General features: G+C 40.4%; 1 protein-coding gene across 2 annotated transcripts; it reads right to left on the bottom strand.

Moving 5' to 3' along the window:
- Window positions 1–339: 339 nt before the first annotated feature.
- jupb (junction plakoglobin b) lies at window positions 340–178,973 on the bottom strand. 2 transcript variants are annotated; one of them, XM_051386858.1, is made up of 17 exons: window positions 178,679–178,971; window positions 93,235–93,289; window positions 78,573–78,806; window positions 47,153–47,406; window positions 46,825–47,063; window positions 42,450–42,651; window positions 41,617–41,761; window positions 41,426–41,529; window positions 37,632–37,751; window positions 33,967–34,185; window positions 16,887–17,039; window positions 15,349–15,468; window positions 13,666–13,816; window positions 12,633–12,754; window positions 11,573–11,615; window positions 2,634–2,773; window positions 340–1,530 (listed from the first exon to the last, which is right to left on the bottom strand). In XM_051386858.1, exons 2-16 carry the CDS (start codon window positions 93,254–93,256, stop codon window positions 2,637–2,639), a joined length of 2,265 nt encoding a protein of 754 aa, XP_051242818.1. In that variant the 5' UTR covers window positions 93,257–93,289; window positions 178,679–178,971; the 3' UTR covers window positions 340–1,530; window positions 2,634–2,636. The 2 variants fall into 2 exon arrangements, with proteins under 2 accessions (XP_051242818.1, XP_051242821.1); XM_051386861.1 differs by lacking the exon at window positions 340–1,530 and adding an exon at window positions 1,545–1,790 and having other exon boundaries at window positions 178,679–178,973.
- Between the last annotated feature and the right edge of the window lie 26,695 nt (window positions 178,974–205,668).

Consider the following 205,668-nt stretch of genomic DNA (forward strand, 5'->3'; position numbering starts at 1 on the left):
TATGGGCGGGACCTCGATACAGCGCGCTAACCTTGATCACTGCTGTGCAGATTCTTGATCTGAATGGCAAAATTAAACAGTGGCCGTATCCAAGATATTATGGCTTCATGTACAGCGGGAGGAAGTGGAGTCCCGACATGCACCTTTAAAGATCTACATCAATTGTTAGCTAGCTAGTTAGCAAATTAGCTAGCATTTTGTTAGAGAGAAAAACAATAGCTAATTAACTCACAATCTAGATGAGCCTTAATTGTTATTCAAGGTGTGCAGCAGCATTTCACATACTACAGAATTTAACCAAAGATTGGTGTCTCTTGAACATAGCCACACAAACATATCTAAGTAAAGGAAAAGAGAAAGTTAGCTGTGGTTCCAAAAGGGGCGGGACTTAGGAAAGGTCCATTGGGTATGACTGGTAAAAGATAGGAACTGTACTGTGATGCCAAAGATGCCAAAGGGATTTGTAGTCCATTTCCTGTGGACATTTGAACAGAATATCTGCTTGGTGAAAGTGAGGACATGGTGGGATTTGTAGTCCAGTTCCACCCGGAGGTTATCCCAAATGGCCAGCGTCATCCAAAAATGGCCTGCAAAACCTGGACGTCATTTTTTTTCTCAGTATGTAAAGGTGAAGAATATTTCAATGAGTACACGATATACTACCATGCAACGACCACACACGGACACCCTGGGACGTGTGCACTGTTCAAATACACAGAGGAAACATCTAAAAGACAGCAGCTACAGGCTGGGATACACGGGTAGCATTTGGTAGCAACGGTGATTGGAAGTAATTATTATCAGGAGAAAATCTATGCCTGTGAACAGCTGCATCTTTTGCAGGCAAACCTGCAGAGTTATTGTTTTTGTTGATGTCAGTACAAAAATTGGTTAAACCGGGGATTATAGTTAAATAGAACGTAATGGAACTTCTTACTGACTAATATGGGTGTTTCCTATGAGAGATCCACATGTGGGGAAAAAATTCCTGTATATCACAACCAATATTACAACAGGCATTGCATCACTGACGTCACACTTTAACAATGATTTGTTGTCATTTCAGCAAATTCAAATTCCCTCTGACTCGTAATTCCTTTACAGATGAAATGCTTAAAACATTTGGTAAGGATTATCAGCTAAATTTGGTTGAGCCCCTCCTGCTTGTCCCGCACGTCCCAAACTGCCAACATAAGGCATTCTTGCCTAACTTGATTGCTCCGAAAAGTTACCCGTGTAACAGTGCCCCAAAACTTTAGACATCCCCCACCCCCACTTTTTGCCCACAGTAAAACATTATAACAAAGTTACATTTTTCATTTACAGCAACAATAAACCTCTTTTAACAAGCAACCTCTTTTCATAGTTCTTGATTGCCAAATGGGACGTTCTTTCACTCTTGGAAAGGGCTGATTCCCTTTGCAATTAAAACCTCCAATCTCCATTCTCCCTCCATCCATTCCTCCAGTCTTTCTTCCTGTGATTTGGTCATTCTCTAATTTTCTTTCCACATTTATGTTTCATATTTTCCTGCAAAAAAAACAAAAAATGTAACCATAGTCATCAATTAAACTGGGTTCAAAAAGATCAGAAGAAATACCAAATAACACATTTAACAATTCATTGGTTAAAGGACCAGTGTGTAAGATTCAGTGGTATCTAGCATTAAGGAGAAACTGCAGTGGCTGCAGAAAAAACTCAAAAGGATGTGTTTGGCTTGTCTGTTCTGGGCTGCTGTAGAAACATAGTGGTTCAAAATGGTGGACTCCATGGAAGGCTACCCGCGGCATCTGTAGATAAAAACAGATAATTCTAAGGTAGTGAAAACACAATGTGTCCTCTGTTCAGGTGATTATACACTAATGAAAACATACCTATGAATATTATATTCCATTTCTGACAATAGATCCTCCTTAATGTTACACACTGGACCTTTAAAGCACTCTGAAAATATACAGTAATTACACAGCTAAATAAGATTCCAGACCCAACTTTCTGGCAGTAAATTTTAAACTGCAAGACCAGTCTTAAACGTTTCTTGAAGTAGGCTTATTCACTTTTATTTTCCGGAGTGGGATTAGGAGATCAATCATGTTTATGAACTGAAAGTAGGCAAAAATGGCTAGCAACAATCAATACTGGTGGCAAAGAAAGTATCGGCTTTCGGCTTTTCTGTGTAAACACATTGCTGGCTAACGCAGATAAAACTGCCGCTGCTGCTGCTGAAAATGTCCTTGTTAAAAGGATAAAAAAGGGTTTAGGGCAAGATTCTGGCGATACAGGGGTTATGACTCAATATATTAGGATATATTGGGATACTTTAAGCTAGCAAATATATTTGCAATTTAATTTAAAAAAAAGAAAAAAAAAGGAAAAAGTCATAGTACCACCAAGAACCATCATAAGAATAAAATCTGGGTTAAAAAAAGGTGTTCGTCATCCTTATTATACTCGCTATATGAGCCTGCACTTCAGACTCTACACAAGACGTAGATCTCATTTCAGTGTTAGCATTATTAGGCTGCATCGTTATTTGGTTAGAGTATTCACAGGGGATACTGAGCCGAGGACAGTCCGTTTGGCAGGAAACTCTCAATATGTCAAGTGTAGCACAGTGCTGTGGGTGTGTTTACCTGTTAGAGCGGTTCAGGGTAGGCCTGTCTTGGGTCGTAGGTCATGTCGGGGATGTAGGGTTCGTGGAGGTCAGGGTCTAGCGGCAGGGTGTCCAGAGGCAGATCAGTGTAGCCATAGGGAGGGTAAGAAACATCTAACTCTGAGAGACAGGAGCAGAGACAAAGAGAACCTGATTAGTCAAGCATCTTTTACCGATGCAGAACATTCTGTAATCAAACACATTTTCCACAAAAATACAACCAAGTGTGAACCTATCGTGACATTACCTATTGGTTTGTGGAGCACATTTTCGAAGCCCTGAGTTCACCATTATGGTCATCGCCATGACAGTTTGTAGGAGCCAGCGGAAGTGACATACTGCAAGTTGGTTGTGCAGTTTTAACTAGTTCGTAGCAGGAAACACTGGTGGCTCGCCTGATCACTCACAATCTCATATTCCAGATTAACAGCACACTAAAATATGTTTCTGAAACAATTTTAGGAGAGAAACAGTCAACACAGTAACAGAATCTGATCAGCACTGCCTAGTTTGACAGTTTGATCTGAGTTTGGTGCGTTGAGCTGGACGGACTCACTCAGAATGACCTGTCAATCACAAGGTAGCCACGCCCTAAAGCATACCCTGCTTTATGGTCTATTTCACTCTAAATGGGACCATCATTTACTAAATGAACATCATGCTGTATGAAAGAAAACTAGAGATTGAGACCATAAACTCATTAAGAAAACTGTTTACAGGGAGCCCGGTTAGCTCAGTCGGCAGAGCTGGCGACCCATATACAAAGTTTCAGCAGCGGCCCGGGTTTGAATCCAACCTGCGGCCGTTTGCTGCGTGTCATCCCCTCTCTCTACCCCCCTTTCTAGTCGATCTACAGCTGTCTCTATCAAATAAAGGCATGAAAAGGCCAAAAAAAATAACTTAAAAAAAAAAAAAGAAAAGAAAACTGTTTACTGAGATAATCAACTCTGACACAGTGAGTGTGCCAGAGAGGTGTTGGTACATGTATCTTTTAAGGCTCACTGTTTAACCCTGCCATGATCCCATGCTACTTCATGAGGATCAAATTACATATTTTGTTATTATTTTGATGTGAGAGACCCCCTAGTGGCAGAAATATTGTAAGTTAAAGACCACACTGAGCTCTTCAGAAAGCTATGGGGGACGTAGTACTAGTAGTAGTAATAGTAGTAGTCCTTTATTATCTGTCTGTGCGGATTGTGGAGGTGTATGGAAGGGGCAACTGAGACACTAGGATACTGAATAAAACTGAGTTCATTTGGCTCTGACAACTGCACTATGAAATCAGCACCTTCAATTGCCCTCCATTATAACTACTGACAGCTGTGTGTGTGTGAGTGTGTGTGTAGGTGTGTCTGTGTGAGTGTGTGTGCACTACTGCAGTGGATTAAGCGCCTGGAAAAAAATGACACATGAAGATCCTGGCTTTAAGCAGCACCAATACCCTCCTTAATCACACACACAGGGATACACAAGGGATGAAGACTAAAACATTAATTAAAGATGGTGAGATGGAGGGATTTGCAAGTATGTACGCAGAGGAAATGAGAGAATAACAATTTAGTGAAGAGAGAGAGGAGAGGAGGTAGAGCTGTTTCTGCTTTTGTCACTTTTTTCTTTCCTTCACTTGCCCTTTCTTCCTCTCCACTCTATCCCTCCGCACTCACATCCTTTTTCAGTTCTCTCCTCCTCTCATTCATTATCTTCTTCCTATCCCTCCTTTATTGCATTTCCTCCTGCACTGTCCTCCATGGCATGTCCTGATTGTTTTGTTAATAAACAAAAGTTTTAAATTGTGTTTGGTGGTTTAGAGCCTTATAGTTATAAATAGCTGTAGGTCTGATGTATAAAGCAGTGCAAACACTGCATTATTATATACATGACATTTAGACATTAAGGATGCATTCTATGGTAAAGTCTGTACATAAAAAGCTTTTACATTTATTAACTGAAACCATCACCAACCACTTTAATTTGCATCCAAAGACAAGACAGATTTTTTGTAATACATATAAATATTTGGTTTTTTTGGCCCTGATCAGAGTCCTTGAAGTCAAAATTTAAGTGTTTTTACCACATATGTCTAGCACTATATGTCACCTATACTCCAATATCTGGCCCAGCAATGACCAAAAGGTTTTTTTTTTTTTTTTTTTGGGGGGGTATTTTCAGGTATTCTTAATAATATTTTACAGTTTGTCATTTCCTAAAAAACAGTAAAAAGTTGTTGATGACTCAACCTGCACTCGAGGGGTGTATACTAATTTTCTGTCCAATGAAACGCTTTCTCTCTTATGACACCGTTTCTGAGGGGCAATGTATTACCGATGTAATATACTGATGTAGTATTTATAGCTTCACTTATTACTGTACAAAAGCACAACTTTATTACTTTAATCAGTGATTTTGGTGAAATTGGATCATATTTTATGGAGAAAATATTTTCAGTTTACCCTCTGATCAATCAAACGAAAATCAATCTAACTGTAGTTGTATAGCACGTATTATACAATTAATAGATCAAATTAATTAAGAAAAATAAAAAAAATATAAATTAAAATAAAAAATAATAATAAAAATCAAAAAGAAAACCACAGCAGGCAAAAATAACTACTTACTAAAGAAGGAAATTGCTAATTAACTGCTGCTAACTGTATCTGCTGTTAGCAGGCAACAGAACCAGGCTCAGCAGCTGGACCAGGATCGAACACAGCCTCCAAGATCGTCAGGGAATAACATTACAGTACCAAGATCATTTACAGAGTTTCCTGATGAAAAGATTGATTGTAAGTAGTGGACCACTAACTGCTGTTAGCTCGGTCAACTGTGCAGCTAATTTACTGATTCAGCCCCAGGAAGCCAGGAGCCAAATCCGGGAAAAAAAAACCTCCTCGGTTCTGTACTCCCTTTCAGCTGCCTTTTTACAGGAACCCAAAAATATGAGGAGCACTCTGCTTTCTGTTTCACGTGGACTTTAACTTTAAGTATCTTCTGATAACTGAGTCCGATCTGATATTTATATACTTCTAAATATTGTTTAAATAAGTATCTGACACACTGAAACAGCTGTAGCTACCTAATCCGACACAATTCACCAACATTTTTCATGACCTTCTTGAGGCATCCTTGTGAGGCATGTCCAGGCATGTATTAAGTAAGAGATATATTCAAATTGTCTGCATAGAACAATAATGTGTGTCTGATATGAAAAAAAAGAAAGTCCAATTTTGACATTAAAATCCTATATTAAATTCACTACTATTCCATCTACCTCCATTTAATATTCCAGAATCCCTGAAAATGCAAATGTTGTTCACTTCTAAAGTTTTCCTGCTGGACACAAGATGTCTCCTCCTTCACTGTAAAGTCCATTCTCAGTGGATGTGCACTGGTGGCTTCAAGTTTCTACATCACACTGTACAAGTTCCATACTGGACCAGGATGGACTACCAAACTATTTGGAGTAAAACTCATCTGGGAAGAAAAACAAGAAGAAGAAGATAAGAAATACTGAATTTGTCAAAAAATAAGGCTGTATGATTGTTAAAAATGATTAAAATATACTTTATGCAGAGACAAAACTTTTTACACAATCCTCTTGCAGTTAGTAAGTTCATTATTTGGGTTAATTTTACAGTTTTTAAGTAAAACTAACGTTCTCTAAAGTAGCTTTAGTAATTTCAATTGACACTGACTTAATTTTGCAATATTTATTTGTACTGTGAAAACAAAATACCTAGTAAATAGTACTTGGGTTAGGGTTAGGGGGTTAGGGTTATGTTTCTGTAACTTAAAAAACTGAGTTTGGGTTACTTCAAATTTATGATGGAATCCATTTATTTATTAGTTGTTTTTCAGTTCAAATAACTTCTTCATTACAGTGTATAAAATATCCATAAAATATATCATTTAGTCAGGGGCCGTCAGTGTACTAAATGATAAAAAAGGGGTCCTTTAACGATAAAAGTTGGGAACCACACTCTAAAAAACGAATACACTGGCTCAACTTGGATTAAAAACTTTTGGTGTTAGTAAGTGATCAAATTCTTAAATATTCTTAATATATTGCTTTCCATTCTATTACTAATTCTATTTATAAACCCCATTAATCATTTCTTAGAGCATACTGATTTAATTAACAGTAGCTGTGATATGTTTTTCTGTCTATAATGATTGATCTGGACATGATTTTATATAATTATCAGGATTACCCTGTTCTCCTGATGTTGTTGTCAGTTCTCCATCCCTCCTGCTTTTATCCCTAACACCTTTCACACATCTGTCTTTGCTCCACATGATATCTCATCACACACACACACACACACACACACACACACACACACACCTATGGTGCAGCAGCTTCGTGGCCCTGGTCTATTCTGTCAGCAGCAGGGAGCCTACCTGCATGATTGCCTCATGATGTGTGTGTGTGAGGAGGCGTATAACAGGAATACTAATACTATCTGTGTGTGTATAGGCTTTATTTTGACATAGCATTATTTTGTTTGTTGCCGCAGTGACAACTCAGTTTCCCACAGGGATTTCTGTCTAATGAGCCCACGTGATTTGTTTGAGGCCCTCTCCACCTATTGTGAAGTTTTCAGAGGTGTGAGGAAGGAAGATGTGGGGGGCTTCGTATTTGATGGAGAACACTAAAGGGACCAAAAATAGTGTGTGTGTTTGGAGGATAGGAAGCCGGATATGCTATGTTCCAAAGATGCTTTTATTGAACGTTTTTATCTTCTATGGTTGAGAGAAAAAAATTTACAGTTTGGTAAAGTTAGCCTGTGAACTAATGAAATGATCATGAGCACAGTCAATGGGCAGATTGTATCAGCTGTAAAATTAAAGTAAATTTCATAAAATAAAACTTTGGCTTGTTTTGTGGTTAATGTGATACAACAGGGAAGGTGGGGTGATTTTACCATCACCTTTGCTGTATTGATTTTAAGCACATACAGTGTAAAAGTTAAGTTGATCTTATTTTAAAAAATCTAGGAAACCGATTACCTTGAACATATTACTAGTAGTATAAATAGTCTTACATTATGTTTGCTTTTTATCTACTTGTTAAGTTTACTTAAACTTTTGTTGTAGTTTAGTTAGGTTGTAGTTAGGTTGCTGCAACTTGCTCATATTAAGTGTCCAGTCTGCGGGTCATTTTTCACTTCTACAGCAGTAAATACATCTGAAGTTTTGGGGTAAATAAATTTTTCTGCCATCAGAATGATCCAATAGTCTCTAAAAGTAGAATAGGAACCAGAGCCTTCAGTTACCAAGCTCCTCTCCTGTGGAACCAGCTTCCAGTTGTGGTTCGGGAGGCAGACACCCTCACCACATTCAAGAGTAGGCTTAAGACATTCCTCTTTGATAAAGCTTATAGTTAGGGCTGGATCAGGTGAGTCCTGAACCATCCCTTAGTCATGCTGCTATAGGCCTAGACTATCGGGGGATTTCCCATGATGCACTGAGCTCCTCTCTTCCTCTCCCTCTCTTTGTGCACACATTCATGTCCCATTAATACATGTTACTAACTTCACTTCTTCCCCGGAGTTCTTGTGCTTTCTCATCTCGCAGGTTCTCATGGATCCTGGTGGAGCCTCCTGCTATGGTCCTGCTTGAGTCTCGCTGTTAATATTACTGATTTTATTACTATTATTGTTATTGTTTTTATTATAACATTTACTATTATTATTATTATTATTGTTGTTCATCGTCCCCAGGCAGACGGCAACCCACCTAGAGCCGAGGTCTGTCCTAGGTTTCTGCCTCTTAAAAGGAAGTTTTTCCTTGCCGCCGTTGCCAAGTGCTTGCTCATGGTCGGAACTGTTGGGTCTCTGTAAGTAATTTTATAAGGAGTTCGGTCTAGACCTACTCTATTTGAAAAGTGTCCTGAAATACCTTTTGTTATGAATTGGCGCTATGCAAATAAAATTGAATTGAATTGAAATAAATCACACTTCCTTTTGGGTGACACAAGTGCAGTAAAATTATATAGAATTAAAGCTGCAAGCAGCGTTGGGTGGGACCTCGCCCCCCGCGCAATTCAGGGCGTGCTGCGGCCGCGTCACGTGCCATCGTAACACGTGCGGACCACAACATGATCATTTCACGTAAATCAGCTCAAATTCGCCACACAGCACTTACTTCCTGTTGCCAGTAGGTGCCGCTATCACTTTATCTGAATATTATCACATAGACGTGTTCAGGGCGGAACTTTTATCAAACGTGAAGTTTCATTGAGATTGGACCACGTATGCTGAAGTTATGAGGACGTGTTCAGGGCGAGACTGTTACAGAATATATGAAGTTTATTGGAGATTGGAAATTGCACACTGAAGTTATGAGTAGTGTTTTATGGCGAATCGGCGGAATTTGACACGTCATCACGGGCATGCGGTTCTACTTAAAATCACGAATAGCACAACTTTTCATCTACAGTTTGTTTTGATTGTATTGACCAATTTTGAAATTGATCTGATATATTCCCTAGGAGTTTGTTCGTTCAAATACAAGACCAGGGATTTCAAAATGGCCAACTTTGAAGGCACACCACGGACACGCCCTTCAACATACAGTGACAAATAGCACAGCGTTTAATCAGCAACATCTTTTGACTGTACTGACCAAATTTGTCGAGCAGATAAAACCTGTAGGAGTAGTTAGTTAAAATAGAAGCCCTGAACTGCCGGAAATGGCATCACAGTTTGACATTCGATTCAAAATGGCCAACTTTGACAGCATGCCACGGACACTTCCTTCAACTTACAGGCACAAATACCACGGCGTTCATTCAGCAAAATTTTTTGACTGTACTGACCAATTGTGAAGCAGATCCGATAAATTCCCTAGGAGGGGTTTAATCAAATACAAGGCGAAAATTCACAGAAAATGACCAAGGAATTCAAATGGCCAACTTTGACGGCACACCACGGACACACCCTTCAACATACAGCCACAAAAAGCATGGCGTTCATTCAGCAATATTTCTTGACTGTACTGACCAATTTTGAAGCAGATCCAATATATTCCCTAGGAGGAGTTCGTTCAAATACAAGGCAAAAAAGTGAAAATGACAAACAAAATGGCTGCCCAGAGTAAAAATGAAAATCAAAATAGATGACTTCCTGTGGGTTTTGGAGCATGGGTCCAAGAGGGTACATATCGGTGAAACGTGGCATCGGGGCTGCTTTTTTGAATTATTGTAGGGGGCACTACAAACACGACAAACACGATTTTTGGTATGTGAGCTTCAGGCAACAGTCTACACGTGCCCTGTGAATTTAGTATTCATAACTATTACGGTCTTTGCACAGTGATTTACCATGACACCAGAGTGCCACCCAGTGGCGGATTGTTGACACATTTTTTAGCGAGCCTCAGGGAGTCATCGTACCAAGTTTCGTTTTAATCATACATGCCGATGTGGAGATATAAACTTCTTCATTATAAAGAGCACCACCTTGTGGCCATGGCCTGAAATTGTGCACAAGGCCTAATGGACCCATAAGGAACTATTGACCCAAGGTTGGTGTCAATCAGACATAGCAATGTGGAGAAATGCCCCACTTACTTTATTGATGAAAAATCAACAGTAAGTGCTAATTTTATAACATGCTTATTTTTTGAAATATCAAAGTACTTTAAATCACTTTTTTTGCCAGGACGGTCTCCAGATGCTACGTGAAAAGTTTCGTGCAAATCAGACAAAAGCGCATGGATGGAACACGAAAATGTAGTTTTTGGACATTTCACGCTCTAGTGAAAAAAAAATCCAGGCAGAAGTGGGCGTGGCCTATATAGGGAGATGCAGCTCCATTTGCCGAACGTGTGGATATGGGTTTTTTGAATGTGAGACAAATGATGCGGGAGTTATTAGCCCGAACCTACTTTTCTTAATAGTAGCGCCACCTAGGGGCCAAGTCGAATGTGATGCATAGAATATCTAATCTTTCACCAGGCCTGACCACTTAAAATAAAATGCCAAATAAAATGAGTCTGGATTATACATTCAGGGGGTCAGAAATTCAGTGAAAGGGGCTTAATAATAATCATAAACTGAGCAATTACAATAGGGTCCTCCCAGTGCTGACACTGGCTTGGTCCCTGATAAACATTCTAAAAACAATAGGGACCTTCCAGTTGATACTGGCTCGGTCCCTAATAATAATAAACAGACCAATTGCAATAGGAACCTTCCAGCGGTCGCTGGCTTGGTCCCTAATAAACATACCAAAAACAATAGTGACCTTCCAGTTGATACTGGCTTGGTCCCTAAAAATAGGTCTGTGATACTGTGTGTAGAATTTAGTGTCATCTAATGGTGAACTGAATACCGCTTGCGCCTGTATTTGACAACCTGGGAATGAGGATGGGCGGGAGGAAGTGTGTAGGGAAACTCATAAAAAATTTATAGGGCCCCATCTACAGCCAGTATTTGGTTTGTCCGTTCTGGGCTACTGTAGAAACGTGGTGGTTCAACACTCCATGGAAGAGGACCTTCTCCCTTTGTAGATAAAAATGTCTCATTCTAAGGTAACAAAAATACTCAATTCTTATTTTCAGTTGATTATACACTAATGAAAACATACCTATGAATATTATATTCCATTTCTGACAATAGATCCTCCTAAATGTTACACACTGGACTTTTAACTGTTCAAGATAGGGCCCCACTACAGGCAGAAATGTTTAATCTGTGTAGTTATTTTAAAACAATGTTGTAGGAGTATTAGGGCTGTCGCGGTAACTACAATAATGAAAGATTATTTAGAAACGCAGAGGACATCACACAGTATTTGTTTTTCACAACGAGAAAGCAACAACCAAAAAAGTGATGATAATATTGCATACTGTGTTACTTAGCCACCCTAAATCACTAGTCCTAGGGAGTAGTTACATGTAAATCAAATTACTCACCATCAGCTAGGTATGTTGGCTCCAGAGGAACCGCAGTATGGGCCTGTAGAGAAGAGACAGAGATGAACAAATGATCAGTGATTTAGTACACAGCTATGGAAACATTGTTTCTGTCTAAAACAAACAGGCCAATTAAGTGTTCATCACTGGGGAGACGGTGGAGGTGGAGACACACATAGAGATATAGGACAGTTTGGTACTAATCTGTGTGTTTTTGCCACATAACTCCAAAGATTATATACTTTATTTAGATTATTAAAATGTTATTTTTTTCATAAAAATAAATAATATTTTTTATTATTGGAATTATTGAGTATATACTAGTTTAGGCTTTGGCGTCAACTCTAACATCAGCCCTGTAAAGCTTATTTAATTTAGATTCTTTGAAGGACAGGTTGGAGGCCTGTTGTGTTAAGCTATGTATTAGCATTCATATCTCTCACAAACACTTGTTTATTGGTCTGAAGGAACACTTGTAGTCAGCATAAGAAAGGATGCACAACAGATGGATGAGGCGGTATGTCGAAGAGTGTGTGTGTGTGTGTGTGTGTGTGTGTGTGTGTGTGTGTGTGTGTGTGTGTGTGCATGTGAGAGAGAGAGAGAATAGAAAGAGAGAAGGGACCTACAGACAGCAAGACAAAGCTACAGGGAGCAACATGAGATTCTGCGTGATGTGCGGTAAGACAAAGACAATAGTGTGCTTGTGTGTGAGAGTAGATACTGTAAATATATGAGATCTCATTTGCAGACACGTGTGTGTGTTCTATTTGCTGCTCTATTTGAAAAGTGTCCTGAAATAACTTATGTTATAATTGGCGCTATACAAATAAAATTGAATTGAATTGAATTGAATAGTCTGTCAAGTGCACATGGACAGATTTTTCTGGAATTAGCAGGTTGGAAATTGGTCTGTAGTTGATTAAGGTAGTAAATATCAGATTACACACTTTCTGTGCACTCTTGTATAATTATGAAAACACATTATATTGTGATCTAGTCTGTATAACAATTAGAAGTTGAATTTTTGTGTCATGGTAACGCCTCTACACAGGATTCTCACCATTTCCCAAGCAGCAGGATCGTGTTTGAAGAGTGAGTGTGTGAGCTCCACTGAAACTCTCTTCCTGTAGTCTGAACTCTTGTCCTCCGAAATTCGGAACAGCACCGCTGCAGCATAGGTGGCTGCAAGTAGATGGGAACATCACTTAAACAGACTCAAGGAAACACCCAAAACACGAATAGTCAGTTCCAAGAATCTGCAATTATGTGATCACAAGAATGAACACAAATTTAACTTCAACTTGTAATTATGTAATGGATAAGATCAGTGACTGCTTAAACAACTAAGAGTGCCAGTCAAAGCTCAAACAATGGAAATGTGACATTTCTGTTTGTTTTATGTTTTATTTGCGTAAGATTACTGTATCCTCATCACTGCTATAACACTACAAATCTGATGTTTTTGTCTGCTGCTACTTTTATGCTTCATGAATTTCATGATTTGTTTGCTAAGTGTGCTTCCACTGAACTGTCACATTTTTGTTTTTACTGATAGATCAACTTTTCAAATTTAAAGCGAATTTCGACTTATTTGGCAAAAGCAAATATGAATGAATGCTTGTTTCAATCCATAATATAAGCAGTAGGTGGAACCAGTTCTGCAGTTGGAAAACAAGAAGAGCACACAATAAGATAAAGTAATTAAAAGAGCGCTATTTGAACTTCAAACCTGGAAAAACAATATAGAAAACAGGATAGAAATATGAAATTATTGTTAGTTTCATGTACGAGGAGTTGTGTGAGGAAATTTCATCAGATCTGTGTGGAGTGATAATGGATTTATTATAGAGCTATGGGAGTGATGAGGAGACTGTTGTTGTCGTTGTGAGTTAAATGTTCACTTTGTCAGAAATTATGTTGAAAAATAGTTTCCATATCCCATTAAGAGCATTAATGCAAAAACTACCTAAAGCGAACGTAAAAACCACAGTTCACAGTACTAACATACATTGGTCTGAAACATCACATATTGGGCAGTATCTAGCTGGTAGTTGAGATGTGCCTCTGAAGCAGAAAAGGAGAGGGAGGCATACCAATTCCCTCGTTATTGGAGTGCAGCAGCTCCATGAGGGGCGCCGACGCTCCCTCTGCATCGATGAGCTCTGCAGACTGCTTGTCCAGGGCCAGCTCGCACAGGACGCCTGCTGATACTCGCTTCACGTTCTCCACATATGAGTACAGCAGCTGGACAGACACACACACACACACACACACACACACACACATAACTCTGTGATCTTAACAGCACAGGTTAGTTGCGGAAAAAACTTTGGTACCACCTGTCTTGGTCTGCACCTCTTCATTTTCAGGTCTGTATACTGGGATAATATGGTACATGTAGGTAATTTCATATCCAGATAATGATAAATATCATGATAGAGCACATTATCTGTAAATTCAATCAATAGTTTGTATAAAATGAGCATGTGAAGGTACATTTCTTTTTACTTTATACTAGACAAACAAAAGGTACTTTTTTACTTTTTTGAGCACTCAACTGTACTTTTGTGGCTCTCATCTGTAAACTCTCTCCGCGGTCTTTGACATGATTCCTGCGTAGGTGGTAATAGAGGTTAGTACGCTTTGAGTCTGAATCTCTCTGTTACTTTACATTATTGTGGCACAGAAAATAAATTGTCTTATTTCCCTTCTCCTTGGACTTGTGATTCAATTCATATATTACTATTACTATAATCACTATGTCTATTTCTAACAAATTATTTTTAAAATTAATTTAAATGAATGTGTTGAATTTGACAGCATTTGACATGAAATTGGGGTAACAGCTGGCTGTAGTCACCTGTCCAGGTGAATACATACAACATATAGGGTAAAGTAGCCACAGCATATCTTACTGATTCTATCTAGCTGATTTATGAACTCCATGCTTTATTTTATCAGTAAATACTTGTAGCAGCAGCCTGAGCAGCACAGACACACACAGGCTGGTGAACCACAGGCTCTTAGATGAGCTCTGATGCCTCAGTGAAACATCTGACTGTAAATTCGTGAGCCGATTAAAAACAAAATAGAAACAGATGATTTAGAGATTTATAAATTGTAAACCGAGGCTGAGTCCTTGCTGCAGCAGCCCAGGGTTTGAATCCGACCTGTGGCCCTTTGCTGCGTGTCATCCCCTCTCTCTGCCCCCCTTTCCTGTCTGTCTTAAGCTGTCACTATCATAAAGGCAATAAAAGCCCCCAAAAAAGAAGAAAACGTCCTGTTTTGGGCAAGACCCATGCAAACGCAGGGCAACATTGCAAACTCCACGCAGAAAGACCATGTCGGGCATGGTCTTTCTGCGTGGAGTTTGCAATGTTGCCCTGAGAACTGAACCCAGGACCAAATGTATGCAAATGTTTTCTGAATTAAGTAAACTGAAGTCAAGCTAGTCATGCTGACTTGTGCATAGCAGAGCAAGTGCACACATAAATAACTGGTCATACTGGTTGTCCGTTCCTACCAAAGTTAAAACCAAACCTCTGCCCCCGGTATAAGATCACAAAGTCATGCAAGAATCCATCCTGCCAGGAGTCGATCTATGTGTTTGTAGCCAAACTACAGTGGAACCAGACCAATCAGTGTCCTCTGATGAAGGTCATTGATCTGATTGGTTGCAGTTGCCTGCCCTTTTACAAACTAATGTCCAATTACCAATGTCAGCTGTAGTTTGTACAGCCTGATATCTTTATGTCATATCGTACATGTGAGAGTACCTGTACAAACAGTGGTATGGTTTGCATGCTGGCGATTTCTCCTCTGTTTATTGGGTCTCTGGCCAGAATGTGAAGTGCTCCTGTGCAGCCCTCTACTATTTCCTCCATACGAACACCATCCTGAGAACAGACACAGGCAGAGAGACATCAAAGAAAGTTTTTTTCATCTGCTGATTTCTGACAATGGTTTATAAAGCTCAGCAGTTTGAAATTCCTCTTTTTTACTCTTTAGTAACAGTTTGGTGAAGGAAACTTTATGCCAAATGGAGTGAAATACCTTATATAGCAACTTGGGGGTGCTGATTATGCTAAAAATAAAATGTCACGTGACAGTCATCAGCTTCAAACATGCAAATTAGAGACTATTTATCTATGTGCAGTTAATAATCAATAATAATCACTTACAAATCAGCATGTCCAGATTACTAGACCGGCTATAAATCTCTGTTATGACAGACTAGATAAGATAGATAAGATAGATTTTTAAAGTTGAGTGAGTATTAGTATCATAAGAGTAAAAAGTGTCAATATCCGTACTCGTAAATATAATTTCAATGTAAAAACCTTCTTCGGTAACATAGTTCTCTTACTCTGGGCGGCTGTGGCTCAGGGGCAGAGCGGGTCGTCCCCTAATCAGAAGGTTGTTCGTTCGATCCCCGGCTCCTCCTGCCACATGTATCCTAAGTATTCTTGAGCAAGATACTGAACCCCAAATTGTGCATCACTGAGTGAACGTGTGTGAAAGGGTGAATGTGGCACGTAGTGTAAAAAGCATGGGTGGTTGGAAGACTAGAAAGGCACCATACAACTACACATCCATTTACCATTTACTCTTGTCATCAAAAACGTTGCTCTAAAGCTCATTTCTGACGCTGTTCTGTAAATAGTTTTAAACTTCTGATCAATCCATATCAAGTTCAGGTTTAAATTAACACTTTCTTTGTTGATGACATCACTGTATCAGTGTTTGGGAATGGGTGAATGTGGCATGTAAAGTACAGTCCATTTACCATTTTGATCAAATTGCCATTTTTTAGACATAAATAGAGGTGATATCAGGAAACAAATACCTTGGTGATCTCAGTGGTGGGTACAGCCATGCCCATTTCAGACCTTGAGTTTGTTCTAAGCGAGGCAAATGCATCACCACCAACATTCAGATTCAGTTCAGTAGGTATGTTGCTAGAGCAAACTGTTCAGCTCTATGCAAAACTAGGTCTAAACAGTACAGGCAAGCTTTATAAGGTTAGTATCATCAGCATCATATCTGAAATCTTGTTTGTGTGGCATTCTATTACTTCCTGTTGCTAACCAGGAAGTACAAAAACACAGCTGAGCTGACAATTGAATGTTGTTGCATCAGTAATGGGCTCTCCAGTGCTAAGAGCTAATAATTAAGACAGTGACAAGATGATTCAGTCAAGCTTTAAGATTTCGTGTTGTAACTATGTGTGTGTGTGTGTGTGTGTGTGTGTGTGTGTGTGTGTGTGTGTGTGTGTGTGTATGTGTATGTGTGTGCATGAGTGCATGATCCAGACCTGGTATGTCTGCTGTGCAGAGGAGGCGTGTCTCTGGGTGTCCTGGTGAGCCTTCAGCAGCAGGTTGACCAATCGTGGAATAGCACCAGCCTCCCTTAGTGGCGCCTGATTGGCCGGACACAGCGCCAGGTTCCGGATCAGACCAACTGTAGCCTGAGGAGAGGACAGAGATCAAAGATCTTTCTCTATGTGGGTCAATTTTACATGTGGAGCCTCCAAATGGCAATGCCAGTTCCTGTTTGGAGCTTGAGCATGCTCTGCACTCTTGTTTACCAAGCAGTGTGTGATGCTTCATATCAAAGGAAACCACAGGGATGAGAGGGAAAAGATCTAACAGTTTTCAGTAGGTGGAGCGCTCGCTCACTGCTGTGGAGACAGCTGGGCTGACTCCAAGCATCCGGACATCCACATCAGCTCACTGCTGTGTCCCTGCTACACCCACAAAGTGCTCAGAAAAGCTCTGATTTTACTTTTAAAGCACTACATGCACAGTCTGCAGACATGAAAAACAAGTTGGGAAAGTTGCCCAAAATATAAACAAGTTGGAAATGCAGGGAAATTTGTGAAGGTTTTTTAAAAATCTCCGAAGTCCAAACATTCTCATGACCTCAGCAAGTGTTCCCAACATCTGAAATCAAATGACCTCACATCCTGACCATCAACATATAAAAGATGGAGGTCGTGACATTTCACCATTTGAAGCTAGAGTCTAGCATTGCAAAAGGCTCAGCTATCATGAAACCCCCTTTCATTCAACTCAATTCAATTCAATTTTATTTGTATAGCGCCAATTCATAACAGAAGTTATCTCAAGACAGTTTTCGAATAGAGCAGGTCTAGACCGAACTCCTTATAACATTTACAGAGACCCAACAGTTCCCACCATGAGCAAGCACTTGGCGACGGCGGCAAGGATAAGCTTCCTTTAAGAGGCAGAATTCTCGGACAGACACCGGCTCGACCAGTTGGGGTGAGAGAGAGAGAGAGCAGAGGTAATGACAGAAGGACAAAGACAGAAACAAAGATGCACAGCAACAACAGTAGCAACAACTACACTAATAGTAGTGACTGATGATAAAGAACATGAAGAAGATGATGACGACGATGACAACAACGATGGGGGACAATGAGCAGTGATTATAGTAATAATAGTATATGTAGTAATAACAATCGTAGTAATAATAATAATAATAACAATAATATCAGTGATATTATCGGGCTTGATCGACAGGTATAACTGGGTATCATCTGTATAACAGTGAAAGTTAATGGAGTGATTCCTAATAATATTGCCTAAGGGAAAGTTAATAGAATTGGTCCAAGTATAGAACCTTGTGGAACTCCATGATATAACTTTAGTATTTATGGAGGATTCATTGTTAACGTGTACAAACTAGGGATGATCTGATAAGTATGACTTAAACCAGCTTAGTGCGGTTCCTTTAGAGCCAATTTGATGCTCAAGTCTCTGTAAAAGAATATTATGTTCAATGGTGTCCAGTGTTGGGAGTAACGGCGTTTAAGTGTTTCCCATCGTTGCAACGCCGTTACCGTTACTGAGAATGTAAAGTGGCGCCTTACTACAATGTGGTTGAATGAAGCGCAGCGGTGTCAGGCTTTCTGACAGCCACACATCAGCTGCCGGGAGAGAGCAGGGGTGGTGATGATGACACCGTTGCAAATGCGATAATGATTGGCTGGGTGGGCGGATGCACGCTGTCTCACTGCACGCTCTAACTACTACTGTAAACACAAGACAGAGACAATGGTGATGAGCCAGGGAAATTCAAAGGTAGCGTTTTCAAACTGGAAGTACCGACACTACTTCTCGCTTACTGAAGTTAAAGACAAGAATGTTTATGTAACATGCACTGTGCCCAGGAAAAAAGACTTTATCCACGTCTGCCTCAAGCAACTCAAATCTTATGAAGCACCTCACAGCAACACATGCTAACATGCCACTTGTTGCTGCTGCTAACCCAACCTCAAGCCATGGTCCTGCTAGATTGCCATTACCAATACTGTTGTTGCTGTGCACCTGTCTGTCTGTTTCCTCTCCTCTCTCTCTCTCTCTCTCTCTCTCTCTCTCTCACCCCAACTGGTCGAGACAGACGACCACCCACCTAGAGCCGAAGGATCTGTCCTAGGTTTCTGCCTTTTAACAGGCAGTTTTTCCTTGCCCCCGTCGCTTGTTGAGTTTTGAAAGGTTACAAAAATTGTCCTCCCAAGTCATATGTCAGAGTGGGTGGAAGGGGTTTCGGATGCTTTTTGAGAATTCAACAAGCACTTTGTTTGAAGAAAACTGATGCTTTAGCTGGCAACAGTCCTTTTCCACTATTGTGCACAGTTTGTGGTGTGGTGTGTTGACGACCACCCACCTAGAACCAAAGGGTCTGTCCTAGGTTTCTTCCTCTTAAAAGGCAGTTTTTCCTTGCCCCCGTCGCCAAGTGCTTGCTCATGGTGGTACTGTTGGGTCTCTGTAAATGTTATAAAGAGTTCGGTCTAGACCTGCTCTATTTGAAAAGTGTCCGGAGATAACTTCTGTTATGAATTGGCGCTATACAAATAAAATTGAATTGAATTGAATTGAACATTTGGATCCTAGTTTTTGATCATATTTGTGATATGATGTTTACATGAAACATGAGAAACCTAGTTATTCGTCCCCCTGTTTACTTGACTCTGACAGCATCCAGGTTTCTGATCATCTGTGCTGTCATGTCTTGATTCATCACCATCTCAGCCTTTATTTCCTACAAAGAATGTTCAAAAACCTGAATGAGGTGTTAAATTCCTCAGTTCTAGTGCACATGTACTGTAAAGGCATGATGTTGAAATATTGCTTTTCATGAACACTTTTTAAAAAGCAAAAGAGTGGAATGCAAATCAGATGCCAGTCCAGTAAGTTTCCTCTGGCAACAAGTCTGGTAACGCCATCTCTACAGTGCCTTCCAGCTCTGAAAATGGTCTATAAACTAATGCCTAAATTAGACCTAAGAGTAGGCTTAAGACGTTCCTCTTTGATAAAGCTTATAGTTAGGGCTGGATCAGGTGAGTCCTCAACCATTCCTTAGTTATGCTGCTATAGGCCTAGACTATTGGGGGATTTCTCATGATGCACTGAGCTCCTCTCTTCCTCTCTCTTTCTGCACTCATTCATGTCCCACTAATACATGTTACTAACTTCACTTCTTCCCTGGAGTTCTTGTGCTTTCTCGTCTCGCAGGTTCTCATGGATCCTGTGGAGCCTCCTGCCATGGTCCTGCTTGACTGCCATTGCTAATATCACTAATATTATTGTTATTATTGTTATTATTATTGTTATTATTATTAATAATAATATTATTATTACTAGTTACTATTATTACTATTGTCACTACTCATTGTCCCCCATCGTTTCTGTTGTCGTTGTCATCATCTTCTTCATGTTCATCATCATCAGTCACTACTATTGGTGTAGTTGTTGCTACTGTTGTTGCTGTCCACTTGTCTGTCTGTCTGTCTGTCTGTCTGTCTGTCTGTCTCTCCTCTCTATCTCTCTCTCTCTCTCTCTCAATTAAATTCAATTCAAATGGCTTTATTGGCATGACGTAACACTGTACATATTGCCAAAGCAAGCGTTTGGAATAAAAAATAATAATAGTAACAATAAAGGAAAACAATATTTACAATAAATTAATTATAATCTATACTGTTGGTAATACTGTAACTATGATTGACTTAATCACAATCACAGTCACAATCAATCAATCTCAGTCAATAAGTAATTAATTACAATGAATCAATCAATCAGTTGAGTTGTGTTAACTAAAAATTTCATTAAAACAGTAGTAAAGTAACAGGTTACAGTTAAAACAAGAAGTCTGTTGTCAATATAACAGAAATAAATTATTAAATATAATATATAATATATATAATATTAAAATATATTAAAATTAAAATAAAATAGATAGATAAAACTAAACGTGTGTGTGTGTGTGTGTGTGTGTGTGTGTATTAAAAAACAACAAAAAAACAAAAAAACAACAACAACAACTAAAACAATCAATTATTTTATACATTTATCTAAATTTCCACTGGTTGTCCTCAGTTCATGGCATGAGGAGACATATTTTGCTGCAATAATTTGACTTTTTGGCATTTCTCCCAGTAAATAGGGGAGTTTATGTGTGTCTGATAAAATTTTGAATTCGGGGTATATTTGGGAAATGTTTGCAAATTTGTTTTTCTCTTAAAGTTTTGAATTTAGGGCATGAGATTAGAAAGTGCAGCTCTGTCTCTACCTGTCCTCTGTCACACTGAGAGCAGAGTCTCTCCTCTTCTGGTAGCCAGTTCTGTCTGCGGTGACCCTTGTCTATGGCCAGGCTGTGTTCACTCAGTCTGTACATTGTCAACATTCTTCTTAATTTAGGACATTTTATTGTGGTCAGGTAATTTGCCAGTTTGAATTCTCTTTTTAGGGTCAGATAACATTGTAATTTATTTTGTGTTTTGGTCGTTTCTTTCCAGTATTCAATATATTTTTCTTTTGCTTGTTGATAATTTGGTTTGGTTTGGTCTGATTGAGTTGGTGTTACTGTCCTGAGGCTGTTGGGGACATGTTACTGCAGAGAGCCTCAGGACCAGCTGGCTGAGGGGACTCTTCTCTGGTTTCAGCTCCTGCTATGTTAGGGCTTTGTGATGGTATGTCTGGGGGTGAACTGATTTTAAGTGATTGTAAAATTTAATTGATCTTACCTGCATTTTTAGTAGGAGGGGGTATTGGCCGAGCTCCGCTCTGCACAGATTATTTGGTGTTTTTCTCTGCACATGCAGGATGCTCTTACAGAACTCAGTGTGGAAAGATTCTATGATTGTTTTGTCCCATTTGTCAAATTCATTATTTAGTTTTGGTCCCCAAAACTGCCATATAGAATTATTGGTTCTAGTACAAATTGGAAAATTTTAAGCCAGATTTCGATTGGAATAGAGATTTTAATGTTTCTCTTTAATGCATAGAAAGCTCTCCTTGCTTTGTCCCTCAGATCTTTCAAAGCCATGTTGAGGTTTCCTGTGTATGTAATGTTGAGGCCAAGGTAAGTGTAGTTTTTTGTATGTTGTAATTTAGTGGTGTCTAAATAGAAATTGTGTGTAACCTGATTTCTGTATAGATCCTGAAAGATCATTATCTTAGTCTTTGCTGTGTTTACTGTCAGGGCCCAGGTATGACACAATCTCTGCAGGAGATTAAGGTGCAGCTGCAAACCTTCTATAGTAGGTGAAAGCAACACTAAGTCATCTGCATATAGCAGACCTCTGATCTCTGTGTCGTTCAGGGTGAGGCCAGGTGCCGTGGAACGCTCTAGTTGGTTCGCTAATTCATTGATACAGTGGGTACGGAAAGTATTCAGACCCCTTTACATTTTTCACTCTTTGTTTCATTGCAGCCATTTGCTAAAATCAAAAAAGTTCATTTTATTTCTCATTAATGTACACTCAGCACCCCATCTTGACAGAAAAAAACAGAAATGTAGAAATTTTTGCAAATTTATTAAAAAAGAAAAACTGAAATATCACACGATCATAAGTATTCAGACCCTTTGCTGTGACACTCATATTTAACTCACATGCTGTCCATTTCTTCTGATCCTCCTTGAGATGGTTCTGCGCCTTCATTGGAGTCTAGCTGTGTTTAATTAAACTGATTGGACTTGATTAGGAAAGGCACACACCTGTCTATATAAGACCTTACAGCTCACAGTGCATGTCAGAGCAAATGAGAATCATGAGGTCGAAGGAACTGCCCAAGGGGCTCAGAGACAGAATTGTGGCAAGGCACAGATCTGGCCAAGGTTACAAAAGAATTTCTGCAGCACTCAAGGTTCCTAAGAGCACAGTGGCCTCCATAATCCTTAAATGGAAGAAGTTTGGGAGAACCAGAACTCTTCCTAGACCTGGCCGTCCAGCCAAACTGAGCAATCGTGGGAGAAGAGCCTTGGTGAGAGAGGTAAAGAAGAACCCAAAGATCATGTGGCTGAGCTCCAGAGATGCAGTAGGGACATGGGAGAAAGTTCCACAAAGTCAACTATCACTGCAGCCCTCCACCAGTCGGGGCTTTATGGCAGAGTGGCCGACGGAAGCCTCTCCTCAGTGCAAGACATATGAAAGCCTGCATAGAGTTTGCCAAAAAACACATGAAGGACTCCCAGACTATGAGAAATAAGATTCTCTGGTCTGATGAGACCAAGATTGAACTTTTTGGCGTTAATTCTAAGCGGTATGTGTGGAGAAAACCAGGCACTGCTCATCACCTGCCCAATACAGTCCCAACAGTGAAACATGGTTGTGGCAGCATCAGGCTATGGGGGTGTTTTTCAGCTGCAGGGACAGGACGACTGGTTGCAATTGAAGGAAAGATGAATGCGGCCAAGTACAGAGATATCCTGGAAGAAAACCTCTTCCAGAGTGCTCAGGACCTCAGACTGGGCCGAAGGTTCACCTTCCAACAAGACAATGAGCACACGGCTAAAATAACAAAGGAGTGGCTTCGGAACAACTCTGTGACCATTCTTGACTGGCCCAGCCAGAGCCATGACCTAAACCCAATTGAGCATCTCTGGAGAGACCTGAAAATGGCTTCACCACCTTCACGTTCACCATCCAACCTGACAGAACTGGAGAGGATCTGCAAGGAAGAATGGCAGAGGATCCCCAAATCCAGGTGTGAAAAACTTGTTGCATCATTCCCAAGAAGACTCATGGCTGTAGTAGCTCAAAAGGGTGCTTCTACTCAATACTGAGCAAAGGGTCTGAATACTTATGACCATGTGATATTTCAGTTTTTCTTTTTATTTCTTTAAATTTGCAAAAATGTCTACATTTTTGTTTTTTTTCTGTCAAGATGGGGTGCTGAGTGTACATTAATGAGAAATAAAATGAACTTTTTTGATTTTAGCAAATGGCTGCAATGAAACAAAGAGTGAAAAATTTAAAGGGGTCTGAATACTTTCCGTACCCACTGTATATAGATTGAAGAGAATTGGACTGAGATTGCATCCCTGCCTCACTCCCCGGCCCTGGGAGAAGAACGCTGTTTGTTTGTTTCCAATCTTTACGGCACATTCACTTTTTGTATACATGTTCTCATGTTAATCAGATCATATGTTTTTCCTCCAATGCCACTTTCAAGTAGCCTATAGAAAAGGCCCTCGTGCCAGATGGAATCAAAGGCTTTTTTTAAGTCAACGAAACATGCATATACCTTTCTTTTCTTAATTTTTAATTCTTGATCAATTAAAGTCTGGAGGGTAAATATATGGTCCGTTGTGCGGCAATTTGGCAAGAAGCCAATTTTGCATTTATGCAGAATATTGTGGTCATCAAGAAAGTTGACAAGTCGTTTATTAATGATGTTGCAGAATATTTTTCCCAATTCTGCAACATCATTAATAAATGACTTGTCAACTTTCTTGATGACCACAATATTCTGCATGAATTCCAAATTGGCTTCTTGCCAAATTACTGGAGACACATATTCCTCTGTAGTTATTTGGATCATATTTATTTCCAGATTTATGAATTGAGGTTATTAAACCTTTGTTCCAGATGTCTGGAAAAGCTCCAGTTGACAGAATAGTATTGAATGGTTTTAGTACAGCCAATCTGATTTTATGGTCTGAGTATTTGATCATTTCGTTGAGGATTCCATCAATACCACAAGCCTTTTTTCCTTTCAGGGACTGGATGACTTCTGTTAATTCTTGTTCTGTTACTGGGTAATCTAGAGGGTTTTTTGTTGTTTTTTTATCACCGCCTCCAGAGTTTTCCATTTTGTGAATATCTTGTAATGATCATCATTTTTTGTAATATTACTGTATAATTCACTAAAGTGATTAATCCAAATATTTCCATCTTGGATCGCCAATTCATCCTGTTGGGTTTTGTTTAGGTTGTTCCATTTCTCCCAGAACTGGTTGGATTCGAGGGATTCCTCAATTTCACAGAGCTGGTTCTTGCTGTGTTGTTCTTTCTTTGTTTTTAGGGTGTACTTGTATTGTTTCAGAGTGGCCTCATATTGACAGCGTATGTTGTGGTTATCTGGGTCTCTATGCTTTTCATTTGATAATTTCCTTATGTTTTCCTTAGGTTTTTGCATTCAGTGTCAAACCATTTGTTATTGTTAATTTGTTGAGATTTTGGTTTGGAGGCTTTTAAATTAGACAATAGAGCCAAATGATGAAAAATTGAATAGATTTAGTCCACAGCAGAACTTACACCAGAATTATTATGGGGAAATGTTTCAGTTAGAAATAAATTAGTTAAGTCATATAAATTTTGATTTTCCAGTGCCTTTTGGTACGCCCCCATGCTGTCAGGGGTCCATCTGTATGAGTATGTGCTGTTAAACAGTTCACAGGCACTAGGGGCTCCAGAGTTAGACTGGGCCCTTTTCAGATAGATTATGATTTTGCTGTGGTCTGAGAGGGGTGTGAGGGGGCTGACTGTGAAAGCTCTGAGAGACATTGGATCTAGACCTGTAATGAAATAATCTACCGTACTACTGCCAAGAGCTGAGCTGTAAGTGTAGCGACCCAGAGAGTCCCCTCGTAGCCTGCCGTTGACTATGTACAGACCCAGTGTACGGCAGAGCTGTAAAAGCTGCATACCGCTTGTATTAGTAAGATTGTCTAAGCTCTTTGTAGTAGGACATTCAGGGAGGGGGAAGCAGGTGCTTCCAGGTAAGTGTTTGTCTCCCTGGGTGTTCATAGTGTCAGCTCTTTCCCCTGTTCGAGCGTTCAAGTTCCAACAAAGTAATACATTTCCCATGGTTTTATAATGGTTAATTTCCTCCTCAAGAATAGAGTAAATATCTGGATTGTAGTAGGGGGATTCTGATGGAGGTATATAGATGGCATACATGTAGACATGTTGCTCAGCACAAATAATCTTTTTGTTAATTTTCAACCATATATAAGACTCTTCTTTTTTAATAACTGTGATGGACTGGCTCAGTTCTGATTTACACCATATAATCATGCCTCCTGAATCTCTGCCTTGGGTTATTGTGGGATGTTTTGTTGATGGTATGATAATCTCAGTGTAGCCATGAGGACGACCAGTGGAAACATCTTCTCTGCACCACGTCTCCTGTAAAACTATGATGTCAGAGTCTTTTAACTCTCTATTAAAATCTGAATTTCTGCTCTTTAAAACAAAAGCTGATGATCTCAGACCTTGAATGTTCCAACATGTTATTGTAAATGATTTCATTTCTAAGTGTGATCCGTTCAAATATTAGACACCTTAAAACACCTTAAAAGAAAAATAATAATAAACTAGATATAAAAAAATAATAATGGTGATACATAAAAAGTGTAAAAAGATGAAAAGAGGTAAATTAATAAAATATTAAACTTTGAGTGACATTTTAGAGTGTATCGTGTGTGAAATACTGTTAAGAATTGTCCTTATATTACTATTCATTTAAAATGATATACAACATGTTAAACTATTAATTATTGTGGTGTCTCTGCTCTTCCACCATGTAACTACATCAGGTGAGAGCAGAGCAGGTTTAGCATGTGTAATATTTCTATGAGTTCACCAGAGGGGGGTGGGGCTGTGATTCTTCTCACAGCTGCAGCATAGTTCAGCCCAATAGGCTGCTGCTCCTGTAGTCTTGGTTCTGCCGTTGGGAGGAGGGGGGGTATAGGACCTCCAGGCTGGGGGGCTCTCTGGCCGGGTATCAGAGGCCAGTGTTGTGTTGGCTGTGGGGTGGGCTGTGGGTTGTGATGTTGGTGATGCGGTGGATTTGGTGGCCTGGTCATCCTCTCTGACAACCAGGGGTGGAAGCATGGTGGAGGTCTGGATGGTCTTGAAGGTCGAGGAGGTCCTGGCAGGCTGCGTGGGGTCTGCGTTGTGTGGTTACCCCTTGGAGTGGTAGTAAGGCTCCTTCCAAGGGCAACATCCTTCAGGGTCCTAGCAAGGGTGTGGACTGCAGTTCTGTGTTGGTGTATGTTATCATACAGGCAGTCCAGGTGGAGAGTCGGGTGGTGGGCCAAGAACACGTTGGGTTTGAGGGCACAGTCCCTGGAGAGGCTGATATTCACTCTGTGAATGGTGTGGGGGTGGAAGTCTCTCCTGTGCAGCAGTGTGGATATGACTATCTTGCTGTTAGGGAAATTGGTGGAAGCTTGCTCAATGACTCTCCTCAGAGAGTCTGCCAGTCTGTCCTGTTGGCACCTTAAGTCGTTGGTGCCTGTATGGATGATGATGTGGCTAGGTGAGCCTAGCTCAGGCACTGTTAACAGCTCCAGGGCTCTCCTGGTGTTGGGGCACTAGATCTTCTCCGTTCTGTGTCTTGGAAATAAAGTATTTTCATCCAGGAACTTTCCATTAGAGTCCATAAGGAGGATAATGTCAGCCCTTCTGCCTGTGTGTGTTTGTTCAGTCTCAGCTGTTGGGTCTGGATGTTGAGCTGTGGTGGTGGTTTCAGGTCTGGAGCTCCTAGTTGGAGGCTAGCTAGAGGTCGGGCTTTGGAAAGGTGCAGGGGTGTGACTGGTGTCTTGGCTTGGGATGTGTGTATGGAGGCAGCTGGTTGATACAGGGGGGGGATTAGAGTCTGCACCAGTCTGGGTGAGAGGGGGTGAGTCCTCCAGGAAAGGGCCCTGTTGTACTTCAGCAGGTGTAGTGAGAGTTTGGCTGGATGTGGTCTGGGTCTGAAAGGTGAGCACAGGGGGTTGTGTGGAGTTCAGTCTGGCTTGTAGACTGAGCCCTGTTCTGTCCCTCTCATGTAGCTCTTCTCTCAGAGTAGCCAACTCAGTTCTGCAGTTGTCTCTGTCCTTCCTAAGTTCCTTCACCTCCTCACTGAGATGATCCAGCTGTCTTCTCTGATGAGCTAGTTCTTGTTGAAGCTCTCTCAGCTGTGAGTTGACATTGTTCTGTTCTTTCTTGGCCTGGAAGTCACTGATAGTAAGTAGGCTGCTGTTGGTCCAGCTGCTCTCTGATCTGAACCAGTTCTATTTCCATCTGGGAGAAGTGTTCTCTCACGATGTCCAGGGCCTCAGAGTGCTGTAGCAGGGGAAGATCAGTGTCAGCATCTGCAGGCTGTCTGTCTGGAGCAGGGACAGAACAGGGGGGTTTGGCTCCCAGGACTGGAGCGATGCTTGTGAGGATCTCCTTTTCCTTCTCAGCACTCAGTCTCAAAGCAGGAAAGTCGAGCTCAAACTGTCTCAGGTCGCCTTGTATCATGGCAGTTCCATTTTTGAACAGGTTTACTGTTATTCTGGTGGTGTCAGAGTCATTCTCTTCGAGTACACTTATTTTCCATCCATTACAAATACCTGTTCTCTTTATTGCTGGGTAATGCGATCTGAACACATTCAGCCAGGCGAATGGTTCATCAGTCCAGAAGATTAAATTGCAGGACCTTCCATCTTTGTAATGGTCCAGGAATAGGATTTCTGGTCTTTCTTGAAGTATTGTTTGTTTATATTTTCCTTTTGCAGTTTTGCTTTTGATAGCTGGGGGATGTTCAATGGTTTCAGAGTGTGTAGACATCATGATACAGCTGTTGATCTTCAAGGTTCTGTGTTTGTGTTTAAAACAGCACTACTGCTGTTATTGATGCCGTTGCTAGGTAACCACAGTCCAGTGTTAGCTTGTTAACTATTAGCTTGAGTGTTTCAGTTGGGACTTGTTTTATAGTAATAAATGCAAAAACTTACTGATTTCAGTTTCCAGTAGTTTGCTGTTACTTGCCTCAGTCTCCCCTGTCCTCTTCTTTGTTTGTTTTTTGTTTTCTCCTTGTTTGTTTCTCTTCAGCTTTATGTTCTGTTTCTGAGCTCCTTCTTCCAACTCTATCTTTTTTCCTTCTTTCTCTTTCTTTCTCCTTCTTTTCCCTCTTTTTCTCTCTTCTGGTGTATTGTGGTCACTCCTTTTGCATTTTCCTCATAAAAAGTCGGTGTTTATCCAATTTTTGGACCGAAAACAAGCGTTTTCTTTAGCAGCAAGCCTTAAACATGACTTCTGTATACAAATACATTCCAGAATTGTCTGTGGTCACTGAGCCTGTACTCGGTTAGGGTCTGTCTCTGCTTTCTATCTCTGACAGTAGAGAGATATTCTGCTAATTCATAATCTCTTTTAAGGGCAAGATAACATTCCAATCTACTCTGGCTTTTAGTTGTTTCTTCCCAATGGTCCAGATAGCTTTCTTTACATTGTGCTATAATTTGCTTTACTCTGATTACTGTTTGTAGAGCAGTGTTGTTGTGAGGCTGGTCAGAGTGTGTCTGAGAGGGGGCAGTTAGCCTCAGTACCAACTGACATAGGGGACTCTTTTCTGGGCTCAGCTCTTGGGTTTGGAGGGCTTTGGAGTGGAGGGTGTCTCTGGGGCTGGATTTCAGGTGGTTAAAAAAGTTGAGCGTTCTCTTCTGAATGTTAATTATCAGTGGGTATCTGCCTAATTCTGCTCTACATGCATTTGTATTTGTACATGCATTCTCTCTCTCTCTCTCTCTCTCTCTCTCTCTCTCTCTCTCCCCAACTGGTCAAGGCAGAACCACCACAGCAAGCTCCCTTACAATCCCCCCCCGCGCCAACTCTCATGGACTGTTGGGTCTCTGTAAATAATGTTATAAGGAGTTCGGTCTAGACCTGCTCCATTTGAAAAGTGTCCTGAGATAACTTCTGTTATGAATTGGCGCTATACAAATAAAATTGAATTGAAAAATTTGAATTGAAATTGAATTTACTTTAAAAGCAAATTTTTCTTTTAAAAATACACTGAGCAGAGGACACACTTTGTTTGCCCATTTGCCCAGGACACATTGTTCCCTTGTCTTATAGAATACGTCTCATCTTAAAAAGTAATGGAAAGTTATGAAGTTGCATTGCTTTAATATAGTGATACTTGGATTAGGTTACTGACTAAATTTTAACAGATAGTAATTATATTGGATTACATCTTTAGAGTAACCCTTCTAACCCTGCACTTTTGTAGCTTTCAGACATCTGTTTATTAACAGTTAATCTTATTTAATGTAATTAACTAACATACAGTCATGTGAAAAAATTAGGACACCCTATGAAAACATTTGTGTTTTTTAACATATTTAGACATATGGATATTTAATATAAATTTTAACAATACTGAGAGATTCAAGTAATATAACTAAACAAGTAAAACTGAAGAAAATAATTTTTAAAACTTTCTGTAAAATGTAATAAAATAAACATGCAATTTCTGTTGAGGAATAAATTAGGACACCCCCACATTTTTTCCTACTTAAAATGGCTGAAATCACACACAGGTGTATCACATCAGGTGCACGTGATTAGAACATTGTTACTCAGCATTTTGAAGGAGGCTTGCCCTATTTAAACCTCAGACATTCAGTTTGGTGTGCTCCTGACTGTTGACGTGAGAGTGAACACCATGGTGAGATCGAAAGACCTGTCTGAGGCCTTCAGAAAGAAGATTGTTGCAGCTTATGAGTATGGTAATGGATTTAAAAAGATCTCAAAAGAGTTTGAAATCAGCCATTCCACTGTCCGGAAAATAGTGTACAAGTGGAGGACATTCAAAACAACTGCCAACATGCCAGGTCTGGCCGTCCAAGCAAGTTTACCCGAGAGCAGACCGCAAGATGCTAAAAGAAGTCTCCAAAACCCCTAAAATGTCATCGCGGGACCTACAGAAGGCTCTGGCGACTGTTGATGTGAAAGTGCATGCCTCAACAATCAGAAAGAGACTGCACACGTTTAATTTACACGGGAGGTGTGCAAGGAGGAAACCTTTACTCTCCAAGAGAAACATTAAGGCCAGACTGAAGTTTGCCAGAGAGAACGTAGACAAAAAACAGGACTTCTGGAATAATGTTCTTTGGACAGATGAGTCTAAAATTGAATTATTTGGAGACCAGAACAGAGGACATGTTTGGCGCACACCAAATACAGCGTTCCAGGAAAAGAACCTCATACCAACTGTGAAGCATGGAGGTGGAAGTGTCATGGTTTGGGGATCCTTTGCTACAGCAGGACCTGGCCAGCTCACCATCATAGAATCCATCATGAATTCTACAGTGTATCAGAGGGTGCTTGAGCAACATGTGAGACCATCTGTAAGAAAATTAAAGCTGAAGCAGAACTGGACCCTGCAACATGACAATGACCCTAAACATACCAGTAAATCCACCAAGGACTGGCTGAAAACTAAGAAATGAAGAGTCCTGGAATGGCCCAGTCAAAGCCCAGATCTTAATCCCATTGAGATGCTGTGGGGTGACTTGAAACTGGCTGTACATGCAAGAAACCCCTCAAACATCACACAGGTTAAAACATTCTGCATTGAGGAGTGGGGCAAACTTTCCTCCGACCGATGTCAGAGACTGGTAGAGGGTTACAAGAAGCGTCTCACTGAAGTTATTTCAGCCAAAGGGGGTAACACTGTATTAGGGGGTAGGGTGTCCTAACTTTTTCCTCAGCTAGAATATACATTTATGTTGATGTCTTTTGTTTAATGAGTAAAACAATGTTATTTTTTGCTGTTTACCTGCAATTAGATCACTTTCTTTTCCAGAGATAAATAAAAACAAGATTCGACATCAATATGTGAACATTTCTTAATGAATAACTAAATATTTAACTGGGTGTCCTAATTTTTTCACATGACTGTAACTATATGAATGTATCTTTTTACAAGACAGGGAACAAACTCTCCCCCAAAAACATGAAAACATTTGTAACTAAACAACTAAACAACAAACAAAATTAACAAGTAAAAAGTACTTAAACTATAAGATATTTTGGAGCATGTCACCAAGTAACAAATAGCTATTAGCTCCACATGTAATCCCTGTAAACTCTTCTTCTTCAGACCACAGGACCCCACACTCCCAAGAAGCACAAAGAGCCATTCTGTAGTATTTTGAGAATTGAATAGAAGCGGCAAATTTTAATGTTTTCTTCCAGAAAATAGTAAGATGGAAATGGTTTTGGTCAGTGTTTACCTGCCAGCATGGCTTTCTAAAATTGTTCTTCATGCTGTCCCTGCTGTTTATTAGTCTCTGTTGTGGTTGTGAAGCCATTAGTTGGTGCATTAAATGTTGCCACAAGTATTTTGTTTGTTTTTCACCAGTGTGAAATATGGCCAACATTAGCAGATATCAAATAGCAATTTGCTTCATTCACATGGTGGCTAGTTTTGATTTACACTCTGTGGAGGCCTACACAGCAGAAAGAAACGATGTCAAACACACCAAATAAGCAATGATAAAATGTCCACCAAATCTGTCTTTGGACATTGCTGACTGAAAACCACAGCTGCAAGTCAAATTATTCAGTAAGGTACAAAATCCAAGATGATAGTATACAGTGGGCGGCTGTGGCCCAGAGGTAGAGCGGGTCGTCCACTAATAGGAAGGTTGGAAGTTCGATCCCTGGCTCCTCTCGCTGCATGTCCAAGTGTCCTTGAGCAAGACACTGAACCCCAAATTGCTCCTGATATGCATTGATGTATGAGTGTATATGAATGATTAGTTTCCGTTCTGGTGAGCAGTTGGCACCTTGCATAACAGCCACTGTCATCAGTGTATGAATATGTGTGTGTGTAAATTGGCATGTAGTGTACAGCGCATTGAGTGGTCGAAAGACTAGAAAGGCACTATATAAGTACCTGTTGTAGCAACAGAAACCACCCAGTTTATTTGACTCAACAATCTTGACACAAAGGCACTACGAGACATGTAATGTATTGTAATCTTCAGATTAAAGGTCCAGTGTGTAACATTTAGGAGGATGTATTGTCAGAAATGGAATCTAATATTCATAGATTTTATCTCACATACTAACATTCTAAAATGAGCATTGTACTTCAACATTTAGCTATGGCAGAGATTCTGTGGAATTTTTACTTGTTGATATAAAAATTCCAAAATTCAAAGCCTCTCAATTGTGAAAATTTGCTGCGACTTCATTGTCTACAGTGGTAGTAAAGCAAACAATCAACAGGTTTTGAATTGTGAGATGGATAGCTGCGGAATGCGACCAACACATTAATTAAATTATTATAATGCAAATGTAACTATAATAGTTATATTAAGTCCATAATTATTCTGTTGGCCCACTCCAGGCTCCATAGTAACACTCCAGAAATAACTATATTGTCAGTGTGTGGTTCATTCATTCAAGCAGGTTTGTTCTATACATTAATAAACCTCCAGAGACTGTTTGCAGAGCTTTAAGTAAAGACTTTAAATTGAGTTAATTTTACTCAGATTGAAACCCAGCTCCCCTCTCTCTCTCTCTCTCTCTCTCTCTCTCTCTCTCTCTCTCTCTCGCTGTCTGTGTCGCTCAGTCTCTCTCTTCCTCACTGAAAAACACAGCTTTGTCTCTGAGGCTTGTGGTGTCTCTGTCTCTTTATCTATCTGTCTGTGGGTCTGTCTGTCTCTCCAGAGACACAGCGCACCAGCGGGTGTTGTCACAGCTGAAGTGTTTTGGGAGTGAAGCATGATGGGAGATATGTGTCATGAAGTGTGTTTACTTGTCTGTGGGTGCTGTTCTGGCTGTTCTTTCCATAAGAGTGTGTGTGTGTGTGTGTGTGTGTGTGTGTGTGTGTGTGTGTGTGTGTATGTCTTGTATCTGCACAGGGCTATAAAACTGAAGTAGTCTTCTGTATCACCGCTTCCCTTCAGACTAGCTGACATCCTTTCCTGTCCTTTTCTTTCCCCTTTTCTTTTGCTTTGCTTTGCTTTCATTTTCTTTTCCTTTCCTTTCCCTTTCCCTTCCTTCCCTTTCTTTTTCTTTCCTTTCCTTTCAGTTCCTTGCCCTTTATTTCCTTTCCTTTTCATTTTCTTTCCTCATGCTTTTCTTTCTGTTTCTTTTTTACTTTCCTTTCCCTTCCTTTCCTTTGCCCTTCATTTCCTTCATTATCTTTTCATTGCCTCACCCTTAATTTCATTTAATTTAATTTCCCGTTCCCTTTCCCTTTCCTTTTTCCTTTGATTTGCTTTTGTGTCCTTCAAACCCACAGTGGCTGGTTCAATTGCCATTTCCATTAAAAGGTAATAGCATACCAGTACAAACCAGTTCCTCCCCTCACCTTTACTACAGGCCAGTAGTGTGGCTGCCCCAGGAGCTTGACAACAGCTGGGATACCATAGTGCAGCCGCACAGCATTCTGGGCCAGTTCAGCATCCTGGTGGCGGGAGGTGAGGTGACGCAGGGCGCAGACAGCCGGCTCAGCGACATCCTCCTTCTCCCCGGCACGAAGCACGGCGTGGATCAATGCCTCCACGCCGCCGTACTGAGTCACCAGAGTCTACAGGGTTACCAGGTTGAAGAGAACAGAAACACAGGTGCAGTCAACTTCATTTCTGGTATTGAAAAAAATTAAAGACAGAAATGTATTTACATAGAGGGAAGAGAAGACAACGATAAATAAATGGCGTGTGTGTCCAGGCTTGAAAGCAAAGAGAAAACAGTATCAATTTCAATATGATATATTGGTTTTGTAAATTAATTTTATTCAGGAGCGCAAAACTACACAAACTCACAAATACGCCAAAGACATAGGCTTTTCTTTCTCTGAATGAATGAATTCACAAAAGAACAATCAAGATACACAGGAAGACTTGAAATTGTGACCAGCTTTTAAAATCTCTGCATGGCTCTCAGGACCTGTAATCCTACAGAAGTTACTATGAATGTTTATTAAGGTGTGTCACACGCACATGAATACATCCATCCATCTATCTATTCTTCTGCAGTTGGCTCACGATGGCAGGAAGCTAAAAAGAGTTTCCCAGACATCCTTCTTCCCAGCAATACCTTCCAGCTCCTCTTGGGGAATATCTGAGATGTTCCAAGACCAGATGAGATGCACTTAAAAACGAAAATCTTAAGACCGGTGGAAAAATGACAAGTATTTGCATTTCGCGTTGGTGGAACATAACAAGATTGTAAGTAGAGCTTCAAAATGCCAAAAGAAGGAACAGGAGCAAGAGACAAAACAATAGCATTGGCAATTTATTGAAAATTGCATTTAAACTCAAATAGGCTGTTTATCAGCTGATCAAAAGTTTAAGACCATAGCTTTAAAAAACCCCAAAACAGAACTAAAAGTGTCAAAAAAAGGACTCAGTAGTGAGTAGCCCCACCGTTGTTGTTGATCACTTCCAAAATTCATTTAGACATGCTTGATGCGAGTGTTTCCAGGAGGATGGTGGGAATGTTGCTCCATGTGGTGAAGATGGCTTCACAAAGGGCATCCACGGTCTGGAACTGATCTCTGTTTTTGTAAACTTCCCTTGCCATCCATCCCCAAACATTCTCAATGGGATTTAGATCAGGGGAACACGCAGGATGGTCCAAAAGACAAATGTTATTCTCCTGGAAGAAGTCCTTCGTCAGGCGGGCGTTGTGAACTGCAGCGTTGTCCTGTTGAAAGACCCAGTAGATCATCACACAGACGAGGGCCCTCAGTCAAGAGGGATGACCGCTGCAACATCTCCACATAGCCAGTCGCAGTTTGACATCCCTGCACAACCTGAAGCTCCATTGTTCCATTGAAGGAAAAAGCACCCGAGATCATGATGGAGCCTCCTCTACTGTGCCGCCTAGAAAACATCTCCAGTGGGATCTCCTTGTCATGCCAGTAACGTTGGAAGCCATCAGGACCATCAAGGTAAAAATTTTTCTCATCAGAGAATAAAACTTTCTTCCACCTTTCAATGTCCCATGTTTGGTGCTCCCTTGCAAAGTGCAAACGGGCAAGTTTGTGGTGTGGGAGGAGAAGTGGCCTTTGAAGATGTTTTTTGTTCTTTAAGCCCTTCTGTCGCAGACACTGTCTGATGGTTATTGCGCTACAGTCAGTCTACCACTTGACATTTTTGTCCCATAACCCTCAGGACCTTTTAAGAAATTTAAAATGACTGTCTTACTGCGTCCAACCTCGGCAGCGATGGCGCGTTGCGAGAGGCCTTGCTTATGCAGCTCAACAATCCTGCCACTTTCAAAGACAGAAAGCCTTTTTGCCTTTGCCATCAGGTGGTCATTACAATGGAATGCTTGATAGAAAATGACATGAAAGCCTTATTTTTGCACAGATTTGGACTTTTTAAGGCTACGGTCTTAAACTTTTGATGAGCTGATGAACAGCCTGTTTGAGTTTAAATGCAATTTTCAATAAATTGCCTCCTCTATTGTTTTGTCTCTTGCTCCTGTTTCTTCTTTTGGCATTTTGAAGCTCCACCTACAACCTGGTTATGTTCCACCAACGCGAAATGTGAATACTATTTTTCTCCCGGTTTTAAGATTTTGTTCAGGAGTGTATATAATCCCTCCAGTGAGTTCTGCGCCTACCCTGGGGATCTCCTCCCAGTTGGACAACCACAGAAAACCTCCAAAGGAAAGTAGCCAGAAGGCATCCTAATCAGATACATGAACCACCTCAGCTGGCTTCTTTCAACACAAAGAAGCAGCAGCTCTGGCCCAAACTCCCTCCATATGTCCGAGCTCCTCACCCTATCTCTAAGGCTACGGACAAATATCATTACGGCAGTTTGTACATTCACAATCTCATTCCATCACTACCCAAAGTTCATGACTATAGGTGAGGACTGGAACATACATTGGCTGGTAAATCGAAGCTTTGCCTTCTGGCCTCTTCAACGGTCAGTAAACACAGTAAAAAGATTATGTGGATAAAGTCCATGTGAGTCAGTGAATGCTAAGGCTGCTTTTCTATGAGTATACTTGTTGCTGTGCACCTTTGTCCTCTCTTTATCCCCCCCCCATCTCTCTCTCTCTCTAACCCCAACTGGTCATGGAAGACGGCCACCCACAGGGGTCTGTCCGAGGTTTCTGCCTTTTAAAAGGAAGCTTTTCCTTGCCGCCGTCACCAAGTGCTTGCTCATGGTGGGAACTGTTAAGTCTTTTTATAAGGAGTACGGCCTAGACATGCTCTATTTAAAAAGTGTCCTGAGATAACTTTTGTTATGAATTGGCGCTATACAAATAAAACTGAATTGAATGGAATTGAATTTTACCTTTTTGGTCTGGTTCAGATTCTGGTGCATTTGTATGTTTAGTGCAGTTTGTTTGGACTGGTCTAAAATCTGTCGGAGGAATTAAAGCAGCCAGTCTGTGGTAGATTTGCTGTCCATTAAGACACTACAATTAATTCAGAACGCTGGTGCACGAGTACTGACAGGAACTAGGGAAAGAGATCATATCTCTCCTGTACTAGCTTCTCTACACCTAGATCCTCCGGCTCTAGGTGGGTGGTCTACTTGAGGTTAAAAAGACAGTGAACACAACCTTGACTAGACCTAAAAGGCAGCAATGGATTTTTTTCCTTGTGTGTTGTGGTTGAGGCAGACGACCACCCACCTAGAGCTGAAGGGTCTGTCCTAGGTTTCTGCCTCTTAACAGGCAGTTTTTCCTTGCCCCCGTCACCAAGTGCTTGCTCATGGTGGTACTGTTGGGTCTCTGTAAATGTTATAAGGAGTTCGGTCTAAACCTGCTCTATTTGAAAAGTGTCCTGAGATAACTTCTGTTATGAATTGGTGCTATACAAATAAAATTGAATTAAATTGAATTGAACTGAATTGTTTAATTCAGAATGATGAGATATACTATATGTATCCTATTCACAGCCTTCCTAATAGAGCGGAAGGTGTTGAAGTAGCAGAATAATACCCATGGTCTGGGAAATACATGTTCAACTATCACATATAGTTGAAATGTTCAGATCATCATGGTTACCTTGTTCCGTGAGTTATTACAGGTGAGGTTGGACAGGATGCCAGTTGCGCAGGTCAACATGTTGACATCATCTGAGCCCAGCTGGGTTACCAGTATCTGCAGCAGACCATCTAACCCCTCCTGTACAGAGAGACCAATGGAGATAGAGAGAACAAATGAACAAATTCTCGCAGAGTTGGTGAAGACCAAAACAGAGCTAAAAGAAAATGAAAATTGGATTTACATTCATCGACTTAGAACTTGGACTTAGGACTTGAATGAATGGATGCTGGATGTGTAAATAGGAAACTGAGCTGAACTGCTAGCAAGTTCACCATATCAACTTTATAGTTGCATTTGTTACTTCTAGGCTGGATAACTGCAACTCCTTATTATCAGGCTGCCCCAATAAGTCCATTAAGACGCTCCAATTAATTCAGAACGCAGCAGCACGAATACTGACAGGAACTAGAAAAAGAGATCACATCTCTCCTGTACTAGCTTCTCTGCACTGGCTCCCTGTAAAATTTAGAATAGAATTTAAAATCCTTCTCCTCACCTACAAAGCTCTTCATGGTCAGACCCCTTCATATCTTAAAGAGCTCATAGTACCCTATTACCCCACTAGAACACTACGTTCTCTGAATGCTGGGCTACTTGTGGTTCCTATAGTCTCTAAAAGTAGAACAGGAGCCAGAGCCTTCAGTTACCAAGCTCCTCTCCTGTGGAACCAGCTTCCAGTTTTGGTTCGGGAGGCAGACACCCTCCCCACATTCAAGAGTAGGCTTAAGACGTTCCTCTTTGATAAAGCTTATAGTTAGGGCTGGATCAGGTGAGTCCTGAACCATCCCTTAGTTATGCTGCTATAGGCCTAGACTATGGGGATTTCCCATGATGCACTGAGCTCCTCTCTTCCTCTCTCTCTCTTTCTGCACTCATTCATGTCCCATTAATGCATGTTACTAACTTCACTTCTTCCCCGGAGTTCTTGTGCTTTCTCGTCTCGCAGGTTCTCATGGATCCTGGTGGAGCCTCCTGCCATGGTCCTGCTTGACTGCCATTGCTAATATCACTGATATTTTTGTTATTAGAGACCTCACAGTGTCAGTCTCTATTGTTATTGCTAAAGTTATTATTATATGCGGGAATGTTTAACTGCATTTTTGACCCCCTGAACATATACAACGTTATTATTACAATTTTATTTGGCAAAGTGGTCAGGCCTGGTGAAACTTAGATATTCTATGCGTCGGTTTCAGGTCGGCCACTAGGTGGCGCTACTATTAAGAAAAGTAGGTTTAGGCTAATAACTCCTGCAATGTTTGTCGCACATTCAAAAACATTATATTTACGCGTTTTGATGAATGGAGCTGCATCTACCTATATAGGCCACGCACACTTTCGCCTAGATTTTTTTTCGCTAGAGTGCAAAATGTAAAAAAACTACATTTTCGTGTTCTGTCCATGCACTTTTGGCCGATTCGCACGAAACTTGTCACATAGCATCTGGAGAATGTCCTGACAAAAAAAGTAATTTAAAGTATTTTGATATTTAAAAAAATAAGCACCTTATAAAATTGGCACTTTCTGTAGATTATGGTCAAAACAGGAAGTGGAGCATTTCTCCACAGTGGTATGTTCAATTGACACCAAGCTTGGGTGTATAGTTCCACATGTCTTCCTTAGACATCGTGTACAATTTCAGGTCATCGCCACAAGGTGGCACTCTTTATAATGAAGAAGTTTATATCTCCACATCGCCACGTATGATTAAAACGAAACTAGGTACGATGCTTGCCAATGGCTCCCTGAGGCTCACTTAAAAAGGAGAAAAAAAACACACCACTGGTGACGCTCTGGTGCCATGGTAAATCACTCTGCGGAGACCGTAATAGTTATGAATATCAAATTCACAGGACACGCGTAGACTGATGCCTATAGCTCACATACCAAAAATCGTGTTTGTAGCGCCCCCTACAGCATTTCAACAAAGCAGCCGCGGCGCCACATTTCACCAATATGTATGAAACTCGGTAAGCACGTGTAACGTGCCGATACCTACAGAAAAGCCTCTATGACCCATGCCCCAAATCCCACAGGAAGTCGGCTTTTTGATTTTCTTTTTTACTCTCGGTGGCCATTTTGTTTTCATTTTCACTTTTGGCAAATTTTCGCCTTGTATTTGAACGAGCTACTCCTAGGGAATTTATCTGATCTGCTTCAAAATTGGTCAGTACAGTCAAAACATTTTGCTGACTGAACGCCATGCTATTTGTGAATCTACGATGAAGGGCGTGTACGTGGCGTGCCACCAAAGTTGGCCATTCTGTTGTCATTTTCTTTGAATTTTTGCCTTGTATTTGAACGAACGTCTTATAGGGAACTTATCAGATCGGCTTCAAAATTGGACAGTACAATCAAGAAATGTTACTGATTAAAACTTGCGCAATTTGCGACTGTATGTTGAAGGGCGTGTCTGTGGCATGCCATCAAAGTTGGCCAGCTTGAATCGAATATCAAGCTGTGATGCCATTTCTGGCATTTCAGGGCTTCTATTTTAACTAACTCCTCCTACAGATTTTATCGGATTGACTTCAAATTTGATCACTGCAATCTAGACACATTGGTGATCAAAAGTTAATCAAATATTTACTGTGCGTCAAACGGCGTGTCCGTGGCATGGCGCTGAATTTCCAAGTTTCACAGTGAAGAATCTTGCTATGAAAGTGTAAGTCTTTTGCACGGTGTCTGAAACGTGTGACAATGTAGCGTGTCTCCCTCAGCTTCCAGCGATGAAGGCTTGGGCATGGGGTGACGTGGCATGGCGCCCGAGTTGCGTGGAGTGCGTGGTCCCACCCAATGCTGCTTGCAGCTTTAATTATTATTATTATTAATATTATTATTACTACAGTTACTGTTATTACTATTGTCACTGCTAATTGTCCCCCATCGTTGTTGTCGTCGTTGTCATCATCTTCGTCCCAACTGGTCGAGGCAGACGACCACCCACCTAGAGCCGAAGGGTCTGTCCTAGGTTTCTGCCTCTTAAAAGGCAGTTTTTCCTTGCCCCCGTCGCCAAGTTCTTGCTCATGGTGGTACTGTTGGGGGTCTCTGTAAATAATGTTATAAGGAGTTCGGTCTAGACCTGCTCTATTTGAAAAGTGTCCTGAGATAACTTCTGTTATGAATTGGCACTATACAAATAAAATTGAATTGAATTGAATAGTGTGATTTAATACACTTTATGGGCAAAACTTAATGGCACCCCTTCTAATTGACGAATTTTGCTCTGTGCTCCAATAACAATTGAGCAAGCCTGGGTCAGAACCTAAGTCAACTTTCTCCTTTCCTGTACTTAGATATGGAAAAGACATAATAAGATAAGATAAAGTCACATCAAACTATAGGTTAGTGTAGATTAGCCAGCTAGTTAGCTAGGATTTTGCCAACGTTAGTTAACTTAAAAGCCCAAGTCCATTTAAGAGGATCTACTGCAGATGCTGAGGGTCACCTTCAATGGACTCCGCATATCTAAATACAGGAAAGGAGAAAGTTTATTCAAATGTTATTGGAGCACTGACCAAAAAGTGGCAGAGCTTAGGAAGGGTCAGCTGCTGGAGACAGTTTGTCTTAAGTACAGTCTTCTCCAAACAGCACGGTTAGTAGTAACACAGCAGAGCAGCAAATCACAGGTTGTATCCTGCATGCCTAGCACTGGAATCAATATTTGTTGTATTAGTAGTAGTGGTAGTTGCATTGGTGGTAGAAGGAGTAGGAGTAGGAGTAGTAGGAGTAGTGGGTGAATCAATACATGCCTGTTTGGTTGCAGCATCTGACAGATTGCGGAGTGTCCACAGACAGTTCTGGATCAGACGCTGACTGGAACCTGTAAGATGTTGGCCTAAAGCCTGCATACCACCTAAACACAGAGGCAAGAATACAGTTACATACAGTACAAACATTTACACTGAATGTTCTACATTTGTGTTCAGTGATGTGGACATACCAGCCTCTACTATCGCTGGCTTGTTGCTGGGACAGACAGACAACACTTTGAGAACACGGCTGGTGGTCCACAGTAGCTTCTCATAGTTGTAGTTCCTCATGATGAACACCAGACCCTCTGGGCCCCCATTGGCTAGGATGATCAACTGACAGGAAACAGAAAGTAGGAGGTGTAATTCTTTAATAAATAAGTGGACACAACAAGGATCTCCTACCCAATACAGTGCTGCAGAGATTACATATTTTTATTGCCCAACCTGAAAGTTAGCATCGTCTTCAACAAAAAGCCAATGGGATTTTTGCCACTGGCATTCCAAAGGTTTATTATACATGTTTTGGTCAGCAAGATAATCATCACAAATGAACTCCGTAAATGCAATCAGAAGTAAAAGGCTGATGCTATAACCAAACTACACTGACATTCAAGCGCCACCACCACTGAACTTGAATTGAAACGTATAAGTTGTAAAGATTGAGTTAGAACAGTTTGCAAGAGAGCAAGTATAAACACAACAAGGTTGTAAAGGTGGACTAGTGAGGAGATAAGTTCTATGTTTTAATGTCACCAACAACCTCTGTAGTCTCATTTAGCCACTTGTTAACAACCGCCCTTTTAAAACACGTTCAAAAGCACAGGTGGGGTATTTACCTTATGTCACAGAACAAAACTTGAAACATCTCTTAAACTCCAACCACAGACCTTATTTAAGACGTCTAACTAAAAACCAATTCAAAAACCTATTAACTTCCAGGAGAGGGAACCAGAAGGGCAAGGATAACAACAATTCTGGGTTTTAGGACTTATTCCTGCAGCCCTCTATATCCTGTCCTCACCTTGCTCTCCTGGTTGCCATAGGACAAGAGCTGCAGACAGTCAGTGGTGATGGCAAGGAACTTGGGGTTACTCTTTTTCAGTAAGGGGACCATCCTCTGCAGGCCATCAGCAAGACGTACCGCCATCTTGGTCCCCTCCTGGTGCAGTAGCAGGTTGTGTAGTGTTGTGATGGCGTAAAATAAGATTGATTCCACCGGTGTACTGCATGAGGGAGTTAAACAGAGATAGAAAGAAAAAAATATAGATATTTCATAAAATGAACTAATTTCAAGGGACATTAAGCAATGTATGACCTTTACTGACCTCTGTCTGCTACCTATCTCATTCTATACAAGTTTGTAGGACATAGGGCGAAGAAGCTTTTATGGTTAGTGTTTCTTGCCGCAACTTCCATCATTGAGCAGTTGAAAGGGCAAGAGTGTGTGTGTGTGTGTGTGTGTGTGTGTGTTTGCTTGTGTGAGAGAGAGAGAGAAACTTGGAAATGTCAGTACTTGGTGAAGCAATCACTAAGACATTATTATGGATCAGCAACCTTCTGAATTCATAACCTTACAGCCAACCTCCTCTGCAAAACCAACTGTTTTGGAATATACCTGCAATTTATACGATCTAAAGAAAATTACATTCCAGTCGTTTAATCGTTTTAGCCCACCACCAACCGTTTTACAGCCTTTTGGCATTATCACTACAGCAAGGCGTGTACATGTACTAAAGAGTCAAAGGTCCAGTGTGTAACATTTAGGAGGATCTATTACCAGAAATGGAATATCATATTCATATGTATGTTTCATTAGTATATAATCACCTAAAAATAAGAATTGTTTCTTGGTTCCTCTTCTAGGTAGTCATGTTGAACCGCCATGTTCAGCCCTATCTACTGGCTGTAGATAGGGCCTTTTGCGTTTTTCCCAGGCACTGTAGTTTGTCCTACACAGTTGTCAGGCGAGAGAGTCGAAATGTGCAACTCCACCGCTACATATCACTAAATCACTAAAGTGTGTTTTTTATTGTACAAATTATTTTTTAGCCATGTTAGTGGGATGGCGGTTGGGATGGCTCTGACCTGAGGAACAACCCCTTAGTTCATTCTGTAGCCACTAATACTTTTCTGTTTTGCATAATATTGGCCTCATTGCTTACCCTTTGACCCCTGCAGGAGGCCATTTTGTTTTTTAGAAAGAGCACATGGTGGAATTTGGCATGCTTATCAAAACATCTACATCCATCTTCTTTTGGGATCACTTATAGAAGCACTGTCTGTAAGTATAGTTCTTATAAGGTAGCTTTATTTGCGGTAATGATCATATTTGTGTAGATGGCTTTTGTTTGTTTTTTGTGTCATATTCTTTTCATTGCGCACCATGTAACCTGTCCTGCTAATGGCTTTCAGCTAGCTATATATATTATATATACTGTCAGTACAAAGCAGTGATGTAAAATAAATCCGTCATTCACTGACTACAGTGTGTTAAAGGAGTTATCTGTCTCAATAAGGAAGAGGACTCTTTGATGCGGGTAGAACAGGAATGGCAGTGTTGGTTTCTCTGTTGGTCGATGGTCAGTCAAGGAAAATGCTTATATTGGTCAAGGGCGACTTAATTGCGTAGAAGGTTACATTTGGACTTTTGTTTTGGTTACAAGCATGCCTTTTTGACAAAGTTAACATGCTAAAGTCTAGAGATGTTTTCTGATACCATTTTTTTCTTCCCAAAACGGTATCCGATACCTGAACTTTGTCTATCAGTATACTACTAAGCATGTATGAATTCTATCATTGTTGAATGTTTTAGGTGAAGTATTGGAGGAGTTTCCGATACTGGTATCAATATCGGAAAAACTCTACTAATTGCAATTTAGTTTGGAGTATTCTGCTGGCTTACATCTGTATATATATATATACAGATGGTGAGATAGGAAAGATAATTAAAAAGATAACACATCAGACAATGTAGATTCAAAGACAGGTAAAAGTATGAGGGAGGAAGAGATAAGACAGCCTCCACAAAGAAAAGAGCACATATATAAATGTATTATGACAATGTAGCTTGTTCAAATTGATAATCAACTTTTATCCATAGAACATCATAGATCAACTCTGTCAACATGCTGTAGAAAAAGAATAATCTAGAGAAGGAGAAAGACAAGTTTTCTGACTTGACCACACACACACACACACACACACACACAGACTTCATTATACAGGAGGTTGCAGAGGGTGACAGTGGCAAGGAACAAAACCAAACCTCATGACAAAATTAAAAGGCAAGGAGAGCAAGGGTGGGAGAGTGTGTATTAACAGGCAGAGGTGAAGAGGGATGGAGAGAGAAAAGCTGCATGTTGATAGCATAAATGGAAGTGACACACATCAGACGGGCTGCTCTCTGTGAAGCTTTTTACTTTAGATTTTTTTTTAATTCAATTTTCTTTCATTTTTATGTGTGAATTAAGCTCCCCCGAATCAATTATGAGTGTGAATTATCCTTTCCTGTTAAGCCTCAATGTAAGGGATTAACTCTGCAGCCCTGCCTGGGGGTTGGCAAGGCCCTGGATTTTGTGCTAAAAGTTGTGCCTTAGCTGCTACAATTTTCCATCTGCCTCCAGTTGCCGTGTTGGATGTGGAAAGCTTTCAGTAGGTCATCATATGGCAACCTGAAAAACTGTTGCACAGCTTTGTAACCATCTGAAACCACTTGACTCAACCAAGCGCAAAGGAGAAACTACGGTGGCTTTGGGTAAAAAAACATAAGCAAGTATTTGGTTTGTCTCTTCTTGGGCTCCTGTTGAAACATGGTGTAGAAACATTCTTATCTTCAGGGAATTATACACTAATAATTATGAATGCTATACTGTATTCCATTTCTGCCAATAGATCCTCCTAAATGTTACACACTGGAACTCTAATACAGAAAAGTATAGTATCACTAATGCTGCATGTATAGCTACCTCCACTATCATATGATCCTTTTAACATGGTCGCCCATTTACAAAGACTCACTCTGCACCATACCTGCCTTGTGGTATTTTCATTCCGTGCCATTTCGTGATCCCATGCAAACCCACCCTTTCATCATGCAAAAGTCAATTTTCTCTTGTCAGATCGGAAGAGTCAATTTTCAATTTGACCTTGGAACTGCCATCTGTTTTCCTAAATATCAGATCATGCCAGCTGGCTTGTGGTCAAAAATCAGTTATTATAAGGTCCAGTATGTAACATTTAGGAAGAGCTGAAGTCAGAAATAGAATATAATATTTTTTAGGTATGTTTTCATTAGTGTATAATCACCTGGAAATAAGAATCGCTGTCTTTATCTACAGGGGGAGAAGGTCCTCTTCTACAGAGTCCGCCATGTTGAACCGCCATGTTTTGAGGCCACCGTTTTTCTGGCACCAGGGTTCAGCAACCTTAACTATCAAAAGAGCCATTTTTAGAGCTACAAACATATTTGTTTGTAGCAGATCAAACCAAAAAATCTGTCCACGCACTACTGCTATTAAGATTCAGCAAAATATGGAGGAAAAGACATTAGGTCAGGATGTAATGTACAACGCACATTTTAGTTGATGAAATGTTGATTAAAAAAAATGATTTGGTGTGTAATAGAAACACATTTTTGCATGAATATAAGAATCACTTTGGACCTATAACAATAATGAATGAAAATGTCACTATTTTTTACCACTGAAATCTAACACACAGATTGCCATTGAATTTACACCAATCAGCCATAATATTCTGAGCACTTGGGTATACCAACAAATTGTGATGCACTGTGTGTTCTTACACCTTTCTATCAGAACCAGCATTAACTGTTTCAGCAGTTTGACCTACAGTAGCTTGTCTGTTGGATCGGACCACTCGGGCCATCCTTCGCTCCCAATGTGCATCAATGGGCCTAGGCCCCCCATGACCCTGTCTCCGGTTCACTGCTTTTCCTTCCTTGGATCACTTTTGATAGGTACTGACCTCTGCAGGCCGGGAACACCTCACAAGAGCTGGAGTTCTGGAGATGCTCTGACCCAGTCGTCTAGCCATCACAATTTGGCCCTTGTCAAAGTCGCTCAAATCCTCACGCTGTCCATTTCTCCAGCTTCTAACACATCAACTTTGAGCACAAAATGTTCACTTGCTGCCTGGTATATCCCACCCACTGACAGGTGCCATCATAACCAGATAATCAGTGTTATTCACTTTACCTGTCAGTGCTCACAATATTATAGCTGACCAGTGTATATTCCCATAGGCAAAAACAACAATTTTTAATTTAATAACACCATGTTCAGGCCCACTACTGGTAAGGTCAAATTGACAGTATATTGTTTGTTTTAATGATGTAATTTATTGTAATCTAATCATGCAGTACTGAAGTATGCTACCTTAGCATGCGGACTAGTGCTGGTATCCCTCCAGACTTGAATATGGCCAGTAGTCCCTCCCTCTGATGGGACAGGCTGTGGAGCACGCTGGCAGCGCAACGGGCTGTCTCCATGTCAACTGCTGTCGTCATGGCACGCACCACGGCACCTACCATGGCCGGGGACTGCACTAGCACCCGGCGACTGGCCTCCTTACGGGTCAGTTGGTTGACTATCATGGCTGCCTTGTTCACCACAACCTAGAGAGTAGAGAAAGTGTAAAATAGAACATGTGTGTCTGAAAGCTCAATTAGCAAATTAGTAGTGATTCATTGTGACAGTGTCTTACCGGATCTTCATCTGCCAGAAGCTTGGTGAGCTCTGGCACCGCCCTGGTGGCCAGCTCAGCATCGTCCTGGTAGTTTATCAGGTGGACGATAGCAGTCTTCAGCAGCTGGGAGGGTTCAGCCAGTCGCTGCACATTGCTCTGCTGTGTAGGATCTGACTGGACAGGTATAGCCGCCTCCCCTTCCACCAGGGTCTCTGGGAACATGGCAGCCCTGACACGCTGAGCCCGGGTTAGTGAGTACTGAGCATCTAAATCTGTCACAGGAAGGTGGAGATAGAGAGAAAGGAGGAGAGAATGTGAGACTGCTTATGTATGTGCATGAGTGCGTTGACACAGACAAAAACCTCTGGACCGTTAAATATAAAAACAAAAAGAGGTTCTGTGTTTAGGGTGTACCATCAGAACTCTTAAGGTGTTTAATGGTTTGTGATAAGTGCTGACTCTGGTTCGATGTTGTGGCAGTCCAAAGGGAGTCCCACTTGGATGCTTTTGATGGTCTTGATCCTGTTGAGTGAACAGTGCTGTCCTTGGGCCTCATTTATAAAGATCTGTTTTGATGTTAAGTATGAAGTACACAGGAAACAACATATAAGTAGTTATTTTTAAAACCTCACTTTTTTAGTGGAAATGACCTTATCTTTAAGCAGTGTAGACTTGACATAAGGGGTTTTCCTGCTGGTTATGTAGGGGTACTGCAGCCTGTGGTTTTGCATGACAACAATGTGACAGCTTATAAACGGGGGTCTCTGATGGTCCTGTTCACCTTCTTCATACACCGCAAAGTAGTAATTCCTCCTTGGATGGCAGCTTTGTCCAGGTGATCTAGAGCCTTACGTTTGAGGGCAGTGCAATTACCCAACAGGTTGTGGACTTTCAGAAACAAGTGGGGTCTACAAAGAGGATCAGTCAGAGGTTGAAAATGTCTGTGAAGACCTCTGCCAGTGGGCCTTGTGTGTAATAATCCTTTTGAAGGTTTTGCCCACATCAGAAGTAAAACTGAGCAGTGATCTGATTTGCCGAAGTGGAGGCAAGGGAAGGCCTTATATGCATCCTGGAAGAGAGTGTAAACAAGTGTGTTACCTTTCCTCAGTTTGGTGGTTTTAACATTCCCAGCCACAATAGGAGAAATCTCCAGCGATAAGGTCTTTTTCTGTCAATTACTCCATACTACTTAGGGTTTGGTTGGTGTCAGCATGTGGTGGAATACACTCCACCGTGAGAACGACCAGTGTAAACTCCCTAGGGAGATAATAAGGCCAGCATCCGATCAGAAGGGGCGCTAGCTTAGAAGAACAGCCTGAACAACACTGGTTATTGATCATAAAGGCTTGATTTTTCCCAAATTCTGTCTTCCAGTCCTGGCTTTGAATGTAGATCCCTTAGTTCGGGATTGAAGGGTTGAGCCACCTCTCTCAGTGTCATGTTGAAAAGCCATCCCACTCCTGAGCTTGTCCAGCTTATTTTCCTGTGCCTTGACACTGCTAGAAAAATGTAGGTAGGCCGGTTTACACCGGCCCCATGACCCCTGTTTCCTTTGTTGCCTCTTTTTTCCAGGTGCATCAGCCTTAGATATTCCTTACTGTTCACTGATCATGGTGAGGAAGAGATGTCCACCAATTATCTCATGTGCAAAAGTTGTTCTTCATCATATTGTATGATAGGGTTTGTTTGGGTTGCATACATGATATAAAAAAGACAAAATAAATAAACAAATAAAACGAAAAAAAAAAAACAAAGTTGAGGAGGAGCTCAAGATCCCTCTAGAGCCATTCTTACTGCCATCTACATTAACCTTTACTTGCAGCTCAGTGAAGTTGTACTTTGGCACAAAGGCAGGGGAACTGAGCTAAATACTACATAATATACTGAGCATTGTTTATATGTTGATGTTTCACAGTTCTAATGTTTGTAGCTATAATGTTTTGATGTAACAATTTTCAGTGTGTTAACATTTGCTAATTTGCATTACACATAAAGTGCATCTGAGGCTGATGGGAAGTCCGAAGGATCACCAATGTTCCCCCAATGTTCCTCCCATTTTCTTTTTTTTTAGATTTCAGTTGACCGAAATTGCCGTAGACCTTTTTCACAGCATCCATTTTGACATGAAATAGTAGTAAACAATGATATTAATAAAGTTTCCATTCAGGTCAAACAGAGTCTGGGTGCTGTTATTGTGCATGTTGGCTCACTGGAAAGGCTCTGCTAAACTAAATGGAACAGAACCATTAGTATCGTTGATAACACCTGTGGTTACCCTACATTTGCATGTCAAACTGGCTGCTGTGAAAGAGGTGCACTTTTTGCAGTGTCATTAGAAAACAAACATGCATCTAAAACCCACTCCTCACTCACTTAATGAGCCTCTGAAATGCAATTTTGAGCCAACAGTATTTGAACCTTTCAAGTGCAGAACTTGGTGCAGCTAATTAGGATGATGTGTACTTAAGCTTTACAAGATGAAGCAGTGGAATAATTGCAGAGTTTAAGAAGAAGAATATAACCATCTGCTGTTGAATCTAGAGGCTGATTTTTAATTCGCTAACTGAGTGCTAAATGATATTTCTTGTTGAGCCTCAGGTGTTATCGTCATTAAAGATATTTTTTAATCGTGCCTAAGAAGGAATAATTGCTTGATAGATTACTTAATCTCAGAGCTGATGACAGTCTTGTATTCACCCTTATTAGTTAGTTATTAGAGGGCAATGGTACTTGTGAGTCTGAAGAATGTTTCACTGCAAGCAATAGAAGAAATCTCTAGTACCTATAGTACAATGCAAATTCAGAGGACATCATTCCAGGTTCAGAGGAAGTTAAGGGAAAGAGTAAAAGCAACTAGAGATTTCAGAAAAAAATGCTAAATTTAGCTGGCTTTTATCTGTATTAAGAAGCATCTGAAGGTGTATGAAGAGATGGAAGTGGGTCTAAATAGTATAAATGAACCAAGAAAAAGCAACTCTATTCAGAAATCTTTTGTGGGGGGGGTTAAATTCAACGCCACACCACAGACATGAAACAGATAATCTGAGTAAAAATCAGGTTCCTTTGGCTCCTCCTAGTGCTCTTAATGTTAATTGTAAGAATCCACCAGACCAGCAACCACTAAGAGCCGAGATAGTTGATTATTATGTCTCACTCCCAGGGCGTCAAATACAGACACTTTGACCATGTTCAATGCTCAATTCAGATTTTTTGCTCAGATCAGATTTTTTGTTTGGCTGTTCACATTACCTTTTAAAATGTGGCCTATATCCGATTCCAGTGTGAACTGTTTGCGGTTTCGAACTGACCCGCATGCGCAAAAGAACAATAACAATGACATCAGCACTAAAGTTAGGGAGGTTATGGAGGAAGTAACCATTTTCGCTTTTATTTCAAAATGTTTGTGTAATGGCAGCCGTAACATTAATGAGCAGGTGCTGAGGAGGAGGAGAAGAATGAAGAGAAAGAGAGCCAAATTGGCTATTTTGGCCTTTTGCGGGGTTATGGCTGCAAATTATTTATTATTAACTTATTAACTCGCCGGCGCATAATTGTGACAAATGTCGATGTAGATTGACGTAAAAGTCGCATCAACTCCGCCTTGGTTGTTCACACTGCGGCCGCACTGAAAAAAATCAGACCTGGGTCTGATTCAGGACCACATATGGAAGTGGTCTAAATCTGATTTGAAAAAATCAGATCTGGGCAAGATTGGAGTGTTCACACTACTTCTGAAGAAGTCTGACCTGGTCACTTGACCCCCAAAAAAATCAGATTTGGGCCACTTTTGCCTGCAATCTGAACATGGTCTAAGGGACCCTGGAAATGAGAGTCAGTAATCAACTATCTCAAGCCTCCAACCCAAACCGTCTTTATATCTTTTTGGCTCTGATTGTTTTTTTTCGTTCAGGCCCGGTGGATTCTTGCAAATACCATTAGGAGCACCAGAAGGAGCTAGAGGAACCAGATTTTTTCACAGATTTATCTCATGTTTAATTGTCAGGATATAGTGAAAGTTTTCAGCAAAAATGACTGACTGTTTTTATAAAATTACCTACTGCAGCTTAAAGGTGGATCCGGTCAATCTGCTAGGAGGAACATGAAAAATTATTAAACACGTCACTCCCTGTTGCCAGTAGGTGGCCATTTTACTAGGAAGGTAGGTTTGGTGATTTAAAGACACAATTTGGTGTAATAATAAAATGAAGGAGCTAAAAGCCTTGCTGGCTGACAATGACCTTTGGAATGCAGAGAGAAAAAGGTGATAAATAAGTCAAACACGTCTTGTGCGATTATCTATTGGGTTGACACATCACTTAGTTTCTTTTTACTTTGTACAATACTTATTTTGGGCGTCAGGTAACTAACTAGAAGCAGAGTGTAACATAATGCACTGACATGGAAAGGTTCATTACATTGCTGGGGAAAGAGGATAAAAAGACTGTTCCATCATGTTTACCTGGCAGTGTGCAGACATGTTCAGGAGGGACGGAAAGGGGAGGGACACTGTACCACCGTTCTGCTGGTTTAAGCCAGTTAACTACAAGGAGCTTATATTTCCAATCACATCCTTGGATTCATTTGTGTAATCATGAAGGGAACTAGTTCAGCAGCTAGAAATATTGTACTTTTGTAAAGAGTAATAAGTAATGAGCCCGACAGTGCCTGTATTTTACTTGAGTATTTCCATTTTATGTTACTTTATACTTACACTCCACTATATTTCTAAAGCTAATATTGGATGTATTACTCCACTACTTTTATTTTAAACATATATTCACTAGTTAATTTTTACAATCAGTAGTGTACAAAGCATTAAAACATTAAAACGCAATGTGTGTTTGTTGGTGATAAAAAAGGAATACTATATATATAATATTCTATGCTATAACAGCATAATGACTACTTTTGGTTTTCATTCTTTAAGTACATTTTGCTGAGAATACGTCTGTATTTTGAGTTAAAGGGACTTCGATATTGTGTTGATTCTGCCGGATTCTGTGGACATAATCAGTGGTGTTTCTACTGCCTCGTTTTATTGATGTGAAGGGGAATCTGACATTAAGACATTAAGGCATCCATATTAAATTGAGACTGCTTCATTACCAGTTAAAAACTCCTTGTACGTTTAAGTAACATGTTGAAATCAGGACTATTACTTGGAACAGTATTTTTAGACTTAAGTATTTCTAATTAAAAAGTAAAAAATCTGAGCATGGACCACCAGTGTCTGAGATTTGAGACTTGACTACAGCCTTTTTTATGCAAGACCCTACCATTCCAATTCACATTAACTTTTCATAACATTTGCTCCCTGTTTGTCTTGAGCAACTTGTCCTGTTCCTGTCACCTCTGGACTGCCACTGTTCCACTAGCTTCAGTAACTTTTTCAACATTTCTTTCATGAGTGTACTAGCTATATCCTAGATAAATGAGTAATTCCTGCTGCACTTTTTAACTATAATACAGAGAGAGAGAGAGAATTAAGGATATATTTCCACCAAACCATAGTTGGTGATCGTTGGAACAGTGGAAAGACTAACAAAGACAGTTTTGGTGAGTTTTATTTTGTTTCTGTCCACTTTGTTTTTGTCTATAGTCTAGTGAAGAGGGAAGTTGTTGTTTCTGGTTAAACAAAAGGTCTATGTCTGTAGCAATCCTTTCCATAATATTGTCAGACACTTAAAATGACAGTCTGAGCCTGTCAGTGGCAAAAACAAGAACTGTTAGGTACTTTGATGGGCACATTTGTCCCCAAGGAAATGTTAATGATTGCTGGAAAGACAGTGGAAAGACTAACTAATACATTTTCGGTTTCATTTTGTTCCTGTTATTTTGAATTGTGATAATAACACATGTTATACATGTCTGTGATTGGCTATCTATCTCAAGTTTTACTTCTTTGCAACTCAATTTTCAGTACAACCAACCCTTCATTTGGAAAGGGTCAGCGATTTATAACTAATGGGTAAAAACATGGGAACTTATCCCATACCTACCTACATATATGTAGGTTTTCTTTTTGCTGTCTGTCAATCTCTGGGTCATTGGGTTTCAAACCATTACTTGAAATTCCTCTGAAAAGCTTCTGTGGGAGACACATTTGGGATTCAGGACTTTCAATTTGCATCACCACAATGTTTGTGTCGGTAAGGAGAGTCTCTGACATCAAGTAGTGGCACCATGGACAAAGACACACAAGTATTTTCGATCCCATTCACAGTCACTTTAACATTTACTAATGTTGACAGTTTCACTATTGGTTTGACAGATGGCTCTATTCAGCCTTTGGATGAGACTTCTGGATCCCCAGATGACTATGTGATTAGCAGAGAAGTGTGAGTCATCGAGCACAGCATCTCCCATCCTTGAAGAGAGAGGGAACTCTCTTTGGCTTTATAGTGATCCTCCAAGAAATCCTAGACAAAATGGCTAAAAGAACCCCTTAGTGTGGTGCCAATCCTACAAGTGAGCACCTGTTGCAATTACTGACTCAAAAGCACCCTTGCCTTAAAAAGTAACAAACACACTTTTTTATTTTATTTAGTAAATTATATTTATAGTCACTTTATTACAGGGTTCATCAGATTGTATATTATCAGCACATCTGAATTAAATTAATATTTGTATCAATGCATGTAAGTGGATTATCCTCCCCTAATTTAATAGATTTGGAATGTTAACAGATAATACATTAAGCTAGAATACTGAATAAAGTTAGCAACAGTCTGATAAAGCTAATGCTATATCATCCAGAGTTGTGGAATTAACTTGAGTGAAAAGGCTTCTTGACACAATTTTAAATGGATGGTTGGAAATAAAATATCAATAAAAATAATATTGAGGTATGTAATATTACAGTGGTGGGTTTAGGTGGTGATATGATGATATCTATTTTGGAGTACGAGTTATATAATAAAGTTAAGACTATAAGTACTTATTATTATTATTATTATTATATTTGTTTGTGATATATTGTGGTCGATTTACAGTGCATGTTTGAAACTTCTAAACGGTAAACAGAATAGAGCCTGAGGACAGAACCCTCACCCTGCACCCAGCATCTCAAGTGCCTGAGTTCTGCAGGCCTTTCCCAGGTCCTTATTTTTAATAAAAGTGAAAAAGTGAAAATACAGTGTCTGAATATGATAAAGATTGCTCCTGCTGACTTAAACTAAGCTTTTTTTTAACCTCTCTGGGTCAAGTGAGAAGCCTTGACGTGCTATTCATGTTTCTGAGTTTATTGATTTATTTCATAAATTTATTGTGGTAAATAAGTACACATAAAAGACAAAAGATACTAATATAAAATATTATATATATTATATATTATTCAGCATAAGAGAAGGTTCTGCCTTTTGCACACAAACATTTTAAATATCATTGTTTTGAAATTGAATGCTATATATCAAAGTATTTATTAATTTAAATATATTAATTATACACTCCCCTCCAAAAAGGGTTTGGGGTTGACATCAAAAGATGAATATGAGATAAGAGATCAACATTTCAGCTTTTATTTCAAGGTATTTACATCTGGATCTGATACATGACTTGGAGGATAGCATTATTTGTAATGGAACACCAATTTTTTGTTGCAAATCCTTTGCTTGCAATAACTGCATCAAGCCTGTGACCCATTGACATCACCAAACTTTTGCATTATTCTTGTGTCATGCTTCTCCAGGCTTTCACTGTAGCCTCTTTAAGTTGTTGTTTGTTTTGGGGGGTTACTCCCTTCAGTCTCCTCTTTAGCAGGTAAAATGCATGCTCTATAGGGTTTAGGTCTGGAGATTGACTTGGCCAGTCTAAAACCTTCCACTTCTTGCACCTGATGAACTCCTTTGTTGTGTGTATTTGGATCATTATCTTGCTGCATAATGAAGGATCTCCTAATCAGTTTGGTTTCATCTTTCTTTAAATTGGCAGACAAAATGTTTCTGTAGACTTCTGAGATCATTTTGCTGCTGCCATCATGTGTTACATCATCAATGAAGATTAATGAGTGCGTCCTAGAAGAAGCCATGCAAGCCCAAGCCATGACATTACCTCCACTGTGTTTCACACAGATTAAGAAAGGCACACACCTGTCTATATAAGACCTTACAGCTCACAGTGCATGTCAGAGCAAATGAGAATCATGAGGTCGAAGGAACTGCCCAAGGAGCTCAGAGACCGAATTGTGGCAAGGCACAGATCTGGCCAAGGTTACAAAAGAATTTCTGCAGCACTCAAGGTTCCTAAGAGCACAGTGGCCTCCATAATCCTTAAATGGAAGAAGTTTGGGACGACCAGAACTCTTCCCTAGACCTGGCCGTCCAGCCAAACTGTGCAATCGTGGGAGAAGAGCCTTGGTGAGAGAGGTAAAGAAGAACCCAAAGATCACTGTGGCTGAGCTCCAGAGATGCAGTAGGGAGATGGGAGAAAGTTCCACAAAGTCAACTATCACTGCAGCCCTCCACCAGTCGGGGCTTTATGGCAGAGTGGCCCGACAGAAGCCTCTCCTCAGTGCAAGACATATGAAAGCCTGCATAGAGTTTGCCAAAAAACACATGAAGGACTCCCAGACTATGAGAAATAAGATTCTCTGGTCTGATGAGACCAAGATTGAACTTTTTGGCGTTAATTCTAAGCGGTATGTGTGGAGAAAACCAGGCACTGCTCATCACCTGCCCAATACAATCCCAACAGTGAAACATGGTGGTGGCAGCATCAGGCTATGGGGATGTTTTTCAGCTGCAGGGACAGGACGACTGGTTGCAATTGAAGGAAAGATGAATGCCGGCCAAGTACAGAGATATCCTGGAAGAAAACCTCTTCCAGAGTGCTCAGGACCTCAGACTGGGCCGAAGGTTCACCTTCCAACAAGACAATAACCCTAAGCACACAGCTAAAATAACAAAGGAGTGGCTTCGGAACAACTCTGTGACCATTCTTGACTGGCCCAGCCAGAGCCCTGACCTAAACCCAATTGAGCATCTCTGGAGAGACCTGAAAATGGCTTCACCACCTTCACGTTCACCATCCAACCTGACAGAACTGGAGAGGATCTGCAAGGAAGAATGGCAGAGGATCCCCAAATCCAGGTGTGAAAAACTTGTTGCATCATTCCCAAGAAGACTCATGGCTGTAGTAGCTCAAAAGGGTGCTTCTACTCAATACTGAGCAAAGGGTCTGAATACTTATGACCATGTAATATTTCAGTTTTTCTTTTTTAATAAATTTGCAAAAATGTCTACATTTCTGTTTTTTTCTGTCAAGATGGAGTGCTGAGTGTACATTAATGAGAAATAAAATGAACTTTTTTGATTTTAGCAAATGGCTGCAATGAAACAAAGAGTGAAAAATTTTAAGGGGTCTGAATACTTTCCGTACCCACTGTATATAGATGTATAAGAACTGTAAACAGAACACACTGCTGCTAGTCCATTGACCTGTTGTGCAGTCAGTTGACAATTAATAGCCACTTGTCAGTCTCCTGTTTTTCCTTAAAGTCATAAATAATAAATATATCATTCAATTATCAAGATTGCTTATATGTGTATTTTATGTATTTAATCTGATCTGAATTTAGACATATTCCTTCCCTGTCCCTCCCTCTAAATATATCAATGAACATTAGGATGTGATTGTTTTTAACTGTACAAGTTTAAAAACATTCAAACACAATTACTTCAAAGTACCAGACAACAGCAACACGCTCTGTTGTTATTGTTAGCCTTAAATATGTCAACAAGGCACGTAACAGCTGTTCATACGAATCCTCAGATGTTAGTGATTAAAAAAACAACAACATATTACTGTAATTATATCCACATATTGGGGTGATATATAGGCTAGATTTTGTAAATCAGTGCATTTACTGGCTACTATAATTGCCAAAAACTGCAATTGTGTGCCTCATTGTTATGCATTTAAATTGGCTGCCAAGGACTTCAAGGAACTATCTGAAGGCTACGTGAGTCACATGACGCTGAAGCATTTTGAACATCTGTTGTCGTGACTCTTATATCTTAATGGCTCTGGGTGCTGCCGCTACTGTAAACAAAATGTGTAAATATATGTAAGCAAATAGCACTTTCGGAAGCCGCTTCATCTATCCATCCATTCATCCATCCATCTATCCATCCATTAATTATCCTTTGCAGGAGGGCCCGGAGCCGATCCTCGGCAGAGTACAACTTGGACAGGTTCTTTAAAAAGGGCTCACCAGTAGGGCTAAATAGTGTCTTTGTTGGGGCTTATTTTCAGTGGCAGATCAATCCACATTTGGTTCTCTAGTGAGTACTTGGAGCAGTAGGACAGTGTATGTGGGATTAAGTCTAAATAAACCATGTCAGTCCACATAAGAAAATACAAAAGTCAGCACAACTAGGAGGGAATGACCATACAAACTTCTGGGTATTGTAGACTCTAAAGGCGGATGCCAGGGTGGAGGTGAGCCTTTTGAAACATGCTTATGAAAAGCTGCAGTGGCAGCAAGTGTCACTGTAGTCGAGTGTTGCACTAAATTATGAATAGGGCATTATAAATTCCTCTAAACCTGTATGTGGATTTTGCAGAGACATTTATTTGGACCTCTGGTGTCATTTTTTCCTACTTCTTCTACGTTTTCCCAGGGAAGGTACACATGTTTTCTCTGTTTACTGCCAGAACAGAACAGTGTGACTTGGGTGCCCGGTTAGCTCAGTGGGTAGAGCTGGCGTCCCATGTACTGAGGCTGAGTCCTTGCTGCAGCGGCCCAGGGCTCGAATCTGACCTGTGACCCTTTGCTGCGTGTCATCTCCTCTCTCCCCGCCCCCCTTTCCTGTCTGTCTTCAGCTGTCACTATCAAATAAAGGCAATAAAAGCCCAAAAAATACTTTGAAAAAAAAAAAAAAACAGTGTGACTTGAATGTACTGATATTTTCATTTCTAATCAGAGCAAAGCTTATCAAGGCATGTGTATGGCAACTTGCAAGGCTTGGGTGTTGTGACCATGTTGGCTAGCGTGGACCATTTAGCAACTCTGTTCTTACACATAGACAGCATTTATACAAGAAAGACTCTGTGAATGCTTTGTTTCTCTAAAACAGACCTGTTTCACAGCAGACATTTTTTTGTCTGCTTTTGACATGACATGAAATGAAGTTGAGAAATATCTGGGGCTGCAGCTGGACAACAAGCTGGACTGGACAGCAAATATGGACGCTTTACACAGGAAAGGGCAGAGCCGTCTGTACTTCCTGAGAAGGCTGGGGTCCTTCAACATCTGCAAAAAACTGCTGCAGATGTTTTACCAGTCTGTGGTGGCCAGCGTGCTCTTTTATGCTGTGGTTTGCTGGGGAGGAAGCGGCAAGAGGAGAGACGCCGGTCGACTGGACAGACTGGTGAGGAGAGCTGGCTCAGTGGTGGACACAGAGCTGGACTCTCTGGTAACAGTGGCAGAAAGAAGGACCCTGGACAAACTGCTGTTCATACTGGACAACACCCACCACCAGTGGCGCTTGGCCAAAAGAGGGCGCTAGGGTGCCGCCCCCCTTGAGCCACAAAATAATAAAAAATAATAATAATAATAATGATAAAAATATCAGTATGTCAATATTTGTGTGTTTGAAATAGGGACTGCACCCAGTAATATGTGTAAAATATGATAGAAAATCATATTCGTAACCTGTCCTCTGCCTGTCTGAAGCCTCATCAGCTCTGGGCCGATAGAGAAAGCGCCCCCAGGAGGCGGGTCTATATAGCAGTTAAGCCAATTGCTAATTTAAGATATGAATGTATGTATGTAAAATTTGGCCAATCAGCGTCCTTAAATTGAATCCAAGAAGGGCAATTATTTTATCGCCCCAAGCTCGCCCCCTGATAAAACAAGGACCGGGCTCCAGCGGCGCCATTTTTACTAGACGACAATGGCGAGCGCAAACGTTACTCCTCCAAGACCAAGACCCAACCCTAACTCGGTGAAATCTCTCCTCCAAGATCCGTTTGAGAGGAGAACTTTGTCGGAGAAAGTTGGGGTGAAAGAGCTGGGCCCAGATCAACCTGAGCTCTCAATCAGACAGCAGGCTAGAGAGAAAGGGAAGCAGTATATGGCGGCGGCTTCTCCCGTAGCCGGTACACCGGGAAGGCTTGACTAGCTGGGTGCACTCATGCTAATGCTGTATTTTGCTTTCCGTGCTTGCCTTTTAAAACGACGGGGACAGATCCAGCATGGACAGTTACCGGAGTGAGGGATATGAAGCACCTGTCAGAGAAGGTAAAGAAACATGAGAACACCAGGGCACACATGGATAACGCTGTAAAGCTAGCCATATTAGGAAGGGTGAACATCACTACGCAGCTGGATGACGACCACAGGATTGCGGTGAGGAAACATAATGAGGAGGTGGATAAAAACAGCCACATTTTATCCAAAATTATCGATGGTGTGAAGTTTTGTGGGACTTTTGAGTTGGTCTTGCGTGGGCATGACGAGACTGACTCGGAGTCCTCGGACAACCCCGGCATTTTCCGGGGCTTGGGGGATTTTGTTGCCTCCCTTGACAGTGTGCTGGAGGAGCACCAACACAGCTACCGTTTTTATGGGCAGTCAAAGACGATACAGAACCAGCTGTTGGACTGCATGCTGTCAGTGCTCAAGGATTACATCCTGGAGGAAGTAAAGAGTGCTGATTTTATCGCCATTCAAGCCGACGAGACGACTGACGTTCCACCCACTGCCAGCTGGTGCTTGTGCTACGCCACATCGATGCTAACAGTAACATCCAAGAGCGGTTTTCGAGTTCATTACCATCCAGAACGCAACCGCCGACACCACGCTACAGCGCTGCTGGAGAGGCTCAGCACCATACTCTCACATGGACAAAGGCCAAACTTATTGCCCAGGCTTACAATGGAGCAAGTGTGATGAGGGGAGCCACCGGCAGAGTGCAGCGTAAAATAGTGGATGTGTACGAAAATGTGCACTACGTCCACTGCTATGCACATCAGCTGAAGCTCATCATGCAGCAGGCTACTTCATGCATCCCCAGGATCGGCACTTTCTTTTCCGACCTTGCAGGATTTTCTGCTTTCTTCTCCAGGTCTACCAAGCGAACCACCGTGCTTGACCAAGTGGTTGCCCATAGACTCCCCAGAGCCTCTACAACACGGTGGAACTTCCACAGTCGCGCTGTAAACACTGTGTACGAGCACAAGGATGACGACCTAACGTGTTTCCAGACCATCAGAGACTCTGGGAACTTTGACCCCCCGCCTGTCAGAGAGGCTGGGGGCTTTGTGAGGATGCTCGAAGACGAGGCTTTCTGTTTTTTCCTGGCACTGTTCCACAAGATCATGCCAAATGTGGACATGCTTTTCAGCCAGCTGCAGAAGAGGAACATCGACCCTGTCTTCATTAAAGAACTTGTCCAGAGGTTCACAGACAGCATGCTAACGATCAGGTAAATAACTATATTTACTATTGGCTGATGAAGCTGTTGTTGTTAGAAAGATGAATAGCTCACTTCCAACAGTGGAAAAGCCTAAATGTGTCTTGTCATCAAAGTGAGTGATTATCATAGAGCACATCACAATTATATTTGTTTTAGTATTTTAAAAGGAAAGAGAAGACACAATCAGACTTGGATAATAATGCAGTATTACAGTTTGTAATAACAGGCTTATTCAGGTGTCCACCAGGTCAATTTCTAGAAGAGGCCTAGTTGTTATTGAAGATTGAAGATTAACTTTATTGTCATTTAGACTATCACTTACACAGGACAAGTGCACAGGAGAACAAAATGATGTTGCATCCCTCTCACAAATAGTAATAGAAAACTGCTAAAAGACGTAATAACAGAAGTTAGTTATGTACATCACAGGTTAAAAGCAGTTACTAGACATATTGTGTGTGTGTGTGTGTGTGTGTATACGATATGTCTAGTAACTGCTTTTAACCTGTGATGTACATAATTAACAGTCAGTCAGTGGATGTGTGTGTGTGTGTGTGTGTGTGTGTGTGTGTGTGTGTGTGAGGGGGTTACAGTGAGTTAAGAAGTCTGATGGCAAGTTATCAAATTAAACTTTATTTTTGGACCCAGGGCCTCCATTCCCTCTTTGTGTGGGGACAGCGCATCTGACGAGCAGCAGCAGCCCATAAAGCGACAGAGGATGCTGGGACCAGGAGAACAACAGAGGCTGGCTACAGAGGTAAGTTGTGATGTCATTGTCAGTGTTTCCCCTAGAACTTTTTTTCAGGCCTGGTAGTATGTAGCCAAAACCAAAAACCCTGAACAATCAGCACCTTAGTAATCATATACTTGACTTGGACATAGGCATGTGTTCAGTCAGGATCACTTGCATCAAAATAGCTTTATTGCAAATTAAAGCTGATGTGTTTTTTTTACAGGTATGTGATACCATCCTGATTCATGCCAAGGAGAGGTTCTCCTTCACCCAGCACCTCATCAGAGCAACACTGTTGCATGGAAAGTTGTTCCCACAACACAGTGTGAAGTTCCCCGATACAACGCTTGAAACAACCATGGATGCGTACCCCATGTTGAACAAGGCCAAGCTCAAAACCGAACTGTATGAGAACAGTGAGTTCAAGGCTTGTAGTGGTGCAGTGCCTCTGTACCAGTTCTTCATGGAGAACAACCTTCAGAGCACTTTCACAGAGACTGTCAGCCTCCTCAAGATCCTCATCACCACACCCATGACAACAGCTGAGTCAGAAAGGTGCTTCTCTACACTGAAGAGGATCAAGACCTTCCTGAGAAACAGCATGACACAGGATCGCCTGAATGCTCTGGCTATGCTCTCCATGGAGAAGAAACTTGTCAGGGACATTCCTGACTTTAATAAAAGGGTCATTGAGAGGTTTGCCACTCAGAAGGACAGACAGGCAAAATTCCTGTACAAATAAGATGACACACACACACACACACACACACACACACACACACACACACACACACACTGCAGCACTGACCACATGTTTCTTTGTATATAGTTGACCTTAGCATGAAATGGTTGCTTACAGAAACAAAAATGTAGGGCACAGCCCCACCGAGAATATTTTTCACCAGCCGCCACTGCCCACCACCCTGCACAACACCGTCACCAGGCAGAGGAGTGTGTTCAGTGGCAGACTGCTGTCCCAGTCCAGCTCCACCAACAGACTTAAAAACTCTTTCGTCCCCCTGGCCATAAGACTGTACAACAGCTCTCAGTAAAGGCAGGGAGGACAATAAATAATAGACAATGGACAATTTCTATCTGTATTTTGCACATCCATTTGCACTGTTTTACTTCCATTTGCACTGTTTACTGTTTGCACCGTTTATTGTAGCTACTGTTAATTTTATTTTATTTTTTTTAATTTAACCTTTATTTAACCAGGAAAAGTCCCACTGAGTTACAATAACTCTTCTCCCAGGGAGTCCTGGCCAAGACTGGTGGCAAAAAGTTTCAAAAAAATATATACATAAAAGACAGGACAGAGGTTACATACTACACCACAAATCTCTGTACATACACTATACGTACTAAGACACAAACAAGACATTACACTTAACTAATATACTTATATATTATGTATATATCTATATATATAATACGTTATATTTTATCTTCTATTTTATTTTTAATTCTATTCTTAAGGTTAAGGATTTTAGTTTTAGTCTAATGTTTGTTTAATGTATGTTTTGTATTTTGTATGCTACTGGATACTTGAATTTCCCTCGGGATAAATAAAGTATCTATCTATCTATCTATCTATCTATCTATCTATCTATCTATCTATCTATCTATCTATCTATCTATCTATCTATCTATCTATCTATCTATCTATCTATCTATCTATCTATCTATCTATCTCATTCAGTCACTTCCTGTAACCGTAACCTGATGCAGCTTGATGATGCGCGATGTCCAGGTGATTAAAACTCTTGGCACAGCGTTACTCGTTCTCTTCGCCTCTTTGCTCTTCTCTCTCTCCTCACTCACCTCGCTCGCTCACACCGGGTGGTAAGTTTTGGACCTTGGTGCGGCCCGTATGGGCTGATTTTTGTGTCAGTAGAAACTGAATTTGAATCATTTAGAACTGAATCTGAATTGCTCAACTTGAATAATTGCATTAAAAAAAACTGAATCTGAATAGCATAATTTGAATTTGAATTTATTAGTTTGAAACCGAATTTGAGCCTCACTAAGAAATTCTACTTTTTATGTAATTTCAATTTCAGTTCTCTAAATTAAAATTTTGTAATCTCAATTCAATTTCAAACCACAAGATTACACTTTTAATGTCACAGACGGGTCAAGGTGTTCAGTAAGAGCAATCGAGTGCAGATGCACAGAGCTCCTTTTTGTTTTGACCATTTCCTGGACCTGTAGACATTGGCTAGTGAAAAACATGCTAAAAGGAGACATATTATTCCCCTTTTCAGGTTAATAATTGTATTTTGTTTTATTTTTTATTTTGGTTTTGCGTGTGAAGCACTGCGTGTCGGACTGTTTTCACAACCTCGGTCTGAAAGACTGTTCCTGAAAGAGGGATTCATACCAACTGTCTGTGGAGAGACAGCAGAGGAAGAAACTGGAAGTATTTATAAGAATTTTGCTGTTTTTCATTGTTCATGTAATGCTAGCACATGCTCACACGTTACCTCAGCTAGCGTTATCTTTGTTGTTCTGCTGCTTCGTTCAGGTGTGTGTGTGTGTTACGGTGTGTGTGTGTGTGTGTGTTACGGTGTGTAAATTAACTTGATCTACGTGCACTGGAGTAAACAATAGAGCTACTGTGAGAGAAAACTTTGATTAGCACCCAGCAGCTGGGGTTGCTCACTAGGCTTTATGTGGAGTCAAACCGACGAATAAAAGTTTTCTGATCCATATTTATAGCGTTACTGAAGTACTGCTATTACTGACGATATAAGTGTAGGTCCAGTGTAACATCCTATACTCATATAATCTCCTATTGTATTATAAACACTGAGGCTCACTGCTGAATGTCTGTTATTGCACCGGGAACTTGTTCCAACATCAGTTACAGTCAGTAAATGTCCTGTGTGTGTATCTGCTGCCATTAGATAGACATTGTGTTGGTAACCTCAGACTGTTTCAACAACACATCACTACAGTTAGCTGCAACCAGGAACCACCAGAGACACTGCTTATTATTTTATTTTATAACTTAGGACTACTGTGAGCCACAATGAGCTGTTGTACTTGTATTATGTTATACTGTATATTATATTACACTGTATATTATATTATACTGTATATTATATTATACTGTATTATATTATACTGTATATATTATTATACTGTATATTATATTATACTGTATATATTATTATACTGTATATTATATTATACTGTATATTATATTACACTGTATTATATTATACTGTATATTATATTATACTGTATATTATATGCTGTCTTACTAGTAACACTGAATCTGCCATGTTTTACAGGTGACCTGATGAAGCTCAGGTGTTCCTGGACCCATCAGAGGACAGAGACAGCTGCAGCATCAGGACAGTCTGGGTATCCAAAGGAAGACTGATGAAGATGAACACTGACTGCAGAGCTCCATTACCAGCTCACACTTCAGTATACTAGAAACCATAAACCTTGATGGAGGACACGGTCTGCAGAGTTTACATAAAAGTTATAGCTTTGTTACTTACAACAAACTGGAATATGAATGAAACATAAATAAAGTGTTTTACTTTTAAGAAGAGTTTTGGTCATTTTTAAATTTAGTAATATAGTTTAATAGTTTTATATAAATAACATGTTATTTCACAGAGGTTTTATGAAGATTTCCTGCATGTAGAAGAGTTGAAAAGTATCTATCAGTATGAAAATGTGAAATTTAAACCTGTATTAATGACTGTAAGCAACACAATACATTACTGTCTCACATTCAAACTTTATGTTGGAAGATAAATTAAATCATAATATATAAAATAAAACGTAAAACATAATTGCAGCTTTTACACATATCTGAAGGTTAACTTTGGTAATAATACTTTCAAGTTAAACTATCAGACTATGAAATATGGATACAATACAGTTTACTGTTGGTTACTTAGCAGTTTTTAAACTACATAAATAAGTTACTTTATTAGATGAGTAATTCTTTCAGTTATGTTGACATGTTGTACAGGATAAAGTATTGCAGGTAGCCTCATTATGGTAAGTTTCCATGGTCTCAGTAAACTAATGTGTATAAAAAATATATCAGATGGGAGGTTACAGTAATCATCATACTATTACTCTGATTACTTTGGTACATTTACTGGCTGTTTCTTCACTAGAAACAACTGCTTGACTAATGTTGTTAATATTATGTAATATATAATATGTTTAACTTCAGTGGGCTGTGTAGACTGTAGGTCACTGCTCACTGCTGTACCTGTAATGACAAGCATTAAACACTGTTGGTTCTCATAGTTAAGGTATAAACACTAACATTATGTGATAGAGGTTAATATATATATATATATAATTAATTAATATAGCAGTATTTACCTGAGGAAAACGTCACAGAAAGCTGTAATCCTGATTGTTGTTGATGTTCATTTCTCCGTCATTTCAGGTCAGACTCCCGCTCTAACATTTTCGCTGGTGAAGTTTTTGGTTTAGAAGCAGTTATTGAATTAATATTGACGGTAGAAATGCAGATAAACTCAGTAGCAGTGAGGAGCTAACTGCCGGCAACGCTGAGGTGGCAGTGGGAGGGGCCGGAGCGTCATCCGTTTGAACCGCATCATAATGCCGACCAATCAGAGCAGACTGGGCTTTTCGGGAGGGGGGCCTTAAAGAGACATCGATTCAGACAGAGGCTGAAAAGAGGTGCTCAGCTATAGGCAGTATGAGAAAAATAATGTGTTTTTTGAACATTAAAACATCTAAACCTATTGTAGGAGAGCCACAAAATACAATTATGAACCTGAAAAGGGGAATAATATGACTCCCTTAAGCATGTTTTTCACTAGCCAATGTCTACAGGTCCAGGAAATGGTCAAAACAAAAAGGAGCTCTGTGCATCTGCACTCGATTGCTCTTACTGAACACCTTGACCCGTCTGTGACCTTAAAAGTGTAATCTTGTGGTTTGAAATTGAATTGAGATTACGAAATTTGAATTTAGAGAACTGAATTTGAATTTAGAGAACCAGAGCTGCCAACTCTCACGCTTTCGCCGTGTGACACACGGTTTTGCCTGTTTTCACACGCATTCACGCCACACATCCAATTTCTCACGCAAAAAAAATCCGATCTTGGTCCGTTTCTGTCCCCTGCAGTTTTTACCGTCCAAAAACAATGTTACGCTATAGTAAACAGAGACTCGTCAAGCACTAGGACCAAGAAGAAAACGGCCGCTCAAGCTGCCTGTTACCCTTAGTTTAGACCGCCCACAAGCTCCTCGATTGGCTCTGCCGTTTCTTGTGTGATTGGCCGTCACTCCATCTTGCTTGCACACCGGTCTGCTGGAGTTGCCCAGGTAATATCAGAGGTTTCATTTACATTCACGTTTGAATCGGTGTCCATGTGCGTATCTGCGTATGTGTGTGTGTCCAGAATGTTAATTCTATATTTACATTTACATTCTTTACAACCAGTCAAACCAAAAAAGGGAACAGTAAACGTAACAGTAGCAACAGAAAACTAGAAGAACAACTATTGTGTATTGGGGGCGCCCGCCTGTTAGCTCAGTCAGTAGAGCTGGCAACCCACATAAGGAGTAACTGCAGCGGTGCGGGTTCGAATCCGACCTGCTGCCCTTTGCTGCGTGTCATCCTCTCTCTCTCCACCCACCATCACTGTGTCTCTACAGCTGTCTCTAGAAATAAAGCCATCAAAAGGCCCAAAAAATACTAAAAATATTATACTTATGTCCCCCCCCACCTCTGAAATCAAAATTTTGTCCTTGATCTGAGCTGAGACTAGGTATGTAACAATGAAATGTTGTCCAATTGAGTACTCACTCTCTTAAACTCTTGAAATAAATTCTTTGTTTGTGCGTGTGAACATGATTTAGTGTGGTGAAAGCTGTCATAACAAGCAGCAGGAGAGCACCTTGTCAACCTCGTGGTATACTGCGTGCTCACAATATCAGCTCATTGCATTGTTTATTTACTCACAGTTTAACACCATTCTAATCAAAATATCAGTCAACCTACAGGTACCTAGGTCCAATCTTAAACACTGGTCTATGAAAAAGGCTTTATTGTGATACAGGCAGTCATTTAGGCACAACAATAGTTTTCTGGTTGAATGTTCAGCTCAAGTCTAGAAGGCCCTACAAGTCATGATGCCCACCATGAATCAGAATAAGTTCAGGTATTGCACATCTTTAGCAGACCACCCAAAAATCCACAAGAATGCAGGAAATCACATCTACTTAATCCAAAATTTCCTGGGGGTGGACCTTCAGCTATGTCTGCTTCTCAGAATGTAACCAATATTGTCCATCTCCAGTAGGGTGCCCCTATCAGCGGCTTTGGGCCCCCCACAAACCACCAGAATGCAGGGTACAACATGGGTACAACATCAAATGAATTCCAATCCTCTGATATCTGAGCCACCAACTTGCTCAGATGCGTGCGCAGCATAATTTTGGTCACCCCCGACAAAATCTCACTCCCAGGTTTTTTGAAAAGTTGGCAGGTATGGAGAACTGAAATTGAATTTAGAGAACTGAATTTGAAAGTACATAAAAAGTTGAATTTTTAGTGAGGCTCAAACTCCGTTTCAAACTAATAAATTCAAATTCAAATTATGCTATTCAGATTCAGTTTTTCAATACAGTTATTAAAATTGAACAATACAAATTCAAATTATGCAATTCAAATTCAGTTTTTTAATGCAATTATTCAAGTTGAGCAATTCAGATTCAGTTCTAAATGATTCAAATTCAGTTTCTACTGACACAAAAATCAGCCCATAGGCCCGACCCGCCGACAACACACGATAAAGGATTATAGCACCGCTAACGGGAGTCAACATCTGCAGCTTTAAAGAGAAAGTCTGCCAGCTGACTTTACCTGAGCAACACGACGTTACGCCAAGTTGTTAACTCTGCAGAGCAACACGCAAAACGCCTTTCCTCTTGATAGAACCACAACTCTGATCAGCCTGGCTCACAGGACCACCAGCTGATCCAGGCAGCTCACGGGCAATTCTTCTTCTTCTTCTTCTTCTTCCTCTCTCCTTTGGACTGTCGGTAACGTACCAGGCATAGACAGATAACTTGACAGAGATAACGGCTAAGCAAGGACTGTTTAATTACTGTTAATGTTACTGATGTGTTTTTATTTAGGTTATTGTGGTTATTGTGGTGTTGATTTGATTGACTCTGGTTACTGTAGTAACTGTAGTCTCTGAGACTGTGAACACCGTCTTTGCATGCAACTAACTCCCTTTTAACGGCACCCCACACACACACACACACACACACACACACACACACAAAAATATTCGGCCTAAACCTCAGCACACAGGAGAGGGAACTCAAACCCTCCCGCTCCCCCATGCTCTTTGTCTCTCACCAACACGTTTCCTACTTAGCTGAAACATCTGGTCAGAGGACAAAAGACACACCTTTTCTGGTGTGCAATCCCCCATACGCGCGCGCACACACACACACACACACACACACACACACAGACACACCTTTGGTCTCTAACTTAGTTCCTTTAAGTTAGATTGTATATTGTGTATTTTCCTCTGTTTGCATTTATTCCTTTAAATAAATGTTTGTGTTTATACATGCTGGCCTATTTAATTTCGTACAAGAGTGAGTGATACCAACCTCTTCTATGCAGAACTCCAAAGCCTTCCATTTTAGCTATTAATAATGATTTTGGTTGTAGTTATTAATTTAATTATTAATCCTATTTCTGAATTATTAGTTCAGTGTTTTTTTTATGAGACTGATAAATTAATTATTGGCTATCGTTTCCCTTATTTAAGGGTGGTGCCCCGAGGAACTTTAATATTAATTAAAGTCATTTTCTGTTATCTTTTGATAATTATAAACTTTGATAACCAAAATTAATTGAATACACTAATACAGTTAAACCACTGTAACACCCTACAAAGTGGTGCCCTACAGATTTAAGGAATGGTAGCGAAGGAAAAGGAGTTCTAATAAGTTTGAATATTTGGTTCAATGGATAATTTGATCATTTCAAGTGTGTACACACCTGTTCTTTCATCTCATTTAACTTCACCTGCTTATTTGTGTGCCATGCACATCAATGAGGGATTCAAGAGAGCCAATCTTGAGTCCAACCTTCAGAGCAAGGCGTGGCCAATAGACCTGAAACCAGCTAGCTGCAAGTATGAAGATCAAATGCATTTATTACATGCTTTTAATCATAATTCCAAAGGAGGGATATCAAGAACATTTCAGCTTCATATAGACTAAGCTATAACCAACAACTGCCCTTTCTTTCTGCAGTTTGTGCACTGTTTAACTGTGGCACATCTCCCATTCAGATTGGTTTTAATGACATGTTTTGGCTCTATAGGAGTCAGGGTCATCGGCTTTCAGAGAAACTTATTGATGCACAGAAGGAAATCAATGAGAACCTTTTTCTTCTACTTGATGTGCCAAATGGAATGAGTCAGAAAGATGCAAGTTAAAGCATCTATTTAAGTACTGAGGGTGCAATATTATTATAGTAGTATATGTAAGCAATAAGAGACTTACATTTTGATATAAGCCATCCTGAGAAAAAGGAGTCCAACCTGCCCTCAACATATTCTCATACTTAGGCTGTTTATCTGCTTTTGTGCGTTCAGTATTTATGTTTATTGCTAGGCAGCAACCTTTATTGGCTGAGGAAGGAAGAAAGGTGATGAGAAGGATGTCAGGTGATGTAGTATAAAGACACCCAGACTTTCACCCGGGAGACCACTGTTCGTGCCTCTTGTTAAATGAAAAGTTGACATTGACTTACATATTTAAGTTAACTTTAATGATGTGCTTAACTTATGTACTTAATGTAACATACGGTAAGTTACATAACTAAAGTTGCATAACCAAACCAAAACCTAAACCTAACCAAGTAGTTTGGTTGCCTACACCTGACAAATTAGTTTTGTTGGCTAAATCTAACCATGTACATTGGATGATTTAACTTAACCACAGAGTTTGGTTGCCCAAACCTAATCAAGTAGTTTTGGGCCTAAACCCAACCAAATTGAGACCGTTTCACAATGCTAACCACATGACGACAAAGGTCAGGTGATTTATCAAGTTTAGTCCTTAAATCAGTTAAAGTAATTATTGTAGGTGATTTTATTATTCGTGTGGATGAACAATGATAGCCTTAGTAATGCATTTATCGCATTTATCACATTAATAGACTCAATTGGCTTCTGTCAGTATAAAAAACCCACTCATTGTTTTAATCACACTCTTGGCCTCGTTCTATCATATGGCATTGATATTGAACATTTAATAGTCTTCCCACAAAATCCTTTTCTATCTGACCATTACTTAATAACTTTTGAATTTCTATTATTAGATTATAAACCATTAGGCAAACTTCCTACAGCAGATGTCTATCTGACAGTGCTGTAGCTAAATTCAAGGAGGAGATTCCATCAGTGTTTAATTCAATGCCATGTCTGAATATATAGTCCTATCATAACTTTAGTCCCTCCCAAATTGATAATCTTGTTAACAGTGCTGCAGGCTCACTGCGAACATTAGATTATATTGCCCCTATAAAAAGGAAAATATTAAAACATAGGAGGCTAGCACCATGGTACAACCACCAAACCCGCCAATCAAAGCAGAAGCGCGGAAGAAAGGCCGTGGCGTATCCCCATAATTTATTACGCCACGTATCCCCATAATTTATTCACTACTATTAGAGACAAAATTAATAACCAAATGCCCTCAACAGGTATCACTGTCTCTCCAAGTTTAGGAACTTCAACAAATATAAAATCAGATATATATTTCGACTGTTTTTTCGCTATCAATCTTCATCAACTAACTTCAATAATTTCTTCATCGAAGCCATCAACCTGTCATTAGACCCCATCCCAACTAGGCTGTTTAAAGAAGTTGTACCCTAAATTGGCACTTCTTTACTGGATATGATCAATCTTTCTTTATTGTCAGGATATGTACCACAGTCCTTTAAAGTAGCTGTAATAAAACCCCTTCTTAAAAAGCCCACTCTTGACCCAGGGGTTTTAGCCAACCTCCCCTTCCTCTCTAAGAATCTGGAGAAAGTCTTCTACATAGAATGTATTCTACATAACAGTAGCTTATTTGAGGACTTTCAATCAGGATTTAGAGTTCATCACAGCTCATAGACAGCACTGGTTGAAGTTAATAATGACCTTTTAATTGCTTCTGACAATGGACTTGTTTCTGCACTTTTATTATTAGATCTTAGTGCCGCATTTGACACCATTGACCATAATATTCTTTTACAGAGACTTGAGCATCAAATCGGCATTAAAGCAACCGCACTAAAATGGTTTAAGTCATACTTCTCAGATCTTTCTCAGTTTGTACACGTTAACAATTAATCCTCCATAATACTAAAGTTAGTCATGGAGTTCCACAAGGTTCTGTACTTGGACCAATTATATTCACTTTATATATGCTTCCCTTAGGTAATATCATAAGGAATCACTCCATTAACTTTCACTGTTATGCAGATGATACCCAGTTATACCTGTCGATCAAGCCTGATGAATCAGTTATCTAAGTTACAAACATGTCTTAAGGACATGAAAACCTGGATGAGCTGCAATTTTCTGATGCTAAACTCAGAAATTCTTGTACTTGGCCCCGAAAACCTCAGAGACTCACTTTCTAAAGATGTAGTTACTCTAGATGGTATTATCTTGGCCTCTAGCACCACTGTCAGCAATCTTGGCGTTATCTTTGACCAGGACATGTCCTTTAATTCAATTCAATTCAATTCAATTTTATTTGTATAGCGCCAATTCATTCATAAGTTATCTCAGGACACTTTTCAAATAGAGCAGGTCTAGACCAAACTCCTTATAACATTTACAGAGACCCAACAGTAACACCATGAGCAAGCACTTGGCAACGGGGGCAAGGAAAAACTGCCTGTTAAGAGCCAGAAACCTAGGACAGACCCTTTCGGCTTAGGTGGGTGGTCGTCTGTCTCGACCAGTTGGGGTGAGAGAGAGAGAGACAGACAGGTGCACAGCAACAACAGTAGCAACAACTACACTAATTGTAGTGACTGATGATGATGAACATGAAGAAGATGATGACGACGACAACAGCAACGATGGGGGACAATGAGCAGTGACAATAGTAATAATAGTAACTGTAGTAATAATAATGTTAATAATAATAATAACAATAATATCAGTGATATTAGCAATGGCAGTCAAGCAGGACCATAGCAGGAGGCTTCACCAGCAACCATCAACCCTAACCCTAACCCAATGAAAACTGAGAACGATCTGATAAGTATGACCTAAACCAGCTTAGTGCGGTTCCTTTAATGCCAATTTGATGCTCAAGTCTCTGAAAACGACTATCATGGTCAATGGTGTCAAATGCAGCACTAAGATCTAATAATACAAGTACAGAGACGGGTCCACTGTCGGAAGCAATAAAAAGGTCATTAACTTTAAGCAGAGCTGTCTCTGTGCTGTGATGAAATCCTGACTGAAAATCCTCAAATAAGCTGTTGTTATGTAGAAAGTCACACAACTTTTTGGCGACTACTTTCTCCAGAATCTTAGAGAGAAAGGGGAGGTTAGAAATCGGTCTATAGTTGGCTAAAACCCCTGGGTCAAGAGTGGGCTTTTTAAGTAGGGGTTTAATTACAGCTACTTTAAAGGACTGTGGTACACATCCTGATAATATAGAAAGATTAATCATATCTAGTAAAGAAGTGCCAATTAAGGGTACGACTTCTTTAAGCAGCCTAGTTGGGATCGGGTCTAATAGACAGGTTGATGGCTTCGTTGAAGAAATGATTGAAGTTAACTGATGAAGATTGATAGCAGAAAAACATTCTAAATATATATCTGAGTTTACATCATTTAAAGTTCCTGAACTTGGGGAGCCACTGATAGCTGTTGAGGGCATTTGGTGATTAATTTTCTCTCTAATAGTAATAATTTTATTATAAAAGAAGCTCATGAAATCATTGCTATTTAAGTTTATGGGGATATGTGGCTCAATAGAGCTGTGACTCTCTGTCAGCCTGGCTACAGTGCTGAAGAGGAACCTAGGGTTGTTCTTATTTTCTTCTATTAGTGTTGAGTAATAGGATCCTCTAGCATTCTGGATGGCATTTCTATAGGTTTAAAGATTATCTGGCCAAATTGAGCGATATTCTAATAATTTCGAAGAGCGCCATTTCCTTTCAGATTTCCTTGCTTTTTGCTTTAATTGGCGGGTTTGGTGGTTGTACCACGGTGCTAGTCTCCTATGTTTTAATATTTTCCTTTTTATAGGGGCGATAGAATCTAATGTTGATCGTAGTGAGCCTGCAGCACTATTAACAAGATTATCAATTTCGGAGGGACTAAAGTTGTTATAGGACTGTTATATTGAGACATGGCATTGAATTAAACATTGATGGAATCTCCTCCTTAAATTTAGCTACAGCACTGTCAGATGGACATCTGCTGTAGGAAGTTTGGCCTAATGGCTTATAATCTAGTAATAGAAATTCAAAAGTTATTAAATAATGGTCAGATAGAAAAGGATTTTGTGGGAAGACTTTTAAATGTTCAATATCAATGCCATATGATAGAATGAGGTCAAGAGTGTGATTAAAACAATGAGTTGGTTCATTTACACTCTGACAGAAGCCCATTGAGTCTATTAATGAGATAAATGCGTTACTAAGGCTGTCATTGTCAACATCCACATGAATATTAAAATCACCTACAATAATTACTGATTTAAATCTGATTTAAGGACTATACTTGATAATAACTCTGAGAATTCAGATATAAAATCAGAGTACGGTTCAGGAGCTCGGTACACTATAACAAACAGAACTGGCTGCAGTGTTTTCCAGGTTGGGTAAGAAAGACTAAGAACAAGACTTTCAAATGAATTATAATTTAGTTTTGGTTAAGGGTCAATTAAAATGCTTGAATCATATATGGCTGCTACTCCACCTCCTCGGCCGGTGCCTATTGGGAATGATGTATATTAAAGAGTATTAATATGACGTGGATTCATTTAGGCTAATGAATGTCCTTGTGGGACAACCAGGTCTCAGTAAGACAAAATAAATCAATATTATAATCTGATATTAATTAATTCACTAAAACAGCTGTAGAAGACCGAGACCTGATATTTAACAGTCCACATTCCATTCTTTTATTTTGTGCTACTGAGGAGTTGGTTTTAATTTTTATTAGGTTTTTATTAGTGCTGTCAGTTAAACGTGTTATTAACGGTGTTAACGCAAACCCATTTTAACGATGTAAATTTTTTTATCACGAGATTAACGTTTGTTTAACTTTGTAGTTTTTTTCACACGCTGTTGCAACAACTAGTAACGTAAAAACTACAACACCACACCGGATCTAGCTAGACCAGAAACAAAACAACAGGCACACCGCACACACTTGTTTAAGAGTAGTAGACGTTACGTTTTGAGTGGGTGGTGAGCGTGAGATGCCAAAATGGATGCCAATAATATTCTGAATGGAAAGTTTACTTTTAAAAAGTTGCCAAATGGTTCCATTGACAAGACCAAAGTGATCTGTGTGTTTTGTCGTTGTGAACTGAGCTATCATCGCAGCACGTCTATTCTGAAATACCACTTGATGGCCAAGCACACAGCTGATGCGAATTCTCCGCTCCCTCGTCAAAGCCAGGCGACAATGGATGATTTTTCAATACAAACATTTGCTCCAAGCAAGCCGATCCACTTTTCCATATTGACAAGAGCATTAAAATGAGAAAAAATAATGGGACAAAAAGAAATCAAGGGACATTTAGAATAGATAAAAATGTGCGATTAATTGCGATTAATTGCGAGTTAACTATGACATTAATGCGATTAAACGCGATTAAATATTTTAATCGTTTGAAAGCACTAGTTTTTATGTTTAATTCCTCTTGTTTTTATTTCTTTAAATAATTTAGGTGGTCGGGGGACAGGCACAGTCTCTATGGGGTTTTGGGTGGGTGACTGTTCTAATGGAAGCGCAGATAATTGTGTAAGACAGCAGCTATGCTTCCAGGTCCCAACTGTGGATTGTCAGGTTTTAGAAATAAACTTGGTCATATTCCTAGGTAAGAGGGCCACTCCATCAAAAGTGGGATGGATGCCGTCTCTCCTAATCAGACCAGGTTTTCCCCAAAAAGGCTTCCAGTTATCAATGAAGCCTACATCGTTTTCTGGACACCACCTCGACAGCCAGCGGTGGAATGACGACATGCAGCTATACATGTCATCACTGGTCACATTGGACAGGGGTCCAGCGAAAACTACGGAAAACTCCACATTGATTTTAGTGACCTCAGATATGCATAATCGGGTGTCATTACCGCCGACGTGAATAACTATCTTACTATATTTACGCTTATTTTTAGCCAGCAGTTTTAAATAGGATTCAGTGTCGCCCGCTCTGGCCCCAGGGATACATTTAACTATGGCCACTGGCTTCGCTAACTTCACGTTTCTGACTATGGAGCTGCCAATAACCAGAGTTGTTTCCTCAGCGGGTGTGTCGCTGAGTGGGGAAAATGTATTAGAAACATGAACCCACATAATGCAGACCTCCAGGACTGCCTTTTTTCATTTAAGCAATATTACAAATATTAGACACATCCTGTCACAGACGGATGCAGAAAAACTAAACCATGCATTTGTTACTTCTAGGCTGGATTACTGCAATTCCTTATTATCAGGTTGCCCCAATAGGTCCATTAAGACACTACAATTAATTCAGAACGTTGCAGCACAAGTACTGACAGGAACTAGGAAAAAAGATCACAGTACCCTATTACCCCACTAGAACACTGCGCTCTCTGAATGCTGGGCTACTTGTGGTTCCTATAGTCTCTAAAAGTAGAACAGGAGCCAGAGCCTTCAGCTACCAAGCTCCTCTCCTGTGGAACCAGCTTCCAGTTTTGGTTCGGGAGGCAGACACCCTCTCCACATTCAAGAGTAGGCTTAAGATGTTCCTCTTTGATAACGTTTATAGTTAGAGCTGGCTCAGGTGAGTCCTGAACCATCCCTTAGTTATGCTGCTCTAGGCCTAGACTAACCCCAAACCCATCCGTGACTGTACTGACCCTCCAAAATTCAAATCACTGACAAAAGCACACCTTTTCAAAATGGCTTTTAAAATCTACCAGTCAATGTGTTTTAATGTAGAATGTACTGTTTATATTGTTTACGATTATGTTCTTGTATTCTTCATATAATACATGTCGAGCATAGAAAACCTTTCTAAAAATTAAATAATTTCGCAAAACTCATTCACCTGTACCATTTTAATGCATGTTTTTTCCCCTCTAATTACTTAACTTACCACTTAAACTTCCTTAAATCGTTTACAGACAAGCGTTCAAAATTTTTACCAAAACAACCCGCCGGTCCACATTACTGCTGTTCTTGCATCCCTTCCTTCCGGTAAAATTCAACTATAAGTTCTTATTGATTACCTATAAGGGTTATGAGCTCCCCCATTACATTTCAGATCTCCCTTGTTCCTCATTCCACTCATCGGCCATTTCGGTCCTCATCTTGACTGCCCAATTGTGCCAATACTGTTGTTGCTGTGGACCTGTCTTAACAAAAACCTAAAAGTCTGTCTAGTCTGTCGCTTGTTTTTTCCCGGACCCCCAAGGCTGCGTTCTCTCTCCTCTGTCTTCTCCCTGTACACAACACTGCCCTCCAGTCACCAGTCCATCAGACTCCTAAGGTCGCGGATGACAGGGTTTGCGGTAGAGAAATCCGCCACCAAGGAATTGACCATCTGGTGACCTGGTGTAGCCAGACCAACCTGGAGCTAGACCTCTGTCAACAGTGGAGATGGTTGTGCACTTTAGAAAGAACTCAGGCCCACCCGCCTACCTTTTCCCCCAGTTGCCCTTGTCGCCAAGTGCTTGCTACATGGTGGTACTGATTGGGTCTCTGTAATTCAATGTTAAAGAGGATTGGTGTCTAGACCTGCCTCATCATTTCAGAAAAGTGTCCTGCAGATAACTTCTGTTATGAAGGTTAGGCTGCTATACAAATAAAATCTGAATCTGAATCACCATTAAGAAAAACTTGAATTAATAAACCCACCCTGTATAATGTAAACCCCACGAACACTCAACCACCCTGTATATATGCATTACATTAATGCACTCCCGTTTCCAGTACAGTTTTCTTATCTTTATTTATTTATATTTTAAAAGTACTTTATTTTTGTGTGATTTTTATGTTTTATGCACCAATTCACCAAGACAAATTCCTTGTAAATGGACCTGTACTTGTATAACGCCTTTCTAGTCTTCCGACCACTCAAAGCGCTTTTACACTACATGGCACATTTGCGCTTTCACACACATTCACTCAGTGATGGCAAAGCCCATCGAATCAAAGCCCATCGAATCATACACATTCACACACCAATGCACAGCATCGGGAGCAATTCGGGGTTCAGTATCTTGCTCAAGGATACTTCGACATGTAGCACCAGGAGCTGAGGATCGAACCAACAACCTTCCGACTAGGGGACGACCCGCTCTACCTCTGAGCCACAGCCGCCCCTGTATGTGTAAAAACTTACTTGGCAATAAATCTAATTCTGATTCTGTTTCTGATTGTGCATTTGTGGTTGGTGTCTGAAATGGCTGCTGACTCAACTAACAGCACAGGTGTGACAGTAAAGTTTGTTAATTGGATTATTTCCTGAAGGAGACTTTAGTTTCTCCCCGTGGGTGTTAGGTGATTGGTAGGAAGCAGAGCGTAACACAGTGAAAGGAGGATTAAACACAAAGTTTCTCCATATTTACTGTAATGGATTATCTGTGGAAGTTGATTTCATAGTAAAGACTGATACAAGACCAAAAAAAAAGTGTTCTGAACTGCATTTATTCACAATAAACTTTAAGTTTTCATTGTTAGATATTTGTTACTATTTGAAGCACGTCATAAATTAGATCGAATGACTTCTCATCTTAATCCATTCAGTGGTGTCTGGGATAATCATGTGCGTTGGACAGATCAACGGCGAAACAAATTAACAAGCAAATTAATGGACCATCAATTAGACCAATATATTACATAATATTACATCACTTAATTTACTCTAGAACAAGCAACACAGATACACAACAATAAAGACATCTGATGATGAACAGAAATGATGAAAGCCAGACAAAGGGAGCGAAGAGAGAAGGAATGACAAAAATAAACCCAAGGATTTTTGAGCTCTCTCAGCTAAAGCGCTGCAGACTGTCTCACCTGTGGGGCTCTCTAGTCCACCAGCTGCTGTGTCTCCTCCTCCCCCAGTGGTTGCAGTAGCAGGAGCAGTGGCGTTAGTGGTTGTGGTGCTGCCTGTGTACTTCTTACGGCCGCTGTACTCTGTGCTGCTCTCGTCGTCCCGGAGTGTGGTGGCTCCTGATTGGATGCCAGAGTCTGAGGCGTAGTAGGTCTGCTGCCACTCGGCCACTTTCACCACACTGTCCGCCTCACTCACTGCAGGGAACAACACAAGGCTGACATCAGATACTAGTAACACTGCTACTATGACTACTACTTTCATTATAACTGAAGGAACCCTGTCGCTTCAAAATGGTGTCACTTCTGGACGTGCCTGTCATCAAGGTCAGGTGATGTAGTATAAAGAGCAAGAAAGTCTGCATATGGAGGTAGTGGGGAGGATGGGTGGCTCAAACAAACATAGGCTATAAATGTAATGTAATGCTATCTTTTTAACTCGAGATTTGAACCGGATGAAGGATTTTAGCCATCGGACATCTGGATCTTAAGTTATCAGAGAAACAAGCTGAGCTAACATTAGCAGCAGCTCAGCTCGCAGCTGTTGTTACTGTTAATACATTATTGTGAGAACCCCCCTAGTGGCAGAAATTACATATTGTACGTTTAACTGTGTGAAATCAAAAGTAAACAATTTTAAAAGTTACCCTACAAAGAACATATCAGTATGTCGACTTGAGGGAAGGTCAAAGTTCACATCTGTTTTCACCCCTATTGTGAATAATCCTGATTTCCAGCCTGGGATGTTTGATATTGGTTTTAAACAGTAGGGGGATAATGGTTTTCATAGACTGAGGGACTTACTCTCTGATAATGTGGTTATGATATTTGAACAAATGATAGAGAAATATTCTGTCCCCAGACACGACTTCTTTCGTTATTTGCAGATAAGGCATTATATCTTGCACAGTACTACTTTAATTGAGATCCATGAAAGCTCCCCTGTTGAGAAATTATTATTTCTAACAGATAGAGAGGTATCTGTGAGTCTATTCTATGTATTTCACACCCCCTGTTTAAAGGCTTAAAGGCACATGGGAAAAGGAGCTAAACATCACAATTGATGATGAAGAGTGGAAGGATGTCTGGAGACATGCTTAATCAATTTCAGTCTGCAATCATACCAAAGCAATACAGTTAAAGATTATACATAGAATGCACATATCCCCCAACCGCAGGCATCACTTCAATCCTACTCTCTCACCCATGTGCCTTAAATGCAAGATATAAATTGGTACCCTAACTCATTGTTTTTGGTCATGTTTGAAATTGCAAATGTATTGGTCTAATGTGTTCTCTGAAATAGAAAAGATATTGGGCTTAGAACTGGAGATGGACCCTGTGTCTCTCCTACTGGGCCTCCCAAGCCGACGCTTAACATCCAAACATAATAAGAGGTTGTATTGTATTCTTACATATGCAGCGAGGAAGAATATTTTATTGCAGTGGATTAATGAAAAGGTACCAACTGTTAAAGGCTAGCAAAGAGGGGTGTTTGATCTAGTGCCATTAGAGTGTGGGAACCCTATTTGAACTATGTAGAGCCTGATGTCTCTAATATCATTCTGCAGGGATTTTCTTGACTGCTCATACCGCACATTATTACTGTAAGTATTATTTATATGGATCTGAGCTGGTGTTCTGGCATTCTGTTTTTTTTTTTTTTTTTTTTTTTTGATTTGTTTGTCTTGTTTTGTTTACTTGTTTGTTTGTTTTGCTTTTTATTTCTGTGAACCATATTCTGTAACCATCCTTTACTTGTAAAAGTGAAAAGTTAATAAAAATAATAAATGATAAAATAATAAAAAAACCTACAAAAAACATGACATAATTTATGATATTCTACTAATCCTAACTAAGTAGTCTTTGTACCTAAACCTAACCACATAAGCTTTATTTTGAAAGTCTAACCAGACTTCAGTGAGGTGCGTGACACCTTTCTGATGTTTTTGATAATCCCTGATGTGACTGCAGAGAGCTCAATTAGTTCAAAATGTTTTAAATTTGAGGAGCACATTGGGACAGAGTGGTTTAGTATTGTGCTTTGAGAATGAATGAGCTCTTCTGAGAGACTGGGATGAGATTGTGGAGGACTTTGCACTGCTCAAAGCTCTGAGAATGCTGTTCAGACAGTCGATACAATGGACTGTAGTGACTCTCCCCAGATCAGTAGGCTTTTGCTTTTATATGTGTTTTTTGTGAGCTGTTTATATTATCTATGCATCTCTGTATTATTTAATTTTGTGATGCTTTATTCTGCAAGTGGCAGGTTGCAGCTTAAATTTGCTTGAGGCACCTGCATGTATTTGGTCCAGCTGTGTTTAATTATTGTCATTTTTGTTTAATTTACTAAGTTTTCTCAACTTTTCTGGTTAATTTTAGTTAAGCTACAATAAGGAAGAAGAATCAGTTGTATACATGGCTGCAAATGTCCATCTATAGAAAGGAAATGTATTGTTGGTTTGTATGTAAGGGCCTGGTTGTGTGGTTCACACCTGGGGATGTTGTTCCACTAGTCTGTGTACACAGACATCTTAATGCACTTGTAGCCTAAAGGTGTTTAAATTTAATTTAATAGTTCATTATGGTAAATGGTGAATGGACTGTACTTATATAGTCTTTTGACCACTCAATGCGCTGAACACTACATGCCATGCCATACAATGCCCATTCATACACACTGTGTGCAGTGGCTGCCATACAAGGTGCCAACCGTCACCAGAACGGAACTAATCATTCACACACACTCATACACCGATGCACAGCATCAGGAGCAATTCTGGGTTCAGTGTCTTGCTCAAGGACACTTCAACATGCAGTGAGACGAGCCAGGAATCGAACCGCCAACCTTCAGATTAGTTGACGACCGTCACCTCCCTTTTTTCCCAGAAAACACTGTTATCTGCTTCCTTAATTAAAGCATTTCCTGTAAAAACAGGCAGCGAGGGAGGGGCAGATATTGATTGCCTTTGTGTGTTTTGTCTCCCACTGCTTTGCAGCTAGTGTCTGCTGCTAGTGAGCTAGCATCAGTGTCCACCTTCCAGTGAACACAGCTGGACTATCTTTTATATGTTTGACTAATGGCAGATACAGTTAGCAGCACTTAATTAGTGGTTAGTGGTCAAGAAAGCATACTGTTTTTCAGGAAAAGACAAACTGTAAAATATCATTAAGAATGTTTTGTTATTGGCCAGATACAGACCTATAGATGACGGTGATGAAGACATATGTGATATTAAAAAAAACGTAAAAACGTAAACATCAATTTTGAAGTTTGAATTTGAATGTGTACATTTTAACAGACCTATTTTTTTTTTTTACTTTATTCTGAGTACATTTTCACACAATTTATTTTACTTATATATACTATAACTCTTTCCTGCTACTACTGCTACCACTATTTCTACTACTACCAATACTAACACCACCAGGGCTACTACTAGGTTATGCCTACTTGCTACTACCACTACTTCTGCTACTGTACTAGTATTATAACTTCTACGACTGCTGCTGCTACTACCACGACTACTACTGATGCTACCTCTACAACTCCCAGTACTGCTGCGACTTGTAGTATAATTAATGTTACTACTGCTTATACTAGGCATGAAAACGGGTCAGGGGTGAGAAAGATGAGAAGGATATTACCCTGGGGGGTCCGGGGGCATGCTCCCCTGGAAGAACATTTTGAATATTCCATATTTTAAAAGCATCAATCTGATACATTTTGAGATGCATTTTTTGCCAACCTGGGGAGAGCTGGAGAAACTTAACTTCAGCCATGAGTCAAAAATATTACGGCCTCCTTCCTAAGTATTATGCAAGCCATTTCATGCCAGCCTGTCACTGGGTCTAACATTTACAGTATATGAGGCACAATGTAGTAAGGGCACCACAAATCCAATCCAATCCAACTTTATTTGTTAAGCACTTTAAAAACAAACAGAGTTGACCAAAGTGCTGTACAGGAGAATAAATAAGACATCATAAATGTAAACAGTGATGGTGATGATGAAGACCACTGTGATGAATATAGACAGTGATGGCGACAACACTGGAAAGCCACCGTGGCAGATAACATGGACGAAGTCCGACGGCGACAAGCTCAATGTCCGGGCTGCAGACACGCTCTTTCACACAGACGCGCGTTTATGAGCACGGACAGTCCCCCTCCTTTCTTCATGCCGGTCGCGGTGGTGTCCCTGTCGGCTCGAACCGTCTGGAAGCCGGGAATGGTGACGTTGGAGTCCGGTATCTTCTCGTGTAGCCACGTTTGTAGGGTTTAAACCTCCTCTTCTTCATCCTCCGTTTAACCCCCGCTCTGCAGCCTCGCCGTCTCCTCAGCTCCTCCGGTATGGAGGGTCTCTCTCCAGTCAGGATGCTCAGGGTACCTCAGGGCGATCATCTGGTCGCGGGTGTAAACAATGCGACTCCCCGTCGCCATGGAGACCCGTGCAAACAAAAATAAAAAGTGCTTAAAAACGCCAAAAAAGTATTTAGGCGACGTGAACAAAGTAGTAAGAAAGTAAGAAAACAGTTAAAAATAGCAAAAACACACTGACAACACACTAAAACTACAACAATGATAGCTGCCACGACAGGCTGCCGTTGTCGCCGGCGCCATTCCTTGGCTTAATGCATAACCCCCACAAGAGATGGTGGACATGGTGTAACTTAACTACTCTTCCATCATGATTGACAGCCAATACAATGTTATGTAATTCAGATTTGAATACATTTTATTATTTCTTTTTTGTGATTTACCATTAGTTAAGCTAGCAGCTAACTTTAATAACAATATCTAGCTAATGTTAGGCTAACGTTAATGGTAGCGTTAGCTAATAATTTTCCACTGGAGCTTTAGCTGGCTAACGTTGCGTTCTCTCCTGCTGTGTTCAATGACTCAGTTCATCAAGTTGTAGCTAACGTTAGCTAAGCCTATGTCAACAGAGCCCCTGGGTAACTTAGATATACCAGAAAATATTAAAACACGAGCGAAGCAAGCTGCTTGTAAACCAATCAGGTAATGGTATTCCCCGACCTTCCCAGAGAAAGAAACTGGTGATGCAAGACCCTTCGCGCTAATATTTCCATGCACTCGCGCTCCCTTCTGGCACGCGCACCTGTTCGCAGTTCACTGAATCTCTGGTACCTACACCCCCCGCCCGTACCTACACCCCCCAAACATTTTCTCATCGAATCTACACGATTCACGTAGGTCACCTATTTTGGTTTCAAAACGGTGAATTTCGCCGAAAGGTGAGTGATTTTCATGTATGTCACACTGCCACTTATTGTTCTAGTAATGCTTGTACCACTGCTTATATCACTCATACTGATACTGCTACCACTTCCATTGCTGTTACTGTATCTTCTACTGACTGGCTGCTGCTGGAGATCCGGTCTGCAACTACACCACTAGATGCTAGTAAATCCTACACACTGGACCTTGATGTTAGCTAGCTAATGTTAGCGAAATGCTAGCAAACTATTTTACTAATCAACATCAGCCATTAGGAAGCGAGTTAACACTAGCTAACTAGCAAGCTAATCTACATAAATTCTTAGCTAGCTAGTTACATCTGAAAGTTAGTGTTAGCAAGAAGATAGCAAAGTAGCCAGCTAATTTACATCAGTCACTAGTAAGCTAGTTATAATGTTTTGCTAACAAGTTTTATTTTTTTGGCCTTTATTAGATAGTGACAGCCGTAGATTGACAAGAAAGGTGGGTAGAGAGAGAGGATGACACGCAGCAAGGGGCCACAGGTCGGATTCGAACCAGGCTGCTGCAGTATCTCCGTACATGGGTCGCCAGCTCTACCGACTGAGCTAACCGGGTGCCCAACATTAGTCACCTTAAGAAGTGATTATATATATGTTCAAAATATGGTTGTCTTTTCAATATGGACTATCCTACCCATATCTGATTTTTTTATGATAGTCTGAACAGCACAAATTCACTTAGTCACCTAGGGGCCATAGACTGTTCACACTGGAGTCTGATGGCGGTTGCATTTAAATTATAATGTGAACAACCACGCAAAAAAAATCCAATCTCAGCAAAAAATCGGAATTGAGCATTAAGACCTGCATTGTGATCGTAGCCCCAGTACAGGAAAGGAGGAAGTTGACCTATGCTTGTTCAAATGCTATTCTGATTGGTAGATTGAGATTTGTGACCTAATGAATTTCCATCAAAGCTCCACACCAACCTCAACCTGAGCAGAGTTCTGATCAGCCAGAACAACTGAACACCTGTGCGGGTGTTCACAGGCTTTAACACTACAAATATCGCCATGTTCTGCAATTCCTGCTCCCATGCATAGTGTAAAAGTCTAACAGCTACGTGTTATACTTTTTTTTTTCTGGCAATAACGGAAGGCAACTTTGTGCTTTAATGAGACTTCCGGCTCACACAGGTGTGTGTTGTTTAGCTAATTAGATCACTCATGAGTAAAGTGTTGGTTGGTGTGAAGCAGTTTTCCTGGCAGATGCTGTCTCCTGGGTTCAAACCCCATTCTAGTTAAACAGTACTACTTATTTTGCAATTGTAGGTGCTTGATTAGGGAATTTTAGTCTCTGTGGCAGGCACTGAAGCACAATCTTTTGTTTTTTCTTTTTCTAGGTTTTAATTTTACCCACCAGAGGCATCTGAACCCCTTTTTGTGCTTGTATTCAAGAGGGTTCTTGAATACAGTCATTTTATGGGTATATATAGGTATAGACTGAACTGCTTATAACATTTACAGAGACCCAACAGTACCACCATGAGCAAGCACTTGGCGACTGGGGCAAGGAAAAACTGCCTGTTAAAAGGCAGAAACCTAGGACAGACCCTTTGGCTCTAGGTGGGTGGTCGTCTGTCTCGACCAGTTGGGGTGAGAGAGAGAGAGAGAGAAAAGACAGAGACAGACAGACAGACATATTGAGTTTTGAAATACAATGAAGCCATACTGTCAATATATAAATACAAATATTCAAAATTCTATTATATAATTGAATTGCAAAAATTGATACTGAAAAGGTTTATGACATATTGCACAAAAGTAAATAATTGAAGAGGTCGTCATTTTTGGACAATTTTTGCGCCACTAAAAACATTGTGTTCCAAGCTTAGCGATGACAACACTTAAGTTGAGCATTTAATATTTTTCTAAGTTTTGTCTTGGTAGGCAGTGTGAATGAGTCGCAAAGGTTGGCCGCTGTATGTTAACGATTTCTGTCAATCATGATCACCTCCATTTTGGTGTGTGGAATTTAGTGGCATCTAGCGGTGTAGTTGCGGATTGCAACTCCGTCACTTCACCCTCCCCTTCAGACAGTGGTCTACAGTGGTCATGAAATACATGAAAAATGCCAACGCCCCTATCCAGTGCCACCGTTTGTCCATTCTGGGCTACTGTAGAAACATGGTCTGTAGATAAAAACAGCTCATTCTAAGGTTCAAATTACAACAAATCTTATATTCAGGTAATTGCACATAATGAACGAATGTGAACCAATGTAACGGGATAAGGGGAAGGGGTTGAGGAATAAAGCGATGAAGGGATGAGGGATGAAAGGATGAGGGATGAATGGATGAGGGTCGAAGGATGAAGGTCGAGGGATGAAGGTCAAGGGATGAAGGTTTGTTGGCAGACGGATGAATAGATGGAGGGGTTCGGCGCAATGGTAAGAGGGAACCGAGTGGGTTGTGCGACGGACTGGGGGAGTTGTCTCTTCGTATCTCTTGTGGAGAGCCCCCAAAGAGACTTTGAATCGACTCGTAAGCAAGGCCTTTTTTTATATTGTGAAACTCGTTACAGGTGTACGTGAGATATTAATTGCTGTATTCGGATGCTTATGCGGGCTGTGCTTAGTTGGAATATGGGGACAGGCGGATCTTGCGTGAGCTCTGCCGCAGAAGGAGCAGGTGAGGAGCAAACGGTAACTGGAGACATTGCCTCTGAAGTTGTTGGAATTGTTACGAACTGTCCTCTTGGCATGGTAGAGGATGCAGGCAACCGGGAGCTTGGGATGCAAATGGAATATGGTATGTGTAGAATCCATTGCTGCTGAGCTGCGGGACTGGGTCAAGTATCAGAGGCATGTAACCGTCCGGCTTTGATCTGCAGTCGGGGAAAGCTGAACGAATTATGTCGTGGTACGAGGGGAATGGGAAGGTGAATTGTACTGCGATGCGTTCTTTAGAGCAGGTAGATAGTGGCTGTTTGAGTTCAATTGGACTGAGTGCGGTTAGTGGTTCTCTGTGGATATGAGGGTTGCATGTTGTTGACGCATATACGTCTGTAAACTAATGTTACAATGATGACTCTGAAATAAAACTATTAACTTCCTGCTTGTCTGGACTAAGAGGTGAACCGGTATTTTTGAATGAACATAGAAAGATGTATGTATATGTTTTAAGAATTTGCTATGAAAGATTAACTTAAATAAATATTAACAGGGAAGAATAGGAGACCCTGGAACAAAGGGAGGACCGGGTCCCGATGGGCCAAAACAAGAGATGGTAAATTCAGTGCACAGAATTAAATGGGCGATGTCGACGTAGAGAGAGGCGAGACTCTGTCGTCTGAGAGTGGGTGACCCTGGGTATGGTAGGGAGGATTTGGCATGCTGAAGGTGATGCGGAGGTTAGAGTGAAATTTATTATGCACGGAAGGATGGGTGGGAAAGGCCACGATTGGGCTATATTGGACCTGTGGGGAAAAAAGGAGGTGCGTTAAATGAAGGAAGAGAAACACTGGCTACGTATAAAGAAACAGGAGGAGAATTAGTTTTTTTTGGCTGGGAGCGTGCCATCAAATACATTTGCTGGCACACTCTGTGCGGCTGAGAAGGTCAAGGTTGGAATGGGAGGAGCGGAGGCAGCCTAAGACGACAGGACGGGGAAGTTAGAAAGGAGAGAAGAGGGAAGGGGCGCTAACGAGCACCGCATGGATTAGGGGGCTCCGTTCCATCCTCACTAAAATTATATTTATAATCTACACTTTCACTACGAATGTTTAATTATGAGCAGTTCCGGAAGAAATGTTGCCAAAAGGAAGCCAACAAACCCAAAATCAGCCTCCAAGAAAGAGGGTAAAGCTGCTTTTGCTGTTGAAGAAGATGACGATGCTAGCAGTCATGCCGATTTAGCTAGCGGCTCCGCCGTCGGTAGTGACGACACTCCGAGCTTCAATGCATTGGACTCAAAACTGCACATAGTTCAAACTTCCCTGGCCGACCATGGCTGAGAAGGGCAGCCCAACACAGTTTGTTGCAGAGTTCCTGCCACAACTTCTAGGGACAAACAACTTGCCCAGCGGACTGAAAGTGGACCGGGCGCACCGCATAGGCGCGCAGTCTTCACCTACACGGCCATGATCGCCAAAATCCACCACTTTCCAGAGAAGGAGAAAATCTTGAAACTTGCCCGCCTGCAGTCTTCCCTGTCTTTCAATGGAGCCTGGATCAGCGTATACACTGATTTCTCACCTGAAGTATCTGAACATGCCGCGCCTTTGACGGAGCAAAGAAGAAATTGAGAGCTGCGGGAATTAAACACGGCCTCCTCTTCCCCGCGCGACTGATCTTCACTTTTGGAACGGATCAGAAAATATTCCAGGAGCCTGCAGATGCCGAATCGTTCATAGACAGGTTTTTTACACCCACCACCACCCCTTAGCGGACCTGAGCCACTGAGTGTGGTCACCTCGCTACTATTTCCAGGTGTGTTAGAGGAGCCTGTGGTTCTCTGGTTTCCCAGTTTTGTTACGAACTAAGATTTGCTCTATTTCGCTTACAAGAGCAAGTGTTATGGACACATGAGTGTGGATGGGACTGTTCAGGGAGTCCACCGTTAAGGTAACCATGTTACTTTCATTGGCTTTAGAACTTCCTTGTAGTGTTCAGCTGCCTCTCAAGGTACATGAGGGAACTCGTGTTCCACTTCGTTTGGGTGGACGGGGGAAGGGATTTAGACTATGTTTTTCTGTTTTTCTGTTGTACATTTACTTTATGCTCTTTTACTCTGCACCAACGCCAATATTGTTGTTTATATGCCACAGTAATTTATGTATAAATAATAAACATAATGAACATATTTCTACCATCTCTGACCCGAACGGCCGTTATCTCATTGTCAATGGCCACATTTTGTCACGACATGTAACTTTCTTAAACATATATGCACCCAATTTTGATGATCCTGGATTTTTTAGGAAAGTTTTTAATCTTATCCCAGATTTATCAAACACACACTTAATTGCAGGAGGTGACAACAATGCTATTCTAGACTGCTTTATTGATAGGCTCTCCACTCGTCCTACTACTCCTTCTAATTCGACCACAGCCCTGAATAATTTAATAAGTTCTATGAAGCTTGTTGATATCTGGAGGTTACAGCACCCGACTGATAGAGATTACTCTTTCTTTTCACCTGTGCATAAGTCGTATACAAGAATTGACTATTTCCTAATAGATGCTAAATTAACTTCCGATATAATTTCTACCAAATACCACAACAACATTTTAATTTCTGATCACAGCCCTGTTGAACTAAAAATAGATTTTGGTAGAGCAAAGCCTGTATTTAACTGGCGATTCAATCCATTATTACTTAATGATATACGATACCTTCAACATACAGCCAACTTAATGACAGACTATCTATCCCACAATGGTACTCCTGATGTGACTGACTCTACTTTATGGGAAGCCTTCAAGGCTGTTATGCAAGGACATATTATATCCTACGAGGCAAAACTGAAGAAAGACAGACAGAAGGAGCTGTCAGAAATCACTGCTCAGCTGTCAGCGCTTGAAAGTGACTGCAGAATGACTGCCTCACCATATATTTCAACTGAAATTCAAATATAATTCTATTCTTTCTAACCAAGTGAGTAAGATGCTTTTAAAGGTAAAACAAAAATACTTTGAACTGACTGACAAACCAGATAAGTTATTGGCAGGCCAGCTTAGAAGCATTCAGGCTAGTAGAACGATTCATAAAATTAAAACCAAAGCTGGGATCATTTCCACATACCCAAAAGAAATTAATGAATGTTTCCGTAAGTTTTATGAAGACCTTTACACCTCGAAGATCACTGCTGATACCACACAAATTTCTCAATTCCTTCACGCTCTCCACCTACCGAAACTGAGCTACTCTGCACAAACAGACTTAAATGCAAACTTAACATTAGAGGAAGTCACAGAGGCAATACGTTCTTTCCCAAACCGGAAAGCCGCTGGCCCAGATGGATTTAGCATGGAGTTTTACAAGGCGCACTCTGACAAGGTTGCTCCCATCATGTTGCGTATGTTGAATCATTCTATTGCAACCCGTCTACTCCCTGAATCTTTATACTCAGCTAACATCTCCTTGATACTGAAACAAGATAAGGATGAGACCGATCCAGCCTCATATCGTCCTATCGCCCTTCTCGGCTGTGATCTTAAGGTGTTTACTAAAATACTCGCAAACAGACTTACTAAAAGTATTGCAAACATAATTCATCATGACAAAACTGGATTTATCCCAGGGAGATTTTATTTTTTTAATGTTAGACGACTGATGAATATAATGTACTCCAGATATGACAAAGATTCTAACATTTCCGTCCTAGCTCTTGATGCCCAGAAAGCCTTCGATCAGGTTGAATGGAAGTTCATTTTAACAATGATAAAGGAGTTGGGCCTGGGCGATAACTTTGCTTCCTGGGTTGAAATGCTTTATGCTTCTCCGACTGCCTCAGTTATCACTAACTATGATAAATCACCTACCTTGTCATTACAGCGTTCCTACCGTCAAGGTTATAAGAAATAATCCCTCCATTGTCCCGTTAATCTTAGGTAATGTTGATCATCGCATATCGCTTTACGCAGATGACGCGGTTTTGTTCCTTTCACGTCCAGAAGAATCCCTGCCTCCCCTGTTAGACCTCATTAAAACATTTGGTGTACTTTCTGGTTACTCTATAAACTGGGACAAAAGTGAATTCTTGCCTCTTACAGGAGACTTGGACTCAAATTCTCTTAAAAACTTACCCTTTCACATTGCTACAGATAAAATAAAGTATTTAGGTGTTGTTGTCCCCAAAGATCCCAAACTGATTTATCAGCTGAACTATCTGAATATGATAGAAAAATTGAAGTCCAACATTGAAACCTGGAGGCTGCTGCCTTTGTCTATGATAGGTCGTGTTGATGCAATTAAAATGGTGGCACTTCCCAGGTTCCTTTACCTCTTCCAAAATGTACCTATATTTATACCCAAAGCCTTTTTTAAGTTATTAGATTCTATTGTCCAAACTTGTGGGAGGCCTCAGTTTGCCTAATTTCCTATTGGGCTGCAAATTCTAGAGCATTGATGTATTGGAAAGATGCATATCCAGGTAAAACCACCGCCGCCACCCCTTCATGGCTTGCATACGAACAAGACCTCCCCATAAGCTCTCTCCCTGCTCTTCTCTTTTCACTAACCACTTCTCCTACTACCATTACAGGTAATGACTTTGTGGTTTCAAGTTCTTTAAGAATCTGGTATCAAATAAGGAAATCATTTAATCTGCCCAAATCCTCCACTTGCACTCCTGTTTGCCATAACCACGCCTTCCCCCTTCATTTACCGATAGTACTTTTAGACTTTGGAAAAATAAAGGCATCATTACTATAGCGGACCTCTATATCAACAACATTTTGTCACTTTTGCTTTGTTAAAGGAAAAGTATACACTCTCAGATACACATTTCTTCCGTTACCTCCCGATTAGGATAATATATCACACTTTGACTCAATTCCTGCCCCCATCGAACTGTACTCTCTTATGAGTCAGGCCCCCGACTCAAGGAGGCTTGTCTCTCGATTTGTTGATCTTTTTACAGCACATGACCCGGTTTCAACGCAATATTTAACGGAAGCCTGGGAAAAAGACCTGGGCGTGACAGTCACTGATGAAAGCTGGGGAATTTACCTTAAAGACATTAACAGTTGCTCCATAAATTCCAGACACCAACTTATTCAATTTAAAATACTTCATAGGCTGCACTACTCCTGTACCAAACTACACTCTTTTTATCCTTCTGTCTCTCCAATTTGCCCGAAATGTAAATCAGTTGAGGGCACCCTGGGCGACCTCTTTTGGTCTTGCCCCAAGCTAAACAAGTTCTGGTCAGATATTTTTAAGTGCTTTTCTGAAGTATATAACTGTGATATTACACCAGATCCTTGCACTGCCATTCTAGGCGGGGGGGACATCTATTAGTTCTATCCCATTTGCAGCGAAAGACAATACAATATGGCGTGGTAATTGCAAAAACCCTTTGGAAGAATGAAGATGTGCCTTCTTTTAAAATCTGGCTAGCAGAAATAACCAACTTGTTACATAAGGAAAGGGTTCGATATAATGTTTCTCTCAGCTCTGCAACCTTTGACGAAATGTGGCAACCATTTCTGTCTTATTTATCCAGAATGGCCTAAAGTGTTTTCGTGTATGTATATATGTTTGTACGTGTATATAGGCTACTGCACATGTGTACACTCTTGGTCAATGAAACATTGTAGACATCCATTCAATGGCTGGTGCCGATTGTTCTGCTAATTGTATTGCTTTGTATCCTATAAGAGCATGTCTTTGTTATTTTTTGTGTTTGTTTGTTTGTTTGTTTTTTCTATTTCTTTATCCATGAGGGTGTGGGGTGGGGGGCGGGGGGCTGGTGATTCCTTTATAGTTTGTATGTTAACAAAACTGAAAATGAATTAAAAAAAGGGGGAAAAAAGAAAGCAGAGAAGAGAAAAGGATGCTGGGATGGAGGGATGCATGCGCTCGGGTTGTTTGTGAAGCGGAAATGGCAGGTACTGGGTTTGATACGACCTGGCCCTCTGAGAGGGCTGATGAGGAAGGCTGGGCTGTGGGATGCGCTGTGACGTCATCGGCTTTGCTGCGGACTCATCGCCGGGAACCCGAAAGCGGCGGTGAAGCTTGGCGAGGAAGAGGCTTTCCTGGAAATGCGTGGAAAGTTGGAGAAGTTTTGCTTTGTTATCGGTGCGTTGGAAGGGTGTGTTTCACTGAGAGAGGGCGAGTGACCGTCCACTTGGGTATGTTTACGGCTGAGGGATGTCCGTCAGACGCCGAAGATTCCCTTGGACCTGTTGGGGGCGAAGGCCCGATGGTGTTGGAGTTGTCGGTGGATGAAGGCTGGGAGCATCGGGGCACGTGGATTGTTGAGCGGAGCTGGGGTGGCTGACGAGAAGGAGTGGTATGTGAGGAAGATTTTGTGAGTTTGCTGTTCGTCTTCAAACATGTCGCTGTCTGAAGGGTTGAGGATGAGCTTGTTCTCCGTGGTTCGAGGTATTCAATTTTGTGTTTCCGGTCTGACGCCGATCATGTGGAAAATGAGTCAAGGAGGGAGTGAACGGATAAGGTGTGCTTAATAAGTTTGAGTGGAAATGAGATGAGTGCAGGGCGTGGTCTTTGTTCCCAAACCTAGTTATAAAACTTACACCTATGAAAAATACATTTCCTTTCTGACAATAGATCCTCCTAAATAGACCTTTAACACATTAAAGGAACCTCAGACGTTACAAAATATTGATATGTGCTTTAAAATTATACAGCAGATATAACAATATAAAACTAACTTACTTTGCATGGACATCATCTCCATCCACTGGTACCACTGCCTTCACTGACCTCTGACCTGCCAAGAAAGAGAGGAATCATAAATAGGATTGCCTACAAAATTCAAGCTAATCATTTTCTGGAGGATTAAGGCTTTAATCACCATGTTCTGCAAAGCGTGTTAAGGAATTAGTTCTTCTCACATTCCTCCAAGAAATACACTCACATACTCTATACATCAGAGAGGTAAATCTGTTTTTGTCCACCCCTTCACCAATGAGTCCAAATTCATGTTGCTCAGCACACCAGTGCACAATATGGCTAGTAAAAGACACATTCAAACCATAAAGGTAATGTTTCTACAGTAGCCCATAGAGGACAAACCAAACGCTGGCTCCTTAAAGCTTGGAAGGGGAGGGTGAAACAAGAGAGTTGCAATCTGCAACAAGATGCCACTAAATCCTACACACTGGTCCTTTAAGTGGTGAAACATAAGTTTACCTGTATTGTGAAGCAGTCATCATAGGAAATATATGTTTCTCAGTGAGCTTAAGACTGGCCTCTTGCTATTGTTATTTTCTGCAGTTTTTGACAGTGGATTTGTTTGAATTGTTGCAAGGAGTAATGGAACAAGAAGGATCAGCCACAGTGAGCGGTTTGATAAAGAGCAGGGGGTGACAGGCACACCTTCAACTTCTTAACGAGGTAACCAAAGTTACTTTCACTGTCGCTGTTCATAGGCTCACGCTATGTGCAGCATGAAATCAGATCACAGTTTCTTGTAGAATGATGGAAAAAGGCCAATTATTTCCTGACTCCTTCAATAACAGTGCAACTGCATTCTAGCATCAAAAGCAGTTGAAGCTGATTAATATTTCCTGTCAATCAGTACTGCAGTCTTCAGTTCAGTTTTCAGAATAACATTGTAGGAGTTTCAGAAAATGCACATTTACTTAAAAATGGCCGAGTTAGGATATGGCTTCAAGAGGCTTTTTTGTATGTCTGGACATGAGACATAGGCCTACTGATTTATGTGCATGTGCATGATAATGTGCTGCTGGGGCTGCTTCATTGAAATGTTGTATGTTAGAGCTTCAGGTTTCAACCATCTGTTATACGTTTAGCAGGTTCTCCTAAAACATCCTTCCAGAAATACTTAACACCGGACATGATCAAAAAATATGAATGTGGTTTTGAATTTGTGGTCCATATTACCTCCAGCACTGGTCTGAACAGCTTGGAGCCCACTTTGCTATTATTTTGCACAGTGGTCAGAAGACTAGAATGGAGATATTTAAGTACAGTCCATTTACCATCTTATTGTGAAAGCAAAATTAAATATGTATATTTCATATTCTACACTTGAAGTGCACTGCTATTTAAGTAAAGTGCTATTTGTGTCTAATTTCATATTGTGCTTGTTTTAAGTCTATTCTTTTTTTATTTCTGCTAAAATATAAAAAAGATTATACATCGAAAAATAAATTCCCCACTAAAACCCTGCGCTCTCTGAATGCAGGGCTACTTGTGGTTCCTATAGTCTCTAAAAGTAGAACAGGAGCTAGAGCCTTCAGTTACCAAGCTCCTCTCCTGTGGAACCAGCTTCCAGTTGTGGTTCGGGAGGCAGACACCCTCACCACATTTAACAGTAGGCTTAAGACGTTCCTTTTTGATAAAGCTTATAGTTAGGGCTGGATCAGGTGAGTCCTGAACCATCCCTTAGTTATGCTGCTATAGGCCTAGACTGCCGGGGGATTTCCCATGGTGCACTGAGCTCCTCTCTTCCTCTCTCTCTCTTTCTGCACTCATTCATGTCCCATTAATGCATGTTACTAACTTCACTTCTTCCCCGGAGTTCTTGTGCTTTCTTGTTCAGGTTCTCATGGATCCTGGTGGTGCCTGCTGCCATGGTCCTGCTTGACTCCCACTGCTATTATTATTATTATTTTTATCATCATTATTATTATTATTATTATTATTATTATTATTATTATTACTATTATTTTTGTCCATCGTCGTTGTGGCTGTTGTTATCATCATCATTGTCAGTCATTTATCAGTATAGAGCCGCGGCCGATCCGACTGTTAGGTCTCTGTAAATAATATTATAAGGAGTTCGGTCTAGACCTGCTCTATTTGAAAAGTGTCCTGAGATAACTTTTGTTATGAATTGGTGCTATACAAATAAAACAACAGTTGGTAAGATGAAATTGACTACATATTTGAAGAAGTTTGTATTTCATAATCAGTCTGTTGCCAGTTGCATTTTCTGGATACCTTCCCATATACTCTACACTTGTTTTAATTACATTATCAAATACAGCTGCATAACAGAAACACTAAGATAATAATTCAAATAACTGATCATAAGCAACAGCCAAGCTTGTGAGTGATGTTTCATTAAGTTATTTATTTCACAGTTTACATCTTTGTCACTAAATAGCATTTTTGGCTCTAACCCTTACTCAACAGCAGGGTATTTCTTTCCATAAACCCAGAAACAGCCTGAGGAGCAGCGGGAAGTTACACAAATGTCAGTGTTGTGAGGCATATAAAACTCCAGAGAGCACACTTATCTAACTCCCAGAAGCCACTGCTGGTGAAAGGTCACAGCGTCTCATCTTCCCTGCCAAGAGCCCTTCACAGACCCCACTGCCTGCTGGGAATTCACACCAACGCTCAGAGGTAGATGGAGTGTGTATGTTCATGTGAGGGCACAGTAGACATTACCACACTCCAGTACAGCACATCCACCAGCTAGATGGAGCTGGGTGTATTGACAACTCATTATGATGATTAGGGATTGGCTGGTACGTGTTAGTCTCCTGTAGGTCTCTTCCAAGTTCTCGAATAATAACTGACAAACAAATAAAGAGCTTTTGCTAACAAAAGCTGGACAACCAGCATTGAGAAGATGAAATTAAAGCTGCAGTGGGTCACTTTTGTAAAAATACTTTTTTTTCCTGATTGGTTGTTTTCATTCAGGCACGGTGGATTCTTGCAAATACCACTAGGAGCACTAGGAGGAGGATTTTTTTCACAGATTATCTGTCTCATGTACTACTGTCAGTATATTGTAAAAGTTTAAGAAAATATAGCAAAAAGTTATTTTTACAAAAATTACCTACTGCAGCTTTACCATGAGCAAGCACTTGGTGACGGTGGCAAAGAAAAACTTCCTTTTAAGAGGCAGAAACCTCGGACAGGCCCCGGCTCTAGGTGGTGGCCGTCTGTTGGGGTTAGAGAAAAAGAGATAGATAGATAGATAGATAGATAGATAGATAGATAGATAGATAGATAGATAGATAGATAGATAGAAGGACAGAGACAAAGGTGCACAGCAACAACAGTAGCTGTTAGCTGTTGTTGTAACTGATGGTGATGATGATGAACATGAAGAAGATGATGACGATGACGACAACAACGATGGGGGACAGTCACAAATAGCACAACTTTTAATCAACAACATATGTTGACTGTACTGACTAATTTTGAAGTAGATTTGAGTCCCCTATTTATCTTATAATTTAATACTTACTTTAATACGGTTTCCTACAATACTCCAGGAACAATACTCCGTAGGAAATATGGTTTGTAGATGTGGCTTGTGGGAGTGGAGTTTGTGTTTTATCACTTTGAAAAAAAAAAAGTTCACTGTATGAACATTTCTGTATTTGCGATTAGAATTCAATAAAAATGTCTGAGAGAAAAAGATAAGTCCCCTATGAGGAGTTCGTTCAAATACAATGCGAAAAATTAGTATTCAAAATGGCCAACTTTAATGGCACGCCACGGACACGCCCTTCACCGTACAGTCACAAATAGCACGGTGTTCAATAAGCAACATTTTTGATTATACTGTCCAATTGTGAAGTAGATCCGATAAGTCCCCTATGAGGAGCTAATTCAAATAGAAGGCAAGAATTCACCAAAAATGACCACAGAATTCAAAATGGCCAACTTTGACGGCACGCCTAGGACACGCCCTTCAACGTACAGTCACAAATAGCACAACTTGTAATCAGCAACATTATTCAAGTGTACTGTCCAGTTTTGAAGCAGATCTGATAAATATCCTAGGAGTTTGTTTGTTCAAATACAAGACCACAGAATTCAAAATGGCCAACTTTGACGGCACACCACGGACACGCCCTTCAACGTACAGTCACAAAAAGTGCGGCGTTCATTCAGCAACATTTTTTGACTGTACTGACCAATATTGAAGCCAATCCGATAAATTCCCTAGGAGTAGTTTGTTCAAATACAAGGCAAAAAAGTGAAAATTAAAAACAAAATGGCCGCTGAGAGTGTAAATTAAAATCAAAATGGCTGACTTCCTGTGGGTTTTGGGGCATGGGTCCAAGAGGCTTTTCTGTAGGTCTCGAGTATCGAGTTTCATACATATTGGTGAAACGTGGGGCCGGGGATGCCTTGTTGAAATACTGTAGGGGGCGCTACAAACACGACAAACACAATTTTTGGTATGTGAGCTACAGGCACCAGTCTACACGTGCCCTGTGAATTTCATATCATAAGTATTACGGTCTTTGCAGATTGATTTACCCTGCCACCAGAGGGCCACCTTGTAGCCTGTTTTTTGTCCTTTTTAAGGGAGCCTCAGGGAGCCATGGGCAATCATTGTACCAAATTTCGTTTTAATCACACTTGCCGATGTGGAGATATAAACTTCTTCATTTTAAAGAGCGCCACCTTGTGGCGATGGCCTGAAATTGTGCACGATGCCTAATGAAGACATAAGGAACTATTGACCCCAGGTTGGTGTCAATCAGACATACCAATGTGGAGAAATGCCTCACTTCCTTTTTTGAATGATTTTTGAAAAAAGTGCTAATTTTATAACATGTTTATTTTTTTAAATATCGGATAAAAAAAACGTATAGATGGAAAGCGGAACGTTGTGCATGGACATTTCGCACTGTAGCGGAAAAAATTTATAGGCGGAAATAGGCTTGGCCTATATGGGGAGATGCAGCTCCATTCACCGAATGCGTAGATATAAGGTTTTTGAATGTGAGACAAACGATGCGGGAGTTATTAGCCTAAACCTACTTTTCTTAATAGTAGCGCCACCTAGTGGCCGAGCCGAATGTGACACATAGAATATCCAATTTTTCACCAGGTCTGACCACTTTGCCAAATAAAATACATCCGAAGTATATGTTCAGGGGTCAAAAATGCAGTGAAAAGGGCTAAGCGTAATAATAAACAGCATAAACAATAGGGTCCTCACAGTGTTTGACACTGGCTCAGTCCCTAATAATAATAATAAACATAGCAGAAACAATAGAGACCTTCCAGTTGATACTGGCTGGATTAATCCAGTCAATTTTGAAGTCCTTTATAAATCATATTTCATGGTTCTGTCGGTGTCTCTGATACCAATCATTCTAGATACTATAAAATAGTATTACCTTCAACAATACAGTATAACATTTTTTAAAGGTCCAGTGTGATCTTTTTGCAGTAATGGAATATAATATTCATAGGTATGTTTTTTATTTGTGTATAATGACCTGAAAATAAGAATAGTTATGTTTTTGTTGCCTTAGAGTTAGCCTGGGTGCCAGGGTAATCCAAGCACTTGAATGTTATGTACTACACAATGTCTTGGCAAGAAAAACAGTGGGATTCATAGTTGCTATCGATAGACCGATTAATCAGTCTCCCGATTAATCAGGCTGATTACCTGGCACTTTGAGATAATCAATAAATATTGTCTGCAGTCACATCTGCAGGCAGCGCTGTCAGTGTGGCTGCTGTGGAACTATGTTAGCGCTCCCTTTTGTGAGTTTTGGGAAGATGGCGAAGAAACCCTCACCATGAGTCTTTTCTAAATGTTAACAATTTTCTCCCAAAAGTCCTGAATGAGAGCAAATCTAATCTAGAACTGCTTCTTACATACTGTACCCCACTCTCTCATAAGTACCAGTCACATTCTGAAATATACAGCGTAACCCAATGTATTTTTATGTTTCAGCATTATATATCAGTCATCAGTCGCTCTGCTCTAAAAATATCATCCATTGGAGCAAGCTATATCCACTAATCAACCAACCATTACACATAAGGGTTGTGTATTCAGTTTGTTTTGCTGCCCTCATGTGGCCAAATACATCAGTCGGTACAGCTTTAAAGTTATATGTGTTTCAAATGTTATTTTATTTTAGCACTTCCTAGCATGGTTGTGACATCCAGCCCATCTAGACGGCCTGTCATACATTTATTCATATCATGTGTGTTTGTTCGAGAACAAAACAGACACCTAAGACAATATCCAATTCATGACAAAGCATAGTATTACAACTGTGGATGTGTGTGTGTGTGTGTGTGTGTGTGTGTGTGTGTGTGTGTGTGTGTGTGTGTTTGCCAAGTAGGTTTAAAAGGGTCTTCTAATCTCCCTGGTGTAGTGGGCATACCTTATCTAATAACATCATCGGACAACATAAAATCAATTTTCTCTCAATTACAACTAATTCTCTGCACATGGGACACCGTGGCAGCTGCCTTGAACAGTGCAAATATGGCAGAAAATTAAATGTAAGATTTTTCATTGTGTGCCTCCATGCTGATTAAATTAACATTAACCACTTCTCTTGTCTGATGGCTTTGTTGGTTAATCAATAGAGGCAGGCTGCAGGAAGCAAGCTAATCATTAGCAATGATGATGACTGCAGCTCTTTAGATGGCTAATGATATAATATAAACCTACACCAGACAAAAAGGTTAATTGCAAATAACCTGCCCGGTTTTTGAAGATTTCTGTACCAGTTTTCTACCAATTTGGGAACTCCCTCTGGCCTGTAGGTCTAACTCTACTGTTGGTCTGAGGAGGGCTATAGAGAGACTACTGCAATGACACATGGACATCATTTACACCTGTTATTAAAATGTGATCTATTTCTGGCAATCTTATCTGGATCAGGAAAACCGCATGTTGATGCTGGTGAAAAAGCAGAACAGAATCACAAACTGAATGGGATTGGATCAGTCAGAACACACCAGGACATAGTCTGGTTCATATTTCAGCCAGGCGTATTTGCAACGTACATTCTAACCACATTCTATTTCTTTCATTGGACATTGTAGATAAAGGGGATAGATATGTGGAGGGGTATTACATGCAACAAGCTCCCCGACTGGAATTGAACTTGGGTTGTTGTATATGGTACATATCTTACCCACTAGGCATTTTTAGCCAGCCTTACAAAAATTACTTGTGAGCATCATTGGTACTAGGTAAGCAGAATAAAAAAAAAAACCCACCCAACAAGTTGAACAGTCACCCAACTCCCCCACTACCTGCTATATTCCTTTTCTCTTATCCCAATTGAGGGTCTAAGGATAGAGCGTGTTGGATGCTGTACAGATTGTAAAGCCCCTTGAGGGAAATTTGTGATTTGTGGTATTCGGCTATATAAATAAATAGACTAATCTCAAGCAGCCTGTCTAAAAGCTAAAGATCAGCTCTTCCTCTGCAAGTAGTAGCACCATCTCTTTAGGAGAATCTCAGGAGGGGCTAGTTGATATAAATTATAGTAGCACCATCACAAGAAACTTAGATATACTGTTGATAAGTGTCTTGACAACTCAATAACAAACAATCACATTATAGAAACAAAGCCATTTCTAACCAAGGACCAACCTCAGAAGTTAGGGCGCATTGTTCACTAATTACAGGGTTGGAGGTTCAATTCCTAGCTCCTCCCATCCACTCGTCCTTGGGCAAAACCCCAAATTGCTAGACTAGCACCTTGTGTGGTTTCTGTGTCAGAGTGCACCAGAATGCCTCACTTACGTGTCAAAATGTTAAAAACTATGTTTCTAAGAGAATGCCCCTAGACCCAACTTTTAACTAACCCTAACCCCTCTTGCATTCACAAGCTTGTGTATCTTCCTCAATGTGTCTCTTCATTTTAAACAGCCAGCCCTTTACAGCAGTGTACTGTGCGGCCTCCTGAGCAGACTGTCAGTGTGGCGTAAATTGCTCTGCGCCTCCATATGTTTGTTGGAGTCCCTGCCTAATTAAAACTGAGCAGACTCTGTAGGTTACATGTGGAGTTAAAATGTCACGGAAAGTTTTGACGCTCGATGTTGAGAACGTTCCCCAATTGGTGTTTAAGCACTGCAGAGCAAAGTATATGGAGAATAGAATAAAATAGGAAATTAAAGCTGAGGAAAGGGAGAATGTAAGGAGAAAGAGAGAGGGAGTGTCTCCGGTCATAAAATAATTTACAAACCAATAAAGTTAAAGGTTAAATATACAAAATTCACTTGCAGGTGGATGTAACACTAGAGTACCAACACAAGCTGCAGGTAGACGTGAAAATATTCCTGAAAGGGCTGCAATGGCCATAATGTTAATAAGACAAATGCGTCAAAGTTTGTCCATTAAAAGTAGTTGTTTTTGCCACTGACAGGCTCCGATTGTTATTCTAAGTGTCTGACAACATTATGGAAAGGATGCCTAAGGAGATATGCCTTTTGTTTAACAAGAAACAGCTATAATATCGCTATTGCTTGCCACTAGACTCCATAGACCGTAAGGGTCATTTTACCTTGCATATCATTGTAACATCATAAATTCATTCAAAATGTACAGAAACAAAATAAAACCCCACTTCCACTGTTCTGACAATCACCAACTCTGGTTTGGTTGAAATAAGTCCTTACCGACGTAATGATAAAAACAGCAGTTTTAGTCGCTCTACTTAGCTGCACACAGAGCAGACCGGCTATGGAAACAAACCACAGAGCGATAGCAACACCGCAGGCAGAGGGAGTGTGACACCATGACTCCACTGTATATTTACAAAGCTAATAGCTGTTTGCTGCTATATTAATGTTTTAAATCTCATATAACCCTTAAAAAGTCTGTGCAATGCCTTTTAACCTTTTTATTCTCCTGTCTAATATTTTAAACTGTTTCAAATGCAGACAGTGAAGTATCAAATATTTTAAAAATCATTAACGTTTCTTGTTTGCATTTTACCTCTTTGAATTGGCAGTTTCCATGGCTGAGTATGTGATAAATGTTTTTCACGTGACGTTGGCCTTTGAAGGCTTTTAAAATCCTAACTGTATAATTCGACAAATGAATTGCTTCGCGGTTATATTAAAAATCCAAATGTAACGTGTGTGGAAAGCGGGGGACTTTTACACAGGACTGTTGGCAGAAATAATAGAATGGGCACTGTGACTGACATCATGACAGCTTAAATGGCACCTTGTGCTGCTTCAGTAACACCCATGAAGTGTGTGTGGGTGTGTGTAAGAGTGAGTGTGCATGTATTCTCTGCATGTGCCAGTGTGTCCATGCGTGGATTTTTTATGTGTAAGCTTGTGTGATCTTGCGTCTTTGATGTGTGTGTGTGTGTGTGTCCACTAAAACACGTTGAAAAGCTTTAAGAGAGAAAATGGACGACATTCAATTAAACAACAGCACAGCTCCATTTGTGCAGACGATATCCCAGAGGAAGTCATCAGGAAGGCTGAGCTTCTTTTATAATAAAATTATTACTATTAGAGACAAAATTAATCACAAAATGCCCTCAACAGGCATCACTGTCTGTCCAAGTTCAGGAACTTTAACAAATGTTAAATTAAATGTTGCTATCGATCTTCATCAGCTAACTTCAATCATTTCTACATCGAAGCCTGTCTGTTATTTATTTATTTTTTACTGTCTCTAAAACCTCCTCTTGTCTTTTACATCCCACCTCTATTACATCCTGTTCTCTCTCTCACAACTGTCTCTCCTCTATCACTACTCTCTCTCTCTCTTTCTCTCCCTCTGTCTCTGAGGGAAATTGCTTTTGTAATTGCAACATTTACAAGTAACCAGAGGATGTTCGCATTCCATTTATGGCACACATAAAAATTCACACACGCATACACACAGCCAGCAGACAGTGTCCAGACTACTGGATCTATCAGTTCATTATATAAACAGCAGGGAGAGAGAGTGTGTGGGAGAGAGTGAGATTATAATTGTTTCTCTTGACAATTTGTCTTTTTTTTCTCCTATTCATTTTCACAATCCTCATTTACAGATTATAATTCATTGTTGGAATCACAATAAATTCTGTGTATGAAACCTATTATACACTATGTATGAACTTAAATACTGAAAGTTAGAAAATATTTAGCCATAAATATTCCACCAAAGCTGATCTGAGACTTTACCCACAAAACCTATGAGTTGTTTCTTGGTTTAATGTATGGCGTCTTCCCCATATTTAATGGCAGTTAATTCATAAGGGTTAGAGAGATTCTGTCCGCAGAGGGACTGCCTTAAAAGTGTAAAGTAAACATGGATGAACCGCGCAAACAGCAGCTGACTAATCAGAGTAATTCAGAACAAGTCCTTTTTTGACTCCCATTGCTAATATTACTGATATTATTGTTATTATTCTTATTACTATTATTATTACTACAGTTACTATTATCACTCTAATCACTGCTTATTGTCCCCTATCGTTGTTGCCGTCGTTGTCATCATCTTCTTCTTGTTCATCATCATTATCACCATTAGTCACTACTATTAGTGTAGTTGTTGCTACTGTTGTTGCTGTGGACTCTCTGTCTCTGTCCTTCTGTTGTTACCTCTGTCTCTGTCCTTCTGTCTTTACCACATTCTTACTTATTTACTCTCCATCTCTCTCTCTCTGTGTGTGTTTCTCTCTCTCTTGGTCTCTGTCTCTCTCTGTCTCTCTCCCTCTCACCCCAACTGTTCAAGGCAGACGGAAGTTTTTCCTTGCCGCCGTCGCCAAGTGCTTGCTCATGGTGGTACTGTTGGGTCTGTGTAAATAATTTCATAAGGAGTACGGTCTAGACCTGCTCTATTTTGAAGTGTCCTGAGATAATTTCTGTTATGATTGGGTGCTATACAAATAAAATTGAATTGAACTGAATTGAATTGAATTAAATCTTTTGGCAAAATGAGCCGGCTTCTCACTTGATTAATTGGCTAGTTTATGGTCTTAATCTCTAGTTTCAATCTTCTTCCATATGGCATGATGTTTATTTAGTAAATTATGGTCCCATTTAGAGTAAAACAGAAAATAAAGCTGCATATGCTTTTTGGCCTGGTTACCTTATGATTGACAGGTCATTCTCAGTGAGTCCGTCCAGCTCAACGCACCAAACTCAGATCAAACGGCAGTGATTTTGCCGAAATGGAGAGCGCAGCAATGTTGCATCATTGTGTGAAAGCAAGAGCAACGCTGCTGCTTTTCCCTCCTCAGGAAAACTGTGACTCATGTACCTGAGATCCTGAAGCGCGACTGTAACAAGGAACGTCTCCAGTTGGACCCTATAACAAACATTTTCTACCTTGTGACTCAGACGGGAACAATTTAATTTAGCCAGAGATTGACAAAGCTTATTCCCTCTGATTGTTTTCTTCAAGGTCAAAATACCTCGCTGTTCTTTCCTGCCTCTCACAAGACCCACACACACACACAGTAGTGTCCTATTCTATTAAACAGGAGAGAATCCGACAAAGAGGGGAGGAGGCAAAAGAAGCAGACAGTGAGAGATTTGACTTGTCACTCGTCATTGACCCTGTCAGCTCCATCGTGACGACCCACTACACCTATTGTTTGTTTGTGTCTCTGTTTGTGTGAGTCATCTGCACAGGCCTGACAGTCAAATGACAGTTTGCCTCTCTCTCTTTCTCTCTCTCTCTCTCACACACACACACACACACACACACACACACCTCGGCCACATTACAGTATTTGAGTTGGCTGTGTACATTCACTCAGTGTGTGTATTTTGTTTTGTGGACACTTGTGAAGTTGTGTATTTGTGTGTCCATTCTAATAATGTGTTCCTGTATCTGTGTGTATAAGAGAGAGAAAGAAAGAGTTATCAATCTACTGCAGTGAATCTGATGACATTGTAACTCCTGCTGACGGCTATCCAATTACACACCTGGTAGGGAAAACACACACACACACACACACACACACACACACACACACACACACACACAGTCAGAAACACTTGCCTGCGTAGCAAGCAGTTACTGTTTTTTAAAACTAGTTTTCTGGCATTTTTTTGTACTAGGGAAACAGTGTGTGAGAGAGGAAACAAGACACGGTATGAGTATGTGTGTATGTGTGTAACTGTCAGATTAAATGCTTTCTTACAACTTCACAACTTTGGGGTCTCACAAAGGTTTAAAACCTTTGAATATTGAATGTGGCAAAATTGTTGTATTTCCTAGAACAGTGTTAAATTGGAGAGAAAGGAAGAAAAAGAAACGGACTGCCTGCTGTAAATTCTACAATACCTCGACCAGGCCTTTATCTGAAACATTATTATATATATATAGACCTGCTCTTGTTTTAATTTGTCTGCCTCGACCAGTTGGGGTGAGTTTTTTTTATTTTTATTATTATTATTATTTTACTTTTCATTAACACACACAAACAACTTTTACTGTTTTATTTACTTATTTAATGAAATGTATGCAATTGTTCTTATGTAATTTATTAGTAGCTTTGGCAATATTATCAATAAAGCTGATTTGAATTTGAATTTGAGAGAGAGAGAGAGAAAGTAAGTAAGAGTGGGGTAAAGACAGAAGGACAGAGACAGAGACAAAGGTGCACAGCAACAGTAGCAACAACTACACTAAGCAAAGACTGATGGTGATGATGATGAACATGAAGAAGATGATGACAACGACGACAACAACGATGGAGGACAATGAGCAGTGATTATAGTAATAATAGTAACTGTAGTAATAATAATAGTAATAATAATAATAATAATAATAATAACAATGGCAGTCAAGCAGGACCATGGCAGGAGGCTCCACCAGGATCCATGAGAACCTGCGAGACGAGAAAGCACAAAAACTCCGGGGAAGAAGTGAAGTTAGTAACATGCAATAATGGGACATGAATGAGTGCAGAAAGAGAGAGAGAGGAAGAGAGGAGCTCAGTGCATCATGGGAAATCCCCCGATAGTCTAGGCCTATAGCAGCATAACTAAGGGATGGTTCAGGACTCACCTGAGCCATATTGATTAAAAAAACCTCTTTATACCTTTTATACAGTTCTAAGTCTTGACAACATGTATTATATGAGTTTAGACTGACATGGATCTAAACTGCTACTTGACTGGTTGGCAGAGGCACACAACCGCAGAGCCGTAATTCTACTTCCTATCTCCTGCAATGCCATGCTTCATTCATGAAGGAAGAACTCAACAGCATACTGTGATCAAAGCATCATGGCAACTGGCATAAAGCTTCTTGGGAGTAAAGAATGTGATGATGAGCCAGAGACGATAGCCTGTTCTGTGTTCTTGCTCGCTCCGGCAGGATCAAGTATCTGACGAGAATCAAACCTGTGACAGTTTCAGGTCATGGGGCGGCGTCTCTCAGCAACGTGGCCAGCCTCTTTAATTTTCCATCAGAAGAGAACGCTTCAAGCAGAGAGATTTTCACTATTTGACTGACAGATGAAAATAGCCTGTGATAATTTCTTCATCGTATCCACAGCTGAAATATTAAGTGCAGCAAAATATCAGCCTAATTCAATGGCAGCGAGACATGAGAGGGTATGAGGACAGGAGGGAATATAAAAGAGTGAGACAGCTCAAAAGAGAAAATGAAAGTAAAGGAGAAAAATGATCAAAAATGATTGAAGGACGGCAGACTAAGTAAGTATAGGTTTAGTCTGCATCTAGTCCAGATTGCTGCTGTCTTTCCAGACCACTCCTCCTCTCCATTCACTGTAGAGGCTCCCTGCCACAGTTCACATCCACTTCTAGACTCTGGTGCTCTTTGTTGTTGTCCCACCGTGCCTTGTCCCCAGATTAAGAGTCCTGGTGGGAGCCGTTGTAAACAACCTGGTCTTCGTCTGTCTTGGAGTGACCCTGGTTCTTTTGCACGCTTGCATGTCTCCGGTTCTGGTGCTCTATCTGGTCGGACTCCCCTGCAGCATTCCCTGCTTGGTTCCCCCACACTTATGCTAGTAGTGTAAACAAACCTCCCCATCCTTTGAGTTCCCAGTGCTGGTAGAGTCAGCTACTAGGACCGATAAGTAGCTAATGGTAGCTAGTACAATTAGCACATGTAGCAGTGCACCAGTAAGACTTCCTGTGTTACAAAAACCTTGATACTTTAGAGGGGTTTTTCACTGATTACCTTCCTACAGTACAAGTACAGTACCAAGCAAAAACCTCAAACAAAATTGTGTACTGTGAAAGCACAAACTATACAAGTATAGTCCATTTACCAATTACCATCTATACAGTTCATTGGTCAAATGCCTGACGTCATCCATTGGTTTCTGCAGTACCGTTCTGAGCCAGCAGCGGTGACATACTGCAAGTTGGGCAGCTTGCCTGGTCATATACATTTTTGTAATACAGCTAAACAGTACCGTAAGGGTGGATTCTTGTAAATCCTAATAGGAGCACTAGGAAGAGCCAGAGGAACCTGATGTTTTCACAGATTATCTGTCTCATGTACTACTGTCAGGATAGCTTTCATTATTGTGAGTATTAAGAGAATGTAATACTGATTTTGTGTTTATTAATATTGGGTCTTATTTCTGTTTACATTTCTTTAAACAGTATTATTATGTTTGTGTGTTAATAAATGACTTAACATGGTCATTTGCATTAAAGCATACATGTTGTGTCATATAGTATCATAGATAATACATGTTTTGGTAATAACTGTCTGAGGTAACACCAGTTTTTTGTTATGTCAGATACAGGGGTGGAGAGAGTTGTCACTGTGTTATTAGAGTTGTGACATGTTGTAGGTACAGGTAATAGATTACTTAAATTTGAAACCGTACCCAGGCCCCTGCCCATAGTACTATTACTTATAGCAGATTAATATAATCTTACATAGCCACTTGGGAAGGCTCTTCCATATGATCCCTCCTCCTTCCCTCCATGTTTTTGTTCACGTTTCTCTCCCTGCAGCTCATCCTTTCCTGCCTCAATTTTCCTTCTCTTTGTAGAGCTCACTCCCATACCCTCTCCTTTCCCCTCCCCAAACAGGATAAAAACATTAATATGCCCATCGCCACTCTATCATCACACCACCACTTTTAGCACAGACACATTCCCGTCATTTACCAGGCAAATGATACAGCAGATGCCATTGTCACATCACAGCTGTCAGAAAACAAGGCTTCGTTCTGCATGAGTATTTCTTTTAATAATACAATGTTTAAAACAGATTTCTCAGAGACCCAGGGGTAAAATATTGTGCAGGCTTCACAAGAAGCGGAAAGAAACAGCAAAATTGCCGTTGAAAGCTTTTTCTGTAATAGCAGTAACACTCAGCTAAAAACTCCCACACCCGGGAGACGAGATTTCTGAGAAATATATGTGTTGAATTTATAAAATAACTATCTAAAAACTCTCACCGGAGGTGAGATGAGGTGAGGTGTGTTTTCTTGTTGTATTATTGCATCGGCAACACTGAATGAAATAAAGCTTCTCAACAGCCTCCTACACGGAAAACCTCCAAAGATAGTTTGGTTGTACGTACCTGAACACTTTCTCCCTAAAAATAACCATAGCTGTGTATCAGGGCACATGTTGCAGAGCAAGGCTGCTGCCAATCATGTTACAATATCCTATAGCATGTACTGCCTTTAAGGTGATGTTTACTTCTAAACAGTGTGCCAGAAGTCCCTTCCCTTGCTGTGATTGCATTTCCCACAACCTCCGTGGCGGGGTATAAAATGGATGAAGAAATACTGAGATGACGGATCTTGCATGTGCACGACTACAAATATGAATGCAATAAATCACATTATTAAACTTTATCATGAAGACTTAACTAGCTACAAACTAGTAAACAATGCAGTGGGAACTGCAGCACCACAGGGTTGTACGGGTGTTGATGAGTGATCCGACCAGCAACTGCTTCTGTCCAAGTGATGAAGCCCTCTAGTGGCTGTAGTAATTAAAAGAGGAAAGTCAGGTGATATCAGGTGATGTTATAAAGTATAAAAGTCCACAGAAGAAGGTTCTGAAGGATGGATGGGTCAATAAAACACTGGACGTTGAACAGAAGAAGAGAGGTGATTTTTGGATGAGGCCCCACTCAGTAGACAGCATAGCCAGTGCGTTTAGCCTGTCCTGTTCCATTGTACTTCGAAAAAAGGATTTGATCCTCTTCAGTGAACTAAAACACCTTTGCATTACTTTCCGTATTTCAGAAAAAGTGCTCTGAAGATTGTTCTCAGTCAGTGACATTGCGGACATTAGGCCCGCAAACTCCACACTGCTGTACATCACCATCAGCTCACCTTTTAGTTTCTCCCTGCAGATCATCAATGATCACATACTATGTCCAGCTGCTTATGGAGAAAAGTGTTCTTAAACAGCGGACAGAGTTCAGGGTCAATAAGTTCGAAAGACACCAAGTGCCTGGCTTTCTCAAAGCAAACCTTTGACTGCTCGATCATTATGTCACATCACTGTGGGGCTACTGACACATACAGCAGCTGCAGCCATGTCCACATCTGGATGTGGCTGATTGTCATATGTGGTCAGCTTATCCTTCAGTTCAGATATGGAGCACGAAAGATTCTCCATTTTAAAATAGAGCAGGTCTAGACCTATTTTGGTGGCACAGCCACCTGTGGAGGTGCGGCGCTGTCCATAGTACTGAGACAGAGCGGAAGAGATCGATAGACACACAGAACACGTCTCTTCATTCGGTTTCTGAGCCTAACAAAACATAGATATCCTACAAAAGGTTAGGATATATAATCTTGTATCTGTGTGACCATTAAATTAAATTAAATTGTATTTTTTTTATAGCGCCAATTCATAACAAAAGTTATCTCAGGACACTTTTCAAATAGAGCAGGTCTAGACCGAACTCCTTTATTATTATTAGACCCAACAGTTCCCACCATGAGCAGGCACTTGGCGATGGCGGCAAGGAAAAACTTCCCTTTAAGAGGCAGAAGAAGGGGGGGTGGAGGGGATGGGGGAAACAAGGGATAAAAGGGAGAAGGACAGAGACAAAAGGTGCACAACAATAACAGTAGCAACAACTTTACCGATAGAAATGACTGATGGTGATGATGATGATGATGATGATGATGATGATGATGATGATGACACCGACGACAACAGCCACAATGATGGGGGATGATGGACAATAAAAATGGTAATAACAGTAAATGTAATAATAATAATAATAATAATATCAGTATAATTAGCTGTAGGAAACAAGCAGGACTGTGGAAGCAGGCACCACCAGGATCCATTTCCCAAGTGCTATTAAACAGAGCAAAGAATTTTTAACACAGCTTTTTCAAACATCCTAGTTTTATTTTGGATGCTTACATTATTTTACTTTGCACACAGAAACGAAATTATTTCACAAAAAAAACTACCAGGGTCAAAATTATTAGCCCCCTAATGAACTGACCTTTTTATTGAGCCATAGCACAAACCACTGTTATGCAATGATGTGCGTTAACTTTGTAATGCTCAAAGCTTGTAAAATCAATTTAAAACTGAGGGTTAGCTCCCAATTTACACACAGTATAAAAACTTCAGTAAGGGTTTGAGCTGTCACTTGAGAAAGCATCATGCCAAAAACAACAGAAATCAGTTTAGACTTGAGACAAAGAATTGTTGATGCTCACAAAGCAGGAGAAGGACATACAAAGTTATCACAGCGTTTCCAAGTGTCAAGAACTGGAGTGAGAAGTATCATCAAGAAATTCAAAGAGAGCCACACAGTACAGAACAAGACTGGCAGAGGTAGGAAGTGAAAGATTTCAAAGACTCTGGAAAGAAAACTTGTGAGAGATGTGTCTAAAGACCCCAGAACAACTGCCAAGACACTAGTGAATGACTTAGCCAAGTCGAGAATTGTAGTCTCAAAGAAGACTCTAGAGCCCTGCACAGGAATGGACTGCGAGGTTGCAGATCAAGAAAAACTCCACTTCTACAGAAGAGACACCTTCAAGCCAGACTGAAGTATGCTAAGGACAACCTGGAGAAAGATTATGCATACTGGAAGCATGTCCTTTGGTCAGATGAGATGAAAATAGAGCTCTTTGGCCATAGAGACATTGCTTATGTTTGGAGAAAGAAGGGAGAGGCGTATAACTCAAAGAACACCGTCCCCACAGTGAAACACGATAGTGGGAGTATCATGCTGTGGGGATGCTTCATTGCATCTGGAACTAGGAATCTTGTCAAGGTGGAAGGAATCATGAAGAAAGAAGGACATGTGAAGATTTTGAAAGGAAACCTCAAGCAGTCAGCAGCACAACTGGGTCTGGGTCGTCACTTTTTCTTCCAACACGATAACGACCCAAAACATACATCGCTCCTGGTGAAGAACTACCTCCAGAAGACCACAGTGAATGTTACTGACTGGCCTGCACAAAGCCCTGACTTGAATCCCATTGAAAATCTGTGGCCATCAAATCTGGAGGAGCTTGAGAGATATGCCAAAGAAGAATGGGCTGGGATTCCTCAGGAGATGTGTCACAATTGACTATTAGCATCAGGGGGGCTAATAATTTTGACCCTGGTAGTTTTTGTTTTTTGTGAAATAATTTCATTTCTGTGTGCAAAGTAAAACTAGGATGTTTAAAAAAGCTCTGTTAAAAAGTCTTTGCTCTGTTTAATGGCACTTGGGAAATACTTTCTAAAAAATGGAATTTTCATAGGGGGGCTAATGATTTCGTCCTCATGTGTAAATGTGGAGAGGGTGTCTGGTCCCCGAACCAAAACTGGAAGCTGGTTCCACAGGAGAGGAGCTTGGTAACTGAAGGCTCTGGCTCCTGTTCTACTTTTAGAGACTATAGGAACCACAAGTAGCCCAGCATTCAGAGAACGCAGTGTTCTAGTGGGGTAATAGAGTACTATGAGCAATTTAAGATATGAAGAGGAGGAGGATTTTAAATTCTATTCAGAATTTTGAAGGGGTCCAGTTTAGAGAAGCTAATACAGGAGAAATATGATCTATTTTCCTAGCTCCTCTCAGTACTCGTGCTGCAGCGTTCTGAATTAATTTTTGCGTTTTAATGGATTTATTGGGGCAACCTGATAATAAAGAGTTGCAGTAATCCAGCCTAGAAGTAGCAAATGCATGAACTAGTTTTTCTGCATCTGTCTGTGACAGGATGTGTCTGATTTTTGCAATATTACCTGAGTGAAAAAAGGCAGCCCTAGAGGTTTGCTTTATGTGGGAGTTGAAGGACATATCCTGATCAAAGATAACTCCAAGATTCCTGTCGGTGGTGCTGGAGGCTAAGGTAATACCATCCTGAGTAACTATATCTTTAGACAATGAGTTTCGGGGGTGTTTGGGTCCTAGTACAAGAACTTAATTTTTTTCCTGAGTTTAACATCAGAAAATTGCAGCTCATCCAGGTTTTTATGTCCTTAAGACATGCTTGTAATTTAGATAACTGATTAATTTCCTCAAGCTTGATTGATAGCTATAACTGGGTATCATCTGCATAACAATAAAAGTTAATGGAGTGATTCCTAATAATGTTGCCTAAGGGAAGCATACTGTATATAAAGGTGAATAGAATTCATCCAAGCACAGAACCTTGTGGAACTACATGACTAACTTTTGTGTTTATGGAGGATTCATCGTTAAGGTGTACAAACTGAGAACAATCTGATAAATAGGACTTAAACCAGCCTAATGTGGTTCCTTTAATGCCAATTAAATGCTAAAGTCTCTCTTATAGAATATGATAGTCAATGGCAGCACTAAGATCTAATAATACAAGTACAGAGTCAAGTCCATTGTTGGAAGCAAATAAAAGGTCATTATTAACCTTAACCAGAGCTGTCTCTGTGCTATGATGAACTCTAAATCCTGACTGAAAATCCTCAAATAAGCTGTTGTTATGTAGAAAGTGGCGACTACTTTCTCTAGAATATTAGAAAGGGGAGGTTAGAAATGGGTCTATAGTTGGCTAAAACCCCTGGGTCAAGAGTGGGCTTTTTAAGGAGGGTGTTGTATATTGAGTTGCAATGATGTGAAGATGTGTTGAAGAGAAGTCCGCTGACACCGTCTTGATTGTATTTACTGCTACTTTAAATGACTGTGGTACATAGCCTGACAATAAAGAAAGATTGATCCTATTCAGTAAAGAAGTGCCAACTAAGGGTAAGACTTCTTTAAGCAGCCTAGTTGGGATGGGGTCTAAGAGACAGGTTGATGGCTTCGATGAAGAAATTATTGAAGTTAATTGATGCAGCTCGATAGCAGAAAAAAAATCTAAGAGTATATCTGATTTTACATTTGTTAAAATTCCTGAATTTGGAGAGACAGCGATACCTGTTGAGGGCAGTTGGTGCTTAATTTTGTCTCTAATAGTAATAATTTTATCATAAAAGAAGCTAATAAAGTCGTTGCTACTGAGGATTATGGGGATACATGGCTCAATAGAGCTGTGACTCTGTCATCCTGGCTACAGTGCTGAAGAGGAACCTAGGGTTGTTCTTATTTTCTTCTATTAGTATTAAGGCTGCAACTAACAACTAATTTAAAAATCGATTAATCTATTGATTATTACTTCGATTAATCAATTATTAATTGGATAAAAAGACAAAAACTACATTTCTATCCTTTCCAATATTTTATTCAAAAAAACAGCATACTGGTCTTCTTGTACCATGTTCTTTCAAACAACTTGCCAAATAAAACAAAGCAAATGTTACAAAAATATTTTTTTTATAAAGTGCACATAACTACATTACATTTACATTTCTTCTCAACACGAAAACCTTTTAAAGTCTTCCATTTAAAAAGGAGCCAAATGAATTTAACTAACAAACATAAAATAAATAATAATAATAACAAAATGTATAAAGTGCACTTCAGTTTGTAGCTGAACGGAAGAGTGTAACCAGGGTTGAGGATGTGAATCATTTTGTCTGAAACCTTCATCCTCCACCACTGATAGTGGCCTCATGTCAGTTGCCACCATATTCAGGATACCAACAGTCAATGCAGCTGCTTGCTGTGGTGTGCAGACCTTCCTTTGCACAAAGTCACTAATGTTGGGTTGGTTCTTTCTGAAATGAGAGAAACCATATAATGAACGTACATATTAGCACCATTCACATGTAACTCAATACATACTTTGTTGATTTAATTAATAATTGCTGATGTAAAAGGCAAATAAAGACAATGCCACCACATAAAAAACTAAATTAAATAAATGGACATTGGGGATGCAGCATACACCAAAAATAAAACGGAAATGTAACCCATCAGATCAGAACCGGATCAGATATTGTTAAAATTTCTGTTGTGAAGTAATAAAGGATTCACTTTAGACTACCTCTGAATAACAGCAAGATATATTCCAGCAATTCCATAACGTTATACTAAAGTGTCCCTCCAACCTAAATAGATTTAAATAGCTTTGGGTGGTGGCCCGGCTACATTGATCCATTATGAAACGAACCGGATATATTTCTGTCTGTTACTTCTCCATCAAAACAGAGTCAAATCTGCCGGAGACCGACATATTATCAGCCCCGAGTTGCAACAAAGGGATACTCATGGTGCTATCCATTTGTCTCGTAAATTCCCCCGCCCGAGTTGCTCTGCCGCGAGAACGTGACTTGCCTGGCTTGTACGACTTATAGCGTTCCATTTGTCTTTGGGCGTTACGAGTCGGAAAGAAGTGCAGCAGCTGTGTTGTTATTGCTTGTGGCTCATCTAAACAAGCTCAATGTGAAATAATAATGTTTTTCTACAGAAACACTAACATTTCAAGTAATTCCGTTATTGCAAGTCTTACATTTCAATAATATTTTGCCATTTTCGCCTATTTCAATTTCAACAAGTGCTGTGGCGAGCCACCAGGGGCAGTGGCAGGCTAGTGTTATTGTTAGCTACATTAGCCTATTTAGCAAACCAGCTCGAAAACAAAACTTTACATTGTATTGCACGCACAGCAACACCGTGCAATGCATAAACTGGTGACCGGACTAAAGCAGCAATGTAAACAAGTGTGTAAGAGCATTTCAAATCGACATTAAAACGACCAACGTAGTACAAATACAAAGAAAATACATCTCAACATGGGCGCTGCTGTGGGAGAGAAACAGGATTTGGGGGTAATAAAACAGATGTAGATGTGCCCCTGGTCAAAAGGTTGAGTTAATGATAGGAAGAGCCAGGGGGAAGTCACACATCAAAGGACCATTTGGTGAGAGAGACCTGGATTTACAGGAGTAACATTTGCAAGACACACAGGGGGTTTCATTGTTTGTGATGTAATGAGATGCACTGCGTATGTGAAACGGTTTCTGTTGTTGTATGTTGGGCTTTTTTAACGATGCACCATGCTACATGAAGCAACCCCGCCCCTTTCAAAACCCCCACCTCCCCCCGCATGGCTACAGCATCTTCTCAACATTCAACCCCTTGTGCCAGGCGCCGCTAAATCTTTTTGTTATTTATAAATGAAATGCAAGAAGAGATGTTTCTTTTTTTCTTTCTTTTTTTTTTGAGAGTTAAAAAAAAAAAAATGAATGTCGTTTTTTCTCCTGTTGGTTCATTGTTCTAATTCTCTATTCAGATTTTTTTTGTAATGTTTGTTTTTTAAGAAAAGAAATAAAACATATTTTGATTTTTTCGGCGGCTGTGGCTCAGAGGCAGAGCAGGTCGTTCCTCAATCGGAAGGTTGTGGGTTCGATCCCCGGCTCCTGGTGCCACATGTCGAAGTATCCTTGAGCAAGATACTGAACCCCGAATTGCTCCCGATGCCGTGCATCGGTGTGTGAGTGTGTATGAATGTTAGTTTCTGTTCAATGGACTTTGCCATCACTGAGTGAATGTGTGTGAAAGGGTGAATGTGGCACGTAGTGTAAAAGCGCTTTGAGTGGTCGGAAGACTAGAAAGGCGCTATACAAGTACAGGTCCATTTACCATTTACCACTGAAATGTATATAAGGGAGAGCATTTTGGAAGTCGGGAGAGAACATCCACGACGTGACCTTCTCTCCATGCTGCATGAATTAAAGTGACTTGATTATCACACCGGCTTGAAAGTTCTTCAGAGACTTAGCACCTCTCAACTTTGGGAAGAATTTCCACGACACTGCCATCTTTGTTTTGCGGGTCGAACGTTCGTCCTTGTTCAACTCGGTGTACTGTGAGGAACCCTGAGCTGCTGACGGCTGAAATAACGACCAAAAGGGGGTGTGTCTCGGTGAAATGTTGCGAGATAGCTGCGAGATTTACACTTTCCTACTCGGGCTGAGGGGTTTACGAGACAATGTTTGATGGATAGCACCATCAAACAAAAGAGCTGGCGTGCTGAACTCGTTAATGCCTATTGCGACCTAAAACAACACAACAAATGAAGTCGTCGCACTCTTCAAAAAGTTTGTAACACTTACATATACACACACACATACACATGTACACGGACACGACGGATCAATGTACCCGGGCTATGGATTCATAAAGTTACGTACCGTGAGTTCCCTTCATCCATGGCTCCAACATGTTTCCTCTTCAGGTGCTTCCGCAGTGATGTTGTACTACTGTGCCATGTGAGGTCAACGCTGCACATTTTGCAGCAAACTGTCTTCTTTGAAGGCTTTAACGTAAAGTGTTCCCACACTTTTGATGACTTAGGTCGTACACTTTTCTCCGTGGTATCATTAACTTCCACACGTTTCTCCACCAAACTATCTGTAGTGTTTGCCTCCGCCATTTTTCAAATGTTTACTCTAGGCAAGGTCAACGGCGTCGTCATGTGAGCTGCACACGGCACGGCATTGGCTGACTTACTGCCACCACCTGAGACGTTGCCGCAGCGCATGCAGAGCGCATGCAGAGCATAAAGCGTCCGGTATACTCAACGCAGACCAACTGTCGCACGACAAAGTGACGTCACGGGAGCACCGTGACTATCTATTCTTGCGCGTGGTGGTCGCGGCACTAGTTGCAGTCTTCTCCTGAACAGAGGTGTCGCTAGTGAGGAAAGGCTACCGAGTTTGCTATTTCTACGCACTAGAAGAAGAAAACGTTTTTTTTTTTTTTTCTTTCCAAATCGGTCACGGAGGTTCTTCCAAATTTTCCAGCATATGTCCTCCTCTTTTCCAACATTCATGGTGATTTCTGCTCCTTTATTGAAGGATCGTACAGATCGTCCATCTTCCTGTTTCCGGTTTGTCGCGCGCAGCTGAAGACCGCAGCTGAAGACCGGCTGAAGACCCGGTCGCGCCGTGACGTAGATCTCCTGGCGCGCCAGCGAGATCTACGTCATTTTGACGTCACGTTGTCGCGCGACAGCTCGAGTGCGTTGAGTATACTGGGCGCTTAACATAGATCCAACGAATTGATGACTAAATAATCGCCAACTATTTTTAGAATCATATTTAATCGATTAGTTGTTGCAGCCCTAATTAGTGTTGAATAATAGGCCTTTCTATATATTTTAAGACTATCTTGCAAAATTGAGCGATAGTTTGAAACGCTATTTCCTTTCAGATTTCGGTGCTTTTTCCTTTGATTGGCGAGTTCGGTGGTTGCACCACGGTGCTAGTCTCCTATGTTTCAATATTTTCTTTTTTATAGGGGCAATAGAATCTAGTGTTGTTCTCAGTGAGCCTGCAGCACTGTTAACAAGATGATCAATTTGGGAGGGACTACAGTTATAGGAGTCCTCTGTTATAATCAGACTTGAATTAATCACGGATGGAATCTCCTCCTTAAATTTAGCTACAGCACTGTCAGATAGACATCTGCTGTAATGGCTTGTAATCTAGAAATAGTTATTGAAAAGTTATCAAATAATGGTCAGAAAAAAAGGATTATGTAGGAAGACTATTAAATGTTTAATATCAATGCCATATGATAGAACAAGGTCAAGAGTGTGATTAAAACAATTTGTGGGTTTATTTACACTCTGACAGAAGCCAATTGAGTCTATTAATGAGATAAATGCGTTACTAAGGCTGTCATTGTTAACATCCACATGAATATGTGTCGTATAATATTGTTGTCGTTGTCATTGTCTTCTTCATGTTCATCATCATCAGTCACTACTATTGGTGTAGTGTTGTTGTGCACCTGTCTGTCTGTCTGTCTCTGTCTCTCTCTCTCTCTCTCTCTCTCTCACCCCAACTGGTTGAGACAGACGACCACCCACCTAGAGCCGAAGGGTCTGTCCTATGTTTCTGCCTCTTAACAGGCAGGATTCATTTAGGCTGACATATTCTTCTTCTCTTCTTTTTCTTGGCACAGTCAGTTCTCAGTAAAACAGACTAAATCAATATCATAATCTGATATTAATTCATTAACTAGAACAGCTTTAGAAGACAGATACCTGATGTTTAGTAGTCCACATTTCATCCGTTTGAATTTTTATCATCAGATTTTTATGTTTAATTCCTCATGTTTTTATTTCTTTAAATAATTTAGGTGGTCTGGGGACAGACACAGTCAGGTTTTGGGTGGTTAACCATTATAATTGAAGTGTGTAAGACAGCAGCTTTGCTTCCTGGTCCCAACTCTGGATTGTCAGGTTTTAGAAATAAACTTCGCCATATTCCTAGATAAGAAAGCTGCTCCATCAAAAGTGGGATGGATTCCGTCTCTCCTAATCAGACCAGGTTTTCCCCAAAAAGGCTTCCAGTTATCAATGAAGCCCACATCGTTTTCTGGACACGATCGTGGAATGACGACATGCGGCTATACATGTCATCACTGATCACATTGGGCAGGGGTCCAGAGTCCAACATGGTTTTTGCATAATTACACACCGACTCCACATTCATTTTTGTGACCTCCAATTGGCGCAATCGGGTGTCATTACTGCCAACGTTAATAACTATCTTAGTATATTTACATTTATCTTTAGCCAGCAGTTTTAAATGTGATTCAATGTTGCCCGCTCTGGCCCCAGGGATGCATTAAACTGTGGTCGGTGGCTTTGCTAAATTCACGTTTCTGACTATAGAGCTGCCAATAACCAGAGTTGGTTCCTCAGCGGGTGTGTTGTTGAGTGGGGAAAATCTGTTGGACACGTGAACCTGTTGGTGGTGAACCGTGGGCTTCTGCTGTCTGGGGCTAGGCCTCCTTCGGACAGTCACCCAGCCTCCCTGGCTTCCCAGCTGCTCGGGACGGCCTGCACCGACTACTGGGGGGCTGGCTAACTATCGTGGCTAGAGATTTCTCTGTGGTGCGGTGCCGTGCTTCTAATTGACACAGTAAATAAACTACACTTAATAAATGTACCATTATTGCTAAACGAGGCAGGAATAACTAAACATCAGGGATGGATGTAACTTTACTGTGATGAAGTCATTTTTTGGGTACTTTGTCAAAGCTGTTTTACTCCTCCTTAGGTATGCATTGTTGTGGTGGTTGTGGGTTTTAGTTTAGTTATTTCCTGTTTAATTTAGGTTTAAATGGAGACAGATTGGGCCCTTGTCTGGCTGTTTGTTTGCAGTGCATTAGGAGACATTTAAAAACATTTTTTGGTTGCTTTTAACTGACAAAATTCCTGCTTTATCTGTATATTTGTTTAGTTTCATTTATACCCTTTATTATCAGAGTAAGAAGATCTCCCCTTTCAATCGGGTTAGGGTTAGCCCACCTGATACAGATAATTCAGTAAACATTACAGATAAACAGGGTTCCCACTCTTTTTAAGAAATCTTTTTCCAGGAGCTTTCCAGGACATTTTTCTTGACAATATAGGACAGCACCGCTGTCTCTGTCTCTTTTATTGGCATATATTGGCAACACTTGTATCAATGACAAATACAAATGCCTAGGTTTATGTAGGCGATCTGAGTGAGGTGCTAAATATTTTCCAGGTCATTTGGTGATTTTAATATAATTTCCAGGTGTTTCTATGACTTGAAAACAAGTCTCTAAATATCAGGGTTTTCCAAGAAATGTGGGAGCCAAGATAAAAAGTAACTAATACTCTGAGTAGCTTTGGAGAAGAATACAATTTTTTTAACACCAGTAGTTTTACTAATGTTTCAGTACTGTAACAGTACTTCTGCTTGAGTACAGATTTTCAGTACTCTTTCCACAGTTCTAAATCCCTGTTCCACAGTATTTATAAGTGTAGGTGCTATGATAAATCACAGCGGTACCATTTATTGGTACAACAGTGGTTTAAATGTATTAGTGTAATCAATTAATTTTGGTTTATAATAGAAAAGGACTTTAATTAATATTAAAGTTCCTCGGGGCACCACCCTTAAATAAGGGAAACGATAGCCAATAATTGATCGATCAGTCTCATAAAAATACACAAAAGTATTAATTTAGAAATCGGATTAATAATTAAATTAACAAATACAACCAAAATCATTATAAATAGTTAAAGTGGAAGGATTTGGAGTTCTGCATAGAAGAGGTTGGTATCACCCACTCTTCTACAAAATTAAACAAGCCAGCATGTAAAAACACAAGCATTTATTAAAGAGATAATAAAAGCAAACAGAGGAAAATACACTATATACAATCTAACTTAAAGGAACTAAGTTAGAGGAAAAAGGTGTGTCTGTATATGAGTGTGTGTGCATGGGGGTTAAAAGGTGTGTGTCTTAGTCCTTTGACCAGATGTTTCAGCTGAGTATGAAACAGGTGTTGGCAAGAGTATGGAAGAGCGGGAGGGTTTGAGTTCCCTCTCCTCGTGTGTGCTGAGGTTTAGGCCGAATATGTGTGTGTGTGAGATTGTAGATTAACGGTGCCGTTAAAGGGGAGTTAGTTGCATGCAAAGATGGTGTCTGTGTGAAGCATAACATTAAACTAACATCACCTTCGCACTGTCTCCGAGGCTGCAGTTACTACAGTAACCTACGTTAATCAAATCAACACCACAATACAATAACCACAAGAACCTGAATAAAAACACATCAGTAACTTTAACAGTAATTAAACAGTTCTTGTTTAGCCGTTATCTCTGTTAAGTTATCTGTCTGTGCCCAAGTTCAGTTTAATATTAGCAGCATCCAATTGAGTGAAGAAGTGAGCCAGACAGCTGTGCAGCCTCAACATGATAGGGCCACCTGTGATGATGAGGGACAGAGAGATGAGCTGCTTCCACAGACAGATACAGGGCAACTAAGTATGGAACATGAGAGAGGAAGAAAGACAGTTACTTGCTAGGGCTGATGTTAGGAAATGTTATTCAGGTTGCTACATTTTTATCTACCCAGGTTGTGTTGCTCAGTACAACGCAAAAAATGAAATGAAATAACGATTACAGTAGTTAAAACAGCTCAACTTAAACATTAATGGTTAAACTGTACATTTACAGCCTCTTTACATTTTGATTTATCATAACTCATAAAGTGTTGTGTGTTTCAGATCCCTGTTTTGTATTGGTTCAGCCAGAGGGACTGCAGTGTGATGATACCTTCATTTCTATGTGAGTATTTGAGTTAAACTAGAATACTATGCTCTTAACACAACATCTAGTCAACATCAGTGCTATTGCTATAGTTTGGATGGTATAGTATCATGAGCCACAATTAAAGTATTGTGACACCCATGCCAGGCGTTGTTGTTGTTGTTGTTGTTGTTGTTGTTGTTGAGTTTCCGCGCGACGATTGCTTTGGGCCGGGCCTAGTCAAAGTCCAGGGCCGTTTTTTAGTCCCAGTCCGTCCCTGGTCCAAAGGAAGATGAAGAAGATGAAGAAGAGTTGCCTGTGAGCTGCGTGGGTCAGCTGGCGGTCCTGTGAGCCAGGCTGATCGCGTTGCTCCGGTAAAGTCAGCTGGCAGACTTTCTGTTTCTAGCTGCAGATGTTGGCTCCCGTTAGAGCCAGTGACTGCAGGAAAAAGCAGGCTGTTACGCCGTGCTATAATCCTTTGTCGTTGAGAAGAGAGAAGAGAGAAGAGAGAGAGTAACGCAGTGCCAGGAGGTTTATCACCTGGACATCGCGCGTCATCAAGCTGCATCAGGTTACAGCCACAGGAAATGAGATGACAGGAAGTGACCCGTCACAATAAAAGTCCAGTTAACTACACCAAATGCATATTTAAAAGGTCTCCTTTGACCTTACATAAGCATTATAAGAAAACTCAATGAACTGTTACTCAAACTGAACTTCCATTCTTATCATCAGTACCAGTAGTAAGACACCAACACAGCACTTTGCACGTACACTTTTTTTTTTTAACACAGTGATATTTTTGGGACTCAGCTTGTGAGATTTTGTGAGATCACAAAGAGACATAACCAAGAATAATCTACAAGCACATGACTTGAGGGACGTTCAGGACATTTGTCTCTCCTGGGATTCACTAGAGAGTATTCAAGATGAGAGACAAGTGAACATGAAGTGCTACAGGATTAATTTAATTAAAATAACAGTGCTGCCATTTTCATTAAGCTGAATCATGGGGGGGGGGGGGGGGTAACAGGATGAAAGGAGGCAAGAATGGTATGATGTAAGGGAAAAGCGATGGTGTGATTGTATTAAGGCAGAAAATGTTAAGCATGTTGGAAGGAAAGATGGAATGAACAGGAATGAAAGACATTTGAATATGGAGGTTATGGAGAACCAGGAGGTAAGAAAAGATGATTTAGGAAAGATAGAAATCAGAAAGAAGGTAAGAAGCATAAGGTCGGACTATTGAGAAAATACAAAGAAGACTGAGGGAAGAGAGTGATTAAACAAGGAAAAAACACACACACACACACCCACACACACACACACAGTAGGAGTCTAGTATTTAGTGAGTGAGCTCATAATGAGTCTATTAACAAACTCTATAAACAGTAAGATACTGTCCTGCTTTTGGTTTAATTTTAAGACTTTAAGATTTTAAGGCCAAAACATAAGTTTGTTGTTACAGCGCCACTATCTGGCAAAATGTACACCAAGTTCAACAAAGCACTATAACAATAGACCTGCCAAGTGTGAAATTGATCGGATGATCAACAAACAGCTGTCGAGAAAATCAAAGGATATACATCCAGTACATACACACATGAATCCATACATACAGACTGACAGAGATTCCATCCTTTATAATAAGGTAAAACAGACTTCCTACTGTTTAAATCGGTGCGGTCCAGCTTGCTTCCATATGCAGCCTCAACTGTATAATGAGTATATTCTTCATGTATATGTCTGTGTGTGTGTGTGTGTGTGTGTGTGTGTGTGTATTTTGTATATTTGTATGCATGAGGAAGTGACAGCCAGTCTCTCCCAGCAGACTTCAGAGCCTCTGCTGTAGGAACTATCATCACCCACATCAATAGGAATGTCAACATCAAAACACTCTTCCTGCAGCCGAAACCTCAGGGCAACTTTTCTCACTAATTAACACCACTTGGCTGTTTTCAGGGAAAAACACTGCACATCTAAATATAGCAATGAAGATGGATTTAGATTAACTCATTAGCATCCAGGTGCAGGAAAGAGAGGTGGCTCTGTGACTGCAGCCTCACAAGTTAGATTTCTCTGAATGGCTGTGAATATTTTGCTGTTGCTTGCCTAAAAGTGGAGGTTACGCATGGAGGTTACACAAATCAAAAGGCTTTATCCCTGTTAGTTTTAGCTTGATGTACCTGATATGCTAACTGGGCGTAAAACATACAGTTTACGTGCCACATTCACCCTTTCACACACATTCACCCAGTGATGGCAAAGTCCATCGAACAGAAACTAACATTCATACACATTCACACACCGATGCACGGGGTTCAGTATCTTGCTCAAGGATACTTTGACATGTGGCACCAGGAGCCAGGGATCGAACCCACAACCTTTCGATTAAGGAGCCTCTGAGCCACAGCCGCCCAAATGGAAGCTCTTTCGGAATGGAAACCTTTATTCTTTTATCCTGGACATTTTTCGTAGTAGTGTGTGGTTTGAATACCTCCTTTTTGTAATGTAAAAAAGCCAACAGTAACAAAATGATTGTATAATAGTCCTTGTACTGTACTTCAGATATCACTAATCGTCTAATAGCCGTCTAAACTTTAAAACTCTGTTTTCATATAAAAACATCTTGTGTCCATATAGTCACCTAATGATTAATTTAAAAGAGAGTTGAGCTTCCAGTCAACAGGGGAAAGAAAGAAGCAGTGAAGTTTAACAGACCATTGACGGCTGAAAGAACTTAGCTGACTAACTTGTTGAGTATCCACAAATCATTAAAGTTTCAGTGACTGCTAGATATGAATGAATGTCCTCTGCCTTCTTCAAAAGGTCCCAGGTAGGAACATTTGCAAATGTATGAATGTCATGCTGGGTAAGACTAAAAGCCAGCGTCTATTTGCAACTTTTTCACACATTTTGACATTAAAAGATTTCCAAGACTTGAATACTTCTGTCCCAGTAAAGAAAACTAAAATACCAAGGTTGGTTGGTGTATAAAAACAGAGATTCTCTGCTGACAGTCTGCCCTAAATAAAGTGTCTGCCTCAGCTCTTTGCTGTAATCTGCAAAAAAAAAAAAAACTGAGTTTCTGTAAAGCAGACTGTGAATAGCAATCTGCAGCTTTGGAAATAAGGCAGGAGAGGGGATAACGGTGGGCTCCTCCACTAAGCAAGAAAGATTTTACTAACACTCCTCAAGGATTTTACAAGTCTACCACACATCTTTATTTCCCATGCATTGAAATCCCCTGGAACCAGGAGTGGGCTGCAACTGTATGAATGTGAAGAAGGGCAAACATGCCTAGTCATGTGACCAAGAAAAAAACTGTAAAATGAATGCCTGTTGACACTGAGGATATGTTCCCTTGCTCCATAAGGTCTGATTGCTTGTCTGGTTGATCAATGGAGGCATTCAGTGAGGGGGACTTAACTCATAATTAGTGATGATGATGTTTGAAATAGCTCTAGTGATAATTAATGAGATATGTCAACCTTTCCTTTTCCATGTACTATTGTCAAGAAAAAATGGAGAGCTTATCTTGTGATTAGTATCTTGGAATTATGAGATCCAAATATTAAGTCTATCTAATCAAGCCATAGGAAGTGATTCTGTTGGTTGTTGTGTTAGTCACATATCTCAGGATAAAGATAAAGATGTCTTAATTATGAGATCAGTTCCTATGATTAGTTATTCAAAAAGTTGTCCACACAGTTTGCTGTGGATATCAAAGGTATCCAGAGGATTTGTGCTGTCATGTTTAACCTTTTAACTGTACACACGAAATTTTATTTCAGTCTGTGATATACTGGAGTGCTACAGGAATGAGTCCTAAAACTTGGAAATGAGTTAGCATTTTAGCACCTCCAGTTCCCTCTCCTGGAAGTCAGGGGGTTTTTAAATTTGTTTTTTGTTAGATGCCTGAAATAAGGTCTGTGGTCTGTGCTTATTTATTAAAGAATTACACCTCCTACGTTTCTTGTCAGTTGATCGTCCTAGCCAGTGGGGGCCCAGAGGGTCTGGTGTTCATCAAGGACTCTTCTGGGCTTTCAGTGAAGCGAGCGATGGAAAAACAGGTAGGTGACAGTACTTGTAAACTTTGAATTTAAACGGTTTCTGAGTATGAGTTGAAAACGCATGTTGTTGTCACGTAAGGGCCCTGATCATGTTGCACAGACATTTTAATTGCATTTTGTGTCTGTTAAGAGGAGCAAAAGGCACTCTTTAGGATATGCCCCCAAGAAGTGTATTATAACTAACTGGGAGCTCTGGCCATTAGCTGCAGGATCTCCAGTTTGCTGGCACCGGTTTTGGTCGTTGTTTTTCCTATCGACAGTACTCGGTGACCTCTAGTGATCAAGACTAGGGTAAAAATCTGCTGAAGTTCCCCTTTAAGGCCTATTATTGGATTAGACTTCTGAAGACCCAGCGGATACCCTGTAACATTTAATCAGTACTGTTGAAGCAAAAAATCTACACACTACAGCACTCATTTATTACATATTGTGGTATTCTGTTACACATACACACACACACACACACACACACACACACACACACACACAGGATTAAAGGGTAAAACAAACATAACCTTACTCAACGGTATGTTTCCATCTATTTGCAGGCAGCGACTTCTAAGTCCTGCAGAATGGGGGCAAACAAAGTGTGTGTCAAAGTTGCTGACGTGCAACGGTAAGCGTACTGTCTCATTTCTGGTTACTGCCTGCTCCTGTGTACAGTGTAAAGTTACTGTTTTACTCGTTACAGCGGTTATTTACCCACTTAACATTTAAATGTAGACTAGTTCTATCTAAGCACTCTGAGCTACTTCCTCCTTTAAGCAACTTTTCGCTAAAGAATTGCAAAGTTTTTCACACACTAGCTACATTAGCATTAGCAGTTAGCAATGGCTTCTCCCTCTCCCTCTGCCCTTTCCTGCTAAGTGTGTCAGATGTTCAGTTATTCCTCTGCCTCCTTTAGCAGTAATGGTACTTGTATAGTGTAGTTTATTTACTGCACTGAAGGTGAAGCTCAGTGAATTAAAAGCATTGCACCGCACCACAGAGAAATCTTTGGCTGCAATAGTTAGCCAGTCCCCAGTAGTCGGTGCTGGCCGACCAATCTAGCTTCTGCTAGCCTAGTTATCGCGCTCCGGGCCCGTACTCTGATTTTCTATCTTAATTCAGAGTTTTTATCAAGTTTATTCCTTAAATCAGATAAAGTAATTATTGTAGGTGATTTTAATATTTATGTGGATGTTGACAATGACAGCCTTAGTAATGCATTTCTATCATTAATAGACTTAATTGGCTTCTGTCAGAGTGTAAATAAACCCACTCATTGTTTTAATCACACTCTTGACCTTGTTCTATTATATGGCATTGATCTTGAACATTTAATAGTCTTCCCACAAAATCCTTTCCTATATGACCATTATTTAATAACTTTTGAATTCATACTGTTAGATTATAAGCCATTAGGCAAAACTTCCTACAGCAGATGTCTATCTGACAGTGCTGTAGCTAAATTTAAGGAGGAGATTCCATCAGTGTTTAATTCAATGCCATGTCTGAATTTAACAGAGTCCTACAATAACCTTAGTCCCTCCCAAAGTGCTCATCTTGTCAATGGTGCTGCAGGCTCACTGCAAACAACACTAGATTCTATCGTCCCTATAAAAAGGGAAATATTAAAACATAGGAGACTAGCACCGTGGTACAACCACCAAACCCGCCAATTAAAGCAAAAAGCTAGGAAATCTGAAAGGAAATGGCGCTCTTCCAAATTATCAGAATATCGCTCAATTTGGCAAGATAATCTTAAAACCTATAGAAAGGCCCTCCGTAATGCCAGAGGAGCCTATTATTCAGCACTAATAGAAGAAAATAAGAACAACCCTAGGTTCCTCTTCAGCACTGTAGCCAGGCTGACAGAGAGCCACAGCTCTATTAAGCCATGTATCCCTATAACCCTCAGTAGCAACAACTTTATGAGCTTCTTTTTTGATAAAATGATAACTGTTAGAGACAAAATTAATGACCAAATGCCCTCAACAGGTATCGCTGTCTCTCCAAGTTCAGGAATAAAATCAGATATATATTTAGACTGTTTTCCTGCTATCGAGCTGCATCAACTAACTTTTCCTAATAATTTTCTGTTAGACCCCATCCCAACTAGGCTGCTTAAAGAAGTCTTACCCTTAATTGACACTTCTTTACTGTATATGATCAATCTTTCTTTATTGTCAGGATATGTACCACAGTCCTTAAAAGTAGCTGTAATTAACCCCTTCTTGAAAAGGCCCAGGGCTTTTTAGCCAACTATAGACCGATTTCTAACCTCCCCTTCCTCTCTAAGATTCTGGAGAAAGTAGTTGCCAAAGAGTTGTGTGACTTTCTACATAACAATAGTTTATTTGAGGATTTTCAGTCAGGATTTAGAGTTCATCAGAGCACAGAGACAGCACTGGTTAAAGTTAATAATGACCTTCTGACTGCTTCTGACAATGGACTTGTCTCTGTACTTGTAATATTAGATCTTAGTGCTGCATTTGACACCATTGACCATGATATTCTTTTACAGAGACTTGAGCATCAAATTGGCATTAAAGGAACCGCACTAAGCTGGTTTAAGTCATATTTATCAGATCGCTCGCAGTTTGTACATGTTAACGATGAATCTTCAATAAATACTACAGTTAGTCATGGAGTTCCACAAGGTTCTGTACTTGGACCAATACTATTTACTTTATATATGCTCCCTTTAGGCAACATTATTAGGAATCACTCCATTAACTTTCACTGTTATGCAGATGATACGCAGTTATAATAATTAATTAATATAATAATTAATTCAGAACGCTGCAGCACGAGTACTGACAGGAACTAGAAAAAGAGATCACATCTCTCCTGTACTAGCTTCTCTGCATTGGCTCCATGTAAAATGTAGAATTGAATTTAAAATCCTCCTCCTCACCTATAAAGCTCTTCATGGTCAGGCCCCTTCATATCTTAAAGAGCTCATAGTACCCTATTACCCCTCTAGAACACTACGTTCTCTGAATGCTGGGCTACTTGTGGTTCCTATAGTCTCTAAAAGTAGAACAGGAGCCAGAGCCTTCAGTTACCAAGCTCCTCTCCTGTGGAACCAGCTTCCAGTTGTGGTTCGGGAGGCAGACACCCTCTCCACATTCAAGAGTAGGCTTAAGATGTTCTTCTTTGATAAAGCTTATAGTTAGGGCTGGCTCAGGTGAGTCCTGAACCATCCCTTAGTTATGCTGCTATAGGCCTAGACTATCGGGGGATTTCCCATGGTGCACTGAGCTCCTCCCTTCCTCTCTCTTTCTGCACTCATTCATGTTCCATTTATGCATGTTACTAACTTCACTTCTTCCCCGGAGTTCTTGTGCTTTCTCGTCTCGCAGGTTTTCATGGATCCTGGTGGAGCCTCCTGCCATGGTCCTGCTTGACTGCCATTGCTAATATCACTGATATTACTGTTATTATTATTAATACTCTTATTATTACTACAGTTACTATTATTACTATAATCACTGCTCATTGTCCCCCATCGTTGTTGTTGTCGTCGTCGTCATCATCTTTTTCATGTTCATCATCATCATCACCATCAGTCATTACTATTAGTGTAGTTGTTGCTACTGTTGTTGCTGTGCACTCTCTTTCTCTGTCCTTCTGTCGTTACCTCTGTTCTCTCTCTCTCTCTCTCTCTCTCTCTCTCTCTCTCTCTCTCTCTCTCTCTCTCACCCCAACTGGTCAAGGCAGATGGCCACCTATCTAGAGCCGGGGTCTGTCCGAGGTTTCTGCCTCTTAAAGGAAGGTTTTCCTTGCCACCACCGCCAAGTGCTTGCTCATGGTGGGAACTGTTGGGTCTCTGTAAATAATTTTATAAGGAGTAGGGTCTAGACCTCTATTTTGAAAAGTGTCCTGAGATAACTTCTGTTATGAATTGGCACTATATAAATAAAATTGAATTGAATTGAATTGAATTCACTCCACACCTCAAAGCACTTGGCTGAGGTTTGACTATGAAGGTGTTAGAATATTTGCATGTATGGTTGAGTGCATGAGTTTTTCTGTGTATGTGTGTGGCTGATCACTGAGGAGAGCGAGGAATCCTATTAACACCTATCTACAGAGAAACACATGGCAGGTCAAGCACAGCCTCAGCCTGTCTAAATATAGACAGACACTCCAGTGAGAGAGAGATGTGGAGGTGGAAAGGGAAATTGGCAGAAGAGAGACAGTGGTGTAGACAGAACGAAATAAAAGTGAAAAAATAAGAGAGAGATAAGGAAGGTGGGAAAATAAAAGACAAAGCAAGCATGTCTTCACTAAAATCCCCTGTACACTGACGATAACAGTTACACTGTGTGACATGGACTAATAAAATCCTGGTTGCAATCTGTAAACTCTACAACAGATTCAATAAAAGCTGAACATTAGAAGCATCATGAAGGTAGGAGCTAGGTGTACCTGATAAACTGGAAGCTGAGTGTATAGCCCTCATTGAATTGATAATGGCCTAGATAAAGGACCAGTGTGTTGGATTTAATGGCATCTAATAGTGAAGTTGCAGATTGCAACTCCCTCGCTTCACCCTACCCGTTCTAAGTGCGAAGGAGGAACTATGGTGGCCATTAAAAAAAAACTCAAGCACCCCTTTCTAGTGTTTGCTTTGTCCATTGTGGTCTTGTAGAAACTTGGTTCAACATGGCAGCAATACATATTTTCAGGTGATTATAATGAAAACAAACAATCTATTTCTGCTAATAGATCCTCCTCCTAATTGTTACACACTGAAAAGCAACTACAGAGCCTTAAAGATTTTTCTCTCTTATAATCTTGTTTGTATATCTTTCTTTTTTCTATCCAAAAGTAGAAGAGATAGTTATCATTTGTCTACACCCGGCATTTTGTTTCACAAACAGAAAGTCGTTCGCCCAGCTCGGGTGTCCTGGTAGCTCACCTGCTAGAGCTGGTGCCCCATGTACCAAGGCTGATTCCTTGCTGCAGCAGCCATGGGTTCAAATTATACCTGTGCCCATTTGCTGCATATGATCTCCTCTCTCTCTCTCCACCCTTCCTATCTACCTTGAGCTGAAAAATCATTAATTTGCCCAGCAAAGCATACAGGCATAACCCAGAGAGCAACCCAGTGTCACACTGAAGTGTGTAATACACACGCTGGTCTACCGGTCACATTTTGCCTGGCATGGCAGTGCCACATTTTTAACACATTCTCATTCAAGTTGGTAACTATAAATATGCAACGTCTGGTTACACAAGATCACACTGTGGTTAGGTTTACGCTACACAACTATTTGCTTAGGTTTAGGACCTAGTCAACATTGACTTGGCTTCACATGGGACTTGCGGTCTCCTAGGTAAAGTGTTTGTTTGACCCATCCATCAAACCTCCTCCCTAAATGGATTTTTTCACTTCTCTTGGATGTTTGATGAAAGTACGGCACATGTGATGAATTTCTATTGGTAGGTACACTGCCTGGAGCTACAGTAGTTTGTGAAGCCAACGTGCTTGGTGGCCAAAGCATGCTAACGTTAATCTGAGCCTGCACACACTTGTGCTTTGCAAGCTATGTCAGGCATAAACAAAGCTTATCCTATCTGTCCAATTTCTACCAGATGTTGGCTATGTTGCATAGTTTTGACAACCAGAAGAGGACAAAGAAGAGATTTAGTTACTTGCTGAAAATTACATTAAAAAGCTAGTGCGGACGTGTGTCATTTTGACAATGTAGACAGCATTTTCAAAATTAGCATGCTTACCGTGTATGTAGGTAGAGAGAGGAAGGATGAGCGAAGAGAGACAGGAATACAAAGAAATAAAAATATGTAAAAATACCAAGAGGAAATATGAAGATTGAAGGAGATAGAGACAGACAGACAGCAAGACAGAGACAGACAGAAGGAGAAAGAGAGAGCAGATAATTACTCACTTTGTCTGGCTGTTATTTTCATCTATGACAATGTACCACAATAACCCTTCCTAACACACACACATACTGTAGAGAAAGCTCAGAGGGAAATGAAACCCTTTTCATCTTCACTATGGATAATACTGCACTATTAGCACTACTGGGAAAGATAGAGAAGAAGAGAGGGAGAGGGATGAATGATCCACCAGAAAAACACTTATTTTCTCAGCAAATCCTGTCCCAGTTTTCCTCAAACTTCTTTGCTGCATACGTACACCAGCTGTCCAGTCAAAGCAACCACTGTGACAACAAAAGAAATCTAATTAATGAAAGGGTTGTTCAATACTTTTAATAAATATACAGAGAGTCTGTCTCCACATACAGTGGTGAACCTCATCATGTTCAATACTGGTAGTCTATATGAGATTTCTTTTACATGTTGTATTGGGATTTTTTTGGCTTTCTTAGATACCAGTGCTAAAATTATACTTTTGAAATGGTACAAATTTACATAATACATAAAACCTTACCCAACTACAATAATTTAAAACTACTTTACAGTTACAGTACTAACAACAGCAAAATACATTTTATGTTGGTATTCTACAAACTGCTTGAAAATTAAGCAATGCTTTTGCAAAAATATCATATTTGCTAACCTGAGCAAAGGCTGCTGTCATCATCATCATCAATGGTCTCTAAATACAGTCGCTATTACATCTTAAATCTAGTGTTTTATATATATATATAAGTCCATTTTCAATTCAGTGCACAATCATAACAAAAGTTATCTCAGGACACTTTTCAAATAGAGCAGGTCACCATACTCCTTATAAAATTACAGACCCAACAGTTCCCACCATGAGAATGCACTTGGCAACAGTGGCAAGGAAAAACTTCCTTCTAACAGGCAGTAACATCGAGCAGACCCCGGCTCTAGGTGGACGGCTATCTCCAGGGCCAGGGACCCCCACAATGCTGGTTAATGTGATGGTGTCACACATGCAGTCAGGCATGCTACAGCCTTCTGCTTTCAGCTGCATCCCATGTGTCACCAGATGCTTCCCCTCGTTACACTAAATTGTTTTAAAATCTGTTGCACTTCCCAGCCAGTGTTGGAATCCTTTCATGTGAACTATAGTCCGTTCAGCCCAGCATTTTAACATTTTTTAAGGTGGCTACTAGCTAGCAGTAGGCCACCTGCTGCCAGAGCCAGAAAGAGCTGCCAAATTGATAGCACACGTGAGGTGAAACCTCAATTGTCTGTTATATCTACACCAGAGGACAACTATTTCAATATACGGCTGTGGTACAAAAATGAGGCACCGACAAATGCGTTGTGATTCAGTCTGGTAGATATCGGTCATACTGGCACTGTGTTTTGCTACCCAACCTTCATCAGATGTCTAGTGCTAAAACATGTGTTAATGTGTATGTGTAAATACAAAATCTGAAGGCTACAGCTGGCATTATTAAATTTCTTCTTATTGTCAACAAATCCCATAAAAAAATCCAAACCAACAAAGTATTTCTATCTCTCAATACTTTCTAAGTTCCCCACCCTCCTCTGGTGCCACTGATTCCTCCTTTCTTGACGACTATGTGAAGGTGAACAAGGTGTCAGTGTGGACATCTTGGGCAGTCACCCAGTTTATTGAGCCCCAGGGCAGCAAGAGTGCAAGAGGCCAGATGCCATTTTGTGGTGCAAGATGCCACTCTTGATTGATGATTTATGTCCACTTTTACATTTGGTGTCAATGCAGGGGTAGAGTTCTCTGTGTAGTGAGACAAATAGTTAGGATGTCAGCATGTTAGACTAATGTGCAGGAGACAAACGTTTGTGTCCCATCACAGACCTCCAATAATTATTATAATAATAATTATAATAATATTTGCCTTTTTATTAACTGTAACCACAAGCTTTCTCTAACCTTAACCAGGTACATGTTAATCCTGCTAGGCTCTATGCCTACCACACCTCTGCCAGAGCAGGTTAGCTACAAGGCCATCAGCTGGGTACCACCATTCTTAGATGTTTCGCCACTTGTCCCAGAACGTTTCCTGGTGGCGGGGAAGTGAACCATAACGTCTCCTTGACACCCCCTGCAGTTAACCTTTATTTTGAGTTGTTTGCTCTCCATATCTTTGTGCTCCATCCACCTTCCTTGCACTCTGTGACCATGTCTGCATACTTCACCATATTCCTTTCATGGGCTGTCTCCAACCCCTCTTCCCATGGCACTGTTATCTTTTCCAATGGCACTGATTTTTTAGCCGCAGGCCAAAGTACCATGTTTGACTACAGTGCTACAGATTTCTCCTGGAAAATTTACTTGCCTGCCCAGGTCTACCTCCGTTCTCCTTGGCCGCTCGTCTCCTGCAAGTGGTATCTGTAAATTCCCCTTTCCCCCAACTGTTGGCTCCCCATTTAGCCCTCTTTTTCTCCACCACCTCTGCTAGCCTCCTAAGCACCTGGTCTAAACCGATCCTATGTCAGTGCCGTTTTGCAACCTGCCAAAGTTTGATGGAGGGAGACACTGATGGTCTCAGTGTCACAGATTTGCTCTGTGCCCAACCACTGATAGAGTTTGCGGGGGGAGGGCAGGGTGTTGAGAAAGCTGAGTCGAGAATTTTACTTAGTAGATTTACTAGTCTGCCCAGTTGATTGCCTGACTCGCAACACCCTTCCAGATTATCCAGTGCCCATGCTTCATGCCCATCTGTTACATAACTGTAACCTTTTCTGTTCGCCCAAACCTAACCAAATCTATAATCACAATCTTCCCCTGACTTTTTGTTCACAATTAAAAACCACCTTCATGTTCTAGCATGACTTAAATAGTAATGTGCTTTGAGTGGTCCAAAGACTAGAAAGGCACTAGAAGTGCAGGCCATTTGCATCCCATTTACATACCGTAGAGACAGAAAACTATACCCCCATCATATAGTAATTGAGAAAGGGTAATATAGAAATAGCAATGAGCTGTGGGAGCATGTGTAGGTGTTAGCATTAAGCTTCAAACAGCAGGTTCACTACAGGGCTAGCAGATAATCACTGCCTATCCCTCCACCTCTCTGCTGTATGTTCTTTTCTGTCAGTCTCTCCCACTGTCATGTCTCATCTCTCCTTATCCCTTCATAGTCTCTCCCTCAGCCCAGTTCTTTCCCATTTGCGTTTCCATCTCTGCCCATCATTACTTTGCGCTTTTTGTATCTCTCAGAATTTTTCCTAACTCATGGTCCTTGATGCTCTCTTGCCATCTTTCTGTCTTTCTTTTTTATCCGTGTTCTCTCTAGAAATAATTATACACCGTGTGAGGTCTGCGCTCTCTGCCAACACCCACACAGGGCTAATGCAATCACACACACACACACTTTATAAAGCATTTGGATGGCCAATCTGTGGCTGACTTTGAGATCACCTACAGTAGGGAAAACCTGGCAATGCTAGCATCCACCAGTAGCACCAGCCAATAGTCTGGAATTTGTTATTGCACCAACATGAACAAAAAATAAGAGGAAAACACAATGTGACCCAAACAATCTGGTGCACTGATATTAGCTGTGTAAATGTCAGTGCACAGCTAAATGTCCATGGTTCAGCTCTGCCATAGCAGGAGGCACAAAGTCCAGATGAAGGCAACATCAACCAGAACAGAACAGGTTGCCAACTTGCAAAGTTGATAACAGTTTCATTGTTTGTCTTCTGCAGGAGGAGGTAAAGTATTACAGCCATTGTGGTATGTACTCACAGGAGTATTGTCACCAAATTAGTATTTACAACTTGCAATTCGGGCCAGTTTCATGTGATCCAAATCAGATACAGGTCGGATTTTTTGCAATGTTACCTCAGTGTGAAGAGTCCTATCAGAATTCATGTGACTTCTATGTCACTCTAGATCGACATTTGTCATGTAGGTCACTTGGTAAATGGTAAATGGACCTGTACTTGTATAGCGCCTTTCTGGTCTTCCAACCACTCAAAGCGCTTTTACACTACATGCCACATTCGCCCTTTCACACACATTCACTCAGCAATGGCAAATCCCATTGTACAGAAACTAACACATTCATACACACCGATGCACAGAGCCGGGGATCGAACCAACAACCTTTCAATTAGTGGACAACCCGCTCTTCCTCTGAGCCACAGCCGCCACTTCAGGACTGTGACCTGTCCACACTGGAATCTGAAATGGACCACATTCAAAAAATAATGTCAACAGCCAAACAAAAGAAATTAGATCTGACCAATAAATTAAAATTGAGAGCTAAAGCTTGCCATGTTAATAAAGCCATTGTCTCTATAACTTTATCAAACAGCTGTACACTGTACTTTTTGTTTGTCGAATTTGTGGGGACAAATCAACACTGGATTTATATACATTCACTCTAGTGAGTATGGTTTGGTCTTTCAAGTGATTTGTTGACCGTTAAAACATATAGAATATTGCCAGCCTTATTAGATCTCACCACTTCTTCAGACACAATTGAATAGACCCTATTATTGGACAGGTTGGAAAAGTGGGTGGGCTCTCAGGCACTGTTCTGTCCAGGTTCGAGTCCCATTTCCAGGACAGTAATTATTTTCTATCTACAGTACTTTGGCAATCTTTCTTCCGAATAGGTCAATATGATCAGAGGAGTATCACAAGGATCAATACTTGGCACTCTTCAGTTCTTTTCATGCTGCCTTCAAACCAGACCTTTAAAGAAAATAACATTAATTATCATGCTTATGCAGATGATACAAAAATTATACCTTTGACACACTTTGTCAAGAACAACAATGATTTCTAAATAAAGACCAAACTGAATTGTCTGTGTTTGTTGTCTATAATACAAGACAGAAAATCATTGCACACTTAAAAAAGTAACACCAGGCTATAAAGCAGTGTTTAACTGCCCACTCCGACTGAAAGTGTCAAGGCTGTCATACCTCTGACCACAGCCAGCATCTGTCACTCTGGCAGATAGTTTTCTCATGCTGACTGACACTTATCTAAGCGCTATCTCCCAGATCCAACAGAGGTCCCTACCTGCCTCACAGGCTGAGAGCTAAGTCTTTGCAGCTGCCTACAATCAGCACTCACCCAGCCCTGCTCAATCAACTTGTTAGCCTGTGGGAGTATGTCAGACCCTTATCGTCTTCAGTCCATGCTTGACTGTAATGACTTTCTGGGACACCACAGAGTTTTTGTCTGAGCGTACAAGAGTGTTTCGCTGCATTTTTGGTCACTGCCTTTTACTGACCAAAGTAAAAGCTTTGAAGAGATGCCTACTGACGTGCTACGGTAAGCGTACTGACTCATTTCCGGTTTACTTCCTCCTCTGTGTACACTGTTTGGTGCTGTAGCTCTGTCAGTGAACGCTAAATCTAAATTAGTTTTACTCGTTACAGCGGTTTAACATTTAAACGTAGACTAGTTCTACCTAAACACTCGGAGTTACTCCTTCTTTTAGTGACTTTTTGCTATTTTCAAAGTTTTTCATACACGCTAGCTTCATTAGCATTAGCAGTTAGCTATGGCTTCTCCCTCTCCCTCTCCTCTGTCCTGCTCAGTGTGCCAGATGTTCAGTTATTCCTCTGCCTCCTTTAATGATAATGGTACCTGTATTAAGTGTAGTTTATTTACTACGCTGGAGGCGAGGCTTAGTGAGTTAGAGGAACGGCACCGCACCACGGAGATATCTTTAGCCGCTATAGTTAGCCAGCCCCCAGTAGCGGGTGCGGTCCGACCTAAGGTAGCTTCTGTTAGCCGTCCTCTGGTAGATCCCCCGGTAGTTCCCCCGGTAGTTCCCGAGCAGCCGGGAAGACAGGGAGGCTGGGTGACTGAGCGAAGGAAGACTAAAACACCGAAGCCCACAGTTCACCACCAACCCATTCATGTTTCTAATACATTTTCCCCACTCAGCGACACACCCGCTGAGGAACCAACTCTGATTATTGGCAGCTCCATAGTCAGAAACGTGAAGTTAGCGAAGCCAGCGGCCATAGTTAAATGTATCCCTGGGGCCAGAGCGGGCGACATTGAATCCTATTTAAAACTGCTGGCTAAAGATAATCGTAAATATGGTAAGATTGTTATCTACGTCGGCGGTAATGACACCCGTTTACGCCAATCGGAGGTCACCAAAATTAGTGTGGAGTCGGTGTGTAACTATGCCAAAACAATGTCGGACTCCGTAGTTTTCTCTGGACCCCTGCCCAATGTGATCAGTGATGACACGTATAGCCGCATGTCGTCATTCCACCGCTGGCTGTCGAGGTGGTGTCCAGCAAACGATGTGGGCTTCATTGATAACTGGAAGCCTTTTTGGGGAAAACCTGGTCTGATTAGGAGAGACGGCATCCACCCCACTTTGGACAGAGCGGCTCTCTTATCTAGAAATATGGCAAAGTTTATTTCTAAAACCTGACAGTCCAGAGTTAGGACCAGGAAGCAGAGCTGCTGTCTTACACACTTCTCTGCACTTTCTTTAGAACAGTCACCCACCCAAAACCCCATAGAGACTGTGTCTGTCCCCCGACCACCTAAATTATTTAAAGAAACAAAAACAAGAGGAGTTCAACATAAAAATCTAATAAAAATTAAAACTAACTCCTCAGTAGCACAAAATAAGAGAATGAAATGTGGACTGTTAAATATCAGGTCTCTGTCCTCTAAAGCTGTTTTAGTGAATGAATTAATATCAGATTATGATATTGATTTACTTTGTCTTACTGAGACCTGGTTGTCCCACGAGGAGTATGTTAGCCTAAATGAATCCACCCCCCCAGTCATATTAATACTCACATTCCTCGAGGCACTGGCCGAGGAGGTGGAGTAGCAGCTATATATGATTCGAGGGTTTTAATGGACCCTAAACCTTAACTAAATTATAATTCATTTGAAAGCCTTGTTCTTAGTCTTTCTCACCCAAACTGGAAAACACTGCAGCCAGTTCTATTTGTTATAGTGTACTGCGCTCCTGGCCCGTCCTCTGATTTTATATCTGAATTTTCAGAGTTTTTATCAAGTTTAGTCCTTAAATCAGATAAAGTAATTATTGTAGGTGATTTTAGTATTCATATGGATGTTAACAATGACAGCCTTAGTAATGCATTTATATCATTAATAGGCTCAATTGGCTTCTGTCAGAGTGTAAATAAACCAACTCATTGTTTTAATCACACTCTTGACCTTGTTTTATCATATGACATTGATATTGAAAATGTAATAGTCTTCCCACATAATCCTTTCCTATCTGACCATTATTTAATAACTTTTGAATTCATACTATTAGGTTATAAGCCATTAGGCAAAACTTCCTACAGCAGATGTCTATCTGACAGTGCTGTAGCAAAATTTAAGGAGATTCCTTCAGTGTTTAATTCAATGCCATGTCTGAATTTAACAGAGTCCTATAACAACTTTAGTCCCTCTGAAATTGATAATCTTGTCGATAGTGCTGCAGGCTCACTACGATCAACATTAGACTCTATCGCTCCTATAAAAAGGAAACTAGCACCGTGGTATAATCACCAAACCCACCAGTTAAAGCAAATAGCTAGGAAATCTGAAAGGAAATGGCACTCTTCCAGATGATCAGAATATCGCTCAATTTGGCAAGATAATCTTAAAACTTATAGAAAGGCCCTCCGTAATGCCAGAGGAGCCTATTACTCAGCACTAATAGAAGAAAATAAGAATAACCCTAGGTTCCTCTTCAGCACTGTAGCCAGGCTGACAGAGAGTCACAGCTCTATTGAGCCACATATCCCCATAAACTTAAGTAGCAATGACTTCATGAGCTTCTTCCATAATAAAATTATTACTATTAGAGAGAAAATTAATCACCAACTGCCATCAACAGTTATCACTGGCTCTCCAAGTTCAGGGACTTTTGCTAATGTAAACTTAGATATATATTTAGACTGTTTTTCTGCTATCGATCTTCATCAGTTAACTTCAATCATTTCTTCATCGAAGCCATCAACCTGTCTATTAGACCCGATCCCAACTAGGCTGCTTAAAGAAGTTGTTCCCTTAATTGGCACTCCTTTACTGGATCTGATTAATCTTTCTTTATTATCAGGATATGTACCACAGTCCTTTAAAGTAGCTGTAATTAAACCCCTTCTTAAAAAGCCCACCCTTGACCCAGGGGTTTTAGCCAACTATAGACCAATCTCTAACCTCCCCTTCCTCTCTAAGATTCTGGAGAAAGTAGTCGCCAAAGAGTTGTGTGACTTTCTACATAACAATAGTTTATTTAGGGATTTTCAGTCAGGATTTAGAGTTCATCATAGCACAGAGACAGCTCTGGTTAAAGTTAATAATGACCCTCTGATTGCTTCTGACAATGGACTTGTCTCTGTACTTCAGATCTTAGTGCTGCATTTGACACCATTGACCATGATATTCTTTTACAGAGACTTGAGCATCAAATTGTCATTAAAGGAACCGCACTAAGCTGGTTTAAGTCATATTTATCAGATCGTACACGTTAACGATGAATCTTCAATAAATACTAGTTAGTCATGGAGTTCCACAAGGTTCTGTAATGGACCAATACTATTTACTTTATATATGCTCCCTTTCGGCAACATTATTAGGAATCACTCCATTAACTTTCACTGTTATGCAGATGATACGCAGTTATATCTCTCGATCAAGCCCGATGAAATTAATCAATTATCTAAATCATGTCTTAAGGACATAAAATCCTGGATGAGCTGCAATTTTCTGATGTTAAACTCAAAAACGAAATTCTTGTTCTTGGCCCCAAAAACCTTAGAGACTCACTGTCTAAAGATATAGTTACTCTAGATGGCATTACCTTGGCCTCTAGCACCACTGTCAGGAATCTTGGAGTTTCTTTGATCAGGATTTGTCTTTTAACTCCCACATGAAGCAAACCTCTAGGACTGCCTTCTTTCATTTACGTAATATTACAAAAATTAGACACATCCTATCACAGACAGATGTAGAAAAACAAATCCATGCATTTGTTACTTCAAGGCTGGATTACTGCAACTCTTTATTATCAGGTTGCCCCAATAAGTCCATTAAAACGCTCCAATTAATTCAGAACGCTCCAGCACATTAATTACAGGAACAAAAAAGAGATCACATCTCTCCTGTACTAGCTTCTCTGCATTGGCTCCCTGTAAAAGAAATTTTAAATCCCCACCAAAAGCCAGTACTGACAGGAACTTTTCTCCCCTCTAGAACACATAAGTTTTTTTTTTTTGGTTCTTTTTTTTTTAAAAAGTTTCAATTGTGGGTCGGGAGGCAGATCACATCTCTCCTGTACTAGCTTCTCTGCAATTTGATAAAGCTTATAGTTAGAGCTGGATCAGGTGAGTCCTGAACCATCCCTTAGTTATGCTGCTAAAAAAAAAAATTTTTTTTTTTTTTTTGGTGTTGGGTTTTTTTTTTTCTCCTTTTTTTTTCCCTTTTTTTTTTTTTTTTTAATTTTTTTTTTTATTTTCTTTTTTCCCCGGGGTTTTTTTGTTTTTCCGTCTCGCAGGTTCTTATTGATCTGGAGCCCCTTTCTTCTCTTTTTTTTTTTTTTTTTTTTTTTTTTTTTTTTTTTTTTTTTTTCTTTTTTTTTCTTTTTTTTTTTTTCCCCCCCCCCCCCCCCCCCCCCCCCCCCCCCCCCCCCCCCCCCCTTTCTCCCCCCACCCCCCCCCCCCCTAGGTCCCGCGGGGTTTTTTTTTTTTTTTTTTTTTTTTTTTTTTTTTTTTTTTTTTTTCCTTTTTTTTTTTTTGTTTGTTTTTTTTTTTTTTTTTTTTTTTTTTTTTTTTTTTTTTTTTTTTTTTTTTTTTTTTTTTTTTTTTTTTTTTTTTTTTTTTTTTTTTTTTTTTTTTTTTTTTTTTTTTTTTTATTTTTTTTTTTTTTTTTTTTTTTTTTTTTTTTTTTTTTTTTTTTTTTTTTTTTTTTTTTTTTTTTTTTTTTTTTTTGGGGGGGGTTTTGTTGTTTTTTTTTTTTTTTTTTTTTTCACATTTTGGTTATCCGTGTTTTTGGTATTACGCTTTTATTTATTTGGAAATGGAAAAAAATGAAACAAAAATAAAAATTTTTTTTTTTTTTTTTTTTTTTTTTTTTTTTTTTTTTTTTTTTTTTTGTTTTTTTTTATTTTTTTTTTTTTTTTTTTTTTTTTTTATTTTTGTGTTGTTTTTTTTTTTTTAAATATTTTCTTTTTATTTTTTTTTTTTTTATTTTTTTTTTTTTTTTTTTTTTAACAAAAGAAAGCTTTTAGGCAACCCCAATTGAACATTTTACCCCCTTTTTAAAGTCTGTAAACACTCAGTTTTAAAGGTCCAGTGTGTAACATTTATGTAGATGTATTGTCAGAAATTGAGCATGATGTTCATAGTTTTTTTTTTTTTTTTTTTTTTTTTTTTTTCCCCTTTAAACCCTTTTTTATTTATTTTCCCTTTCCATTTTCCCTTTTTTAATAAAATTTAATTTAAAAAAAAAAAAACAAAAAAAAAAAAAATTTTTTTTATAAAAAAACACACACAGGGGAGGGGGAGGGGGGGGGTTTTGGTTTTTTTTTTTTTTTTAAGTTTTTTTGTGGGGGGAAGGGGGGGGGGGGGGCCCCCCCCCCCTTTCCAAAGGGACCGCCCGCTCTGCCTCTGAGCCACAGCCGCCAAGGTATGTTTTCATTGGTGTATTTTCATTCAATAATTGTTGTTTTCATTACCTACAAGTGTAACTACTATTACTTTTCTGCCACCCCCCACAAAATCGTGTCCTTTCTCCCCACAATTCAGACTTACGATTAAAATCCAGTTTTGTTTATTAAAATCAAAGTAATGGACTATTTCCAGCAGCTGAATCGAAGCATTTCCATCTTCAAGTTAGTTTCCTCCATGATTACAGAAATGAATCCAAGGATGTGATTGGATTGTTTGGATTTCAAATCAGTAGGGGGTTACACAAGTGTAGCCTACCTCTAGTAAACTTACCTCTACTCTAGGTTTGTAAGGAGCTATGGGTAATAGACTGTAATAACCACAAATGAATGTACACAGACAACAAAGTAAGTTGGGAGCAATTTGGGGTTCTTGCTCATGCAGCACAAGGAGCCGGGGATCGAACCGAATTGTGTGTTATTATGAACTATAGCTAATTACTAAAAACTTGAATTCACAAACAACAACGGCACTATCAAAACATTTTCACAAAACCTTCAAAAACATGCAGCACATAGCACCACAAACACAACTAGCAACTTTAGCATTGCTGCTGCTTCCTAAGAGAAATGGAAAAGGGAAAACAGGACTTTCCAAGTTCCTGGTTGCTTCTTGTTCTGACTCCTATCAGTGTCAGTGCTTTGATGTTAGTAATGTTATGTAGCGGCATCTGGTGGTGATTTTGTGTCATTGCGCTTGTAAGGAGCTCGTTAACAGGTGTACATGCAGACTGAATGCTCCACCACCAGAGTTATTTGTCTATCCTTGAAGTAGATCCATCAGTTAGTATGGTCACTTATAGTTGTTTAAGAAGTTAAAACGTGTTGACGTTCTACTACTGTTGTTAAAAGCATTTATCTCCTTTGAACACAGGTGTATTTCTGAGGTGAACTATGCGGCCCCCCATTCACAGGCCCCAGTCACACTGCACTGCCTGCACTGTCCATATTTTACGCTGCTAAAAAAAACACTGACACTGGTCTACAAAACACAGTAGCTGGGCTAGGACCAAATCACTGTTCACTACATGCTTTCTCCATCTGAACCTTCTAGGACACTCTGTTCCTCGAGTCACAAAATGCAGGGAAGCTTCCTGTCATTACAGGACACACACTTAATTTTGATCATGTCTCTCTCTCTCTGTCTCTCTGTGCCAGTTTAATGCTTGGTTTGCTTTACTGAGCACAATGACTCTAATCCTCTCTCCATTCGTCTCGGCTCCTCTCTCTCACTCTCTCTCCTCTCCTCCCTTCCTCTTTTAGATCTCTTCACTCCTCTCACTTTATCTGCTCTTTTCTTCTCTCCATCTCCTTCCTCCTCACTGACACCAGACTTTTTGAATTATGCTGAAAGCTTTGAATATTTTTATTTTGTTAATATTTTTTTCTGTCAGTTTTCTCTCTGTGTATGTATAATATATAGTGCATTTTTCAGCGTTTACTCCGGTTAAAAGTGTTGATTTCCCCTCCCATGTTTTTACCCACTGTCTTCTTCCAGCTTCTTCTTTCTGTTCATCTTTCAATTAGTCTCTTACCAGAAAGATTAAAAAGTGTACAAAGAAAGGTGTGTGGGGATGAAGGTAGCAGATTAAAGCAAGTGAGAAATGAGAAAACAAGGGAGGTAATGGAGGGAGAGGAGGATGAAAAGGAAAGAATAGCTGGAGGAGGGTTGGAGACATAGAAATAGATGCACAAGCCTCTGGCGCATGCACGCGCGTGTGTTTCTGTTTCAGATCTTATCTGCATTTATTTAGCTTAAGAGAAGCAGTGTGGAATGGTTATATACATGCACACTCACACACACATACTGCAGACACAGTGTAAACAGGACAAGCTGATGGCAGAGGAAAACAGTCAATATAGAGTTGAATAATTTACTTGTTTTTGTTGATTTGGTTTTTCATATTTGAAGATGAGTTGATAATCAAGATTTCACTGAGGATGCATTGCCAACAATCCGATACATCAAAGATACATATGAAGCAACGTGATACTATACAGTTCAGCCCTACTATAAAAACATGGTGATTTAACATGTGAACTCGACATTATGGTTCCCTTTCACATTTAGTGTTGCAGAGGCTTTACCAGAGAGCCAACATGCATACAGCACCCTGAACTGAATGGATCAGAACCTTAATAAGATTCATTGCTGTGTTTACTACTATTTCATATCTAAATCGCTGCTGGTACCATACCATACCCTCCCTAGTAAACATACATAGAAATAATAGAATATTAATTATATTGTTTTAGTGAAAAACGGAGTCACAGATGATGTTGTGAAGCAGTGGCTGGAAGGCTTTTAATGTGAGAAATCCTAGCACAAGTCTCCAGGTGGACAAGTGTTGAGTTTGCATTAATCATAAATTAAAACAGAACAGAAAACAGAAATTAGAAAAAATCTCTAATATTTCAAATAATAAATGATATTTTCTTTTGTGTGTGCTGATTGTTGAGTTGGGTCCTGTTTATGTGGACATTTATGCTTATGCTGTTTTTATCTTTGTGTTTTTAGCAGTGTGGTTATGATCCAATTACTTTAATAGGGGGCTGGTGGGAAGGTAAAACAGACACACCGGTGCATTGTTACCGTGGTAACAGATCAACTGACCCTCGCCAGCCTGGTTGCTCTGGTCACCCTGACACACAGAGAACAGCAGAGGAGAAGAGACGAAAATCAGTGGTAGAGAAAATGTCAGGGTAGGAAAAAGAGGAGGACGAAAAAATGGCAGTTGTAATCAAGAAAGAGAGGAGGAGAAAGAATGGTTAAGGCAATGAGAAGAGAGAGAGAGAAAAGAAGGAGCATGATAAAGAGGAGAACAAACTGTGGAGAAAGGAGATAACAAGAGAGAGAAGAGTGTGTGTGATGGTAAAAAGAGGAGACAGGCTTTTCAGTCCTCCTACATGCCCATCACTCACACACACGCACACACACACACACACACACACACACACACACACAGCCACAGAAGCTTAGTATTTTTCTGAGGCCCATTTAGTGTGATCTGCTCTCACATAACAGCACATCACTCCCTCTCTCTCTCCCTTCCCTCCTATCTCCGTCTACAAACATCTAATCATCTGCCTCGCTCTATCATTCCCTTCATCTCCCCCTTTCTCTCTCTCTGTTTCTCTCTCTCTCTATAAGAAAGATCATCATCCCCCATCCTGCACTCTTCTCCTCAAGCACTGTCTGTCTAGACCTCTCTCTCTCTCTCTCTCAAATTCAAATTCAATATGGGCTTTATTGGCATGGAAGTTTTTTAAACAACAATATTGCCAAAGCAAAGCATTAAAATACAATACAATAAATCAAAGATATATACATTATGAACATTATATTAGTTATATACAATGTGTGTGTGTGTGTGTGTGTGTGTGTGTGTGTGTGTGTGTGTGGCGTGTGCCTCGATCACTCACTGTCCCTCAGGTTGTGGCATGTTAATATATACTGGGGCAGCAAGGTTTGCCCGCTCTCCTTCTCCGAGGAGTAGTTTTTATTTTAATTTGGAGAGGTCGTTCAGCTCTTTGAAATCTGGTATCAAAGAGCTGAACATGTTCAAATAAATGTTTATAGTATTATTTAATTTTGTACATTGTAGGAGAAAGTGCATCTCTGTCTCAACCTCACCTGTCGACCAGTGACCACATTTTCTGTTTTCTTTTGGTTGCCATGATTTTTTGTGTCTTCCTGTTTGGATTGGCAGTTTGTGGTCACTGAGCCTGTACTTGGTTAGGATCTGTCTCTGCTTTCTATCTCTGACAGTAGAGAGATATTCTGCTCATTCATAATCTCTTTTAAGGGCAAGATAACATTCCAATCTACTTTGGCTTTTGTTTCTTCCCAATGGTCCAGAAAGCTTTCTTTACATTGTGCTATCATTTGCTTTACTCTGATTACTGTTTGTAGAGCAGTGTTGTTGTGAGGCTGGTCAGAGTGTGTCTGAGAGGGGGCAGTTAGCCTCAGTACCAACTGACATAGGGGACTCTTTTCTGGGCTCAGCTCTTGGGTTTGGAGGGCTTTGGAGTGGAGGGTGTCTCTGGGGCTGGATTTCAGGTGGTTAAAAAAGTTGAGCGTTCTCTTCTGAATGTTAATTATCAGTGGGTATCTGCCTAATTCTGCTCTACATGCATTTGTTGGTGTGTTTCTGTGTACGTGTAAAATGTATCTGCAGAATTCTGCATGTAGAGATTCTGTTGGATGTTTGTCCCAACGGGTAAAGTTCTGATGACTGAGTGGACCCCATACTTCACTACTGTACATTTTAAGCCAGATTTTTATTGGAATATGGAAATTATAAAATTTTCTCTTAATTGCATATAGAGCTCTTCAAGCTTTTTCTATTAGTGCATTCACTGCCATGTTGAAACTTCCTGATGCTGTTATGGTTATACCAAGGTAGGTATAACTCGTGCTGTGTTCAATGACATGATTATTGATGGTAAATTGGTGTTTGTTCTCATGACACCTGGGGCGTTTTTGAAAGATCATGACATTGGTTTTCTTCATGTTTACTGCCAGGGCCCAGTTCTGACAGTACTTTTCTACTACGTCCAGCTGTAGCTGTAGTCCTTGTTCAGTAGGAGACAGTAGAACAAGGTCATCAGCATAGGCGGGAGAGGCCCGGAGCAGCACATTTATCCAACTCAACAGCCAGTTCATTTATATACACATTAAATAAAGTCGGACTTAGATTGCAACCCTGCCGAACGCCTCTTCTCTGAGGGAAGAAATCAGTTAGTTTGTCTCCAATTTTAACAGCACACGTTTTCCAAATACATCGATTTAACCAGATCATACATTTTGCCACCTATACCACATTTTAAAAGTCTGTAATAGAGCCCTTCGTGCCAAATAGAGTCGAAAGCTTTCTTGAAATCAATAAAGCAGGTGAATATTTTTCCATTCTTAGTTTGTTGTACATGTTTGTTGATTAAAGTGTGAAGGGTATATACATGGTCGGTGGTGCGGTGTTTTGGGAGGAAGCCAATCTGACTTTTACTTAAGATTGACTGTTCCTCAAGGAAATCTAGCATTCATGTATTAAGAATACTACTACTGCTTTTGAGCATTTCGTTTCTAATGCTGTCTGGACCACAAGCTTTTATTGGCCTCAGACATTTTATCTGTGTGGTTATTTCTTCCCAAGTAATTTCGAAATGAAGGGGGTTTTGGTTGTCTTTAATTGTTTCTTCAAATTTTTGGAGTTTTTCTTTCATAATACACTGATCTGAATTGATTTGATTGATTGGTATGTCTTTGTACAGATTTTCAAAATGTGATCTCCAGATGTCACAGTCTTGGATGGGTAATGTCTGCTGTTGCCTTGTGTTGAACTTGAACCTTCAAGTTTCAATTGGGTATAATTTTGTTTTTTGATCCTAATTGTGTATTTATATGTATTTAAAATGTAATTCTATCGAATTGTTCGGTTGGCGATGTTTCTCATTTGCTATTTTTCTCAGCTCTTTTCTGATTGTTTTGCATTCTTGATCAAACCATTTGTCAGTATTTTGCCTTTTAACAGGTCTCCGTCTTTGCTTTATGAGGTCAGCCCTAATAGCTGCCTTATGAAATATCATATTGATATCCTCAATGGCCTTGTTTACCCCATCTCTGGTAGGGACATATTGATTTTGAGTATATATTGATATGTAATTCATCAGATCAGGGGAGTTTAAAGCCTTGATGAATTTGTCTCTACTGTCTGGGGCCCATCTGTAAGGATTTAATTTATACAGCTTACTGGGTTCCCTTTTTGTGTCACTAATTTGACCTGACAATTTAAAGAACACATTAATTTGGTTGTGGTCTGAAAGGGGGGATTGCTGTCTGACAGTGAATGCACTGAAAGTTGAGGGGTCCATGTCAGTGATTGCATAGTCTACAACACTAGACCCAAGAGCTGAGGAGTATGTGAACCTCCCTAAAGAGTCCCCTCTGAACCTACCATTAACTATGTACAGGCCTAAGGCCCGACAGAGATCTCCCTGCCACTTTGATTTAATATTGAGTCAAGGTTATTCCGACGGGTGATGTTTGGTGTGGTAAACAGGGGGGCCTGACCAAATACATAGTTGTTGCCCTGTGTGTCAATGATATCAGGTTCAATTCCTGTACGTCCATTCAGATCTCCAGTTAGAAGTACATTTCCCTGGGCCTGGAAATAGGCGATTTCTGAATTTAGGGTGTCAAAAATGTCCTCTTCAAAATAAGGAGAATCCACTGGGGGTATGTAAATTGCACAGAGGTATAGATCCCTATCGGTTATGCCTAGGGTTTGATCTAACCTCAACCAAATGTGCGATTTACCCTGTTTTACTGGTGAGATCTAATTGCAAAGATCTCCTTTATACCACACAAAAATCTCCCCCGATGTTCTGCCCTTGCGTATGTTTTTTAGTTTTATCGAGGGCACCATTACTTCATTATATCCTGGAGGACAGTGAGTGAGCAAATCATCTTTACACCATGTTTCTGTCAATACAATGATATCAATGTCTTTGATAGATTTCATGAACTCAGGGTTTCCACTCTTCAGCTCAAAGGTTGAGGAGTGGAGACCCTGAATATTCCAACAGCTTATATGAAATGAACGCATCAAAAAAGAAAACAATCAAAATGAACCTGTATAGTGAGACAAATATTAAAAAAACCTTCTACTATCTATATATTTAAAATAATAATTTGATATTAATTCCATGGAGATGTACTTTTTTCAATAATATTACCATTGTACTGACTACTACTACTGCTATTACTATTACTAACTAACAAATATTTGTCCATGTCGTTTTGTCACTCAAATGGGAAAGTGCTCTGAGTAAATATATGTTAGCTGGACAGAAGCCGGGTGCACAGGGTGTGCAGCATCTCACTGATGTCTCTCAGCTCACAGGTAGCAGGGGGAGGGGCTGTGACAGCAGGCCGGGCTACAGCTGCAGCATAGCTCTGCTGCTGTGGGTGGGGAGGGGGACGTGCTGCTCCATGGCTCTGGTGCCGATGCTGTATAAGGGGTTGTTGGGCAGGGACTGAGGAGGGGGAAAGTGGCCTCAGCTGGTTCTGTTTCACAGTGGTGAGGTGGTGGGCGTGTGGGTAGTGTAGGGTCTGGGCTGAGCTGGTGTGTCTCCTCACAGCAGGGGGGATAATCCGGGGCTGGTGATGGGGGGGGTTTGTGATGGTCTCTGGCTTCTGGTAGAAGAGAGGGTGGAAGGGCTGCTTCCAAGGGCCGTGTCTTTGAGGGTCTTTGCAAAGATATTCACCTTCTCTCTGTGTAGATGGAGTCCATCGTAGAGGTCCCAGGTGCCAATGGTTAGATGGACGTTAGATTTGACGTTGGGTAATGTGGCACAACCTCTTCTGATCTTCATATTGATGTCATGGATGACGTGAGGAGCTGCTGCTGCACAATGTTGTCTAGGGGGGCAGACAGCCTGGCCTGGGTCAGCTCTTTGAATTCAGCAAAGTCCAGCTCCAGCAGGGCCATACTCTCCTTCAGCTGGTTGGTGGAGATGGCAGGTGTGGGAGGGGCAGAGATGGACAAGGTGGTGGGGTTCTCTGTTTATAAAAATAACCTTTTGTCATATTTGCTGACACTTTCACTATATCCTGAGCACTATCCTAGTACATGAGACAGATAATCTGTGAAAAAAAAAACTCCTCTTAGTGCTCCTAATGGTATTGGCAAGAATCCACTAGACCAGAATGAAATACAACCAATCAGGGCCAAGAAGGATAATTGATTGTTGAGTCAAGCATTGGTGTGACCTGGGAATGAGTCTCAACAATCAACTATCGGCAAGTATCAAGTATAGGCATTTGACAACTTGACCCAACAATCAGCTAGCTTTCTTGGCTCTGATTGGTTATTTTCATTCAGGCCCAGTGGATTCTTGCAAATACCATTAGGAGCACTGGGAGGAGCCAGAGGAACCTGATATCTTCACAGATTATCTGTCTCATGTATTACTGTCAGGATATAGTGAAAGTTTTATTATTATTTATTTTATTCAGTTATTTTCATAAAAGTTACCAACTGCAAGTTTAATTTTATTCATTTCACCATTGCTTTTTTTGCTAGAACAAGTCAAAATTTATGCATCGGACCAGTCTACCTCGCCTACTGTATCCCACAGTGCAAAGCTCCAGAACAGTCACAACAGTCACACCAAAAATGGCAATGGCACAGATTTAACATGTGCCCCAATTTTTCAGAGTTGAAAAGTTTCACAAGTGCCTGCGCTGTATCTAGCTAGTCAGCCGGCTAGTGACGCTCACAGGCCCGTCTTGCTGCACAGTCACTTCTACCACTGCAGCTAACAAAGCTTCAGCAACAATGGCAGAGGAAAGACAGGCCCACAACTGACTTTTTTTTTTGTTTCGTTCATTACATTTCTGACTAGAGAATGAGAGAACACAAATTACATTTGAAATGAAGTAATGTGACAAAACGCTGGTGAATCCAGTTCCTTCTAATCATCAGATTATTTCTCAGGTAAATGTTTATCCTTGGGAAATGTACCTATGGATTGAGCTACTGCTGCTATATACTGCATTCTGCATTAATCTGTAGTACATGGTAGGCAGTTCAATTGTGGCCCCTACTGCATGGGACCTGTTGGGCCACTGTAAATAATTTTATAAGGAGTACAGTCTAGACCTGCTCTATTTGAAGTGTCCTGAGACACAAAAGTGTCCTTTTGTTATGAATTGGGGCTATACAAATAAAACTGAATTGCAAGCTGACAGTTTGTATAAAACAGAGCAGTCAATAAAATAAATGTTTTAGGGTTTTTCAAACATTGTGAATCACTGCAACCATAAGAGGTCCTTGAGCATACAGTCATAAATGTGCACAAAAAGTATGTGCAGGCAACCAAGTTAGTAAACGTAAAAAAGCTGTGCATCATGACTTATTAATCAATACAACAATAAAATGTCAAACTGCCAGCAGAACCACATAATCCAGGTATTATGTTGCATTCTCTTTCAATGACGAGCACACTCATTAAGTCACTGGAATAAACATTTATCAACATTAGAGCTGTGAGTTGGCGCTGGCCACTGCAGAACATTTCCAGGCTTTGTCAAGATTATTTCTTCACACTTGGCTTCACTTCCTAACACTCCCACTACACACACACACACACACACACACACACACACACACACACACACACACACACACACACAAAGCTCCATCCTGCCCCGCTGGCTACCTCACTCATCTCCTCTCCTCTCCTCCTCCTATCTTTCTGTCTTTCTCCATCTTTATTCCCTCTCCTCCGCCTCCTCTTCTCTCTGCTCCTCTGTCAAGATGACCGTTTTTACAAACCTTGATAAGCTACGGGCACGCACACACACACACACACACACACACACACACACACACACACAGATACAAGCATGCATACTCTAAGTAGAGGCAGATATAACGAGAGAGAGGTGGACTGTGCTTGGCCGGTGGGTTGGCACAGATACAGCAAATGTAGAGTAGGGCAATCTGACAGGAGAGCATGTGCGCGCACACACACACACACACACACACACACACACACAGTGTGTGTGCATCCAAGAGGAATGGTTTGTGTGTGTATACAAATGTATGCATGTGTAGCTGGCCTGTCAGCCGTGGGATGAAGGAAATGCACATAAGGAAAGATAAAAGGAAGGAAAGGATAATGTAGCTTTTTCACTGTCTGTGTGTGTGTGTGTGTGTGTGTGTGTGTGTGTGTGTGTTTAAGGTAAAGCCTGCTACCTAACAGGTCATTGTCATGCAGACTGTCGACCGGTGTATAGCTCTGCTGCCCTCAGTGTTTCTATCTTACACACACACAAACTTCAACATTTACATACACAAACACACACATATTGGCTGAGATTGAGAGGAGAGGATTCTGGCTGAAAATCTGCCTAATTTTAATTACCCACTGACACACACACACACACACACACCTGCAGTACAGACCTGCTGAGGTTCACCATGGCAACGAGCAAAGGTACCACTCTCCGCTGTTCGGTGATCATTTTCTCGGTGGGAAGATTGCAGGAAAATTTTGGGAAGCTTTTTCGGTCAGTCAGCTGAGTTTTGATTCCCTGTGAGCCTCCTGCTGAAGAGTCTTCGAGCAGGACAGGGCAAGAGCATCGTAACTGAGGACATAGATTATTGAGTGCCTCTGACTCACTGCAGGGGGCTAAGACCATCCTAAGGAGCTCCGCAATTGTTCAGGTGCCCTACTCATACTAAATATGTTGTTTTCCACCTGCTTGTATACAACAGGTCTAATACAGAAATTATAATGTTCACCACAGAAGACATGCAAACTAATAGTCACTGTAGTTCATGCAATGCCACTGTGCATTTCAGCATCATCTTCAGTAGAGCTGCACAATTACTCCATTAGTTGTCAACTTTTACATTAATTATGAAGTATTGGGAAATGGGTATATACAGTATATATATATATATGACTTTCAGACTACGTCGCACTAGTGCCATCCTCTAAGCATGCACTCAGCAACAAGTGCTACGGCCCACCAGACTGCAGTGACAAAAACAGTGTCTGACAACATTGTGTAAAGGATATAGAGATAGACCTTTTATTTAAACAGCCATAAATGGTAAATGGACCTGTACTTGTATAGCGCCTTTCTAGTCTTCCGACCACTCAAAGTATTTTTACACTACATGCCACATTCACCCTTTCACACACATTCACTCAGCGATGGCAAAGCCCAGCGAACAGAAACTAACTCATTCATACACATTCACACATGCACAGCATCAGGAGCAATTTGGGGTTCAGTATCTTGCTCAAGGATACTTCGACATGTGTCTACATAGACAAACATTTTTAATTTTACCTTGCATATCATCATCATGTGTGATCATCAAGTTATAACATCATAACTAACAAAATAAAACTCACCAAAACTGTCTTTGTTAGACTTTCCACTGTTCCAACCATCACCAACTCTGGTTTGGGTCAAATAAATCCTGAATTCATTGAGGTTGGCTCTCCTCAAAGCCAACAGTTGGACACGGAGAGACTCACACGCACTGACACACTGAGAGACTGACAATGCTTGGGGATCAACACAGGGTCAGGGAGTGTGGAGTCATTCTCTGCTCAGGACACCATGACTCCACTATATCTTTACATAGCTGATAGTTGATTGGTACTATATTAATATTTTAAATCTTGTATAAAGAGTATTCTTGGAAACTCCCATAGAAAGCAATCTCAACTTCTAAGATCAATTGTTATCAGTAAACAGGGGCTTGATCCATCGATCAGTTTCCCCACTGACACTGACCTTACTGTAGATAAGATCAATACTAAACTAGAAGTCACCCCCATCAACATGAAATACTGGTTCTTTTTTAATACTGGATCAATTAGTTGTTTGGTCTATAAAATTTCAGAAAATGGTGAAAAATGTTGATCAGTGTTTCCTGAAGCCCAAAGTGACGTTCTCAAATTGTTTTGTCCACAACCCAAAGATATTCAGTTTACTGTCAGAGAGGACTAAAGAAAGCAAAAAGTATTCACATTTAAGAAGCTAATTGATTAATCGACTAATCCTTGCAGCTCTACTTTGAAGTAGAGTAAGCTCTACTTAGAATGACTTTTAACCTACAGATAAATAATTCTTCTTATCAGACAGATGCTGAACTGCGCCATGAAAAACATACTAGTGTTGTATGTTGACAAAACAAAACTTTTTCCCCAAAAAACAGGGCTAGCATATGAGAACGCAGGTCCACTTTGTATTCTAAGATCGTGTTCTATAGATGTGTTGATTGTCGAGTTCCATACAGGTTCATGGCCAGCTGTAGGTATTCAGGCCTGTGCAGCTGACTGTATGGCTTCAGCTTGTAGAGGAGGAATGGCGGGAGTCCAGCACAGCAGTGGACCAGCCGACCATGATGTAATTATAATGAATAGGGAGAACTGGGCACAACAGGAAGGGGTATCTCACTTATGTCTGTGGTGGAATTAAAATGGTTGAGAGAGAGGAGAGAGAGAAAGAGAGAGAGAGAGGGAGTGTGTGATCTGTGTGTTTCTTGGTGATTTGCATACCTCTGATGTCTTCCTGTTTCAACTGGCCTCAATACTCTACTGGGCCCTAAGGTGCAATCATTCATGCACACAGACACAAACTCATACGTACACACATATTTAAAGTGACATGTGCACATATTGGCACAGGACTACATGTGCCTGCACAATGACACACTCTGAAGGCGAGACACTGAGCACTCATGTGGACTGTCAGCTCATTAGAGAACATGTGTGTGACTCATTCTCACCCAATCAGAGCACTCTGAGCCCCGGAGACGAGCTTCCCTGCTTTAACCCTAGACTCACTGCCACAGTAAATACAGCAGGCTTTATAAAATATTATCCCTTTGGCATCAATATAATGCTGTTATATTTCTATTCCATTTTATGGAATAGAAATTCCATAAAATTGTCAGCAACACAAGGAGCGTAGTGGAGGTTTAAATTCCTGGATTGCTGACATTTACAAGGAGCCAGGAGGAAGTAGGTGAGTAGCCAGAATCATACGATCTAACATTAATTCTCTAGATTGAGAATGGTGATGAAAGTAAAGTTAAAAAAACTGAGCAGACAGGTAGAAGGTCCATAATATCCCAAACTGCAGAGCTAGACGAAATGACTAACTTGGGTTTATATCTAATACCGAAGAAGTAAAGATGTCAATGATATAAACCCAAACTGTTATTCCAACAGCAACACGGCAGGATTAAGAACTTTGGTATGGAGTATAAGGGGGTTAGTCATCATTAGGGATGGGAACTGATAGGATGGTACCAGTGCCACTGTCAATTGTGCTTATCAGTTCAATTCTTTCTTGATTTCCTTATTGATTCCTGATCCTGATTCCATGAAAAAAAGTAGGCCTAGCAGGTTTTCAGCGTCAATTTAACTGTTATACTATCTCTGAAACTGAACAGTGTGAAAACAGAGTAGAAAAAGTGATCAGTGAAGACTTTTCTCCATAAAAAATATATTTTTTCTCTTTATCATATAACGTAGTCAAGAGAGTTTGACTACGTTATATGGTTCATTGATCTGATTGGTTGAAGTTCCCTTGGATAGACACTTATTTGTGTGTGCAGTCAGGTACTACAAAGACTTGCACAAGACAAAGCTGGAGGGGGATCAGGGATGCAGCCAGAAGGATGCTATAACAGCTGCCTGCAATACTGCAACTCCCTCCAGCAAGCAAACCTCTGCAGCTGTTCCAGAATCTGCTGCCCATCTGGTGTCCAACCTACCTAAGATCTCCTTTTCTCCGTTACACCCATTGGCTCCCTGCTGCAGCTCACATCCAGTTCTAGACTCTGGAGATTCTTCCTTTCTTCCTCCAAGCCATGATCAAATCCTGGACTCTGCCATGGCCACTCCTCTGCCCCTGGATGATTGGTTGATCCATCACTTTGGGGACCCTGTGGTCGCTCATTTCAGTCAAGGTTAGTAGAGTCATGGAGTCACACTCACTCTGCCTGTGTTGTTATCGCAGTATCTCTGTGGATTGTTTCCATAGCCGGTCTGCTCAGTGTGCAGTTGAGTAGAGCCACTGAAACTGCTGTTTTTAACATCTACGTTGGTGAATTCAGGATTTATTTCCACCAAACCAGAGTTGGTGGAAATAAATGGAGAAAGACAGCACTCGGAGTTTCTCCTTCTTTTAGCGACTTTTCGCTATTTTCAAAGTTTTTCATACACTCTAGCTTCATTAGCATTAGCAGTTAGCTATGGCTTCTTCCTCTCCCTCTCCTCTGTCCTGCTCAGTGTGCCAGATGTTCAGTTATTCCTCTGCCTCCTTTAAAGATAATGGTACATGTATTAAGTGTAGTTTATTTTCGCTGGAGGCGAGGCTTAGTGAGTTAGAGGAATGGCACTGCACCACAGAGATATCTTTAGCTGCTATAGTTAGCCAACCCCCAGTAGCCGGTGCGGGCCGACCGAAGGTAGCTTCTGTTAGCCGTCCTCCGGTAGTTCCCCCGGTAGTTCCTGAGCAGCTGGGAAGACAGGGAGGCTGGGTGACTGAGCGAAGGAAGACTAAAACACCGAAGCCCACAGTTCGCCACCAACCCATTCATGTTTCTAATACATTTTCCCCACTCAGCGACACACCCGCTGAGGAACCAACTCTGGTTATTGGCAGCTCCATAGTCAGAAACGTGAAGTTAGCGAAGCCAGCGGCCATAGTTAAATGTATCCCTGGGGCCAGAGCGGGCGACATTGAATCCAATTTAAAACTGCTGGCTAAAGATAAACGTAAATATAGTAAGATTGTTATCCACGTCGGCGGTAATGACACCCGTTTACGCCAATCGGAGGTCACCAAAATTAATGTGGAGTCGGTGTGTAATTATGCCAAAACAATGTCGGACTCCGCAGTTTTCTCTGGACCCCTACCCAATGTGATCAGTGATGACACGTATAGCCGCATGTCGTCATTCCACCGCTGGCTGTCGAGGTGGTGTCCAGAAAACGATGTGGGCTTCATTGATAACTGGAAGCCTTTTTGGGGAAAACCTGGTCTGATTAGGAGAGACGGCATCCATCCCACTTTGGACGGAGCGGCTCTCTTATCTAGAAATATGGCGAAGTTTATTTCCAAAACCTGACAGTCCAGAGTTGGGACCAGGAAGCAGAGCTGCTGTCTTACACACTTCTCTGCGCTTTCTTTAGAACAGTCACCCACCCAAAACCCCATAGAGACTGTGTCTGTCCCCCGACCACCTAAATTATTTAAAGAAATAAAAACAAGAGGAGTTCAACATAAAAATCTAATAAAAATTAAAACTAACTCCTCAGTAGCACTAAATAAGAGAATGAAATGTGGACTGTTAAATATCAGGTCTCTGTCCTCTAAAGCTGTTTTAGTGAATGAATTAATATCAGATTATGATATTGATTTACTTTGTCTTACTGAGACCTGGTTGTCCCACGAGGAGTATGTTAGCCTAAATGAATCCACCCCCCCCCAGTCATATTAATACTCACATTCCTCGAGGCACTGGCCGAGGAGGTGGAGTAGCAGCCATATATGATTTGAGGGTTTTAATGGACCCTAAACCTAAACTAAGTTATAATTCATTTGAAAGCCTTGTTCTTAGTCTTTCTCACCCAAACTGGAAAACACTGCAGCCAGTTCTGTTTGTTATAGTGTACCGCGCTCCTGGACCGTACTCTCAAGTTTAGTCCTTAAATCAGATAAAGTTATTATTGTGGGTGATTTTAATATTCATGTGGATGTTAACAATGACAGCCTTAGTAACGCATTTATATCATTAATAGACTCAATTGGCTTCTGAGTGTAAATAAACCAACTCATTGTTTTAATCACACTCTTGACATAATCCTTCAGAGATTCCTTCAGTGTTTAATTCAATGCCATGTCTGAATTTAACAGAGTCCTATAACAACTTTAGTCCCTCTGAAATTGATAATCTTGTCGATAGTGCTGCAGGTTCACTACGATCAACATTAGATTCTATCGCTCCTATAAAAGGAAATTATTAAAACATAGGAGACTAGCACCTTGGTATAACCACCAAACCCGCCAGTTAAAGCAAATAGCTAGGAAATCCGAATTATCAGAATATCGCTCGATTTGGCAAGATAATCTTAAAAATTTATAGAAAGGCCCTCCGTAATGCCAGAGGAGCCTATTACTCAGCACTAATAGAAGAAAATAGGAATAACCCTGGGTTCCTCTTCAGCACTGTAGCCAGGCTGACAGAGAGCCACAGCTCTATTGAGCCACATATCCCCATAAACTTAAGTAGCAATGACTTCATGAGCTTCTTCCATAATAAAATTATTACTATTAGAGAGAAAATTAATCACCAACTGCCATCAACAGTTATCAGTGGCTCTCCAAGTTCAGGGACTTTTGCTAATGTAAACTTAGATATATATTTAGACTGTTTTTCTGCTATCGATCTTCATCAGTTAACTTCAATCATTTCTTCATCGAAGCCATCAACCTGTCTATTAGACCCGATCCCAACTAGGCTGCTTAAAGAAGTTGTTCCCTTAATTGGCACTCCTTTACTGGATATGATTAATCTTTCTTTATTATCAGGATATGTACCACAGTCCTTTAAAGTAGCTGTAATTAAACCCCTTCTTAAAAAGCCCACTCTTGACCCAGGGGTTTTAGCTAACTATAGACCAATCTCTAACCTCCCCTTCCTCTCTAAGATTCTGGAGAAGGTAGTTGCCAAAGAGTTGTGTGACTTTCTACATAACAATAGTTTATATGAGGATTTTCAGTCAGGATTTAGAGTTCATCATAGCACAGAGACAGCTCTGGTTAAAGTTAATAATGACCTTCTGATTGCTTCTGACAATGGACTTGTCTCTGTACTACTATTACTAGATCTTAGTGCTGCATTTGACACCATTGACCATAATATTCTTTTACAGAGACTTGAGCATCAAATTGGCATTAAAGGAACCGCACTAAGCTGGTTTAAGTCATATTTATCAGATCGCTCGCAGTTTGTACATGTTAACGATGAATCTTCAATAAATACTACAGTTAGTCATGGAGTTCCACAAGGTTCTGTACTTGGACCAATACTATTTACTTTATATATGCTCCCTTTAGGCAACATTATTAGGAATCACTCCATTAACTTTCACTGTTATGCAGATGATACGCAGTTATATCTATCAATCAAGCCCGATGAAATTAATCAATTATCTAAATTACAAACATGTCTTAAGGACATAAAATCCTGGATGAGCTGCAATTTTCTGATGTTAAACTCAGAAAAAAACGAAATTCTTGTTCTTGGCCCCAAAAACCTTAGAGACTCACTGTCTAAAGATATAGTTACTCTAGATGGCATTACCTTGGCCTCTAGCACCACTGTCAGGAATCTTGGATTTATCTTTGATCAGGATTTGTCATTTAACTCCCACATGAAGCAGACCTCTAGGACTGCCTTCTTTCATTTACGTAATATTACAAAAATTAGACACATCCTATCACAGACAGATGCAGAAAAACTAATCCATGCATTTGTTACTTCAAGGCTGGATTACTGCAACTCTTTATTATCAGGTTGCCCCAATAAGTCCATTAAAACGCTCCAATTAATTCAGAACGCTGCAGCACGAGTACTGACAGGAACTAGAAAAAGAGATCACATCTCTCCTGTACTAGCTTCTCTGCACTGGCTCCCTGTAAAATGTAGAATAGAATTTAAAATCCTCCTTCTCACCTATAAAGCTCTTCATGGTCAGGCCCCTTCATATCTTAAAGAGCTCATAGTACCCCATTACCCCACTAGAACACTATGTTCTCTGAATGCAGAGCTACTTGTGGTTCCTATAGTCTCTAAAAGTAGAACAGGAGCCAGAGCCTTCAGTTACCAAGCTCCTCTCCTGTAGAACCAGCTTCCAGTTGTGGTTCGGGAGGCAGACACCCTCACCACATTTAAGAGTAGGCTTAAGACATTCCTCTTTGATAAAGATTATTCACTAACAACGACCACGCCATCGAATGTATGAAATAAGAAAAGTTTATTGCACATAATGAACAAATGTGAACCAACGTGGTATATTGAGGGATGAGGGGTGAAGGTAGGTTTGAGGGATGAAGGTAGGTTCAAGGGATGAGGGGTGAAGGTCGGTTCGAGGGATGAAGGTAGGGTCGAGGGATGAAGGTAGGTTTGAGGGATGAGGGATGGAGGTAGGTTCGAGGGATGAGGGATGGAGGTAGGTTCGAGGGATGAGGGATGGATGAGGTTGGAGGAATGAAGGTCGGAGGAATGAAGGTAGGAGGAATGAAGGTCAGTTGGCGGATCGATGAATGGATGGAGGGGTTCGGTGCGATGTAAGAGGGAACTGAGTGGGTTGCGAGACACTGAGTGGGGGAACTGTCTCTTCGTATCTCTTGTAGAGAGCCCCAGTGGTTCCTGTATTTGGATAAGAGAGGGAGAGAAAAAGAAAGGGTTTGGGTGGGAGGGATGTGGGAAATGAGTCAAGGTGTGCTTAAGTAAGTTTTGAGCGGAAATGAGATGATTGCAGGGCATGGTCTTTGTTCCCGAACCTAGTTATAAAACATCATTAGTTAGGGCTGGATCAGGTGAGTCCTGAACCATCCCTTAGTTATGCTGGCCAAGGCCTAGACTATCGGGGGATTTCCCATGGTGCACTGAGCTCCTCTCTTCCTCTCTCTTTCTGCACTCATTCATGTCCCATTAATGCATGTTACTAACTTCACTTCTTCCCCGTAGTTCTTGTGCTTTCTCGTCTCGCAGGTTCTTATCGATCCTGGTGGAGCCTCCTGCCATGGTCCTGCTAGATTGCCATTACCAATACTGTTGTTGCTGTGCACCTGTCTGTCTGTCTGTCTGTCTGTCTGTCTGTCTGTCTGTCTCTCTCTCTCTCTCTCTCTCTCTCTCTTTTCACCCCAACTGGTTGAGACAGACGACCACCCACCTAGAGCCGGAGGATCTGTCCTAGGTTTCTGCCTTTTAACAGGCAGTTTTTCCTTGCCCTTGTCGCCAAGTGTTGCTCATGGTGGTACTGTTGGGTCTCTGTAAATAATGTAATAAGGAGTTCGGTCTAGACCTGCTCTATTTGAAAAGTGTCCTGAGATAGCTTCTGTTATGAATTGGCGCTATACAAATAAAACTGAATTGAATTGAATTGAATTGGCTCTAGATAGGGCTGTTTGTGTTGGTTTGGTATATCCCTTGCATTTGCAAAGAGAGGGTGAAGTGAGTGAGTTGGAATCTGCAATAACACCACTAGATGCCACTAAATCCTACACATTGGTAATTCCTTAACACACTTTTAGTTGTTTGTCTGGGAGAGTGCACTTTCCATTTTTGATGACAGTTCTTCTTTGTATTGAATTTGAATATCCTACTTTTAAGTTGCCTTAGACAAAAGCATTTTTCAAATTAAACTATATCATTTTATTTCTATTGTTTGCTTGTACTATAACACTCCTTGGAAAGCAGTATTGACACTGGAATATAGACAGATATTACATAAAATAGCTTTTTATCACAACACCTGTCTCTTTCTGGGCCACATTCAAACACAGGCTTGATGTCATAATAATGCAGCTGTCACTTATTTCTCTGCAGTGGGTTCACACACACACACACACACACACACACACACACACACACACACACACACACACACACACACACACGTTATAATCTGCAGAAAAACAATGCCTTTATTCCAATCAATATAGCTGTCATTTATCGCCCACACATGCACAAACGACTGCATTTGGAAAGCACTTTTCTCCAAAGTGCTTTACAATTCACCTCTTATTCATGCTAACACTCAAGCCACCATAGAGTGGCTGTGGCTCAGGAGCTAGAGCTGTTCGATCACCGGCTCCTTCCGCTGCATTGAGCAAGATGTGACATGTAGTGTAAAACGCTTTCAGTAGTCTGATGCAGTCCATTTACTGTTAACCATACCATGCTGGTCAGAGTGGCCAGGAAGGGCTGGGAATTGAACCTTGTGATAAGTGGACAACCCACTTTTAGTCTTTAGTAGTACTCTTCAAGCTGTATTATGGACCCCTTCTGAAGGAAGTTGAATGCCAGGGCCCTCAGTGCACATAGCTGACCACTACTGCAACCCAGACTTAACAACGCTTACAATGTTAGGGCCCCTAGACCCATCATGTGTAAAATGTAAGATGATCACCAGAGCCCTTACACCTCATAGGACCATGATCTGGCCCTGGTGCTCATCTACTCTGTACTGTAGGATACACAACCGACTTGAAATAGCCAGACAGGCAGTGTCTATATTACAGTGTTTTTCCATGAAACTACCACTATACACACACACATTCTCTGCAACACACATTTATTCCACAGATAAGTACTGCCTATATTTCATTCAGAATAACAGTTTCGCTTGAGACATATAAAACTTTACTCCACACACAGACCCACACACACACACACACACACACACACACACACACACACACACACACACACACACACACACAAACGCTGTCTGTTATCAGGTCTGAGGCAGCCTGTGAATCAGTGTGTGTCCTCGCAGGCTTGGCAGGGCTGCCCACAGTATCTGGCTTTGTGGTTTTCTGTTGTTCTTGCCAAGCTGGAAATTGGCATAAAATTCATACTGATGTTACACTTTGAGATAACAGTTTCATTTTTCACTCCTTTAGCTGGTACCCAGTTATCCCCAACGCAAAGCTCAAACATTATCAGCTGCTAATGTATCTCACACAGGCCTCCGTCTCGTTAAGCTCACAGAGGTCTGAAGAAAACCTCAGTGATGAGATTGTGTAAATTACGTTCCTCGTGTGTGGGTGCTAATGTTAACTCCCTATAAAGTGTGTTATTTATTTGAGGTTGAGTAAAGGTTTCTGCATGTGCCGGTTGTTGCACTGTTGCCCACAAAACTTGCAGTTACGCAGTTGCAGCTGCCGCACAGACGCGGCTCATGCCTCTTGAAAGCTGAAATATTGTGGTCCACAGTCATACTGGCTCCTTGTCTTTATGACCAACGGCTGCAATCAGCTGGTACAATGTTTCTCTCTGAAATTTGACCTTTATTTAACCAGATAAGTCAATTGAGTTACAGGAGGCAAGTTGATACAACAATTAAAACATAGCCACAGCTAGCGCAAGAAAGCAATATTAGTCAAACTTAAAACATAACAAAGTACAGTGTTCCAGAGAAGCAAATTGAAATGTAGTAAATAAAAACTAAATATATGGAAAGAGATTACACATGTTAACTACTTTGAAGGTGTACCAAGTAGAATTAAAGCTGCAAGCAGCAATGAACAGGCCCTAGCAGTTTGCGTGCTGCGGTCGGGTTACGCACCATGTGTATATCACACACCATACTTTTTTGTTCGTCTTGTCATGATACATGCTCATTCCAATTTTCATACACATCGGTATGAATCGGAAAAGGGTTTAGGATGCGATGTCGAGCCATTTTGCTAGGTCAAATGCAAGACCCGTATAATAATTTTGTTTTCCTATTTCGTGAGTCGAGGATGTTGTGGCCACCAAACCTGCAGCTTAGTGGGAAATAAAATAATAATACTGTCAGTTTTTGTATTTTTGCTTTGTTGCGCGGGCCTTAATAAATGTAATTATACAAGTAGTTCTGACCAAACTGATTGGTCAACTATACATTTAGAACAAAACAGCATAACACACTGTGCTTATCACTCAAAATATTACTCCTCTGTTTCCATGGCAACATTGTAACTGCCAGAGCTGGAGCAAAAAACTGAAAAAGCACATTGTTTTTATTCTTTACTTCAGAGGTAACTTGAAAGGCTGATTCACAAATTTAGGATGTTAGGATATTGTATTGATTGTATAATAAAAATGGATGTAGTCTCTGTGAATTCCCCCATAGATTTCTGAAGAGCTGTTATGAAGCTCAGTGTGTCGCGATCTTGGCAGTCGTGACTCCTCTAGCTCCTGGCTAATCCAGAAATGGGCAAAGAGGTGGAGCGTGAGTGGATATGGGTGGAGCTGAGGTGGGCTGAATGTAGCTGAAACCAGCCGCCCATCACCCACCTGTCAATTAAAGTGGACACGCCCTTAATTATTAATAACTTTAAGCCTTAATATAATTTAAATGAGTGAGTTGTATAAAAAATAAAAAAATAAAAACATTAGTTATAGAGACCAAAAGTGCCAGGTTGGAAAAATGTTTATTTCTGCTGTATAGTTGGACATAAGCACTTACTGACACCACTTCTTGGTAAGCCTGAAATAAAGGCTAAAAACCGCTCCACATTGTTGTGAAAAGCTAATTCACCGTGCTGTTACAAACAGAGTTAGGTACAGTAAATCTGCAAAGCACAGAAGTGCTGCTTTGGCCGAGTTGACCCGAGAGAAAAAGGATTGTTTCCTCAAAAACAATCCCAGCGGATCAAAAGATAATGTATCGATAAACTATAGTGAGTCAACATTTAACCATTAACATGTTTTCCAGTGCTAGTCTTTGTGAATGATTTTGTGTGCAGTGGTGAAATGGATGCATTGTCCCCTCGGGCACTACACAAACACTACCAGTCTTTCTGAAACACTCACACACAAGACTCTGTATCTAGAAATGAAACAGCTTGTCAAAAATTCTGTTTGAAGATAAATATGTATGTGGTACTGAAACTATTATATTAGTGATGTTAAAATGTATGAATACCCTGCTGTTCCTTCAAAGTGTAGCAAACACTAGACATACAGTTACTGAAAAAACTACCAAAATATTAGCAGACTGCAGTCTATAAAGGCAAAACTTAACAAAAACATAACAGTGTTTTAATAAAGGATTTAATTATTGATCAGCCACACATATTGAACACACTCTGGACACAAAATTAGAAATACACTAACTTGATGCATTTTAAATCCAAAGCCATCAAAATTGCAACTTTATGAGCTCTCACCTGGTCCCACACTGAGTGAAGTATTTAAATATATAATATATATAATTTGTAACATTTCTGCATTAAAATGTCTATAAACACAACAGCTATGTTCTATATGTAGTTGAGCTGTGTTCTTGCATTATCCCAAATGTTTCCATTCAAATTCAGAGAGGTCATTTTGTTCGGGTAACGCTGTGTTTCGCCAGTCGCCTGTCAATGGCATCATATCCCCTTTGTGCATGCATCAGTGTTGTGCTTGTCTGCCAGAAGTCATACACTGACTTTTTATCCAGTTTGAAGCCACATTTTTACCATCTATATTCGCTATATCCTGACCCTAGGACATGAGACAGATAATCTGTGAAAAAATCTGGTTCCTCTGGGAAAGATATAAAGAGGCTTTGGGGTGCAGGCTAGTTGATAGTTGATTGTTAAGTCTAATTCCCAGAGTCCCAAAACATCTGTATTTGACGCCCTAAGAATGAGACTCAATCACTCCTAGCTCTGATTAGTTGTTTTCGTTCGGGCCTGGTGGATTCTTGCAAATGCCATTAGGAGCTGGCACAAATATAACACCATACAGCCCTAGCTCTCAGTTATTTTGGCTTTTTCTTCCCCCTTCATGCATGCACGTCTCACTGATGATGCAGAAACCCGTCAATATAGAGAGGTAAAAATAAGCTGTAAATTCAATGAATTGGCTATTGCAACAAAAAAATGCCAAACATAAATAAATATTTTTCAGAAAAAAACATTTATATTTGAGGGAATAATGGCACTCATACACTGACTGCAGCATTTCAGGAAACATTTCCTCTGTTTTCTGGTTTATTTCTTGTTATCTAGCATTTTGTGTGTGTTTTTCTCTCTCTCTCTCTCTCTCTCTCTCTCTCTCTGTCACACAAACAGACACACACACACACGTACACATACATATTCACACTCTGTGTTTACAGGTTTACATTATAGGGAGAAAATAGATAAATGGAGGATAAAGAGACAAAACCAATCCAAAAGCAAGGTCAGTGTGAGGAAGAGAGAAATGATGAGACTTTTAGACAAAAGAGACAAAACACGCACACACACACACACACACACACACACACACACACACACACACAGATCCCTGGAGAGTCTACATTTAGGAGTGGCATCTCTACAACCACTGCATTGATTCTCATGTCAGCCAGTAAAATATCCCGAAGCCGCCTGCTCATTCTGCCTGTCCTCTGTGAGAATGAAGCCGCTCTGTCCGCTCTGGTGTCATGCCCAGTTTACACATCTGACATCTCATACCTTTCAGATAGAAAATGAAACAGGTGTTTTTTTTATTTAAAAAGATTTGGCTATGATGGTTCAGATAGTGTAACAGTGGTCCCACCCTCTCCCTCTGGGTTTCCTCCATCCACAGAGCTGGTTTCAGCCCACATTACTCCATGGTTGGAGGCCCTATGCACTATTTGATTTATCTACACCAGGATGAACTTGAGCTTATTCAGTGGATTGTGAACAAATAGTTTCAATATTCCTCATAGGTATTCCCAAATCAGAAGCTCTGGGTTAACAGGGAAGTCGATGTTAAACTTAAAAGGACCAGTGTGTAGGATTTAGATTGCAACCAACTGAATACATTCTCCTCATCCCCCTGTTCCAAGTGTATAGGAATAACTACAATGAAACACCAAAATTCCCATATTTAGAGCCAGTGTTTGGTCGGTCCGTTATGGCCTACTGTAGAAACGTGGTGGTTCAACATGGCAGCCTCTGTAGAAGAGGACCCACTCCTGTAGATGAAAACAAAGATTCCGATTTTCTGGTGATTATACACTAATGAAAACATGCCCATGAATATTATATTCCATTTCTGACAATAGCTCCTCGTAAATGTTACACACTGAGTCACTGAGTCAGCAGCTTCAGGTTCCTCAGGTCCGACACCTACTCCATCACAAAGATAGCGAGTGTAGCTCTTTTCTTTCTAGGCAGGCAGCCTAGCAGAAAGACTGAAACAACGAGGGACTACTAGCCTGGCTCTGTCCAAAATGGATGCCAGACTGGCCTCCTTACAGTGAAGACAAGACTCCAGGAAGACACAAGAAACAGTTCCAGCATGTACTTGGTCACAAGAGGCACTCTGAAACTTTATATACATGCTATCAGGATGTCTGCTCCCATTGTGTCTGCAGGTTCTAAAAAGTGATTTGTAAGGAGTCTCTGAATGAACTTGCTCTACAAACACATTCATCTTAGGTTATAATCTAGTTAAAAAATTGTTTAGTATGACACCTTTAGGGACCAGCTCCAGTATGTCTAACACTAATATAGCAGAGGTGGCTATGAGCTAGCCCTCCTAATCTTTATTAAAGTGCTCCCTCATTCAGCTGGCAATTGGATGGTAATGTGTGATGTCTGCCTCATTTATTACCGTATGAACACTTAGGGCAGTGGTGGAATAAAGTTTAGAGAAGCAGGTGTCAGACAGGAAGGTTGCTGCTGGATTCACTACAGTTCCAAGGTTGTTGATTAAGTCTTTGACAGTAGGAAGCGAGGAATCCTTTCTCCTGCTGTCAGGTTTACTACTAACTTTTTACCTATAAATAAGTTCTATCACTTAAGCACTGCTTAAAACTTTTAAGCATCTAATTGTTTATTCTCATATGTCAGCTAATGATGAGTCTAACCAGTTAATGTTGATCTTGTTCTAACCACTAAATTATTGGAATGTATAGTGATGGCTTGGTGTACTCCATGATATGCTCCAATTTGACATATTTTGTGGTAGGTTTTTATATCATATGTTTTGTTCATTTTATTAAGTTTTAGACCAATATCAATACTGGTATTGCAACATGTTCCCAACTTGTCAAATCCGGCATCTTGGTTAGTGGCCCAGTGCTTTACATTCAATATATTGAGATATATTGTGAAACTGTAAGCCAGAAGATATATGTATCGTTTTTGTAATCATATTCTATCTAGCAGTTGGGGTTATAAACAGTAAAAATACAGTGTTTTGAGAATCGATACAACATGACAAAACAAGATATTGTGATACTCAACATTTTCTGACACCCCTAGTACTACTAGTATTAGTTTTGCATGTGTTTTACAACTGGCCATTGTCAGCCAAACAACCGACAAATGTCCAATGGATGAATTGTGAATATTCGCCCAATCGCCCATCTCTAGTGCGGGGCTCTGTAGTCAAGTAAGCAATAATAGATATGCAACCTCCAGTTAGACTTTCTAAATAACAGCTGTGAAACATTTAGCTGTTAGCAGTTCCTGTTTGCAATGTACCTATCAATTGATTACTTTGAAACAGGATGATTCTCACAAAACTCCTGCAGTTATAAGTGGCATATTTTTTTATATTATTCCTAAGCAGCTTTGTGGGCATTTATCGTCATTTTCAAAATGATGTGCATTATGTATGTTCAGTTTGGATGGAGTTGACAATGAGAAGGAAAGATATGTTTCATGATGTACCCTAATATCTTCCATGAGTTGTATGTCACAGTTGTGTGCTGACCCTGTTGGTGAACGACCAAATCAGCGGGCCAAAACACATTAACTAACTTCCTGTTGTTTCCAGCATGCGCCTGTCTCTTTCACCTCACATAGTGTCTCTCTGCCTCATGCCTCTCCCTCCACACCTCCCCTTCAACTCTCCCACACACCCCTGGGGAGGAGGTGGCAGTGCAGTAGCAGTAGCAGCAATAGAAGTAATAGCAGAGGTGGCAGAACAGCAGCTGTAGCAGTAGTGGAAGTAGTGGTAGCTGTAGTAGTAATAGTAGCAGTGGCAGCAGCAGTTATATTGTCACAGTATTAGCAGCAGTACTGCAATATGGCACAAGCAGTAGCAGTATGGTAGTAGCAGTAGTAACAATGGTAGTGTACTCAAGACAGAGAGCGATGGCGAGCCGCTCACTCATCCTGCCACTGCAAGTGCAACAACAGCCCTGCAGACAAAAAGCAAATAAGAGTAATTTATTAAAGTACTCCGCACTGAAGGAGTTCCCAGAGATGCTGAGCACTTGTTGACCCTTTTGCCTTCACTCTGTGGTCCATCTCATCCCAAACCATCTCAGTTGGGTTTAGGTCAGGTGACTGTGGAGGCCAGATCATCTGGCGCAGCACTCCATCACTCTCTTTCTTGGTCAGATAGCCCTTACACAGCCTGGAGGTGTGTTTGGGGTCATTGTCCTGTTGAAAAATAAATGATGGTCCAACTAAACGCAAACCGGATGGGATGGCATGATGCTGCAGGATGCCGTGGTAGCCATGCTGGTTCAGTGTGCCTTCAATTTTGAATAAATCCCCAACAGTCAAATACAATGAAAATAAACAGCAGAATACAGTTCATCCAGGTAACCCAGGTAAAGGGTGCACTGAACCAACAAACTCTTGACACTTTTGAAGGGAGAGAGAAAATGCAATTCACCTGTATTATTAAGAAAAATAAAACTTTTGATCAGGACTCGGTATCAGCAGATATTAAATGGGGATCGGGGACAAACAACTTGATTGGGACATTTTTACCGTGGTATCAAATTGGTATCGGGAATCATGGAATTTCACTAGTATTGGTATCAACTACTACATTTCTGGTATTGTGACATCCCTAGTAGCAGTTGTAGCAATGATAGTAGTACAGTAGCAGTTGTAATAGTGTCAGTAGAGGCAGCAGCGGTAGCAGTAGTAGCAGCTATCAGAGCAGCATATTAGCTGAAGTGGCAGTAGGAGCAGCAGCTTTATTAGCAGTATTAGAAGTGTCAGTATACATTAGCTCAGTGATAATAGTATTCCCTATGCTGTATTCCAATGAAGCCATTTAGTACCCAACAGTATGTGGGTATACCAGGTGTTTCCAGCTGTAGATATACAGAACTGTAACAATGTGAAACAAGGTTAAAAAATATCACCTAAGTCACAAAGCCAAGCTTAGATAAATATGTATGAGGATACACCAGGAAGTGTTGTTTTCATAAAACTTTCCTTAAACAGGAGGACACAATCCATAATTTATGCAACGAAATCCAAAGCTGTTTTGTAACCTCTGATGTTTCCTAAAGGTTTGCTACAAACAGCCCCATAGCTGCAGCACCACCAGTGCGGAAAATGTACTGTTCTTCGCCTGTCAAATCATCCTGAGCGTGTGTGTGTGTGTGTGTGTGTGTGTGTGTGTGTGTGTGTGTGTGGAAACTCTCCCTGTCCCTCGACAAACGCTCCCCACGGCAGTTGCTGTAAACAGGAAATAAATAAATAAATAAGAAAGTATTCCTAGACAGCTTGTCTGGATGAGTAATAGTTATGTTGGACAACTTAATAGGAATATGTGCCTGGTTGAGTATTTTGTGTTGCTACAAAGAGACCTTCAGTGTACTTCCCTCGTAAAAGGAGAGCTAAAAGCTAATGCGCAGATCTATCAAGGACCTTGTAGTATGTGAGAACCTTTAACTCAGATCTATTGAACACTGTAAGATTAACCAGTCACCAGCAGGCCATTCATTCTAAACAGAGCTCAGTACCTGGGGAAGAACAGGCCAGAAGCATGTCCAGACTTTTTTGACTTGGGTGGCACTGATTTAAGCAGGGGTGGCATGAAGTATGTTTCTCAGCTTTCCAGTCATTCTCAATTTCTGCAATTCTAATCAATCAATTTTCCATCACCGAGATTTAGGCTAACTTTGCGATTAGGGCTGCAACGATTCCTCGAGTACCTCGAGTAACTCGATTACAAAAAATTATTGAGGAATTTCCTCTGCCTCGAAGCCTCGTTTATTTAAATTCAAAACTCACGTTTCGCACAAATTCTTTTTAGTGTGACACAATGTGCAACGGCATTACTAACAGCGTTATTTTTTCAGTAACGGAGTAATCTAATGAATCTTTTCCGCCGTTCGAGAATGTAAATGGCGCCTACAAATGGGTAATGAGCGCAGCGTGAGGCTGACAGCACATACCCGGGAGGGGGTGGTGATGATCCAGTTGCAAATGCATGATGTTGGCGGGTGGCGGAGCCGCACGCGCACGCGCTCCCCCAAACACAAACAGGACAATGGCGCGAGCCAGTAAATCAAATACAAACGAGCGCCTACTTCTCACTTACTAAGTTAAAAAAAATTTATAACACCCCCCCTAATGGGTTTGTACCCACCCCACTAAAACAACAACCTTTTTTCGGGTCAGTAACAGGTGGCGACTAGGGCCAAGCTGAACACACTGATTGCAAGGTATGTTGTTGACAACCCCTGTCCATTATTTCTATGCATATGGCCGGCTGCAATCTGTTGAGTTCAAATAAATACCAAATGTTCTGAAATACTGTATATAGTGTTTTTATTCTTCATTCAGTTATTACAAACATATTTTACGTTATAGAAGATGTTATAGAATGTAATAGCGTTATAGGACATAAAAAATAACGTCAGTTACTTTGCTGAGTAACTAATTACTTTTACAATGTGGTAACTGGAAGAGACAGAAGATGTCGAAGGTGTGGGATCATTTTAAATTAAAATTAAGGACAACATCGTGGTGTGTGTACATTTGGACAACATTTTTATTTTATTTTTGATACTTAGAAAAAATAAGTGGGAAACAATTTTGTTGATTTTATTTAATTTTATGTCTCAGGAAATGAAGTGAATTTGAATGAAGTAATTTTATTTATTTATTTTGGAAAACGATTTACTACTTTACATAATATGTATAATAATAAATAAATGTAAATTTTTCTTAAATAGGAAACAAACTGTTTTTATTATTAAGTGATCTGTCTTGTTTTCTATTGTATATTTAAAATTGGGCTTTAATTAAGCAAAAGTATGTTTTATCCGATTACTCGATTAATCGATGGAATATTCGATAGAATACTTGATTACCAAAATATTCGATAGCTGCAGCCCTATTTGCGATATTTGGCCCTCATCCTGACATGCTAGCATGCCATGGAAAGACTGAAGGTGATAAGGATTATTATATATTATATATTATTATAGGAATAGGTAGAATGTCTACATTAAACAAATGTTAAGAACTGTATCAGACTGTATTGAATTGTTCCATATTAAAATGCATTACACCAGAATCATATCATAGCCCATGTATCTGGATACGTATCCGATCGTCTTAGAAGAGAAAGATGCACACCCATAGTAAATACTGTATATTTCTCCAGAGATTTTCATGTAAATGATTTGTGCTGTTATGCTTATTGAAAATAACACTCACTAATTCACTCACTTCTAGCCTCTACACTGCTGCCACTTCTTAGAGTATCGGCTGTCCACAGCTGATTTATACCATATGAGAAGCTTCTTCAGTTCATTAAATCTCTGCAGCATCTGAAGGCAGCAGGACACACACTCTGGATATACGCACAGCCGCGCCAGAACGTAGTGCCACTGCACACAGCCATTCACTGTTTACCTTCATCAGATCACCTGTAAACGACAGCTAACAGTAATGTTAATTACTAAATTATGTGACCATACGAGGTGAGACACATTAGAATTGTTACTAAAATAGGGTTTCACCAAATCAATAACTGATTGTTTTATTTCTATGCCGTGCTGGAGTCAGGGTTGGCTGTTTGCTGTTTGTTCCAGGAAGTGAGGGGCGGAGCTGAGATGCATTAGTTACTGTTTATTACAGCAGTATAGCATATTTAGATGTTGGCGTCTAGGCTCCGACCTCATCACTCCCCACAGATATGTCTACATAGAGATATTGGAGAGTGAGGAGCAAATACCTTAAACCCCTCACCGGAGCCTACAGGTGGATGCTGGGGTGGTGGTGGGGCTTACAGAGCAGCAGGCAGCAATACGGATGCAGGGCAACAGCGGCATTGACAGAGCAGAGGGAGAGCTGGGAAATTGTGCAGTTTAAATAGGCCGCCAGATTGGAAGGGAGCGCTTGGTTCGTGATTATGGAGTGAGGCATGTCATGTGTGTAATCAGCGCAGCTCGAGTTGACTGCCTGAACTAGCTCGCAGGCTTTGCTCCATATTTGCATTTATTTCATTAAATGTTGAGTATTATTTCCAGACTGTGTGTGGTCTCCCTCTTCTGTCACACACTTTTGAGCCAGGTGTTTGGTAAGTTTTCTAATGCTGAGTAGAAGCTTATTTGTAATTTGCTGGTAGGCTGGTACTAGTACTGTTTGTGTAACCTCTGTCTTGCACTAATCTGCACTAATAAAGGTTCCGTGCTGCCTGTAGAGGAGGGTAGAGAGGCTACTGGTTGACTTTGAGCTTAGTTTGTGTATCCAGTGGTTTGGTTCAGGTTCCTGTATAGTTTGTTGCAGTTTGTTAGAGCTTTAGTGCTGTCTGCTGTAGGGCAGGAGGCAGTCTTGTAAATTTTGGGCCATGGTGACAGAGTTGATTGTTTATTTGGGGTGCACATGTTGGAATTGCAGCATTTTCTGGTAGGATGACATTATTATAGTAACTACCTGATGGATGATCACATTGCGTCTGTCTTTGGGTGCAAATTTGTGTCTTCATGTCGTTACGCTCCTAACCATCCAGACATATCTTGAGGTAAAGTTTGCTGAGCTGCCATTATCACGTTTAACTGTTTGGCCTAGCTGTTTCACAGCTATAACACCAGTGATGTGATGTGCAGAGAGAGTATTTAATAATCACCCCAAGCAAGGATCCTTCAGCCCTTTTACACATTGCACGGCTGCACACGCATGAATCAGAATAGACGGTGCGCTTGGAGATGCCAAGACCGTGTGCTCAGGCCAGCCACCTTAGCTTTGCATTTATTATTCATAGGCTGCAAAATATTTAACTGAGATAGAAGACAGGCCTGAATATAGAATGATCATAACTACACAGTGGTCGACCAGTATGGGTTTTTCATTTTTTGGCCAATGCTGATATTAAGAGAGCAGGGCTGCCGATGGCCGATATAGAATGCACATACGTCATGTATAATTCTATTCTGTTCTATGCAAATTCAGGCATATGTTTACAGCAGGATGTATGAGAGTTATAGTACAGGGCTCGAAACCAACTCTTTTACCACCTTCCCAAAACTCACAAAGGGGGTCGCTAACGTTGTTCTACAGCGGCCACGCTGACAACGCCGCCTGCAGATGTGTCTGAAGACAGTTTTTCTTTACAGCCTCAGGAGCGCAGACATCGGCTGATAACGATTATCTCAAAATGCCAGATTATTGGCCCACCGATCATCTATCTTTAATGGTAATTAAAAAAAAAAAAATGCCACCGATGTTCATAACTATTAGCTATTAACTATTATTCAATTCACAACATGGCAAACTGTGAAAGATTTTTTTTAATTGCGTATCCACACGTCATACTTTTTATCCAAACATATTTGCTTCCCACACATAGTTATAGTTAAAAGAAGGAAGATTAGTATGGCAGGTGAATATTCTTTAAATTAAATCCTGAAAGTGTCATTTGCCTTCAATAATCACCAATAAAATTGCTCTTTCACTGTGAAGCCCAGTTTATTCCACTATAAATTCTGAACTTTCAGGGAAACTTGTAAGTCAAACTCTAGAAACACGACCTAAAGGGCGTCACATGTCAACAGTCTTCCTTCCAATTCGGCATATTTGTAATCCATAAAGATAAACTAGATGGAGGAGGAGACGAGGAGGTACAAAATAGTGAGAATGAAATTAAAAGATCCTTAAGAGTTTACAGCCTCACTAATGGCTGTCTGAGGCTGGGACACTGGCATGGCATACACCTGAAGTGTAAGTTTCCTGTAGTTCTTTTCTATATACACTACCAGTCAAAAGTTTGGACACACCTTCTCATTTAATGGTTTTTCTTTATTTTCATGACTACATTGTAGATTCTCACTGAAGGCATCAAAACCATGAATGAACACATATGGAATTATGTAGTAAATAGAAAAGTGTGAAATAACTTAAATATTTCATATTTTAGATTCCTCAAAGTAGCCACCCTTTGCTTTGTTGATAGCGCTGCAAACCCTTGGCCTTCTCTCAATGAGCTTCATGATGTAGTCACCTGAAATGGTTTTCACTTCACAGGTGTGCCTTGTCATTTTTTTTTTTTTTTTTTTTTTTTTTTTTTTGGTTGGGTTGTTTTTTTTTTTTTTTTTTTGGGGTTTTTGTTTTTCTACTCCCCCTTTTTTTTTTTTTTTTTTTTTTTTTTTTTTTTTGAAAAAAAAAAATAAATAAAAAAAAATTGATTTTTTATTAATTTAAAAAAAAAAGGGGGTTTTTTCCCGGAAAATTATAAAAATTTTTTTTTTTTTCCCCCCACACCCTCCCAAAACCAATAAGCCCTTAAAAAAAAACTGGCTCATAAGGGGATCCCCCGGGAAAGGGAATACAAAGGGTCCCCTCTGTTGTTGGGGATAAGTTCATCCGAGTCACCAGCCTCAGAAATCGCAAGTTAACAGCACCTCAGATTAGAGCCCAGAATAATGCCACACAGAGTTCTAGTAGCAGACACATCTCTACATCAACTGTTCAGAGGAGACTGCGTGAATCAGGCCTTTATGGTCAAATAGCTGCTAAAAAACCACTACTAAGGAAAAGCAACAAGCAGAAGAGATTTGTTTGGGCTTTTGAGATACATTAGGACATTAGACCAGTGGAAATCTGTGCTTTGGTCTGATGAGTCCAAATTTGAGATCTTTGGTTCCCCCCGCCATGTCTTTGTGCGACGTAGAAAAGGTGAACGGATGGTCTCTACATGCATGGTTCCCACCTTGAAGCATGGAGGAGGAGGTGTGATGGTGTGGGGGTGCTTTGCTGGTGACACTGTTGGGGATTTATTCAAAATTGAAGGCACACTGAACCAGCATGGCTACCACAGCATCCTGCAGCATCATGCCATCCCATCCGGTTTGCGTTTAGTTGGACCATCATTTATTTTTCAACAGGATAATGACCCCAAACACACCTCCAGGCTGTAAGGCATCACCAAGGGAGAGATGGGTGCGCCGATGATCTGGCCTCCACAGTCACCTGACCTAAACCCAATCGAGATGGTTTGGGATGAGATGGACCGCAGAGTGAAGGCAAAAGGGCCAACAAGTGCTCAGCATCTCTGGGAACTCTTTCATGACTGTTGGAAAACCATTTCAGGTGACTACCCCATGAAGCTCATCGACAGAATGCCAAGAGTGTGCAAAGCAGTAATCAAAGCAAAGGGTGGCTACTTTGAAGAATCTAAAATATAAAACATGTTTTAAAATAGTTACTTCACACTTTTTTGTTTACTACATAATTCCATATGTGTTCATTCATAGTTTTGATGCCTTTAGTGAGAATCTACAATGTAAATAGTCATGGAAATAAAGAAAAACCATTAAATGAGAAGGTGTGTCCAAATATATACATATATATATATATATATAAAAATATATAGCCTATACACGTTAAGCAGCTCACAGAATTCTAATTATCAGTTTGATTCCCACCTCAAAACAAAAAAGAGTCACTGAGTCTAAATAAAAGTTGTGGGACTGTTGACAGTCTGGCTGCAAATTAATATCGGGGAAAAAATGTGCATACAGGAACATACAGCATTCTGAAAAACTGAAGGTTGCGTATATAACGGGGGAGGCCCATATGAAAGCAAAATTTGGCCTGAAGTGTGTATATAGTCAACTAGTTGTCACGTGTTTATGATATTAATTTAACTATTTGAATCTATGTTTAACGAAAAAAGTGGTAATGACTCTTCATTTATTTGAACACAGTGTAACATCACACAGTTTGGTTGTTCAAAACACAGAATAAAAAACTTCCAACTTCACTAAAACAAATACTGGTAAACCTATTGATACAATGAATGATGGATAATATTAACAGTTATTTTCAAATTAACTGGCTACAAACTGGCTCTTCTTTCTCTGTTTCATTCCTCTCCTGTCGCTGCCTGAACCCGCTGTGTCTTCATCCCCAGAGTCAGAGTCTTGGTCGCAACTGCTGAAAAGTTGTGCGTTCCCCGGTAGTATTCCCCGCTGGGTCCCCCTGTCCTTCCAGCTCTCAGTCCGGGTACAGTCAGCCAGGTGGCTGTGGCTCAGAGGTAGAGCGGGTCATCCACTAATTGGAAGGTTGTTGGTTCGATCCCAGGCTTCTCCCGCCCGTCGAGGTATCCTTGAGCAAGATACTGAATCCAAAATTGCTATTTTGATGGTGTGTGAATGAATGATTAGTTTCTGTTCGATGGACTTTGCCATCACTGTGTGAAAGGGTGTGAAAGGGTGAATGTGGCATGTAGTGTAAAAGCTGTAAAAGCTTTGAGAAAGAAAGGCGCTATAAGTACAGTCCATTTACCATTACAGCTAATAGGTAGCTAACTAACTAACAGCTAGTACAGTTAGCATATGCAACAGCGCACCAGTGACAGACTCCCTGTGTTGCAAGAGAAAAGGTCCTTGTTGCAACAATTCACACATCAGGACATTAAACTCCACATGTAACATACACCATACATACAGTAGGCTGTAGGGAGACGCCTCAGTTTATGCACTGTGTCCTCACAAGTAGAACAAAATAAGAGAATATATTAGAACCTCCCCAGTCCTCTGCTGTCAGTCATCCATAAGATGAATTGGATCTGTGCCGTGCCACCGTTAAATTCACATCAGCAATGAATCTTTATCACTACAGCATTTTCAAACAGAGCCTGAAGGCTGGAGTTCCCTCTGAGGGAAAACAGGCTTCACCTGATGAAATGGTTAGAAAGGTGATAAATCTACTCTCTCTCTCTCTCTCACACACACACACACACACACACACACACACACAGTGACAGAGCACGACCGGAACCCGCAGGAGGAACCAGAGCGAGCGGAAGCTGACGGACGAACAGGTGCCGACCTCTGAGACCGCTTCTGAATTATTGAGTAGCAATAAAAATAGATGAAAGCTTTCCCATATTAATGGCCTTACAGGTGAGCTGCTCACACAGGTACACACAGTGAGACTGTACACACATGTTCAAATGCACATGTAGACACACACACACACACACACACACACACACACAAACACACACAGTCAGTCAGATATTGAGCGAGAAGAGCAAAGAGTGCACCCACCCAATCACATGCATCAATGCTCACACACACACACACACTTGGCTAGCTCTCTGGCTGCTACACTCACTTGTCACAGCCAAAGAATGTGGTGTCAACAGCAGAAACAACGAGGTGTGGAGAGAGTTAAATACCACTGGTGACAATTACATCTGTCTTAAAGGGGTCTTTCTGTCTCGCCACAAATGAATTTCACAGCTTCACCCTCAACATCTGCTGGGAATGAGATGCTGCCCACAGGAACACACACACACACACATGCAGCTGCACAGGCATGCAATAAGAGAAAGAGACAGAGGAAGAGAGGGGATTTATTTGCAGGAATGTTGATATTTTGCATCGAGTCAATCTCACTGAACTGAGAAGAGAAAGTGTGTGTGTGTGTGTGTGTGTGTGTGTGTGTGTGTGTGTGAGAGAGAGAGAGAGAGAGAGAGAGAGATGTCATGCAGGGGCAGAATGCACCGAGACGCGAGGCGACATGGAAAGCCAACACACACACACACACACACACACACACACACACGAAGCAGCGACGTCAAAGTCCTGCGCACTGCAAGAAATCATTATCTTTTTAGTATAGACATCATCACTGCCCAAATGGCAGCTCGCCTCTCCCTCATCCTAAACAATAAACTCCCCGCAGGATGCAGTTGAAGGTGGAACTCACATCCAGTCAGCCCCACAGAACTGTGGGAATTATTTTAGGATGTACACGAACGGCTGGAGCCCTGAGCCCCGGAGAGAGCGACCAGACTGACTGAAGTTTGAGGAGGGCAGAGGGAATGCAGTCCACTGACTGTGTCTCTGATGATGCTGTATGGCTCTTCAGCCTCCGTTCTATCTACCACCGCAGCGCAGGAACTCTGGTTACCGTGCGTAAAGCGGCAGGTCAGCCGGGTTTGGTTACCTTGTTAACTGGACAGCAGTGCAGAGCGGCTCCCCTGTCGCAGTGGTGACGCCTTCAACTTCGCCTTTCTTGCTTAAATCCACAGTCCGTGTAGTCGAGGTGCAGACCCGCTACTGTCTGTGGTGGGTTCGCCTCTGCGCCCTCTCTGTCTCCCGGTTTAAACGCGGTGTGTGCAGCACGCAGTCAGCCAGCCGGGCGGAGTGAGGCAGTGAGGGGAGCGAACCGGCAGCGGCTCGGCTGCTACAGCGTCACCGAAGAGGAGGGGAAAGTGAAGAGGTCTCACTCTGATTCCCAGGCATGTGTGGTCGATGCTGTCCTGCAGTGCATTGTGGTAGAAGCGCCTCGGTGCAGCGACTGATCAGCTCCAGATTTCCAGGAAGGGACATTTTCTCAAGAGTATCACCGTGAATATCCCTAAAGAGAGACTAAAAGTGCGAACCAAGCTAGTCTTACTTTATTTAAAGCATACAGTACTGAGACCTTAAAGACCCCCTCCAGCATGTATTAAGACATATAAAATCCATAAAATATATGAATATGCAAATGTTGTTGATTTCTAAAGTTTCCCTGCTGGACACAAGATGTCTATATAAATATATATAGATATATAAATAGTCTGCTTGGAACAATAATGTGTGTCTGGTCTGTTTTTCACACAAGGGTAGAATTTCCACATTAAAAACCTTTTTTAAAAAAGCCTTGATTTCTTGATCGACCTCATTATAGAATTCACTGAATATGCAAATGTTGTTGATTTTCCTGCTGGACACAAGATGTCTCCTACTTCACTGTAAAGTCCATTCTCAGTGGATGTGCACTGGTGGCTTCAAGTTTCTACATCACACTGTACAAGCTGCATACTGGACCGGCCAAACACTGGCTCTAGATAGGGGTGTTCACATTTTTAGCGCATGGTTTATCCTCGTGCTTGGAAGGAGAGGGTGAATTGAGTGAGTTGCAATCTGCAACCACGCCACTAGATGCCACAAACACACATTACACATTGGTCCTTTAAGAATGCTTACGCAATGTTATTTTGTCCATTGACTTCCATTTTGGTCCAATGGAAAACGGGTTAATCATTTGCATATATGTGGTATGGATATTCATGGCTCTCATTCTGCAGTAAATTACACCATTTCTTGTTCCATTTAATTGTATCTTTTTCCACCATACAAATACAAGAAATCCCAGAATTAAGTTATATATCAATGCAGGAAAAAAAATTAAGAAATAATAGTGAATGGCTGGAATATGTCATCACTTCAAACATTTTTTAAAACAAAAACATTTTTTCATCATTTAAAATCCCCCTCCAGTCCAAAAGATGTTTCTCTTCTTGTCCCTACAGTGTGCTGTGTGAATGCTGTCTGTGTAGTTTGACTCTAGAAGGATGTTTTCACATTCATCTGCTGAAAGTGGAAAGTTTCTCTGTGCTCATTGAAAAGCTGATTTTAAGGGGCGGGGCCTACCAGCAGGATTTATGACATCACAAATAGTTTGGAAGTCAGTCCTGGTCCAGTATCGAACTTGTACAGTGTGATGTAGAAACCTTGAAGTCACCAGTGCACATCCACTGAGAATGGACTTTACAGTGAAGGAGGAGACATCTTGTGCCTTGGGAATTCTATAATGAGGTAGAAGGAGTAGATGAAGAAATCAAGGCTTTTTTTAAAAGGTTGTTAATGTGTGCCATCGGCAGCTGCTGTTTTAGAGGGGCGAAGAAGAATTGATCACCTGACGCCTGACACCTGTTAAAAGGAGCTAACGTTAGTGCATCATGACGGCGGTTTGGCAGTACTTTACAGTGGATGTTCCCACCAGTAAGACGGCGACATGCATGAAGACGTGATAATCATATCACAGCAGTGGCGGATTGGCCATCGGGAGCACCGGGACATTTCCCAGTGGCCAGTCCGCTGAACTGGTCGGGACCAAAGGCTCGGTTCAGGTCGCGCTTGATTTTGAAATAAACAATCCATCGTGCGGCTCATTAGAGTATCTGCCTCACTGAAGCTCACACAGACTGAGCAGCAACGTTGGGCACAAACACACCCCCTCCTCTCTTTTTCTGAGGCTCTCTGTCACAGCACTGCAAGCAGACACACACACACACACACACACACACACACACACACCAAGTTGCGCTCCCCTCCTCCCTCACCTGTAGTTCTACATGCTTGAAAAATGGAGCGAGATCGACAGCCCAAGAGGAAAGGTGGAGCAGAGAGGGAGAGGCTTAAAAAGCTAAAAGCACTGGCCACAGATCAGCGAGGTGCTGTAAAATAACTGACATGTTTGTCAGTGAGGGAGCAGGTCAGACATTGTTGGAATCGGTATCGGGAGGGAAAAAATGGTATCGGAACATCTCTAGTGAAAACAGACCAGACACACATTATTGTTCCAAGCAGATGATTTATATATATGTCTTAATACATATATATGGAAGGGCTTCTAAATACAGAATAAAGAAATGTATTTATTTAATTGAATAACTTTTACTGTAATTGAACACAATCTATGATTATTCTGTGGATCAATATCAGACTCTATACTGAATGTCCTATAAATACAGTGTGAAAAAGTTAAACACAATGTTGTCAAACAAATATAAATTACTAAACCAAATGACAAAAATGACAAATTAACCGTTGATATGGTAACCAATAGAGTGAAGTACTGTTTTATAACTATCAAATAAGGAGTAGCTTTATGATATTTTGTAATATTGGCATATTAAGGTGAGATACTACACGAAACATGTTTTTTCATTTTCATGCATTGATCAATTTTGGACATTTTGGTCTATTTTGCTTCCATAACACATCTTCTTTCAGACTAGTGGAATCAAAATGCCCAAAATACACATTTGGGTGTTTATTTTAGTACAATTTGCCTATTTGTGTCTGTAGATTTCACCAAACGTTAGCATTAGATAATGCCACATTTGGACATTTAGAGGTCCAGTGTGTAACATTTAAGTGGATCTATTGTCAGAAAGGGAATATAATATTCATAGGTATGTTCTGATTTGTGTATAGTTTCTTGAACATAAAAATTATTGGGTTTTTGTCACCTTAAAATGAGATGTTTTATCTACAGGGTTGCATTCTATGGAGTTCTGTTCCAGTTCTGAAGGTTTTTATAAAGGAGTTTGTTATATGTTTCATTCACAGCCTGATTTATATCACATTGTATTCCTAACAACATGGCAATTTGTTCCTATGGCTGTTGACACTATCTTTTGAGCTATCAAGTGTTAAAAAGAGATATCCAAAATTCCCTCTGTAAAAACCTTATATGTCAACGAAGTAGGACAAACGATATGCAGATTACTGTTCTGGAAATTTGTGCGAAATTTCGTTCCGCCCGATGGATTCTTGCACATACCATTAGGAGCACTAGGAGGAGCCAGAGGAACCTGATTTTTTGCATGTACAATTGTCAGGATATAGTGAAAGTTTCAGGAAATATGACAAAGGATTTTTTATAAAAGTTACCTACTACAGCTTTGATACCTCGGTCTATTTCCATGAGGGGTTATAAAACCTTATAAGATATCAGTCTGTTCACAGCGAGCTATTTTATTCAAATTCAACATTGAGCTCTTGGGAATCATTATAGTACTCCTTAGAGAATTCTGATCCACCACTGCCCTCATTCCTTTAGTTCCAGCCTGTATACCAGGATGTGCAGCATCCCTTGCCTCAGTGAGTGAGCCTTCTTCTCAAACATAGAGCATCTCTGGCGGCAGCAACGCTCCTCCCCGTGGTTGGAGAGCAAGGAAGAGCGGAGCCAGAAACACAGCCGCAATTATTTCCAAGTGATGGAAAAGGATGTGCAAAGTCTCTGTGACTATCTGCATTTAATTTAATGTTCTTTTAGCGAAGCAGAGGCAAGGCGGCAACATCACATTTCCAGTTGTGCAAGCAGAAAAATGTGCAGCCCATGAGCTGTTACACAAGCGCACAGTGTGCAGGCAGGGCTGACTTCAGAGTAGAACAGCATGAGGAAAAATGGTAACTATTATTGTAGAGAATATGTGATTAAACAGTATGCTGACATGACAGAGCAGTAAGAACAGCAATTGTACACATACAGTATACTCCCAGTGTGAGGACCGCTGAGGTGACGGTACAGGCTGTGCACCTGACCTCTGAAACAGTTCACTGATTGCATCAACCACAGCAGCAACTCATCGTTATAACAGTCTGTTGGGTTTTTTTATGATTAGTCTGTTACATTTTTAGTTTCTAAAAAGGGAAAAAGAATGCACAACAAAGTTCCAGAGCCCAAGGTGATGTCTTAAAGTTGCACATCTAGTCCAAACAACAGTCGAAACAGCCCAAAGATATTGCGTTTAAAATGCTACCAGACACATACAAATACTCACATTGGAGAAGCTGGGCCAATATTTTTGGCAGTTTTCTTTGATAATTAAATAGTAAATGGACCTGTACAGCGCCTTTGTAGTCTTCCGACCACTCAAAGCGCTTTTACACTACGTGCCACTTTCACCCTTATACACACAGTGATGGCAAAGTCCATTGAACAGAAACTAACATTCATACACATTCACACACACCGATGCAGGGCAACAGGAGCAATTTGGGGTTCAGTATCTTGCTTCGACATGTGGCACCAGGAGCTGGGGATCGAACCCACAACCTTCCGATTAAGGAACGACCCGCTCTGCCTCTGAGCCGCCCCATAATTAATCACTTATAAAAAAAATTGTGAATCCACTAATGAATTAATTGGCTCAGCAGCACAACGCCAGCCATGTGAAGGTTTAATGGATTCAAAAAGAAAACTGAAATCAGCACAAAGAACCTGAGTGTAGTGTTTGGTATTGATTGACAGCCTGACTGCAGAAATGAAAGCAAGTTAACATGACCTTACAATACTAAGGGTGTTAATATATGGATACTAATTTATATTTTTTTCTTGATATCTAGTATTATTTCTATTTTGTTATTCAAGGTGTATTTTCTTTTATTTCTCATCTGCTGTGTCATCACAACAATTAACATACTGTAAAATTTAAATTAATAGCCCAGGCTTTTATTTGCTTCTTGCAAGCCTTTATATGGGACAGACCTTTAACCCTTTGCACAAAAGATTATTTGATACTTTGAACAATTGAATCGAGAATCCAACTGACCTACCAATGAGTAGTATGCCCATATTGACAACAGTTTAATGTAACTTATGTAATGTACTTAAGTTACATCAGGTACATAATAGTATAATTATAATATATATAATAGTACATAGCCTATGTAATAATAGTACATAGCCTATGTAACTTAAAAGAAATCAATATTAACTTTTGTTTCCACACAGGACACCAACAGCGGACTCCTAGGCGAAGCAGATGGCTGGGCAGCAGCAAGGTCCTAGGCAAGCTGACCCCTGGAATCACTGACTGCATTTTTATGAACTATGACAACCTGGTCACGTGTCAGTCTTCATTCTTCGTCTTCTTCTCCTTGTAATTTTCACATTTGGACCAGTGTTTTGGTCTGTGTAGTTTCTGTGGATGATTAAAGCTGCAGTAGGTAACTTTTTTTTTCTTTGTGTAAATCATTCAAATATGAGTGTAAATTATTGTTAATTACACGCTATTTGAATGAATGCAAGACAAAAGCAGGGCAGTATTCAGAGTGACATTATTGTATATGGAGTGAGTTTCTCTGCACCCCCAACTCTGATTGACTTTCAGTGCTCCTGCAAATAAAGACACAGCAATATGGTGCGGTAGCCTATATCTCACTCCTGTCACTGCTGCTGTTTTTCAAGATGACTACACTTATCAACAACCGTGTTGCTTCCTGTCCCTAACTTGGTCCTAAAGATAAGAAACTTCTAAAACCCCTCTCTTACTCTGGAAGAGCAGCAACCTCTTTCTAATACATGTCAGCAGTTTTTTAATAGCCAAAGTTTCATGGTAATCCATTTCTTACTTTTAAGACATTTTAGTCTAAAATGGTAGACTGACTGACACCACTACATATTATTTAAGGTTTGATTTCCACCATGGACACTCACCGTGACTGTACAGGGCTTTAGATAAAAGCATCCACAGAAAGCATCTATTATGTTAAAAGGTTAATAAGTGACTGCTTTAGAAAGCTCCAGCCTGCCAGCCAGACATTAACATGCTTTTATCCGGAGTGATATACAATAAGTTCCTAGATTACTAGAATTGAAGTCCAAGATTGAGATCCTCAAAAGACAAAAAAACACGGTTATCACCAAACATTTTCTTAAGACATAGAATCTTGTTGCTTTTTATATACAGTCCAGCACATGGCTGGATTATTAACGGGGCTAAGATGTCCTAGAACCCCTATTGTAAATCTGTTAGAGAATGCAAGTGCAATATCAACTAAAGTTAGTTAGTGAGTAGAATAGAGTTTTTGGGACAATACGCATTGATTTTGGTATGGACAAGTCAATGTCAAGGTTTAATTAAGGTTTAAATGTTTCGAACACTGCAGAACTAAAAAATGAGCTAGATAAGGATAATGATGTTTTGTTTCAATTTCAGGCATTAGTCAGTGAGTATTTTCAGCATTTTTTTTACAGTGGATTTGTTTGAATTATTGCAGGGAGTTATGGGATAAGATGGAATAGCCACAGTAAGTGGTTAGATGTAGAGCTGCAGGTGACACACATCACACCTCCAACCTCTCAGCCAGGTAACAAACTGTGTCCAACATCTAATCAGACCATGTTTGCTCACAGAATGATAGAAGAAGTCCAATTAGTCCCTTCTTTATTAAAAAGACAACAGTTTGTTTTGCTGCATTCAGGGACCTGTATATTAAACTGCATCTGCTGTTACAACCAGTAACTACAGGTGTTGCCAAATTATCCAGAACTGTAAACAGCTGTGGCTTATAAATTGACACATGATAGCAGAGTCAACTTAAATTCTGCAGGACCAGTGTGAAAGTATGAGAGTATGTTTTTTTTAAAGTAAGTGTGAGAAAAAGTTTGTAAGAAGCAGACAAAGCACTTGTCCCTCTCACATTACAGTAATAGACTATCCAAGGACCAATGTAATCATAAGCTACTGCTAAGTGTGTGTGTGTATGTGTGTGTGTGTGTATGTGTGTGCGTGCGTGTGTGCGTGTGTATATATGTGTGTGTGAGACAAAGAGAGAGAGAGACAGAGAGAGAGATGTGGGGTGACAATAGGTCTCTCTCTCAGCTTTGAATCTTCTAGAAACAAATCTCATCATGAACTGCTGCTGCTCTCAGCCTGATTGGCTGCGATTACTACCATCTGAGCAAGTTTGTGTGTGTGTGTGTGTGTGTGTGTGTGTGTGTGTGTGTGTGTGTGTGTGTGTGTTCTTTTGATCACAGTTTCCATGGTGAGAAAATATGAACTGCTCACCTCACACCACTGTCTTTATTTGCTTTCTCATTGTTTCTTTTCTTTCTGTCATTCTGTGCCCAGGTAGTTGTTGGTTGACCAATGATGGTCAATTTGACAAGCTAATATTTCCTTTTAAGCAGTGTTTCAGTTGTGAGTATTGCAAGAAGCTGTTACCACCAACATCTTATTTCTGTTTTAGGGTATCATATGCAATGAGTGAATTATGATCAAATAGATGTTTGTAATATGTGATTCCGACTTTTTTTCTATGAGTTGGTTGAGAGTGGTTTATTTTGGATCTGATTTTGGATTGTACCAGATTGGGGTGAGTTTATTTGAGGATGAAAGGTGACTGGTTAAGGAAAGGGAGTCTGTTATTGATCATTCTTGGCAATATTATTGTTCTATATATATTTTCTGAAATTTGGGGCGGCTAGGCCTCCATGGTTTCTCGGTATCTGCAAGGTGGATAATTTGATCCATGCTTTGAAAGCAAGGATTAACATCTGTGTAACAAAAGGTTTGGCCAGATTATCTTTACTTATTCCATGTTGTAGGGCCCCCAGGGCTGCCTGTGCCTGTGCCCAGTAGCGCCAATCCATGCGTCCGAAGTTCCTCTCAAAACTATTTTGTAAATGCAATTTCAGGATCACAACTCACAATTAAAGGGCCCAGTACTGTAACTGCTGAAAAAAAGGAAATTAATTAACAGAAAATGACCCTTAGAGGATCAAAGGGTAATTTTCAATCAAACACACATAAGGGCTTACCTACAGAGCATGTAATTTAACTGAAATAAAATAAAATTATAATTAAAGCATGAATTATTCATTAATCAAAACAATATTTCTGCTTTATTTAAATAACATTGTTGGACGATTACCAGCAACCATTGCTAATATCAGCATTAGTTTGCCTATTAAAGGTCCATCCAACATTTAGAATAATCTATTGTCAGAAATGTAATATAATATTTGTAGATATGTTTTCATTAGTGTCTAATCACCTGAAATTAAGAAATGTGTTTTTGTTGCCTGATAATAAGCCATTTATATCTACAGAGGCCACCATGTTGAACTGCCATGTTTCCACAGTATCCCCTTCTACACGCAAATTTACCACTAGATGCCACTAAATCCTTCATACTGGTATTTTAACTAGTGAAGTAGCTCAAGACATTAAAAACAATAAAAGAACAAAACAATTTGCTCCTCCTGCTGCATGAAAAAGTGTCCTTGAGCAAGATACTGAACCTCAAATTGTTCCTGATGCTGTGCATCACTGTATGAATGCATATAAAATAGTAAATGCGGCATGTAGTGTAAAGCACTTTGAGTGGTTGGAAGACTAGAAATGCGCTATACGAGTACAGGTCCATTTACTTTTTGCTAGGGAAGACTTGGTAACTGCTAGGACGTGTAGCTTCTGCTATGCTGCTTAAGCTAACAGGGAGAGGTGGAGTTCAGGGGCTATATTTATAGATGAATTCAGAATGAGTCCTAATGACATTGGTAATCCCCTGACTTTTCCTCTAGCACCACCAAGATTTTGATATTTTGTGGTTAAGCGAAAAATGTCTGTATCGCCATTAAATGTGGTACAGACAGACACTTGTGTATCCCACAGTAAGGCTGTAATAACTGTAGTTTATGACAAAGACCAGCAAAACTAATGACATTCCCTCAGTGCCGGCTCCAGGCTAGATTGTGCCCAAGGAGAGATCTAAAAATCGGACAGATTGTAAACAAACCCTCAGGTTAGCCCAATTTATTTGCAAGAGAAAATAAAAAATCTAAACTGTCTGCTGTAAGCATCACAGTTTACAGACCCACTCCCTGCTTCAACTTTATATTCAAGTAGCTCTCTGCTTCTGTACAGTTCTTGATCCTTAAGCTCCCCTGCAGCAACTCGTAGAAAACATCTTTCCCATTAATTGTATGTAATTGAATTGGTTTTACTGATTGAAGTTTTCTGTAATTACTCCCCTTAAGTTTCTCGTTTCACATAACTGTAGATGAGCATCAGCCGGTTGCCTGCTGTGTATGTTGTGGCCGATGTTTCCTGTGTACCTCTCTCTGTCTCTCTCTCAGGTCAGTATGCTCTCTCTGATGCTGTTATTCAGCCGACTGAAATCCATTTTGAAGTGTGACTCTTTTTGCTTCAGCAGGATTATTTTTAACTGTAATCACGGAGCTCTCAGCTCTGTCTGGAACACATCGTCCCTCTCCACTGTAGATAATGAGAATAAAGGTGCTTTCAAAAGGCTACAATTTCTGTCTTTAAATATCATAATGTAATTGTCAAATTCATTGCAATACTGCAATATAATCACTGTCAACGAATAAGGGCATGGATGATGATACCTGTGATATTATTAGTGGTAGTATTTCTTTAACTTAAAGGTCCAGTGTGTAACATTTAGGAAGATTGTTTTCATTAGTGTATAATCACCTGAAAATAAGAACTGTTTTTGTTACTTTAAAATTAGCTGTTTTTATCTACAGATTCCACGGGTCTCCTTCCATGGAGTCTACCATGCTGAACCACCATGCAAGGTTCGAAATACAGGGGAGCTGGCTCCCCTGAAAGAGACATGAGCTCCCCAGAAAGACTCATTTGAGATATTTAGGGGGAGCTCTAAATTATTGTAATTTTTGGTGCCAGTGATTTTTTTCTGTATAAATGTATATTTTGTTGTATTGAGAGTAGCTGCTGGATGGCTGTTTTCCATATAAGACCAACATTTGAGTCTGTGGGCATGTTCATAATTGTCATGTGATGCAACCTAAGTAAACACAAACTAATTTTTCCGTTTCTTTGTTGTCCCAATGTATTGATAATATAATTGTATACATGGATGTATGTGTGTGCATGTGAACATTAGCTAAAAATGTGGCTCCCCCAAAAGACACGATGTAGTTCGAACACTGCCGCCATGTTTCTACAGTAGCCTACAACACACAAACCAAACACTGACACTAGATACGAACTTTGGCGAACTTTTGCACTTTTTCGCGGGCAACATAGTTTCTCCTACACACTTGGAAAGGTAAGTGGTATTCAGTTGGTTGCAGTCTGCAACTTTACCTTTAGATGCCACTAAATAAATCCTTAGAGACATCTAGAGACACTTAAGACATTTAATTTTCCATTTCAGCTAAGCATTTTAAAAACAATCCCGACAATAGCATCTAGTGGTGTAGCTGCAGATCAGAACTCCCTTGCTTCACCTTCCCAAGCACGCAGGAGAAACTACAGTGGCTGCAAAATGTGAACAACCCCAATGAGAGCCAGTGTTTGGTTTGTCTGTTCCGGGCTACTGGTGGTTCAATTTGGTGGACACCATGGAAATCGACCCATTCTAAGGTAACGAAAACACAACGATTCCTATATTCAGGTGACTATATGCTAATGAAAACATATCTATGAATATCATATGTAACATTTAGGAGGATCTGCCAGTAAATCCTTCTAAATGTTATACACCTGGATTATTCCAGTTTATCACAAGCAGTGAGACAATCAGACAGGACAGCAGTCTATCCAGATTACGTAAACCTCTTAATTTGGAGAGGAGTGAACAAACCTGAAATGTGGGTAATAATCTGTAGTGGGAAAATGCATTCAGAAATAAGTTTCTGCGAACACGAAGCAAACTATATTATGTTGTGCTATTTTATGTTTAATTTTACAGGCTTACAGTATAATATTTTATGTTCATGTATGTTAATCCTCGTGCATTCACACTCGGGTTGTCTCACCCTACTGAGGAGAGTTGTTATTCATTTTGCCATGAGCTGCGCACATTCCAAAGACCAAGGCTGTCTCCAGGAGAGTAGGGCATCAGATGTGTTATGACTATTGCTTATCAGACATTAGACGCCACCAATAGACACCCTTGGGAAAGAGGCATATAATAGAGTGATTTTCTTTGTTTTAGTTAGTTGATTCTCGAGACAACTCGGTTTGCTTGTATCCTGTGTTGATGCAAATAAATCTTACACGTGAAGTGAAACAGTCAATTCTCTTTGCTTTCTGTGTCTGTGTCACCATTCTGGGTTCCTTCAGTGGGAGTTTGTGGTCTCTCACTAGAGTCAGATAGTTAAAAGTTTATGTCAGAAAGACATCGTTTGAGGTGCATTGAGACAAGAAAAATTAAACCACAACAAATCCCTCATTGCTCTACACAACTACAGTGAGCACAGTAAGTCAAAGTTGAAGCACAAGTGGATCTTAAACTGTCATGGATGTTTACAGCAGACAGTCTGACTAATAATTTCAATGTCCGCCTTTTCTCCTCCAAACCCTGGCTAACCCAAGGGTTGGTTTCCCACCTGCATGATGTCTGACAGCTTGAACGATTGTGTAAAGTAAGCCAAAACTTAAAATTAGACTAAAATTCTAATAAACCAGTCTTCATTGTGACTTCTTCCTTACACAGCTTTAAGTATCCTTGTTTATCTGGCAGCATAATTCCTGACAGACATGAACAACAATAAGGAAGGAAGCACTCCGTACTACATGTATTGTTTTTGTTTTTTCTCCATCCGCAGCAATATGTCCTGCTGTAATTGGCATTCCTGAAACAAAGTCCCAGCTAATGAGTCAGTGTTATCAATGGAGCTTGTGCTGGTGGGTGGCAAACAGAGAACAAGGCAACAGACTGCTGTCAATCTGCTGCACAGGAAGACCGTGAAAGCACAGAGGAGCAGTGGGAGAGGCAACAGCTATGGAGGTGGTTTGTTTTCCCTGTCGCATAACTGCTGTCAGGAAGCACACACATATTTATTTGTAGGCTGACAGAGAGTCACAGCTCTATTGAGCCACATATCCCCATAAACTTAAGTAGCAATGACTTCATGAGCTTCTTCTATAATAAAATGATTACTATTAGAGAGAAAATGAATCAACAACTGCCATCAACAGCTATCAGTGGCTCTCCAAGTTCAGGAACTTTAACTAATGTAAATTCAGATATATATTAAGATACTGTTTTTCTGCTATCGATTTTCATCAGTTAACTTCAATAATTTCTACATCGAAGCCATCAACCTGTCTGTTAGACCCGATCCCAACTAGGCTGCTTAAAGAAGTTGTTCCCTTAATTGGCACTTCTTTACTGGATATGATTAATCTTTCTTTATTATCAGGATATGTACCACAGTCCTTTAAAGTAGCTGTAATTAAACCCCTTCTTAAAAAGCCCACTCTTGACCCAGGGGTTTTAGCCAATTATAGACTGATCCCTAACCTCCCCTTCCTCTCTAAGATTCTGGAGAAAGTAGTCGCCAAAGAGTTGTGTGACTTTCTACATAACAATAGTTTATTTGAGGATTTTCAGTCAGGATTTAGAGTTCATCATAGCACAGAGACAGCTCTGGTTAAAGTTAAAATGACCTTATGATTGCTTCAGACAATGGACTTGTCTCTGTACTTGTATTATTAGATCTTAGTGCTACACTTGACACCATTGACCATGATTTTTTTTTACAGAGATTTGAGCATCAAATTAGCATTAAAGGAACCGCACTAAGCTGGTTTAAGTCATACTTATCAGATCGTTCTCAGTTTGTACATGTTAACAATGAATCTTCAATAAATACTACAGTTAGTCATGGAGTTCCACAAGGTTCTGTACTTGGACCAATACTATTTACTTTATATATGCTCCCTTTAGGCAACATTATTAGGAATCACTCCATTAACTTTCACTGTTATGCAACAAAATTCTTGTACTTGGCCCCAAAAACCTTAGAGACTTACTGTCTAAAGATATAGTTACTCTAGATGGCATTACCTTGGCCTCTAGCACCACTGTCAGGAATCTTGGAGTTATCTTTGATCAGGATTTGTCATTTAATTCCCACATAAAGCAAACCTCCAGGACTACCTTCTTTCATTTACGTTATATTACAAAAATTAGACACATCCTATCACAGACAGATGCAGAAAAACTAATCCATGCATTTGTTACTTCTAGGCTGGTTTAATGCAACTCTTTATTATCAGGTTGCCCCAATAAGTCCATTAAAACGCTCCAATTAATTCAGAACGCTGCAGCACCAGTACTGACAGGAACTAGAAAAAGAGATCACATCTCTCCTGTACTAGCTTCTCTGCACTGGCTCCCTGTAAAATGTAGAATAGAATTTAAAATCCTTCTCCTCACCTACAAAGCTCTTCATGGTCAGACCCCTTTATATCTGAAAGAGCTCATAGCACCCTGTTACCCCTCTAGAACACTGCGTTCTCTGAATGCAGGGCTACTTGTGGTTCCTATAGTCTCTAAAAGTAGAACAGGAGCCAGAGCCTTCAGTTACCAAGCTCCTCTCCAGTGGAACCAGCTTCCAGTTGTGGTTCGGGAGGCAGACACCCTCACCATATTCAAGAGTAGGCTTAAGACATTCCTCTTTGATAAAGCTTATAGTTAGGGCTGGATCAGGTGAGTCCTGAAACATCCCTTAGTTATGCTGCTATAGGCCTAGACTACCGGGGGATTTCCCATGGTGCACTGAGCTCCTCTCTTCCTCTCTCTTTCTGCACTCATTCATGTCCCATTAATGCATGTTACTAACTTCACTTCTTCCCCGGAGTTCTTGTGCTTTTTCCTTATTATTATAGCTACGGTTACTGTTGTTGCTGTTGTCACTGCTCATTGTACTCCACCGTTGCTGTTGTCATGTTCATCATCAGTCACTACTATTAGTGTAGTTGTTACTACTGTTGTGGCTGTGCACCTGTCTGTCTGTCTCTCTCTCTCTCTCTCTCTCTCTCTCTCTCACCCCAACTGGTTGAGACAGACGACCACCCACCTAGAGCCGAAGGATCTGTCCTAGGTTTCTGTTCAGTTTTTCCTTGCCCTTGTCGCCAAGTGCTTGCTCATGGTGGTACTGTTGGGTCTCTGTAAATAATGCTATAAGGAGTTCGGTCTAGACCTGCTCTATTTGAAAAGTGTCCTGAGATAACTTCTGTTATGAATTGGCGCTACACAAATAAAATGGAATTGAATTGAATTGAATTGTAGCAAGTGTGCGGCTGTGTGAGGTATTTTCTGTTCTGCTGTGGGTGACACAATAATACAGTGTATTCTATGATCATTGTATGCTTACTTGATAGAGTATTTGAATTCATAGCAGAAATTCTAACTATTCACTAACAATTGTAAAGTTGTTAAAGTCTTAACTGATTTTCTGGAAAAGCAAGGGTTCCAAAACTTTTTCATGTCAAGGATCCACACAATAGATGCATATTAGACCACGGACCCCAATTTTTAAGACAGTTTTGTCTCAAGGCTGCATAACTTTTGTCATATTAGCTGAAACTTTCACTATATCGTGACAGTAGTACATGAGACAGATAATCTGTGAAAAAATGAGGTTCCTCTGGCTCATTGTAGTGCTTCTAATGACATTTGCAAGAATCCACTGGGCCTGAACAAAAACAACAAATTGTATGTATATGACACCCTGGGAATGAGACTCAACAATACCCAAGTTCTTCTCTTTCTCAGCTGTGATTGGTTGTTTTCGTTCAGCCTCTGGATTCTTGCAAATACCATTAGGAGCACTAAAAGTCAGAAGAGCCTGATTTTTTCACAGATTATCTGTCTCATGTTTTACTGGCAGGACATTTATTGCGGAAAGTTACTTTTTTCACATAATTATGTAATTGTACTCCTTAACACCTGGAAACAGACTTTGATGTGTAAAATTGGTGGAGTTTTGCTGGTAAAACCTCAAAACAAAATAACCTCCCTATGAGGAAAACTAGCATGGTATGGTGGTACAAGGACCCTGGACTAGTGACTGAATGAACATCAGAAAGAGACATCATCAGCTGTCTGTGAACACCTGGCCAAAACCTCTCACAGCTTCCACTGGGAAGAGGTCAAAGGTAATTGAGCAGGAGTCAGTGGATGACTGAAGAGAGATCAAGGAGGACATTCCTATCTGATTCAAGACTTACTTGGGTCTGGGCTATGGTTGCTGCAGGAAGACCCTTACGTCCTTCTCCCTAACCAAATTTTCAAGTTCCTCTTGGGGGATCCTAAGGCATCCCCAGGCCAGATGGGATATATATAATCCTCGTTGTGTGTTCTACAAGTTGGATATTGTTCATTTCAATGTGAAACAGCAGCAGCAATTGTACGCTGAGTCCAAACACCTCCATGGGAAACTCATTTTAGCAGCTTGTGTCTAATTCTTTGGTTGCTACTTAGAGCTCATGATCTCTGTAAGGGTTGGAATGTTGATCAACCTCAATATCTAACTGCCTGTAAAAGACTGTATTAATCATTGCATTGCCATAAACAATTGGAAGGTTGTAACCTGACTGTACCAGACTGTTTGGAAAAGGGCAGGCACTTCACAGGTGATTAGATAAACCATCTGTCTATGAGCATCACAGGTGACCTTCAACCAAATAAGATCCATGAATCATATAACATAGTCAAACTCCTACTGAAGTCAGTTGGGAGAAGAGAGAAATTATCTTTTCTATGCAGGAAAGCCTATAGTGCCGTTCTTTGCTCTTCTTTTAATGAAGAAATACTGTCACTCCCAATTCTGATATTACTCATACTAGCAGCATTTATGCTAACCTATTTAGCCGCTGCCATTTTTGAGTGAACAGTCACTTCTCACACACACCTAGCATTAAATTAAGTTTTATAACTAGGTTCGGGAACAAAAACCACGCCTTGCACTCATCTCATTTCTGCTCAAAATGTACTTTAGCATACCTTATTCGTTCACTTCCTCCTCAACTCAGTTTCCACATCCCTCCCCCAAACCCTTTCTTTTTTCTTCCCTTCTCTCTTATCCCAATTCAGGAACCACTGGAGCTCTCGACAAGAGATACGAATAGATGGCTCCCCGTCTCAGAGTCTCACCACCCACTCGGTTCCCTCTTACCATCTCGCTGAACCCCTCCATCCATTCATCCATCCATCCGTCAACAAACCCACCTTTTTTTCATCCTTTTTCACATTTATCCATTACGTGCAATAAACCTTTCTAATTCCATACGTTCATTGGCGTGGTCTTTGTTAGTGAAACCATGCTCATAGCTCATGCCGTAGCTGTCAGCAGTTCCTCACAGGACGTTGACTGGTCCGAACCACTGTGGTTGGAAATGTGAGATGTTCACATCAAAAGTGTCTAAATAGAAAACAGTTAAAGCAAGGAAGTGAGTTTGGTGACCAATGGCCTCAACGTTTAGTGCAGAGAATCCACAGGGATTGGTTTAATTTATAATAATAGTTGTGATTGCAACATTGCAACTTCATGGAGGAACTGATGTCTGTCTTCAATAGTGTATAATCAGCTGAAAATAAGAATGGCTGTGTTTTTGTTACCTTAGAATGAGCTGTTTTTATCTGCAGAGTCCGCTATGTTGAACCACCATGTTTCTACAGTAGCCCAAAATGGACAAACCAAACACTGGTTGTAGAAAGGGCCTTTCACATTTTTTGTGTCCACCGTAGTTTCTCCTACACACTTGAAAGGCAAGCTGTGTTCAGTGCATTGCAATCTGGAACTTCAACACTAGATGTCCCTAAATTCTACACACTGGTCCTTCAATTCCAATTGCTGCTACTTTTTTTTATACTTTTAAGATCAATTTAGACACAACATTTACTGCTCAATTACACATTAAAAGTCTACCAGGTAAAGGAGACATTCTGCTTTTAGCTGCTGAAAGTCAGTGAGTTTGTGGAAAGGATAAAGAAAAGGTAGGTAGGAAGAAAAAGAAGTAGGAAGAGGATAATGGTGAGGATAGAGGGAGCAGGATGGAAGGAAAGAAGAGGAATATGAAGGAGAGAGAAAAGTGAAAAAAAAAGTAAAAAAACAACTTCACACACCTTCCTAACCATTAGTGTTATGTAGCTGTGTAGGAACAGAAACACTTGATGTCATCGCACAAACTCTCAGACTATCAATTAGCAGCACTATTGGTACACACACACACACACACACACACACAGGTATTATCATTAAGACAAACACACAGTTCCCTCTGTTATACATTATTAGCACTGTGCACATACATAAAGAGCACTGTTGTGCATTAGATGATAATGAGCATTCATCAGTTTTGTGCAGCTAGGTAAGTGGAGCATTCTGAAAACTAATTAATTAATTTTTAGTCCAATGAAAATAAAAGAAAAAAATGAATTTAAACTTTTATACGACAAGCAACAGACAACTTTTAAAATGTTTGTTTTCTGAACAGAGGTTGGATCGATCAGGGCTATGCTAACTTAGTTCACAGTAAAGTAAGAACGACTCAGTCCAACTTCCTCTCTTACTTTTCTCTGAGCAATCTCCTTTTCTGACCGATCTGCATAAAAATTAAGTAATATCATAGAGCTCTGGGAGCACATAGACAGATACGAAGGGTAATACCTCTGTAGCTCGCAGCAGACGAGAGTGAAGACAAATCCACTTTTTAATCCCAAAAGTTTCAAAAACTCTCTGAGCTCTTCTCTTGCTGTTAAACATCTCCAGATCAGAGCAGAATCCGGTGTGACTACAGGTGTTTATTCCTCCAGAAAAAAAAGCTCTGCCCCTGGCTCTCTTCTGCAGAGCTCCCCAGGTTATGTAGCAGTCTGTGGGCCATCAGCAGCTCTGTCTCCCAGTTCTCCCCACACAACACTGACAAAGCCCAATGATACGTGCAAATGTTTTGCTCAAAGTTGAATACATTCAACTCGCGTGGAAATGCAAATGAATTAGCATGGCCCAATTTGCATCATTTGCACCACCCACTGTGAATTTGCGTCTGTTCGGGCCTTTGCGCTGGCTTGTAAGTCATCTCATCCTGCAAAAAAATCACTTTTCTGTGTGAACACAGCATAACAAATTACTCGACTTCTTGAAAAATCCTCTAGGCATTCCTCATAAAACATTTGCAAAGCAGACTTTTTCCTCTTCTCTATTGTGTATTATTTACAGTCATGTTTACTTGATAGCAGTCTTCTTCACTGCCTTTTTTTTGGTACATTGCTACTCTACAGCCACCAACTGTTTATCAGTGGAATTAATGAAAGGACACATAGTACCAACAAATTGGTACCCAACCTTAAAAACACAACGCTTGTTGTCAAACATTACACAGGGTACCTTCTGAGCTAAAATTCCAAGACTTCTGAAAATATGCTTGAAGATAATGACTTAATACTGAATATGCCAAAATGATGTTGGGGAAAATCAACAAGGTTCATCATGCAGGGAGATGGTAAGTCCATTGTCACGCCCACTGACCAAGTGGCAGTATTTGACAACTTGAAAGTAAGACGTGGTTGCTGTCTCTGTTCAAAGATGGCCTCTGGTGTCAGACATGATGTCCTCTTCCTCAAGTAAGTCTCAAGTCAGATGGGAAGGTCCTCCTTGATCACTCTTCAGTCGTCCACTGACTCCTGCTCAATTGCCTTTGACTTCTTGACCCAGTGGAAGCTATACTTCAATTTCAATTCAATTTTATTTGTATAGCGCCAATTCAGCAACAACAGTAGCAACAACTACACTAACAGAATTATAACAGGTATTGGCCTGGTGTTCATTCAAATTCTTGTCCAGGGAGTACGACTGTGATGCCTCTAGCAGTCCTTGTTAATTTCGCAGTGTTTCTAATCCTTGTCTTAATTTGGGTTGGGATTCTTGTCATATCCATTTGTTTGTTGTTGTTGTTGCCAAAATATCTAATTTTTCAAGACAATATCCTCTCATCTTATCCTCAAATCAATCCAAAACTTTTTTACGATTATGTTCAGGCCCTGGCAGCGCTTGGTTAAGGTAAGGGGGAATAAAAAGGGTCTTGGTTTAATACAGAAGAGGGGACCAAAGTGTTTCTGTTGCCTAAATCTGACCACAGATTGTGTTATTCAACCAAATTAGCTCTGTTTTTTTAATTGGTTCCATTCAAGATTCTTGGAACCTTGATGCTATCTAGCGAACCTAGCTGTTTTTCCATCAGTTTTGAGCAGAACCATTGCAATGGAGGATGCGTAATTAACAGAGGTCACTGCACAAGGCACAAACTATGTGGGCTGACCGGAATGTAGCCGGTTAGTCTGAGACTGCAGTGTACACCAACCACAGGGCAACTATACAAGTACAGGTCCATTTACCATTACCATTACCAAAATAATCTAGGCCGGGATACATTTCATAGAACAATATAATTGAGAAAACAATTTAGTAATGAATAAAACATAATTTCTAACAAACAGGGTTGGAAACAGAGCTGGTCTTATGACTCAAGACATTTATGAGAAATCTGGCAAATAGGGCACAGTCCATCCAATTCACTCTCCCCCAGCCTTCTATCCATGCTCCTACATTTCTGTCTCTTTCATCCTCTCCCGTCCTTCCGTTACTTTACCTCCTACTAACCTCGTCTCTTACTCTCATCCCCTTATCCATCCCTCTTTCCCTTCCCTTGCTTCTAATGTGTACTTTACCTCCCTTCTTGCTCTCTTTATCTTTGCACTCCTCTGCCCCTCGTTTTTCTCTCTGCTTCGCTCTCTGTTTGTGTATGCTTGTTTCCTCTAAACCCCAACCCTCTCAGTATGAATGATTACCCATGGGGCCAAGCTCAGTAGCTTCCAAAGCTTTCATTTTGACTTTTATTTACCCAGGAAAGAGTTTGCTCAGAGCCTCCGGAGAAGCACAGCAAACCAATTTCTTTTGTGTATTTTAACTTTACTTAAGCTGGCAAAGCTGATTGAGCACCTAGGCTCTCTTCTTTAGCAGAGCACAGCTTCACATTCACAGGGGGTGGGTTGGTGGTATCTTTAGTAGTGGTGCAGACCTATGAAAAAAAATCAGGTATTACAATTATAATTATGTAAATAATAATCACCAGTATGCCAATACATATCTCAAACAAACACAACACCTAACCCAGGAGAACGCTATTTGTGTCCCATGTCATACCAAAATTTTACGTAACATATAAGTTAACTTATGTAACATACTTAATTTATGTACAGTACTTAATATAAGTTACAATCTAAACCTATCCTACTAGTTTTTGTGTCTAAACCTAACCAAACTGCATTTCACACCGTAAACCGCGCAAGCTTCATTTTGACCAGATGTTTAATATTTATTCTTGCTAAATTGACTGTGGAGCCCTGCCGGTCCAGAAATGATGCAACACTGGCACCAACAGCATCTTATTTTTAAGTAGGGAGTGAGAATAATCCAGGAGGCCACTGTTTATGTCCATGTCAAACCCAAAGTCAACAATGTCTTTTGCATTACGTACTTAAGTTCACTTTTATAACGTAATAAAGTCAGCTACGATACGCAATCTGAATTTTAGTCATGTACTCATCGACCATTTTGTAAGATTTAGTGACATCTAGCAGTCTGGTTGCAGATTGCAACTCCCTTGTTTGAACCTTACCTTAAAAAGGGAAACAATGTTGGCTGGGAAACACAAAAAACAATCGGCCCTATCTAGAGCCAATGTTGTAGAAATATAGCAGTTCAACATAGCTCAATGGAAGAGGACCTGCTCCCTCAGTAGATAAAAATGGCTCATTCTAAGCAATGAAAACATGGTTCTTATTTTCAGGTCCGAGGATCACCATGAATATCGGTACCAAATTGCAACCAAAAGAGTCTCGTAACTCCGCCTCCTCTTGCTAGGTTAATGTGCCTGGCAGAAGCAACAAGTTCTAGCAGCAGTTAGCAAGTCTTCCCTGGAAAAAAGTGATTTAAGAATAAATTATGCTACATGTTTGTCTGACAGTCTATCTACCCTGCTTCCTATTATTGATTAATACATTTTTAAGATATTAATTTGATATGATATTATTATATTACATTTGTTTTGTTGTTTTATTGTTTTTAATGCGGGGAGCTACTTAACTGTTTAAAGGGACAGTGTGAATAAAATATCTTCAGCGTGCAGGAGCTATGGTGGCTGCAAAAGGTCCTGTCTAGAGCCGGTGTTTGGTTTGTCCTTTTTGGGCTACTGTAGAAACATGGTTGTTCAACATGGCGAACTCCATGGAAGAGGACCTGCTCTGTAGACAAAAGCGGCTCATTCTATGGTAAGGAAAACACAACGATTCTTATTTTCAGATGATTACACTAATGAAAACATACCTTGAATATATATATATATATATATATATATATATATATATATATAATATAAATGATTTCTGACAAGAGATCCTCCTAAATGTGGACTAGACCTTTAAAATGACGCCAATAAAGACGGGGCAGGACTGGAGTAATGTAGTCTGTCTTTTCAGACCACTATCCCTAAGAATCATGTCTATTTTGAACAATTCAGCAACTCATAATTTACCAATGTTGGACATATTCTGGGGTTTTGCACATTTGTCCAACATCAGCATTCTTGTCTAGTGATACCATTGGTCTTTTTGGAGCCAGCAAGAAGCAGAGCAGCAGAGAGATCAAAATTTGAAAGAGTTTAAAAGTTAAAGGCCAACTAATACGTATATAAGAAATTATTATTATATAGTAATTTGGGTGACAATGAATGAAGCATGGATCTTTTTTTTCGCCAAATGGGAAAGTAATCACTGTGAATTAGGAACATTCAGGTTTTGCAGAGTTGCATAGGAGATCAGAACTGAGGGCTTTACATTTTGTCCCTATTCGGATTTGATTCACCTCCCCTTTCTCCCTCCATTTACCCTTCTTTCTCCCCAAATCCCACATTGGGTTGTACATTCAAAATAATACCCTAAAATAATTTGTCTCACAACCTAAAAACTCCATTTGACAGGGAGCTGTGTGTGTTTCATTTAGCCTATCTTATGTTGCAGGACAGCAGAGGCATTGGTGGCAAAACAGAGCCCGGAGCTCTGGACACCCAATTTCCTCTGGATTAAATTTGGGACATGTTTTAATTTTCACTAATCGCTTTCAGAAAACACAACTTTATTTTTACTCCCAACTCTCTTAGCCCCTCTAAGCTTCTCCTCCCTTTCTCCTTCACTTTCTTTCCTTCTGTCTCTTCCTTCTCCTCTACTACTACTACCAGCCTCCTCCTCTCTTGGTGTGTGTGCAGTTTTTATTGGGAGCACTTCTTTGATAGAAAAGTATTTCCAATAAAAACTGTTGAAGGTGGGGTTTGTGGATTATCTAATAAACCCCTTTTCTGAATTGTTTCTGAAAAGACATGTTTTGGCTGATTTGTAGGTTTTGCAGTAGGAGAAACAAAATGATTCCACCATTGTGTTGTTGTGTTGGCAGAAATCTCTGACAGAGATTTCAATAACTCACCACATGAAATCAAAATTATCTGCACCACTAGGGAGAGTGGGAAATGTTTTTTAAAGTGGTTTGGGTGAAATGAATCAATGAAGGAATTACATCCAAAATGTGTCCTATGTTTATTGATAACCGGGCTGATTTACTGTGTTTTTTCTTCCCCCATAACCTCATTATTATTACTAGATGTTGGTATTCATTGCAGTTTTTGTATTTTCAGAGTTTTGTATTTTCTGTTCTATCAACCTATTTAGGAATGAGAAATACATTTTGGGAATTTAAGATTCAGAAGAATTTGACTGATGGTTGAGAATAAATCTGTCGAATGACATTATACAAGGCTAATGCTACCACTACAGCTGCTGCTCCTAATGCATTGGTCACACACTACAAGATATTTAACAAGGAGTAATCCCAGAGTCAGTCTGGTCTAAAAACAATGTTTCATCAGGAGTCATTAATAACAACAACAATAATAACAAGCACATAACATTTAAGTAGGAATGTACAAAGGGCAACTATTTACAGCATACTGCTAACTACAATTAGCTGATAATGTTTCTGATCAGCCAGCATCAATAATCAAATACACACATTATTAAAGCATTAATCAAACTAAGAACTAACAGCAGTCAATGTCAGACAACCATATCATACTTTGGCAGTTAGCTAGTGTTTCTGTAGTGGTGACAAAACATTAAAAATTAAACATATTAGCAGTTTGAATTCAACTAAAAGCTCCCTGCATCTTACTCCCTTTAAGAAATATCACATTTTAACAATTCCGTACATGTCCATAACAACACGTAACTCCAGAAACACAAGATAAAGGCCGTCATATGTCCACAGTCTGACTGTCAATTGGGCATCAGACAGACAGGTTCAATAATTAATATTTCTCACTAAAATAAGTGCTGATTGGTGGCTCAGATACACACCCAATTAAACACAGACTCATAATAATGTTAATTCACTATTATGTGGTAACAAAATTTTTTTTTTGCTGTTACCAAAGTAACTAACCGGTTCGGCACTTTCTGTCTAGTGCTAGAGAGAGACTGCTCTCACTGGCTGTAGTGTGTTGCATGCTAGATATTATTCAGGTATTTGCAAAGCATCGGCGAACTCTCTGATCGTGCTCATGGGAGGGAGCGCCGATTTGCCTCTGATCTGGGGGCATTTGTCTATGATCTTGAAAAACTGTCTGCGAGTGGAAAATCAGGGTGAAAATCATGTTGTGTGAGCTTGGCATAAGTCCCACCTCCACCCAGCACCTGTCGGTTCTGAGTTCTGTGTTTAACTGTCACTCCCCTTTCTCCTCATGTGATGAACTTGGCATACGGGAGTGACGTCAAAGCTTAGATGTCAAGCTGGAAGTATTACTATGCAGTTAGCTACATTAGCTCATCCAGGTGTCTACTATTTTTATTTACTTTCAATCAGTAGTTAAAATTATTTATGTCAAATTAAGGTTTGTGCTGCTTGCCCCAAAATGTGTTTTTTCCCCAGACTTTTGGCTTTTCCCAAATCTGGGCGGAAACAACCCTCGGTTGTTGAGGCGAGAGTGAAGTTAGCATGGCCCATAGTCATAATGGCCACAATTATTAGAATAAGACCCAAGTTGAAAGATACTTACCTTTTCCTTGAACATTGTGAACAAATAAAATGATCAAGACTTTTACTTCTAAAAAATAAGTCTAATTCAAACAAGCAGCCTAAAGTGTTTGTAGCTAACTTTAGTTTCTCTTGATCCTCCTGACTACCTGACTACCCCTCCAACACTGCCCCTACACCAGATTCAATCTTTAGTCCAACCTTAAAAATAGACACAATCACAGTTTTTATGTCTGATCTCCTGTGCTCCTCTTTGGTAACTGGCCCCCTTCACAGCCTTCACTTGTGTGTTTTTTTTCGATGACAACAAGATGAACCGTTCTATAAAAGATGCCTGCAGAAGTCCCTGCTGGGCCAGTGTTCCTCAGTGAAACAGGGTCATCGGTGAAACCAACCTGAAACATGGCAGAGACGGTGCTGTCCTGCTTTGCACAACATTTTAGTGTCTCTCCTGTCATATATCCTCACTCCTGTCTGTTTCGTCCCCATCTCTTCCATCCTTTTTCCCTCTCCTCTCTCCCCTCCCGTCCTCACTTCCATCTCTGCTGTATTATATCCTTTCATATTCTCCACACCTCCCTCCCTCCCTCCCTTCCTTCTTTCCTTCCTTCCTTCCTCCCTTCCTTCTTTGTATGCTACTTACTTATACTCCAGTACAGTGACATTTGGGTTGCGATTAATACAGAAACTGTTGCCAGGTCACTCAAAAACAAAAAACACACATACTGAATGGCCACATGTGACACCCAAGTTGTGCAGCCCTACTTCCATCAACTCACACACACACACACACACACACATACACAAAGGAGCAAACAAGATTGGTGGCGTGTCTGTGTGTGTGTGTGTGTGTGTGTGTGTGTGTGTGTGTGTGTCTGTGTGGGGAGTTGTGTTTTTGCTAAATTTATCAGCTCCAGATCATCTCCCAAGAGCTGAATACCCGGGCTAGTGCCTTTGTCAGCTCAACCATGACTGCATGGTGTGTATGTGTGTGTGTGTGTGTGTGTGTGTGTGCGTGTGTGTGTGTGTGTGTGACACAAGAGAAAAAATGCCTTTGCATTTTCACTGTCTCAATTTCCGCCTCTTTTTCTCTCTCATCCATCTTTCCATCTCCTATTTTGTTGTGTTCTATCCAGTTCCTCTCCTTTCCTCTCAGTGTCTCAGGCTCTCCTTTGTTCTCTCTCAGAAGAAACTCCAGCAGCAGCAGCACAGCTAATATGTAATGTACTCTCCAGAAAGCCACCCATGGCTATGATTACAGCGTTCAGCAGAAATGTTTCTCATTCAGGGTCGCTGCGCCATTTAAGCTCCAGCGAGACACTGAACGAAGACAGATCTATCTTTGCATGCTTACAAGGCCTCCATTAAGGCCTCAGATATTGTGTTCACCTTGAAAATAAAATCAGATACATGGCTTTTGAAGAGGCTTGTTCAAAATCAAAATATATCAATCATTTGAGATATTACTAAATGATCAAGAAACTAAACTTACTGTAGTATTCTCTCACACGAGCGTTAAATATCCATCCATCCATCATTAACTGCACTGTAAAACAATGAGTTAGTTCAACTCAGATTGTTTAAGGAAACTGATTGCCTTAAACCATTTAAGTTTATTAATTCAATTCCAAATCAATTCAATTTTATTTGTATAGCGTCAATTCATAACAGAAGTTATCTCAGGATACTTTTCAAATAGAGCAGGTCTAGCCCGAACTCCTTATTACATTATTTACAGAGACACAACAGAACCACCATGAGCAAGCACTTGGCGATGGGGGCAAGGAAAAACTTCCTTTTAAGAGGCAGAAACCTCGGACAGACCCCAGCTCTAGGTGGGTGGCCGTCTGCCTCGACCAGTTGGGGTGAGAGAGAGAGAGAGAAAATGGGGTAAAGACAGAAGGACAGAGACAGAGGTAGCGACAGAAGGACAGAGACAGGGACAAAGGTGCACAGCACCAACAGTAGCAACAACTACACTAAAAGTAGTGACTGATGGTGATAATGATCATTATGATGATATGATATATGATGATTTTATTTGCCACTAGACATTTATGAGGATTTATCGTTAACATGTACAAACTGAGAACGATCTGATAAATAGGACTCAAACGAGCTTAGTGTGCCAATTAGATGCTCAAGTCTTTGTAATAGAATATGATGGTCAATGGTGTCAAATGCAGCACTAAGATCTAATAATACATGTACAGAGACAAGTCCATTGTCAGAAGCAATTAAAAGGTTATTATTACTTTAACCAGTGCTGTCTCTGTGCTGTGATGAACTCTAAATCCTGACTGAAAATCCTCAAATAAACTATTGTTATGTAGAAAGTCACTGTTTGGCGACTACTTTCTCCAGAATCTTAGAGAGGAAGGTTAGAAATGGTTCCATAGTTGGCTAAAACCCCTGGGTCAAGAGTGGGCTTTTTAAGAAGGGGTTAATTACAGCTACTTTAAAGGACTGTGGTACATATCCTGATAATAAAGAAAGATTGATCATATCCAGTAAAGAAGTGCCAACTAAGGGTAAGACTTCTTTAAGCAGCCTAGTTGGGATCGGGTCTAACAGACAGGTTGATGGCTTCAATGTAGAAATTATTAAAGTTAACTGATAAAGATTGATAGCAGAAAAACAGTCTAAGTATATATCTGATTTTACGTTTGTTAAAATTCCTGTATTTGGAGAGACAGTGATACCTGTTGAGGGCATTTGGTAAATGGTAA

Source organism: Dicentrarchus labrax, unplaced genomic scaffold (genome assembly GCF_905237075.1).
Source record: "Dicentrarchus labrax unplaced genomic scaffold, dlabrax2021, whole genome shotgun sequence".
NCBI lineage: Eukaryota > Metazoa > Chordata > Actinopteri > Moronidae > Dicentrarchus > Dicentrarchus labrax.

What these genes read in the sequence shown, in the direction of transcription:
- jupb (XM_051386858.1), bottom strand. Translation starts at nt 93,256, where the DNA reads ATGGAGATGATGTCCATGCAAA. An exon ending in GGAGATGATGTCCATGCAAA is followed by an intron (nt 78,807 to 93,234) that starts GTAAGTTAGTTT and finishes TGTTCCCTGCAG; the next exon opens with TGAGTGAGGCGGACAGTGTG. An exon ending in ATCCTGCTGCTTGGGAAATG is followed by an intron (nt 11,616 to 12,632) that starts GTGAGAATCCTG and finishes TCTTCTCTACAG; the next exon opens with GCCCATACTGCGGTTCCTCT.